Source organism: Sciurus carolinensis, chromosome 11 (assembly GCF_902686445.1).
Source record: "Sciurus carolinensis chromosome 11, mSciCar1.2, whole genome shotgun sequence".
NCBI lineage: Eukaryota > Metazoa > Chordata > Mammalia > Rodentia > Sciuridae > Sciurus > Sciurus carolinensis.
The window spans coordinates 68,228,306-68,516,663 of record NC_062223.1 but is presented as its reverse complement, the minus strand read 5'-3'; the positions used below and the strand labels follow the sequence as shown (position 1 = coordinate 68,516,663).

The 288,358-nt window shown below is 40.6% G+C and overlaps 8 protein-coding genes and 5 pseudogenes across 16 annotated transcripts; 5 read left to right on the top strand and 8 right to left on the bottom strand.

The window, feature by feature from the left end:
- Positions 1–17,972: 17,972 nt before the first annotated feature.
- Positions 17,973–18,953, bottom strand: LOC124959503 (olfactory receptor 10A3-like). The gene has a single exon (XM_047517930.1). It carries the CDS (start codon positions 18,951–18,953, stop codon positions 17,973–17,975), a length of 981 nt encoding a protein of 326 aa, XP_047373886.1.
- A 7,946-nt stretch (positions 18,954–26,899) lies between these two features.
- On the bottom strand, positions 26,900–29,225 carry LOC124960407 (ATP-dependent RNA helicase DDX50-like; annotated as a pseudogene).
- A 2,509-nt stretch (positions 29,226–31,734) lies between these two features.
- LOC124960436 (olfactory receptor 10A3-like) lies at positions 31,735–32,679 on the bottom strand. The gene has a single exon (XM_047519200.1). It carries the CDS (start codon positions 32,677–32,679, stop codon positions 31,735–31,737), a length of 945 nt encoding a protein of 314 aa, XP_047375156.1.
- A 4,204-nt stretch (positions 32,680–36,883) lies between these two features.
- Positions 36,884–38,413, top strand: LOC124959502 (cilia- and flagella-associated protein 97-like; annotated as a pseudogene).
- Positions 38,414–51,437: 13,024 nt separating this feature from the next.
- LOC124959501 (olfactory receptor 10A3) lies at positions 51,438–97,457 on the bottom strand. Its single transcript, XM_047517929.1, has 3 exons — positions 97,328–97,457; positions 54,170–54,331; positions 51,438–52,414 (listed from the first exon to the last, which is right to left on the bottom strand). Exon 3 carries the CDS (start codon positions 52,386–52,388, stop codon positions 51,438–51,440), a length of 951 nt encoding a protein of 316 aa, XP_047373885.1. The 5' UTR covers positions 52,389–52,414; positions 54,170–54,331; positions 97,328–97,457.
- LOC124958115 (olfactory receptor 10A3-like) lies at positions 65,804–66,757 on the bottom strand. Its single transcript, XM_047515822.1, has one exon. It carries the CDS (start codon positions 66,746–66,748, stop codon positions 65,804–65,806), a length of 945 nt encoding a protein of 314 aa, XP_047371778.1. The 5' UTR covers positions 66,749–66,757.
- On the bottom strand, positions 92,553–99,613 carry Nlrp10 (NLR family pyrin domain containing 10). Of its 3 annotated transcripts, none has more exons than XM_047515820.1 (3): positions 99,594–99,613; positions 95,777–96,191; positions 92,553–94,569 (listed from the first exon to the last, which is right to left on the bottom strand). In XM_047515820.1, the coding sequence occupies exons 2-3, from the start codon at positions 96,063–96,065 to the stop codon at positions 92,807–92,809; spliced, it is 2,052 nt and encodes a 683-aa protein (XP_047371776.1). In that variant the 5' UTR covers positions 96,066–96,191; positions 99,594–99,613; the 3' UTR covers positions 92,553–92,806. The 3 variants fall into 3 exon arrangements, with proteins under 3 accessions (XP_047371776.1, XP_047371775.1, XP_047371777.1); XM_047515819.1 differs by lacking the exon at positions 99,594–99,613 and adding an exon at positions 97,328–97,465; XM_047515821.1 differs by lacking the exon at positions 99,594–99,613 and adding an exon at positions 97,328–97,451 and having other exon boundaries at positions 95,777–96,102.
- A 2,088-nt stretch (positions 99,614–101,701) lies between these two features.
- On the top strand, positions 101,702–102,593 carry LOC124959499 (ADP/ATP translocase 2-like; annotated as a pseudogene).
- A 1,410-nt stretch (positions 102,594–104,003) lies between these two features.
- Eif3f (eukaryotic translation initiation factor 3 subunit F) lies at positions 104,004–110,930 on the top strand. The gene is made up of 8 exons (XM_047517038.1): positions 104,004–104,408; positions 107,152–107,222; positions 107,459–107,538; positions 107,993–108,130; positions 109,279–109,370; positions 109,788–109,924; positions 110,052–110,165; positions 110,704–110,930. The coding sequence occupies exons 1-8, from the start codon at positions 104,030–104,032 to the stop codon at positions 110,779–110,781; spliced, it is 1,089 nt and encodes a 362-aa protein (XP_047372994.1). The 5' UTR covers positions 104,004–104,029; the 3' UTR covers positions 110,782–110,930.
- Positions 110,931–136,570: 25,640 nt separating this feature from the next.
- On the top strand, positions 136,571–220,505 carry Tub (TUB bipartite transcription factor). 4 transcript variants are annotated; one of them, XM_047518479.1, is made up of 12 exons: positions 136,572–136,685; positions 204,540–204,591; positions 205,042–205,204; positions 208,684–208,827; positions 210,103–210,270; positions 211,223–211,344; positions 211,766–211,963; positions 212,248–212,360; positions 213,200–213,317; positions 214,870–214,968; positions 215,189–215,360; positions 215,830–220,505. In XM_047518479.1, exons 1-12 carry the CDS (start codon positions 136,630–136,632, stop codon positions 215,961–215,963), a joined length of 1,539 nt encoding a protein of 512 aa, XP_047374435.1. In that variant the 5' UTR covers positions 136,572–136,629; the 3' UTR covers positions 215,964–220,505. The 4 variants fall into 4 exon arrangements, with proteins under 4 accessions (XP_047374439.1, XP_047374435.1, XP_047374437.1 ...); XM_047518481.1 differs by lacking the exon at positions 136,572–136,685 and adding an exon at positions 155,221–155,243; XM_047518480.1 differs by lacking the exon at positions 136,572–136,685 and adding an exon at positions 196,059–196,401.
- Positions 220,506–222,277: 1,772 nt separating this feature from the next.
- On the bottom strand, positions 222,278–283,335 carry Ric3 (RIC3 acetylcholine receptor chaperone). Of its 4 annotated transcripts, none has more exons than XM_047519001.1 (6): positions 283,121–283,335; positions 252,826–253,049; positions 251,735–251,807; positions 249,267–249,360; positions 240,574–240,722; positions 222,278–225,499 (listed from the first exon to the last, which is right to left on the bottom strand). In XM_047519001.1, exons 1-6 carry the CDS (start codon positions 283,242–283,244, stop codon positions 225,063–225,065), a joined length of 1,101 nt encoding a protein of 366 aa, XP_047374957.1. In that variant the 5' UTR covers positions 283,245–283,335; the 3' UTR covers positions 222,278–225,062. The 4 variants fall into 4 exon arrangements, with proteins under 4 accessions (XP_047374957.1, XP_047374958.1, XP_047374959.1 ...); XM_047519002.1 differs by having other exon boundaries at positions 222,281–225,499; positions 240,574–240,719; XM_047519003.1 differs by lacking the exon at positions 283,121–283,335 and having other exon boundaries at positions 222,283–225,499; positions 251,735–251,868; positions 252,826–252,930.
- Positions 236,977–237,978, bottom strand: LOC124958360 (phosphoglycerate kinase 1-like; annotated as a pseudogene).
- Positions 253,602–254,705, top strand: LOC124960290 (heterogeneous nuclear ribonucleoprotein A1-like; annotated as a pseudogene).
- Positions 283,336–288,358: the final 5,023 nt, after the last annotated feature.

Below are 288,358 nucleotides of genomic sequence, written 5' to 3'. Positions count from 1 at the left end.
AGATAAGAGAGAAATGCAGGCAATGAATGATAATACCAATAGCTAACAGAGCAGCTGCAGGAAGCGAAAGATCATTTCAACAAAGAGATAGAGATTCTAAAAAAAAAACAGAAAACCTTGAAATGAAGGAGACAATAAACCAAATAAAAAACTCAATGGAAAGCATCACCAAAAGATTAGAACACTTGGAAGACAGAACCACAGACAATGAAGACAAAATAATTAATCTTGAAAATAAAGTTTCCCAAACAGAGAAGATGGTAAGAAATCATGAACAGAATCTCCAAGAACTATGGGACATCAGGAAAAGACCAAATTTAAGAATTATTGAAATTGAGAAAGGCACAGAGATACAAACCAAAGGAATGAACAACCTATTCAATGAAATAATATCAGAAATTTTCCCAAACCTGAAGAATGAAATGGAAAATCAAATACAAGAGGCTTACAGAACACCAAATGCACAAAATCACAACAGATCCACACCAAGGCATATTATAATGAAAATGCCTAACATTCAAAATAAAGATAGGATTTTGAAGGCCGCGAGAGAAAAGCATCAGATTACATATAGGGGGAAACCAATACAGATAGCAGCCGACTTCTCAAACCAGACTCTAAAAGTTAGAAGGGCCTGGAACAACATATTTCAAGCTCTGAAAAACATGGTTGCCAACCAAGAATCCTATACCCAGCAAAACTAACCTTCAGATTTGAAGATGAAATAAAATCCTTCCATGATAAACAAAAGTTAAAAGAATTTACAAATAGAAAACCTGCACTACAGAAGGTTCTCAACAAAATATTCTATGAGGAGGAAATGAAAAACAACAATGGAGGTCAGCAAAGGGAGGAACTACCTTAGAGAAAAACCACTCAAAGGAGAAACCAAGCCAACTTAAAAACCAAAAATAAGCCAAATGACTGGGAATACAAATCATATCTCAATAATAACCCTGAACATTAATGGCCTAAACTCATCCATCAAAAGACATAGACTGGCAGAATGGATTAAAAAGAAAGACCCAACAATATGCTGCCTGCAAGAGACTCATCTCATAGAAAAAGACATCCACAGACTACAGGTGAAAGGATGGGAAAAAACCTACCATGCACATGGACTCAGTAAAAAAGTGGGGATTTCCATCCTTATATCACATAAAGCAGACTTCAAGCCAAAGTTAGTCAGAAGGGATAAAGAAGGACATTTCATACTGCTTAAGGGAACCATAAATCAGGAAGAAATAACGATAGTAAATATTTATGCCCCATACAATGGTGCATCCCTGTACATCAAATAAATCCTTCTCAATTTCAGGAATCACGTAGACCACAACACAATAATTATGGGTGACTTTAATGCACCACTGTCACCACTAGATAGATTTTCCAAACAAAATCCAACCAAAGAAACCATAGAACTCAATAACACAATCAATAACCTAGACTGAATAGATATAGAATATTTCATCCATCAACGAGCAGATTCACTTTATTCTCAGCAGCACATGGAACCTTCTTGAAAATAGACCATATGTTATGCCACAAAGTAGCCCTTAGTACATGCAAAAAAATAGAGATACTGCCTTGTGTTCTATCAGATCATAATGTACTGAGAGTAGAAATCAATGACAAAATAAAAAAGAGAAATTACTCCAACACTTGGAGACTAAATAATATGCTATTGAATGAAAAATGGATAACAAAAAAAATCAGGGAGGAGATTAAAAAATTCTTAGAGTTCCAGAACGATGATACAACATATCAAAATCTCTGGGACACTAGGAAAGTAGTAGTACGAGGAAATTTTATTTCATGAAGCACATTCCAGAAAAGAATGAAAAGTCAACATCTAAATCACCTAACATTATAGCTCAAAGTCCTAGAAAAAGAACAGAATAACAGCAAAAGTAGTAGAAGACAGGAAATAATTAAAATCAGAGCTGAAATCAATGAAATTGAAACAAAAGAAACTATTCAAAAAATTGACAAAACAAAAAGTTGGTTCTTTGAGAAAGTAAATAAAATAGACAAACCCTTAGCCACACTAACAAAGAGAAGGAGAGAGAAGACTCAAATTACTAAAATACATGATGCAAAAGGAAATATCACGACACACACCACTGAGATACAGAACATAATGAGAAGCTACTTTGAAAATCTGTATTCCAACAAAATAGAAACTACCAAAGACATTGACAAATTTCTAGAGACATATGCTCCTCTCACACTGAACCAGGAAAACATACACAAGTTAAACAGATCAATATCAAGCAATGAAATAGAAGAAGCCATTAAAAACCTACCATCCAAGAAAAGCCCAGGACCAGATGGATTCTCAGCTGAGTTCTACAAGACCTTCAAAGAAGAACTCATTCCAATACTTCTCAAAGTATTCCAGGAAATAGAAAATGAGGGTACCCTACCAAACTCATTTTATGAAGCTAATATCACCCTCATACCCAAACCAGGCAAAGACACATCAAGGAAAGAAAATTTTAGACCAATATCCTTGATGAATATAGATGCTAAGATCCTTAACAAAATATTGGCAAACCATATCCAAAAACATATTAAGAAAATTGTGCACCACAATCACGTGGGTTCATCCCTGGAATGCAAGGATGGTTCAACATTCGTAAATCAATAAATGTAATCCATCATGTCAATAGACTTACAGATAAGAATCATATGGTTATTTCAATTGATGCAGAAAAAGCATTCAACAAAATACAACACCCCTTCATGCTCAAAACACTAGAAAAAATAGGGATAGTACGAACATACCTGAACATTGTAAAGGCTATTTATGCTAAGCCCATGGCCAACATCATTCTTAATGGAGAAAAACTGAAAGCATTCCCTTTAAAAACGGGAACAAGACAGGGATGTCCTCTTTCATCACTTCTATTCAACATTGTCCTCGAAACTCTAGCCAGAGCAATTAGGCAGACTAAAGAAATTAAAGGGATAAAATAGGAAAAGAGGAACTTAAGCTGTCACTATTTGCTGATGACATGATTCTATGTCTAGAGGATCCAAAAACCTCCTCCAGAAAACTTCTAGACCTCATCAATGAATTCAGCAAAATAGCAGGCTAAAAAATTAACACGCATAAATCAAAAGCATTTTTATAAGCAAGCGACGAAACAGCTGAAAGGGAAATGAGGAAAACATCCCCATTTGCAATAGCCTCAAAAAAATAAAATATTTGGGAATCAATCTAACCAAAGAGGTAAAAGATCTCTACAATGAAAACTACAAAACACTGAAGAAAGAAATTGAGGAAGACCTTAGAAGATGGAAAGATCTCCCATGTTCTTGGATAGGAAGAATTAATATTGTCAAAATGGCCATAATACCAAAAGTGCTATACAGATTCAATGCAATTCCAATTAAAATTCCAATGATGTACCTTACAGAAATAGAACAAGCAATCATGAAATTCATCTGAAAGAATAAGAAACCCAGAATAGCTAAAGCAATCCTTAGCAGGAAGAATGAAACGGGGGGTATCACAATACCAGAACTTCAACTATACTACAAAGCAATAGTAACAAAAACAGCATGGTATTGGCACCAAAATAGACAGGTAGATCAATGGTACAGAATAGAGGACACGGACACAAACCCAATTAAATACAATTTTCTAATACTAGACAAAGGGGCCAAAAATATGCAATGGACAAACATAGCCTCTTCAACAAATGGTGCTGGGAAAACTGGAAATCCATATGCAACAGAATGAAACTAAACCCCTATCTCTCACCCTGCACAAAAATCAACTCACAATGGATCAAGGACCTTGAAATCAGACCAGAGACCCTGAATCTTAAAGAAAAAGTAGAAGAAAAAGTAGGTCCAAATCTTCAACTTGTTGGCTTAGGATCAGTCTTCCTTAACAGGACTCCCATAGCACAAGAAATAAAAGCAAGAATCAATAACTGGGATAGATTCAAACTAAAAAGCTTTCTCTCAGCAAAGGAAACTATCAGCAATGCAAAGAGAGAGCCTACAGAGTGGGAGAATATCTTTGCCACTCATACTTCAGATAGAGCACGACTTTCCAGAATATATAAAGAACTCAAAAAACTCTACATCAAGAATACAAATAATCCAATCAACAAATGGGCTAAGGATATGAACAGACACTTCACAGAAGAAGATCTACAAGCAATCAACAAACATATGAAAAAATGTTCACCATCTTTAGTAATAAGAGAAATGCAAATCAAAACTACCCTAAGATTCCATCTCACCACAATTAGAATGGCAATTATCAAGAATACAAGCAACAATAGTGTTGGAGAGGATGTGGGGAAAAAGGTACACTCATATATTGCTGGTGGGGTTACAAATTAGTGCAGCCACTCTGGAAAGCAGTGTGGAGATTCCTTAGAAAACTTGGAATGAACCTACCATTTGACCCAGCTATCCCACTCTTCAGCCTATACCCAAAGGACTTAAAATTAGCATACTACAGAGATACAGCCACATCAATGTTCATAGCTGCTCAATTCACAATAACCAGACTGTGGAACCAACCAAGATGCCCTTCAATTGATGAATGGATAAAGAAACTGTGGTATATATACAATGGAATATTACTCAGCTATAAAGAATAATAAAATTATGGCATTTGCAGGTAAATGGATGAAATTGGAGAATACCATGTTAAGTGAGATAAGCCAATCTCAAAAATCCAAAAGGCAAATGATCTTACTGATAAGTGGATGATGACACATAATGGGGGGTGAGAGGGGGGCAAGAATGGAGGAAGGAGGGACTGTATAGTGGGAAAAGAGAGGTGTGAGGGGTGGGGGAGAAGGAAAAAAATAACAGAATGAATCAAACATCATTACTCTATGTAAATGTATGGATATGCAAATGGTATGCTGTTACTCCATGTACAAACAGAAACAGCATGTATCCCATTTGTTTACAATAAAAATAAATTAAAAAAAAAAAACTCCTAGGAATGAGTGGCTATGTCTGGTCTTTATGATTCACAACACACCAATGGGCACAAGGTAGGTGTTCAATAAGTGATTTTGAATTTAGGAACACATACTCAAATGAGATAACAGATTTAATCCATTATTTTTAATGTATAATATGTGGGAAATAATGACTGTGGTGATGACAATTGATGGAGATCATGGTGGTTGTGAAGGTGATAGTGAAAGTGATGGTTGTGGTAGTGGTGGTGGTGAAAGTGTGGTGGTGGTGGCGAAGGTCATGGTGGTGGTGAAGGTGGTGGCAATGAAGGTGTTGATGCGGTTTGTGAAGGTGGTTGAAATGGTGGTGAAAAGAGTGATGGTTGTGGTGATGAAGGTCATGGTGGTGGTGGAAGTGGGCAGTGGTGAAGGGGATGGTGGTGGAAGTGATTAAGGTGATGGGAGTGAAAGTGGTGGTGGATGATGATGGTGGTGAAGGTAATGATGGTGTGGTAAAGGTGGTTTCGGTGGTGAATGTGGTGGTGGTTTTGAAAGTGGTGGTGATAGTGGGGGTGAAAGTACTGATGATGCTGGTTGTGAAGGTGCTGGTGGTGGTGGTTGAAGGTGATGGTGGTTGGTGGTGAAAGTAGAGATAGTGGAGGTAAAAGTGGTGGCAATGGTGAAAGTGGTAGTGATGATGGTGATGAAGGTACTGATGTTGCTGGTTTTGAAGGTGATGGTAATGCTGGTGGTGATGGTGGCAGTGCTGGTGGTGGTGATAGTGATGGTGGTGATAGTGGCAGTGGTAGTGGTGGTGCAAAATGAGCGATTCTGAAAAGGGGATAGGGAAAGGGGGAAGGACCAAGGAGGCACCTCGGACTTCCACTGTTAAGCCTAATGTAAGACACACGTACACCTACTAAGGGCATTAAGTTTGCCACTGAATTTGCCAACCATGAAAAGTTTAGCACCCTGGACTTTTGGCATAAAGCATATTAATTATTCCCCTGAGCCACCAGATGACAGTGAGAACTCATGTCAGTTCGTGATGTATGACACCACATCAGCTCAAATCCTGGGCCGCATTGATTCAATCTTCCTCTCTACTGGATTTTTTCCTTGGACCTCAAACACACTTCAGTCTCTCCAGCTTTTAAAGACCTTCATGGAGCATGCATCTCTCTCTAGTTTTTGCTTTGTGATTCTGTTCCCCCAGTTCAGACCTCCATTCTAAGCCTGCCTTACAGTCCCAGCTATCCTACTGACTTTAATTTCACACAAGCATTTTAAACCTTATTCACTCAAAACTCAATTTCAAAATATCCCCCACAAAATCTTCCTTTCCAGGGCTCCACAGCTCAACAAATGGAGCCTCTACCTTTGCTCCAACCAGAAATTGGGCTCATCCCTGACATCTCCCTCTTACCCACCCCTCCACAAATACTATCCATAAGAAGATCCTATCCATTTGATTTCTTTTCTTTATTGTATTTATTTTTTATTTCTTCTAATTAGTTATGCATGAGAGTAGAATGCACTTTGATATACCATACATAGATGGAATATAATTTCTCATTCTTCTGGTTGTACATAATGTAGAATCCCACCAGTCATATAATTATATGTGTACACAGGATAATAATGTCTGATTCATTCTACTATTTATTTCTTAAATAAGGGTGGAAACATTCATGTTGCTCCATTTCCTCTGCCACCAACCTAGCCCACTGGTTGGTGGGCCCAAAGCCATTACCTCTTCCTTCCCTATTTCTAATCTCGCTTCCTTCCCAGAACGATATTTTAAAAATACAAACATGGCCATGTACTTCTGCTTACTGCTTCACTTTCTCTCACACTCTCTCTCTCTCTCTCTGTCTCTCTCTGTCTCTGTCTCTCTCTGTCTCTGTCTCTCTCTCTGTCTCTCTCTGTCTCTGTCTCTCTCTGTCTCTGTCTCTCTCTCTGTCTCTCTCTCTGTCTCTCTCTGTCTCTGTCTCTCTCTCTGTCTTTGTCTCTCTCTCTGTCTCTCTCTGTCTCTGTCTCTCTCTGTCTCTCTCTCTGTCTCTCTCTGTCTCTCTCTCTCTCTCTCTCTCCTCTCTCTCTCTCTCTCTCTCCAGATCTCCCTTTCCTGGAATGATGTCAATCTCCTTCACATTCAGGCCTTCAAACACTTCACTTTATTCCTTCCACCTGGACTGCTCTAGCCTGCACAGTTGGGCCTGACTGATTTCTACCAGCCTTTAAGACTCAGTTTAAATGTTGCTTTCTCAGGGAGTCCTTTCTGGTGCTTTTTCTGTTTCTTCCATATCCTCCATTGTAGATATGGTCTTCCTGTTATAACCCCAAGTTATCCTCTCCTTTTCTTTTATGACAGTTATCACAATTGCAAATATGTTTTATCACATTATTATTATTGCTTAATATTTGTTTCTCTCTTTAGACTATCTTGCTTATCTTTGTGTTCCCAGCACCAGGCATAGTACCTGGCACATAGAAGTCATTTAATACCTTCTTTCATAAGAACAGATGCACCTGCTTTAATCTGTTAAGCCCAATGAGTTAAGAGTGAATAGAAAGAAGAAGTACCTAGTGGCAGATCTTAGTGGTAGAGTTTGTGGATTTTATTTCTAGGATACTACCAAAATCAGGTTGCCACTACTTCTGGATTAATCAGCTGTAAGGGCAGAGAAGCTGACATAAAGAGTAGAACAGTACCAAAACCCACTTATGTCTGTGTTGGGGCTCCTCCCAAAAAAGGATATTGGCAAAACACGGAGTTATGTCATCGTTCTAGAGCAACAGTGAAGCTACATTTCCAGAACTGTAGGTATTCCATCAAAACAGAATAATCAGATAGAAATAATAATGGCAGACATATTTGAAGAAACTTTTCACACAATAGAAGATCTGAATTTTCCGTTGAAACAGTTCTCTTTTCAAGCAAAATCAGGGAAGAGAGATCAAAGCCTAGACATAGCCTCAGGAGAAAAAAAGTGAATCATAACAATTGTGCGTGCACATTATTTTAAACTCACAACAAACAAAATAATGTCATCTATAGCTGCACTAATCATATCTACACTAATTGATTGGCTTTGAATCATGAGGTTTACACCAATTTTCTTTAATGAATATTACATATCGATGAGACATAGACTTAACTATCTCTGAAAATTACCCACGTGTTGATTTCCTAGTGCTGTTGTAGCAAAGTCCCACAGACTGAGTGGCTCAAACAACAGAAAAATTTTGACTCACCATTCTGGAGGCTGAAAGTCCAATATAAAGGTATGGTCAAGGTTGGTTCCTTCTGAGGACTGTGGAGGAAAAATCTGTTCAAGACCTTCCTCCTTGTCCTGTTGATGGATAGCTTCTTCCTAGTCTGTTGATGTCATCTTCCCTCGAAGACTATCTCTGTGTCCAAATTTCCCCTTTTTATAAGGACACCAGTATGTTGGATGAGAGCCCACTCTAATGATCTTAGTTTAAATTGATTGCCTCTGTGAAGATCCTATCTCCAAATAAGGTCACATCATGAGGTATTGGGGATTAGGACTCAACACAGGAATTTGAGGGAGACACAATTCAACTCATAATAACCCCATTTAATAGTAACTGTAGAAGTACATAAGATATTGATGTACTTCAGATTCTGCTAAAAAATTAAGCAGCCCTAATTAATGACATGGAATTAAGAAAAAATAATCTTGCTATTCCCTCAGGATTTGGGCACCACAAGACTACCTCTGGCATTGTAGCTCATCTGGGACTTAGAGGAACTGGGCTCTTGCCATCTCTGGTATCTCATAGCTGCTCTGAGTCACTGTTGAAAGGAAACTGACATTTGTTAATTGGACATATAATTATGCCTGTCTCAAGAACTCTATTGGTTCCTCTAGGAGTTTCCATTTATTTTCTCAGCAAAAATACTGAACATTTGCCAGAACATCATTCATTGACTGTGGCCATAGCCATAGGGCATTTCTCTGAATTCCCATTTGTCTATGGAGTCCCTCTGATGACCCTAAGAAGATGAACCTTGTAGAATGTGCTCTCTTTTGTTGGCTATTATCTTCCAAATGGCATCTTGAGGTGGTTGTTTCCTTCCTCTAAGATTAGACACATAATTGTAAAAAAAGGATTTGGGTGGAGCCTTGTGCTACTTTATGAAACAGTTCCAGATGATCTCAACATCTCATACACTGATAAAACAGTCCTCTTTAGGTAACTAAGGAAAAGGTGTGGCAAACTTTATAATTCAGTGCTGGGATTTCTGTAGCAGAGCCCTTGAAAAATCAGTAAACGTGACAGCCCAACCTGAAGACCAAGTGAAGGATCAGCTTTGTCTCAGAAGGCTTCTAAAATACATGGCAGGTGGTTGAGATGCAAATGAACCTAAGAGTATGCGAAAGCAGAGATTCCACATTTCTACCTTCATAGATATGAAAGGTAAGGATCTTAATTTAAAAAGTGATGTTCTTAAAAGAAGAGGGTGTTAAAAATACAGACACACATAGACTGAGGGATTGGCATTTGCAAAACAACAAGAAAGCCCTCAGAAGAAATCAAACCTATAGTCACCTTGATATTGGACTTCCATCTTCCAGAACTGTGAGAAATATTTCTGTTGTTTAAGCTGCCCAGTATGTGGTATTATGCAATGAAAATCTTAGCACACTAATACAGACAGACATGTGAAACCTCAGTCAAATGCTGCATCCAGTTTCTTCATGCAAGGAAATTTTGGGGTTTCTGAAGCCCCTCAATTTGTTCCCTGTTAACAAGTCACAGGCCTGCCCTTACCCTCACATATTTATATGTGATCTTGGAGATGACTGTGATTGAGAGGACCAGAAGGGATAAGAGACAAACTCTGAAGGCTTTAAGGAGGCATTGCCTTGTGCAGTTGATTGCATTGGAGGATGATGTTGAGAGAAATCGTTCTTTCACTCTATATTCATTCAAGTTTTGTGATAAGTCTGAAATACAGAAGATAATTAGAAACTATTATGAAAATGTATACTCTAATAAAATAAAAAGTATTGAAGACTGACAAATTCCTAGAGACATATGACTTACCTAAACTGAATCAGGAGGTCATACACAATTTAAACAGAACAATTTCAAGTAGTGAAATAGAAAATACCATTAAAAGCCTACCAATTAAGAAAAGCCCAGGACCAGACAGATTCTCAGCCGAGTTCTATAAGACCTTCAAAGAAGAATTAACACCATAATTCCTCAAGTTATTTCATTAAAAAAAAGGAGGGAACCCTTTCACACTCATTCTATGAGGCTAATATCACCTTGATACTAAAACCAGACAGATACACATCAAGGAAAGAAAACTTCAGACCAATATCCCTCATGAACATAGACAGAAAAATTCTCAATAAAATTCTGGCAACTTGCATATAAAAACATATGAAAAAGATAGTGCACCATGATCAAGTGGAGTTCATCCCAGGGATGCAGGGTTGGTTCAACATACAGAAATCAATAAATGTAATTCATAATATTAATAAACTTAAAACAATAATTATATGATCATCTCAATAGATGCAAAAAAGCATTTGACAAAATACAGCACCCCTTCATGTTTAAAACACTAGAAAAACTAGAGATAGTAGGAACACACCTCAACATCATAAAAGCCATATATGCTAAACCCAAGGCCAACATCATCCTAAATGGAGAAAAATTGAAAGCATTCCCTCTAAAAATTGGAACAAGAAAAGGATGCCCTCTTTCACCACTTTTATTCAACTTTGTCCTTGAAACTCTAGCCAGAGCAATTAGAAAAAAGACATTAAAGGTATATGAATAGGTATAGAAGAACTCACACTATCACTATTTGCCAATGATAGGATTCCACATTTGGAAGAGCAAAAAATTCCACCAAAAAACTTCTAGAACTAATAAATGAATTCAGCAAAGTAGCAGGATATAAAATCAATGCCCATAAATCAAACATATTCATATACATCAGTAATGAATCCACTGAAAGAGAAATAAAGAACACTACCCCATTCACAATCACAAAAAAAAAAAAAAAAAAAAAAAACCCTTGGGAATCAGTCTAACAAAAGAGGTGAAACATCTCTACAATGAAAACTACTGAACACTAAAAAAAGAAATTGGAGAAGACCTTAGGAGATGGAAAGACTTCCCATGCCCCTGGATAGGCAGAATTAATATTGTCAAAATGGTCATACTACCAAAACGTTATGCAAATTTAGTACAATTCCAATTAAAATTTCAATGACATTTTTCATAAAACTAGAAATTTATTAGAATTTATTTAGAAAAAAATAGACCCAGAATAGCCAAAGCAATCCTTGGCAAGAAAAGTAAAGCAGGAGGCATCACAATGCCAGGCCTCAAACATACTACAGAGCTATAGTAATAAAAACAGCATGGTATTGGCACCAAAACAGACATGTACAGAATAGAAGACACAAAGACAAACCCACATAAATACAGTTATCTCCTATTATACAAAGGCACCAAAAACATACATTGGAGAAAAGATATCCTATACAACAAATGGTGCTGGGAAAAAAGGAAAGCCACATGTAACAAAATAAAATTACAACTCTATCTCTCACTCTACATGAAACTCAACTCACTGTGGATCAAAGACTTAGGCACTAGAACAGTGACCCCGCAACTACTAGAAGAAAAAGCAGAACCAAATCTTCACCATGTTGGCTTAGGACATGACTTCCTTAACAAGATGCCTAAAGCACAAGAAGTTAAATCAAGAATCAATAAATGTGATGAACTCAAACTAACATGCTTCTTCTCAGCAAAAGAAACAATCCATAGTGTGAAGAGAGAGCCCACAGATTGGGAGAAAATCTTTACCACATGCACCTCAGATAAAGTATCAATCTCTAGGATATATAAAGAACTCAAAAACTTAACACCAAAAAAATAAATAACCCAATCAATAAATGGGCTAAGGAACTGAACAGACATTACACGGAAGAAGATATACAATCAATCAACAAATATATGAAAAAGTGTTCAACATCTCTAGCAATTAGAGAAATGAAAATCAAAACTACTCTGAGATTGCATCTCACTCCAATCAGAATAGCAATTATCAAGAATACAAGCAACAATAAATGTTGGCAAGGATGTGGGAAAAAGGTACACTCATACATTGCTGGTGGGAATGCAAATTGGTGCAACCATTATGGAAAACAGTACAGAGATTCCTCAGAAAACTTGGAATGGAACCACCATTTGACCGTTATCCCACTCATCAGTTTATACCCAAAAGACTTATAATCAACCACTATAGTAACACAGCCATATCAATGTTTATCCGCAGCTCAATTCACAATAGCTAAACTATGGAACCAACATTCAACAGATGAATGAATAAAGAAATGTGATATATATACACACACACATACATATATATGTATTCCATCAAATATATACACAATGAAATATTACTCAGCTTTAAAGAAGAAAGAAATTCTGGCATTTGCTGGTAAATGGATGGAGTTAGAGAATATCATGCTAAGTGAAATAAGCCAAACCCAAAAACCAAAGACCAAATGTTTTCTCTGATATGCAGAAGCTAATTCACAATAGGTGGGGGATAGGGAAGAACAGAGTAACTGCACATTTGGTAGAGGGGAGGGGAGGGAGGGGAAAGGGTATACGGGAAGGAATGATAGTAGAGTGAAACAGACATTATTACCTCATGTACATGTATGACTGCATGACCGATATGATCCTGAAATATGTGTAATAAAAAAATGAGAGATTTACACTCCTTTTATGTACCATCTGTCAAGATGTATAAATGCCTTCTACAAATAATTAGAACAAATGAAATTTTAAAATGTACACAATGAGCAATATTATCTTTAAAAGCAAATAATATAGTCAGATGTGGTGGCATATGCCTGTAATCTCAGCCACTCTGGAAGCTGAGGCAGGAGGATCACACATTCAAGACCAACCTTAGCAATTTAGAGCCTTAGCAAGACCCTGTCTCAAAATAAATTTTAAAAAAAATTGGAGATGTAGCTCACTGGTAAAAGCCCCCGTCCCAGGTTCTATCCCCAGAATGAAGATAAATAAATAAATAAAAGCAAATAAAACTGGATCCCACCCAGCAAGGCAGACACTCTAGAACACTGACATGGAAGAAGCCCACCAGTACAACCTTCCTTATCGGCAATTTAACCACATGTATCAAGAACTTAAACAGCATGTAAAATCTTGGACCCAAAAACTCCTTTTCTGAAACCTAGCCTAAAGGAAATAATTATAAATACTGGAGAAAAAATTCCACACATATGATTGCAGCCGTTTATTTATTGGAAAATTTTTACACATTTTTTATAAAGAGGAAGTTTATTTTGGCTCACTGTTTTGTAGATTACATTTCAAGATTGGCCTTGTTTTTGATTCTGTGGTGAGGCAACACAGCATAGTGGGAGCCTGTGGCAGAGGAGGATGGATCACCTCATGGTTGAATGTGATAAAAGAGAAAAAGAGGAAGGGACAGGGGCCTGCTACTCTTTGAGGGCATGCCCTCCTTAACCCAAAGACCTCCCACTAGGTCCTACTCAAAGCATCTTAAACATTTAAAAATAAGAAATAGGTAAGTAAACTATTTCTAGTGTTGCAATGAAAATTTTATGTTTGTAAAATTTTTGTGGCAATATATACAATATGTAAATTATTCACATAAATGAAACAAATAAAATACACACTTGAATGGTCATAATGTTAGGGAACAGACAGATGTGAATGGTGCAAACATGAGGATAAAAGACTGATTCTATAAAATGGGTCACTGTGCTGACTGAAGGATATGGACAATAGGCCCCAGGGAGGGAACTTCCTTACAGTTCCCCTACCTACCCTGCCGCTCTAAATGAGCCCATCACCAAAACTCCTCCCATGACCTGGCTCTGCTAAGGCCCTATAAAACCCAGACCCTGGTGGTGGCTCACTGCCATTTTCCCCCAAAAGATGTGCCCCTTAAGTGCTGAATGATGCATCGCTGGTCTATTTCTGCATGGTCTGCCTCCATTTTCTTTTTCTTTTTTGTATTCTCCTTCATGTACTTTCATGTTTTCTTTTCCAAGAAGCAATTTACCTGCAGCCCTGCCTCCCCTCAGTGAACAGAATATGTCACATTCCTCAGCAAACTGCCTGTCATCTGCAGGAGAAATTCAGGCCTGAGAAAATAAGAAATAAGTTACCCTGAAGGAGGAGACTTTTGTGACCAGAATGTATGGTTATGAATCCAATTAGAACGGGTTAGCATGGGTCAAGGAGACCTAGAGTTGCCATGACAGTGGGGATTTGAAAGTCTGATGTCTCTCTGCTGTCAGTCAGAAGTAAGGAGGTAAACCTGGGCCTGACTCCCTGGAAACTTCTCTGGGATTCCCACTAAAATTGGGGTACAGGAGACACACATTGTCCCTCTTCTCTCTGAGAGGACCCACTCTCTCCCTTGACAAAGTCCCCTTTCCCTTTTCCCTATCCCTCAATAAACTCATTCCTGTCACTCTGAGCAACATGTCTGAAATCTTTCTAACTTGATCACAAGAATTGGGTTTTAAAGAGGGGGTCTTCGCGGTGCCTCAATTTCTCAGAAGGCCCCAGTTCTGAAATAATGTGACTCAAGTTACATAAAAAACAATAAAGAATGTTGACATGGAAAAAATGCTCATAAAGGAACTCAACAAAATGTTGATGATTGCAGTTTTTCATGGTGAAATTTTAAATGACTTTTTTTTCTCATGCATATTCTCTCTAAGCAGCATATATTACTTTCAGATATTTTTTAAAAAAGCATAAACTTTTATATTTGAAATGCAGCTGTGTATGCAATTTGCTTTCCATTTCAGACTTGCTTTTATTAATCACATCTATTCTAAGTTATCTTTAGTGTGGGAAGATTACAATATCTTTAAATGTGTCTAAAGTACTGGTTGCTATTTGCCTAGATTTTCTGGAAGAAAACCATAACTTTATTTAATTTCTAGGACATTTTTTTTCTTGTCAAATTGCAGTTCCATATTTGTCTTTCAGATTTAAGCAGAAAAACATACTTTAAATTTTTCTAACTTTAAGCTTAAGTAAATTTGAATAAAAACACCAAATAATCCACTCCATGTAAATTTTCACAAATTTACATTCTTTGGTAACAATATCAGTCTCGATTGGGTTTTGCTGTAACAGAAAACCTAGTAAAGAGTGGACTAGACAAAGGCAAGGTGTATATTTCTCAAGTAAAAATCAGTAAGAAAAAAAAAAAAAACCAGGATTTTGAGGGATGTGGCACAATGCCATCACAGACCCAAGATCCTCAAGTTTTCCACTCAGCCTCTTTAAAGCCTGGCCTTCCCTATCATTCTTGTAACTTTTGCAGCAAGCTACCTGCTCCACCTCTATCATCCTGGCTACTTTCAGGTAGACAAAAGGGACAGAATAAAAAGCAGAAAGTCCTCCTTAATAAGTTATTCTCCTTTTTAAAGAGTGATAAGAGAATCCAAGAAGTCTCAATGAAGTTACAGGTCAGAGAATGGAGGAAGAAAAAAGATAAAACAATGTCATTTGAACTCATAGCTTCAAGCCAAATCAATGAGGATAAAGAAAAAGGAGAAAAAAAATCCCCACTCCCCATTCCTTTCCGAAGATGAGCCATCAAGACCAAGCCACATTCTACCGTTAGAACCAATCTAGCCAGAAATAGTAAAAGCTTCTGATTGTGGATGAACCTCCTCTTCCAGGATTCTTCCCACTTCTTCTAGGTTCGCTGTAGACGATTAATGTTTCTTCTCCCCAAAATATCATATAAAACATCCTGCAGTCATTTTTCCACCTACTCTCTTGCCATGCTGCTGGTAGCTTCTGGAATTTATCCCAGGAACAGTCCTTTTCACCTTTGGCTAGCTTCTGTAACAGCTCAGTAAACTCTTTATGTCAGAGACCTCTTTGTCTCCAATGCTTGAATTGACAAGAGTTTCATAAAGACCCCACCCAAGGAGGTCCACCTACATATAAGAACTACATCAGAGGCACCCTTATCTATAAGAGAAAATAGAAAACAGGCTATTTAATTGGATACACTACTGCCCTTAGAAAAGGGGGCTTTGTTATTAATGAAAAGAGAGAATGAACATACAGTAGGCAACTGAGTGGCCGCCTCAGCACTGAAATTAAGAACCACCACAGAGAGGAGTACAAGGAAGTGGCACAATTAAGCTATAATGGATGGAATGTAGAAGCAATTTTCATTCATCACGACATGAAATTCTAAAATTATGCCAAAATTTACTAGTGATCATTTCTGTCTCCTCAAATAACATCACAAATGCATGAAATCCTGGCATATACTTGGATACATGTGTGCTCATACACATACACATTTAGAATTCATGGAACCTAACTTCCTATCGTAATTCAATAAACATCTTGCTGATGCAGGCTTTAATTTATCATAAAGAACAAAGAAATTAAAAACAATATTACTTTAATAATCTTCCAAAATCTAGTGACCATTTAATAGAATTCAAATCCTTCAAGAGCAGGGTCTATATCATTGATATTTGGACTTCTTAAGAAATTTTTTTAAAGAAGTATTCTTCAGAAAAATTGGTTTGTACAGAAAAAATAATGTCTAACTTTCTTTGCTTTTTTTTGTTTTAGATAATTCTTACAGCAGAGATATGGCTCAGTGGTAGAGTTTGCCTTCATAAGTCTTACGTAACTGGTTCTTTTAAAAGTTGTGAGAAGACGATTTCAGGACACCAAGATATGGAATCCAATTAAAGCCTTATGTGAATGCTTATTTGATGCCCAACTGAAAATAATATTGCACAATGATCAGATATTATCCACAAGATTTCAGACTTTTGCTGATGAGATCTCTTTAGGTTTTTTGAAACTACAGTCAGATGTGCACCTCCACCTTCATTTTTTGGAAGGGGTAGATATGAAACTAAAAGGGTTTTTCCATCAACTGAAAGATTGCTTCATAGAAACAAATGACCAATTCTATTTTCTCCTCCAGAACAAAAATAAAGGATGGTGTTAATTCTTTTAATATCGATTCAGTGAGTGGAAACCTTTCAATTTCTTGCAGTAATATTAAAATATGAAGCAAGAATGAACTGTTACATTTCAATGTTGCAAAAATGCCCATTCTGAAAAAGATACAGACAGATATTGGTACAACTCAAGAACAACAAAAAATTGGCACAGTTAGATGATACCTGTGTACCATCAAGAAAAACAAAAATCATACATTACTTAGCCAGATTAGGGACATATGTTCCCTGTTAAAGAAATTAAACTTGGTTTCAGAAAAAAATAGTTTATAAGTGGAAAAGTAGGCCATATGATAAATGACCTTCAGAAATAATCACATGATGTTATCAAAACACTGCATGTTCTGGCAATTTTAAGAATACCCAAATTATAATAGCTCCAAATGACTGAATAAGAGCAATTGTGGTTCTCTGAATAAATAGTTGCTCTTTTCTATTCATTAATAAATAGATTCTATTCATTCACTATTTTTTATTTTTATTTGTAGACTTTAAGAGCTTGACCAAAGATAGTGGGACAGAGTGGATCTTTGTTTGATTGAACCGAGTTAAAAATATTTACAAAAGTAGTTCAATAACATCTATGAAAAGTCACAAACTAACTAATGCTTTGACCCTGACCCATCAAACCCAATTTCCAAAAGAAAATAGAATTCAAAATCCCAAAATTTATAAATATATATAGTTTCTTTATTTTAGTAGTGTCTACTATGACAAAAAAACAGGCACCATTAGTGCCACAACTAAACAAATTGTTGATGAAGCAGTTATTTCCAGTATGAGGAAATATCAACACATAAAGATGGCCATGATATATGGCCAAATATGGAAAACTCAACAAATCAATCATACTCAGATGAAGAAATGCAAAACATTTGTACCACATATTAAATTTAAATAGAGATCATTCAGGCAGAAACCAAATACTCCATGGCACCTAACTAAATCAGACTATCCAGAAAGTCACTTTTTTCCGCCATAATTTCACCAAAGCCCTTTTCATCTCATCGTTCCGCAGGCTGTAGATAAGTGGATTCAACAGGGGCGTGAGCAATGTGTAAGTCAATGATATAAGTTTCTTGGTTGCTGGTGAGTAGCTGGATTTGGGCTGTAAGTAAGTCATACTAGCTGTGCCATAGAAGAGGGTGACTGATGTGACATGAGAGGCACAGGTGGAAAAGGCCTTTTGCCTCCCAGTTGTTGATGGCATCTTCAGGATGGCAAAGAGGATTCGAAGGTATGACAAGAGTATCAACAAGAAAGGAACCAAAACAATCAAAATGGTGCCTGTGAAAGCATAGATTTCAAACAAGAAAGTGTCTGCACATACCAGTTCCAGCACTGCTGGGGTTTCACAAGATATATGATTAATTTCATTGGGGCCACAAAAGGGAAAACTAAATACCCATGTGGTTGTCACAGTTGCCACTATGATCCCTGACACCCATGAGAACATTACTAATTTCACAAACACACTTTTGCTCATCATCATGGGGTAGGCCAGAGGATGGCAGATGGCAGCAAATCGGTCATAAGCCATTGCACCCAGAAGAAAACATTCAGTCCCCCCTAAAAGAATGATGAAATACGTCTGTGCAAAACAGCCCACAAAAGAAATTGTAGTTCTCTCAGTGGTCAGGACCACCAGCATTTCAGGCATGATGGCTGCACTGAAGCTCACTTCCACCACAGATAAGTTCTGCAGGAACAGGTACATGGGGAAGTGGAGGGTCTGGTCCAGCAAGATGGCGGCTATGATGAGGGCATTTCCCATCAGGGTCACCAGATAAATAACCAAGAAAACCCCAAAGATATGCTCTTGGAGTTCAGGGAAGTTAGAGAAGCCCAAGAGGATGAATTCAACCACAGAGCTTTGATTCTGTCTTCTCATTTCAGGAGTGGAGCCCTGTATTATTCTCACAGACATAGTATACAAAGAATAAAGTCACAGTCCAGCTGAAAGTAGCAGCCTGAATTCAGCACAGACATTCTGGCAGAGGATGAAATAGTGGAGTTAATGAATCTATACAAAATTAAAGGAGAAGTAAAAAGGTTGTGTTTAGAAATCAGGTCTGAAAAATACAAAATAAGATTAAATTTCTATTACAACTTATACATATATTTTTTTAAATAAATACATCCTTAAAGTAAATATACATATTTTGTAATGCCTGTTCCAATTGAATAACATTGCTACAAATATCATTTATTTCTTTCAATTTCATATACATATATGAATATGGATAATTTAAGCCACAATATAAAATGTAAGATAGGTAGAAGAAGCTAACCCCAAAATTTTGATAATAATCTAATAGTTCATTTATAGTAATTTTCATACAAATGGATTTAAAATATTCCTTGGATTCAAAATGAGTTGCATTCAAATAGAGTTAATGTGATACTTAATGGTGACAACATTCTGTGGGAACACTCAAGGGGGTTATATTTCAGATGCACCTGTCTTAGGAAACACCACTAGACTGTGAGAAATGACTTCAAGCTTATTGATTTATGGCCAATTCAATTACCTGCATGTGAAATTTTTAGGGCCAGATCTTCCAGAGCCATCCTTCTGACCAAGACGACTTAAGAACAAGCCCAGGTTTTTGGTCATTCTGGAACTATAGTTTCAATATTTCCACTCTCTCTCCTCTTGTCTCTCTCTTTGTTCTCCCCAGTCTTCTCATCATCTAGAGGCTCATGAAATTACTAATTATTCAACAAGCTCTGATCGACCACCTACCATGTTCTAGACTCTGTATAGTCAAGAACACAGTAGAGTCCAGAGCTCAAAAGAGACCTACACATACTACCCAAAATAGCTGTGACCCTCAACAGTGAGATACATAAAATATACACTGTTACACCCCAGGACTCTCTAAGTCTACATTTTATACCTCATGCTGTCTTTTCATTGTCACCAACTGACATCACATATACATGTATAAAAATCTAACCACCCATTAGAGCATAACTCCTGGAAGGCAAAGATTTTACTTGCTTCTCTGTTGTCTACACAATGCCTACAAGAATCCCCTGGTTGTAGCAGATGTTAAGACAGTATTTCTAGAATAAATGAATAAAATACATTAGAAAAATTGGACTGCAAAAGAAAAGTGAAGTCAGAACATGACACAACCGGGAAACCACTGGCAAGTAATAACAAGTGCTTCAGAACATTTAAATGAGGGAAAGATTAGATGTGGACAGGGAGATGGAGATGACAGCCACAATCACAGGATGCCATCAGTGGGAGGGCCAGTAGGTAGGAGGAGGAAGGCACAGGGCAGGACATACTAGCTCAAGTCAGAGGCACATGACAATTGGACCAGAATGGAGCCCACTACTTCTTCTTTGATGTTCCAAAAACCAAAGGAAATTCAGCAGGGAGCTGAGGAAACCAGCAGGACAAAGAATCCCAGCCAGCTGAAGGTAGATGATCTCCTCAGTGCAGATTTGTAGGACATTAGCAACAGCAGAAGGCAAATCACTTTATTCCTGAGTTAGACCATATTAATATATTCAAATCAAATGCTTGTACAAACCATGACAATTATATGTATTTTGGATGTCAAACCTCTCCTAAAATTGCTAAACTGTTACTATGCAGGACGAAATATTTAAACTCATTTCCAATGGTTTAAAAAAAAAAAAAAAACAACACAATGTGTATTTACTTCCAAACGCTTAAAGTGAATAGGTTTTGAATTTAGAGTATCATTTAAAAAATAGAAATTTTATAAGATTGATTAAAAATATATATGGGATAAACATATCTTTGATAACACGGTAAGATAACCATGGTTGACATCAACTAATGGTTACATTTCAAAATAGCTAGTGGAGAGGATTTTGAATGTTTTCAATACAAAGAAATGAAAAACATCTGAGGTGATAGAAATGCCAATTACCCTGACCTGATCATTACAGATTGTGTAAATGTATTGAAATGACACACTGTATGCACATCATGAATATGTACAATTACTATGTATCAATTTTTAAAAACACACTTAAAAATAAAGAAAAACAACAAAAAGACCATGAGTGGTAAAGAACAATTGGCTATGTTCCCTCTTTTCTCTATGCCTTAAAAGACCATGATGTTGTCTTAGGCAACTCTGACAAGTGGTACTTAAGCAGGTTGCTCGTTTCCTTAGATTTCAGCCTGCTGACTATATATGGTTAGCATGGGACTTATTGATCAAGTTCCCTAGTTTCAAACTTCTAGGATTTCACAATTAGTGCATGTGAAGTTCTTATGTCTGTACTTGTGACCTGTACTTTTCTCAGAAAAAAGAAAAGAGAGAGAAAGAGAGAGAGAGAGAGAGAGAGAGAGAGAGAGAGAGAGAGAGAGAGAGAAAGAAAGAAAGAAAGAAAGAAAGAAAGAAAGAAAGAAAGAAAGAAAGAAAGAAAGAAAGAAAAAGAAACTGATCCCTGAGCACAAAGGTATGTCTTCAACCCCATCACCAGCCCTCCCTGAGAATTCTCAATGAAAAAATCCACTAATATGCACAGAAGCAGAAGCTGTTCTGTCTTACCTATTGACTCTGACTCTGTCACTTGCATGCTACTTTACCAGCAGTTCACCACTGACCAAAAGACAACTGTTCATAAATGCAATTAAGTGATTCAGTGCACTGGTTCTTAACCTCCTATGACATAAAATCATGTGCCCTGGTGAGTCCTTCAGGAGAGAACTTGGAATGCTTCCCACAAACCTTGTCGTATTTTGTATGATAGCTAGAGACTTAAACTTGGCCCCTCAAGTGAGAAAGCTCAAGAGAATGCATTGTGGAACACCACTTCTTCGTATGTCTACAGGGAGTGAAGGTCTGTACACGTGAGACTCAACTCCAATCTGATATCTCCCAATTAGAGGTGATTGCAGAGGCTGAAAGAATCTTTCAAAAGGGAAAGAAAGGAGAGGTGGGGTAAGGTGTGAGCAAAGGCAGGTGACAGAGGCAGAGGACAGAAAGCACAGTTTTGGCAATGATGGGAAATAAGGCAAGAGTGAAGCATCTATGTAGAAAGTTTGGATTCCCCTTGCGTAGTTGGTTTTCATAACTGTGACAAAGTACCTGATAAAATCAACTTAGAAGATGAAAGATTTATTTTGGCTCACAGTTATAGAATTTGCAGTCTAAGGTCAGCTAGCTCCATGGCTTTGGGCCTGGGGTGAGGCAGAACATCATGGTAGAAGGGCATTGTGGAACAAACTTGTTGACTTCATGGAGGCCAGGAAGCAGAAGGAGAGAGGTGAAGGGGTCAGAGACAAAACATAGTCCCCAAGGTGACTTTCTTTACTATGTCCTTTTACTAGGTCCCACCTCCTATGGTTTTCACCACCTCCCCACAATGTCATCAAATTATTAATCCACTGATGAATCAGAGTCTTTGTGATCTAATCTCTTCCCCAAAAGCTCCATCTCTGAACATTGTTGTGTTGGAAACCAAACCTTAAATACATGACCCTTTATGGGACATTCCAGATCCCAGATCCCAACCATAATCCCCCTGCACCCTGAACTTTTATTTTTGCAGACGAAATATAGAATCACTGAAATTTTTGAGAAAAGTTATTACAGCTGATTTCATGCACAGAGTTTCTTGTCTTGGATTGGCTAGGATGACTTGGAGCACATCACTGGACTTCTCTGCTTCTATTACTTTTGTAAAAGAAAATGTTGATATTAATCTCACAGAGTGTACATGAGAATCAGGGACTCTGAGCTCAGTGTAAAGAGGTTCAAGCAGTAAAGGGAACCATGGGCTCTGTCTCAATTGAGTGCAGAGTTGAATGAAACTGCAGGTTTGACTTCGTCCAGAATTCAGGTGATGTGCCTGGACTGAGACTCTCCTTTTCTACTTCTCATCTCTGATTCCTAGGAGAAGTCTTCTTCTCAAGAAAGCTCTCTCCTCCTGGCAACATTAAAGCTCCCAACAATATTTAACAATACTGAAACAGACTGCCTCCCCATACATCCCTTGTGGGCGAGGAAAAGGCTTCCTGTTGGAGGCATGGGCTGACTATAAGTTAATTACGAAGAAACTTATTTAATAGAAAAAACCATAGAAGACAATTATCTCTTTTGAATCAGGGGCATGATCAATTGAGCTGTCCATAAGGGACTGGCTCTAACAAAGACTGAAGCCTACACTTGGCTTATTTATAGCAGTACAGATCAAAGGAGGACAAATAGGAGCTTCCTCCATGAGAAACAGGATGGGGTGGAGTTAAGGAAGTCATTTAGAGAGTCATGTAGTGCATCTAGGACACAAAAATTCCTGCAGTGAGCCACTCCATGTGGAAACCACATACTTAAGGTCACCTGCAACAATCTCTCATGACTGCCAGGTCCTGAAAGCCAGATTTCCATGTCTGATGGTTCAACCAAACCTGATTTTGTTTGCTAGTCATGGGATGGCTTCCCACAAGACTGAATTTTGGGAACCCCTCCACCTTTGAATTGGGAACAAATTTTGTCTGCTGTAAAAGGAAGCTGAAGGGCTCCAACTACCTACACTGAACTATTTTCCTACAAATTTAACTCCATATTTCTGGAGCAGTGAGCACTGTAGCCTAGTCTCTTCCCCAAGGAGGTATTAGGGCCACTACATTCTCTCCAATCTGTATCCAGTAGGACATGTACCACTAACCTGAGGGTAGGGGATTTTCACTTACAGAATCTAATTCAAGGACCCCTCCTAAATCACTCTCTATAGTGGGTTTATAAGTCCAGGCATGATCCAGTCTCATGCCCCAGGAATAGGAAGTGCTGCTTAACATGCGCTTTCCTTGCTCCCACTCAATAAAATTCCACAGGGGCTTCTGTTGTTCCGATGTGTGCTATATCTGGATGTCACTGCCAGCATTGTAGGTGATAGATGATTTGTGAGAAAACACCATGATGTAATTTAGTGATCCTATATTGTCATATGTATATTACATTTCAATGAAAAGAGTGTGAAAAACATTTTAAGATACATTAAGATGATAAAAAGGAATAGAATTAATATCAATCTGTATTCTAAGCCAATATATCATTGACATAGAAATAGTCCACATATGGAGATCATATCTCAACAATCTCAAAGTTTAAGAGAGCAAATGGACAGCAAAGAAAAACATATGGGAATGTTGAAATAATAAAGTTTTTATTTAGTTAGTGGTGATTTTGAAGATTTTTGTCAGAAAGAAAATATTAATAAATTCAAAATCATATCAGTTATGTAAACATGATTCTTTGTAATAAAACTGCAAAAATTTAAAAAGGGAAATAAATCAAGGAAAGATAAGTTTTAAAATAGGGTATGAACTTATTCTATTTTATAAAAATGATATATATACAGACAAACACATCAGTGTTTTTACATCCATCAGAAACATCCGAAAAAATGCACAACAACTAATTTAAAGTGATTATTTTTAGGGCAGGGATTGGGAATGTGCCTTGAGCAACCTATGCCATTAACATAGATGGGACACATCTGTGTCTTTCTTCAATGTCAGTAATTATTGAATAACAATTTTTTATAAGTTGTATCACTTGCATGGCTTTTATTCACTGAAAGTACATGACACTAAATGGTTTATTTAGTGTCATGACCAAAGCAATCACAAGTTATTTGATTCCATTCCAATCTTAATTACTAATATCTTTAATATTGAATACACATCCCACTTTACACAATGATACATTATATAGGTTACAGAAAGACTGAACAAGGTTTAAGACAGCCACAGGGTTCCAAGAGGCCTACCCAGAGCAAAGGCAGAGAACAGATACAAAGAGTTATTGCAGGTGGTCATTTTGAAGATGTAGAAGGGTGTAGGCAGTCAGGGCAAGATAGCAGCAAGTGAGGAAGTCAAGGGCAGCTCCAGACCAAAGGGTTCTGGAGAAGATTCTCCAATGAGGTCAACTTCCCAGTTGATAAAAGTGAGACCAATCAGATAACTTCTGTACTCATGCACCTAAGCAAAGGATTCAATAGACAAACTAAAATAGGCACAGGACACAGGGAACACCAATAAATAATAGAGAAGAGAACATGGACAAAGGGAAGATAAGAAAGGGAGGAATTCCAGAGCCCATTTAAAGAACAATTCAACTGGGCGTGGTGGCACATGCCTATAAATCCAGTGACTCAGAAGGCTGAGACAGGAGGATTGCAAGTTCAAGACCAGCCTCAGCAATTTAACAAGGTCCTAAGCAACTTAGTGAGACCCTGTCTCAAAATAAAATTTTTTTAAAGGGCTAGGGATGTGGCTCAGTGGTAAAGCATCCCTGGGTTTAATCTCTAGTAACAATAAATAAATAAGTAAACAAACAAACATGCAATTCAAAACTTCTCTAATGAACTCCTGGTTCCAGACCCCCTTCTCTTTGGAGAAGTCCATTGCTATCACTTGCAATAAATCTCGGTTCATCTGCTAATTCTGTGTCCTGTTCTTCAGTTCTTTGCTGAATGGAGACAATAAAACCATTACCCCTAGGGTAACAATACAGGTGTTTTAAGGAACCAGTTTGAAGTAACTATTTTCATGAAAGGAAAGCACAAAACAAAAAGTATGCTTTTTCGGGGGACACGTGGCAAAAAATAAAAACTGATGAAATATTAACTGGCAGAGCTCAAGGGAAGGACAAATTTTTTAAAATTACATATACAATGTCCATATTGAAAATATTTATTAAAAGAATAGACACTGCAGAGAGATAAGGTTATAGAGAAAATAGAATGCTCAAATAAAGTAAAATGAAAATGAATAAGTCAAATAATTATAGTGAAAACTATGGACTTGAGAAACTAACAGAAAAGATGAAGTACATGCATAATCGATGCCCCTACAAAATCAAAACTTGTTTAAAAAAATTAGTTCAAGGAATGAGGATACTAATGAGATTGATCTCATATAAGTTTGGCAAGGAATGAACTGGAAAGAACAGTAAGGCTCCTGAAACAAGAGTTAAAGCAAGAGTTTATTGACTTGGTCCTGAAAAAATATATATATAAAGTTGGGCAGCATAAGGTTCAGGGTTGAAGCATGTTCTGGACATACAAAGTGGACAAGAAGGTGAAGGTCTTCATTTCCACATTAACAGTCAAGTGGCAATAGACTCAGTTGTCTCTCTCAGCAACTATCCCAGTGTTGACAAGATGTCCATAAGAAAAAAGTGACCACAGCAGCAGAGTGGAAGGCTAGCCCTTGACCACATGGTCATCCATTTACCAAGACCCCTTTAATTTACTATCGTCTCAGATGCACATCAAGAGCCAGTGAATAGGTGATGTAGGAATACAGTCATATACTGAACTGTGATACAAATAATGTGATCTCATTCCACATTGTAATTACTTAAATAGAAATTTAATCAATTTTAAATGAATTCATACAATACCAGTGAACAATCCAAATGTTTATACTAATTTCAGTATGCAATAAAGACCCTATCAAAATAATTTGATCTAGGTTAACCATCATGAACCAAAAGACCAATGCACATATTTCATTAATAAAAGCATGAATGGTCTATCCCCAAATAACAAATGCAAATTATAAGACACCCTACATGAAGCAGAATCTGTATACCTAATCTTAATTAATGTCATGCTATCAATTTTATTAAAAGTATACTTGAAGTAGTTGTGATAACTTTTTTAAAGGAGGTGTTTTTTTAATTCAAAGGTATAACTGGATAAGTAAATTTGTTTACAACCATTTCTGTGAAATACTTTTTAAAAAAATATGACCAACTTCTTTGCAAACAGCAGACACATACCTCAACTATGATGACCTAATTTTTGGTGGATAATGTACAATTAGGCAGAAATAGGTAAGCTCACACTGGTAGATTAACTATCAAATGCTCAATCAAAACTCAGTTTATGGTCTCTGCTTCGTGATCGATTTCTGTTCCCACTTTATCTTCTACCATCTTTTTGACTTCCTGATCGACTCCCCTGTTGACTTTGTCTACCTGACGGGCCACCAGAGAGACCACCTGATTGACCTGACTGGCCAGACCTGCCACTTGGCCAGGCACTCCTTTGTCTGGAATTAGAAGATGTATTTCCATCATAATATTCTTCAATTTCAGGTAATTTGGCCGGCACTGAGAGTATCCGATCTGAATCATGCCACTCTGCCTGTAACCTTTCTGACTCCGTTGTAGGAACATCAAAGCAAACATCCATATTTCTTTTTAGAAGGCACATTCTTGTAATTTGGGACACAGCATTACTACTCAGTTTTCTGTTAAATTCTTTCCACACACAGCTGACATCCTATATTTCTTCTGGGTTTTCCAGAGTCATAGTCAGAAATCCCTTATCAGAGGTGATCAAAGACCTTGGTTCGAAGTTTGATGCACCAGAAATATGTGCTAAAGCTGCAGTCAATGCATCCGCTGCCCTTTTCTCTTCTATCAGTCTCTGAGCTGATGGTCAGAAAAAATCAACATTAGCAAAAGAAACGGAAGTCAGAGACCTGATGGCATCCATGCTTTTAGATTTAACTAAATCCATTGTAGAAGGAACACCTACACGTTAAAAAGTAATTCCCACTTTTTGTTCCACATATCTTAGTTGACCTCTTTCTCTTAGTTGATAAAAACATATGCAAATTCCTGTCCAGCCAGCTCGACCTGTGCATCCAGAACGATGGATATAGGACTCAACATCCTGTGGAGAAGAACTTTGAATCACCAGGTCAAGCTCAGGAATGTCCAAAGCACAGGCAGACACATTGGTTGCCACCAAAACTTTAAAACTGCCTTCTCTGAAGCTTTTTAGTGTAATTTCTCTTTGGGACTGTGGAATGTCCCCATGCAAACACTGGGCATTCTGTTTTATATGTGAATTCACTGCCATTTCAGTTACATTCTTCTTAGTCTCACAGAAGATAATAGCCCTCCCCTCAGACCCACTACAGACTTGAAGGACATCTCCAATAACTGCTGGTCTCTGAGACCAGTGACACTGGATAGCCAAATGTTCCACAGTAGTTGCAGCCTTTCGAGTCATTTTTCCAACAAGGTCAACCTGTTCATATCTGGATTTCATGTATTTTTTTGCAACTTTGTATAGCCACTGTGGGCAAGCTACAGAAAAAAGTAAATTCTGAGGATTGTCTTCAGAATCAGTTTTGTAGGATTCGTGGATAATATCTTCAACTTGTTCAGCAAAACCTAAATCTAACATTTGATCCACTTCATCAAGCACAACATGGCGCAGTTTAGAAAGATCCAAAAAGCCCCTCTGCAAATGGTCTTTGATACGACCAGGAGTCCTAACCAAGATGTCAATACCATTTCAAATATGATTAATTTGGCTTTGATATGATGGTTCCACCATAAAAACATGCCACACTGGAGTTTCCTAGTTATATCTTTAAAGTCTTTGGCTAATTGATTTGCCGGTTCCCTTGTTGGAGCCAAAACAAGTACATTTGGCGAGCAGCTTTTTAAAATTGTTTCTTGATTTCTTTGGAGTCTTTCAATCAAGGGTATGGCAAAAGAGAATGTCTTTCCTGTTCCTTTCTGGGCTTGTGCAATTAAATCTTTTCCTTCATATAGAGGACCAAAGGTTTTAACTTGAATAGGAAAGAGATATGTTACCCCTCAACCTTTTAGAAGCTTTATAGTTTCTTCAGAAATAGAGAAATTAAAAAAGGCTCCTTCTTTCTGTTCACATGTTAGGGTCTCCTCTAATTTATTATCACTTGATTTATGAGTAGAACTTTCTAAGGATAATACTCATTTTGATTTTTTTTCATATTCATCAATATCTCTGTTTGGAAGATCTTTTCTTCTTGATTTATGAGATGTAGAAAATTCATCTGAAAGTCTGTTAAATCCTTCTTAAGTGTCTCCATTTAGCTTCTATTTCATTTTAGCTTTTTTGGGCTTGGGAGCATCATCCAGGTCATCTGTAACACCATTTTCTTTTGTTTCTGTTTTCTCATCCGAGTCATGATGGTGCCTGGACTTCCTCCTATCACTCCAGCATTGTGTAATGTGTTTTCAGTTTGTTTAAATTTTCATAATAACCCTATGAGGGAAGTACAGGTCCATAATCCCTTATCCGAAATTCCGATAGCCAAAAAGCTCTTTTGCCTCTCCTTCCTCTGGCTCTCAGACTCTTCCAAGGGTTCTTCCAGCTCCATAATGTCCCCCCAGAGGAGTTTCCCAGGCATTACTGGCCGCCGCCAGCTTCCTCAGGGCACAGTGGCCACTACCACCTACCGGCAGCGACAGCCAGCGACAGCGTGAAAGGAAGCAGGGTCAGGGCGGCCACGCGTCACTTCCGGGATACACCGCGGGCGGGGTCCCGGATGCTCCCAGTTTAAACTCTTCCCATCCGCCCCAAGCTCTCACCCAATGAGTGTGAGAGGTCTCCCCTGGCCCACCCTATTATGAAGTGATTGGCTTCTAGAATAAAAACCTGGCCAATCTCCATAAAGGACGAGCTCACTGATTAGCATAAATGATTCGGTTTCTGGCCCCCTCCCCCACAGTGTCTCTTCGGGGCTTCCCCCGTGATCATTTAAATAGTATTGAATATTCATTAACAACTCACTCAACATGTTGAAACTTAATTGGAATATATCCTCACTACTTTCCCCATTTGATATCATTGTTACAGTCTTGAATAATCAAGTGATATTTTCTTTTCCTTCACAGCTATGCTGCACAATAAGCTGCAGCCAAAATTAAAAGTACTAGCAGGGCACAATGATAAACGCCTGTAATCCCAGTGACTTGGGAGCCTGAGGCAGAAGGATCGGAAATTCAAAGTCATCCCCAGCAACTTAGCAAGCTGCTGAGCAACTCATGAGTTGTCTCTAAATAAAATATGTAAAAAGGATGGAGCTGTGGCTTAGTGATTAAGCGTCCTTGGGTTCAATGTCCAGTACCAATACATAAATAAATAAAGTACTGAAAAACACGTTTCTTATTTTTTCAATAAGCCACCTACACAGCAATGCAATTCTCCCCGAAAATTAACCCCATACCATCTGCCTTTGGAAAGTAACACAGGAATACCACCAAAAATTTAAATGGCAACAAGCTCCAAACTATCATTGAACCCATATTCAGATGTTCATTGTGTCTACAACAAAAGATATTAAGATATAAAAGTTGAAACAACAAATCAAGAGAGAGAATATTAAGTTTCTTACACAAAAATTACTGATCAAATGCCTTAATGAAAAGGATATTAGATAACATTCAAATATGATTCAAACTGACTTTAATCTTCAGATGAAATTTCTTTTAGTGAAAATCCACTTCATTTTAAACCTCCATTTTTCACTTTTGGCAGAAGTACTGATAAACTTAAAAATGGATTTTCCCACAACCCAATGACAACTTCAAATGAGAATAGTGTTTTACCACTTTATTGCCATCCCTAGAGAAGGAATTAAGTAACACTATTTCAGAGTTACTCTTAGAGAATAAATAGGTATCTTACTATTCTATAAGGGTAACAATGAAATAGGAAATAGGATGAAATGTTCTGGATTTTGCACCTGTGAAATTATACCCTCTGAAAAGTTCACACCATAAGTCCTGTGATGTAAGGACCATAGAAAATAGGAATAATTCATTAACCATATTATCTTCCCACAATAAACAATAAATTATCATTCGTTGTTTATAAAGAATATGAGTGCATTTTGACTTACAAATGAAAATTCAAAGAAAGTCTCTAAAATATTGGTCAAAGTGAAAGCAATATGTAATCTTGCCACATGAGAATTCAGAAATTGGATGCATCATTGCATAAATACATGTAAAAAATATATGTAAAAAGTACCAAGAGAAATCCAGTTTGGGATTATCCCTGTGTGATAGGAATAGTTCAGTTGAACTCGTTTGAGCCTGAATGCAATAATTCATTTTCTTACTGACTCTTTGAAAAGATTTTTTTCCCCAAAAATAAAAAAAAATCACAGACACACACTATTTGTTGGTCTCTTGAGGCTATGGCTGTTAATGAATCAGTGAGCCTTCAGGTCAGTTGGAAGTAGTTACAAGCATTCAAGGAAGTAACTCTACATTAGCAATTAAAATATATAAACAGGGAAGAGTGATTGAGCACTTGCTTAGCATATGCAAGACCTTGGATCTCAACCAACACACACCCACACTCATATATACATGTGTATGTGTAAATATCATTCATTCTATCAGAATGACATTGAGGAATTGATCACATCAAACTAAAAAAATCAATACATAAGAATCTATTAGACTAGATACTTATTGAAGTATCATCTTAATCACAATTCTCTGATAATAACCTGGATGCACATAATAGGTAAATGCGTGATCAGATTGTTGCATCATGTACTACAGAAACTTCAGTATCTCTTTAAAAACAATGACAGGGCTGGGGGTATAGCTCAGTGGCAAAGCACTTGCCTAGCATGTGTGAGACACTGGGTTTGGTCCTTAGACCACATAAAAATAAAGAAATAAAATAAAGGCAAGCTGTTCATCTACAACTGCAAAAAAAAATTTTAAACAAATGACAGCACTTCAGTATTAAAAGAGAAGCAGCTCGTGCTACATATGCAAACTCAAGGAACTCAACAATGTAAACACACTAATACCAAGAAATATAATCTGTTACTATCAATTATATTTAAATATACTTCTGTTGAGTACTGAGCAAATATCATATGGCTTCTCAACAAATCAGACGGTGTGTAAAACCACTGCTCTCTGCCATAATTTCACCAAAGCCCTTTTCATCTCATCGTTCCGCAGGCTGTAGATAAGTGGATTCAACAGGGGTGTAAGCAACGTGTAAGCCAATGACATCAGTTTCTTGGTTGCTGGTGAGTAGCTGGATTTGGGCTGTAAGTAAGTCATACTGGCTGTGCCATAGAAGAGGGTGACTGATGTGACATGAGAGGCACAGGTGGAAAAGGCCTTTTGCCTCCCAGTTGTTGATGGCATCTTCAGGATGGCAAAGAGGATTCGAAGGTATGACAAGAGTATCAACAAGAAAGGAAGCAATATAATCAAAATGGTGCCTGTGAAAGCATAGATTTCAAACAAGAAGGTGTCTGCACATACCAGTTCCAGCACTGCTGGGGTTTCACAAGATATATGATTAATTTCATTGGGGCCACAAAAGGGAAAACTAAATACCCATGTGGTTGTCACAGTTGCCACTATGATCCCTGACACCCATGAGAACATTACTAATTTCACAAACACACTTTTGCTCATCATCATGGGGTAGGCCAGAGGATGGCAGATGGCAGCAAATCGGTCATAAGCCATTGCACCCAGAAGAAAACATTCAGTCACGCCAAAAAGAAGAATGAAATACATCTGTGCAAAACAGCCCACAAAAGAAATTGTAGTTCTCTCAGTGGTCAGGACCACCAGCATTTCAGGCATGATGGCTGCACTGAAGCTCACTTCCACCACAGATAAGTTCTGCAGGAACAGGTACATGGGGAAGTGGAGGTTCTGGTCCAGCAAGATGGCGGCTATGATGAGGGCATTTCCCATCAGGGTCACCAGATAAATAACCAAGAAAATCCCAAAGATCTGCTCTTGGAGTTCAGGGAAGTTAGAGAAGCCCAAGAGGATGAATTCAACCACAGAGCTTTGATTCTGTCTTCTCATTTCAGTAGTGGAGCCGTATATTGTTTCTGCAGACATAATCAAAGAATAAAGTCACAGTCCAGCAGCTGAGAGTAGCAGCCTACATTCAGCACCGGTATTCTGGCAGAGGATGAAAGGAGGAAACCATCTTCACAAAAACTTAGGTTACAACATTTGGAGAATGGCAAAATACTAGGATTAATGAATCTTTCAAATATAAAAATAAAAGTGAAGAATTCTTATGTAGAAATTTGGTCTTAAAAGTGCAAAATGTTATCAAATTTCTATTACAACTTGAACACAAAGTAGTTTTAAAGTAAACATACCTTTATTGTATATAAAGACATTTTGTAACACTGGTTCTAATCCCACATTACCACAGGTATCTTTCAATTTCGGCAACATTTGTAAATACAAAAATGAAGACTACAGAAAATAAAGTGTGATAAAGTAGATAAATGGAAAAAGTTAATCCCAATTTTTGATGATAATTCAGTTAGAGTGAATTTTATGCAAGTTTACTTAAATATTCATTAGATTCAAGATGAATAGAACTTTGTGTGACATTTAAAAGTGACAACATTTGAACAGGGTTATATTTTAGATGCACCTGTCTTGGATAACATCTCTAGACTATGTGAATTGGCTTCAGGTCTATTAATTTCTTATTGATTTCTGGCCAATTCTATTGAGATTTACTGGACTATGAAATATTTAGAGCCACAGATCCAAGAGTCGTCCTGTGATCATGATGATTTGAGGACAAGCCCAATTTTTGCTCATTCTGGAGCTGTAATTTCAAAGTTTCCACTCTCTCCCACTCTGTCTCTCTCTTCCCTCTCCCCATTCTCCGCATAAAGTGGGTCATGGACTCATTAATTATTCAACAAGCTCTGATGGACCTACCATATTCTAGACTCTGTATCATAAGGAACATGATAGACAACAGAGCTAAGCAGAAACCTAAACACACTACCTAAAATAACTGTGACCCTCACCAGTAAACTACATAAAATAGTACTCCATTATGCCCCCAAAACTCTCTAACCCTACCCCTTACACCTTCATCTGCATTTTTCCATTTTTACCCACCAATATTATATACACATTTATAAAAATATCATTCCCACCACAGTACAATCCCTGGGGAAAAGGTTTTTTTTGCATTTTGGTATCTACACAATACCCACAGCAATCCCCAGAAAATTACACATGTTACAACAATAATTTTAAACAAATAAATGGAACATATTAAGAAAATTAGACTCTAAACACTAGTGTCTAAAAGCAAATTGAAGCCAGTACACAGCAGGATTGGGAAACAACTGGCAAGTAATAACAGACAATTTAAATGAGGGAAAGATTAGATGTGGACGGGGAGATGGAGATGACAGCCACAGTAACAGCATGCCATGGGCGGAAGGGCCAGTAGGTGGGAAGCAGATGGCACAGGGCAGGACACACTTGCTCAAGTCAGAATCACTTCATAATAATAGGACTAGAATGGAATCCACTGCTTCTTCTGTGATGTTCTGCAAACCAGAGGAAATTCAGCAGGAAGCAGAGAAAGCCAGCAGGACAGAGAATCCCAGCCAGCTGAAGGTAGATGATCTCCTCAGTGCAGATCTGTAGGACATTAGCAACAGTAGAAGGAAAGTCGCTTTACTGCTGAGTTGGACCATAGTCTTGTATTCAAATCAAATGCTTGTATAATCTCTGAAAACTATATGTTTTTTCAATAGCAAAAACTCACTTAAAAAAGTAAAATATACTTTGCAGGGCCAAATAATCAAAACTCATATCTAATGGCAATAATAATAATAAGCAAAATGTGTTCTCAGTTCCAAATGTTAGAAGTGAATAGGTTTAAAATTTACAAAATTTAAAGTGTTATTTTTAATTTGGGGAATATTTATAAGACTCATTAAAAGCAAGTTTTGAAGAAAATTAACACGGCAAAGTAATAGGGTTGACAACAGCTAATTAATTGCACAATTCAAATACTAAGTAGAGAGGATTTTAAATGTTCCCACACAAAGAAATGAAAGACATCTGAGGTTACAGAAATGTCAATTACATTTAACTGATCATTAAAGATTGTGTGCATGTTTTGGAATGATATAATGTACACTATGAATATATGCAACTACTATGTGTCAATTACAAACAAAACATATACTTAAATAATAAACAACAACAACAAAACCATGATGTGGTCACAATTGACCACAAATACTCTTCATTTGCTCTTTACTATATGCAAAATCTTCATGATTTTAATTATGAGGGCACTTTTCTTTGAAAAAAAAATATCAAACCAAGAAGTCTGATTCAAACTGATTTCAGCTGTGCCTACTGATCCCCGAGCACTGAAACATGTCTTCAACAGCCTCATCCCTGAGAACTCCCAATGAAAAAAAACAAAACAAAACACTAACAGGCACACAAGCAGAAGCTGCACTGTCTTACCTATTGACACTGACTCTGTCATTTGCATGCACGACACCTGTTCATAAATGCAATTCAGTGAATCAGTGCACTGATTTTTAACCTCCTATAACATAAAATCATGTCCCTCAGGGGTCAACTTGGAATGCTTCCCACAGGCCTCCGCATATTTTCTATGATAGCTACAGAGACTCGAATCTGGTCCCTCAGATGAAAGCTCAAGAGAACGTATGTGGAGCACCACTACTCCTTATGTCCAGGGGAATTGAAAGCCTTATACACATGGGAGTCAACTGAACATGACATCTCCCAGTACGAGTTTTGTGAAATCAGAGGGTGAATGAATGCTGTAAACAGGGAAAGAAGGGAGGAGTCAGGTGAGGTGTGAACAAAGGCAGGCAGCAAGTGAAAGATTTAACTGGACAGAATGCACAGTTTGGGCAATAGGTGGGAATTAAATTAAGGCAACAGGATCGAAGCCTCTGACATTTAAGTCTGGATGCCCCTGAGCCCTGAACTTGCATACCTTCCAGAATAAATACAGAGTCACTGACATTTTTGAGAAGAGGTTTTATTACAGTTGATTTCATACATAGAGCTTCTTGACTTGTGGTCAAAAGAGCTGAACTGGCTTGTATGAAGTGGAGCACATCTCTGAACTTCTCTGCTTCTACTACGTTCCCTATAAAAGGAAAACATTGTTATTATTCTCACAGTATATACATGAGAATCAGGGACTCTGGGCTCAGAGTAAAGTTGCTAGAGCAGTGAAGGAGACCATGAACTCTATTTCAGGAGAGTAAGAGGGTTGTATGAAGCTGCAGGCAATGTGCCTGGACCAATGTTCTCCTTTTCTACCTCTCATCTCTGATTTCTAGGAGGAGAATCCCTCTCGCTCCTAGAAGCAATAAAGATGCCAACACTTACAGATACATTCTCTTTAATCTGTGTCCAGAAGGAAATATACCATTAACCAGAGAGAAAAGGTTTTCAGTCACAGAATCCAATCCAAAAACCCCACCTCCTAAGTCATTCACTAAGGTGGGATGACATTCTCCAGGGGTAGGACCTGCTGCCTAAAGTGTGTTTTCCTTATTCCTGCACCATACAATCCTACAGGGGCCTCTGTTGGACCAGCATTTTGTATGTTCAGATGCTATCGACTGTATTGCAGGTGATATACACTTCGTGAGAAGTCATAGTCATGCGGACAAATGATCACCACATATTTGCCTATATTTTACATTTCTTTGAAAAGTGTGTAAAAAACATTTCAGACACATGTTGAGATGATAAAAAGGTCCTAATATTTATATTGATCTCTAATTCAAAGTCATTATGCCATTGATACATAAGTAGTACAAATGCGGAGACTGTACCCCAGCGTCCTCAAACTTTAAAAGAGCAAATACGCAGCAAAGAAGTTTATATAGGAAGAAAACTAGTATTATTTTTATTTAATAGATGATAATGAGACTAAACATGGGATAAAAAGAACACATTTTACATCCTTCACAGTACACTTTCATCCCTAATTATCTATGGAAACTTTATAAAATCTGACTTTTTTTTTCCAGAAAGAAAATCTCAATAAATTCCAAAATCTTAGCCATAGAAACAGCATTCCTTGAAATAAAACTGCAAAGAGTAAACAAGAAAAAATTCAAACTAGTCTTTCCTCCCCACAGTATGCCTGCCACCTTCCTCGCCACTGGGGCTCAGTTTCCCCTTCCAAGAGCAAGGCAGCCATAAGCCCTTGGGAGATATTTTTACCATGATGGATTGGTTTGGAGATACATCAGAAGGTGACATAGACCATTCTTTCCTTGACAGTGACTTTGAAGAAGTAAAGAAATGTGAAAGTAAGTTATTTTTTGACAAGCAAAAGGATAACTCCAGAGAGAGAATAAATAAGGATACAGAAAATGAAAACTTGAAATTTGGAATACAGACAAAAGAATATTGTCTTACTGAGAATGAAAATGAAAAAGAGAGCAAAAGTTCCTCCAAATGAACACCTTGTAGAGAATCATATTATGCAAACCACTTCTTTAGGATCCAAGAAAACCTTGTGTGATGCTGCAACAGGAACTAAAGCACACTTACCCATTCCAAATAGAATTCAAAATAATGTAAAAGAAGGTGAGGATAATTACTATACAGACAGACAGGAAAACAGTGATGATGGAAAAAAAAAAACATCACGTGAGTTCCAAGCCAGCTAAATTATCTAATAACTCCAAATAAAAGCATGAGTCAAAAGCATTCCAAAGTTAGCTCCTCTTCCTCTTCATCTTTGTCTTCTTCATCTTCCAATTCAGACACAGACCATTCAGGTGATGTCTCTGATATCTATAAATCTCTTTCACGTTCTTCACCAAAGAAATATATATCTGGCATAACCTTTTATCACCAAAACAAAAATGTAAGTCAGAAATAAAATCAACAAGAACACAACCTTCAAGCACTAAACCAAAAATTTGTGACTATATGAGGGAATCTGATGATACTGTGACAGATGTAACTCCTTTATCAACTCCACATATCAGCCCTGTTCAATGTTTTGAATTGGACACATCAGATGACCAAAAAGTCAAAGTTCAAAGGCAGTCAAAATGTGAGCAGATGAAGATGTTGAAGTTTTAAAAAATGAGTCAAGACATTTGAAAGCAGCCAAGAAAGGGAAAGAAAAACATGGACCTAATTTTGCCCCAAAGTCACCAGGGTTTGATTATGCTTTAGATCACAGTTATAAACAAAAAGTCCTACAGGATACAATGGAACTGAATCATCTTTTAAAAGCTTTTCTGCAATTAAATAAAAAGGGACCACAAAAACATTGCTTTTATCAACCCTCAGTAGTACCTAGGAAAACTACTCTTTCACAAGAGAAGAGGTGAGAATCAGGAAAATTGGAGGCTTTTGAAAGAAATGTCAAGGGCAGGCTGAAAAACCAGGAAGCAAAAGTACAATTCCCAGAAGATTCATTGGCCATCCCTCTAAGTTATGTTATAGTACTCTCAGTAGCCAGAAGGAAAAACAAAGGTTTAAAAGAGAAAATGTGGCTTTATTGAGAAGACTTGAACTGTGAAGCCGGGAATGGATATGAAACACTCAGAACAATTAATAGACTATCATCTAATATAGGTCATCTCAACCCAGCACCACCCTCCAGAGGAGTAAGGATATGCACTTGGCCAATCTGCTGCCCATTAAGAGGAGCTTCCAGGACGCCAGTGTTTCTAGTGGTCTCAGTTGTAAGACTGAGCAATTAGTTTTTGACACATCCAATGGCCTGTTTCTATGATTTAGCCCCTACCCCCACTGTCTGTACTGCTTGGTTATAAAACACTTTTACTTTAAACATCATTCATCCAATTTTTATTGATGTTTTTGTATATTACTATAATTCACTGTGTGAACATCTGCAAATCTTTTTTCAGCGAAGTACCTAAGAGTGAGTTAATTTACGGTTATTCAATGCAAAATTGTTGTCAAAAATTTACATCACAATTTAATGTAAAACCAGTGTTTACTATGAGTGCGAATTTATATGAAATGCATATGGATTTATTAGAAATACATGTTTAGTGCTGGTGATATATCCCATCACATAGAGTGCCTGCCCCGCAAGTTCGAGACCCAGGTTCAAGTCCCCAGCGCTGTTAGATTGCGGAAATAACAAACAAACAAACGAAACAAATTCAGAAATACATGTTTATTTTCTCAATATAGAAATTGATTCAGTTATGATGTTGATAAAACAATAGTGATAGTATCATTGCATGTTGGACCCAAGATGTTCGCCATACAGTTCTCATTTTATGTTATTTTCTTCTCTTACAAGTTTTGAATCATGAGCTTACTTCTTATTTGACTTTGTTTTCTATTTGCTTCAGAACATATATGGTGAGTCATACCTGATTTATGATAGTTACACTTTGTTATGAAACATCCTGAAATTTGTTTTCATGGCTGGAATTGATTTAGATTTGATGAGCAGATTGAGAAAAGCTTGTACTGGGGCAATCCTTACAATTTCACCAGAAGTACTTAGTACTTCTGTGCCAGTGCACTGTTAGGCCTTAAAAATTCGATTAGCCATTCCAAACCTTCTCACACCATGAATATTAGAAAGTTCAATGTAGAAACTCCTCTTTTGTGTTTTTGTACATTCAGGTAAAGTAGTATTAATGATTCTGACAAAGGCGGTGGGCATTAGAATTACAGTCTACTTCCTTGTGACTAGTTTGAGTGCAGACCAAATCAGTTGTATCATGAGCAAACACAAGGGGGTTTTTTGGATCAGTTAAATAGCACCACCAGTTTGAGGAGACAAAAAGCAGGTCCCAAGTATGTCATATCAGTGTGTTGAGTGATGCTGTTAGTGTATTTTGTGGTGATTTAGCATTTATTAAGGGAGAAAAAAGAAAAGAATAAGAAAAATACTTTAGAAATTCCAGTTAGTGTTTATGGTGTCTGAAAAAGAACACTAAAATATAAACAAAAAGAGAAATAAATTGCACATTTGTTGAGGCTATTACTTTAAATATTATCTGATTTTTCCATTTTGCTTTGGTTTGGTTTATTTGGTTGAATTCTGGAAATATTGTTTCCCCAGTCTCAGATTTAAAAGCCTAGCTATTTCGATGGAATTGTTAGTGGTAAATAGGGTATAATGCAGTTGACATTTGACATTTGAATATTTTTCTGTCAATCTATAAGTTCTTATTTCATACCAAGTATGATATTTCACAGTTATCACTGTTTTTCATTACCAGACTTTTCAGTATACCCTTACAATGTATAAGAAAGTTTTCATATTAAATGATAAATCTTTATTTACCATGAAATTCCTATAGACACAGCAAATTTTTTTTTTTTAATTTTTCAGTGCTCAAGGTCTGTGGTATATGTGCTGCTCTTCCTTTTCTTAGAACCTTTAGCAGTAAGGCAGATTTCATTTTACTAACCATTAATTCATAATTTCTTGGTGTTACTTTATATTCATAAATTTTGTTTAGGATAGGGTACATAGAATGTGGCAATAATGGAATTTAAAAAGTTACAAGAACACAACCTGGCTATGAGGTTTTTCTGCTGCTTTCTTCAGTTCACAATGTTCTTTGTCATTATTTGATGTTCTGGTGAACAAGTTTTTACATCTGCTGTCTATATAAGCTTTAGCTGTACTAAACCAAGGTTTTATTTTATTTTGTTTTTTAACTTTTTGCACTTTTACTATTTGTTTACAAACTTGTCTTTAAGGAGAAGATAATGCTCATCATCTGGAAATTTATCCAAGGTACTGGGGATTTAACCCAAGGGAGGGCAGGGCAGTTTTCCACTATGCTACATCCCCAGCCTTTTTTTTTTTTTAGTTTTGAGACAGGGTCTCACTCAGTTGCTGAGGGCCTCACTAAATTGCTGAGGCTGGCCTCTAACTTGCAATCCACCCTCTCAGTGTCTCAGGCCACTGGGATTACAGGTATGTGCCACCATGCCCACATCAATACTAATTTAATGACTTTTACTTCAAAATGGAAAGTTTATATATTACTAATAACAGGGATTTGACTTAAAGTAAAAGTTGGGTAGAGTAATAATCCTTTTAAACAGAATTACAATTTTGTTGTCATGGTTGCATATGTATGATGAATTTAAGTAGATAGATAAGAATTGGAAAAGTGGTGTTCTCTGATGTAAGCCCCAGAACTTTGAAGTTGTCAGAGCTTAAGGGGCAGTTTTAGTGAAGGGTTTGTAAGTACATTAGTCTCTTCATTTTTAAGAATATGGAGTAAAGGTTGATCTAGCACTATTTTGTATTTGGTTGACTTGCACTTATTATATATACTTGGAAGATTTAGATCTATAACTAGAAAGTATATCAATCCAAGTTCTAATTATTAGGCCAGATTCTTATTGATAACTATTTTCATTTTCATCAAATATTAAACTATTATTCCCTTCTTTTTAATGAGATTCTGTATAAGATTTTGAATTGTTAAAATTATTTTTAAGGGGTAGCTCCTGTCTCATGCTTTCCCTATTTTCTTCTTCAACCTCCATAAAAAACTTTCTTTTTTTTTTTTTTTTTTTTTTTTTTTTTTTTGCGGTGCTGGGGATCAAACCCAGGGCCTTGTGCTTGCAAGGCAAGCACGCTACCAACTGAGCTATCTCCCCAGCCCCATAAAAAACTTTCTTCACTTCTACTGTAAATAATATTTCTGTTTGCTTATTTAAAATAAAAAGAGAAACTAAAGTCTTAGAAGCAGAGAAAATAAGCTTAAAATAGGGTATTAATTTTATCCTAATTTTAACAACACACGTACACACATCAGTGTTTTTACATCCATCAGAAATATCAGAAAGAATGAACATCACCAAATTAGAACGATTATTCCTTGGAAAGGGACTGAGGATGAGAGTGACTTTTGAGAGAATTTGAGGGGATGAGTGTTTGAGAGTTTTGGAGAAAATGGTTTTATTTTATACATCTAGTGCTTGGATTTAATACTTCTGTGATAAATACAAGCAAGGTTTTTATTGGAAGTTCTTATTGGTTTTTATTGTTTTTTTTTGTAATGTTCTTTTCTGGGTTTTTTTTTTAGTTTTTTTTTATTGGAAACAAATGGGATACATGTTGTTTCTCTATTTGTACATGGAGTCAAGGCATACCATTTGTGTAATCATAAATTTACATAGGATAATGTTGTTTGATTCATTCTGTTATTTTTTTCCCTTCCCCCCACCCCTCCAAACCCTCTTTTCCCTCTATACAGTCCTTCCTTCCTCCATTCTTACCACCCTCCTTAACCTAATTCTAAACCTAATCCTAACCCTAATGCTAACCCCTCCCACCCCCCATTATATGTCCTTATCCGCTTATCAGCGAGATCATTCGTCCTTTAGATTTTTGAGATTGGCTTATCTCACTTAGCATGATATTCTCCAATTTCATCCATTTGCCTGCAAATGCATAATTTTATCATTCTTTATAGCTGAGTAATATTCCATTGTATATATATGCCACAGTTTCTTTATCCATTCATCAATTGAAGGACATCTAGGTTGGTTCCACAATCTGGCTATGGTGAATTGAGCAGCAATGAACATTGATGTGGCTGTATCTCTGTAGTATGCTGATTTTAAGTCCTTTAGGTAGGCCAAGGAGTGGGATAGCTGGGTCAAATGGTGGTTCCATTCCAAGTTTTCTGAGGAATCTCCATACTGCTTCCAGAGTGGCTGCACTAATTTGCAACCCCACCAGCAATGTATGAGTGTACCTTTTTCACCACATCCTCACCAACACCTTTTGTTGCTTGTGTTCTTCATAATCGCCATTCTAATTGGGGTGAGATGGAATCTTAGGGTAGTTTTGATTTGCATTTCTCTTATTACTAGAGATGTTGAACATTTTTTCATATATCTTTTGATTGCTTGTACATCTTCTTCTGTGAAGTGTCTGTTCATTTCCTTAGCCCATTCGTTGATTGGATTATTTGTATTAATAGTGTAGAGTTTTTTGAGTTCTTTATAGAGTCTGGAAATTAGCGCTCTATCTGAAGTATGAGTGGCAAAGATTTTCTCCCACTCTGTAGGCTCTCTCTTCACATTGCTGATAGTTTCCTTTGCTGAGAGAAAGCTTTTTAGTTTGAATCTATCCCAGTTGTTGATTCTTGCTTTTATTTCTTGTGCTATGGGAGTCCTGTTAAGGAAGTCTGATCCTAAGCCAACAAGTTGAAGATTTGGACCTACTTTTTCTTCTATAAGATGCAAGGTCTCTGGTCTGATTCCGAAGTCCTTGACCCATTTTGAGTTGGGTTTTGTGCAAGGTGAGAGATAGGGGTTTAATTTCATTCTGTTGCATATGGTTTTCCAGTTTTCCCAGCACCATTTGTTGAAGAGGCTATCTTTTCTCCATTGCATATTTTTGGACCCTTTGTCTAGTATGAGAAAATTGTATTCATTTGGGTTTGTGTCCATGTCCTTTATTTGTACCATTGATCTACCTGCCTATTTTGGTACCTATACCATGCCGTTTTTGTTACTATTGCTTTGTAATAGAGTTGAAGATCTGGTATTGCGATACCCCCTGCTTTGCTCTTTCTACTGAGGATTGCTTTAGCTATTCTGGGTTTTTTGTTCTTCCAGATGAATTTCATAATTGCTTGCTCTATTTCTGCAAGCTACATCATTGGGATTTTAATTGGAATTGCATTGAATCTGTATAGCACTTTAGGTAGTATGGCCATTTTGACAATATTAATTCTGCCTATCCAAGAACATGGGAGATCTTTCCATCTTCTAAGGTTTTCTTGAATTTCTTTCTTTAGTGTTCTGTAGTTCTCATTGTAGAGGTCTTTCACCTCTTTGTGAAATTGATTCCCAAGTATGTTATTTTTTTTTTGATGCTATTGTGAATGGGGTAGTTTTCCTAATTTCTCTTTCTGAAGATTCATCACTTATGTATAAAAATGCATTGGATTTATGTGCCTTGATCTTATATCCCGCTACTTTACTGAATTCACTTATGAGTTCTAAAAGTTTTCTGGTGGAATTTCCAGGTTCCTCTAAATATATAATCATGTCATCAGCGAACAGGGATAGTTTGAGTTCTTCTTTTCCTATTCGTATCCCTTTAATTTCTTTGGCTTGTCTAATTGCTCTGGCTAGAGTTTCAAGGACGATGTTGAATAGAAGTGGTGAAAGAGGGCATCCCTGCCTTGTTCCAGTTTTTAGAGGGAATGCTTTCAGTTTTTCACCATTTAGAATGATATTGGCCATGGGCTTAGCGTAGATGGTCTTTACAATGTTAAGGAATGTTCCCACTACCCCAATTTTTTCTAGTGTTTTGAGCATGAAGGGATGCTGTATTTTATCAAATGCTTTTTCTGCATCTATTGAAATAATCATGTGATTCTTAACTTTAAGTCTGTTGATATGGTGAATGACATTTATTGATTTCCGGATGTTGAACCAACCTTGCATCCCTGGGATGAAACCCATTGATCGTGGTGCACTATCTTTTTAAAATATTTTTGTAAGTGATTTGCTAAAATTTTGTTGAGAATTCTTGTGTCGATATTCATTAAGGATATTGGTCTGAAATTTTCTTTCCTCAATGTGTCTCTGTCTGGTTTAGGTATCAGGGTGATATTGGCTTCATAGAATGAGTTTGGGAGGGTTCCCTCCTCTTCTATTTCATGGAATACTTTGAGGAGTATTGGAATGAGCTCTTCTTTAAAGGTTTTGTAGAACTCTGCTGAGAACCCATCTGGTCCTGGACTTTTCTTTGTTGGTAGGCTTTTGATGACCTCTTCTATTTCATTGCTTGAAATTGATTTATTTAAGTTGTGTATATCCTCCTCGTTCAGTTTAGGTAATTCATATGTCTCTAGAAACTTATTGATGTCTTCAAGGTTTTCTGTTTTGTTGGAGTATAGATTTTCAAAATAGTTTCTAATTATGTTTTGTATTTCACTCGTGTCTGTTGTGATATCTCCTTGTTCGTTCCGAATTTTAGTAATTTGAGTTTTCTCCCTCTTTCTCTTTGTTAGTGTGGCTAAGGGTTTATCAATTTTGTTTATTTTTTCAAAGAACCAACTTTGTTATTTTGTTAATTTTTCCGATTGTTTCTTTTGTTTCAATTTCATTGATTTCGACTCTGATTTTAACTATTTCCTGTCTTCTACTACTTTTGGTGTTGGTCTGCTCTTCTTTTTCTAGGGCTTTGAACTGTAGTGTTAAGTCGTTTATTTGTTGATTTCTACTTCTTTTGTTGAATGCACCCCATGAAATAAATCTTCCTCTAAGTACTGCTTTCATAGTGTCCCAGAGATTTTGATATGATGTGTCTTTCTTCTCATTTACTTCTAAGAATTTTTTTATTTCCCTCCTGATGTCTTCTGTTATCTGATCATCATATAATAGCGTATTATTTAATCTCCAGGTATTGGAGAAGTTTCTGTTTTTTATTCTGTCATTTATTTCTAATTTCAATCCATTATGATCTGATAGAGTACAAGGTAGTATCTCTATCTTCTTGTATTTGCTAACAGTAGCTTTGTGGCATAAAATATGGTCTATTTTAGAGAAGGATCCATGTGCTGCTGAGAAGAAAGTATATTCGTTCTTTGTTGGATGGTATATTCTATATATGTCCATTAAGTCTAAATTTTTGATTGTGTTATTGAGATCTATGGTTTCTTTATTCAATTTTTGTTTGGAGGATCTATCCAATGGTGAGAGAGGTGTTTTAAAATTGCCTAGTATTATTGTGTTGTGGTCTATTTGATTTCTGGAATTGAGAAGGATTTGTTTGACGTACATGGATGAGCCAATGTTCGGGGCATAGATATTTATGATTGTTATGTCTTGCTGATTTATGCTTCCCTTAAGCAGTATGTAATGTCCTTCTTTATCCCTTCTGACTAGTTTTGGCTTGAATTCCACATTATCTGAAATGAGGATGGATACTCCAGCTTTTTTGCTGTGTCCGTGTGCATGGTATGTTTTTTCCCATCCTTTCACCTTTAGTCTATGGGTATCTCTTTCTATGAGATGAGTCTCTTGCAGGCAGCATATTGTTGGATTTTTCTTTTTAATCCAATCTGCCAGTCTATGTCTTTTGATTGATGAGTTCAGGTCATTAACATTCAGGGTTATTATTGTGATATGATTTGTATTCCCAGCCATTTACTCATTTTTGTTTTTTGACATGATTTGGTTTCTCCTTTATTTGGCTATTCCTTTAGGCTAGTTCCTCCCATTGCTGATTTGCATTGTTGTTTTTCATCTCTTCCTTATGGACTATTTTGCTGAGAATGTTCTGTAATGCCGGCTTTCTTTTTGTAAATTCCTTTAGCTTTTGTTTATCATGGAAGGATCTTATTTCGTCATCAAATCTGAAAGTAAGTTTTGCTGGGTATAAGATTCTTGGTTGGCATCCGTTTTCTTTCAGGGCTTGGTAAATGTTGTTCCAGGCCCTTCTAGCTTTTAGGGTCTGGATTGAAAAATCTGCTGATATTCTTATTGGTTTCCCCCTGAATGTAATTTGATTCTTTTCTCTCGCAGCCTTTAAAATTCTGTCTTTATTTTGTATGTTAGGTATTTTCATAATAATGTGCCTTGGTGTGCGTCTGTTGTAATTTTGTATATTTGGAGTCCTATAAGCCTCTTGTACTTGGTTTTCCATTTCATTCTTCAGATTTGGGAAATTTTCTGATATTATTTCATTGAATAGATTGTTCATTCCTTTGGTTTATTTCTCTAAGCCTTCCTCAATCCCAATAATTCTGAAATTTGGCCTTTTCATGATATCCCATAATTCTTGTAGATTCTGTTCATGATTTCTTACCATCTTCTCTGTTTAGTCAACTTTGATTTCAAGATTAAATATTTTTTCATCAATGTCTGAGGTTCTGTCTTCCAGGTGTTCTATCCTATTGGTTATGCTTTCTATGGAGTTTTTAACTTGGTTTATTGTTTCCTTGGTTTATTGTTTATTTCAAGGATTTCTTTTTGGGTTTTTTTTTTTTTTTTTTTTTTTCAGTATCTCTAACTCTTGATTGAAATGATCTCTTGCTTCCTGTATTTGGTCTTTTAACTATTGATTGGTGCGATCATTTAGTGCCTGCATTTGATCTTTCATCTCCTCCTTCAATGCCTGTATTTGTTCTTTCATCTCCTCATTTGCTTCCCTGATTGTTTTAATTATGTACATTCTGAACTCCCTTTCTGACATTTCTTCTGCTGTGCTGTGCTGTCATTGGGTTTTATTGATAAAGTATCTAGGTTTGTTTGGGACATTTTCTTCCCTTATTTTCTCATATTGGTCAGATGTCAGTGGGACTCTGAGATATTTCAAATTTCCTCTATTGGCTTGTAGTGTCCCTGTAGATTTCCAGTGTATCACCTCCCAGCCTTCAGTAGCCTGAAGTCTTGGAGGAACTTGATAATGCAGTGCTTCTGAAGAAAGTTGCCCCTAGACCACTACTGATTCCAGGGGCTTGGAGCTGGCCCTGTGAGGAAAGGCTCTCACTGGGCGGCCTCCTCCAAGAAGCTGGCCATGTGGGAGGAGCCCACCGCCGGAGGGAGCAGGGCTACCTGGGGAAGACTCTAGCTGCCCTGCCCTGCTCTGAGAAGCCGCCCCTATCTGGGCCTGCCACCCAGTCCAAGCTTCACCCGGTGGGGGAGACTCACCCCGTGGCTCTATTTTAGTTCGAGTCTCTCAATGCCTCCCCTTCTTGAATCCTGGGTTCTGGAGGGACAGGAGATGCATTCACCCTCTAGTCTGCCATCTTGGATCGCCCCGTGGAAAGAGCCAGCCGCAGGAGGGAAAAATTCAGGTTTTTAAATGGCAAGTTAATGATGCCACTGTCCTCCAGAAAATTACCCCAAACAACAATGAGGCTTTTGACTCTAAATGTCATATTTTTAAAAATAGGACATACCTTAACCTAAATTACAATATGAGAGAGGAACTCTCAGATACATTGAGATAAAATAAGATGTATATGATTCAAATGGGATCCTACATGGACAGTTCAGCCTCCTCTTCCAGAGCTGTGGTTCTGAAGTGTGGACCCTGGGTTGGCAGCATCAGAACTTGTTGCAGATGCACATGACCAAATACCACCACAGATCTACTGTAAAAAACACTTTGTGTGGGGCCCGACTCTCTTCTGTTTTAATATTAGTCTAGGTGATTCTCAAAGGGGTTAAAATATACTATTCTGATGTTGAGTATTTAAATTAAAGGCACTTTAAAAACAGCAAGTGCAGATCACACTGAACTTCATGCTGATTCTGAAAAGCAGATGAAATTCCAATGTGGACAAGCAGCATCCTTACCCTTAATAACAAGAAGTCGAACCAAGAGAATTCCACACCATTATTTGTTCAAACAACTCATATTGTAAGCCATACAGAATTCCCTGCAATAAAACTTCAAATAATAAAGAATAGTGTAACTGCTTCCTCAAAAGTTAGCATGATTGCCCAATTCAGTACGTAGCTCATCAGCTGTGCTTCTCTGGTTCTTCTTTGCTTTGTGAGGGCTCCCTATTATCTATTTCCTTCAATCTAATGTTCAGACCCAGACGGAACCCTATAAGTGTGATGTCACATTTTTTTCTGCTTCTACATTCTGTTGTACACTAAAACGTGAGAATCATTGCAGTGCCCATAATCTCTTGTTAGAGCAATGAGAACCGCTTGAGAAGGTTGGTAGTAAAGGTTTCCCCAGACCTGATTTAATACAAAAGAGAAGCAGGGAAGCATGGATAACATAGTCTTACCATGGTTTCAGGAAGCCATCTGACAGTAAGGCAATATGATATGTATGAGTTCCAATCATCTGATGGCAGGGGATCGGTGGAGGGAAAAAATAACTCATAGTTAGTATGAAGATTGACACTACATTATATAGCAAAGCTTCTCAAACTTTAAAGTCACCTGGGGATCTAATTAAAAAGCAGATCAGAATTCATGAAGTCTGTCTGGCTCAAGATGGAACTCCAAGTTTGTAAAGAATGTTTGTGTTCTTCATAGGTAATTCACACTGCCTTGAAACACAGCCTGTCCGCTTCTCTAACCAACACCTCGAAGATAACTTGGTCAAGAAAGAACACACCTTTATCAAACATGGGAGATGATTAAAAGGTCCCACATCACAGTAATACACAGAAACTGAAACGGGAAAGGAGGGAAGAGACAAGAAAAGCAAACACAGAAAGGACATTGACTAACACAACATGGAGCAGATGTAAATTGTCACCAAAAATGTGTCTAAAGATATTTATAACTTATAAAGTAACCATCCCTATGAAAGGAAATCACAAAACAAAAACTATGCATGTTCAGGAAGGATGCAGCAAAACAATAGAAACTGGTAACACTTTCATGGGCAAATTCAAAGAATGTGATAGATTTAAAAATCTCAAATACTATGTCGATAACAAAGGTATTGGTAAAGACAGTAGACACTGAAGAAAGACAGTACTGAAGAGAGAAAAGAATTTTGAACAAAATAAAATGAGATCGAATATAAGCTAAAATCATTGGAGTGAAAACTAGAGATTGGGAAGCTAACAAAACGGTCCAGTACATACATAACTGATGTCCCTACAACAGCAAAACATACTTAAAGTATTGATCTGAGGAATGGAGAGTTGCATAGACTCTATCTTACAACATTTTTGCAAGGATGAAATTACACAGAAAAATGAGACTCTTCCAAACAGTGTCTATACTAAAAAGCTAAAATTGTAACAGATGTTTATTTTGTTGACTATTATAACAACTAATATGGTTATTTTTTTCTGTTTTTTTATTTTTATTTTTTAAACAGTCACTATTTTGTGAAAGCTGGTACCAAACACCTGAACTCATGCAAACCTTCTTCCTCGGCTTCTTACATAGCTGGACTACAAGCATGTGCCACAACACCAGTTCACTGATTCTATTATGGCTTATCCTTACAGTATCTTCAAATGGAAGAAATAGTATTGTGATCACCATCATCTTTGCCATCATAATTATCACCCTTATCCTATGCATAAAGAAGTTAATGTTTACGGAGTATATGTAATTTGACAGACATATACATGGGATAAACATTATTTGAACCTCCATTATTTTATTCTTGATGCTTGTTCCTAGCACTCCCATTAAGTAATACTGCTGTGATATTTTATGCATTTTTAATTATAAACAATGAATAAGGTATACCTACTAATTTCTAATTCATAGAAACTCTCTACTATTACCCACATAAATGATACCAACTTGCTTATAATTTTAGTACAATTGTTTTACTTATAACCACTATAGTTGCAAACAAATCACTATTAAGTGGCACTTATTTACAACTGGGAAAGCCTTGTTATGTAATTTCAAATGTAAAATTTCTCTTCCCAATTTGAGGCATCCAAACACCAAATTTTTTAGTACCATTGTGGCAGAGCTGGAAACATACTGCTTCTATTCCTCTGTAAGAAAAGTTTTGCACAGTTACCAAGCATATGGTTAGCTAACTGTTATCATCACCTTCCAGGTCAACCTCAGCTTTTGAGTCAAGGACATTTTCTTCTTGAAGAGTCTCCAGTCAGTGACTGGGCAAGGATCTAGCACTTCTGGCCCACGTGGGACTTCCCTAATGGATACTTCAGAGGGAGTATCCATTAGGAGGGCTCCTGCTGCCAATCCTGTCACTCCTTTTCTTTCCCAGGTGCATCTCAGAGTCAACTTCCTAGAGATGCCAACAGCACAGAGTATTCAAAGTGATTAGGGGATGCATGCAGTAAAGAGGGTTCAAGGACTGGAGGTGATTCAAGGACCATATAGAAAAGAATAATTAGTGAATTCCATTAGTTTCAATAGTAAATAACAAAAAAAAAGGATCAAATTTATCTTTTTAAATAAAATGTTGGCGGGTATTTTGGCCACAAATGCAAATGCAACAAAATTCTCTTAAACAGCACCTAAAAGTGAAATCAATACTTATTACTGCCAAGTGAGAGTTCAGGAAACTTCCCATGTAGTTCTCTGGCAACCACCTCTGCATAAATATTTGAAAAGCACCAGGAGAAATTCATCTTGAGCTTATAACATATGTAACTCCATGAAGTAGATCTATTTTGGACCTTTACAAATAAATTCTCTTTTTTTTCATTTTTACTCATTCATGGAACAGATTTTCACTCCTGAATTAAAAACCGCATCACTATATTTGTAGGTCTCTTCTGCCTATGGCAATTAATGATCTCTGTGAATCTTAAGGCCATCTAAACTAGTTACAAGCATTATAAAAGTAACTCTGTGAAAGCAGTTAAATTATATAAACAGGGATGGGAGATACAGCACAGTGATTGAGTGCATGCTTACCATATGCAAAGCCTTAGATTGGATCTCCAGCTCTCTCTCTCTTTCGCTCTCCATACACACATGTGTACATACACATATACATATATGCATATATACGAAAACTATTCATCTCCTCAGTCTACTTTAAGGAATCAATCACACAAAAATAAAAGCATCAATATATAACATATAATTAGATAATTATTGAAGCTTCATCTTAATAATGATAGTCTAGTAATGACGTGGATGTCCCTAATTGCAAAATTGATGACTAGATTGTTTCATCATGTTATAGAAACTTTAAAATTGATAATAGTACAGTATTAAAAGAGAGGATCTCCTAATATATTTTCAAATTTGGGGAACTAAACAAACAAACTCATACCAAGGAATATAATGCCTTTTCACTATTTATTAATTCAAATACACTTCAACTGGGTGTCAAATGAATATCATGCAGATTCTCAACAAATCAGACTGTGTACAACCACTGCTCTTCGCCATAATTTCACCAAAGCCCTTTTCATCTCATTGTTCCGCAGGCTGTAGATAAGTGGATTCAACAGGGGCGTGAGCAACGTGTAAGCCAATGACATCAGTTTCTTGGTTGCTGGTGAGTAGCTGGATTTGGGCTGTAAGTAAGTCATACTGGCTGTGCCATAGAAGAGGGTGACTGATGTGACATGAGAGGCACAGGTGGAAAAGGCCTTTTGCCTCCCAGTTGTTGATGGCATCTTCAGGATGGCAAAGAGGATTCGAAGGTATGACAAGAGTATCAACAAGAAAGGAACCAAAACAATCAAAATGGTGCCTGTGAAAGCATAGATTTCAAACAAGAAAGTGTCTGCACATACCAGTTCCAGCACTGGGGGAGTCTCACAGAAGAGATGATTAACTTCATTGGGGCCACAAAAGGGAAAACTAAATACCCATGTGGTCTGCACAGTAGCCACCAAGATCCCTGACACCCATGAGAACATTACTAATTTCACAAACACACTTTTGCTCATCATCATGGGGTAGGTCAGAGGATGGCAGATGGCAGCAAATCGGTCATAAGCCATTGCACCCAGAAGAAAACATTCAGTTCCACCAAAAAGAAGAATGAAATACATCTGTGCAAAACAGCCCACAAAAGAAATTGTAGTTCTCTCAGTGGTCAGGACCACCAGCATTTCAGGCATGATGGCTGCACTGAAGCTCACTTCCACCACAGATAAGTTCTGCAAGAACAGGTACATGGGGAAGTGGAGGGTCTGGTCCAGCAAGATGGCGGCTATGATGAGGGCATTTCCCATCAGGGTCACCAGATAAATAACCAAGAAAACTCCAAAGATCTGCTCTTGGAGTTCAGGAAAGTTAGAGAAGCCCAAGAGGATGAATTCAATCACACAGCTTTGATTTTGTCTTCTCATTGTAGTGCTGGAGCCATATATTGTTTCTGCAGACATAATCAAAGAATAAAGTCACAGCCAAATAGCTGAGAGTAGCTGCCTGCATTCAGGACAGACATTCTGGCAGAGGATGAAAGGAGGAAACCATCTTCACAGAAACTTAGGTTGGAACATTTGGAGAATGCCAAAATACTAGGATTAGTAGGATTAGTGAATCTTTCAAATATAAAAGGAAAAGTGAAGAATTATGGTTTAGAAATCAAAATGCTATCCTACTACTATGTAGTTTATGAATAAATATAGCTTTAAAGTAAATACAAATATTTTATAACACTGGTTCCAATTCTATAACTTTGCTACAGGTATCAAACTATTTTACTCAGTTTTACATAAATATAAAATATAAATCCACACAAAAATAGACTGATGGAAAAAGCTAAACCCAAAATTTTGATAATAACCTAACAATTGGTAACAGTGAATTTTATGTAAATTTACTTAAATATTCACTATATTCAAAATGAATAGAGTCATATGTGACACTAAAATGTGACAACATTAGAGGGAGTGTATTTTAGATGAATCACCTCCAGTGACACCTCTAGACTATGTGAATTGGTTTCAAGATCATTGGTTTCTTTTGATTTCTGGTCAATTCTACTGAGATTACTGTGCATGTGAAATTTTGGGGGTCAGAGCTCCAAGGCCCATCCTTCCAACCATGATGATTTAAGGACAGTCCCACTTTTTGGTCATTCTGGAACTATAGTTTCAAAATTTCCACTCTCTCCCCACTTCTCTCTCCTTTCCTTCTCCAAAGTCTCCTCCTCAAGAAGTTCATGAAATCACTAATTATTCAATAAGATATGATTGATCATCTATCTACCTTTATCTAAACTATATAGTCAATAACACAATAGAGTCAAGCACTCAACAGACACCTAAGCCTACTACCTAAAATAACTATGAACCTCAGCAATAAGTTACAGAATATACCCCTTTGAACCCCAGGACTCTATATCAACCTCTTATACCTCACTATGTTCCATTGTTACCAACTGACATTATACATGTATGTGTAAAAATTTAACCGCATCATAATCCCTGGTGTAGGGAAGATTTTATTTGTTTCTTTGTTGACTAACTACAGAATACTACAACAATCACTGGCTCATAATGGATGTTAAAACAGCAAGTTTTTGCCAGACAAGGTGACTTATGCCTGTACTCCCAGTGACTTGAGAGCCTAAGACTGGACGATCACAAGTTGGAGGCCAGCCTCAGCAACTTAACAAGACCCTTTTCCAATAAAGCAACAGGGACTGGACTGGTAGCTCAGTGGTAGAGTGCTTGCCTAGCACGTTTTAGGCACTGGGTTTGATCCTCAGCACCACATTAAAAATAAATAAATAAAGTAAAGGCATTTTGTCCAATTACAACTTAAAAAAAATTATTTAAAAAAAAATTTTAACAAAAAGGGCTGGGTACTTAGCTCAGTGGTAAAGCATCCCTGGGTTTAATTTCCAGTATTGGGGAAAAACAGTATGTTTTCAAACAAATAAATAGAGTATATTAGGAAAATTAGACTCTATCTTTAAAGAATACAGTGTCTAAAAGAAAAGTAAAACCAGTACACAACACAATTGGGAAACCACTGGCAAGTAATAGCAAGTGCTTTGGAACATTTAAATGAGGGAAAGATTAGATGTGGACAGGGAGATGGAGATGACAGTCACAATCACGGGATGCCATGGGTGGAATGGCCAGTAGGTGGGAGGAGGAAGGCACAGGGCAGAACACACCTGCTCAAGTCGGAGGTCCTTCATGACAATAGGACTAGATTAGAGCCCAGTGTTTCTTCTGTGGTGTTCTGAAAACCAGAGGAAATTCAGCAGGAAGCTGAGGAAACCAGCAGGACAGAGAATCCCAGCCAGCTGAAGGCAGATGATCTCCCCAGTGCAGATCTGTAGGACATTAGCAACAGCAGAAGGTAAATCACTGTATTCTGAGTTGGACCATAGTCATGTGTTCAGATCAAATTATTTACATATTTTTGATATGAAAAACTCTCCAAAAGTTAGTAAAGTGCTCTCTGCAGTACCAAATATTCAAGATTAAATTTTAACAGCAAAAAAAAAAAAAATGTACAACATGTGTTCAATTCCAAATATTAGAAAATGGGCACGTTTTGAAATTTATATAATCTGGGCTTTTATAAAAACCTAGGAAACTTATGTAGAACTGATTAAAAGCACATAATGGAATAAAATTCTCTTTATTAACAAAGTAAAATAACTATAGTTGACAGCAACTAATTGCACAACTCAAAATACCTAGCAGTATTGGATTTTTATTTTGTTTTCTTTTGTTTGGTTTTTTTTCTCATAGGTGTTTTAAGTGATAGAAGTGCCACTTACTCTGATCTGATCATTGCATACCTGTATACATGTCTTGAAATGTCACACCATATCATAAGTATATATAATTAACATGTTCAGATTAAAACCAAGAAATATGTTTAAAAAATTAAGAACACCAAAAGCAACAATAACAAGAAAACTATGAGTGGTGGTATAGAAAAATTGATCATGAATACTACTTCTTTTCTCTATACCTTAAAAGAGTAACAAGTAGTACCCAAGCAGGTGCTTTTTTTCTTAGGTTTCAGCCTGCCAATTGTATATAGTTAGTGTGGCATTTATTGACCAAGTTCCTAGTTGCAAGCTTCTAGGATTTCGTGATTAGTGCATGTGAATTCCTTATGTCTGTAGTTATGGCCTGCAGTTTTCTCAGAAAACAAACAAAAAAGAAACTGACAAGCATCAAACCAAAAAGTCTTCTGACTCAAATATTTCAGCTATGCCTTCTGATCCCTGAGCACTGAGGCATGCCTTCAGCAGCATCACCAGCCCTCCCTGAGCACTCCCAATGAAAAAAACACTAACAGGCACACAGAAACTGCACTGTCTCACCTATTTTCCCTGACTCTGTCATTTGCATCCTACTTTATCAGCGCTCTCATCACTAATCAAGACACCTATTCATAAATACAACTCAGTGATTCAGTGCTCTGATTTTTAACCTCCTATGACATAGAATCATGTGCCCCAGAGAATTCCTTGGGATATAACTTGGACTGTTTCCCACAGATCTTCTCGTATTTTGTATGATAGCTACAGAGACTTGAAACTGGTCCCTCAGGGAAGAAAACTCAGCACGTGCAGAATGCCACTCCTCCATATGTCCACAGAGATTGAAGGCCTCGTACACATGGGAGTCAACTGAACATGACATCTCCCAGTAGGAGTTTTGTGAAATCAGAAGGTGAATGAATGCTGTAAACAGGGAAAGAAGGGAGGAGTCAGGTGAGGTGTGAGCAAAGGCAGGCGGCAGGTGAAGGATTTAACTGGACAGAATGCACAGTTTGGGCAATGGTGGGAATTAAGTTAAGGCAACAGGATTGAAGCCTCTGACATTTAAGTCTGGATGTCCCTGAACCCTGAACTTGCATACTTTCCAGAATAAATACAGAGTCACTGACATTTTTGAGAAAAGGTGTCATTACAGTTGATTTCATGCACAGAGCTTCTTGACTTGGAGTCAAAAGAACTGGACTATCTGAATGACTTGGAGCACATCACTGAACTTCTTTGCTGCTATTACTTTCTGCATAAAAGAAAAGCATTGTTATTAATCTACAGGGTACACATGAGAATCAGGGACTCTGGGCTCAGTGTAAAGTGGCTAGAGTAGTGAAGCAGACCTGATATCAATTGCAAAGTTCTCTAGTCAGTGTCTAACTTCAGAGAAAAATGACTGATTAATCAAGGTTGGAGCCAAAGTTGGGAAAGTCTAAGACCTGATCCATGATTTGGAAATGCAGGTTGGATTTGGTTTGCTAAAACATCACTGAACATTCTACACTGCAAAAGTGACCAAACTCTTGCAATTAAGAGCAGGAAGAAAATAGCATACGTGTCCCATCAGGTTTGGAGGGAAGTGGAAGAATACTGCCTTCACCTTTTCTCCTTTATGCCAGGTCTATAAAAAGGGGTATATCACAGCATAGCACAGTTAGGGACACACTGAGGTGAACTAAAGAAAAAAGGCCCTACACCACTGAAGACCTTCATGATCTAGTCAGCCTGTTCCAATAAGGACAAGGGAAAACTCATGGAACAGAATATGAGGGTGTAGGATGAGGAGGTTGGTATATGGCACAAGATAAAGGAGAGTTTATTGACTTGATCCTGAAAGAAAAGACAGGAAATTTTTTAGCCACAAGGTCTAGGATTGAAGACATACTGAGTGGATATTTAGTGTGAAGGTCTTAGCATCCCACATTAACATTCAAAAAGTAGTTAGAGACTCAGTTATTGATTTTAACCAGGCTAATAGCTACTCCAGTGCTGGCATAATGCCCATATGAACAAAGTTGCCATAGCAGCAGAGAAGAAAGTTGTCCCTTGACCCAAACTACATGGTCATCTTTTACTAAGACCCCTTCTACTTACTATCTCCTCAGAAACACATCACAAGCCAGTGAACAGGCAGTGTAGGAATACAGCCATACACTTAACCATGCTAGAATTAATGTGATCTCATTTCACATTGTAATTACTTAAATACAAATTTAATTAATCCTAGATGAATTCATATATTATCGGTGAACTATTCAAATGTTTATATGAACTTTGTTATGTAATAAAGACCCCACAAAAAATAAATTTGATCTAGGTTAACCATCATAAACCCAAAGAACAGTACATACATTTCATGAGTAGAACAATGAATGGTCTATCCCCAAATAATAGACAAAAATATTCAGACATCCTTAAATATAGCAGAATATGTATACCTAATCTGAAGTAATATCACACTATCGATTTTATTCAAATTATGTTTTTTATGTGTACTTGGGTTTTTTATTTGTTCTTTTAGATATATATGACAGTAGAGTGTACTTTAACATATTATACATGCATGGAGTGTAACATATCCTAATTAGCATCCCATTCTTGTGATTGTACATGATGTGGAGTTTCACTAGTCACGTCCTCATATATGAACATAGGAAAGTTATGTCTGATTCATTCTACTATCTTTCCTAATCCCATCCCCCTCCCTTCCCTTCATTCCCCTTAGTCTAATCTAACAAACTTCTATTCTTCCCTTCCGGTCTCATATTGTGTGTTAGCATCCACATATCAGAAAGAACATCCAAATTATGTTTAAAGTAGTCATGATAATCTGAATACTGAACATTCAATATTGATTAACTGAAGAATTATTGAAACTTAACCAGAATTCACCCTATTTTCCCCACTTGACACAATTGTTATAGTCTCGAGTGATTCAATGTTTTCTTTTCCTTCATAGCTGTGATCACAATAAACTGCTGCCAAGAAATAAAGTGTTGAAAAACACATGATCCCCATTTTTCCAATTAGCCACTTATGGAGTAATGCAATTCTCCCCTGAACTTAACCCCATAGCATCAGCTTTGAAAAGTAAGTGATATACAGTCGTCACTAAACACACAACTAACCATAAAAATGCAAAAAAAGCCCCAAACCATCATTCAACCCCAGATTGACATGTACAATTGTATCACTAACAAAAGCTATTAAGATGTGAAAGCTGGAACAAATCAAGAAAGACAGAAAGAGAATATAAAGTTTCTTACACAAAAGTTACTTCTCTCCTGAACTCACATGCGTGACTGACTGTAAGCTCAGGGATCACCTAGGAACTACAAGCAACAGCCCACCTTCCAATTATAAGAGAACTCACAAGCTGCCCCTCCATCCTGGAAAGGTGCACTGGGCTACCTCAGGAGTCCAAGTTCTGCCCAGGACTAGAGGACTTTCAGAAGTTTGGAAAATTACTTGGTGAGCATATTACAGGAGGACCAAACATCAGAGAGTCTCTAAGATCTCAGACTTGCTCCTAACTCTGAGATATGTAAACTTCATGATAAACACATCATATTGGATGTCACAAGAAATGGAACATCCCCTTTACCTGGCTACATCGATGTTCCAAGAGATACCCTGTATTTTTCTGACTGGTCAAACCTCTTTATGGAGACTTCCATGTTCTCTGAGGGTTGAGTCAACACAGGTAAATTCTGTGTAACTTGGGCATAGATGCAAAAGCAACTGAGGAAACAAACCCTGCCACCCACTTGCCCTCAGCTGTGAAGCCCTGGAAGGGCTTCCTCCTGAGCAGTGTTCTGCTACCAGTTAGCTTCCTCCTGAGGACTGCTCTGCTACCAGTTCTCTTTAATTAACTCGTGCCTATCTAAGACCCTGCTCCAAGGGTGCAAGACTTGAAGCTAACATCTTGCTCATATTGCCCTCTTCTTATTCACTGAAGAAAGTATGGGGTCACGTTGGTGGACAGATTCATTTAGTCACTGTCCTCAGTGACTTCAGTGGCTTCTTAACAAGAGAGGCATTTCAACTTTACATTAATCACATATTAAAATGCAGGAAGAAATCTCAAGATACTAAGTGTCCTACAAGGGTGGGAGAGAGGTTTGATCTACAGCATGTACTTGATATTACTCAGGCAGCTATAAATGGAGAATCACAAAGAATAGTAAAGCAATTTTCAACATCAAGCTCAAGGTTTATGTTTCAAACTGCTGCAAAATCCACCATGGGAAGGTTCAACGGGAGCTTCTCTCAGTCTCTGTGGTCAGAGGGGTCTTGAGCTTAGAATCTCAGGGGCAGCTCATGACTAACTCTGAGACTGGCAGAGGGATGCAAGGACCCTCTTCTACAAAGTCCCACATCAAAAGTTATGTGACTGGTTTTTGTTGGTTCTTTTTAGTTATACATGACAGTAGAGTTCATTTGGGATATGATTATACAGGCCCATATAAACTGAATCTTTTGAATAATATATAGGAAGCATAGAAAAATTATTTGCAAAAAAAAACAAAACAAACAACAACAACAACAAAAGCTCATGTGCTGTTTCCTTCTTCTGCTGTTGTCTTCTGTTTCCCACTGTTAAGGAAGGATGGAGACAGGTAAAACTCTAGATGTAAGGAAAATGGCCTGGAATCAGAATGAAGTATTTTTTTAAATATCAGATTATGTTCCATGAATACTTCTTCCAGGATTTACTCCCATAACTTATCCAGCTAAGCTAAGGCTGCCTTCCCTTTCCCTGCCTTCTATCACATGGCAAACACCTCTGCTCATTATCCCAGCAACCAGTACAAATCCATTTGGTTACATACAATTATGTTAAGATAAAGAGCTATGAAGGAATATCCAGGTGTTCAGAGAAAACATAACTTGGGAAGTTGAGAGGCGATCCACTCAGCTGATGATATTTAAAAGAGATCGAAAGAAACAGCAAGAATTTTCTACCTGAAAAGTGGAGTGAGAAACACATCAGATGGAGAGAAAGGCATGACCTGACAGCTCCAGGTCAGATCAAGATGGACTCAAACTGAAAGCTGACTTTTCATCCGAAAAGATAAGTGAATATGTGAGTGGACAGTAGACACCCATTGAGATATTTAAACAAAGAATCATTATTGATTTAGATTTTTAAATTTTTTTTAAATTTTTACAGACTGCATTTTGATTCATTGTACACAAATGGGATACATCATTTTGTTTCTATGGTTGTACATGATGTAGATTCATATCACTCGTGTAACCATACATATACATGGGGTAATAATGTCTGTCTCATTCGATTTTTAATAGACCCCCCTCTCATTTCCCTCTAAGTGATCTAAAGTTCTTCCATTCTTTTCTCACCCCCAACCCCCATCACCAACTTATCAGGGAAAACATTCGGCCTTTGGTTTTTTGGGATTGACTTATTTCACTTAGCATGATATTCTCCTCTTCCATCCATTTATCTTCAAATGCCATAATTTTATTCTTTATGACTGAATAATATTCCATTGTGTATATATACCACAGTTTCTTTATCCATTCATCTGTTGAAGAGCATCTAGGTTGGTTCCACAATCTAGCTATTGTTTATTGAGCTGCTATAAACATTGATGTGGCTGTGTTACTGTAGTATGCTACTTTTAAGTTCTTTGGGTATAAACCAAGGAGTGGCATAACTGGGTCAAAAGGTGGGTCCATTCCAAGTTTTCTGAGGATTCTCCACACTGCTTTCCAGAGTGACTGCACCAATTTGCAACTCTACCAACAATATATGAGTGTGCCTTTTCCCCCACATCCATGCCGACATCTATTATTGTCTGTTTTCTTGATAATAGCCATTCTAATTAGAGTGAGATGAAATCTTAGAGTTGTTTTAATTTGCATTTCTCTAATTACTAGAGATGTTGAATACTTTTTCATATATTTATACATCGCCTGTATATCTTCTTCTGTAAAGTGTTTGTCCAGTTCCTTGGCCCATTTATTGATTGGGTTCTTTGTATTTTTGGTGTAAAGTTTTGTAAGTTCTTTATAAATTTTGGAGATAAGTGCTCTATCTGAAGGGCATGTGGCGAAGATTTTCTCCCACTCTGTAGGCTCTCTTTTCACATTATTGATTGTTTCCTTTGCTGAGAAAAAGCTTTTTAGTTTGAATCCGTCCCATTTATTGATTCTTGCTTTGATTTCTTGTGCTTTGGGAGTCTTGTTAAGGAAGTCTGATCCTAAGCCAACATAATGAAGATTCAGGCCTATTTTGTCTTCTATTAGGTGCAGGGTTTCTGGTCTAATTCCTAAGTTCTTGATCCATTTTGAGTTGAGTTTTGTGCTCAGGATTGTTTTGGCTATTCCAGGTCTCTTATTCTTTCAGATGTTCATGATTGCTTTCTCAATTTCTATGAGGAAAGTCATTGGGATTTTAATTGGAATTGCATTGAATCTATATAGTGCCTTTGGTAGAATGGCCATTTTGACAATATTAATTCTGCCTATCCAAGAATATGGGAGATCTTTCCAACTTCTAAGGTTTTCTTCAATTTTTTTCTTTAGTGTTCTGTAGTTTTCATTTTATTTTTTTTTTATTATTATTGTATACAAATGGGATACATGTTCTTTCTCTATTTGTACATGGAGTCATGGAGTCAAGGCATACCATTTGTGTAATCATACGTTTACATAGGGCAATGATGTTTGATTCATTATTTTTTTCCCTTCCCCCCCACCCCTCCCACCCCTCTTTTCCCTCTATACAGTCCTTCTTTCCTTCATTCTTACCACACTCCTTATCCCTAACCATAAACCTAACCCTAACCCTAAGCTAACCCCTCCCACCCCCCATTATATGTCCTCATCCGTTTATCAGAGAGATCATTCGTCCTTTAGTTTTTTGAGATTGGCTTATCTCACTTAGCATGATATTCTACAATTTCATCCATTTGCCTGCAAATGCCATAATTTTATCATTCTTCATTGCAGAGTAATATTCCATTGTATATATATGCCACAGTTTCTTTATCCATTCATCAATTGAAGGACATCTAGGTTGGTTCCACAATCTGGCTATGGTGAATTGAGCAGCAATGAACATTGATGTGGCTGTATCTCTGTAGTATGCTGATTTTAAGTCCTTTGGGTATAGGCCAAGGAGTGGGATAGCTGGGTCAAATGATGTTTCCATTCCAAGCTTTCTGAGGAATCTCCACACTGCTTTCCAGAGTGGCTGCATTAATTTGCAACCCCACCAGCAATGTATGAGTGTTCCTTTTTCACCACATCCTCGCCAACACCTATTGTTGCTTGTGTTCTTGATAATCGCCATTCTAATTGGAGTGAGATGAAATCTTAGGGTAGTTTTGATTTGCATTTCCCTTATTACTAGAGATGTTGAACATTTTTTCATATATCTGTTGATTACTTGTACATCTTCTTCTGTGAAGTGTCTGTTCATTTCCTTAGCCCATTTGTTGATTGGATTATTTGTATTCTTCGTGTAGAGTTTTTTGAGTTCTTTATAGATTCTGGAAATTAGCGCTCTATCTGAAATATGAGTGGCAAAGATTCTCTCCCACTCTGTAGGCTCTCTCTTCACATTGCTGATAGTTTTCTTTGCTGAGAAAAAGCTTTTTAGTTTGAATCTATCCCAGTTGTTGATTCTTGCTTTTATTTCTTGTGCTATGGGAGTCCTGTTAAGGAAGTCTGATCCTAAGCCAACAAGTTGAAGATTTGGACCTACTTTTTGTTCTATAAGACGCAGGGTCTCTGGTCTGATTCCGAGATCCTTAATCCATTTTGAGTTGAGTTTTGTGTAGGGTGAGAGATAGGGGTTTAATTTCATTCTGTTGCATATGGATTTCCAGTTTTCCCAGTACCATTTGTTGAACAAGCTATCTTTTCTCCATTGCATATTTTTGGCCCCTTTGTCTAGTATGAGAAAATTGTATTTATTTGGGTTTGTGTCCATGTCCTCTATTCTGTACCATTGATCTACCTGTCTATTTTGGTACCAATACCATGCCGTTTTTGTTACTATTGCTTTGTAGTAGAGTTGAAGATCTGGTATTGCGATACCCCCTGCTTCGCTCTTGCTATTGAGGATTGCTTTAGCTATTCTAGGTTTTTTATTCTTCCAGATGAATTTCATAATTGCTTGCTCTATTTCTGCAAGGTACATCATTGGGATTTTAATTGGAATTGCATTGAATCTGTATAGCACTTTAGGTAGTATGGCCATTTTGACAATATTAATTCTGCCTATCCAGGAACATGGGAGATCTTTCTATCTTCTAAGATTTTCTTTAATTTCTTTCTTTAGTGTTCTGTAGTTCTCATTGTAGAGGTCTTTCACCTCTTTTGTGAGATTGATTCCCAAGTATTTTATTTTTTTTTGATGCTATTGTGAATGGGGTAGTTTTCCTAATTTCTCTTTCTGAAGATTCATCACTTATGTATAAAAATGCATTGGATTTATGAGCATTGATCTTGTAACCTGCTACTTTACTGAATTCACTTATGAGTTCTAAATGTTTTCTGGTGGAATTTCCAGGTTCCTCTAAATATATAATCATGTCATCATCAAACAGGGATATTTTGAGTTCTTCTTTTCCAATTCATATTCCTTTAATTTCTTTGGTTTGTCTAATTGCTCTGGCTAGAGTTTCAAGGATGATGTTGAATAGAAGTGGTGAAAGAGGGCATCCCTGCCTTGTTCCAGTTTTTAGAGGGAATGCTTTCAGTTTTTCACCATTTAGAATGATATTGGTCATGGGCTTAGCATAGATGACCTTTATAATGTTAAGGAATGTTCCCACTACCCCAATTTTTTCTAGTGTTTTGAGCATGAAGGGATGCTGTATTTTGTCAAATGCTTTTTCTGCATCTATTGAAATAATCATGTGATTCTTAACTTTAAGTCTGTTGATATAGTGAATGACATTTATTGATTTCCGAATGTTGAACCAACCTTGCATCCCTGGGATAAAACCCACTTGATCGTGGTGCACTATCTTTTTAATATATATTTGTATGTGATTTGCTAAAATTTTGTTGAGAATTTTTGCATCAATGTTCATTAAGGATATTGGTCTGAAATTTTAGGGCAGAGTTTTCATTTTAAAAGTTCACTTTTTTCTTGTCTGCACTGATTGTGTTTAGAAATCTTGGTATTAGATTTAAAACCTGTAAATTGTTTTTTTTTTAATAAGAAAATGGATCCTACTAACAAGCATCAGATTTTAAAGCTGGTGGTGCCAGAATTACTCAAATTCCGAGAAGGATAAACTAGGTCTTTTGGGACTGTTTATTGTCAAAGTTATTACCAAATGGAGTTTAGTATGTTTCGATTGTCATTATGTGTATTGGTGCCAGTTCCAATTCCATTTCTTACTAAGAACAGAGAAATAGGAAAGTTTTGAATTCAGTGATCCAAAGTTAAGTGATCTTCCAATAAACTTGGAATTCCTCAGGGGTCAAGACTATTTCCCCAGGGACATTCACATTAATCCACTCCTAACTGAATCAAATTATGATAAATAAATTTTAAAAAATAAAAATTATAATAAAGATTTGTATTTTATTTATTTATTTATTTATTTGCAATGCTAGTGATCAACCTCAGGACCTCACATGCCAGGCAAATGCTCTACCATTGAGCAACACTCCAGCCCAAGATGTGTATTTTAAGTTGTACATTTTTCTTGGATTTTAGCTTTCAAACAATTTTTTATTTCCTTAATGGACTTATTTCATTTATGTCTTTAAGAGCAATGAGGAAATTTTAGGACAGAATCCAAAAACAGAATGTGATAAGAATGCTTATTGAATGCTCTGATGAAAAGAATATACAACATTCAAATATTACTCAAATTGGTTTCAACTTTCTGATGAAATTGCTTTTAGTGAAAATCCAGTTCATATTATACCCCCACTTTTAATTTTTGGCAGAAATACTTGTAAATAGAGGATTATTTTTCCCACAAATGAGTGACAGCTTGAAAAAGAATTGTGTTTTACTCCTTTATTGCCATCCCCAGAGAAGAAATTAGGGCAATAATGCTGATTTGATACAGAGTTCATAAACAGGTCCCTCATTATTCTCTAAGAGCAACACTGAAATAGAAAGCAAGCATGAAATGTTCCAAATTTTGTAATCTGTGCAATGCATTTATATGCCACACAGTTAGTGATGTGACACAGGGCTACAATTAATTAATTACATTTGTTTCCCACAATAAACCACAAAAATAATTATTTTTTTGGTTATAAACAAAATGTCTGAGGGCAATTGAAATGGTAATACAAAGAAAGGTCTCTAAAACAGTAGTATGTAAGTGAAAATGATACCAACACTGGCAGGTAAGAACTCAGGAAACTTCCCATGTAATTCTCTGATCAACAACATTGCACAAATATTTGTTTAAAATAAAAAAGAGAAATCCTATTTGAGCCTCCAAAAATAAGCGTATTTTTAGTCTTTTCTGGAACTAACTTTTACTCCAGAAATAAAAATCACATCACCATGTTGGTCTCTTGAAGCTCTGTCAGTGTGGCTCAATAGGCCCTCAAGCGAATTTTGAAAAGTAACCTATTACATTTCCTTGTAATCCTAAAACAATAGCTATTAAAATATATAAGCACTAAACTATTCATTCCATCATTCTCTCTTTAAGGACTCCATCACACAGAAATAAAAGCATCAATACATAGGAACCTATTGAACTAGATATTTATTGAAGCATCATCTTAATAATAATACCCTGGTAATTACCTGGATGCCCATAATAGGGAAATGCATGACTTGATGGTTGTACCATGTGCTGTGGAAACTTCAGTATCTCTTAAAAGCAAATGACAACACTGCGGCATTAAGAGAGAACAATCTCCTGATATATTTCCAAACTCCAGGAACTCAACAAAGTAAACACTAGTGCCAGGAAATAAAATCTGTTATCATCATTTATTAAATTCAAATAGAGTTATGTTGGGGAAGGAGAAAATATCACATGGTTTCTCAATAAGTCACACTGTGTGTAAAACCACTGCTCTCTGCCATAATTTCACCAAAGCCCTTTTCATCTCATTGTTCCGCAGGCTGTAGATAAGTGGATTCAACAGGGGCGTGAGCAACGTGTAAGCCAATGACATCAGTTTCTTGGTTGCTGGTGAGTAGCTGGATTTGGGCTGTAAGTAAGTCATACTGGCTGTGCCATAGAAGAGGGTGACTGATGTGACATGAGAGGCACATGTGGAAAAGGCCTTTTGCCTCCCAGTTGTTGATGGCATCTTCAGGATGGCAAAGAGGATTCGAACGTATGACAAGAGTATCAACAAGAAAGGAACCAAAACAATCAAAATGGTGCCTGTGAAAGCATAGATTTCAAACAAGAAAGTGTCTGCACATACCAGTTCCAGCACTGCTGGGGTTTCACAAGATATATGATTAACTTCATTGGGGCCACAAAAGGGAAAACTAAATACCCATGTGGTCTGCACAGTAGCCACCATGATCCCTGACACCCATGAGAGCATTACTAATTTCACAAACACACTTTTGCTCATCATCATGGGATAGGTCAGAGGATGGCAGATGGCAGCAAATCGGTCATAAGCCATTGCACCCAGAAGAAAACATTCAGTTCCACCAAAAAGAAGAATGAAATACATCTGTGCAAAACAGCCCACAAAAGAAATTGTAGTTCTCTCAGTGGTCAGGACCACCAGCATTTCAGGCATGATGGCTGCACTGAAGCTCACTTCCACCACAGATAAGTTCTGCAGGAACAGGTACATGGGGAAGTGGAGGGTCTGGTCCAGCAAGATGGCGGCTATGATGAGGGCATTTCCCATCAGGGTCACCAGATAAATAACCAAGAAAACCCCAAAGATCTGCTCTTGGAGTTCAGGGAAGTTAGAGAAGCCCAAGAGGATGAATTCAATCACAGAGCTTTGATTTTGTCTTCTCATTGTAATACTGGATCCCTATATTGTTTTTGTAGACATAGTAAATGAAAATTGAGATCACAGTCCAATTGTTGAAAGGTCAAATCTCTTCTTTGTATCAGAAGATATAATGACACACATTTTGAGAGAACATCAGTTTGGCAGTTTTGAAGAATGGTCAACAACTTGTAACAGAGAATCTTCAAAATAAGAAGTGAAGATTAGAAATCTTATTTAAAACAGAATATCAGGTATTCTCTGGCAACTTTTTTGCTATGTAGCAAAAAATTAAATCTATTCTTAAAGCATGTACGAATGTTGTGTTATTTAGAATCCATTGTCCATTACACTAATGTATGCATCTGTGTTCTTTTTAATTTTATCATTATATGTGCATTTTAAAATAGAATTTCAGATAAGACAAATATCAATAAATGCAGAAAAAAATAAAATTAATGATAATTCAAATTTGAACACTTTTTGGTCAATATTTATTATAAATACCAAAGTTCAAAATGCATTTGTATTACTTTATTAAACATAAAAAATAAAAATATAGATACTTTATAGAAAAATATAGAAATGTTCAAAAGGGGTTGAATTGCAGATTCATTTTTCTTAGATGGACATAAGTAAAATGGCTTTAAGGATACTGATTTAGTCCAGACTTGGCTTCTAATATTGAAATTTGCCTCAGTGAGGTCTGTTTTCATGGCCCATCATTGTGTCATAAGGTGGCTTTTAGAGCTATAGAAAATACCAGTTAGAATCCTTCTGATCCTGTGATTTAATCCCTCTCTTTCCTTCTCTCTCTCTCTCTCTCACTCTCTCTCTTCCTTCCCCTCACTGTACCCTCTCCCTTACATTAGGAAGCTCATTAAATCATTACCTACTCAGTGAACTCTACCACAGAGGATCTCTGTATACTTGCATGTAAACTTGAGCCATACAATAGAGGCTCCTAACTCCCATCTCCCTGTTTAATTTTTCACCGTAACACTCACCAACAACTGAAATAAAACATTTATTTGTTGGTATCTAAATCCCCCTTCTAGAATGTAAGCTCCAGGAGGACAAGAACTTTGGTGTACTCCTTGCTACATTTACAATGCCTGGAACAGGTAGTACATGGTATAATAGATGCTAAACAGTATTTATTGAATGGATGGAGAAATAAATATTAAAATTAGGAAAACCCACACTCTAGCCTTGAGGAACATAATATCTGAAGGAACTCAAAGAACAGAAAGAGCTTACTTTTAATTTCAGTTTCTGTAGATGTTTGCAGGCTCTTGTAGAGTTGGAAATACCACTGAGTTGAGAGCCAGTCCTGTTTCTGCCATGACCTCCAAAATGAGTCTCTCTCTCTCCCTGTGCTCAGGTTCCCCATCTGCCTAACTAGAAACAGTCAAATAACCCTCAACAGTCTTTCTGGTTCTAAGATAAGTATTTGACTGGTTTAGAAATTTAAATGAAAGAAAGATTAATTCTGAATGGAATACAAATGCAAATAATCATCATCACAGGTTGTCATGGATAGAAGGTATGTTAGCTTTCCATCACTGTGACCAAAATAATTGACAAGAACAACTTAGAGGAGGAAAGATTTATCTTGGCTCACAGTTTCAGAGCATTCAGTCCATAGTTTGCCACCTCTAAGGCAGAAATATCATGGAAGGGTATGATAGAGAAAAGCAGCTCAGCTCATGACAGCCAGGGAGCAGAGAGAGAGGAAAGGGCTGAGAAGAAGATAAACCTTTCCAAGGCACACCCCACAGAGACCTACTTCCTTTAATGAGGTCTCACCTCCAGGGGTCCATTGAGCTATCCAAGGATTAATCCAACAAATGGACTAATCTACTGATAAGGTCAGAGCCCCATGATTCAATCATTGCCTAAACGCCTCTGAACCTTGCTGCCTTAGGGACCATGCTTTCAACATATGAGCTTTTGAGGAGACATTCTAAATCCAAACCATAACATAAAAGCCATTAGGTGGAGGAGAGAGATATAGGGAGGAAGCCTGGCCTCTTAAGTAGAAGGTATTTGATGATAACTTCATACTAGAATGGAGGACTTCTGACCTTTTTGTGAGACTTTGAAAACCTGAAGAAATACAGTGTGGGAAATAAAGAAGCCAACAGAGGGACACAATCAGCTGAAGACATGAAATGTCTTACGTGTAAATCATTAGGACATTAACAGAGTAAAAGGCAGATTGATTTATTGATTTATTGATAAATTAAAACCAAATACCTGTATTAACAGTAATAATATACTTGGGATGTCAAATAATTTCCTAAAATAAGTAAAATGGACTCTTCAGGAAAAAATAAACTTTAAGTCTGATTTCTTTTTTTTTTTTTTTTTTTTTTTGCGGTGCTGGGGATCAAACCCAGGGCCTTGTGCTTGCAAGACAAGCACTCTACCAACTGAGCTATATCCCCAGACCTAAGTCTGATTTCTAATAGACAAAATGATACATTCAGTTTCATAGGTATAAAAGTAAATAAGTTTGAAAATAAAATTTAGAGTATCCTACTATAATAGAGCAACTTTAGGCAGCTGATAAAGTAAATTTATGGAACAAATTTAAATTAATGCCTTCGTATGGGATTTTTTAAAAAATGAACCTGAATTCTCCATATTTTTCCTTTACCATGAAGGAAATGCTAATTTGGCTAATTCAATGACATGTGCTACTGGCTCTAGAATCAACTTTCTTTATAACCTTGGGCAAATAACTCCCTCCTCTAGGTTTTTTCTTTTTACATGATTTTCCTTGACTCTTACCACCGTCATCCTGCCCCTCAGTCGTATTCCACTGTGAGTTGATGGTTTGTGCAAGCAACCAATTCTACAGCTCTAATTATTATTCAAACTATTATGTGAATATGAAAGGTAGAGCAATGGACTTTCTTACCTGAACACTGAGTTATTACTTGATAAGTATCAGTAGGAGAACCTATAAATGTTAAATTCACTAACAGATAAACAAGAAGAATCTTCCTTCCTTACCTATTGATTTTTCCTGATTTCATCTCAGTTAATCAAATGTTTCACCTCTTTAGTTTAGAAACACTACCATAAATGCAACTCAGTGATTTGTTGCTTTGATGTTATAACATTACACAGCACTGAGTTGTATGCCCTGGGGAAAACTTTCCCTGGAGAACTTTATACTTTATTTTTACAGACTTTCCTCTATGCAGATAAGGAAGCTTGCTTGGCTGCACAAACATGGAACACCACTCCTCATGGTTTCTATAGGGAATAATAAATATGTCTTCACACAAGAGACTCAATTCCATCATGACCTCCCTCATTAAGAAAATGAAATCAGTGACTGAATGAATGTTAAGTAAATAGGCACCATGGAGAAGGGAGAAGGGAGGAAGGACTGTGCTTGGGAGCAAGGGCACAGTGATCTGGACAGAGGATCCAGTTGGTTGGATGGACAGCTTATGCAATGATACCAATGTGTTAAGCCTAGTAGACTGGAGTTACTTGGTGAAAAGCCCAGGTGTCATCATCAAAATTTTTTATGATTTCTGGTAGGAATATGTATGGAACACCAAAATTGGCAAGATCTTTCAGATAATTTTTATAGGTGGAGCTTTTTAACTTGAAGTTAAAACAATCAGGGCTAGCTGTATGGTTGTGAGCAAGTCATATAACTTCTCTGTAATTTTTTTGGTAAAATAAAGATAATGTTATTAACCTCATAGACCTGTATAATAATCAGGGGACTCAGGGTTCAATCTAAACCAACTCAAACAATGAACCATTGACTCAATATCAGCAAAGTGTAGGTATAAATGAGCCTCCAGGTTTGGCTTTATCCAAAGCACAGGTAATGTGGCCAGGACTTGAGTTCCTTTTCTCCATTTCTGATCTTTGCTTGTCTAGAGTGGGTTTCTTTCCAAAGATTTCTCCTAGTGACAACAAGGCTGTCAACAAAACTTATGGATACTTCCTCTCTAACCATGTCCAGTGGAAAATATACTATTCATCCTGAGGAAAAAGGGTTTTCATTTACAAAAACTAATCAAAGAACTCCTCTTCTTCACTATGTTGGGATTATATGCCCACGCATGAACCAGATACTGTGACTTTGAATGGGATAGGACATACTGCCTAATATGTAATTTTCATAGCTTCTACCCCACAACTGAGTATGGCATCTGTTTCAACTATGCATAGCTGAAAATGTTTAATAAAAAAAAATTTCTGAGAGAAATGAAAGTACTGTTCATAGAGGAAGAAGGTCAATGAAAAATAGTGACTCAACACATTAATGTTCTATGCAAATGAGAAAAAGTGCATTGTATACTTCAAATTATTGTATGAAAATAGGAAGGTAAGATGAAAACTGAGGACCAATACATTTGCATTAGTAGTTTATGCAAGACAGACTGATCAGAAATGTTAGGTAGGAAATAGGGCCTGGGGAAGGTATAGAAAAAGAACACCCCTTAGGCCTTTCAGCTCCACCTAGAGTCCCTCAATCCCACCCACCACACTGCCCTGATATTTTTCCTGTGAGGAAAACTGAGTCATCTTGCAGTTAAAGGGAGGAAGTTAGAAGACCACATGTGGAATTCAAGCCCGTAAAGGCGAAGACCCCCCAACTTGGACCTAGCCTGAGAGGCTGACCTAAAGTTAACTTGTTGCTAGTTAACATATCATTTAGCATTCTGTTTGACCCCCATCTGTGCATTTTCCAGGGAAAAAGGAAATTTATCCATGGTCAGTAGAAAAGAAATTCTATCAGATTCAGCTATCAACCAAAGTGCCAATCAGTTCCAGTTCCAACTAAAAGAGATCTAGCGCAGCTCAATGAAAAATGAGCTCCACTATGTAGACAGGGCTTTGAGCTACTCCACAGCTCTGTTTACTCTGTTCTGCCAACCTCTTGGGTCTCACTCATTTCTTTGTTCAGGACCACAAAAACCTGGACCCTGGGTACTCCTGCACTTAACACTGGTAACAGAAGTAGAAATAGGATGAAATAGATACAGTAAAACAATAAATATTGCAGAATATGAATTGTACATTGAATATATGAATGTGGTAGGTGAATAAGAGAGGATTTCAAATGTTGCCAAAAGAGAAGGTGAAGAATAACTAGAAACAGGGACAGAGAAGTCTGCAAACAAGTCATTTCAAAGGCTCTGCACACCTTTGGAGCTGGTTCCTAAGTTCAGAAATGATGAGAAAGCATCTTAAACAAAGTCAAGGGTAAATAATTGCACACTTCACTAATGAAGAAGTCTTTTTTGAGTTGACCTTCATCAAACAAGCTGAAAGTCTGACTGTAGAAGGGATTCTATGAGCAATATAGAGATGTTCCAGTCTCCTTCTTTTGTAGTAAAAAATTCCACTGGGACCCTTGAAGTGGGCAATAGGAAGTGTAGCATACAGAAATTATCATCTTTCTTATGAGTCTTTTATAAACAAAGAAGGAAAGCAACAGGAGTAAGTCCCATCAGCAGGCAGCAGGATGAGTAGCAATGCATTAGGGAAAAGGTGCGTTTCTGCCAATGATAAAAAAAAAGGAGGATACCCAGGTTTATGGCACAATTTACAATAGCCAAACTTTGGAACCAGACTAAGTATCCACCAGTGAATGAATAGATAAAGAAAATGTAGAGTTTTATTGTCATAAATAAGAATAAAAATTATGTAATTTTCAGGAAATGGATGCAAATTGAGAGCATTATGTTAAGCAAAATAAGCCAAACTCAGAAAGTCAAAGGGTGTATATTTCTCTCATATGTGGAAGCTAAATAAAGGAAAACAAAGGTGGGTGGTGGAGATCTCATGAAATAAATAAATAGAAGGGACACCAGTAGATTACAGGAAAGGGACCAGGGGAAAGGAAAGGGGAAACACTGGGGAATGATATTGAGCAAGTTATATTGTAATATCCTGTGCATGTACAAATAGGTAATAATGAATCCCACTATTATGTATAATTATAATGCACTTTAAAAATTAGCAAAGAAATGAAGAAGAAATTCTAACTTGTTCAGAAGAAAGTATTGTTCCATAATGACCATGACACAAGTGGATACAGAAAATTTCTCATGCAATGTCAAAGTGGCCTAGAGATAAATCTCCCATGATTTTACTACAGTCTGGTAGATGTTCAAAATGACACCCATGCCAAGCACCAAGAATTGGGGAGAAGAGGGATGCTAAATTTATACGCTAAAGTTTTGCCTTAGAAAGCTCTGAGGGGCATTTAAATGGCCAGAGAGCATCAGTAAGTAGTTAAGGTGAAGAGTAAGAGAGAGGATAAAGAAGGAATTTACCAAAATAGACTAGCATGTGCAATTTAGAACTGTTTCGAGTACCTTCCTCTCTGTTATTATATGAAATAATTTCCTCTGTCATGAAGACTTAAATGATCTAATTCTAGTTGGATTTCAAAAGCAATAATCGAGGGCACCAAGAATAAACATTAAGGAAGATGGTCTCTTCAATAAAAGGTGACAGAAAAAACGGACATCTGTACAAAAGTATGAAATGGGACCCCTAACTTATGTCATACACAAAAGTCAACTAAAAATGGACATGAGATTTGAATGTAAAAATCTGAAAACATAAACTTCTTAGAATAAAATGAGAAAATCTGCAATGATTTTATATGGCACCCAAAGCTTAGGCAACAGAAGTTTAAAATTGACAAGTAGGATTACATCAAACTGAAAAGCATCTACACTGCAATGAAATGAAACAACCAGCGAAATGAAAAGGCAGCTTATGGATTAGGAGAAAATATTTGCAAACCATATATTTGAAAGGGATTAACATCAAAAATATACAAGGAACTCACATATGCCAATAGCAAAAAACAAATAACTTGATTTTTAAATGACCAAAGAACTAAGTAGACGCTTTCCCAAAGAAGACACAGTAGTTAACATATATATAAAAAAAGTGTTGATCACTAACCATTGGACCAGTGTGAATCAAAACCACCATGAACTATCACTTCACACCAATTAGGATGGCTGCTATTGAGAAGGCAGCATGCCAAGTATTGGTGAGGATGTAGAGAAAAGGAAACCCTTGTACATTGGTGGGTGGGGTATAAGTTATTACGGTTACTATGGGAAACAGTATGGAGGATTCTTAAAAATAAAAATAAGTATTTTCCTAAAGAATATATAAGTAGATCAATAGAAAAGAGTAGAGCATTCAAGGCAGACCTACACTCTTCTCTCAGGAGCCTATTCCACTTCCCCAGCCCAGCTGGGCCATGGATGAGATGGAAGGTAAGCTCCATCTCAAAAGAGAAAAGGAAAAAAGAGGTACCAAAGGAAATTTTTGGTGCTAATGCATACATCTATTACCTGGTTTTGGTGATGGCTTCACACACGTGTATATGTCCAAATTCACCAAATTGCATCCATGTGTACAGGTACAGTATATTGTGTACCAGCTGTACCTCAGTAAAGCTGTATTTTTAAAAAGAATGTGCGAAAAGTTTGCATATGCCTTCTCCATTACCACCACTTCTGCAGGGTTTCCCTTGATACTAGTATCTTGCATTAGTATGGCACGTCTGTTTAAGATTGATGAACCAATATTGTTACACTATTATTAACTAAAGTCCTTACTTTACATTAGGATTCACACTTTACCGTACAGTTCTGTGGGTTCTGACAAATGTGTAATGTGATGTGTCCATCATTGTAGTGTCATAGAGAACAGTTTCACTATTCTCAAAGTGCCGGTGCTGCCACTGAGTCATCCCTGCCCACTCCCTGCAAACTCTGGCAACCACTGATGTTTTTGCTGTCTCCTGAGTTTTACATTTTTCATGTCATATATTTGGAACTATACCATGTATGGGCTTTCAGAATAACTTCTTCACTTAATAATTGCACGTAAGGCCCCTCTGTGTCTTTTTACACCTAAATAGCTCAATTCTTTTACTCACTGAATAATATTCCATTGCCCCAATATACCACATTGTGTCTATTCATTCACCTATTAAAGGGTATTTTGGTTGCTTCCAGTTATTAATAAAACTGCTAGAAATATTTGTATGCAATTTTTATATGAACATAAGTTTCCAACTCATTTGTGTAAATATTTAGAAGCACGTTTGCCATATCACATATATGGTAAGACTATGTTTAGCTTTATAAGAAACAGCCAAACTATCTCCGAAAGTGGCTGCACTATTTTACCTTCCCACCAGTAATTAGACTTCCCATTCATCCACATTCTCATAGAATGTGGTATTGTCAGTCTCATAGATTTTAGTCATCTATAATTCATGTTGGGGAAAACCGATATCTTATTTAATTTTTTACTGGAATTTTGTAGATTTCCTCATAGAGACCTTATATGTAATTCATTAGTTTTACACCCATTTTACCTTGGGTGTTAAGATGAATGTTGTGCTTTTAATTTCAAATTCAAATTGCTCATTTCTGATATATAGGAAAGATATAGAGTTTTGCTTGTAAACTTGTATCCTGTAAACCTTGCTTTACTCACTTATTTTTTAGAAATTTTGAAATCAATTCTTTGGGATTTTCTAGACAATCATGTTATCTTTAAACAAGGATAGTTTATTTTATTCCCTCCCAATTGATATGCTTTTTATTCCTTTTTCTTGTCTTCTTGATGGTTAAGATGTCCAACACAATGTTAAATAGGATTGTTAGAATAAATACTCTTGCCTTGTTCCTGATCTTATAATGGGAACTAGTTTCTCACAATTAAGTATGCCTTATGCTATAGGGATTTTGTGGATTTTCTTCATCAAACTAAGGAAATTTCCCTCTATTCCTAATATTATGAGAATTTTTATCGTGAATAAATATTGGATTTTGTCATGATTTTCCCATGATCACAATTTTCTTCTTTCTGTTGATGTCATGGATTTTATTAATTGATTTCTAAATAATGAGCCAGTCTTATATACCTAGAATAAATCCTGCTTGATGTACACTTCATTGTATACATTGCTAGACTCCATTTGCTCATATTCCATTGAGGATTTTTTTCATGTATGTCCATGAGTGTACTGTAAACATTTTTAATGAATAAAAAAAATGAATAGTCAATTCATAATAAATGCTATATAAATGATCAATAAAGATATGCACAGACATTCAACATCATTACTCATGAAAAAATGCAAAGTAACATCACAAGTAGAATGCTGAGTACACTGGTATGTGCCTGTAGTTTCAGCTACCCATAAGGAAAGAGGGTCACATAAGCCCAGGAGTTTGAGACCAGCCTGGACAACACAGCAAGATTCTGTTCCAAAAAAAAAAGAAAAAGTAAAACACAACAACCCACAATAGATACCACTACACATACACCAGAAGAGTAAAAGTGGAAAAATATTGACAAGGATTTGGAATACTGGAAACTCCTAAATACTGCTTAAAAAGTATATTTATACAATCAATTTGAAATATTATTCATCACTTTCTCCCAAAGTTGGAGATACACATAGTATGTTCCCTAGAAATTCTAGTTCTAGGTGTGCCCAACACAGACAAATACATAAATGTACAAGAAAAGACATTTAAAATATCAGGGAAACATTATTGTTAATGCATATCAACTGAATATTCAGGGAAAGAAACCCAGATATAACAGAACATGGATGTAAGTCTTTCAAAGGGAGCACAGTTATAAATGCTAACACAAAGCCTGGCATACAATAAAAGCATTAAAATGTATTATATTTTATAATTATCATTGTTTCTGCTACTTTAGTAGTGGTAGCAAAAGAGAAATGGTTCTAAGCCTTAAAATATCCCTAAATTACGAATACTACTATTTTCATGTTATAAATTTTTTAGAATTAAAAAATAAGTAACTTCACAAAGGCATATATTCAGTACTTAGAACCAGGTATATTCATTCTTTTGCCCTTTCAATAAATTACATTGACCCCTCACTTCAATGAAGATTGAGAACAAAGTGGTTCCTGGACATTTACATATTCAATAAAGCTTTATTGAACATTTCTCTATGCCAGGACTTCTCAATCCATTATGGTGGATTCAACTTGCATGGTCCCTTTCTTCCTTACATATCTATATCCCTACAACTTTATGTAAAAAACAATTCCTGGGAATGTTTTCAGATGCCATCTCTGAAATAAGCAAGAAAAATACAGGATAGAAATCATTTTTCATCATGAAGTCTTTTGAAGAGAATAACAATGAGAGAAAGATTAAAATGACTTTTTTTAACTCTCTACCCCTCTGTCTTGGTTTCTAGCTTATTCAAATTGTTGAATATTAGGCTTCCCCATAAAGAATGGGCAAATAGCATGGATATAGAACTCAAAAGAGAAATTGTAGCTCCAAATTTGAGGAGTTGTTGCACATAGGTTAGTACTATCACTAGCAACAGGGACCATCTCCTAAAGTTAGGATGTACCATAAGAAGATGAAAAGCAGAACTGCAGTAATACTAACACATAAATCTTAGATACCTCAGGAAGTGTAATCAGTAACCTAGAAGGAGACTAGAAAAAACTAATGTGCCAGTAGTCACAGGAAGAATTTCCAGAAGGAGGGAATCATCAAGATTATAGTATCTTACCTTCCAAAATCCTGAGCCACCTTTTATATATAAAGAGGAACACAGTTTCCCCTAGACCTTCTGCTATGTTTGCATAAGAAATGTGAGCAGGCTCGTAGGCACTGGCAGGGGAGGGAGAGACAGTGTTTGCTCTTTGGGGCACTTTACATTAAGATCTTGGCGTATCCAGATATTAAAAAGTTCTGAAAAAAAAAAAGGTCTGGAGCATATCAACGCCTTTTTTGAGTGCAAATTGCTCACTGTCAGGTGGCTATCATCTGCCATTTGCCTGCCTCTTGCCTGTCCATTGCCTGCCTTTCACCTACCCATCACCCACGACCAGAGATTTACCTCCCGATCGTCTGACAGCTGCCAGCAGACTGACCGAGATCGCCAGTGGAGTGCCAGCTGCCTGCTGTTGCCTGGAAGTTCTCTGCCACAGTACCTGCAGGTTTGACTACACGTGGCTGCCGCCATTTTGAGACAACAGCCAGGCCCCGTAGGACCCCTGACCAGACTGACAGCCCCGTCTGCAGGATCCCTCAGCCCAACCAATCACTCCCTGCCTCTGGGGACCTCACATGGACTGACTGCTCCCTGCCACCAGGACCCCCAGATCAACTGACTGAGCCCTATCACCAGGACCCCAGACCGACTGATTGCACCCGGCCTCCAAGATCCCACAACCACACCAAACACACCCAACCTCCAGGACCCGTGCCTGACCAACCGCATCCCACCTCCAGGACCTCCAGCAGACCACATCCACACACTGAGCTGCAGCTCCCCATTTGCCAACACATTTGGAAGCCAGAGCGGCCATCTTGGATAATCCTGGAAGCCATAACTCCGATCTTCAGGTGGGGCAAATCCCATCATGAGATGCCTGCTGGAGACTTGAAACTCATTGTCAGCTACCTCTCATGTATCAGTCTACTGAAGACTGGGAGGTCTGAATACTATATGACTGTTATAGTGCAGATTTTCTTTCTTCTCCTTATTGAACAATTTTAAGTTTTTATTTTTTTACTTTTTTTGGCTCTCTTTTCCTTCTGTTTACCTGTTCTCTCAGAGTCTCTATCTCCCTTTTTGCATGCTAACATCCAATTTCCTTTGATTACACCCTCACCCTTTCTATTATCTAGAACTTCTGTATATTCTTTTCTTATCCCATTAACAGCTACATCCTACTACATCCCTCTGCATCCTCTTTGTCCTCCATTTGAAATGGCAGACCTTATTGCAAATCTGTTTGTGATACTGAAGACAATATTTGAACTCATTCTGTTTATTATTACAATTCTGTTATTGTCCTCATAGGGGTTATTTGGTCTAGGATTGCATAGTGTATGAATTGGGCACTGCTAATATTGATCTCCCCTTAAAGAAAGGGTTTTGGAAACCTATAGGGCCACTATAAGCCTATAGGGGGAAATCTGCAATACCCCAGATCTGCACTGCTAGAGGGGAAGATACATGAACAACATGAAAAAACAAGGGAAGAAAATGATCCAAACAAATCTAGATTCTATATTAATAGAATCCAATGACAGTATGTTAGAAGAAATGTCAGAAAAGGACTTCAGATTATACATGATTAAGATGATTCATGACGCAAAGGATGTTAAGAGAGCAAATACAGGCAATGAATGATAATATCAATAGGAGTTGAAAGAGCAACTGCAGAAAGCAAAAGATCATTTCAACAAAGAGATAGAGAGTCTCAAAAAAAAAAAAAAAACAAACAGAAATCCTTGAAATGAAGGAAACAATAAACCAAATAAAAAATTCAATGGAAAGCATCACCAAAAGACTAGACCACTTCGAAGACAAAACCTCAGACAATGAAGACAAAATATTTAATCTTGAAAATAAAGTTGCCCAAACAGAGAAGATGGTAAGAAATCATGAACAGAATCTCCAAGAACTATGGGACATCATGAAAAGACCAAATTTAAGAATTATTGGGATTGAGGAAGGCACAGAGATACAAACCAAAGGAATGAACAACCTATTCAATGAAATAATATCAGAAAATCTCCCAAACATGAACAATGAAATGGAAAATCAAATACAAGAGGCTTACAGAAAACCAAATACACAAAATCACAACAGATCCACACCAAGGCACATTATAATGAAAATGCCTAACATTCAAAATAAAGATAGCATTTTGAAGGCTATGAGGGAAAAGTATCAGATTACATATAGGGGGAAACCAATACAGAGAGCAGTCAACTTCTCAACCCAGATTCTAAAAGCTAGAAGGACTCGGAACAACATATTTCAAGCTCTGAAAGAACATGTTTGCCAACTAAGAATCCTATACCCAGCAAAACTAACCTTCAGATTTGAAGATGAAATAAAATCCTTCCACAATAAACAAAAGTTAAAAGAATTTACAAATAGAAAGCCTGTGCTACAGAATGTTCTCAACAAAATATTCCATGAGGAGGAAATGAAAAACAACAATGTAAGTCAGCAAAGGGAGGAATTACCTTAGAGAAAAACCACTCAAAGGAGAAACCAAGCCAAATTAAAAACCAAAAATAAGCCAAATGACTGGGAATACAAATCATATCTCAATAATAACCCTGAACATTAATGGCCTAAACTCATCCATCAAAAGACATAGACTGGTAGAATGGATTAAAAAGAAAGACCCAACAATATGCTGCCTGCAAGAGACTCATCTCATAGAAAAAGACATCCACAGACTAAAGGTGAAAGAATGGGAAAAAACAACCTACCAAACACATGGACTCAGTAAAAAAGTGGGGGTTTCCATTCTTATATCACATAAAATGGACTTCAAGTCAAAGTTACTCAGAAGGGATAAAGAAGGACATTTCATACTGTTTAAGGGAACCATAAATCAGGAAGAAATAACGATAGTAAATATTTATGCCCCAAACAATGGTGCATCCCTGTACATCAAATAAACTGTTCTCAATTTCAGGAATCAAATAGACCACAACACAATAATTCTGGGTAACTTTAATGCACCGCTGCCACCACTAGATAGATCTTCCAAACAAAAATCAAACAAAGAAACCATAGAACCCAATAACACAATCAATAACCTAGACTTAATAGACATATATAGAATATTCCATCCATCAACGAGCAGATTCACTTTCTTCTCACCAGCACTTGGAACCTTCTCGAAAATAGACCATATGTTATGCCACAAAGCAGCCCTTAGGAAATGCAAAAAAATAGAGATACTGCCTTGTGTTTTATCAGATCATAATGAACTGAGAGTAGAAATCAATGATAAAATAAAAAACAGAAATTACTCCAACACCTGGAGACTAAATAATATGCTATTGAATGAAATATGAATGACAGAAAACATCAGGGAGGAGATAAAAAAAATTATTAGAGAACAATGAGAATGATGATATAACATATCAAAATCTCTGGAACACTATGAAAGTGGTACTAAGAGGAAAATTCATTGCATGGAGTGCATTCCAGAAAAGAATGAAAAGTCAACAACTAAATGACCTAACATTACAGCTCAAACCCCTAAAAAAAGAAGAACAGAATAACAGCAAAAGTAGTAGAAGACAGGAAATAATTAAAATCAGAGCTGAAATCAATGAAATTGAAACAAAAGAAACAATTCAAAAAATTGAAAAAACAAAAAGTGGGTTCGTTGAGAAAGTAAACAAAATAGACAAACCCTTAGCCACACTAACAAAGAGAAGGAGAGAGAAAACTAAACTAAAATTTGGGATGAAAAAGGAAATATCATGACAGACATCACTGAGATACAGAACATAATGAGAAGCTACTTCAAAAATCTCTATTCCAACAAAATAGAAACTACCAAAGACATTGACAAATTTCTACAGACATATGCTCCTCCCAAACTGAACCAGGAGGACATACACAATTTAAACAGATCAATATCAAGCAATGAAATAGAAGAAGCCATTAAAAATCGACCATCCAAGAAAAGCCCAGGACCAGACGGATTCTCAGCCGAGTTCTACAAGATCTTCAAAGAAGAACTCATTCCAATACTTCTCAAAGTATTCCAGGAAATAGAAAATGAGGGTACCCTACCAAACCCATTCTATGAAGCTAATATCACCCTCATACCCAAACCAGGAAAAGACACATCAAGGAAAGAAAATTTTAGACCAATATCCTTGATGAATATAGATGCAAAGATCCTTAACAAAATATTGGCAAACCGTATCCAAAAACATATTAAGAAAATTGTGCACCACGATCAGGTGGGGTTCATCCCTGGAATGCAAGGATGGTTTAACATCTGTAAATCAATAAACGTAATCCATCATGTCAATAGACTTAAGGATAAGAATCATATGGTTATTTCAATTGACGCAGAAAAAGCATTTGACAAAATACAACACCCCTTCATGCTCAAAACACTAGAAAAAATAGGGATAGTAGGAACATACCGGAACATTGTAAAGGCTATTTATGCTAAGCCCAGGGCCAACATCATTCTTAATGGAGAAAAACTGAAACCATTCCCTTTAAAAATGGGAACAAGACAGGGATGTCCTCTTTCACCACTTCTATTCAACATTGTCCTCGAAACTCTAGCAGGAGCAATTAGACAGACTAAAGAAATTAAAGGGATACGAATAGGAAAAGAGGAACTTAAGCTGTCACTATTTGCTGATGACATGATTCTATGTCTAGAGGATCCAAAAAACTCCTCCAGAAAACTGCTAGACCTCATCAATGAATTCAGCAAAATAGCAGGCTATAAAATCAACATGCATAAATCTAAAGTATTTTTATACACAAGCAATGAAGCAGCTGAAAGGGAAATGAGGAAAACAACTCCATTTGCAATAGCCTCAAAAAAAATAAAATACTTGGGAATCAATCTAACCAAAGAGGTAAAAGAACTCTACAATGAAAACTACAAAACATTGAAGAAAGAAATTGAGGAAGACCTTAGAAGATGGAAAGATCTCCCATGTTCTTGGATAGGAAGAATTAATATTGTCAAAATGGTCATACTACCAAAAGTGCTATACAGATTCAATGCAATTCCAATTAAAATCCCAATGATGTACCTTGCAGAAATAGAGCAAGCAATTATGAAATTCATCTGGAAGAATAAAAAACCTAGAATAGCTAAAGCAATCCTCAGTAGCAAGAGCGAAGCAGGGGGTATCGCAATACCAGATCTTCAACTCTACTACAAAGCAATAGTAACAAAAACGGCATGGTATTGGCACCAAAATAGACAGGTAGATCAATGGTACAGAATAGAGGACACGGACACAAACCCAATTAAATACAATTTTCTAATACTAGACAAAGGGGCCAAAAATATGCAATGGACAAACATAGCCTCTTCAACAAATGGTGCTGGGAAAACTGGAAATCCATATGCAACAGAATGAAATTAAACCCCTATCTCTCACCCTGCACAAAAATCAACTCACAATGGATCAAGGACCTTGAAATCAGACCAGAGACTCTGAATCTTATGGAAGAAAAAGTAGGTCCAAATCTTCACCTCGTTGGCTTAGGATCAGACTTTCTTAACAGGACTCCCATAGCACAAGAAATAAAAGCAAGAATCAACAACTGGGATAGATTCAAACTAAATAGCTTTCTCTCAGCAAAGGAAACTATCAGCAATACGAAGAGAGAGCCTACAGAGTGGGAGAATATCTTTGCCACTCATACTTCAGATAGAGCACGACTTTCCAGAATATATAAAGAACACAAAAAACTCTACACCAAGAATACAAATAACCCAATCAACAAATGGGCTAAGGATATGAACAGACACTTCACAGAAGAAGATCTACAAGCAATCAACAAACATGAAAAAATGTTCACCATCTTTAGTAATAAGAGAAATGCAAATCAAAACTACCCTAAGATTCCATCTCACCCCAATTAGAATGGCGATTATCAAGAACACAAGCAACAATAGTGATGGAGAGGATGTGGGGAAAAAGGTACACTCATATATTGCTGGTGGGACTGCAAATTAGTGCAGCCACTCTGGAAAGCAGTGTGGAGATTCCTTAGAAAACTTGGAATGAACCTACCATTTGACCCAGCTATCCCACTCCTCGGCCTATACCCAAAGGACTTAAAATCAGCATACTACAGAGATACAGCCACATTAATGTTCATAGCTGCTCAATTCACAATAGCCAGACTGTGGAACCAACCAAGATGCCCTTCAATTGATGAATGGATAAAGAAACTGTGGCATATATACAATGGAATATTACTCAGCTATAAAGAATAATAAAATTATGGCATTTGCAGGCAAATGGATGAAACTGGAGAATATCATGCTAAGTGAGATAAGCCAATCTCAAAAAACCAAAGGATGAATGATCTCGCTGATAAGCTGATAAGCGGATGATGACACATAATGGGAATGGGAGGGGGGCAAGAATGGAGGAAGGAGGGACTGTATAGAGGGAAAAGAGGGGTGGGAGGAGTTGAGGGGGAAGGAAAAAATAACAGAATGAATCAAACACCATTCCCCTATGTAAATGTATGATTACACAAATGGTATGCCTTACTCCATTTACAAACAGAAACAACATGTATCCCATTTGTTTACAATAAAAATAAATTTTAAAAAAAGTTCTGAATATGGAGAACAATTTCACCTCAAAAAAAAAAAAAAGAAAAAGAAATGTGAGTAATGAAGGGAGAGTTCTGTTTCCTTTTAACAGAGAGATATGTAAGAAGTTCATTTCCAAGGAGAATGGGGGATAGCCCAAACCACGAGCAAAGAGAGTCAGAAGTAGTCCTAGAAATGAGGTTCTCAAAATTCAAAAATTACCCTAAAATAGCTCCTTATGACAGATAGTAGCAATTCAAATACCATTTTAGAGAGGCAGACAAAAATCTTGGCCTCTGGATTGAAATAATGAGAATGAAAAAGAAGTCCTCCCCATACTGCATTTAGGAAGGGAAGGATTGGGTATGGCAGAACCTGTTTCTTCCTTGGAAGGATGAAAATATATAGGCAGTTTTTTGTTCCATACCTTGTGTCTTTATGAGCTTAATTCCAGTTTTATTCACATCTGTTTGCATACTGATATGATATAGAAAGACATAAAAAGGAAGCCAAGGTTGGGACAATTTATACTAAAACTGCACTGGCCAAGTGGATTTTCTTTGAAAGTGTCAAGCTACCTTGCACATATCAGACTTAATGTACTGCCTGACCACTCACCCGCTTCTTAACCACTGCATCCCAGACTTCACTAGACCACGAGGGCAATTATGCCATGTATGGTGCCCAGTCCCAACCTCAACACTACCACATTTACCAACTTGTGTTCTGTCTTTTTCTGGCAACCCACCCCTACATGTGTGCAAGATACTCAGAAGTATTCACATGTTTAATCTGACTGCTACAGGAAGCCCACAGAAAACCACTTCCCTTTTAAAAATTCCAAGGTAGGAAATGAAAGCAAAAATAACAGAAACAGTGACAGACCTCAACAGACCAACTATGCTTTATGGAAGGGCACATTTTCAGGAGAGAAAAATGGCAACTGATTACAAAAGGAGTCTGATTTTTATAGAGTTTAAGTGAGACCTGAATCATAGCAGAATGCATCAGTTGGGCAGTCAGAGGAAACAGTTGTGCAAGTTCAAAACCCATTGTTGCTGGGAAATGGTGAAAGTCCAAAATCCATTGTTTGCTTTCTCCCCCCAGGACCCATTTTCCTCCTTTCTCCCTGGAGATTGTTATTTTCCATATCCTTCATTCCAGACTCTGAAAGGGTTAATGAATAGGGGTATCAATATCATGTCTGGCTGCTTCCTGCTGAAAAGAGGCAAAATAGGGGGACCACCCTCTTTCAGAGTTCTGGGGAAAAATATGGAGATCCCGGAATTAGGCTGAGGAGGGGTGTATATGGAAGGAGGCTCAAGGTCATCATAGGTGAAGTCCCTTTTTGTGGTTTCAGAGAGACAGATTGTGAGCACAGTAGAACGGCTTTGATGTGATCCTGGGAGGCAGTTTGAGCTAAAAAGGTCACCTTAATAAGAAGTTGTTTCTATATAAAATTAAGAATACAGAGAAGGAAGGTTATCAGGAAAAAGATGAAGATTAACTAGTGTGCTAGTGCTAGGAAAACATTTTTCCTAGTGGCAAAACAGGATATGTTCTTCTAAAATGCCAGGAAGTACACCTAAAGTACATGGCAGGTAATAGAATTGGAGATTTATTTTTCTCCTTAATCAAAGGGTCATTATGCCCCACTCAGATTCAGTGTGCACTTTCCATGATCTCACTAGTTCAGGTCCTTTAAAGCACAGTGAGCATAATTAACTTTAGAACCATATTCTCCTGATGTTTTAATCATCACCATTCTGCTTGACAGTCTATGCAAAACAAGAAAAGAAATAAAATTAACAGTACAGTTATACCTAGTAACCCAGCTACATGTGTAGAAAAGTATTTAAAAGAATCAAGGGAAGAAATCCCTTCAGCCAAACGTCTTCATCATCAAAATTAGGTGTTTTTGCATTAGCCATGGCCAGGACCTGAGATTGTAATTTTAACACATCCAAACAAGCTTTAAGAAAAGGAATAAGCCCTGAAGTAGGATTAATGGGCTGACCCATTTTTCCTCAACTGCTCCTCAGTCACCTTGGTTGTTTTCTTGACCTGCCCCCAGGGCTTGAGTTGTGCCTTCCAGGTTTGAGGCATTGACATTTTTGTCTGCAGAGATGGGATTCCCATTGAATACAGTAGGAGCCATTTCACTTTTCCCATTCTCCCGTCTTCCATGATAAGGTTTGATATTATGACCTAGAATCCACACACAAGTATTTTCACGGTCAACACATGCATATCTTAACCCATAGTTATAGGAACTGGGATGCCCATCACTGTAAAAGAAGCTACTTGAGGACCATCAGGAATCAGCTAGTTCTCATCTCTACTGTTCCAGGTGGTCCTGGAGTCATTTAACCTTGTCTCTTACCATTCCCATTTGGTTTACATAGAAACAGCATTCTTCCCCGACCAGTTTTGCAGGACAGCAGATACCAGGTAGTCCAATTGATTTTGTAAAGTCAATACTGAGTTAGAAACCTGTTGGATGTCTTCAATAACCTGTCCTGATAACTTTTTTATAGTAAGGGAATAATTTGAAGGGCTCTTCTGTGTCTGTGTGTGCTGTTGTTGGAGTGAATAGGACTTGGTTGTTAGGTAAAATGTCAATTTGAGGAGTAAGGAAGACCAAGGTACAGAGACCAGTCCAGTTTTAGGTAGGCAGGGGTAAATATGAGCCTCACACACACAAAAAAAAAAAGCCTCAGAATTTTGGGGGGCAAGCAGGGCTGTGGAACTGAAACAGTGTATGTCTTAAGTTCCATTAAAAGAACTATTGTCTTTTCTTTTAATACCCAGGTATTGCTGTACTTTGGTTATAACTGTTTTTGCTAGCTATTTAAGACCAAGCTGGTCAAATTGACCTTGTTCCTATATATTGTTAAGAGTCAGCTTAGTTTCCTCAGGGGGTCACTCTTGGGAACTTGTGAGCAACCTCTTAGCTCCTTTAGTGTCATCTGCCAGGATGGGTCAGTGTTTCCTATGACCCTTCTCTTTGCAGCATGTGCACTGGTTGGTTTTCCCTTCTCTGGGATCTCATTAATCTCCCTGATCAGGAGGTCATGTATCCCAGAGTCAAAAAGCCCTTAGAGAAGTCCCATTGTTCCCTGGGTTCAGGCTGACCTCAGAGGGAAAGAGCCAAATATTGGCTATTTTTTTTTTCTTGACTGTTTTATTCCTCAATTTTAGTTTCCAAGTTTTGGTCTTAAACATCCAGCAAGCCAGTTTCACCAGTCTTAAATAAGAATACTGGGTTTTATCTTTAATGTTGATGGTTTTTAGCACTTTAACTTTGTAAATTAATCAGATGTCTCCTCTAAAAACATTTATGATTGATTCCATTGATGTTGACACAATACAACATACAGGTGTACACACATACATAAAACAGGAAACAGAGATCTTGTAGCTGTTTGTAGATTGATCTTCACAGGTAGGAGAAAATGCTACAGATATTTATTAAAGCCTCTATTAGATTTAAACTGTTAGGAAATTAAAATAGAGCTTATCGAACCTTCACATTATGACTTAAATACATAGGCCTGTACAATTGGAAATGTTAGATGTAAAGTGAACTGTAATTATTCTAGTTAAAGGAGCATGCAGTACATCTTTATCAGATCAGAGTGCACCTTGGCTCATATTAGTGTCAGTTCAGATATTGGAAGAATGAGAGAGCTCTGAAATCCTTAGATAAAGATTCTCCAAGTAAAGAACACTTGTATATATGAAACCATTCCATCTTTTCTCCCTGTGCTGTAGTATTTAGGGAGCACCTTGTTAAGAAAGGAGCATGGTAGATTGCCTAGAGGAGCTAAGACAGTCAGCCATTTAGGACCCATAAGCCACTTGAATTTAAAAGTGGCACTTTTTATCCTTTTGGTCTCAAACTGGTTTCCCAGCTGGTAATCAGGCCAGGAGGTTTGGATGCAGAAAATTATTCTCAACTGTGATTAATGCTTTTAATTTAAGGGAGGACATTTGCCAGCTAGTTGTGCCCTTAAAAAAAATTTCTTACATGTTTCCTTTGTCTTTGTGGGTCCTCATCCTCACAGGTCAATGATTTCATATTCTGCACCTTAATTTAAAGTAGGAGACAAGCCTGTTAGTGCTCTGGATGATATCTTCACTTGGAAAAATAAATAGATTACTGAACTAGGACAGATGAGGGGTAGTATTACTCTAAATGAGACAGATTTTCTGGTCTTTTTCTTGTCAGATGAGGAGAGTCTAATTTTAAAGCTAGGGGAACTCTATTTTGAGAATCTCTCTTAAGAAGTAGATAGTATGGACAGAATTGGGGTAGAAGCAATCAGAAAGAGAGGCAGATCAAGGTTGATGTTTGGTATCCCTCAGGGCTGTCAGGGTCAGACTCTGGTCATGAGATCTTCATGCAGCACCAGGGAGTGGCCCTGGCCAGTTGCCTTCAGTTGTCCCAAGTCTTCCTCTGTCCCATGCACCAAATTTCTCCCACAAAAAGAAACTGAAGCAAGTCAGGACCAACATTCCCAACACCTGGGTGAAGGGGAATCCAACCCACCTCTTGACTTTAAATGAAGAAGAGGGCTGCGGGTCAGGACCTGATCTAAAGGGCTTATGGAGCAGGGAGGCAGTGAGAATTAATTGTAGAGCAGAGCAGGGCTGGCTTAATGAGAACTTTGAGCAAAGGTAAGAGAAAGCATTGGGGTAGGAATCCTCAGACCATTTGCTATTTTGTTGGAGGAAATTGTCTAAATCATGGAGAATTTGGGGGTCAAAGTTCCCAAATTCCAAATTCAGACTATAGACTTAGGTTGTCTAATTTATATTGCAGCCAGATCTGAGTACTAAGCTGAATGAAGTGGAGGTTCTTAACATAATTTATGATACAACCTAAGGGGGAGTCCTGCAAGATGGCGGCTCCCTGGTTGGAGAGCCCAGGGTGGCAGTTGAGATCAAGTCATCTTTTGATATCTGTTGTCACTGGAGCAGGTCCACCAGAGAATGAGACAGTGTCCCCTGCTACAATCTTTGTGGTGAGAAGACCTCTGGGGTCTGGATAAACCAAAGATGGAGGTCTCAGGCAGGGCACTTCTGTAAGAGACAGGAAGAAATCTTACCTCTCTGGAGAATAAGAAGGCTAGTGTTACATGTAGGAACAAAATGGCAAAACGTGGTCTCTGATCCAGAGGTCAAGGGCAGGGAAGAGGTCTAAGTACAGGGAGGAATTGGAGGAGAGGGTTAGAAAAAATATGCCTCCAACACCAACACAGGACCCAATACAGATTTTCGCTCTGTTCACATAGCAATAAGGTAGCAAAAATGTAGCCCAAAGATGGTGTGGATTTCAGGTCAAGTACCAGCTGCCCTTAGTCAAAGTGGACTGCAGAAAGTGTGAAGGGTTTCCTTCTATCAGGCAGGAGGGAAGGTGGGGACAGTCAGTCTGGGAATTCAGTTGTAGCCACTGGAGCCATGACTAGGGGTTTCCCTGACCTCAGAGAACCATAGGAGTACTGGCCATAGGAGTGCTAGACAATCAACGGTCACTTTCCAGGTCTCATCAGCCATTTAACATGACTGTTAGGAAAGCAGTTCCTTAGGACAGGGAGGGGTGAAGATCCCTTACTCCCATTCTCAGGTTTTGGCATCATAATGAAAGCAAAAATAACTGAAATGGGGACAGACCCCAAAAGACCAACTAAGCTTTATTAAGCACTGTCAGGGCACATTTTCAGGAGAGAAAATGGCAGCTGGTTACCAGAGGGGTCTGATTTCTATAGAGTTTAAGTGAGACTTAAATCATAGCAGCATGCATCAGTTGGGCAGTCAGGCGGAACCGTTGTACAAGTTCAAAGCCCAAGTCAGGGAGAGCAAGTTGTGAAAGTTCGAAGCCCGTTGTTGCTGGGAAATGGTGGAGGTCCAGAGCCCATTGTTTGCCTTCTTCCCCCAGGACCCCCTGTACTCCTTTCTCCCTGGGGGTTATTGGCCCCTTTTTCCTGGGGTTGTTGTCTTCCATATTCTTTAGAGAACAGAGGGGGAAAAGATTTCAGGGACAATAAGAACCATGTGTAGTTTAGATATGAGGTGTCCCCCCAAAGCTCCTTTGTCAATGCAGGAATAGTCAGAGGTAAATGATTAGATTACAAGAGTTGTGACCTAATCATTTCATTCTAGTTAAGATGGACTCACTGGGTGTAACTATAGGCAGGTTGGACATGGCTGAATGAGGTGGGTCACTGGGGACATGCCCTGGAAGGGTTCATCTTCTGGCCAACAAGTCCTGAGCAACTTCCCTCCGCCACATACTTCCCCCATGATGTACTGCCTCACTCTGAGCCTAAAGTGATGGAGTCAGCTCACCATAAACTAAATCCCTGAAACCATAGGCCAAAATAATTTTTTCCTTCTCTAAATTGTTCCTGACAGGTATTTTGGTCACAGCAAAATAAAGCTGACTTCAAAATGCAATCTGTAAAAAATAATTAAATAAATAAATAGAAATAAATAAATAAATAAAGTTGAATTTCAAAATCTGGATAAATGAATCATTTTTATTATAAGTATGTCCCTATAATATATATATATATATATATATTAACTCTTCTTCTGAAATTCAATTTTAATCATATTTTGTTTGAAAACCTTCTTCCACATGCCACTCTGGAACCCCATTTTTCCATAAGGGAGTCCCACAGTTGTTCCCTTAGGACAGAGTTTCTTCCTTTTAATCACGGCCTTTTCTTTCCCCACTGCTGAGAGGGAGGCTAAGCAAGGATTGGGTGGGCCCAGCCTCTTCGCACCTGGAATCACTGCTCCTTCTAACCACAACACTCAGTAGCCTAGTTTGACCCATTTTCTAGACTCCTACCATAGGAATCCATTGTCCCTCCTTCTTATTCCTTCTGCCCAGCCTCAACCCCAGGTAACAGTAATCCCAATCCATTCCACAGTTGTATCTGTGACATGTATTTTGACTGCTCAGAAGCCCTTTCTTTGAGGAGCCATCCTTTCTCATCCAGTCCTGGGGCTGTGGCCATTTATCCAGAGGATATGATCATTGACCTGAGCCAGGAGGTCCATTTCTGGCTAGTCAAGGAAGTCTATCTTCCAGGCCACGGTATTTGAGGCTTGGTTTATACCCAGGGGCAGGTCAGAATCCTCCCCTAACTTCCCTGCTAGAACCTTTGGGATTATTGACTGTAAGGATGGTTTAAACTGAGCTAATATGCTGTCTTCTCTGATGCATAGAAGTGGCTGTCTGAAATGAGAGTTAAATGCAATTATAAAAGCAACGGCAGAGGAAAATAGTGAAACCCCTCATAACATCATGAGAAAGAACCAGTCATACCCCAAACCAGAAATCAGATGGGTATTTTTTTGTTGATTTTAGTAAAAGTATTTGGGTCATTTAATTTTTATTTAATCTAATTTGAAAAGAATGTGAATCCAAAGTGAAATACTATAACATGTCTAATCCCCAATTGGATGTTAGATTCATGTTTCTTTAAAAGGCCTCTTTGGCTCAAAAAAAAGTTCAGGATGTAGTTGGGCACTGTTTTATTATTCCCAAATTCTCCAAGACATTCAGGGACATTCAGGGGTTGGTCTTCTGAGAATACTTAAGTCCTTTAGAAGGCAACACAGCCTAGGTGAATGGGTACTGACCTGCTGCTTTGACAATCCAAAACAAAACCCTCTCTAAAGAAGCATATTCACACAAACACTGTTTTGTAAGACATATTCTGTGTATGCATATGATTCATGTATTCAATGTGTCATGTATGTAATTATTAAACTTCAGGCTACCAAATTTCCTGTGTAAAGAATAATTAGTACTGATTCATGTCATTGGGTACCAAACTGGTCATCCACCCAAGGCTGAGTTCCCTTGGATTCAGATGTCTGGGTATGTCTGACAGATTGCTAGAGTCGGCACATGTGGAATCAACTTGTGGGAAGCCCTGACAGCAAAAAAAAAAAAAAAAAAAAAATGTGCTAAAAGCAAAAAGAGGAGCATCTGTAGACTCACTGTAGGGCCACAGGACCTATTCACAGCCACACTGGAGTAAGTAACAAATAGTAGGATGCAGGTAGGATCAGTGCCTGCACAGAGACTTTGAGACCTCTACACTGTTAGCTGAGGTGTAGGAACAAAGAGATCTCTCTGAAGAATGCTAGAAATGAATAGGACTCTTGACTATACCTCAGTTTCCTCATCCATGAAATGACTATGAGGAATTCCATATTGTTCAGATCATACCTCCACCTACAATCTTTTACTCCTTCTTTTTTTAAACAAAGGAACCCAAATCAAAAAAAAAAAAACATTATTAGTCAATTCTTAGAACTGACTCATCTTTCCAAAAAGAAAAGTCAGTCAATGGCATAGCTGCAGATACCAGTGACATGTTATTAGTATAAAATTAAGTCAAGTTACAGTAGAGCTTCCAAGATCAAAGTTTAGGTCTGTGACAAGCCCTGGTTCATCTTCAACATGTGTAAATTCTCGAAGTTTCTAGAAAAAACAGAAGGCTACTTTTTACTTAAGCAGCAACTGACCACAAATACAGAGCCAGAGGGACATCCCATTATGCCACAGAATATTTCCCTTAAAGTGTTGACACAGATATGCTTCATATTTACCTATATCATACAGAATGCACACAATTTACATGTTATTATTTTAAGTAGTTTATTTTATGTTAAAAGAGTCAAATGGCAGAACCAAAGACTTGATCATTGACATAACATGTAAGAGGAGCTACTAAAACAGCCCCTTGAGGGAGGAGTGCTAATTAGCTGAACTGCAGCTATTCATGGTAAAAGGTGATTGTTCCTAAGAACTCAGTCCACATGGCCTCTCCCCAGATGCGATGCCAAGCCTTCTGACCCTCAGCAATCTAATTCTCTATTTGTTTTTCCGTCCTTCATTCTTTCTGGTATCCCTTAGTCTGATCTCTCATCTCTCCGTCCTTTTTACTCTGCCCTTCCCCATCCTCCTGTCTCTCCATCCCACAATCTTTCTGACCCTTCATCTCTATTGCCCCCTTTTTTCTGATTCCCATCCTGCTGCTCCTAACTTCTTGGTCTAGTTCCTCTGTCCCTCTGCCTTTACCCACAAGATTACATTTTTGCTTCTTGTTCTGACCTTTTTCCAATCTGGTTTGGACAGAAAACAGCTTCCCCGGAAGTAATTTCCTTTCATTTGAACCTGACAGGGAGACTGAGATGTCACTGAACTGAACAGCCTCTGAAAGATTCTTTATTTTAGTATTATACAGGGAGAATTCAAATTCCCAAGGCCTGTTGTGCTTTATAGATTCCATTTGTTCTTTAAAATGCATCAGATCCTGCATTATCGAGGGAGCAACTTCCAAGTAGAACTTGAGCTCCAAGTTCAGGAAGTTCTCTTTTTTCAATATGTCCAATAAAAACTGCATAGAGAGGGTTATCTCTTCATTCTTTTTCTGATCCTTTGCCTCCACCAGTCTTTTCACTTCTCTGCAGGACGCTTCCCCCAGTTGACTCTGGCCCTCCTTCATCAGGTAGGACATCCCATGAAAAAATTCCTGGAAACTTATGTGGCGGAAACTATAGTACTTCTTGATGTCAAGTCCCTCTTGGTAATCGCTGCTGCTCAGGAAAGCAGAAAGTCTGGGACCATCTAAATTGTGTTTCCTAAGCTCATCCTCTTTAAATAGGAACCTCTGGTGCTCAATACCCTCAGCAGCCAAAGAGCACAGACCCCTCAGGATCCTGTGCCTGGTAAGCTCAGAGCAGTCCCCACTGTCATGAGTGGGCAGGAAGGTGGATACATAGGCAGTGAAAATGTCAGTGCTGTTCCTGGGTGTCTCTGAGATTGCCTGACCTCTTTCCATCTGTCCCTTCAGCCAGGAGCAGACCATCCAGCAAATGCCTGGAACTTGACATGCCGTGTAGAGAACATCATTTCCTTGTACAAATTCAAAGGCATTTCTGGCTTGTTCTTCATCCTTAAAATAGAAGCTGAAATACTGCTTCCTTTCCTCCTCAGAGAAACCTAAAACATGAACATGGCGCCGTTGACCCAGCATGGGCTCCAGACTCTGCAAAGCGGTGGGCCGAGTAGTAATGAGAAGGGAGCAGGTGTGGAGCAACTGTCTCCTAATCAAACAACGCAGCACTTTCTCCATGGAACTCCCTGCCCTCTTCCCCAACTGTCCTTCAGAGGGCCGCTGTAGCTCATCAAAGCCATCCAGGATGAACAGGAGTCGCTCTGGCTGTTTCAGAATCTCTCTGATAGGGGCTTGATTATCCCCACAACACCAGAAGAGTAGCTGCTCCAGTTTGTACCCCTTCAGCAGGACCACTTCTCTGCAGCTCACATAAAAAACATAATCAAACTGGCCTGGGTACAGGGTACCAGTGGCCCAGTCCAACACTATTTTTCTCGCCAGAGTTGTCTTTCCAGTACCAGTAGACCCTTGTAGTACCACTAAAGATGGGGCTGGGTTGGGTTTTTCCCCTGGATCAAATAAAGCCTCCACTGTGACAGAATCCAGCTCCTGCTCCAGGTCTGGACTGGGAGGTAATCCTGGGTCCCCTGAGCTGGGTGTGGCCACCAGGAGCAGTTGGTTGTAGCTGCCATTGATTCCCCCTTCTCGCCTCTCTTCTAGGCAGCGCACATGTTCTCGGTATATTTCTCTGTAATCTGAGTCAGGCAAAGAGGTTTCAGATGATAAATGAGAACTATAAAGGGAAAATGGACCCTTCAAACTCTAGCTCTGCTCTTTAGTCTTGTCTTCTATCCTGCCTTATATCTCCCTGAAGACTTTAGTTCTGGTTTCACAGGGGATGTACTACTGTATGTGTATGTATGTATATGAATGTGTGTGTGTGTGTGTGTGTGTGTGTGTGTGTGTGTGTGTGTGTATGCACAGCTGCCTGAGTGTCTGAGGGTGTGTTTTGTGGGTGGACATTTGTGGGGTCTGAATGCATGCCTGTCTCCACATGTGTTCATGAGAATATGCCAATGGAAGCTTGTGTATTGTGCAGGGAAGTCACGTCAGTTTGCATCACCAAGAATGTACCTCCAAAAGTCTCTGTGTATGACAATGTGTGTGTGTGTATCTTAGTTTTCATGGTAAATGTCTCCCTGGGAAGAGGTGAGGACAAAGAGAGGAAAGGGAAGGGAACTGGCAGATGGTGAAGTAACAGGAGCCTATTTTTAAAGGAGGTTGGACCAGATGCTAAATGCAAAACAGCTTCTGAGCAGGTGCCATGACTTTGGGTCCATCTACCCTCCCATTTCTATAAAATAGAGGAGTCCTCAGGAGTAAAGGTAGCCCATGGGAGAGAGCACAGGCAAACAGATCCTTCCCTCCCCCTGGAACCCCACGATCATGAAAAGGCTGCTATTTAGGCTGCATGCCCACCTCGTCTCTAGGGTGGCATCAGTCCACTAGCTCCTTGAACATAGGGGCACAGAAGACTGTCCTCTGTGAGGAGCAGCCTAGCCATCTGCTGGGAAGCAGCTAGGAACAGGTCTGACCCCCCCACAGCCATTTGTTCTGATTAGTAGAAATCCCTTCACCAACACTGCCTCTCATCTCTAAGCTCCTTCCTTCATTCCCTTCCCTTTTCTGGCACAACAACTGGAGGTAGAAGGTAGGGTATTATGGTCATAAAATACTATTGTCTTTCTATAAATAAACCCCTGATCTCCACTCAGGATTTCCACCCAGCATTTGTGGGAACTCTCAGCTGGAGACTACCTGTGACCCTGGAGCACTGAGGACTCCCGAAGAGGGAGAGAGCAGGGTGAAAGGAGACATAGATTACAGACTACAGGAGTCTGTGAAGTATCCTGGGGGGCAGTTCTGGTACCACATGACCACCCTTTCCCCCACCACACTCACCATTCAGACAAATGGGGCTGAGCTGGTCCACGAGTTCCAACAAGTTCATGGCCTTCAAGCCCTTGAGCACCACTCTCACAGCCTCCTGTTCTCCACACTTTAAAATCAGTAGTGATGCCAGGTCCACCCGACTCAGGCCCGCCAACTCTCCTCGGGCCAGGAGGGGCTGGCCCTCAGCCAGGGTCACATCCCGTAAGTGGAACTTTAGTCTCTTGAAATTGTCCTCCTCAAGGTCACTCAAGGCCCAGAGCAATGCCTCCCGAGGGTTGTGGACCAGGGCTGAGGCCATGGTGATGGAAACTCAAAGTCAAGTTCAGACCAGCGAGCTGGAGTAAGTATGGAGAGGAGAGGTCCACTACTGGGGAGGAGCAATCTGAAGCCCCCTCACCACCTGGTTTCCTGAGTGCTTGGCAAGCTGTGCAGCAGAGACCAGATTATATGCAAATTTTCAAAAAAAGGCAAGTGAGTAAGACAGCAGGGGAATTTGTCTAGTCATTTCCCTCTGCCTCTGGGTCAGACAGTATGTGTGATTGTGTGGCAAGAAGGCAGGTAAGTGTGTGGAGATGTTCCTCCCTGTCCCTCTTTCTCTCCCCTCCTTTCTTCCAGTCACCACCTCTGCCTCTCTCTCAGCCCTCCCTCTCACGTGTGCTCTTTATTAGACCTTGTATGGTTCCTTAAACATAAGGGTTAAGAAAAAATTATTTTTCAGTTTTTTAAGTTGCAAAAGTCAACCTGTTCCTGACTGTGTGATTGTTTACAGAACTGGTGCATATTTGCTGGGACTGTTGAGGTATGGCAAGAAGGTAGGAAGTATCCACTCGACATTCCACCAACCCTCACACATCAGCCCTGTGGACTTAGACACTCACAAGGCCAAAGACTGGAGATCTTCCGATACAGATGAGGGCAGAATTTTAAATAATAAGAGGAATGGGCACTTTTGCATACCTAATTTATGCCAAATGATTTACATATATTATCCTTTTTGATCAACACAGAAACTGTCCTAGGTATTATTCCAGAGAAGAAATTTGAAAGTCAGAGAGAAATGATCTTTCAGAGTTTTCCCACTGAGCAAAGAGACAGGATTTCTATGGTCTAAAACTAGAGTAGAAGGAGTCAGACAGAACTCAAAAGATAAAGACATGGAAGACAGACCCAGAAAACAGAATTTAGGCTCAAAACTACTAGAAACTAGAAACACTTTAGATTCTAAATTAGTAGGAAGAGCAGGATTTTTAGTTATGTTTAAAATATGGAACTAAAATATAGGCAGGGTAGAAGTCTTTGGAAGAAGAGGAAGCAACAATTAACAGAAAGCTTTTAGAATCCAGAATTATACCTGCTATCTAAGGCCAGTGGGTAATATGCCTCAGAGTATGATGCCAAGATTGCTCACAAGAGTATCTGGTAACAGGGACAGCTGCTGAGATTCAAATATCATTATCTATACATTTTTTATAGGTGACAGAAAGTGTTAAGAACATGTTACGATACAAGGGACTTGGGTTTCACATCACAGAACAGTCTGGGAAAGCAGAAACAACTTACCACAAAGCCTCAGACTGCATGAGAAGACGCAGGATTCCTCTACAAAGCTCTAATGTTGGCAAATCCAGGAAAGAAGAGCAGGCAACACATGCTCTTCAACATGCCAAGACAATTCCAGACCAGGCTGTTTACCTCAACCCAGACTTGAGAAGCTGGAGGTGAGACAGGGATGACTCAGTTGGGGGAGGAGCCCAACAAGCAAGGTACTGAGGAGAGATGGAACAGCCCCTTTTTCTGGTCAGACAGCTCTAAGGCCAAGCCTGGGTCTTCTTGGTCAAAACCTACTAATCCACTGGTGGTATTCATATTTAAAAGATAGGTGTGACCACCCTTTGATACCTAACAGGCCTAGTACATATGGAGCTAGAAGAGACAAAGGACCTTGCTAAGGTTGTGTGAGGCAGAAACACCCACACATTGGATCTGTCAGTGGCATGAGCAATTATTCATCAGGGAGAAACCTGACCTCATTCCTCCCAATACTAAAGTCAAGAAACAAGGGAGGAGCTGAATGAATGAACAATTCTGTAACCAAGAGAAAGAAAACCCAGTAGATTCTCCATGACCCTCCCTGAAACACTTAGTCCTCTCTACAACTTTACTGCAGACCAGGCTAGGGCAGTTTGACCAGAGAACAAAAGAATTGGAGCATTGTCACCAACATAGCCTCAGTTATTGCACCATTTCTTTAAGCTGTTGAAACTACTGCAAGATCTGCTTCACCAGGATGAAGAAGGAAGAAGATGGGAGCTCCATAAAACAGGAATCAAATTCCTAACAGGCAGCAGGCCAGCTGGCCTAGAGAGTTGAGAATCCTCAACAGCTCTGGCAGAAAGAGAATGGGTTTCTCCAGGAAGAATGTCTCCAAAACAAAAATAACAAAGAATTAGTAGGTTAGCTGATGCTACTGGCCTTCTGAAAGAGGGACTAGCAAGAGGAGGAAAAGCTAGCAGCTAGTCCCCAGAAAACTAGATAAACAGGAAAAAAAAAAAATAAGGAAATATTTTAGGAGAAACCAAAAAAAAAAAAGGAAAACTTGATAGTAAACTATAACACTCACATGTGAATAACATTTGCACAGAAGTAATAATATAACCACTGAATACCCATCTAACAAAAAATACATAACCACATTGAGAGGAGGGATGGTAGTGGAAAGTACTAGAATAAAAAGTCAATAGGTAATGCCTATAATTGTGATCAAAAAGATAGCAGTACACACATACCACTTAGAAATGCAGAGATGTTAGAAGAGTTGTTAGAAATCTAAAGTAGTTGCCTAGGGGAAGAGGGATGAGGATACTGGGAGGGGGGACAACTGTTTGGGGACATGAGATTTCTCTGGGGACATGAGTTCACTTTGTAAGCCACAAGCATTCATTATTTTTTTAATATTTTTTGTTGTCAATGGATCTTTATTTTATTTTATTTATTTATTTATTTATTTATTTATATTTGGTGCTGAGAATCAAACCCAGTGCCTCACACATGCCAACCAAGCCCTCTACCACTAAGCCACAGCCCCAGCCCCACATTCATTATTTTGATAAAATAAAATTAATTCAGCAAAGAAAGGAGAGTGGTGCTAAGTTGTATAGGTAAATCCTTCAGGAAGCTTGGTAACAGAAGGAATCAGAAGGTAACTTTGGAAATGTGGAGTCGAGAAAAGCTCTGCCTTATTTTCACATGGGAGAGGGGAGGAATATTTTCACATGTTGGAAAAAGCATCCAATAGAGAGATCAGGTAAAAAATTCAGGCAAAGGAAAGACAAACCAGAGGAGGAAATTGAGAGTGGGGATTGGGATAGGATCCAAAGCAAAGGCAGAAGATTGGCCTTTGATGTGAGGCAGAGGGAACTATTTGACAGACTGAGAGAAGCTATTTGACAGAGAAAGGCAGGTGTGTGACTTGTGGTCATAAGATGAACGTAGAGATGTCTGGTGGACTCTGTACTCCGCACGAAGTAAGAGTAAGACCATCACCGAAGAGTTAGAGGGCACCAGGTAGCTGAAGAGAGGAGAGACCATAAGGTGACTACTGCCAATGTTCTGTACATTTCCTTCTCCTCTAAGGCCCCTCATTCTCCATGAGTACTCTGGGAAAATGGGCAGGAATGGGAATTGGTCTTTCCCAGAGCCTTAACCAAGCTCAGACAAGAAAGAAAAATAAGACAACCAAGAACCAAGACCAAGTAACCAAGATGGAAAATAAAGAATGAAACATAGTCACATAGATAGGGGAACAGAGAGCAGAGAGGCCACTTACTGCAAAGGCTCCAGGTCTTGAGATCACTGGACCAGAGATTCTGAGTCACACCTACAAAAGTAGAAATGAGATGCATAAGAACTGATTTTAATTGGATGGTTGAGGAAAGAGATGAAATAAGCTCTCCCTTTCTGTTAACTCTGACCTGGCTGGAAGTAAACCTGGAAACTAGAGTAACTGAGTCCCAAAAGAGAAAGGGTATAAACAAAAGAATCAGAGATCAAGGGCTGGGGATACTATTCTGTTGAATTCTTGCCTAGCATGCACAAGGGCCTGGGTTCAATCCCCAGCACCACCCCGCTCCCCAAAAAAGAATCAGAGACCAAAAACACAGGAACCCAGTGAGGCAAAGTTAGAGAGAAAGAGAGGGGTGTGGGGGAAGCTAACTGGTGTGTATGCCTGTCTCTTTCAGTTATTGAGGTGAGATGGGTCTTGTAGGTTGCTTTTAATATGATCCCACCCCCAGCTGATGTGACCCTGATCTTTTCACAAAAAACTTTCAGGCACATTCCCCAGGACAACCTGAAACCTACATGCCATGGTTAATTTTAGGTATCAACTTAAGTAGGCCATGGGGTTCTCCAAAATGTGGATGAACCTCATCCAATCTGTGAATGCCTGAAGAGAACAAAAAGCCCACTTTCCTGCAAACAAGAGGGACTCTCCTGCCTCACTAGCTTTCTGACTCAAACTGAAACACTGGCTCTTCTTGGGCCTTACACCTAATGGCTTTCTGACTGGAACTAATGACACCAACTCTCCTCAATCTCTCCTCTCACTGACTACAGATCGTGGGACTTCTCAGCTTCTGTAATCACAAAAGCTAATTCTTATAACACAGAAGGTTCTTAATGATCTGCTCCCAACCTCCTGCTGAGGGGTTCCTCTGTTACCCTCTCCTTTCTTCTTAACACTCTAGACACAAAATAGCTTCCTCACACACACCAGGCCTGCACCTGCTCCTGCCTAGCTGTTTACTCTATTTGTAGGACTCTCTCCTCCAAGAGCCCCAAATGATGACTACCTACTTGAACCTTCAAGTCTCCACTCAGTTTCACTTTCTCACTGTAACCTACCTTGACCCCTCAGAACTCCTGATTCCCCTTACCTTCTGCTGATGGTCCCCTCTTCATGACACACCTTAGTAACTACTGTATATGATAAAACCTTTTAACATAATATATAACTTACTTATTGCTTTTTCTTACCACTAGAATGTAAACTTTTGCCTGTTTTGTTCACTGATGTATCCTAAGCGACTTGAAGAGCGTCTGGCAAATATTAAGCACTCAAATTGTTGACTAAACCACCCTATTTACACCTCATGACACTGTCGAGAACAAAGCCCTTTTGGCACTCCAGCATGTCAGCACAGGAAATGACTTCCTTAGCAAGACTCCGAAAGCACAAGAAATAAAATGAAAAATTAGGAAGTGAGATGACATCAAATTAAAAAGGTCCTGCACAGCAAAAGAAACAAGTAAGAGCCTGAAGAGAGCCTACAGAATGGAAGAGGATCCTTGGCACCTGCTCCTCAGGGCATGAATATCCAGAATATACAAAAAACTCAAAAAACATACACACACACAAAAAAAAAAACAAGAAATAGGTAAAAGAACTACACAAACACTTCTCAAAAGAAGAAATACAAATGGTCAACAAATATATGAAAAAATGTTGAACAATTGGGAAATGCAAATCAAAACTACATGGAGACCCTGTCTTGAAATACAAAAAAAAAAAAAAACAACAACAACAAAAAAAAGCTGAGGATGTAGCTCAGTGGTAGAGTGTCCCTGAGTTCACTGAGTTCAATCCCCAGTGCCAACAAAAAAAAAAAAAAAAAAAAAAAAAAAAAAAACTACATTGAGATTCCATCTCACATCTCCAATCAGAGGGGCAATTATCAAAGATACAAGCAACAAAAAATGTTGGCGAGTATGTGGAGGAAAAGGTGCACTCATACATTGCTTTGGTGAATTCAACCACTCTGGAAAGCAGTATGGAGATTCCTCAAAAAACTAGGAATGGAGAGCCAGGAGTCAAAGCCAGTTCCTAGCCCAGTTCTGTCCCCCAGTCACCTGCCTCCTCCTCTTCCAACATGACAGATGCCACTGTTGTCCTTCACCAAGGACTTCCTGGCTGGTGGAGTGGCCGAGGCTATCTCCAAGACTGCAGTAGGCCCATTGAGTGGGTAAAGCTGCTGCTGCAGGTACAACATGCCAGCAAGCGAATCATGGCAAACAAGCAACACAGGGCATTATAGACTGCGTGGTTGGTATCCCCAAGGAGCAGGGAGTCCTGTCCTTCCGGCGTGATAACCTGACCAATGTCATTAGATACTTCCCCACGCAGCTCTCAAGTTTGCCTTCAGAGATAAATACAAGCAGATCTTCCTGGGTGGTGTGGACAAGAGGACCCAGTCTGGGCACTACTTTGCAGGGAACCTGGTATCAGGTGGTGGCGCAGGGGCCACATCCTTGTGTTTTGTGTATCCTCTTGATTTTGCTGAAACCTGTCTAGCAGCTGAGGTGGGGAAAGCCGGAGTTGAAAGGGAATTCAAAGGCCTGGGTGACTGCTTGGTTAAGATCTACAAATCTGATGGGATTAAGGGTCTGTACCAAGGCTTTCATGTGTCTGTGCAGGGCATTCATCTAACAAGCTGCTCACTTTGTTGTCTATGACACTGCGAAGGGAATGCTTCTAGATCCCAAGAACACTCACATCCTCATCAGCGGGATGATCGCACATTCTGTCACTGACGTTGCTGGGTTGACTTCCTATCCATTTGACACTGTAATGTAGTCGGGCACAAAGGAACTGACATCATGCATACAGGCATGATTGACTACTGAGGAAGATTGCTTGGGATGAAGGAGGCAAAGTTTTTACAAGGTTCATGGTCCAATGTTCTCAGAGGTGGTGCTTTTATACTTGTCTTGTATGATAAAATCAAGAAGTTCACAAAAGTTATTTCCTAGGTTTTTTCCCCACCTGTGAACAGGCAAGTTGTATTATATAACATATCTTGAGCATTCTGGATAGACTCTTGGCTATTTATCAACAGCAACTATATACTGGTTGAAAATGGGAAGCGATAATATTCATCGACCAGTTTTCTCTTTAAGCCATTTCCATGATGATGAGGACAATAATGATGGGACTCAATTATATTTTTTATTTTAGTCACTCCTGATAAACAACAAATTTGAAGAAATAAAAGTATATAAAAACAAACAAACAAACAAAATCTAGGAATGGAACCATCATTTGACCCAGCTATCCACTCTTCAGTAAATATCCAAAGGATTTAAAATCAGCATACTACAGTGATGCAGTCACATTGATGTTTATAGCAGCACATTCACAATAGCCAAACTACGGAACCAACATAGATTCCCATCAAGAGATGAATGGATAAAGAAAATGTGGTATGCATACACAGTGGAGTATTACTTAGCTATAAATAAGAATGAAATTATGGCATTTGCCAATAAATGGATAGAACTGGAGACTAAGTGAAATAAGTCAGTACCAAAAACTCAGAGGGCAAATATTTTCTCTGATATGCGGAAGCTAATCCAAACTAAGCAGGGGAAGGGGGTGAATTTCATAAATATAGAGGAAAGATCAGCAGAGTAGAAGGAGGGGATTTAGGGGGAGGAAGGAATGAAGGGAAATGGGAAGAACAGTGCAATGAATCTGACTGAACTTTCATATGTACATACACGAATATACTACAGTGAATCCCAAAAGCAATATATTCACAAGACACTAATTTAAAAAAACTATAAATAAATTGCAGAAAGATCAGTAGAATAAAGGGAGGAGAGCAAATCTTCCCAGGGGAGGGAGGAGGGAAGAGGAGAAGTGCTGGGAACTGAATTAGAACAAATTATATTCCATGCTTTTATGATTAGGTCAAAATGTATCCTAATGTTATATGTAGCTAAAAAGAATCAATAAAGATTTTTAAAAGATACTTTGAGGCCTGAGGATATAGCTCAGTGGGTAGAGTGCCTGCCTTGCATGCACAAGGCCCTGGATTCCAATCCCCAGCGCCACAAAAAAAAAAAAAAAAAAAAAAAAAGACTTTGATCCCTTTCACTCTAAAACACGAATTGCGACCTTTGCGCTGCTCTCTGGCTCCACCTGGCGGCAGCTGTGCAGACCAAGTTAAGTTGTTTCCTAACTCGGTCCCAAGTTTACTAGGAACAATTTAACTTGCCTTTCACTGAGCGTACATCGGACCTAAAACAAGAAGCACAAACCCCGGAAGAAGTCACAAACAGCCGGAAATTTTCGCGCCTCGAGAAGTGTCATTGGTAACCAATGAACACCAACACCTAGCTCACGTGGTACATGTTCAGCCTATGGAGTTTCTAATACTCATCAATTCACTCCCTTCCGCTCCAGGCTCTCTCTTTCTCAACAAGATGGCTACACCGGCGGTCCCGGCAAGTAGTCCTCCCGCCACTCCGGCCCCAGCCCCAGCCCCGGCCGTCGCCCCGGCCCCAGCCTCTGCCCCAGCTCCCGCGCCAACGCCTGCTCCAGCGCCAGCTGCGGCTACAGCGCAGGCCGCGGCCCCGGCTTCACCCACAGACGCCGCGGCTGCGCCCGCAGCTCCAGGCCAAACCGCGGCCTCGGCGCAAGCCCCGGCTCAGACCCCTGCGCCCTCGCTGCCGGGTCCTGCTCTCCCAGGGCCCTTCCCCGGCGGCCGCGTGGTCAGGTTGCATCCGGTCATTCTGGCCTCCATCGTCGACAGCTACGAGCGACGCAACGACGGCGCTGCGCGTGTTATCGGCACCCTGCTGGGTGAGTGGTCAGAAAATTGACGCGCTTTTCTTCCACATATCTCTCGTTAATTGTTTCATCCCTCGAGTCCTTCCTCCCATCCAAATTTATCTTTTATTTTTTCCCCCTTTTTGCCGATTTCTCTGTTGCACTTTCCGGCTACGATTTGTCTTCCCAGGGGACTCGAACTCTCCGCTCACCTGCCGAATTGGTGTACTTTAAGCGACGTAAAATATAACGAGGAGTAGTTGTTATTTACTGAATAGTGCCGAGTAACTTTCCGTTTTATTTTTAATAATTCCAGCAGCATTTTATGTCAAGAATGATAAGCCTCATTCTGCCGAAAATGAACTCAGAACGTCCATTAGGAAGTCACGTACTCTTGATTCCTTAAGCCCAGAGACCATATCCCCGCCCCTTACCCACTGACTAAATGTTTTTGTTCTCCAGGTGTTCACAAAGTTTTTTTTAAGGAGTGGGGACAACTGTGAAAAGAGATCCCTTTATATAAGTAAACTGATTTGACTGGAACTTAATAAGATTTTGTAATATTCTACTTGTCCTGAACCAGCCTGATCCTCTGTCCCTTGGTCTCCTCTAATACTAGTTTCTAATTAAGTACTGTTCATTTGGTGCCTTTTGTGAATTTACAATTGAACATGAATTTATTATCTGTCTACAAATCTGTGCTTAGCCTTCAGATTGAAGAATCTCTCTTACCTGCCTGTGTTACAGATTTTGGAAACAAATATTTTCTGTTAAAGTGGTTTGTAAAACTGAAAAGCATTAAAGAGGGATTGTTGATAACAAATGCCTTTCTCCAGAGGCTGCTAGTCCCATCAAATTTATTTCTGTTTTTATCTTAGTGACTGGTTTGAAACACCTTTGTAAGTCTATTCCACTTGCATGCACTTCTTTTGCTTATTCTTGAATTTGTAATAGACCTTACACTGTAGAAGACAGTTGGTATATTGCAAAGAGGACAAAATATGTAGATAAATTTCACCAAATATTAGCCATGTGCCTTAAGGCAAAACTGCTTAAAGTCTAGTTCCTTCAGTGGTTGCTTCCACAAAGTTTTAGTGAGAACTACATCGTTACTAAAATCATCTAACTGTGCTGGTACACATCAGTTTTAGCTGTAGATTGCCATCTACTACATCAGGTCTGTGCTTCCCCTAGTACACACGCACATTCTCTATCTTTGACAGTGTAGCACTTTATGGAAACCTAAATTGATTCATTATCTCCTAAATATTATCTTTTCTCAAACCAAACCTTTGTATTCTTTGCCACACAAGCCTTCCTTGCTCTCCCTCATTTGTTAAAGTTCTACCCATCCTCAGGGTTCCTAGCAAAGTTACTAGCATCAGTCTTCCATCCCATATACTCACCCTCACCCCATCCTAATCCACTCACAATATGAAGATATTCTGTAACTGACCTGTTGTAGACTTCTGCAGCAAATGATTTTTACATTACTGATGTAGCATTTGACAAATACTTGTCAAATTTTCCAAACTCACTGGAGCTTCTCTGTTTAAGAGACAATTTTCTACCCAAAGTGCCCCAGTTATTATAACGACACCCTACTCAGATGAGCTAAAATTAGCATTTAGATCCTTTTGCAAACTGAATCATAGTACAGTGCTCGTGTTTTTAAGCATTTCAACTTTTATTAACAAAAACATTTCTAGGTCAAGGCCTGACCTAGAAAAGAAGCATAGAGTAAAAAATAGCAGAACTAAGATCAAACCCCGAAAACTGGAGAAGTCCCTGAAAGAGCCAACAGAGATTTAGAAAGAAAAGGAAGAAAACTAGAGATTGGTGTCATATCCCAAAGAAAAGAAAGTGTTCATTATTGTTGTTGATTTGGTGTTAGAAGTTGAACCCAGAGGAGCTTTACCACTGAGCAATATCCCCAGCACTTTTTATTATTTTTATTTTGGAGACGGGGTCTCACTAAGTTGCTTAGGGCCTGTTTAGTTGCTAAAGTTGGCCTTGAACTTGGAATCCTCCTGCCTCAGCCTCCCAAGTCCCTGGGATTCCAGACATACACCACCACATCCAGCAAAAACAAAGTTTTCAGATGAAGTAATCAAGTCTGGTTGCTCAGTGAGATCAAGGAACTAATGTAGTGGGAGTGATGATATTAACTAGAAGAACAAAAGTTTGTGGTAAAGACTGACATTGATATTTAAGGTTCACAGGTAGAGGGGTTTCTGCATGATGATAGTTAAATTGTGCTCACAATGTGAAATGAGGCTACTATATTAACAGTAAAATCTTCCAGGTAGCTCTGCAGATTAAATTATAGGACAAAGAGTCTAGAGACTGAAAAATGAAGGCCAAAGAGTGAAGGTGTAGGGCTGGGGTTGTGGTTCAGTGGTAGAGTGCTTGCCTGGCATATGTGAGGCACTGGGTTCAATTCTCAGTACCACATATAAATTAATGAATAAAATAAAGGCCCGTCAACAACTGAAAAATATTTTTTAAAAAAGTGAAGGTCTCCGAAGGGCTGATAATAGTAACAGAAAAAAGGAAACCTTGTGGAGGAAGAATTGTTTGGTGATAAAGGAAGGAGTTGATCATTCTAGTTTTAGTTCTCTGGAGAATCCTGGTTCTGTTGATGCTGAACTTGAAGCCATTGAGTTGGATCACTGTTCACTGGCTTTGAGGGACCTTCTAAAGCATCCCAACAGTAGTCAGAGACTTTTGGGAGCCCTAGAATTAAATAACACATGAACAATTCTCTCTTTCACAGGAACTGTTGACAAGCACTCAGTGGAGGTCACCAATTGCTTTTCAGTGCCACACAATGAATCAGAAGATGAAGTGAGTAGGAATTTGAACCTCACCTCTGCAGTATATAGCTGTTCATTTGTCAGGCTCCCCTCAAGGCCCCTCCTGCACAATTTATCTCATAACTAGAGATCCTACAGCCAGAGAGCTTCATTCCATTGTCTGTACTTCCTTAGCCTCTTATGTCTCTCGGGGCATAAGGGTCTGTCCTTTTCAGTTTTTCTATGAACTTCTTGCTTCTTAGCTTCCTTTCCTGCCTTCCCTCTTAGGTGGCTGTTGACATGGAATTTGCTAAGAACATGTATGAATTGCACAAAAAAGTCTCTCCAAATGAGCTCATCCTGGGCTGGTAAGTTGGGAAAGGGCAGGCCTGGAGGAAAGTCTCTCAGTATTTGCCAGGCTCTTCTGCCATGAGACTAGAGTTTGTCTTCCCCCTTTTTGGAGACAAAGGGTATTGAAAGTGTCTGATCTCAAGAAGTTATGAATTGTTTCAGGAGGTTGAGGCAAAAGGATCACAAGTTCAAGGCCAACATCAGCAACTTAGTGAGGCCCTAAGCAACTTAGCAAGATCCTGTCTCAAAAAAGAACCTATGAATTAAGGGTATTTCACTAGCAATTCTGGTCCTATAAGATCAAAAATATTTATTTTGAATTTCAACTTTGATTTTGCAAGCCTTTTCTTGGTTCCATTAGGTCCCACTACCATAGGGTTGTTGAATACCTTAGAGATACCCAGCCCGCCATTGTGTTTGATGTTGATGTTACATGTAGACATGAATCTACAACTGTGTTCCATTTTCTAGGTATGCCACAGGCCATGACATCACAGAGCACTCTGTGTTGATCCATGAGTACTACAGCCGGGAAGCCCCTAACCCCATTCATCTCACCGTGGACACTAGTCTCCAGAATGGTCGCATGAGCATCAAGGCCTATGTCAGGTGACCACAGAGTCTTGGGCATAAAAGGCTATCCAGCCTTCCTACATGACACCCCACCCCCATCTCAGGCAGGTTTAATTCCTTCATTGTCCACCTCACTGCTTCTTCAGCAAACTCATTCCTTTCTTTTAGAAAGGAATTAGAAAGGCTTCATTCTGAAGCAAAAGCTGTCCCCATAATTTCCATTTGCTGATCCTAGTTGGACTCCAGATGCCCACTGCTTTTAACCAATTTTAAGTGACGGCTCTTTAGGTATTTGAGCAAGTTTTTATGTTCATGTCATCTCTTCTAGAACAGGCAGTCCTCACATGGTATTCTTATGATTCATGTTCATTATTCTGAGTTACCCTTTAGTCATTCCCAGAACTTAGTATTTATAGATTAGAAGGTGACTGTTCTTTTTTTAACATATCTGTTAACCCAGGATTGTGTGTAGTTTTGATGACAGTAACATATGGTGTTTACACATTGAATTTGCAGGCAGTTAAAATGCCAGTTTATGGGAAGTGTTGGGAAAGGCCCTAGCAGCTTACTGAAGTCTGGCACTCCTGTATCCAGCTAACTGTTAGGCAGCAAGACAAAGATAGTAGATACCAAGCCCTCATACCAACTGATGTACCACTGAGTTCTGGTCAATGCCTAAATTCTTCATTTTTCCAGATAATTCATGCTCCACAAAATCTGATTGAACAGGTAGGAGTTGACATAGTAAAGACATCACTTAGTAACATTGTTTGTAGCATTCCAGCCTAGTCCTGATGGGCCAGAGTCTATTTGTTTTTTCAGTGCCGATGATGAAAGGCTCCCAGAAAAGACCTCTCATCTCTGCTAGTGGGGTGGGTGTCTAAGCAGCTGGCCCCACAGGAAAATCAAGAGACCTATCCTTTCTTTATTGACATTGCAGTGTATAAAGTCATCCTCTAAAGGGACAGGCTGTATTCCAAAGGCTATATTCTTCTGGTGTGTAGAATGAGCTAAGGGGGGAGATTAGTTTTGTTTCTTTGAGACCTTGAGTCAAATGGTCTCTGCCTTCTTACCTCAGAAACTTGGAAGCAGTATTCCTCTTATAACTGCTTTTCCCAGGCTAGGCTAGGCGTGGAAATTCTAGTCCCTAAACCATCTGTTTACCTTTTCCCTTCCCTCCCTAGCACTTTAATGGGTGTCCCTGGTCGGACCATGGGAGTGATGTTCACACCTCTCACAGTGAAATACGCATATTATGATACTGAACGCATTGGAGGTGAGTAACCTTGCTGTCTACTCCTTAAAGACTTAGGCGTTTTCATTCGAGGGGACTATTGCTGTCTATCCATGATGAAGGCCTTAACTGGCTTAAAGAGATTGATTTAAGGTTTGTGATGACTTGGATTTAAATAACAATTTGGGAAATCATAAGAGCTGGGAAATTATAGACTGGAGACCACTTGACTATTCAGATGAGACCAAGAGCAGTGATTAGCATACTAGGTAGTGGAGCTAAGCTCCCTCCAAAGGAAGAAAAGCCAGTAAGGACTAAACAGGGAATTTGCAGAGCCAAATGGGTCCAGGTGAGAGTTCAGGGAGGGTTATCAGGATGATTAGAGACATCTCCTTCCTAATGGCATGACTAAGTTCCCTCTGTCTCTTATTATCTACCCTGCCCAACCCACTTCCACAGTTGACCTGATCATGAAGACCTGTTTCAGCCCCAACCGAGTGATCGGACTCTCCAGTGATTTACAACAAGTGGGAGGGGCATCTGCTCGCATCCAGGATGCCCTGAGCACAGTGTTGCAGTATGCAGAGGATGTGTTGGTAAGAGGGGAAAAGGAAAAACACAGGAGGGGACAGATCTCCGCCCTGAGGTCACTGAGGGATCTGCTGATAAAATGATAGTGCCCAGTGGTGAAAAGTAACTGTTCCTCTTTACTTTGATGCTCAGTCTGGAAAGGTGTCAGCTGATAATACTGTGGGCCGCTTCTTGATGAGCCTGGTTAACCAAGTACCCAAAATAGTTCCTGACGACTTCGAGACCATGCTCAACAGCAACATCAATGTAAGTGCTTACCTGAACCTCTGAGAGCCTGCCTTCTCCTGTTTCAGCATGAACACACAACTGTGAAAGGAGTTGGCGTGGTGGCCCCAAGTACAATCAAAGAGATAGGGCTTCACCTTTGGCCACCTTGCAGGCCAGGTTGGAGGGAAGGAAGTAGTACACATGTTCAGAGAATCTCATCCTTCCACTTCTTGATTCCATTGTTTTGGGTACTGCTGATACTACTGTGACTTGTTATATAGGTTCAATATAGAGAAATACTAAAATTCAAAAATAATGAAAATGCAGTTTCTTATTTTCCCCAAGTTTGTTCACAGACCCCACACACACTTCCCTCCCAGTACTCCACTTATGAATCTTACCTAAAGCACTACTAGTCTGTAAGTGCATCAGTAGAGAAAGGAAAGTGCCTCCACGCCTTTTCCTTCCTGTCTTCCATGTTTGACTCCTGCTCAGTCTCCCAGCTGTCATTTATCCAGGATAAACAGCTGGCCAAGACCAGCCACAGTGCTCACTTATTATTTATTTTGTCTTCTAGGACTTGCTGATGGTGACCTACCTGGCCAATCTCACACAGTCACAGATTGCCCTCAATGAGAAACTTGTAAACCTGTGAATGGACCCCAAGCAGAACTCCTGCTAGTCTGACTTTCAACCCTAGGACTATATGGAGGAGAAATGGTTTCTTGGTGGTTTCTTGAGTCACACTGAGTCAGTCAGCTGCTTCTGACTCTGAATAAACATAGCCTACTTTTTGTAATTGAATTTCATCTGATGTGAGTTTATTGCTAGGTGGAAGGGAAAAAACTTTTAACGCTAACATAAAAAAGCACTGTAGGTAGAAGTTGGTTGTGTTTGAATGACTCATCATCAGTAGTTGCACCCACTGCCCAAGGCAGTTCAGCTTCACTCAACCCTATCACAGCCTTCTCAGCACATTAGTTTACAGTGGCATTTTCTTCCCACTCTTTTGTCTGTGATCAGAACAAATGAACCTCCATAAAAATTTTGATTTTTATCACTTCTCCCTAGCATCTTACATGGATGGCAGTACAAAGGGTTGTCTTATGTACAGTGTTGAAGGACCTGGTAATGTGTTAGTGAGTAGGTGGAGAGGAAAAAGAAGAAGATGGACCCAGACCTCAGTCCTGGAACCCATGAGTCTGCTGTGCTGGTAGGAAAGACTGCCTTCTCTGAGGTGAGGAATAACACTTCACCGAATTCTTTTGGTTTTCAGTCTGGAAAGGTGTCCACTGACAGTACTATTGAACCATTTCTTGACGGATCATCCGGTATACACAGAAAATTAATATGAGAGTATGTGGAGAAAAATGTTGAGAGAATTGGATGCTTAAACTGAACTTAGAGTGTAGGATAAAACTGTTTGCAACTTTGGTTTGGGGAATACAAACCTAGGATCTGTGAGTGAAAGTTGAAAGAAGATTGCCTCGTGTAATTCTCAGGTGCTGTCTGTAACTTGAGGGCAACCTTGTACTGTGTTGTTTTCTGCCAGTGGTTGGGTCTGAGCAAAGACTGGATGATGTTTCCCAGAGACCTTATAGAAATAAGTATTAGCCTAGGTAACCTCAAACATCCATCCTTTCCAGCTGATAACCTAGACACTGAAATGTATTGGGCCGAGAAAGAAGTCATTATTCAGTGAATGAGGAGTATATTATACATTGGAATGAAAAGGTGAATGAATCTTCTAGACACCTAGAAGGCCTGGTTCCTACTTCTGTTTCTGAGCTATATGACCCTAGGAACAAAATGCTAAGAATCATAATATGTGGATTTTTTTCAAAATTAGCTCATTAGGGTGTTGTGAGGATTCGGTGAATTAATAAGTGTCAGGTTAACATTTACAGAAAATAGTGCTTTTTATTTATTGTGACTACTGATGTATTTGGACTGTTTTGCCATCTTGCTTTCTTTCAACTACCTTTTACTATGCTCATTTCTCAAATTTTAGAAATTTTTGTCTTTTTCTTTTACATTCTCATCAGTATTCATTAGGTATAAATAAATGGTAGATCATACTATGTCTAAAGCTAAATATAGTTTGTATATATGAACATGAACCCCAGCCTTTATCTCAGTCCTAGTTCTGAGATATGTAACCTTAAATATAAGTTCTGAAGGTTATCAAGTGTGGAAAGCATACAGATGTTGTTTATATAATTAAAATGATTATGTCAAATATGAAGGTTAAAAATAGAATGCCCAGTTGCAAGTGAGTCAGTCAAAGTTAAAATGTTTCAGTGGTCTTACATTTTGGGGGTGGACAGTTATCACCTTCAGTTGTCTTAAGTATGCATGATAAAATTCTAAGGTCAATAACTGGAAACATAATCTCTAAATGAATAGTAATGAGAGAATTGGAATAGAAAAAGGGAAGAGACAAAATTTCTAAAAATTTCAGAAGTGAACATAGAAAAGTTGAAAGAAAATTAGAAGGTAAAACTCTCCAAATACATCAGTAGTCACTATAAACAAAAGGATTAAACTAGCCAGAGGGAGGAATTTGAATATTAAAACAAATCCCCCATATGCAATTTATAGAGACATATATGAAACAAGGACACAAAGCTGTCCTGTGGTGACAAATAACAATATGGGTGGATCTAAATGTTGAGTGAAGATACTAGTCACAGAAGACAGTGCATATTTTAACATTCATATAAACGTCAAGAACTAATCTGTTATTTAGACATAATGTATATAAGGTCAGTTCTTATTACCTTGAGGTTAGATTCCTAACTCAGTTAACAGCATTTTCATCAACCAGTCAGTAACACAGCTTTGTTTCATGTGTGTTTACGTTTTAAAGACTTCTCATTTTGAGATGCACAACATGCACTCTTTACCTCTTGCCATGTGATACTTGTGCAGCTTGGGCACATTGCCAGCAAGCAGGCCATCACCAATTCAGCTCTATACCTTGCACCTCCAGAACCATGAGCCAAACTAAACCTGTTTTCTTTATAATGTTTTGTTTTTTTTTTAATTAACATATATGGTTGGTTCATTAACAGTGAACTGAAGGCCAAAAACTCTGTAACTTGAATGCTTGAATGAAGCTTATCTCATATGTATATTTTCTCCAGAAGCCACATCACGGCATTCTTGCACTAGGAATGCTAGACAACATGCTTAGAGGACATTTTAAGCAGCAAAATCAACAAACAAAAATGCAAACACATGCCGGGCACAGTGGTGCACTCCTATAATCCTAGTGACTAGGAGGCTGAGGCAGGAGTATCATGAGTTTAAAGCCAGCCTCAGCAATTTAGCGAAGCCTTAACCAACTCATTGAGACCCTGTCTCTAAAATATAAATAAGGACTGGGAATATGTGGCTTGGTGGTTAAGCACCGCTGGGTTCAGTCCCCAGTACCGAAAAAAAAAAAAAGGTGACATCAAGTAGACTCTGAAAAGATCACTTGTTTGTTTATGAGAGCTGAAATAAGAATGAAGACCTTTTTCTACTTCACCTGGCAAATCTCGAAGCATTTTCTCCATTCTATACATGTTTACAAGTGAATGCAAAAGTTCTGACTAGTTAGAAATAAATTTTAGCAAATGGTGACCTTTCAAATATAGAATATGAATAGTGAGAATTGACTGTGTGTATAGTTATATGCCACATTTGTATATGATGTTTTTGTGATAAATATAAAACTGAAAAGCAGAGAATGATGAACAAATTTGCAGCCAGGTGCAATGGCACACACCTATAGTCCCAGCAAGTTGGGAGGCCGAGGCAGGAATACTAAAAGTTTGAGGCCAGCCTGGGCAACTTGTCAAGAACTTGACTCAAAATCAAATTAAAAAAAAAAAAAAAAAGATTGGGGATATAGCTCATTAGTAGTACTTGCCTAGTAGTGCTTGCCCAGTGGGTAAAAAACCCTTTTTAAAAATTTCACAGTAGTGTTCACCTTGGAGGTAAAAGAAAGCAAAAGGAGGCAGACAAGTAGAATAAATAAATTTAAGTTATTGACAATGATCTAGGTTTTTTTATTTATTTATTTTTTGTTTGTTTTCAGTACTGGGAATTGAACCTGGGGATACTCTACCACTGAGCTACATCCCCGACCCTTTTTTAACTTTCGTTTTGCCAAGTTTAGCAAGGCTGGCCTTGAACTTCCAATCCTCTTGCCTCAGCCTCTGGAGCAACTGGGATTATAAGCATGTGTTACTGTGCCCTGCTACAGTGATCTAGTTTGAGATTGGGCAGTGGGTTTATGGGTATAAATAAAGACTCAAAACAAACTAACAATGACAGTGTGGTGTTATTTATCATTATTATTTAGCCTTCTTCTGGACTTAATAGTCATTGTATTTAAACAAAAACATTGATATTAAAAATATAATGGAAAAGAGGAGGATTTTTTAAATTATTATTACCCAGTTAATACTAAGGAAGAAAACTTGAAAATGCTAATGAGAAACATAAGAGCAGTCACTTGAAATTTTTTTTAAAATGTGGGGAAGGGAAGAATCTCTTGAAGGTATATCACATTCTTCAGTAAGATCAACATTGTTTTAAAAGGTATGAGTTTTCTCTGAGTTAAATTATTTTCATAATTCCAATAAAATACAAAAAAAATCTTTTTTCATTTGGGCAAGCTATTTTTAAATGTTTGTGTGGAAAATAAATTAAAAATGCACCTTTATAATCCCTTTAAAGAAGAAATTAATCCTACCAGATACTAAAATATATTACCAAACTGCATAACTGAAGGAATATGGTACTGGTTCACAAAAAGACAAAACAAATAGGCAAATAGATCCAAAATGCACATACATAATGTTCATGAGGATGTAAAGAAAAAAGCTCTTGAACACTGTTGGTAAATTAGTACAGTTATTATAACAATATAGGAGTCCCTCAAAATATTAATACAGATACCATATGATCCAGCAGTTCCCCTACTAGTTAATATGTCCAAAGAAAATGAAATCAGAATGTTGAGATATCTGCACTCCTGTATTCATTGCAGCAATAGTCACAGTAGCCAAGAAATGGAATCAAGCGTCCATCAAGAAGTGAAATGGATAGAGAAAATACGGTATATAAACCCAGTGTAATATTCTCATTCATGACAGCTTGGATTAATTTGAAAGATGTGCTAAGTATTTCAGACCAAAGACAATACCATATGTTCTCACAAATAGAAGCTAAGAAAATTGAACTCACAGAAATAGAGTAAGGGTTGACTCCACAGGCTCAGGGAGAGGGGAAAGAGGGAGCTGTTTGTCAACACTCAAAAAGAGGAATAAATTCTGAAGACCTGTTGTACAGCATGGTGACCACTTAATGTATGCTTAAAAGTTGCTAAGAGTAGATCTTAAATCTTGTCATGACAAAAAAATGATAAGTATGTGAGGTGGGTGTACATGTTAACTAGTTCAATGTAATCCTTTCACAATGTATACATATACCAGACCATCACTTTAGCCCCAGCATGCCGGTACATATTTCTAGTTCCAATTACTCAGGAAGCTAAGGCAGAAAGATCACTGGGCAGCACAGAAACTCCACCTCAAGAAACAAACTGAAAGTTATTGTACACCATTAATATGTATCATCTTTGTCAATTTGAAAATGTGTATGAAAATTTTAGAATATGATAAAAGTTGCCTTTTTAAGTGATAAAGATGGATTAGTTAAATAAGTGGTCATTTGGAAACAGTCCCCACTTTGACTTGCACTAAAGTTATTCATGATGATCTGGAATGCTGTGATTTGAACAAGGGTTGTGTTGCCTTACCATGGGTCCAAAGCAATGGTATCAATGGATCAGGGACTAAAACCATGAGCAAGAATAAATCGTTTCTCCTTTTTGAGTTGATTATCTCAGGTACTTTGTCACAGTGACAGAAAACTAACACAATGGAATAAAATGTTAAGTATGAAAAGAATGTGCAAATATGAGGAAAATTTTTTATTTCCTATAAACAGAATCCAGGAGTATTTTTAAAACAAGATTGATGAAGTCAACATCTTTAAAAATCTTACTGGCAAAATGCACATGCACGCAAAAAGTTTAGACAAATATAAAACTGGGGGAAATCTCACGATTAAAAATATAAAACTACCATAAGATGACAATTTTATCGAATTCATAAATTTTAGAAATTGATAACATGGCAAGAGGAATGGGCAACACAGGCATGCTTTGCTGATAGGTGTGTAGCCTAATTTTTTTTTTTCCGCTTTTTAATTAGCCAATGACATGCTGAGGATCAGCACCTACCTCACACCAGGAGTGTGTTGTCTTCCCTAGGAGGCCACTTGAATTTGTACTTGACAAAATTACAAATGTACCTAACTTAACACCAAAATTTCATTTCTACAGATAAATTGGCTTGATTGTGGCATAATATAGTATAATCGTTGCAGTATTTTGTTTTAATAGCATAAAAATTTTGGTCAACCCAAATGACTATTACCAGAAGACAAATGTATATGTCCATAAAACATAATACTATGCAACTCTTAAGAATAAGACAATTCTCTGTGCATTAATATGTATGGTCTTCAAGATACAGTAACTGAAAAACAGGAGAAAATGGTATCTATAATTTATTGTTATTGCATGCAGGAAAATTAATGGTAGTAATGCCTAGAATATTTGTAAAAAATATATTCAGGTAACTGCTGTCAATGGCTTTGTTGGGAGAAGTTACTGGATAAGGCACAAGGAGTGATTTTATTTTTTCATACTTTTATATCATGTTTATGTAATACTTTTCAAAATATAAAAATGTGAAAAACAATACCTTTATGTATGCAATAAAAAGGAAACATGCTAAAGAATGATCAAATGAAATTCAGGGTATTGACTTTTGGGGACAAAAGGAGAGGAGATGGTATTTGCAGGGGACATACAAGTGGTTTCACCTATGCCTATAATGACTTTTCTTTAAAAAATTGGAAAATGAAGTAAATATGACACAATATATCTTTTTATAAAGCTATGCAATGGATATATAGGTACTTGTTATGTTACTTTACATAATATTATGTATTTTTAATAAGTTTATGTATAAATACTTATTTAAGCATTTTAGGACCAGAGTGCAAAATCCAACCTTTCTCCTCTCCTTAGGCTACCCAGAACCTGGTAGCCTCTGACCCTTTTCTCCTTTTACCCAGATTTATAATTAACGCCCTCAACTTCCCAAAGAACCCCCTAGCAATTTCCCCAGCTAGAACCTCAAACTACTAATAGGCTTTATTCCTCTAAGTGTAGGACAAAGAAGTAGGACCCTTACCATCTCTCAGAACATGCATCTTGTTCAAGCCAAAGGTGGACCAAAAGCAGGATCTCTTCTGGAACTGAGACTGCAGACTGCTAGAGAAGTCAGTGGGGAGGGTGAAATGTGCCCCCTAGAATAGAGCTTAAAGGGTGGCCCAGAGATACACCTGGAAGTGAAAGTAGGCGAAGCAGAGCAGAGGTGGTGAAGAGACTGAAGAGGGAGTGTGTCAAGTACAGATAGGGATAGAAATAGTCTGTGAAGCACAGCAGCACAGGTAGCTTAAGGGAACCCTTGAAAGTTTCTGAAGAGTGCCAGAGGTGCTTGTCAAGATGGTTGCACCACTGACCATTTGGAAGATGGATTGGAGGGATCCGAATAAGTAGCAAAGATGTCTTGAATTAGCAAGAAGAGGCCCTGGAAATGGAGAGGTAGAAACAAGTCAAGACAGACTGGCCACCTACTTTGCCTGATGGCTCATCATGCATTCCTACTCCACACTAATTGCAAAGTGGAAGCAGTGACCATTGGGAACAATTGGAAAGTTATAGATATGATGGAATGTCCACAGCCTGAGGGGAAAATGGGACAATCTTACAATATTTATCCCTAAGGTACGGCTTCAGAGTTGGCTAACGCCCCTCCCCAATCTTGCCTAGCCATAGTGTTACACTAATTTCCCTCTTCAGGGCTCCTCAGCAGTTTTACCCAAATCTCTAAGTAACCCCCTCAACTTTCCAAAGAACTCCCTAGCCAGTCATTTCCCCAGCTAGAACCTCACACTACTAATAGGCTTTATTCCCCCAAATCATCCTCTGATCTGAGCCACAAATTAGTTAATCCATTCAACCAGTTCCACAATCATGCCAAACATCCAGTCTTTCTAAGCCTCGTACCCACTGTTGTGGGGTGCAACTTAAGAACAGACTGATCACTATGGAGAAGTACAAATTTGAGTCTTTATTAAGCCAACCAGCTGACTATCTCACACAATGCCCCAAAAATGGTTATTGGGAGAATAACCCTGACCACAGGGTTGCAGGGGGTTTTATAGTATAAATCAGTACATCAATCAAGTGTCTTGCTATGATTTAAAATTACAAACATGGGATCTGAAATCATTAGCAGAGGGGGAAGTGGGTCAAAATGACCTTACTTAGGTACAAACTAAAGAAGGGTTACTAACATCTAGACAATCACTGTTGGCATCACTATTAACATGGTACATTGTTTAGGAAACTAGGAGTCAAAAGAGAACAATTTTTCATTACATAAGAATTGTCATTTTGTATTGCTAAACATGTCATGCTAAGCAACTGTTGATGTGTACAGAGGCGGGGCATTCCCATGGGAGAAGCATTTCCTACATAATATGTAGTCTCAAGGTAAAATGGAATCTGTTTAGTCATTGCCCATTTAACCTGGCCTATAACTTTTCCATGGAGTCAAATATGTTAAACTGTCACATTCCCCACTGGTTTTATGTACATAATGAAATCATTGATTTATTATTAGTATAGAGGTGATTGTAGTGAGTGCATAAAACCATTAGTTTAACAGGTTGGATTTTATCTCTAATGTATTTAAACAGTTTATCATGCATGGTCCAATTAAAGGCCCCAACATAATTAGAATGAGAGGTCTTGCCATCGTGTTTATTAGAGTAGTTAACCAGGGGGACCAAGAGAACAGATTTTGGTACCAATTTCCCTAGGTTTTCGACTTTTCCTCCTTTTTTTTTTTTTTTTTGAGCCTTTTTCTAATCAAAGATAAACTTTCACGAATGACACCTTAGTGGTTAGTACAGAAACAATGGGTCTCCCCTAAGGCCATACATAATCCTCCTTTTTTAAAAAAAAACAGCAAATTTAACCCTTTTCTTTTGTAAAACTACCTCAGCAAGTGAATCAAGGGAATTTTTTAAGTGGCTTAAGTGGTTTTTTAATTTACTTACATTCAGATCTATCTGTCTACTTAAGGTTTTGAAATTTTGGTTTCCTGTAATGAGTGTAGTGGTCCCTATAGCTGTGGAGCCAGCTATATTTGTTCCCACTAGGAGGGGAACTAAGACAGGGGCTGCTAGTTTAGATATTAGCCCCATATGTTCCCTTTTTCCCTCCCCATCATAATAGTACACCTGGGGAATAACATGAACAGTAACACAGAATTTATCCCATTTGGTAATCTCAAAAAGTTGAAGGGCCAGGCATGGAGTTACTCCTGACATACAAACAAACCATGTTCCCTCAGGGGTCACAAGATGGTTGTCATATGGGCCTGAGGAAGTCCCAAGTACCAAAGTAGAGGTGTAAGAATACTTGATTTATCTTTTAAATTAGGTAAGGGGTTGTAGTGACCATGCATAAACATTAATTTGACCGATGAAATGTTGTTTTAGTAGCTTGGGCCTTGTAACACAGTCTTAAGTAAAGAAAAAAACATGATTAAAACTTTTCAGTCTTATCTTTAGAGGGTGGTTGGGGTCTCTGAGAGCTGTCCATTTTTCTGTTATCCTGACTCAGATGTGGTGAATCCATGTGAGTAAGATCCCCTCCATTTCAGATGGGTGTTAGACCTTTTTTCTGGAACCATTTGATGTAGATGTAGTCTCCTGACTGGAATGGGTGTTGGAAATGAGTGGTCTCTCATAAGTCGAACCTGTTGGAGATACTTAACAACAGGTTGGAACAGGAGTAGGTTCTTGGTAAGGATGGAGGAAGGGCTCTGAGTGCATTAACATTTTAATTTCTCAGGTTGTTTGCCTCCAACTTTCTGGACCCAAACTGGCCTCTATTTTTGTGATTCAACCCAATTACCTATCTATATTGCCTGTCTTTTTAATTTTTTTTATTACCCCTCTAATTTTAGGGACTTCTTGCTGCTATAAAGAAAAAGGGAGATGCTCTTGCTGCTTCCAGCTGAGAAGGGGTGACATGGGGTGGAGCAAGCAGTTTGAAGTCCCTTTTTAGAATTTGGGTCTATCTAGGGGTAAAATCTGGTTCTATAAAAGAAACAAGAAAACATGAGTACAAAATAACATCTGGAACATGTCAATGAATATCATGAAGAAGATAGAAATCAATAATCTCTTACCAGGAGGTGGAAGAGCAGAGATGTTGTTCCCATAAAAAGACCTAACAAAGCCTAACAAGGCTGGAGAGCATAAGGTCTTTATTTGCAAATCTTTAACATTGTCGGAGTTATCAGGAATGTAAACACAACATTTAGTTAAGTTACCTAATGTCATCTGATTTTTGTAAAATATCTTTATTGACACAACCTCTTTGCTTAGTAGAGATCCCTTTATTTTTGTTACTTAGGGCTAGAGAATCATACTAGCAAACATTGATTAAGTCTACCTGTATAGGAGGTTAGGAAGATCTGTAGGCCTTAAATTGACTAAAAACTTACAACTCTGGCAGTTTCTCTTGATAGTTATCAGGCATTTTTGTCTAAGAATCTTTTTTGTTACCTCCAGTTTTACTTATTTTGGGGGGCTAACACAAGTGTACAACTCAAGTTACATTAAAATAACTATTTTGTTTTTAAAATGTCCAGGAATGATTGTATTTTGGTTTTAACTTTTTTTGCTATGTGTTTAAGATCAAGCTGGTCAAACTGACCTTGTTCCTATCTGTTAAGAGTCAGCTGAGTTCCCACAGGGGTCACTCATGGGGAACTTGAGAGCAGCTTCTTAGCTTCTTTAGTGCCATTCACTAGGTAGGTTCTCTTTGATGATGTGGCTTCTTTTGGAGGCATTAGGGATGTCTCCCTTTTCCAAGGATTCTCCTCTGCAGCAGGTACACTGATTGGTTTTTATCCTCTAGTGGTCTCATCTATTTCCCTGATTGGGAGGTCATGTGGCCCAGAGTTACAAAGCTCCTTAGAGAAGTTCTCTTATTCCCTGAGTTCAGGCTGACTCTGAAGGCAAGAGCCAAATATTGATTTTCTTGGCCCCTCTATTTTAATTTCAGTCTTTAAGTCTTGATCTTTTTTTTTTTAATTTCACATTTTATTCTCATTCAATTTAATAGAAAAAGGAAAAAAAATCACCAGTTTATGGAGGCGTACTGATCTGTTGCAGGGTGGAGTTCCCCTGGGAAAATGGCAGGAAGCATGTATGGAATTGTCCATGCAGGGTCCATGTTCCAGGACTCCCATCCAGGTACCTGAGGATCCTCCACGAAGATCACATATGGAGGGACCCACAGTGGCTCCTCAAGGAAAATGGAGATACTGCAGTCCTTGGGTTGGTACTCAGAAGGCAGGAGGTCAGCAGCAGCATATTTACAGAGAGGACCTGAGAGGTCAATGTCCTTCTGTCTATGTCCCAGGATCCTGTGTAGAGCCTCTTCGTAAGGACAAGGCAGTGGTTCATTTCTTGGTTTCTCATTGGCCTCACGGATAGTCCAGTACAGATCCTCTAAACTTGTCAGCATGTGGGAACATTTTTTCCAACTCTTCTTTATGCCTCTCTGGTGAAGACGCTGGGAAATTGCTCTTGATATTACAAGATTATTCTTCACTCCGTAGTATACTTCATGTTCAAGAAATTCCCATTCTTGCAGGAAACTCCAGATTTCATGGCTACTCCATGGTTTAATTAATGGAACTGAATGCTTTCCTGATTTCTGGTTTTCTTTTCTCTTCTGGGTATTTCTGGAAATTTCACCCTGAAGCAGAATTTTCTCCATTTTTATCCAAGTTTCCTCCTGGGATTCTTTTCACTGCAGTTACTGGGCCTGCTCCGAGGTCTAAAGAGAACTTGCACCTACTCTGCTCTAATGGAAACTAGTGGAGTCAAGAGGTTCTTGAGTGTAGTGTTCAATCCTCTCTGCTTCTGTTCTCAAGTCTTGATCTTAAACATTCAGCAAGTCAGTCTCACCAGTCATACAGTAAGAGTACTGGGCTTTAACTTTAATGTTTATGACTTTATAGTCATTTACCTATTTTTATTTAATTGGGGTCTATATTATCTGTCCTATAGTGTTAAGAAAACTTTATAGTTGAATAAAATAGGTCTGATCAAAAATTAACCTAGGTGCACTAGATCGAAATTATGAACTCTAAAAACAGAATTTTAAAAGTTCTTTTGGCCTCCACCCTGATGTGATCCTGCTCATCAGAAATGAAAAGAATTAAGAGAATATAGACAAAGTTTATGACCTATACCTCCCTGAAGGAGTATCCCAAAGAGACAGCAAGGGAGCCTGCTTCCATTGGTCCCTTTGAGAGAGCCCCCTCAGGTTGGGGCCTTGTTCTAAACCGGTTTTTCTGGTCTCTTGGATAGCAGCCATCAAAATTTTAACCTGGTATTTTGGTGGACCTACTCCAATAATGGGAGTTCCTGTTGACAGCAGTTCACATTTTTTTTAAATGTTGTGGATTTTTATACCTTTATTTTATTTACTTATTATTATGTGGTGCTGAAAATCAAACCCAGTGCCTCATGTGTGCTAGGCAAGCACTCGACCACTGAGCCAGAACCTAGCCCCAGCAACAGTTTACATTTTAATGTAAGCTTTAGTGAATATGGTTAAAAACCTTTTTAACCATTTTTTTTCCCAAAATTTGACTACAAAACATAACATTTGATCAGGATATCTAGGCTGCCCAAAGACAATTTGGTGGTCCCCTGAGGGGGCCGTCCGTCCTCAAAAGTTGGCCATTCTCTCTCACGGAATTTAGAGAGAGAAAAGATGTCAAGCAGGTCCTGTCATCAGTGGCCCTTCTCTGGAATTCCTGGAAATTGATCAATATGCATTGAAGAGGGTGCATGACAAACACGAGGAAGATTGACCCATGTTCACTCTCAAGGACAACGAAAAGCAAAAAGACAACCGGTAAGACACCAAAGACAATGACAAGTGACCACTCCTGATTCCTGGCCTGAGGGCCTTGTCAGTCCTGGACTTGGGAAGTAATGCTGTATCCAGCCTTCTTCAGAGTCCTCAGATAAGTGATCCGCCAGAAACTTACTGGTCTCCCAGGGGCGCAGAAACAGGTGACTCTGGGAGAATTTAGTTCAGTCCTGAGACAGGGCTCCACAGACCGTGTAGCCTGGGGCTGAGTAACCTCTCAGAGGCCTTCCCCTAGGAGAAACACTTGGGCCTCTCCCCTCCACAGGAATTTCCAGGTCAGTGATGAGTGGTGGTTACCCACCAGGCAGCGAGGATCTCACTGGGGCTTCCACATGTGGGGTGCAACTTAAGAACAGACTGATGACCACTGAGAAGTACAAATTCGAGTCTTTATTGAGCCAGCCAGCTGACTGTCTCATACCATGCCCCAAAAAATGGTTATTGGGAGAACAACCCTGACCACAGAGTTGCAGGGGGCTTTATACTATAAATCAGTACATCAGTCATTAAGTGTCTGTTGTTATGATTTAAAATTACAAACTAACATGGGATCTGAAATCATTAGCAGAGGGGAAAGTGGGTCAAAATGACCTTACTTAGGTACAAACTAAAGAAGGGTTACTAACATCTAGACAATCACTGTTGATATCATTGTTAACATGGTACGTTGTTTAGGAAACTAGGACTCAAAAAGAGAACGATTTTTCATTATATAAAAATTGCCATTTCGTCATTTTGTATTGCCAGACAAGTCTGCTAAGCAACCGTTGACGGGTACAGAGGCAGGGTGTTCCCATAGGAGAAGCATTTCCTACATAACATGAAGTCCCAAGGTAAAATGGAATCCATTCAGTCATTGCCCATATAACCTGGCCTATAACTTTTCCATGGAGTCAAACATGTTAACCCATCACACCCACCACTCCTCCATTTCTCATTCTCTTCCCTACGGAAGTTGTTCAACATCAGTTACCCTGTGTCCATCAACTTGATTCTATCAGTTACTGTGATGTAGAACAGTAGTTTCATATGCATAAATAGTGTGTTCCTGTACCTTCCTCAGTGGACTCTGATTTATAGCAGATCACAAGAATGGGAATCCTTATCCAATGGGTGAGCTGACACAGTGATCCCATAGAACTATGACCTTATGGACATCTTGACGAGTGTGAGCAAGGCTCTGTTGGTGTCCCAAAACACCAGGACTTTGCTTCTCATGGACCAGGAGAATCCTGGGAAGCCAGTACAGAGGAATCTCTAGCAAGGAGCAGAAAGCTAAAAATCTTGTGAAGAACGTGGTACAGAGTTCTGTGGACACTTGAGGGGAAGCAAGTGTGGGGTCTTACTGGATTTTTGCTCTGGCCCTGAAGGATTGAACAGGTAAGTTGAGTCTTCCCTGCCCTGAGACAGAGGAATAGGAGACGGGAGCTTCTGCAGGACGTTGATATTTTGCTTGATTCTCCCCTCTCCCATCCTAGATAGAGAGACCATTTATTTCCCTTCCAATACCTACAGAACTGTCAACAACAGGCAGAACCAACAAGCCTCACTCAGTCCTTCTTGGAGTATCAAGGAATCAGTTCTTGACTGAAAATTTATTTGACACAGTGAGCGATTTGACATCAGGTTCTGCACATATCTGATGAAGAAATCAGCATTTCTCTCACTAGCTATTATTAGATTTTCTAGGAGTGTTCAACCAGGCCCCAAGTTGTTTAGAATAGGAATTCAGTTGCTTGCAACTGCCTTGCTTCTCCTTGTAATGTTGTAGGAATCCATGCACATTCTGTAACACAAGTTCTTACAGGGCTAACAAAAGTCCAATTGCGCCCCCCTCCCGCACCTTTCCCCAGTGATCTCTCAAGAAGCAGTGAATTCTATCTCCTATGGCAATGAATTGAATCTGTCACATGATGGTTAGTCCAATCTATCTTGGTATGTAAATCTTGAGATAGTATTTTTTTTCCTCATTAGGATCTCTTAGCTCTGTACTTAGCCATTTTGTTCCAAGATGATAGTTTATCATGGCCACTCTGTTTCATGGTATCATTGGTCCTGTCCACCATAATGGGCTACCCCTCCCAAAAGAAGCATCATTATATGGCTGAGTCTTTCTCAGTTATAACCACTAGAGGGAATCCTTACATCACATAAAAGCCTCTGATTACCACTTTCTCATTCTCTTGCCTGAGCAGTTTTTTAAGGGCCTGCCCACAAAAAGTACCTTCACTTTTGGATATGCTGGAACAGTGCAAAATGAGTGACCAAAGCTTCTGGAGATGTTTCCCTTGCCCACCTTTGAGCCACAGAGTAACGAAGTCAAAGTATCTTCCTCTATCCCCACCCAAAAATCATTCTAAACAAGCATGTATTCTATTTCAAAACTTGGTTGGCAAACTATTAAGTTTAAGTCTCCTAGAGTCCACTCCCCTTCCAATCTGATTGAAATCTATAAGGTCCTCTGTAAAAATCCTGAGGCTGCAACTCCCCAAGAGCAACCTTGGCCTAAGATCTGACTATCAGAATGAGGTTTCTGGGGCTTTCCATTCAGGAAAAGGATGGTGTAGAGTAAGTGGGCCTTACATGGCCCTGGGGCCATTATAAAAGAATTTGGCCTTTTCATGTGGTACTAGAGTTTGAGGCAAGTAATTGAGAACCTCTTACCAAATTCTGGTGATTAGTGAAGTGAGGTACGAGGTAGGATCAGGTCCAGCAGTCCCAGTAAAACTGTATAATTGATTGGGGGTGCAAGAGATGGACTGAAGTAAGGTTAACTAAGAATAGAAGTCCAGGACTAAATATAAATTTGACTCTGGGAACACACTTAATTTGGGTCCCCTGACAGCAGCACATGTGACAAGGACCAGGGGCAGAGGGGCAGTGTATGTGCAAGGTGATCTACATTCGATTCCTCTTGCCACCATAACAAGTATCACAAACTCAATGGCTTAATACAACAGAAATTTTCTTTCTCATAGTTCTGGAGACTTGAAATCTGAAATGTAAGTATTCATAGAGTTCTGTTGCCTCCAAGGCCTTCTGGAAGAAGATCCTTAACTACCCCTTCCAGTTTCTGGTAGCCTCAGGCATTCCCTGGCCTGTAGCTGTAGAACTTGTACCTCAGTCTCTATCATTAAATGGTGCTCTCCTTGCATGTCTGTGTGCCAATGTCCTCCTCGTAAGATCTCTAGTCATACTGTATTAGAGTCCATCCTAATGGTCCATCTTAATGTAGTTGCATCTGCAAAGACCCTTTTCCCAAATTGGATCACATTCACAGTTATCAAGGGGTTAGGATTTCAACATCTTTTGGGGAGACACAATTGAACCATAATATGATCCAAGAAGCAAAAGTGAATGGAGACAAGGGCAAGAAAAACCTAATACAACCTAAAGTGTTAAGCTATTACTTCTGCTTCAACAGGGACTCAGTCCCACTGAGGAACCTCCAAGGAGCCATGTGAAATACCCTTCAGATTTCTCCCACTGAAGTTCTGGAAGGCATTTAGTCAGTCACTCATTGGTTGAAGATTTCTGCAGAATGTTAACTTCCTTATACTTACAGACTGCACATACAGGTGGGCTGGATCCTTACCTAGCTAATTAAGGGATCCCACTGTGGGACATGAGTAATGTGCACATACTGTCCACCATCTCTGCACTTAGGAATGGATCACAAGTGTCTGCAAAGTACACCCCTCACATTGCTCAGGTCTATTCATGCCCCCAATATGTCTACTTTGTCACTGACTCCTAAAGTTTCTGGTCAGCTGCAAACTCTTAAAAGAGGGGAAAAAAAAATTCAACAGGAATAAACTGTAGTCTCCTAGAGCAACTAGTCCTCAATCACAATACTCATCATTTTCCTCTACCTCTACCTATTCTAGATTTCTCTCAGCCCTGGTCAACACTAAAGCTGGTCTGGATTGTTCATCCTGATGGTCTGAGTTCTTGTCTGGCCATTATCATGCTTTGTTGACAGTGATTTCATATTCACTGTTATCACCAGGCCTGAAAGCACCAAAAGATGTTCCAGCATCAGTTTCAGAATAATCCTTCCTATCCCCTTATGCAACAACATCCTTAGCTCTTCTGGACAACTGGGGTTGATTGCCCTCTTCAATATGGTAACTCTCTTTTATTACCTGATAGTCCACTGACATGGGGAGCCCAACCAAAGTGACCCACCAGGAGATTCAGCTTCCTAAGGAAGCCAGTGGAAGACTGCAGGGAACCAGGACTTTTAATCCAGCAGTCAGTTGCAGAAATGGGAAGCACGATTTCTGCAAGGAGCTGGCTGAAGTGATAATGAAAACACCCTCCTACTTCCTTCCCTTGGTTATTTTGGCCCTGTGTATTCTAGGGAGAAACACAGCACTATATATGTCTGTTGGTTTAATGCATGCATTTCATCCTGGAGGACAGTGACCGGTAACCTAATGTGTAATCTCAAAGCCAGTTCCTTAGTTGAGCTTTAATAGACCATTCCCACTTTCTACCTTTTGCTTCCAGATAATGCAGGATAGGTTTTAGAAGACTATTGTCACAATCCATTGGTTGCGAACAGAAACTGACTGAGATCTACCAGATGGGTCATTCCATATACCTAATCACTAAGTGACTCCTCCACAGCAGATGCATTCTGATGGACATTGACATGAGACACAAAGATCTACACAATCTGGTACCATTCCTACTCATTCATCCATGTGCCTCTTCCCATTTCAATCTTCATCCAGGCCTCTGACCAACCAATCAGGTACATGTATATTCTGACCTCAGATCATGCCTCCCTTCCTACAAAGTTGACAGCCAAGGGTACTACCTATGTGGAGGATATCCCTCACCACTCACCTTAAGGTCTTGTCTCAACAGAGCCAGTTGTAGTTGGGTATGGAGCATGGTTGCAACTCATTTTTTATTTATATCACTGTATCAAGACAACCCATCTATATTCCATGCTTACATATTTTTCTTCCTATAGCAGTGGTGGTAGAAAACACCCCCACATGCATGAAGTCATAAATATCAACTAAGGAAACAGGTTGGTGTGACAGGGGTATATGTCATGAAGTCTCAATCGCCTCTGCATAAAATTTACCTGTGCCCTCTGTATCTGTTTGGATCCGATTCCAAATGTACCACTGTCATCTTACAACAAATTGCTAGCTTGTAACTGATGAAATGGTAACATAAATCACCCAGTTGTGGCAGGGTGAATGTTCAACTAGTGTCCCAGATTACAATGAGCAATTTTAGTACCATAGTGTCTTGATGCCCCACTGGCAGGTTCCCATACTCCACTGAGGCCCAGTATCTCATTATGAGCTCTTTTTCAAAATGAGTAGCTATTTGTCACAAGGCATGACCTAGCTCCTGAATTTGGAAGTATACAGTGCTTTCCAGAGACTCCACATGGTACTCCTCTCTAACACAGGAACCTGACACTATTGAACTGTCAGATCATAGAACCACAGTTGGAGCTGTAGCCACCTCATTTTGAGCCTCTTGACAATGCCCTTCTTGCTTCAGTTCACATTTAGAAATTAAATAGGTAGTGGGTTCTCTGTTCTCGTATAGTAAATTTATTCCAACCTACCTCCCTGAGTCTTGAGACCCTCAATAAACTACCAATGTACTTCTTTTCTTAGGTTGGATTTTCCAGAAGCAGACTGAAAATGAATACTCATATACAAGGGATTTTTAAAGGAAGCACCCCAGTGGTGTGATGGTAAATGATTGACAACTGGATCTCTGGAAAAGAAAAATAAACCTTAATTTATAGCATTTGCCATTTTCCATGAATACTCCATGGTGAATACTCCCACCATGACCAATTTAAATCTAGCAACATGTTGTCTCTGAACATGGAATTTGGGAAGAGTTGCTAAGGATCAGTTCTTGGTACTAGCCAACTCTAGAACAACTGAAATGCTATTGGGGAGACAATTAAAGGAGTGGATGCAGGAAAACAAGAAATAGGAGGAAGTCAAACAAAGGAATGATCTCAGGCAAAGTTCCACAGAAGTTAGGATCAAGCTGTTCCTACAGGGAACCCTGGATACTTTAGTGTTGTCCCAGCCAACAAGACAAGAAGGCTGCACTTTCTTGCTCCTGCACTGCAAGTATTAGGGCTAACCCAGCATGGAAGTAATTCCTAGTTACCTATGGCTTTTTGTATAGTTCAGCAAAGTGGCTCCTGCAGTCCTCTGGAGAAGAGGTTCAAGTGCTGGGTTTCCTGGCCCCTTAGAATGTCCTGCCTGATAGGAATGGTTTTGTATGCCTGAGGCAGTTTGACCACATAAGTATATCCTAACAAAATGTTTTAGGATGAACTCTGGTTTTTATCTCTGGAGGGTGGCAATTTACTATGGTGGCTAAAGTCAGTCATACAGGCACTGTGTGTCTGAATGACTGTCTCTTCATTAAGACTCCATGGCTTGGGGGAGCTTCCCTGACTGGCAACACTTCACATGTGTTTTCACATGTTTTTGCTGGGGGAATTAAGTGAGTATTCGCACAACTCCACTGGGAGGGGCTTACCTGGATATTTGTGTGGTATCTCCTGGTTTCTCCCACAAGCCTTTTCAAATCTTTACTAATTTGTATCTTTTCACTATAATAAATCATAACCATGAATATAACAGCTTTATCTAAGTTCTATGAGTCCTTCTAGTAAATCATGTAACCCAAGATTGGTCTTAAAGACACTGACATGGAATCTTTTCACTGTAATAAATCATGACTATAATTACAACTCAAGCTGAGACCTGTGAGTCCTCCTAGAGAATCATCAAAGAAGGAGTGATTTTGGAGACCCCTGATAATCCCTTTGTTTACTAAACTTCTAAGAAAGGAATTTTTGTATCATCCTGACACCTAGGGAAGGTATCTGATCCAGAATAATCTTCTCCATAAGAACTGACTTGTCTCATCTGTCCCTGGTCATTCCCGTCACCTCCAATCCAACATTACCTCTCTGGGCACTAGGTCCATGTACTGTGCATCCTTCTCACCCAAACATCAAAGTCCATTTGGGTCTACCAGTCCTCCTAGCCATTTTTTCTCACTCACGGAGAGTCCAGAACGTCCCTTGGTATTTTCTGGCACCAAGCTAAGGAAATGAAATTCTGCGAAGGTCTTGCCATTAGAACCAGTAACCCTTGTTGATTTCTCCCACATCTGGCACCATGCTGAAAACAGGGCACCCATAGGATTTCACAAACTTCACTATGGTTTCTATTGTCCCAAATCTTCCTATTGTTCTGAATTTTATCATCTAAATATTTGCAATTCAGAAGAAAATTAAAGTGCTTTTCAAAGTTATCCAGGGAATTTGCTTAATATTTGAATTAACTGCCCATCTATTTTCAGATTAAACTTTTTGCAATTTTTAAATAACTTACATTAAATTAAGAACTCTCACAATCATCATATAAGTATTGCAACATAGGGTCATGCAATTATAAATATACATAGTGGAATTTCAACCTAGAAAGCACATGAAGTGATATTCCCTACCTAGAATGTTTGTCTGTATTTGAAGGTGTGTATTTGGATACTAATACAAATCCAAACACCACACCTATTCATACTGTGGCTATTATACACAGATTTCTGGTGATGGTAACCCACATGATCATGTGGTTGTTGATCATTTACAATTTCAAGGATGCCAAAGATGGTATTTAGTGACCTGAATTTCCAGCAATGCTGAAGCCAAACTGTAGTCTGTAGATAGTTTCTGTCTCTGTTCCATATAGTAGGAAGAAAAAAACAGTAATAACGGAACAACAACAAAAAGGCGTACAGCAAGAATTTTCTCAATTTTAGGAAATACAGAACCTTAACTCCTTATTCTCAAGCCTTTTCACTGTGTAAGACGTCCTACCCCTGTACTTACTCTTAAAATCCATGGTTTTAAAAATTGTTTCCATCATTGAATTTTAAGATCTTCCCATTCTTCTCTTGTGAACTAAAGACTGAACCTCGACATTAACTCCTTTCTTTGCTCATTCAGCTGCCAGCCCAGCCTGGCCTCTTGCTGAGGCTTCCAAGTAGCCCCAGCAGCCATTGTCCCCACTCTCTGAGCTATAACTGCCAAGTGTGAAGCTACTTACCCAGGAAGATCTGAAGGCCTGTTCCTTCTGCCTTAGAAAGGAGAGTTAGGGGGATTAAGGAAAAGTGCCTGTCAGTCTGTGTGGACCCCTCAGATCCCTAACTCTACTCCTCTCTAGTCTTGCAGAAAACCTGAGAACTTGGAGGAGGCTAAGAGGGTGTTCTGTATTTGGGGTAGAAATGATGACAATAGGAGTTGGCTTAGTCCATTGGGGCTGCTATAAAAAAAAAAATATCTAAGTCAGATGGATTATTTCTCATGGTTCTGAAGACGAGATATTCAAGATCAAGACACCAGTAGATTCAGCATCTGATGAGGGCTTTCTTTCTGATTCATATATAACTTCTTGTTGTGTCCTCACATGGAGGAAGGGGTTAGGGAACTTTCTCAGGCCTCTTTTATAAAGACATTAATCTCGTCATGAAGGCGCCACCTCATGACCTAATCATCTCCCCAAGGCACCTCTTCTTAATGTGAGCACCTTGGGAATTAGGTTTCAACAAATGGATTTGGGGTTGTGGGGGTGCGGGGCACAAGTATTCAGTCCACAGCAGGGAGATTGCAATGTGGGTGTGCACTTGGGCCTATGGCAGTGAAACTCACTCCTTTGAGTGTGGGAGTGGGAATGGCCTATCAATTGATTGAAGCGCTACCTGGAGACAAAGTCAACCTCTCAGAGCAGAAATGGGCTCTTCAGCTCTCGATCTTGGGCATGCCAGGTGTCAGGATATTTAAGGAAGAAGTCCTATGGAAAAGTCCATTTGCAAATGGTCAGAGAATGATGCAGGGTCCTGAATTCTGCATTTATGCATTGTATGTAATAGCTGTATTTGTTTTCCTATTGTCTTCATGTAGAATTAATGAAGTCTTTAAATCCAGACTTTCCTAGTTGCACAGGGGAACACAGGATTGTATCTACCAGTGCCAGAGTCATAAAGGGGGAATAAGGCCTCTTAGGGTAAAAAATGATATAGCAGTGTGAATGGAAACTCAAGGGAAAGGGTGAGCCTTAGAGCACAATGTAGAAGGTTCTGGGCAGTGGTACTTTTTTCCAGAGTTTTACTCTGGAGAGTATGGACCTTGTTTTAGTATAGGAGGTGGATTTCCCTTTATAGCTCCCCATCTCTGCTGCACCAGAGGATTTTTCCTTCTAGGTTTTATTCTCTGATACATAAACTCCCAGGTCCCTGTACTGTTCCTCCTTTTGCCATGGTGGACCCTTGGCCCTAGGTCCTAGTTTTGAATTTCTCCAATGCTTGTCTGCTGTCCCCAAAACATGCTGGACAGCTTGGCCTTGGCAAGGCTGAGGAATTCCACTGTGTTGTAGAGCAGCCAGGCCCCTGATTCTAGGATTACAAGTCACACATCTTCACAGAGAGCCCTAGGCATTCCTTCCTTCAAAGATTACATTTTCTTTTAAAATCCTAATAGACTCTAGCCTGCCTCCTTTTATCTGGGAAAGCCTAGTACTCAAGGATTTTCAAGAAAGGCTATGTTCTCCTGACTTCCTTTGCCTGGTTATATTCCTGCTCCTAACTTAATTCTCAATCTCCAACAAGTCAATAAGTTTGCTTGTACTTCACCTTGTCCCACAGTTGGGTGGACAGTGCCCCACTTTTTGCATTCCCCAAATCATTATTCATAGGAGGTGACTATTACTGAAGGTTTGGCAATAACAGAACACCACCAAGAAGCAAGAGCCAACTTAAAATAGAATGTTAGGCATCTTCATTCTTTGATATCCCTGACCATTCCTGCCCAGCTATTTTCCATCTTGGATTCTAGTCTTCACCAATTCTACCCAAGTCTTTCTCCTGCATTTTTCCTTCTCTAAATCCCAGCCTTAGTCCTACCACTCATCATTTAGCAGCCAGAGGACATCTCTTAAATTCCTATTGCTTTATTTTGCACAGCAATCCAGTTTCCTTGTTGCAGGTCTCCTATGCAGATTAACAGGGACCCTTCCTGTCATAAACAGAATGCTCATTAAACATCTTTCAAGGAAAAAGAACCAGTTCCTCTAAGATGACTTCTATCTGCCTGGTTATCTATGGCCCAAAACAATTGCCATTTCATAATGAGCACACATTCTGTGGATCCGGGAAGGGCAGGATGCTTTAGAGCAGAAATGACTTGTCAATTCTCTGTGATGTCTGGGGTTCAACTAGGAAGACTCAAGCATCTGGGGATGACCTGAAGGACTAGGGGCTGTCTGAAGGTGTCTTCACTCATATGCCTGGTGCTTGATTGTAGTGACTTGAAGGTTGGGTTCAGCTGGGACTGATCAACTGAAGCACCTACATGTCAGTCTCACAGTAGTCAGACTTCTACCATGGTGGCTTAGGGCTCCAGTGAACAAGGGAACATCTGGGAACTTTTATTACTTGACCTTAGAAGCTACATAGCATCCAGGTTTGAGGGGCAGTAACACAGATCTAAATTTTCAATGAGGACAACTTCCAAGAATTTGTAACCATGTTTTAAAACTGCCACGTGTCCCCTCACACAGAATGCTGATACGTAGCTGACACTAATAAAGGTCAAAGGTCCTTTCTCTGAGGTTTTGTAAGACTCTTAATCTGCCTAGTTCAGAGTTCCTCTTGCAATGTCTAGGGAGTAGCCTCTCCACAACTTCCAGTTCTGGCTCAGGACACATGACCTTGAGCTTGTTTCTACTCCTGTACTATCAAAATATAGAGACAGAGATCTGGGAGCTCAATATACCTGATACTAGCTCTTATAGCCACAGGATGATTGTCCTGTGCCAACTAATAGATTGCCTGGATTTTTTTTTTTTTTTTTTTTTTTTTTGTGGTACTGGGGATCAAACTCAGGGCCTTGTGCTTGCAAGGCAAGCACTCTACCAGCTGAGCTATCTCCCCAGCCCTTAAAATCTGTATTTCTTACTATCACCTCCAGTGGCCTCACCCAGGCCCACTGCAGGGGCCTGGCAATGAATGCTTAATGTCAGTCTCAGGAGGCCTCTGTGACTGCGCGTTATGAGATAGTGTGGGTTGGAGTAGGATAATGCCAGATGGAGTAGGACAACTCTTCTGGAAGGAGTTTCTCCCAAGTCCTATTACCTTTCTACTGGTCCTGTGGGAAAGGACTTCCTTGGTCTTTTTCTTCAACATATGGGTCAGGAACATGGCTTCCTCTCCTGCAGTTTCTATGGGAGAACTTGCACACTTCCAGATAAAGAAGCTCACCCTTCAGCCCTTCTCAAACAATGAAATAAGATGCCACACAGTGGCAACAATTTGGTTCTAGAGTCTCAATCCACTGCTCCTGAGGTCATAGTATGTCAAAAATTTCACCGAAACATGACTCAGAGACCATGGTTCTGTATGGGAGCCCTGGCTGCATGTCAGTCTGTCAGTTCCACAAGGGGCAGTAACAGCGACTGCTTGGTATATGCAGCATTTTGTAAAATACCTGGTTTGGGGCAACTCTGAAAGTCCACAGGGAAAATTCAATGATTATGGAGGTGACTGTATTGCACAAGGGTGGCAAATTCAAAAACAATAGGGACCAGGTAACTTATATGTGAGAAAAACTGGCCTGGTGGTTTCTGAGGCCAATAGAACAAACTGCTCCCTCCTTGTCAGAAGAATAGCTACTTGCCTGCCCTATGCCTGCTGCCATTCTGAAGGCAGCCCCAGAGTTGCCAGATTTTCCTGGAATTCAAGAGAGGGTGGAAAGCTGGTCTGTTAAATCTCCTTAGTTTCAAATGTTGTCAGTTTATTCAATGAAAAAGCACTGCAAGAGCCTGACACCACGGCATATGGTTGTAATTCCAGGGACATGGAAAATTGAGGCAGAAAGATCACAAGTTTGAGGCCGATCCCAGCAATTTAGAAGGTCCTAAGCAACTTTGTGAAACCCTGTCTCAAAATTAAAAAGGGTTGGGGATGTAGCTCAGTGGTAAAGCATCCCTGGGTCCAATCCCCAATACCAAAACAAACAAAAATCACACTGCGGGACAAATACATTTGCACATTTGAGAGCTGCAATGTCAGCAGCAACTTCTATAACTCATAAAGTTAACTCGAGCTTCACAGGAGTTGCCAGGATCCTCTATAGCGAAACTCAAACCCTACCTCCCTGCACTGCACCTCCAGGGTGCCTTGGCACCCCCACTCTGATCCTGACCCTGAGGAGAAGTTAGCATAGCCTTTCCACAACAGCTGCCCTGAAAGGTCCTTCTTAGGCTTCTGTGACCTCTGCAAGTAGATTATACCTCTAAATCCCTGAGGCCAGCAGTCCGGGGTGGGGGAAGGGAAGGGAGCCGGGCCTGGCGGACAAGAAAGCTTCAGCAACTTCTCTTTGCACCTGCCCCGCCCAGGCGGCTCCTCCTCTTACCGGTTCCTGGGTCCCCATCAGCTAGGTCTAGACAGAGAAGACACTTTCCCTTGTTTGGGCCAAGACAACTGGATATTTTCCAAAGGATTTTTAGTAGTAATGAAGAGAAAGCACAAAGGGACATAAACAGAACGAGATGGCCTAGAAATGGAAGTGTTTACAGAGCTTGGTTTTCAGAACCCAAGAGGGCCGCAATATGCTAGGTAGCGGTGCTCAGGGAATCCAGTAAAGGAAGAATTTATTTCCATTTCTGGCAAGGGGGAGGGCAACGTGAGGGGAGGGGGCGATGGTTAAAGAATGACTTCGACGTTGGGGAAACGGGTGGGGAGATGGCAGAATCTAGGAAATTAGGAGGATGGGTGTTCCCATTCTCAAGAAGGTAACCTGTCGGTGGAAGGTGAGAGGAAACAACGATGAAGTCGCCCAGAAAGGAGGACCCGGGTCGTCTCTGCAGAGGGGTCTTGAGTAGGAAGAGCGTATCCGGGATTCCCACGCGAGCAGAACGGCCTCTTAGCAATCCCGGTCCCGGGAAGGTTTGAAAGGAGCGGTGTCCTAGTGACGCCGGAAAAGATGGAGCGGTTGCCATGACGACAAGCGGCACACATCGGAAATAAATAAATAAGCAGTCAGGCTGCCGCAGCCGCGCCCCCGCGAGACCCGCGCGCAGGGGAGGGGTTCCCACGGGCCCGGGTCCCCGCAGCCCGCGCGCTCTTGCCATTGGCAGAGCCAGAGGGGGTCACCCCCCGGGGGGCGAATGGTACAGTCCTCCGCCCGCGCCCCGGCCCGTAGCACGAGAGAGCTGAGCCCCGCGCAGCCGCTACCGCCGCCCGCGAAGCCAGCCGCCGAGTCCGGAGGCGGCGATGGAGGGAGTCAGCAGCCACCGGACCCTTTCCTACAGCCGCTGGAGCTACGACAGGTAGGGCGCGCGCCGGAGGATGGCTCCGCCGGCCCCTCAGGTGGCGCCGCGTGGGCGCTGCTGACGCTCGCATTCCCGCGGGAGCAGCCGGCACCCGGGGTGAGAGCGGGCTTGAGCTCCCAGACCCGCCGGGGTAGACTCGGGCGCCCGGACCCCCAGGCTGGCTTCCAGGACGCCGGGTTCCCAGGGCCTCGGATATCCGGAGCGGGAGCTCGGGGGAGGGTGTCCTCACATCTGCGGGGCGACCTGACCGAGGAGTGCAAGCGGCACTGCGACCTGCCAGCTGTCGCCCCCGCCCCCACCCCGGCTGCCCCGCGAGCTGCGGTGGGCGCTCGCGCCGCGCGGAGAGGCGTGGTGGGGCTGCGAGGCCGGGTGGGGCTGCGGAGCGCGCGGGGAGGGGCGGCCCTGGACCCAGGCGGCTCCCCGCCCCGCACGCCGCGGGTCTGCGCCCCTCTGGCCCTCGAGGGGACGAGTGCCGGGCTCGCGGCCCCGGACCTGCGAGGCTGTCTTGTCGGCGGGGTGGGATGGCAGCCGGAGGCGGGCGGTCTGGGCGCAGTAGCGGCGCCCGGAGCTGCAGGGTTGCCAGGCTCCCGCCCGCCCCGCGGCGAGGGAAAGCGGCTGCTGGCGTGGGCGGTTTGGAGCAGCGCTCCCCACGCACTTGTCCTGGAGGGTGGAATCGTCTTCCCTGGCTACTTGAGAAAAATAAGGACAACCGAATGAGTTGGTGATAAACGGAGATTTATTCCGAGATTACGTCCGTTATTTTTTGGTGTGTTAAATGCCGCCCCTTCATTTAAACCTTTCCGATAGTAGATCGTAGTTTAAAAAAAAAAATGTTCGCAATCCCATGACTATCTCCAGAATTCTGGAGCTAAATTTTCCGATCCATGGCCTTAAATGTTGTGAAGTCCAGAAGAGAAACTTCATTAACTGGATTAATTTTTCTTGCCTGAAGTGTGGCTTCCTGCTGCTGTCCTTCCCTTCACTGAGAAAAATCCCTGCGGAATCTTTGACAGCCCTTGTTTTCCTGGATTCAGAGGAACAGTTTCTCTCCTTCCCAAGGCTAATTCCCCTAGGTCCCCTTTTCGCCTTCCCTAGGGCTGCCTCTCATTGATCCCATCTATCTCCTCCATCTTCACCTCCCCTCTTTACTGATGATCTCTTAGCCTGTAAAGCAGTCCGAGTTTATCCTGTCTCCCTCAAGATAAGTACACCTGGGCCACCTCGTTCTTTTCATTCATTACCTCTTTGGGGGAAAAATATTGTCAGAATTAGCTGATTTTCTTTCTTCATCGGCCCTTAATGAATGCACAACCCTAGCAATCTGCTCTTCACAATTCCAGTAAGTTTGCTCATTTGAAAAGCAATGTTCTCTATAGAGAACTCAAAAATTGTTGGAAGATTAAATTTAACAAAACTGACTAGCTTGTGTTTAGATCACAAATCACACCTTCACGTACTTATTCAGCAAACATATTGAATGCAAATCATGTGCTGGGCCCTGCAGATACAAAGAGGTAATTCCTTTCCCATGATGAGATCAGGATCTAGTGTCTGCTAGAAATATGTAATAGTAGGTGCCAAAGGTCTAATACACATATAAGAGAAAAACCTGAAATGGAGCTAATTCTAAGCCATAACTAGATTTTGTTTTTCTCTGCAAAAGCAAACTAAAGCAGAAAGACTCTGGGATTAGACTATCTGGATTCAAATCCTAACTCCACTTTGCTAACCTTAGCAACCCCTCTCTGGGCCTCAGTTTCTTTATCTGTAAAATGGGAAAATAGTGTGAGCATAAGATCAGGTCATAAAGGGCTCAGCATACTCCTGGGACATAAAAACCATGCAATAAATGTTCTTTTCTTAATATGTATTATAGATGTCTCTGAGGACCCTGGTGTTCGGAAGCTTAGTTTAAAAATCTTTTTCACCTTTTTATACCCCAAAATGCAGACATTTCTGGAGTTCTACCTTTAGAACTCTTTTCTTCTCACCTTGACAACTTCAACATCTGGGAAGCTATATGAAGAAAACAGCTTCTGTGCCCCTTGTCCAAGCTTACTTAATCAGAATATTCAAGGCTAGGACCCTGGACTCAATATTTGTGTAGAAGTTCCCAGGTGATTGTGATACAGCTGGTTAGACTGTTCTTTGGAAACACTGGTCTATACTGCTCATTTCCATTTTCTAATTAGTACTTGGTTTTTAAAACATGAATATTGATTTATTCAAAAGATTATACAATCCTTAATAAAGTTGTTGAAAATATTACACAAACAACACATGTATAAGGTATGGAAGTATTAAAAGTAAAACTCTGTGATTCTGCTGCCCCTTTCCCAAGTCCCAACCCTATGAGTAACCACTGTAGTTAAAACACTTTTTTCCAACTCTTTCATCTGGCTTCTGCCTTTCCATCTTTAAACCTGAAAACCACTCTTCAAGTCCCTGTCCCAGTTGACTTCCCTTCAGTGTGTTTAAGCTACTTTCCTGTTGCTTCTGGAGCCAAATGAGTATGGGTTATCTATTGCTATGTAACAAAACACTCCTAAACCTAGTGGTTGCAACTAACAATTGTTTTTGTTTGTTTGTTTGTTTGTTTTAATTAGCTCAAGATTCTGTGGATCTGCAATTTGGGCTGAGCTCAGTGACACTTCTCATGATCTGGTTCAGGCTCAGCTTTGCTGGGCTAGGCTTGCTTACATATCTGGCGCCTCAGGTGGGAAGGTCAGAACAACCAGGGTCTCTCTCCACATGCCCTCTTGTCTTCCAGAGGCTTTATTAGTTCATATGGTAGTGGAAGGGTTCCCAGTAACAGAGCAGAAGATAAAAGGCCTCTTGAGGCCTAAGTTTGGAACTCACACTGTGTCATCTTGTTTTGGTCAATAAAGTTACAGTGCCAACCCATATTTAAGGACTGGAAAAATAAGCCTCATCTCTTGGAGGGCTGCAAATAATATAGTTCCATTTTATAGTCCACATTTTTAAATAGCTGACTCCTTTTGGTTCCCATTCTCTGGATGAGAACATATGCCAAAGATTTCCTCTCTTCCATTCTATGCTTTTCCATTTTATTCTCAGTCTTGTTTCAGTTACCACCTTCATGCTTTTAACAAAGAAATTCATATCTTCAACCACAGCCTTTGTGCTGAACCTTAGCCCTAGATCTCCAAGCACTTGGGTATAATCTTCATCTGGATATTCCACCAACACCCCGATTCAGCATGTTCAAAATCAGACCCTTTGCCGATAACTTGCTATTCTCTTTTCAGTATCCTCCTAGCCCAGTGAGCTCCTCAACACTTTGACATGGGTGGTAAGCGCTCCAAGTGTAGTGGTTTTGTCTATCTATTCTTACCTGGACCACTGATTATATAAAGATAAAATGAAACAATGTTTATAAAATGACTGACATAAAGTAGTTCTGAATAACTTCTTTGGTTTTCAACAGCTTGACACTTAGTGAATCATTTTGTTTCCACTCAACTCCAGGCATTTTTCTTTAGTGCCCATGCCAATGACCAAACCTTGTCTCTAGAAATTTCTGGACCGTCTCATTCTAGAGACTTTGCTCCAGTTATTCACATGACAGATTCCTAGATGTTGACACCTAGAATTGCTCCTCTTCTGATCTCAGACAGTGTGGTATCCCACTCTCTGGCCTCAGGCACTGCCCTGTGGCATTGCTCTTACCACAGCATAGGACTGTCTGGTGCCTTGTCACTCTATTTGCTCCTGGCCTGCTGGCCTTTTCCTCACCTCTTCTTCTCCTGGCTTGAGCCATGCAATAGATTATTTGAATCACTCATCCAGCAGTTTATGTTCCCTTGCATATGCTCAGCACAGCTCCAGCCCTGCAATGTCAGTGTTCTCACCCTGACACCACAATACTACCACAGAAATGACATATCTGTGCAACTTGTCACCACTGCCATAGTCTTCATCTTTAGTGGGCTACCTGTACCATCTCTCGGTCTTTTCTACTTCTCCATGTAAGCTTCACTCCAGCTGCCCACAAAATCTCTTCTAAACCTCCATCGTGCTCAAGACCCCTCCCTGTGTGACCCTTGCCACACCCCCAGTCTCTAAGCAAATGACCTTGCCTTCTGCTCTTCAGAAAAATTGAACCATCTGGTTTGATCTTCTGTCACTTCCTGACTCAACATCACTTCCCCTCCACTTCAGTAATTCCCTTGTGGGAACTTTTTGTCATTTCCAATTCTTTGCTATTGTAAACAATTCTATGATGAACATGCTTGTATATGTAATATTTCCCTCTTCTATCTGATTATTTAATTAGATAACTAACTAACTCCTCAAAAGGAGGTTGTTAGTTTCACATTTTGGCTATCATCTGATTGCCTTCTAGAGGAACAAATTTGATTTCTGTTCCCATAGGAAGTCATTTTAACTGCTAATTTTATAATAATCTGTTCATCAGTTTGGCCACTCAGACTTGGAGATGAAGCAGCATAACTGCTCAGAACTTTGATTTTATAGTTAAAGTGATCGGGCTCCACTAATTACTGGTTATGTGACTTTAAACTAGTGACTTAACCCCCATCTATAAAAAGATAATAATAGTGTCTGCCTCTTAAGGTAATCTGTTCATTCAATATTTAATTTTTGAGCCCTTCCTAAATGCCAGGCAATGTTTTAAATACTGGAGAAAAAGCAGTAAACTAGACAGTCACTGATCTCATAGTTCTTACTGTTCAGTGAGATATAGACAATTTTATTTATATATAAATGAAATAAATACAGAGAAGAACAAAGTAGAGTAAGAGTTGACCTGCAGTAGGCAATAGTAGTGGTGGCAGATTACTCTGTGATACTCAGGAAAACTTTCTGATAAGGTGGTATTTCAGCAGAGATGTAAAAAAGTAAGACAATGAATCAGATGTCTAATGGGAATAATGTTTTATGGAGGGAGAGCAGCAAGTAAAAAGGTCCTGAGGTAGGAGTGTGCCTAAAATTTTGGGAGCACCTAGCAGGCCAGTATGTCCTTGCAGGCCAGTGCCTGCTCCACTCCCAACTCCCACATCCCAGGCCTGATCCTCAGAGAATCACTGATCTGATTTATTTGTATTTCTTAGAATTTTGTATAAATGGAATCATGCAGTATACCCTTCTTTTGATACCTTTCCTTGTTACATGAATCAGTAGATCATTTCTTTTTATTGCAGAGTACTATTTGGGTCATACTACAGTTTGTTTATTCATTCACCTATTGGTAGACATTTGTGTTGTTTCCAATTTGGGGCTGTTACAAATAGAACTTTTGTGAATATTTAAGTATAGATCTATGTGCGAATGTATGTTTTTATTTCTCTTGGGCAAATACTTAGCAGGGGAATGACTGGATCATATAAGTGTACATTTAACTTTTTAAGAGCTGAACAACTTTTCCAAAGTGGGTATACATACCATTGTACATTTTTCGTGAGCAGTGTATGAGATTTCCAGTTCTTCCACATCCTTGAACAAGCTAGTACAGTCAGTCCTTTTAACCTTACCCATCCTATGAGGAACATCATTGTGATTCTTTTTTCCCTAATGACTAGTGATATTGAGTGGCTGTTCACATGCTTATTTGCTATCTATTTGTCTTTTTATTTTGGAGAATGTCTGTTAACATATTTTCCCTTTTTTCAAATTGTGTTTTCAGACTTCTGTTATGTATGTCCTAGTTTGTGAATCAGATATATAACTTCCAATTTTCCCCCAATTTGTTGCTTTTTTCTTATTCTCTTATGTATTTTCAAGTGTAGAAGGTTTTACTTTTCATGAAATTCAGTTTATCAATTTGTTCTTTTATGGATTGTCCTTTTGATTTCATGTCTAAGAAATCACTGCCTAACTCAACGTGACAAAGGTTTTCTCCTAGGAATTTTCTAATTTTATGTTTTAAATTTAGGTCTGTGCTACATTTCACAGTAACTTTTTGTATATGGTAGTTTCATTAGAAAATAATATCCAATCTTTCAGCACCATTTGTTGAATAGACTACTTTTTCTACTTTGAACCTTCATTGACAGTCAGAACTAGGCATGTTGCATTAAGCCAGTAGTTGCAGCTACTTAGGAGGCTGAGGCAGGAGGAGGACTTGAGCCCAGGAGTTGAAACAAAGAAGAGAAGGGGTAGTGGGAGTGGGGAGGAGGAGATCAGTTGTTCTTATTTTAAATTTATGTCTATACTCTCTAGTCCGTTCCATTATTCTATTTGTCTTTATAATGTCAATAACACATTCCCTTAATTACTATAACTTTTAATAAGTCTTGAAATCAGGTAATTTAAAACCTTCAACTTTGTTCTTTTTTAAAGTTGTTTTGACTGTTTTAAGTTTTTTCAATTTCACATTAATTCAACAATAAGTCTTTTGAGTGGTTAAAAAAAAAAAAAGCCTGCTTGGATTTTGATGGGGATTTTGTTGAATCTATAGATCAGTTTAGGAAGAGATGAATTTTAATAATAGTAGGCTTTCTTACCCATGAACATGGTATAACTCTTTATTTAGATATTAATTTCTTGGCATATTTTATAGTTTTCAGTATATAAGCTTTACCTCTTTTTTAAGATTTATCCATAAACATTGCATATTTCTTGATATTATAAATGATATTTTTTAATATTCTAATTTCTAATTGTTTATTGCTAGCATATAGCAGTATATCTGGGGTATTTTAATGGTGGTAAACATAACATAAAATGAACAATTTCAGTGGTCCTAAGTGTACAATTCAGTGACATCAGTTATGTTCATAATGTTGTATATACCATCACCCTATTTTCAAAACCTTTTCATCCTGAACAGAAACTCTCTACCCACTAAGGAATAACTCCTCATTCACCCCTCTCTCTATCCCCTGGTAACCTCTAATCGACTTTCTGTTTCTATGACTCTTCCTATTCTAGATATTTCACATAAACGGAACCATACAATATTTTTCCTCTTGTTTCTGGTTTCTTTCACTTAGCATAATATTTTCAAGGTTCATCAATGTTGTAACAAATATGAGAACTTCATTTCTTTTTGGACTGAGTAATATTCTATTGTACATACATATACACCTCATTTTATTTATTCATTCATGTGTGGATGAACACTTGAGTAGTTTCCACCTTTTGACTATTGTGAAAATGCTATAATGAATATTGTTGTACAAGTATTTGTGTCTCTGTTTTCAGTTCTTTGGGGTATATATCTAGGAATGCAGTAGCTGGATCATATGGAAATGCTGTGTTTAGTTTTTTGGAGGAACCACAAAACTGTTTCCTCCTGAGGCTTTGCTAGCTTATATACCCACAGCAATGAACAGGGGTTTCACTTTCTCTACATCCTCACAAATACCTGTTAATTTCTGTGTTATTACTGTCAAAACCATCTTAGTATGTGTGAAGTGGTATCCTGTTGTGGTTTAGATTTGCATTCCCCTAATGGAAAATAATGTTGAGCATTTTTTCATGTGTTTATGAGCCATTTGTATATCTTTGTGAAGTGTCTGTTCAAGTCCTTTACTCATTGTTTTGTTTTGTTCTGTTTTGGTACTGGGGACTGAACCCAGGGGCACTTAACCAGGGAGCCACATCCCCAGCCCTTTTATGTTTTATTTTGAGACAGGGTCTTGCTAAGTTGTTTAGGGTCTTGATAAGTTGCTAAGACTGACCTCAAACTTGTGATCCTTCTGCCTCAGCCTCCAGAGTGGCTGGGATCTTAGGTGTGTGCCATCGTGCCTGGCTCCTTTACCTATTTTAAAATTAGGTTGTTTGTCTTTTTGTTGTTGAGTTGCAGGATTATTAATGTATTCTGGATATTAAACTCATAAGATGCATGATTTGCAAACATTTTCTCCCATTCTGTAGATTGTTTTCTTACTTTCTCGATAAAGTCATTTGAAGCACAACAATTTTTAATTTTGATGAAGTCCAGTGTATCTGTTTTCTTTTTTTGTTGCTTAAGTTTAAGACTCCATTGCCAAATCCAAGGTCTTGAAGATTTACCTTTCTTCTGTTTTGTGGTTTAAGAGCTGTCTTTAGGTCAGTGATCCATTTTTAGTTAGTTTTTGTGTGTGGCATTAGGTGGGAGTCCAACTTCATTCTTTTGTTCTGTGGAGATTCAGTCATCCCAGCACCATTTGTTAAAGAGACTATTTTATCTCCCACTGAATGAACCCTTGTCAAAGATCAGTTGGCCACTGATGTGTAGGTTTATTTCTGGAATCTCAAGTCTGTTTTATTGGTCTTTATACCTATCCTTATACCACTACCTCACTGTTTTGACTACTGTAGCTTTGTAGTTAAGTTTTAAATGAGAAAGCATTACAGGGGAGCATGACATGGCACTTGTCTAGGGAAGGCTGAGACTCCTGAGAGAGTGGATCCCTGAGATAGCACATGGGTACACTAGAACCTGAATCTATGTATTAGATCTGGGTACACATCTCAGGTACACTTTTTCCTAGCTGAGTAAATAAGAGACATTAAGAGGCAAACTTATTGCTTTGTTGATTCAAAAAAATCATATTTTTCACTTGTGAAAAGAAAAGAAAAAAAGGTCAAACAATTTAGAAGTGTATCAAATAGTTAATTTCCAGTCTCAGTTTCCCCACCTATAAAATGGGGGTGAGGATTTTACTTACAGTGAAAATCCTCTGTGAAAATTCAATGAGATACTACTTGTAGACCTTTTCAGGTGTGCTGTGAATTCACAGAAAGTGACCACACACATCCACTACAGGATTAGGTGAAGTAAAGCTTGAGATTTAATTAGCCTGAAGCTTGTTGGTGACAAGGGAATCACACTAACCTCCTCGACCACATACCTCGGTATAGCTTTCCTTGGCCCCTTGGTTTTCAAACAGGGTGTACTGTTGATGGTGTTACTGCTTGTGCAGCCCAGTTTCTGTCAAGTTGAGGAAGTAGACAAATTCTGATGGTAGAAGTTGCCTTTTTGTACTAAGACTGAGTTTACAATCTTGGGAGAAATGAGCACTAAAAAATTATGTGCTCCTGTTTTCAAAAATTGGGTTCACCAGGTTCTTGAACCTGATTTGGCATCAGCAAAGCCACATATATTTGGCCAGAGGTTAGGGCTGGGGTAGGAGGAGATGCTGGAGTTCAGAGATTTTGCAACAGTAGTTCTGCTTCTGCCTTTTAGTGTTCCAGAAAGTTGTTTCTTCACAGTATTCAGGTCATTTGCACAGAGCATGTGTGACCTTGGGAAAGCTGCTTAACTGCTGTAAGCCTCCATTTCCTCATCTTTAAAATGGAGATGATGTGTCTCACAGCATGGTTTTAAGGATTAGATGAGTGACCAGGTGCAAGGCCTAATAAATGCAGAGTACTTAAGAGTGTCTGGCACATAATGAATGCTATTTGATTGTTAGCTATTGTCATTATTACCTGGCACATGACGGGGGTACATCCACTAATACCAGGACTTTTCTTTCCAGTTAAATCTGAAAGTTAGGCAGTTTCTAGATACAGAGAGATGGGTAGTGACCCAGGCAGGCCTTTCCCAAAGGTACACAGGGACTCGTGTGGAGAGTGGGCAGGAAGAGGAGAAAGATGAGAAAGATGGGGACTACATTTTGGAAAGCGATCCAGAGTTTGAAGATGCATGAAAACAGGTGGTCACCAGTTGAGATGAGTTGGGTGAGAGGAGCACAGTTGTAGGGCCCCAGGCCAGGGATAAGAAGCAGGGTCAGATGGAGACCCAGGGATTGGGGACCTTGCCAGTGCCTGAGGCATGCATGACAAGGCTCAGCTCCTCCATGTCCCATGAGGGACAGGGAGAATTCAAGTAGATCAGGATATTGAAACAGACCCTCTGTTCATAAGACTTGGACCCACCACAGAGGGACCCAAGGATGAGCCCACCTCCCTCAAGTCTTCACTGCTGGACAGGCAGAATCAGCAGAGGAGCTGGAGGGGACTGTAAAGCAGCAGAGCAGGGCTGGGAACAGCCAGGCTGAGCACTTTGGCACTTGAACTTACAAGCAGCTTTTTTGGAGATGAGGTGATGATGGCTTTTACTGTCTGTGCACTTGTTTTTATGAAGCAGGAAGATGTCTTGGAAAGAGAATTGGGAAGGGAGTCAGGAGTACGGGATTTGATTCGGACTCTCACTAATTTCCATTCTGGTTCTGAGCAAGTCTTTGGTTGGGGGGCAGGGGGCTGTTTCCTCTGAAGCTGAAGAGGCTGGAAAGTTGACTAAGTACGTTTTATGTTCTGATGTTCCATGAGTACGCGATCTGAGGCCTCACTGTGTGTTCTGTGATTGGAAAGGCCAAGGAGAGGGATGAGGATAGGACAGGCTGGGATTGAAGATCCTGGTCATTACAGTGCTAACTCAGAGGGTTGGGCAGGGGAGGCCCCCAGAGCCTTTGGAATACAGGTGCTTCTCTTCTGGTGGATTTTTAGCAGGTCAGACCAAGACAACAGGACTGGATGGGCAAATGGGAGTGGTGGTACATTGGTTCAATGAGGATTGATTTTAAAGGGCAGTGGGCAGGAGGTAGGGATCTGTTTCATTTTCTCTTTATCCTGAGCAGTTTGGACTCCCTTGAAGGTACAGCAGTTAGATTTTGGGGTTTAGGAGTATGTTCCCAATCAGCCTCCCTCTGCAGCTTTGAGCAGGTATCCATCCTGGCCTTCTGGTTGGAGATTAATAAAGAAAACTCCAAGAGTAGTATGTAGGGTCTTGCGTGGAAGTCAGCAGTCTTTAGGGAGCAGCCTGTTCATACTATTGCCCCAACAGGCAGGTTTCTGCAGGTAAATAATGCAAGAAAAAGAGAACGAGGGGCACAGAGCTCAGGTCAGGGAGATGAGGTCCCAGTGTCTGCAGAGTCTTTGGAGTCAGGGAGGACTGGCACCAGGGTAATGGTGACCCAGGATTATCTCTTTACAAGGTCACATTCAGGAAAGACTGAATCCCAACCTGGCTCCTCCTCCATTTCCCCTCTGGCACTGCAAATCAACTGAACACCATGCCAGAATGTCACAATTTACCAAGGGGGCACCCACCCCTCCCTGCACAGCCTGACATTCTGGCCTTACCCCTGTTTCCCCAGTTTGTCTGAAAACAGTCACAGTGAGAGGTTGGGCTCCTCTGGGAAAAACTTGTGTGAGTGTATGCATCTGTGTGTGCATCCGAGTGTGTGTACCAGGAAGGGTACATCTGAGGTGTGTGCATACTGAGTGCATACTGATGAGTTTGTGGACCACTGGGGAGATGATGTGTGTGTCACCCAGAGTGGTCATGTGAATGTGTGCTTTTGGCATGTATCTAAGTAGAAGCAGGTGTGCAGGGAGAATTGAGGGTGTATGCAGGAAGAGACTGGCCAGGTCACTCCCTCTTTTGCCCCCTTCTTTGAGTCGGGGAGAGGCTGGGATTGGAAAATGGGGGATGGGTACACTGCCCTTCCCTTCCCAAGACTAGATATGATGAGTACCAGGAGCCTGCTTGAACAGTCACCTTTTCTGCTACTGCTGGTGGTCTCTAAAAGTGCTGGCCCGCTAAGCAAGGTCCTGAAGCACCAGAGAAAACTGCTTAGATTGCCGGGCTAAATAGTCACTGTGTGACCATAGGCAATAAACTGCAGGGTGGAGGACATTGCCCTGCCCACCAGAGCCATCCCAGAGGAGCTGGGAGTGCTGCTCTGAAGGGCTCTGGAGCATAGCATCTGCTATGAGGGGCTCTGGGGCAATCCGGGCCGCATCAATGTTGTATGAGCCCACGCTGCCACCGTGCGGCCTGGATACCATCTTCCTCAGTCTCACTTTTAATGTAACTGGAGAGCCCAAGCAGGAGCCTGGCTATCTTCTTGCTGCGGCGCCACCTGCGGGGGGATAGGGGCTGTGGCCAGAGGCTGGTTCAGGCCCTGCCTGTGTTCTGGGGTCAGAGTGGGGGCTAGAGGGGCCCAGCCTCAGGGGGCCCAGCCTCGTGGGCCAGGGGTCAGTTCCAGCCTGATCTCTCCTCAGCTCCTGGCTCCGGGTGCCGTGTTACACCTCCTCCCCCCTCATGCCACCGCACCTTTGGGGTGTCATCTGTCTGGTTGCTTGTCCTTGGGGCAGTTCCATACCATCCCCCTGCCTGGCTTTGGGGGTTTCCTGATCAGGAAGGGGCTGGAGGGACAGCAGCTAGACGAAGAGAGACCCCCCAAGGGAAGGAGTGGGAGTAGCAGCAACAGCACAGAGCATCCCGCTGCAGGTGAGTGTCCCTGACCTGAGTGCCTGGGGGCAAGGATGAGGAGGGCAGGACTGGCCAAGCTTCTGGTCACTCTTACCTTCCTGATCCAGACCCTGACCCTTATGCCTGGCATACCCCAGGCCCCACCCCACCCCACCCCAAGCCTTGGTAAGGAGCAGCACCTTGTCTTTGTTGGCAGTGGTTGGGGTGAGGCTATTCTGGTCTGTGGTATCATTGGTGCAGTGTGGACAGCCACTTGATGGGCAGTATTTGTGCTGGATCAGTGAACCGGTATCCTGTTTTTGTAGCTTACTTGTAAATATTTTTATACCTATTTATTTAAATATTGCCTATGGCTGCTTTTTCTCCATAATCTTGGAGTTGAGTATGGCTCATAAGCCTGAAATATGTAGTGTCTGGCTTTTTAAGATAAAGTTTGTGGAAACTGTGAGATATTCCCAAATGCTGCCCTGCAACATTCTCCATTCTTTTCTCCCACCCCCACACCTGGTCACATTTCCTCCTTCCTCCCTGTGCGTCCTCCACACATCTGGCACACCCCAGGCTGAGTGCTCTCCATGCCTGGGAACATTACTTTAGTGACTGCTTACCTCACATCTGGAGACTCCTGTCTGGCAAGAGGGGAAAATGAATTGGGCAGCACACATTCTAGAACTCAATTCCAGAACCTCAACTGAGGGCTGGAGGAGGACTCTTGCCTGACTTCAAGTTGTAAGGGAACCCCTTCCTAGGCCACAGGAGCTAGGTGAGTGCGCTGATGGCGAGCACAGGTTTTCTGGGACCCCCATGTTTCTCATGTCACCTGTGAGGCTAAGCAGACCAGTTATGGGCACACTTTTCCTTTTCCTTCCTCTCTGGGCCAAGCCCAGGGTTGAGGACAACTGCAGAGTGAGCAGATAATTAGAGGGCGCCAGTGTGTCCTGGAGAGGAACTGGGAGCTCCTGCCCACTGCCCTGCGATTCCTGACCCTAGGGCTCATTGTGCTTTTTTCCTCCAAGCCCCATGTCTTTCAAACAAAATTAAACTCTTTCTTGGTTCCCCTTTGCCCATCTGAATTCAGGGGTCCATTTCAGAGGCAGGGCAGGATCAGAGGGAAACTACTGGGCCTGAAGACGCTGCTTCCATGTTCCTGCTATTCTGTCACTAGGTGGCGGGCTTGAGGTGTCTGCTCCTTGTGCTGAGTGTTTCTGACGCTTGCCGCCTTCAAGGTCCAGTGGTAGCCTTGAAAGGCTGTGGTTACACACTGAATCCCATGGGCCTGACTCACCCCGTCTGCCCCCAAAGATAGCACATCAACACCTCCAGACTATTGTTCAGGGCGTTGTTAACTGGTTGGAAGGGGCCACCAGGGCCTACCTGCAGTTGCAATTTCCTGCTTGCTGGTACCCACCCCTCACTATGCTCCTGAGAACAGGGACTTCTGATCCGCCCTGGGCCCCTTGCCCAGTACAGGCCTGGTGTGGCGCAGAGGACAGAAAGTGTTTGGTGGTGAATGATGTGTGAACAGGAGAGAGCGTTGCCATCCCTGGTCATACCACCTTAGTTTGTCTAGTACATGCTCTTTTCGTATCCAGCTACCCTGTGGGAAGCCAGGGAGAAGGACCTAAGCATGAGTGTACCCTAGGGAGGGATCAGTTCAGAGACAGGAGCAGTCTTTCCCCTCTGGCTTGGTCCTGGTGGTGCCAGCATTTTAGGGATTCCATAGACAAAATGAGAGACATCAAGGAGACCCAGGGAGTGCCAGAAATGCTGCTTGTTTCCAGGTAGAGTTTTCAGGCTTACCTGACCCTGGTTTGAAGTCAGGAGCAAACAGGGACCAGAGATAAGAGCTGGTATGGGCTCTAGGGCTTTGTCCTTCCCAGTCTAACAAGGTATGCAGCTGTGCAAGGGTCCCAGACATAGGCTTGGAGGGTTGCCCTTGTGCTGGGGAGCAGCCACTCCTCCATCAAAGCAATTGCTCTGACAGCTGGGGACAATGTCAGCGCGGGATCTCCACTCAGCCCGACAGGGAGATGACAGTGGGAGTGAGACCTGAGGTTGGACTCTGCTTGGAGACTACAGATGGTGGGTAGGTTCCCTTGTGCACTGCAGGTCCTAGGAAGAAGGGTGGGTGTTCATGTTGACCGTGTCCCCTTCAGTTGGAAGAGCCTAGGCTAACTTGTGCTCTTGAGTGTAAACCCAGAAAGGAGTCTTCACTGACACGCAGGTGCCATTTTCCTGCCTAGAACAGGCTCTAGAGTAAGAATGGCATCGCTCACCAGGGTAATTACTGGTTTGGGTTCGATTTCCATTCAAAACAGTAATCCCAGCCTGAGCTGGGTGTCAGATCTGAAGGTTGATTATTAGTAACATTTATCAACAGCATCTCAGCTTCAGGCAATTACAGCTAATCTGCCATTCCTGATCCCAGTCGTGAGAGACTGCCAGCTTCTTCCCTGCACACCCCCTTCACTCCCCTCTGTCTTCTTTTCCCTCCCTCCCCTTCACAGACAGCCTGAAGGAGGGCAGGAGATGGGAGCCACCTTATGAGTCATTGTCACCGGTGTGTAGTGGGGGGCCTTGTGCTTGCTAGGCACCTGTGCCTTCCAGTCTTCATGTTGCAGAGTAATGTGAAATCTGAATCTGATTCTCTCAGAACTGAGAGGAATCCCCGCATTTGACAGACATGAACCCATCTCTGACTCCTTGACATACAATACATTTTCAACTGAACGCCCCCTGCCCCTGACTCAGACTGTCCCTCCCTTCCAGGGCCCGAAGTAGGTGACGCAAGGGAAGCATATACTTCTAGTGCAAAATTTAAGGGGCCTCCAAAAAGCTCAGTAATCAAGATAAAAAATATTTCAATGCAATGTTTTTTAAAAATCAAAATAATGCAAAAGCATCATAACAAAATCACAATTTTAACACAGGACACAGACTTGGACTTAACAGGTCTTGACCTCACTTGCCTCTCCCTAATTTCAACCCTGTCAGATCCTATCTTTGTTTAGAATGTTAATCTTTTGTTTATCATGGACATTTTTGAACTCATTTAACTACTGTATCTCTTGTCCACCAAAGTTTTGGACATGTCTTTAAATTCTACATCAGGTGAGTACTTCGTTCAGACTACCTAGCCCTGGCCCTACGCACTTCTGTCTGGGCTCTGACCCAGCTCCCTTCAGCTCTCATGCCTACTGCCTTGGATAGAGTAGCTTGGCTTCTCTCTGAGTAGTGGCCAAGAGGTAGCAAGGGACCCAGAGGACCCTCTCCAGGGCTTTCTCTGACTGCCCATCCCCCACTCCATCCCTCTGGACCTAGCTTCAGCCTTCAAACTCCTCAAAGAATGCCTGAGGTTGCCATGGTAACCACTGTGGGGGACAGAACATGCTGGTCTCGCTCCACTCTTATAATCACATCCAACCAAGGCAATGCAGGCACATCTGACAGTGCCCCTGACATGCTAATCTAAAAGGAAGCTGAAGCATCACTGGATATGTATGGAGGTGGAGAAAATTACATCTGCCTGAATTCCTCCCAGGGAGAGGACAGCATGTGGCTGAAGGAAGAAATGTGATGATCTGTTTGTGACAGGGAGTGAGTCGCTGCAGTAGACATGGATGCCTAACCAGCCTCCTGCAGAGGGTAGGTCTCACTCACTGAAGGGCTCCTGTTGTGCTGTACAAAGTCTGTTAACACAGACTCCCCAGGCCCAAAGAACAGCCTATCCCTGCCTTCCCCCAGGCTGTACTCAGCTTGTCTAACGGTTAAACAAACATTTCAGAAATATCAATGTCCAAAGGGCGACAACATGCCAACTTATTACTAGGACTTGAGGTATTGTCATATAGAGGTCAGGGCCTAGGTCACTCAGCCACTCAGTGTCAAGATGCCTGCCACAGTGGGGTGCTGAGGGTCTTGGGTGACATGCATCAGAAGCACTCTGTCCTACCTGTTTTACTCCATGATCTCCCTTTTGAGCTTCCAGATGGCCACCCCACCTGGCAGGACTAGGTCATCCTATCTTGCCACAGATAGGAGTAGGACATTCCTTAGAAGGTCGTGCTCCTCATTCAAATGAGTGAATGCAAAGTGCTGTGATGACCTGAAAAGTCATACTCTGTAGCACCCTGGAGGACAGAACCAAAGGGAGATATTTGGGGGCTTAAAGTGAAGAATTTGCCAACTGTGGAAGTGGAGGGACCACTCTGGGAACAGTGAGTACCCTAATGCTAGCAGAGGGCTGGATGAGGTTTCAGAACCACCTATTCATCAGCTTGACTTCAAGAAAGCTCCCTGCCCCAGAAAGGTGTGACCCTGGAGGGATGACCTTGGCTGGTCTGTGATTCTTTTTGATTGTCCTTCCTCAGTCCTCCCCAGGGTGTCATGGGCAGAAACCTCAATAGCAAGGGAATCCAAGGACCAGCCTCAGGATGAGGATGGAACTCCCTAGAAGACGGTTTCACTTACAGTTGATAAGTTTGCCTTCTGTTTCTAGTCCCTTTCTCCTGGTCTAACCTTATGGACCATGTTTAAACCTGAGAGCTTGAGCAGGTAGGGACCAAGGGGGACTTGAGAAAAGTGCTAGCCTGAGCTTCAACTTTGAGAGACCCATTTACTGGAAGGATCCAGTATGTCTGCAGCAGGACAGAAAACACCTGAGAGAGTTGGAGAGAGAAAGGGATAGGACCTTCAGTTCCAGGTACAGGTACACATATCCTGCCCCACTTGCAAACTGCCCAATGCACAGCAATTCTTTGCAATATTGGGACATCTGCTTCTGGCTTGGCTCTTACCCTTCCTTCTTTGAACCTCATTTTGCCATCTGTAATATTGTGACTCTTCTTTGTTCTGGAGACAATGAGAGTGCTGATACTCACAGAGACAGAAGATATAGAATGAATGGTCAGACTCACAGGAAGTCAAGAACTGCATTCTTCAGTGTGAGATGCCCTGGGACATCCAGGACACTGTGTCCAGAGAACAGCCAGAAAGGGGATTTAGAGTTAAGGAGAAGGCTGGGCCCACCATGCCTTGTCTTGGATGTTCTCAGTGTAAGAGTTAGGGGGAGGTGAAGCCCTATGAAGGGATGAGATCACCCAGGTGCACTTTTTGGTGGAGAGGAGGCAAGAGTCTGAGCATGCAGACAAACAAATCCTAGATCCCCCAACAGCTTCTAAAAGACAGTGTGTGAACCCCCAGCACAGAGTCCGACCCCTGGCACAGAGCTTCCTACAGAGAGAGCAACAGGGAAATGTGTCCTCTGGTTGCGGTTCCTCCAAATGAGGCCTTTGTCCTCAGTGCACTTAGCTTTGCATGGGTTGCTATAGTAACCTACAGAAGCAAGGATACATGGTCTCTGCGTTGCCATGGAAACCAGCATTTGGCTGTCCCTGTGTGGCATGGCTGCTGAGACCTTGAGGATTCAGTCTGGTCCTGAAGGATTTGGGAGGGGAACAAGAACAGCAGACAGGTTTCCATGTCCTAATTAATCAGTGTTGGTGGTTGTTAGTCTGACTGTTGCCATGGTGATGAAGGGAGACACCTGAGTGGGTTTGTGCTGGCTTTAGTCCTGAGCTGAATACAAGGCATTTCAACAGGCTCCAGGTCTTCAAGTGCAGCCTGAAGCAGGACCATCCCCCAAGCACTTCATCCTCTGGCCACCATGGGGGCCAGGACAACTTTATCTTCTTTCTGGGTTTGCACTTTTTTGCCGAGACAGGGATTTTGTCCCCAGGAGCCATTCCCCAGCCCATGGGATCTCAGCATTCAAAGCAGCACAGGAAACCTGGGCCCCTGAAACGGGGCCACCGAAGAGATCGGTAAGCACTCAACACCCCTCTACCTTTAGCTCATGAACCCCACCCCTGCATCAACTCCAGCCACCCACCCTCCCTGTCCTAGTCCCTTTGCAGTTCCAAGGCCTCCCCTGCCCCCTGCTCACCTGATGGGGTTCCCTGTCCTTAACCCTAAGCCCCTTCAGCTCTAGACAGGTGATCAGGGTGGCTTCATTACTCCATAGTCCACCCAGGATCTCAGGGGGATCGTCTACCGCTGGAGTAAAGACCTCTCCCCCTTTCAAGTCAGCTGGCTGCTCTATACTCCTGTGCCTCTTCTGGTAGGCTCCTCCTTCCAGCCTCAGTGCCCCCACCCCCACCCCACACTTCATTTCCACTGCTCTGGCCATTGGTGCCCTCATTCTGGCCTGCCTGCCTGCTGTGCAGGGCCCTCAGAGTGAGCACCCTGTGGAAGTCCCTCCACCCCTGTCCGTCACTTAACTCACCTCCTGAGGCAGCTGAGACCAGGGCACTGAAGGAGTCCTTAAGTGCTCACAGTCTTCCCAGACAACAGGTGGGGATGATGAGGTGAGGCTGCAGAGGTATGGAGAATCAACCCTTCTTTTCCCCCTCAGGAGAACATCCAGGAGGAAGTACTGGAAGGAAGGAAGGGAGATCGCTGGGTGAGCTGTCAGGGGAGGAGGGAAGGGAGGATCATCTTCAGGGAGGTGTGAAGGGAGGTGTGGGGTGAGAGTGGGTGGTTCCGTGGCCACAGACCCCCATATGAGCTAGGGTGTGTATGTACATGGGATTAGGGAAGGGTGCAGCCACTAGCAAAGTGCACTTACTGTGACTATTGTGGGCTTGGTTAGTTCCTCTCAGATCCTCCTGTGCTCCTTTGCCCTGATTCCAGCCAAAATGGTGCTGACCAGAGGCCCAGAGGTGTGGGCTCTCTTCACCAGTCTGTCCTGGGACTCTCAGCCAGGCCCACCCAAGGAGGGGGTATATTTCACATGTGGTCAAGGTATGGCCCAAAACCACTGAGGGGATCATGGTGCTAGAGCATCCAGTCTCATTATCCAAGCACCCAGGGCTGAATACGCCTTGCCTCAGGGTGGCATCTCAAGGCCTGTCTTCTGAGAACAGAAACTGGGTCTTGCCTAGGGCTCCTGAACAGGACCTTATTTGTGATTTATTGATGTTGGAATCCCTGGGATGTATTTCCTGGCCCAATGGAATGTTCAGAAATAGCTGTCCTGAGGAGGTGGCTCATTCCTGTGTACAGATGAGGCAAGGTAGTGGGATTCTTTCCCTCCATGGAGTGGCCATTGAGGGTACTCAGCACCTGGAGAATCTGCCTGCCTTTCCATGGTTCAGGCAAAGAAATAGGGGTCACCTGGAGCTTTGGTTTGTCTCCACCACCATCCCCAAGGATGTCAGTCCTGGGACACTGATGGGATTTGTGATGATGGTAGCCTAAAAGGGAAGCTCTGTGCCTAACCATGGGTCTCAGGTGTGACCCTATGGCAGAGGCCTCCTGTATCTCTCCTTTTCTACACACAACCTCAGACCAGGTTGACTTTTTAAGCCTAAAGAAAATCTCATGAAGAGAAAGGTCGGGTGGTGGAGTGTATCACTTAAACCTGGTGTAGAGACTCTTGGAGAAAAGGGAGAGGGGTACAAGTAGTGTACCTCAGAGGGAGGACCCTGCTGTGATGACTCTAATGAGACTTGAAGATTTCAGCTCATTTCTCTTTTGCAGCAGGTGCAATTTGAATAATGTGAGCTGATGAGTCTTTTTCCTGCATTCACTAACCCATAGGCTGTGTCATGGCTTCAAGAGTCTTTGAGATCCTACATCCAACCCCTTGTTTAATAGATAAAACTGAGGCTTCAGGGAAAAGTCACACTGTAGGTTCATGGTAGAGTCAGAACTAGAACTCAACTACCTGCTCAGGGTTTTTTTCTGTGTGGTAAAGATGAGGGAGCCTGCCTCATTTGAGAATCAAGAGGCTTACTGGGAGCCTGTGGCCCTTTGGCTATGACCTTGACTTATGTAAATGGAGGCCCAATGCATAATGTGGACTGCATATCTAAAGCCAATGACTGGATGGCAGGGATTCCTGGCCATACTGAATTTCTGGGCCAGCGTATTTCTGAAAGTTGATACCTTTCTACCCAGAGGCTCCTGTACCACTCTAGGTCTTCCATATTGAGAGACTCTTCTAGTACCCCTTAATATCAGGCAAAACTGCAGAATGCAAGATGTTACCAACAAGCATGACATTTCATGCTTGGTGACCTCTTCTGTATGGGCACTCAGGACTGTAAATAGATGAACTTAAGGAGTTGAGGAGGACTCAAGCAGCCTCAGATTTGAGGGCTGAGTTTTAGGGGCATATCGCTACAGGTTGGGAAGAGTTGTAATTGATGGCAAAGTTAGGTGGTCTAGCTGCCTTAGGGGTATGACGAAGCAAGAAAGCCTTGGCTCTTGTTGGCTCTTCTTGGCTCATGGTGTTTCATCTAGGTTTTACCACCTCACTGGGCGCTTCCGTGACCATGAGGATAGTGCCTCCATACCCCAACCTCTGAGTCTGTTGTCTTTAACTTGTGGAGTACCACCTCCATTTCATTGACCCATTACTGGCATCTTGTCATCATTTGAAACTCCAAAATCTTAATCTTTTTGTACATCCTATACAGTCTGTCCCCCTCATTGTTACTGTGTAAGCTCAAAGAGACCTGCACTCCCAGTTTTTCTCCTCACTCTGAATCAACTTGTTTCCATCCTATCTGAACCCTACAGCTTGTCACCGCAGCTGCTCACCATTTGCCATCTGGCCCCTTAGGCGCCCACACAACTGTAGAGCATGGGAATGAACTTCCTTGTCTAGTACTGGTTCAAATTCAGTGGGGCCGCCAGCAGACTCGCTGCTCAGGCTTACTCCAACCCCACAACTTCAGACCTTGACTTTTTCACACCACACCTCCCCGACTCGTTCTCAGCCATCAACCTAGCCTCTGATTCCACAGAGAAAAGAAAACTCATCAGAAGGAAACTTCTTTCACCTCTGCCTTGGGCTCCAGACTTACCCATCTGTGCCCATCTATGCCGCTGGCTCCCATCACGTTGACAGATAGGTGTCCCTCTTCCCCTTAGTCTCTCCACCAGCGATCCAATAATCATTCCTACATCCTGCCCCCCCAGGTACCTTGCTCTGTTGCTTATCCCTCACTTCTTCCCTCCCTGTGTACCTTTGTGCCCTCAGTCTCCTGGCAACTTCCACTGTAACCTTGTTAAAAAACAAACCAAAATTCCTTGACTTTACAACCTCGCCTCTCTCTTATGCCTTTCCACCTATTGAAACCAACAGCATGTCTGTCATCTCCACTTCCTTAGCTCCGCTGAGTCCTCAGTCCACTACAGCCTGGCTTCTGCCTCCACTTCACCACCCACACAGCTCATGCCAGTGACTCATTATAAATCCAGCTGAAGCCTCTCAGTTCCTGCTCTACCTCTCAGTCACACTTGACGTAAGAAGCACACCCTGTCTTCCTTGACCCTACTCCTTGTTGCTCTCTCCTATTTTAATTATTATTTCTCACTCTTTTGTGAGAATATCTGTTTCTATCCTCATCTCTTTTCTCCCTTACCTGGGTTTCTGGTGATTCCATCAATGACCATGTTGTCTACTTCTACTTCCATCTCTAAGCTGAAGACTAAAACTGCTCCCTAGACCCTTTTCCTTAGTTTTTATTTTTAAGTTTTTGCAGCTCATATACTGAAGTTCTTTCTTAGGCACACAAACATTTAGTATTATTATGTGCTTTCAAGGAGTTCACCTGTTCATCAATACAAAATGTCCATTTGCTTTGAGGTCTACTTGGTCTGATATAAATATAATCATTCTAGATTTCTGTTGATTACTGTTTGCCTGGCATTATCTTTTCCCATCCTTTTACTTGGAGCCTCACTGACTTTGTATTGGAAGGGGCTTTATTTTAGACTGTGTTTAATTGTGTCATTTTTATCCAATCTGATATATTTGGTATTGGAATATTAGAGTATTCAGATAGTTTAAACTTACTATTAACTATCAATAGAGTTGGGTTTAAATCTACCGTCTTGCTATCAAGACGGTTCTTTGTTCCACCTGTTCTTTGTTGTTTTTGTTTGTTTGTTTGTTTGTTTGTTTTTGATACCAGTGATCGAACCCAGGGGTACTTAACCACTGAGCCACAACCCCGGCCCTTTTTGTATTTATTTTATTTAGAGACAGGGTCTCGCTGAGTTCCTCAGGGCCTCACTAAATTGCTGAGGCTGGCTTTGAACTCACGATCCTCCTGCCTCAGCTTCCCAAGCCACTGGGGTTACAAGTGTGCTTTCCCCCTCTTTTCTTGCTATCTTTGGGATGAGATATTTTTTATGATTCTGTTTTTTCTTTCACTCTTATCTTCTTAGACATAACTTTTAATGTTTCTATTTGTTTTTATGGTTGCTGTAAAGTTTATATGTCTTCAATTTACACAGCCTATCTTCAAATGATATCATGAATAGCAGAAGAACCTTGCAACAGTATAATTCCATTTCCCCTTTGAGCTATTATCATCATGCATTTTGCTTCTATGTCAGGAACCCAACAATACAATGTTATTGTTTTTGCTTTAAACAGCCAATTACCTTTTAAAAAATAACACTTTTATTGGGATATAATTCACCTATTTATGGTGCACAATTCCATGATTTCAAGTTGTGCAACATCACTTCAATCAATTTTTGAACACTTTCATTACCTTCCTTCCCTGTAAAAAAAACACCCATGCACATTAGCAGTTTTTCCTTTTTCCTACCAACCCCCAGCCCTAGGGGTCTGCTCATCTACTTTCTGTCATTAGAGATTTGCCTATTCTGGATATTTTCATATAAAGGTCTTAATAAAATATATGGTGTTTTGTGACTATCTTCTTTCTTTAGTGTTTTCAGAGTTCACCCATATTGTACCATGCATCAGTACTTCATTTCTTTATAATTGCTGAGTAATATGCCACATTTGTTTATTCATACATTAGTTGTTGAACATTTGGGTCTTCTACTTTTTACTGTTATAAGTAATGCTGCTATGAATATTTGTGTTCACATTTTTGTATGGACAAATGTTTTCATTTCTCTTGGGTATATGCCTAGGATCTATGCTCAGTCTAAGGACTTGCCAGACTCTTTTCCAAAGTAGTTATACCATTTTACATTCCCAACAGCAATGTACGAGTGTTCTGATTTTTCTACATCCTTGCCAATGCAAGTTATTCTTTGTAGTTTTAATTATAAGCATCCTAGTAAGTGTGAAGTGGCATCATAGTTTGATTTTTGAGTTGTATTTCATTAATGAATAATAACAACTAATAATGTACTTATAAATCATTTATGTATCTTCTTGAGAATAATGTCTCTTCAAGTATTTTGCTTTTTAATTGGGTTGTCTTTTATTATTGAGTTGCAATATTTATGTCTTTTATTACTGAGTTGCATCCTTTATATTCTAGATACAAAATCTTTATCAGATATATAATTTGCAGATACTTTATTCCATTCTGAAGGTTGTCTTTACTTTCCTGACAGAGTCCTTTCCAAGAAACCTTTTGGAAGAAACCATTGCCTATTCCAAGATCACAAAGACTTTTGCCTATGTTTTCTTCTAAAACTTTTATAGTTTTAACTCTTATATTTGGTTTAGGTCTTTGAATCATTTTGAGTTAATTTTGGTATTGATGTGAGTAGGAGTTTGTGTTAGTTAACTTTCTATGTTTTAATGAAATACCTGAGATATTTAACTTATAAAGAGAAATATTTATTTTGGCTCACAGTTTTGGAGTTTCCAGTACAAGATCAGGTGGACCCATTGCTTTGGGCCTCCAGTGGGTGTACCAAATGGCAATGGTGGTTAGCATGTGGTTGGAACAAACTGCTCACCTCATAGCCAGGAAGTCAGAGTGAGAAAGAGACCAGGAATTGCACAGTCATCTTTAAGTGTATACCTACTGTGATATAAAGACCTCCCAACAGGCTCCTCCTTCTGTAGGTCCACTGCACCTCTCATTCAACATCCAAACTATAGCTGGATCATTCTTTGCATGTGGCTATTTCATTGTCCCAGCATCATTTGTTGAAAAGACTATTCTTTTCCCCCATTGAATGGTCTTGGTATCTTATTGAAAATTAATTGACTATAAATGTGAGGTTTCCCCCCCCTCACCTTAGGCTCTCAATTCTATTGTATCAATCAGTATGTCCATCTTTAAACCAACACCATACTGTCTTGATTACTATAGTTTTGTAGTAAGTTTTGAAATCAGGAAGTGTTAGTTCCCCAACTTTGTTGCTTTTCAAGATTGTTTTGGCTATTCTGGGTCCCTTGATATTTTTCCCAGCAAATTTTAAGATCAGCTTGTCAAAGTCTGTGAAGAATACAGCTAGTATTCTGATGGGTATTGCATTGGATCTCTAGATAAATTCAGGTAATATTGCCATCCTAATAATATTTACTCATCTGATCCATAAATACAGGATGTATTTATTTACTAAGGACTTCTTAAATTTCTTTTCTTTTTTTTTTTTTTTTTTTTTTTTTTTTTGGTACCAGGGATTGAACTCAGGAGCACTCAAACACTGAGCCACATCCCCAGCCCCATTTTGTATTTCATTTAGAGACAGGATCACACTGAGTTGCTTAGCACCTCACTTTTTCTAAGTCTGGCTTTGAACTCTCCATCCTTCTGCCTCAGCCTCCCAAGCTGCTGGGATTATAGGCATGCACCCCCTGTGTCCAGCTAAGGACTTCTTAAATTTCTTTGGAAGAAGTTTGTAGTTTTCAATGTTCAACCTTGTACTACTTTTTATAAAATTATTCCGTAATATTTCATTCTTTTTGATGCTCTTATAAATTGAACTATTTTCTTTTTTAAAATATAAAGGCTATCTTTTTAAAAAATACTTTGTTTTAGTTGTAGGTGGATACAATACCTTTAATTTTGTATTTTTACATGTTGCCAAGGATCGAACCCAGGGCCTCATGCATGCTAGCCAAGTTCTTGCTCTACCACTGAGCCACAACCCCAGCCCTGAACTATTTTCTTGATTTCAGTTTTGGATTGTCCATTGAAAGAGTATTAGACATATAACTTATTGGAATGTTGATCTTGTATCCTTCAAACTTGCTGAACTTTTCATTAATTCTGATAGCTTTTTACTAGATACTTTTAGATTTTCCTAAAGAAATATCATATCATCTATAAACAGTTTTACTTTTCCTTTTTAACTCTTTATGACTTTTATTTCATTTTCTTGCCTAATTATCTTGTCTAGAATCTCCAGTAAAATGGTAAATAGATTTGTCTTGATCTTAAGTGGAAATTCATTCACTTGTTCACCTTTATATGATGTTAGTTACAGGTTTTTCATAGATTCCCCTTGTCAGGTTGGGGAAATCCCTTTCCATTCCTAGTTTATTTAGTGTTTTTCTACTCATGAAAAGATGTTGAATTTTGTCAAATGCTTTTTTCACATCTATTGAGATGATTGTGTGATTTTTGTCCTTTATTCTTTATTCTCTATATAGTAATATTTTCTATTAATTGATTTTTGGAGGATAAATCAATTTTATATTCCTGGAATAAATTCCAGTTGGTCAAAATGTTTCATCTTGATGTTACTAGATTTAGGTTTTGTTTTTTTTTTTGTTAGAAAAAATATTTTATGTGCACCTACATTTTTATCATCTCCAGTGTTCTTTGTATGTATATTCAAATTATCCAAATTATTATCAAATATCATTTTCCTTTTCTCTGAAGGACTTACTTTAATATTGCTTATAGCACTGATTAAGTCTGTTTATATGAAGTGGTCTTTATTTTGTCTTCACTTTATGGCCACAAATAGAATTTAAATTGACAGGATGTTTTTTCTTCCAGTACTTTCTGCTGATTTACTGTTTCTGATGAAAAGTATCTTGCCATTCTTTTCTGTGTTCCTCTGTTTGCGGTGCCCTGCCTATGCTTTTCTGGGTGCTTTTAAGATTTTATCTTCATTACTGGTTTTTAAGACTTGATTATGAGATGTCTTCATGTTTCATGCTTGAGATCTTTTGAGTTTCTTGGATTTGTGGGTTTATAATTGTCAAATTTGAAAATATTTTGGATATTATTTCTTCAAATATTTTTTCTACCTCTCCTCTTCCTTTTATTCCCCTGATGGATCTTTAATTACCTATAATTACATATATCTAGATTACTGTTCCACAGTTTACTGATCATTTGGTTTACTTTTGTCAATATTTTTCCTGTGTTTTATTTTGGAATATTTCTACATATTATTTAAATTAACTATTTTTTTCTTTGCAGTGTATGACTCTGTGCAGCATATATTTTTTGTTGTAGGAATTGGGTTTTTCATTTAGAAGTTTGATTTGGGTCTTAATTGATCTGCCATTTCTCTCTCATCATATTGGTATTTCCCTCCACATTCTTTACATAGAGTAAATTTATAAAAGCTCTTTTCACATTTTTGTGTGCTCATTATATCGTCTGTGTCATTTTTAGGTATGTTCCTACTTGTGCTATTTTCACCCATGACTCTTCTTATACCAAATATATGGGTTTTTTTTCTATACCAGCAACAAATCTGACAACTTCCTGGATGCCAACAGGGTATCCTACAGTTCAATTCAATACTGACACCAACTACTTAGAGTTAGTTCAGATCCCACAGGTTTAGAAAGGGCTCAGTCACACAAGACTACCCCCATTTCAGATACTAGTAGCAAGTCCCAGGGTGCCTCCTGTATTTTTATCCATCTGGACCTAAATTAGGCATTCCCATGGCCCCCCTCCTCAAATATGAAAATAAGCTAGAATGGATCATAGAACCTAGGAAAGCCATTTACTTACTATTACCTGTTCTTATCAAGGCTACGATTTAGGAACTGTCAAATTGAAAAGATACATAGAGCAAAGTATACATTTTTCATCTGCCACCCTCCCAATGTGTTCACCAACCCAGAAGCTCTCCAACCCCTATTGTTTAGGGATTTATGGAGTTCTATTACACAGGCATTATTGATTAAATCATTGACCATTGGTGGTTGAACTCAATCTCCAGTCTCTTTCCTCTCCCCAGTGGTTTTGGGATGGAATTGAAAGTTCTAACCTTCTCATCACTGGTTGGTACCTTTGGCAACCAGACTGCATCCTGAAGCCATCTGGGGACCCATTAAGGATCACTGCATTAGTATAAACCCAGGTATGGTTGGAAGGGGCTGGTTATGAATTTAAAAATATACTCCTAGCTGGGTGTGCTGGTGTACACCTGTAATCCCAGTGACTTAGAAGACTGAGGGAGGAACATCACAAGTGTGAGGCCAGCCTCAGCAACTTCGCGAGACCATGTCTCAGAATAAAAATATCAAAAGGACTGTGACCGTGACTCAGTGGTCAAGTGCCCCTTAGTTCAATCCCCAGTATCAAAAACAACAACAACAACAACAACAACAAAAACCACTCCTATTATTTAGAAAATTTCAAGGGTTTTAGAAGCTTTATATCTAGAATGGGGACAAAGATCAGATACAGATTTCTTTTTACTTCATTTCAGTTCACTTTTTAAATTAAATTTTTTAATTTAACTTTTCATTTAATTTCATTGTTTAACCTAATTTAATTTAAAATTTTTGTTTGTTGACTTATTTTTGAGACAGTGTCTCACTGTGTTGCCCAGGCTGGTCTTAAACTGATGGACTCAAGTGATCACCCCAGCTTAGCCCACCAAAGCTGGAATTACAGGAGCTTACCACCATGCCTGGCTGTATATCTCTTACTGTGTCACTTTAGGGATTGATTTTTCTTCTGGTTATAGTTCCTATTTTCCTTATTTTTCTCATGCCTAGTAATTTTTTATTAGATATGAATGGTGAATTTTTTTTCTTTGGGTACTTGATTTTGTTCTATTTCTTTTAAATAGTATTGGACTATATTCTAACACACAGTTAAGTCACTTAGAAGTAGCTAGATAGATCCTCCTGAGGTTTTCTTTTTAGGACTTCATAGGGCAGGCTCAGAGCAACCTTTAGCCCTAGACTAACTTGGTCCCCCTACTAAAACAGTGCTCTTCTGAGAACTCTTTTAATGCCATGAGTATTAGGAGGTGGCTGGAGGGAACACAAACTGTTCCCTTCCTTCTGAGTTTCTAGGATTATTCTACCCACACCTCTCTGGTGATTTGTTCCCCAGCCTTGGGTAATTTTCTCATAAGCTTATGCAGATTAGTGCTCAGCCATACCCTTGAGGGCAGTCCTCTGCAGGTTTCCAAAGCCCACCTTGTGTGCTCTGCTCTCTCTTACCCTCTCAGTCCTGCTTGCACTCTTGTTCCCTCCTCCCCCTCCTCCTCTCCTCCACCTCCTCCCTGTGCAGCTCCCTCTTCTCTGGTATTTGGACTATCAGATTCCAGTTGTCTTGGTCTCCCTGAACTCTGACCTCCATCTCCTCAACTCAGTGAGACCATCAGACTCTCATTTTTTTTTCACTCCAAAAGCTGAGACCTGGAAACTCTTTCCAGGTAGAAATTGTAGTCACATGTGGGGCTCTCCTTTGTTTGCTTTCTTCTGTCTGATCATTGTCCCACATTGTCTGCTGTCAAGTGTCTGGAAACTATTGTCTCATATATTTCATTTGGCTTTTAAGTTTTTAGGCAGAAAGGTAAATTTAGTCCCTGATACTTCACTGTGGCTGAACATGGACATTACCTTTGTTTTATGGTCCCAAATTCAACTTCCTAGCCTGCACATCCCCATCTGGCTATCACACAGGCCCCTCAGACTCAGTGGTTAAAACCAACATTACCATTCTCAAGATTGTCACTCTTTTTACATTTTCTGTATCATGGGGTCACCCCAGCCCCTAATTTTAAAGGCCTCTTCTTCACCTATCCCTAATATCTGAATTAAGTCTTTTCAGTTTCCTATTTCTGGTTATTCTTAAGTCTGTGCCTGCCTCCTTTGCTCCCTCTCTTCTTCTCTCCATTTCTGTGCATCTCTATCTCTCTGGCCATAGATCACTTTAGGCCCTCACTTCAGTCTAAGTTATTATATAGCAGCCTGAAAATGGCCTTTTTGCTTCTACTCCTGTTTTGTTATAATCCACTAACCACAGCTTAAGTTAGAATTATTTTCCCATAGCACAGATATGATCATATTATCCCCCACTTATCAGTTTTTAGTGGCTTCTCTGAAACCTTAGGGTAGAGCTGAGCATTTTTCATGGAGGCAAAAAGGTCTTTCCTATCTGGTTCCATATTCTCAGCATCCTCTCATGTCCTGCCTCTCCCAGCTACCACATGTAATGTACCGGGCCTGCAAACTCACATGCTCCTTTCCATTTCTGGGCTTCACCTGTGGTTCCTACCATCTATAAGATATGTAGTATCCTTTTTTGTCTTCACCTGGTAAACTGCTAATCATCTTTTAGGACTTGGTATCATCTCCCCCAGGAAGTCTACTTAGATGTCCTCAATCACACACAGTGCTAAACTCGATCATAAATCTACTTAGTATATTTACTGTAATCATGGATTATATCTGAATCTACTACTGGGCTGTGACCTCTCTGAGGCTAAGATCTTGTCTTGCTTGTCTTTGTATCCTTAGTGGAGAGACATGCACAGAGCAGGAACTCAGTATAAATGCACTGAATGAATGAAACCTAGATATGAAGGCATGGTGGGTAGAAACAAGGAGACTCAATGCCAGTTGCCCTCAGTGACCTGAGTGTCAGAAGGGCTATTAAGCCCAAAGTGGAGGAATACTGACAGTTTGTGCTGCCTTCCTGCTTCTTGCATAGGGCTATCTTTTGCTACATGCATGTATGCATTTCTGTAGGATAGATGGTAGGAGCTAAATTGTTAGGCAGTTTTATGTAACATTAAGTATAGTGTGCAATTAAATATAATATATATTATTGTAATATTATCACATGCCAAGCTCTGTGTTGTTTTCCACTTATCTTATTTAATATTCATAATTTTGTGAAGTAGGTACTAGAATTCCTGTGAATTTAGTAACAGTGGATGCTGCCAAACAGTTTTCCAGAATGGTTCTGCCAATGCATGCTCACCAGCAGGATGTGTGCATCCTGTTTGCTAAACATCCCCAACAAAACTTAATCTTTTTTGTCTTTTTATTTCAGCTATCTTGTTTAGTATGTAGTGCATAGTATTGTGGTTTTACTTTGCATTTTTTCCTGGCAAATAATGAACTTCAGCATCTTTTCATTCACACATTTCTTTAGAATCTTTTACTTATGTGCCCACTCCTGGTAACTCTTAGTTCATTAAAACAAGAAGAAAATGAGTAAGGCAAAAAAACTGTTAACATAAAGCAAAAACATCCTGGTTAAGGAATAATTTTATTTTATTTTTTCCCTTCAGTGTACTTTGTCAGCTTGAAAATAAGTTGTGGTCTAACAGAAGACCTTAAGGAAAATGTACATTCCTCAGTTGCTTTGTCCCATAGCTCTTTGTCCTTAGCTTTCCCCAGCCACTTAATTTTAACTTGTCCCACCAACAGCATTTGTATCTTTGTTGAAATGCACTGTGATGAGACATTGTATAGATATTCTCCAAAGAAAGACCATTATAACAGAGCAATAGCTCAAACTGTTCCTACCATCTATAAGCTATGTAGTATCCTTTCTTGTTTTCACCAGGTAAACTGCTAATCATCTCTTAGAACTTCATATCATCTCCAAGGGTGAGGAAGGAAGCCTTTAGGAGCTAATGCCCTAGAGCCAGTGTGGTTCCATTGGGAACTGTCAGGAGGCAGTGGAGTTGTGAGCACTGCAGAAGAGATCCTAAAAATAAGGATTTTAGAAATTTGTTTTGTGTTGTTCTTTATTAGTGAAGAGAATATGTTGATTGAAAAATGGGTTTAAATTTTTCTTAGGTGGTATTTAAAAAGTCTTGGATGTTATCTGCAAAACTGTGTGATATGACTTTATTTCCAAGTAAGAGTCATATACATTTGTGTGCATATATCCTAATGAAATTGTGTAAACTGTTATCTTACTTTTCATGTAATATGTTTTTCCCATATTTCCCTGTAACATTATTGAACAAATATTGTTTTTAATGGCTACATAATAGTTTTATGGACATTGAAATTTATTTAGTCATTTCCTTATTTTGGTTATTTCTATAATTTCTAAATTCTCAGTGATGAATATCTTGGTTCATAAATCATGCTCTTGTGACTGTTGTTTAGATAGTGAAATTGAAGTCTCACAAAGAATAAACATCTTTAAAGTTCTTTGATAATATGTTTTTGTATTTCTTTCCAGAAGGACTGTCAATCAACTCCCAAGTATTGTCTGAAATGTCTCCCTCACTGCACATTTGCCAATTTTACATTCACTCAATAATGTGTCTCTTGCTTAAGAGACAAGATTTTTGCTTAATAAAAGTCAATGCATTTTACCTAATGAAATAAAACTTCTGGATTTAGAAACAGGATTAGATAAATTTCCCCACCTGCTGCTAATGATTAGAATATAACATTTGTCTACTTGTCATTTTTGTTTTTACAACTAATCTTCAGTTATTTGTATTTGTGCATAATATGAAATAGGGCTATAACCTTCTTTTTCCTCCAAGTGGCCAGCAAGTTGATCTCTAAACCATTTACTAAATAATTCAACATTTCCTTCATGTTTTAAAAGGCCACCTTTATCAAGAGTCAGTTTCCTCTGTATACATTTTCCTATTCCTGTACTATATTGGTACTTGTGGTCATTCTCATGTCACTACCACTGTTTTGGGTGCATATTTCTAGTACAGATGAAGCTTATTGTAGATTCTTAGTATAATTTGATAGCTGGCAGGGTGACTGCATTCTTGTGTTTCTTTTGCAAATTGTCTTGTCTATCTTGGAAAATTGGTTTATTTTCCCAGATGAATTTTGGAATAAATTTGTCCAGTTGAAAAAATCCTACTGCACTTATGATTCGAATGACATCAAACCTATACATTTATAGGACAAAATTATAATACCATGTAGGAACAGGGGAGATGTCTCCTTTTATCAGGGATGTTAGGATAAAGATTTGTCGTTCCTTTTGTCAGAGTTTTCATGTATGTTCAGGACATTTCTTGTAAAGTTCCCTAGATATGTTTTTTCTGTGGTGCTTTTGTGAATAGAATCTTTTTTATTATGTTTTTAACTGGATGTTTCTGATGTGTAGGGAAACAATCTATGAATAGCTGTTCTGTAATTAATAAACTTCCCTGACCTATTTATGAGTTTCTTAGATTTTGCTAGGTAGGCAGTAATGATACACAAATAGTACCAGTTTATCTTCTGTTTTCTATAAGTACATGAAAAAAGATTATTGGATTGACCAGAATTCATAAAACAATATTGAGGCTGGGTGCAGTGGTGTAGCCCTGTAATCCCAGTGACTCGGGAGGCTGAGGTAGGAGGATTGAGAGTTCAAAGCCAGTCTCAGCAAAAGCGAGGTGCTAAGCAATTCAGTGAGACTCTGTCTCTAATTAAAATACAAAAAATAAGGGCTGGGTTTGTGACTCAGTAGTAGAGCGCTTGCCTAGCATGCATGAGGCACTGGGTTTGATTCTCAACACCACATATAAATAAATAAAAATAAAGGTCTATCAACATATAAAATATAAAATACAAAAAATAAGGTTGGGGCTCTGACTCAGTGGTTGAGTGTCCCTGAGTTCCATCTCCAGTACCAAAACAAAACAAAACAAAATAAACAAACAAACAAAAAACAATGTTGAGTTGTATCTAAGGTAATCTTCATCTTATTAAGTGAATATATTTCTGTTCCTAGTTTACTAAGACTAAGGCATTTTTTATAATTAGAAATGAGTACTGAAATTTTAACAAGATCTTCTTGTTATCTGTTTAAAATATGTCATCTGTTATTAGGCTTAATAATGTGATGTTATATAAATAGAATTACTAATATTAAACCATCTTTCCAAGTCTAGAATAAGCTGTTTGATGCATATTATGTTTTTCCTTTGATTTACTTCTCAAATTGATTTACTAACATTTTAGTTAGAATTTTAAATATACTTTTAATAAGTGAGGCTGTTTTATAGCAGAATTTTAGGTTTTGAGGAGATTAACTTTGCAAGATTAGTTGGTTGCATCATTTTTGTGTATTTTTGAATTTCTCTAACCTAGTAATTATCTGTTTTTGAAAGATTAAAAGAATTTACCCCCAAATTTATATTGGTTTGACACTTTTCTTATCTAAAGCTGTTTAACATTTTTAGTTTCTCCTGTGATTATTAATTTAAACAACTTTTTTCCTCTTTAAAATTTAGAGATTTATATTTTCATAGGAAATTCATTTTGTTGAAATTTTAAAATTTGTTAGTCTAGAAATAAAGTAATACTCAGATGCATGCAGTCTTTTCTGTATCTGTGATTAGTCCCTTCTCAAGGGCATGACTCTTTATGACATTCCACTTGTTCCTTCTTGGGCCAGATCAGAGGCAGAGCCAGAGGTATGTGTGTGTGTGTGTGTGTGTGTATGTGTGTGTGTGTGTGTGTGTGTGTGTGTGTGTGTGTGTGTGTTTGGGAGTATATGCCTGTGTAAATGTTGGTCTTAGCAGCTGTATAGATTTTCATTTTGTATGAACACTGTGTACATGTTCCTGAGTTCATGCACATGCATGGGTATATGTGTCTGTGAAAATGTTGCTGGTAAGTATGCCTCACAAACATCTGGCTAAGGAGTGTCAGAACTTTGGTACTTACATGGATTGTTCTCTATCATTTTAAACAGCTCAAAAAGGGCCAAAAGGTGAAAAGGAAGCAGCTTGGGCAAGGTGGAATGTGGAAAGAAAAGGGAGATCCTCTTGCTGATCATGGTTCCATTTTTGAAATCCTCTGAAGGGAGGCTGGCTCAACCTAGAGTCTGTGTGTCTGAGCTGCTGAGTTCAGAGTAGCCTCACCCTCCCTGAGCCTATGAGACCCTGTGGCAAGAGGGTTGGGACTTGCCCTGGGCCACAAGGTGAGTGGTGACCAATCCAAGTCTGGAGCCTAGGTCTGGATGCCCAGTTTGTGTCCACTGGAAAGCTCTAAGCTAGACAGAGAGGAGAAGGGCTGTTGTAACTCATTAGTCTCAGAAGCCAACTGCTGTTGCCATGGAAATTTGAAGGGGGCAGCATTTGAGAGAAGCAGGCTGTAGAATACAAAGAGAACAGAATGCATTAGGGTGGGGCCAGTATGGAGTGACCTGTCTCTGGGAGAGGAGGAGGGAATGAAAGAGAGAGAAGAGCTTTGAAGAGGGAGGTGCCCACTTCAACATTGCCCTTTAAGACCTCAGCCATTATTCTAGATTATTATTGGTAGAAAGGGTAATGTGCCGCTGAGAAGGCTTCTCTGTGTCCAACAGGACTCAGTCTGAGGCTGTTAAGGTGGGTCAGGACCATCTCAGCAGATATGCTTGCTGGCATCTGTCCATCACATGCCCCAGAACCCAGCACACTGGGTTCAGCAGCTAATGCACACTGGTTCTTTCCTGCTCAAATGAAGGGATGGCTCAGGAGGGAGATTTCTACTCAGCTCACACAGACACTGGGGTAATAGGAATAGAGATAGACCCCTCACTCCAGGATGCATCTCTGCTGCTGATGGACTGGGGCGGGGTGGGGGGGGGCGTGGGGGAGGATAGTCAGGGCAAGAGTATAGGATGATGGTCAGAGGAACCAGGCAGGGCCTGACCTTAAGTCAAGCTGAGGGTTGGGACAGCTAAGGACAGTACGCCTCAGCCTGGCAAGATATAGGAAAGGGATACCACCTGAAGTCCCGAAAGTACCTGTAAAGTACATACCTGGACCTCTGACCTCCCTGGTCTCCTTCCACTGGTCCCTGCCCCGCAGGATCCTTGCCTCTCTGTGAGTCAGGATGGTGGAGCTCAGCATTCACTACCCGAGGAAGGCCCTCACACTTTCATAGCGGCTTGTCCAGCTCACTGGTATGAGAGAAGCTTCAGGATGCAGATGGGTATCTTCTTTTGGGACTAGGGTCCTAGAGAAAGCAGGAAGGGAGGGGCTGCTGGAGCCACCTGTGATGCCTGGGGCCGAATCTGAAATGAGCAAAGGTGTGTGATTAGCCAGGATTCCTTGTCAGGTCCCTTGGCAGTCCTCTGTAGTCCTCCTGTGCCTAAAGCCACAGGCCTGACCTCCAGGGAAGCAAGATACCACTTCAGGGAAGTGTACCCTACATTTTCTGCCTCATGCAGTCAGGATTCCCCTCCCTCTCTACTTCTTGATCCAGTGTGTGGCCTCAGAGGGCTGGCAAGGAGTCTCCTGTCCTGGAACATGGGGGCAACATGGGGACATCACAAGTGTGTGAGTGCCTGGGACATGTGAGTATGGGGAGGAATGTAGGCAAATGGTGGACAGAAGCATGTGGTGTGTGTGCTTATGCTGGGGGTGGGAGTGCGTGTGGCGGGTGTGTTTGGAGTGTTGGGGAGTGGCTGTCAGGGTGAGGCATCATTTACATGCATTTACATGTGAAATGCCTGAGTGGGGAAGGTGTTTAGTAGGGGGAGGTGCTGTTAGCTTTTCCTCACTGTGACCAAATACCTGAGAAAAACAACTCAAGAGAAGGAAAGATTTATTTTGGCTCACAGTTTCAGAGGTTTCAGTCCGAGCGTGGCTGACTCCATTGCTTTGGGTCTAAATAAGGCAGAATATCATGGTGGAAGGCATAGTAGAGGAAAGCTTCTCAACTCATAGCAGCCTTGTAGCAGAGAAAGTGCACAAGGAAGGGGCCAGAGACAAGGTATACCCTGCCAAGGCACAACCTCAGTGACCTACTTCCTCCAAAGAAGGCCTCACCTCTTACAGTATCCACCACCTCCCAAGTATGCCATCCAATCGATGGAGTAAGCCATTGACTAGATCAAAGCCCTCATGATCCAATCTTTTCCCCACCCCATCTCTAAACACTGCTGTACTAGGAGTGTCTAGTCTCCTGAGTCTCTAGGGGATGTTCCAGATCCAAACCATAACAGGGGGTTTGTGTATATGAATCGTGTGAGGAGTGCCAGGTACGTATGCCTGTGTGAGTATTTGTGGTGTGGTTGTTAGCACAAAATAACCAAGCATAGTGCATACTTCACAGATCAGCAAAGCCTTTATTCAGCAGTGGAGTCATGCATCTGGTGGACTCACTCTCCTGATGGAAAATGAGCCACTGGCCAAAGAAGGAATCTGTGCTTATGTATGTTACACTGAGAGGTGACTTAATTATTGATGGAGCATGTCAATTTGGGAACTCCAGAAACAGGTTTGTGAGAATTTGAATTTTATTTTTACTGGGCAATGTTTTTACTTGGGGAAGAATGGAGTGTCTGGGGTCAGTATTCAGTGCTTATCTCTTTTCCTTCAGGGTCTCATTGTACTGTCACTGGGAAAGGATTTATTTGGGGAAGGATCAGTGCTTTGACTTCCTCCCAGAGACTGCCATTTTAGGCTTGATAGATATCTCCTTCCCAGGGATTGTCTTCGTCCCTGGGAAGGGATATATGGGGGAAGGATCAGTGTTGTCAGTGTGTTGCCTTCTTTCTCACTCCCTCTTCCCAGGCCAGAGTAGTTTGGGGTTTGTCATTTTCTATATCTTAGAGTGTTGGCTTGGGTATGTGAAGAATGGGTGCATATGAAGCAGAGTGAATGTCTGAGGTGGTGGTGTGTGGGAGGCAGCTGTCTCAGGTCAGCTAGGCTGTATGTGGTGTATGAGGGATGACATGTTATCGTGTGTGGTATGGTTTGAGTGGGTGAAGTGTATGTGTGTGCCCAAACTATGTGCATGGTGTATCCTAGTAATGTGTAGGCTGAGGGGTGGGGAGATGATGGAAAAGATCTAGACTATGACTGTATGTGGGGGAAGAATAAGTGGTTGTCAACTCCCTACACCTCCTGAGTTGGCGGGTATTAACTCTTGCTCAAAGTTGAGGAGCCTGAGACTTGCATAGTGGAAACACACTGCCCGGGTCACCCAGCAGGCTCAGTTAGGCTCTTCTCTATTAACACATGTTAATTGTACATATTAACTGGGTTCAGTGTGATATTTCCGTACATGCATAAAGTGTGCCCACTCTGGTAGCCCCAGCCTAAACTTTGGAGGGGTAGGGGAGGGAATCAGCCTCTCTGGTGGCTGGGTGAGTAATGGCAGATCATGTTCACTTCTTTAGGGTTGCTGTACTGGAGTTGGCTTCTCTGGACTCATGAGATTCAGTTGCACACTGAAGGAGAATGTTTGTAACCATCATTAAAGAGCTGTCACTAAGAATTTTAATCTTACATGAAATTAAAATAATATAAATTATGTTAAACTTAAGTAACTATAAATCATATTAAGGTAACATATTCAAGGCTCACTCCTTCCAAATTATTTTACTTCTTACTACACCACCAGTGCTCTAGAGGTTACTTTACTATCTGTGTAGTGGAAATACTGTTACAATCTGCTGCTGTGGGTCTCTTACCCACTCTGTGCCCAGTCATGTCACAAAATTGGCCATGGAGAGAATGTTTAGACCAGGAAGTCGGCAAATGCTAAAAATGAAGACTGGATTTATTGTTTTGTTGATTATCCAGACTTTAAGCAAGTGATGGAAACAAATGTTACCAACAGATTAAATTTTAAAAGGTTGTCATGTCTGTAGCTGCTACACTGTGAATAGTACAAGATATTGAAGAAATATTCTTCCAGTATTCACAATTATTAACCAAGTTAGCAGTCACTCAAGTCACTGTTAAATGAGTGAAGTTCTTTGTTGTTTCACTTTCCTCTTATTTGTTAAACACAAATATCAATCAGCATGTAAGTCAGAACTACATTCATTTGTCATTGCAACCATATGTTGGCCACGGATAGGCAGAAATCAAAGAATGCATTGATTTCTGGGATAATCAGTTTGCTATATGGAACACACAATAAAGAGTATTGGCTATTTTATTAGTATTTGTAAATTGCTACGTAACCTTTATGTCACTAAAATTTATAATAAATATGTTTGTATCCATGTAAACAATTTTGGAGAGTGGATGATTAAATATCACTGCTTAAAGTTACCCACAATCCCAGCATGCCTCCTTTATTGTATGGGGGATGGGCTGAAAGGGCACAGATGCCACCTACAGAGGCACTGGGAGCAGCTGCTGTGTTTCCACAAGCTTTGACTTGTCACTAGATCAGCTATGACCTCCTCCTGGTTATGGTCAGCAGGGGGCTCACCTGAGGGTCCCATTTACTCACCACTAAACCTCTTTTCTGTGCCAGGCAGGGGTAGTTACAGGTGGGGAAAGACATGGTCACTGCCTGTAGGGAGCTCACAGCCCAGCAGAGGAAACACCAGTCACTGTTAGCCTCACCCCAGAGATTGTAGGGGCAAAAAGAGGCCCAGTTGAGGTAGGAGGGAGGCCAGGACAAGAGGCACTGGCCTGATGGAGTGGTGCTTCTCAACATTTGGAGTACAGAACCCCTAGAGTCTATATTAAAAATGCAGAGATCTTATTTCAGTTGGTCCAGGCAGGACAGTGCCCGGAAGTTTGCAGTGTGCTAGGGGATAACGAAGCAGGTGACACTCAGGCGACTTGGAGAAACAGTGATCTGGGGAAGTGTGCAGAGTCAGGGGGACAGTCAAGATGAAGCTGTGTGGGGAGATCTGCAAGGGGAGTTTGAGGTTGGCTGGAACACAGACTAGGCAAGGGAGCGTAGAGGGGAGAGGGCAGAGAGAAGGACAGAAGGCAGGGCAGACCCCGCAGCCTCAGCCTCGTTGCAGTGCGGGGGTGAGTTGTTCCTGGAACTGGTGGAACTGGAGGTAGGGAGACTGGAAGGATGCTGGACATGTGTGAGGCCTAAACCAAAGCAGTGGTGTTGGGGACAGACGGGGAGGTTTTGCAGGTCAAATCATAGGGCTAGTAAAGAAGAGGGTTAGTGAGGCATCTGGGTTTCGAGAGCAATGACAGCGGAGGGTGGGGCTGTTCATGTTGCTAAAAAACAGAAGGAAGGGCAGGTCTGGAGTGAGCTAAGGTCATTCTTGGACCTGGACAGTTAGGGGTTGCCCTGCAGGGGCCCAGAGACATTTGGAACTCAGGGAGGCCATCGAGAAGTAGACTTGGATGCCCTGTGGGAGAGCAAAGGGAGTTCCGTGGTCACCGGGGAGAACACAGAATGAGAAGAGTCTCTGAACAAGCTTCTGGATCCAGTCCTGAGGGGCCAGGAGCTCTGGCAATCAACTTGGTCTTACTTCTGGAAGGGGCGGCCCCGATACCAGGCTGCTCTGTACTGTAGAGCCAGAGTGTGGGTGGGAGATAGTTGGAGAAGTTCATAGCCATGGGAGAGGTTACTGGCAACCTTCAGCTAGAACTGGAGGTACACGCAGTCACCCCAGTGTTTAGGAGTCACAGGATAAGTCCTGGCTCTACTACCAACTTGCTGTGTGACCTTTGGCCAATCACTACCCACTCCAGGCCTCAGCTTCTTTATCTGAAAATAAGAAGGTTGGACCGGACCAGTGATTTTCAAATGACATTTGAAGCCCCAGGAACATCCAAAAGTATTTCCAGGGAAGCACTTGGGGGAAAGGGAGAGGATGCTGGCATGGAACTCCAGCCACTTGATTATGTATTTTCTGTCTCCCCCCCTCCCGTGAAAGGGTGTGCTCTAACTGAAAATCACTGGGCCAGAGGGTCTCTGAAACTACCGTACATATTTGGAATCTGTGAATCCTTGTTAGCAGAGATACTGATGGAGACAGAAGAGTAATCAAACACAATGAGAAAACCAGAAACCCTCCCTGCAAATACCATGTGAGCCTCTGGGCCCTTCCCAACATGGCATAGTCATAGCTGTGTCCCAGTTATGTAGGACTCGGCTCTGTCTGTTCCTGGGTGGGTGATTTCAGCAATTGACGCAGTTCACTTTGCCTCCTCCCTCTGGCTGGCAGGCCACCACCCTCAGCCATCAGTGTGCCCCAGGGTGACCCCACATAACACTGTCCCCTCTCGACCATACCAGGGCAAGTACAGTGTCGACTGGCTGGAAAGCGCATGTTGCCTCCCTGTCCCTTGTCTCTTCAAAGGCAAAGATTCTCTGAACAGGACACCAGATAGTTTTTCCTTGGGCCTGGCATCAGTGAGGATCCTGTGTGTGTGGGAAGACTCTGCGGGTGGTGCCCTGGCTCCCCTCCAACCCCACAGAGCTTCCCTTAACGCTCCCTCACGGCAGGGTGCTATCAGTGAACTGAGGCCAGGCTGGGCCTAGACCAGAGCGTGAGGGTGTGTAGTGGGGAGAAAGAATGATGGACAAGGCCCCAGGAGCAGGAATGCCCTTCCTGAGAAGCCAAAGCCTGGCTCCTTTCCCTCAGGCAGGGCCTTCTAGTTGGGAAGGGACAGCTGCTTCCCACCCTTATACTAGGATCCTGTGATGAGAGAGTAGGACAAGGGCAGTAGTCAGCTCAGAGGGGCTGGAGATCATGTTGGTTTGTTCTGTATCCCTTACCCCCAGCTCATGGCTCAAGATAGGTTGGACCTCCCCATTTCCTGAAAGGTTGTCCTATTGTGCTTCTACCCGCTCAGAAATCCAGATCCTCAGACCAGGCCACACTGGGCCCCAGGATCCCAGTCTCTAAGACAGTGAGTTTTGGGAGCTCTAGGATCCCCCAACTGTCTTATTCCCTCAGGAACAGTTTTGAGGGAGGTCTCAACATAAGTGACCTTCTCCCTGTTACCTCATTGACATCCCTGATAGGGCCCGGAAAGTTACCCCAGGACCACTGGGAAGACACCTGCCCACAGTCCCTCCCTGTGCCTCCTCCTCTGCTCTCTCCATTCCCAGGACCACAGAGGCTTCCATCAAGTTCTCATTTGGCAGGGAAGTTGGATGGGGGCAAGGTGACGACTCTCGGTGTTTCCTAACAACAGGCCGGGGGACTCAAGCACCAATGTGAAGCTGAAGAGAGTCGTGGAGACAGGGGGCGGTGAGACGGAGTCTGCCCAGGCCATGCCCGTGGCTGGGGTGTGGCCCTGGGCCTGGGGAGGGTCGCTGTTTGAGAGGAGGACGCAGCTTTATAAAATGACTCCGTAAGTATGGCCTGGGTGGGTGGGGCCGCAGGCCTCCACTGCCCCACCTGGGACGGTGGGCATGGACCAAGAAGCACCTGCAGTTGGGGACCCTGCAGCAGGCTGTGGGGGAACCTGGAGAACGTGGGTGGCCACCGTCCCAGGGAGATGCCAGTGCTTGCGCTGAGGCAGAGGCTAGCTCTTGGCCTTTGAGGGACAAGGGAGCCCAGGTACTCTCTGGGGCCTGTGGAGGGCCCTCCCCAACATTCTAAGCTATGAGCTGAGGCCTTCTCTTGCATGGTTTGTGTGTGTGTACATGAGGGGATGTAATCTCTGCCATGATTGCTGGCTGCAAACTGACTTTCTGCCTGATGAACTCACCAGCCCAGGAGGACAGGCAACTAGTCCTAGAATTGTGGTTTGCATCATGATAGTCACTGAGGGTATTTTAAAAATATATATTCCCAGACCCTGCCCCATGGAGAGTTCAGTTTGGGACCCAGGAATCTAGTGGGTGGCATGCCTTGGGCCTGTCTCGTTCTGTACATGGGGAAGATCAGCCATCTAGATGCCTGCAGTGCCGCAGTTGGACACTCATACTGTAGCTCTGGAAGGTGTTCTGATCATCTGGAGTCTGCTTTTCAGTAGCCTCTTCCTGAGGTTCAGGAAAGAAAAAAATGGAGTACAGTGTGGGCCCTTGAGACTCAAGAGGGGAAGGCCAGAGCATCCACAGGGATAGCTATGGCAGGCACAGTGTCTGGACCCAGTGAGGCTAAAGCCCTTGCAGCTGGCCCAGGGCTCAGGGTATGGGTTCCACACCAATCCCTGCACTGCCCCTGTGCAGCCACAAGGGTGAGCCTGGCTCCTCTTGCAGAGACACAAGGAAGGAGATTGTGTTCAGGACGCCGGGAGATGAATCTGCCCATGAATCATTATGGTATCTCCTTGGTGTAGTTCCTTTTCAGCGTTTTAAATATCTTCTTTAAAAAAAATCCCAGTTAATTCCAAATGACCTTTAGAAAAAGATAAAATAAATGACCTTAGAGGCCTCATAATTTTCATGAAGGCTACTGACTTACTGAATTAGCATGAAGGCAACTTGGAGTCACTGGCTGTACATTTCCATGGTGGAAGCAGGAGCCTGAGGCTCTCTGGGTTGGTTTATTTCCTAGGGTCATGTGTTCGTTTCACCTGAGACTGCACACGTTCATTCCTCCTGGCTGGAGAGCATCCCAAGGTGTTCACTTGACCCAATTTGCTTAGTCAATCCCCAAGTGCTGAGCCGTTGGGCTCTTTCCAACTTCTTGCTATTATAAATATCACAGCTATGAATATCTCTGTACAAATTACTTTCTTAGTATTTTACTGGGAAGCATTCCCCAAGTGGAATTACTAGGTCAAAGGGCATGAACAGTTTTATAGTTCTTATCATATATTAGTAGATAGTTCTCCAAAATTATTGAACCCCTTTACCATGACACTGTTTGTTTGCCTGTCCCCACAGCACTCCAGTATCAAGATTCATCTTTTTGGTTTATTGAGAGCTGTTTTATTTATTTATCCCCCTCCCTGTGCCCTGCCATTTTGCCATATTGGTTAGGAGTAACAATGTAGAGTTGTTTTCTATGTGTATTGCTATAGTAATGGGTGAAATCAGACATTCTCCAAAGAACCTTGAGAGGCTCATGGGTGTCATTTGTCCTCCTGGGATTATGGTGGGGTTGATCCTGAGCTAAAGAACTGGACCAAGGCCAGCTCGGTATGGTGACAATATTCTTGTAGTCCTAGCTACTAGGGAATCCCTTGGGCCCATGAGTTTAAGACCAGCCTGAACAACACAGGGAAGGGACCCTGTCTCAAGAACAAAAACAAACAACAGCAACAGGTGGACTAGGCGTAGACTTATTCAGTCCTCAGTCTCCTTAAGAAGAGGTCAAATAATGAAGGTGGTTTTTAAAAAGCATCACCTGTCCCAGGGTAGAAGACTGAGTTGATGGGAGGGGGAACCCATGACCCTGTGTGGGTTGCCAATTTGGTGACTGTGCCTGAACTTCCCTGGGGCCTGCACAACCATCCACCCAGCTGTCACCTATGGGTACATAGATTACTAGGTGGTGCTCGTGGCTATCACCACGAGAAGGAACCTGATTTGGGATTTGTAGTACACTTACCTGTTGACACTAATGACTATCAGAGAATGTCATCAAGAGTTTATCCAGGGCTGGGGTTGTGGCTCACTGGTAGAGCACTTGCCTAGCATGTGTGAGGCACTGGGTTTGATTCTCAGCACCACATGAAAATAAATGAAGGAAATAAAGGTCAATCAACAACTAAAAACATTAAAAAAAAAAAAAAAAAAAAGAGTTTATCCGGTGCTTGTCAAACCAGGGCTCTGACAGTGGCCAGAGAGACTAGCCTAGGTAAAACCAATAATGTTGGTTGAGGTCTGAGCTCTTGTGTCATGGTTGAAGTCTAAGTATGGGGAGTTGTAGACAAGGAGGGTGTTAAGGAATGTTGGTACAGTGAGGTGTAGGAGCACAAAACCCAGTAATGGAAACTGGGTGCCATGGCTATTGCAGGCAGTGCAATAGGGCCTTCTGGAATCTCAGAACAGACAGACTAGAGGAGAGAGGTAAGTCAGGGCAGACATGGCTAGTGGGGCAGGAGGAACTAGCCACTCATGAGGTTAGCAGTTTAAACCATGTTTTCAAAGGTCTCAGCAAACTTGAGAATAAATACAGATATTCAAGGATTTTCTAGGTAGGATGGTGATTTATGCAATCCAGGGGGTCTTTTAGGCTGAGTGCCAAGGACCTTTCCATGTTGAAGCAAGTCACTGGGTGGTTGGTGGGGGAGTCAGTGTATATACAGACAGTAAGGCCCAATGTATTGGAGGAGAATTGGCAGAAGCCGGCCAGTGGATCAGCATCTGGACTTGGGTAGGGATGCTGTCTGTCAAGGGCAAACCAGGATTATGGACACCTGTTTGGAGGTAGGGATAGACTTGGGTAGGGATGCTGTCTGTCAAGGGCAAATGGACACCAAGAGAGGGTGAAGTATGCATGTTGCTGGAGTGACAGGTGTCTTAGGCTCACCAAGGTCTTCCAGTTTGGGGCAGGAATAAAATCTCCTTTCTCTCTCTTTCTTGGCCGGCTGTTCATGGACCCAGGGCTTGGGTTGGGATGCAGTAGGTAGCAATAGAGTCATGGCGGTGCCCTAGGCCCCCAAATGGCAACCACACAGTGTTAAGCAGTGTTTTGGTGCAGAAGTGTAGACCGTAGATTCAGATAGACCTGGTCTGGTCCTGACACTGTACCTTAACTATGTGACCTCTGTTGAACATCTCTGAGCCATAACTGCTGCTTCTGTAAAATGGATATTCATACCCAACTTATAGGGGTTGAGAAGATTAAATGAGAAAAGAATGCATGAAAGTGCTCAGCATGAATATTTGTTACTCATTTAATACCTTTTCTTCCTTTAGCTCTCCTAGTACCTAGAGTAGAGTTGAATATATCATAGTCGCAGGCAGGACTCAGCAGAGCTAGAATAGAACCTTGGCTTCTGGGTTAATGTAACCTGAGGTAAGGGTAAATTTAATTAGGTGGATGTACTTACAGCATCAGAAGCAGAAAATGGATGGGTTAAAGACTGGCAAAATTCTGAGCCCCATGTGGCATACGCTTATGATCCCAGTGGCTCAGTAGGTTGAGACAGGTGGATCGCAAGTTCAGAGCCAGCCTCAGCAACTTAGCGAGGTCCTAAGCAACTCAGTTACACCTGTCTCAAAATAAAATATAAAAAAGGGCTGGGAATGTGGCCCAGTGGTTAAGCGCCCCTGGCTTCAATCCATGGTACAAAGAGAGAGAGAGAGAGAGAGAGAGAGAGAGAGAGAGAGAGAGGAAGGGAGGAAGGGAGGAAGGGAGGAAGGAAGGAAGGAAGGAAGGAAGGAAGGAAGGAAGGAAGGAAGGAAGGACAGAAGGGAGGGAGGGAATGGGAGGGGGATGCTGAGCCTCAATTCCTTCTCTGAAAAAGGGTACATTAACAGCTCAGTTCCAGAGTTGCATGAGGACTAGTGATAATGCCTGGAAAGCACCTAGTACCACCCAAGCACATTATAGGATGTTCACACTTCTTTGACAGTATAGTTTCTGTGGACAGCTTGATTGCCCTCAGAATCATATCACTGAAGGGTTTTTCTTCATGACCCCAGAGTCCAGCTTAAGATCCAACAGACATGGAATAAGGCCTGTGCATGATGGTCAGTGCTTGGGCTGGTCCAGTCTGTGGCTAATCAGTCAACCTAGAGTTTGCTGAGAAGGAGCAGGCCTAGCAGGAGGCTGCTCTGAGGGCCCCTGGGACTGTGGGGAGCCTGGGGTGATACATTCAGGGGCAGAATGGGCACTCAGCAGTTCTCTCCTCCAGCCAAAGGTGTTCTGAGAGTGTTAAGTGCCAACAGGTCTGCTCAGGTACTGGGCATGAGGGACTGCCCAGTACATAGAAGGATAGCCTTTCCCCTGCAGAAGGCGATCTGAGGCAGGCAGCATGGAGACAAACGGTGTGAGGAAGGCCTAGCATGAGTTGAGAGGTTTGAGGATGGGGCACAAGCAATTTCTACAGTGCAGAGGGAGCTGGCCGTGGGTTCAGTCCCAGACATACCAGCTGCCTATGTCCTGTTTGTTACTGTGTAGGGGACTAGGTGATGGACCTTGTTCTTCTCTGGAAGCAGGAGAGCTGTGAAGAGGGTACAGACAGCTGGGGAGAGGTGGGCTTATGCTGTTTCAGCCTCCCCTGCCCTACCCCCTACAGCATTTCTGCTTGGGTTTTAAATCCCCAGAGGTCTGAATTCCAGTATGTCACCTGCGAGCTGGAAACCTGGGACAAGCCTAGCCTATCTGACTCTTTATGTTTTCTGCAAAATGCCTTCATGTGTCAGGCACTGTGCTGGTGCTGATAGGTGGGTGGGGGGCAGAAGGACCTGACCCCCTGGGCCACAGAACTTGCACCTAGGAGAGTTGCTGGTGCTTAAGGACTTCACTGGGGCTTATGAAAACACTTTGACGTACTATGAAGCCACCTGGACAAGCTCGCCCCTGCAGGTGTGCAGCCCCTATACTCTGCATGGCCTCTAGTCCCTGTCACCTTAGGATGACTCTGGATCTGTTTGGACCTGCCGGCATCCTTTGGGCAACCTGTGCAGTCCACTGTTTCCCCTGAATGCACAGTGTGCTTATACACACAGCCATCACTGAGGAAAGATGGTTTCTTTCTCAGATCTACTCCACCTCTCAGCTCTACTGACTGTACCCCTTCTTCTTCATCTGCTCCAATTATTCCAGCATCATGCCTCAACCCATAAGCCCTGCTTTTCCAGATCACACCTCTAGCTTCCCTTCCTCCAACAAGGTGTAATCACAGTCACTCTTTGTTAATAAGGGAACTGCCACCCACCCCACTGCCTCCCAGCTCCCTCTCTTGTCAGTTCAGGTACCAGAGGAGCACCTGCAGGGAGGTCTAGAGCTCTGCATTTGGCCCTGGCTCCTTCTTACTAGCCATGAGAACTCAGATGCCTTTTTACCTTTTGAAACCTGTTTTTTGACCCGTAGAATGAGAATAATACAGCACCTTCACGATAGGACCACCCTAAAGTTCAAATGAGCCCTGTACATACAGTTTTTAGTATGGTGTCTGACAAGACAGTAAACATTTCATAAATGTTAGCTACTATTGTTATTTTGTACCTAAGAAAATATTTAGAGTAAGTGACTAGAAGAATTATTCTCATTTATTCACCCTGCAAATATTCATTGAGATTCTCCTGTGTTCCAGGCACTATCCTAGGCACTGGGGTTCCAGAGAGGACCCCTGACTAGAGAAACTCACTTTCTCCTAGTCCCTACAGCCACATAGGTCTTTACATAGATCTCTCCTCTCTTTGCCTTCCAGCCTCCTGTGTCTCCTTTGTTCTCCTACCTTGACTGAATGTGCCATCCTCAGCCTCAAATTGCCATCTCTGCTGCAGAGCCCTGTCTAGTCCCCAGCCAGACTGCTTTACTCTTTTCCCTGCGTCCCCATAGTACCTTCACCTCTGGCTGACTTCGTGCCACCTGAGATTATCCTGTGTTGTGTCTGCTTCCATTGTTGTCCTCCATTAACCTTGATCTTCTCTGGCCGATGCCATGCCTCATTTATCCCTGAATTGCTGGTGGTATCAGAGGCCCTTCTGCAGCAGGAACCTTGATATTGAGCAAGCAGAGTCAGCCTACAAGGTCTCCTGGTGAATTGGGGCAGGAAAGGCCCAAGTTCTTTCTGTGCTTCTATCTTGTCCTGCTGTAGAAACCAGAAAAGGGGAGTGATTCCTGAACTGTGAATCCCAGAAAGGTGAGCTGGAAGGGCCACTAGAGGTCATCTGCATTCATCTTTTACCTTTAAAATGTTGGGCCGAGGTCCAGAAAGGGGGAAGGCCTGGCTGAGATCTCTCGGCAGGGGCTGTCGCTGGAACTCAGACCCCTGGCCTCTAACCCAGGCGCCTTCCTGCTTTGTCGCACCATTCCAGCTTTTCTTTGCTCTTTCTCCATAAACTACCCATTGCAATAACAAGTATGTTAACTGAAAATCAGCCCCCAACCTCACAGCTCTGCTCCTTTTTCTTTGTCCCTTGCTGCAGATAACCACATGACAAATTACTTTATACCTTTGGCATAAAAATGTTGCTTTCTCATTTTCTTTAGTATTTCTTTTTGTAATTAACATTTAAGTTCCTATAGAGAAATCAAGTTCTGGGAAAGAGTCTGTTTCTGTATTGTTTATTTTCTGCCATTGACATATCCTGTAAGATTCCTGTCTGTAACCAAACTGTTTTAGTTGTTGCTTTTGTATTTTAATATCTAATTGGACTGGTGCTCCTCTCATTAATCATCATTATCAAAATGTGCTTTTCTTTTTCTTTTCTTGTTTTTTTGGTATCCAGGGGCACTTTACCACTGAGCCACATCCCCCAGCCCTTTTTTAAAATTTTATTTTATTTGGAGACAGGGTCTTGTTGAGTTGCTTAGGGCCTCACTAAGTTACTGAGGTTGGCTTTGAGCTCTCAATCCTCCTACCTCAGCCTCCCACGCTGCTGAAATTATAGGTGTGCACCACCATGTCTGGCTGCTTTGCTTTGCTTACCTGTGTCCTTTCATTTTACTTTGGTTTATTTTTTTCCTTCTAGATTATCTTTACCAGCGTTATCTAGAGGAATTAGGGACAGGAAAGTAGTTTATCCAGGGTGCTCTGATCCTGGGCATCCATACAGATCAGTTAAATTCAGCACTCTTAACTCATGGCTTGGAACTATGGAGCCAACTCCCTGACAACCCACCTCCGTTACTGCTGCCATCCTGGCTCAGAGGACAGATGCCCAGTCAGGGTAGTTGTGCTCAGCAGGATGGATATGGCTGATGTTGGTGCTCCCTCGGGGACTTGGCTTTGCCTGAGGGTCAGACCTCTGCTTAGGCTATAAAATCTTGGGAGCAAGATGGGCTCATGTGTCCTCTGACAAGCAAGTACTGTCTTGCCATGTGGCATTGTCACCTCTAGGCAACGATCCCACTTTCCATAGAGGGGACTGCCCATCTTGGCTCTTTTTCCTAAAGTCATTTTAAAAAAAGCAACAACTGGGGCTGGGGTTGTAGCTGTGTAGTAGAACACTTGCCTAGCACGTGTGAAGCACTGGGGTTGATCCTCAGTACTATATTAAAAAATTGAGTAAATAAATAAATAAAATAAGAAAGTTCTTTAAAAAAGCAACAACTGACTTCTTTATTAGCTTATTTATTACTAAAAACACTCACTTGAGGTACCAAGTAGATACCTAATTATAGCACTGATACAACTGTTTTTTGAGACAAAATTCAGTAATCTTCCATTCTGGGACATAGGGCAGGATGCCCAAGCAGTGTAGGCATGCTCCTGCAGCTAGTACTGGCTATCCACACTAGGCAGCAAGTCCATGGGCCACCTTGGCTTTCTCATCACAGAGCCGTGTTCACAAACCTGAAATCTGGGAGCCTACCCTCCTTTCCTTTAATCATCAGGGGATTAAGAAATCCCTAAATGTTATCAAGTTTCAGGATACCCTTAGAATTTTTCTTTGAACAAAACAAAGTCTCATTTAGGAAAAATTACTCTTTAAGATCGCCTCCTTATCATGTAGGAATATATGAAGAATCTCCATTTATTCAAGTTCTTTTTATAAATCTCAGTTATATTGTCTTCATAAGGATCACAAATTAGTCTCAATATTATTTTAAAACTTTTCCCTTATACATAATCTTTCCATCATAAATGAGATATCTTTTTCATTTTGTTCTGGAAATGGTTATTATTTTATATAGAAATGTTTTTGACTACTTTTGTTTTATCTGGCACTCTTACTAAACTTTCTGATTCTGTTGGTTTGCTTGTTGATTACTCCCAAGTTTTCTTGGGATCCCAGTACAGTAAACACATCATTTGCTATAATATAAATCATGAATCCTTCTTTCTAATATGGGAGACTAATGACTGTTTATCAATGCGCCCCTCAGAAACTTTAAGGAAGTATAGGTATTTGGGCCCCTGCTCCATCCCCCCGTCTTCCTGAACCTCAGCCTCAGGCTCAGCTCTAGGACCTGGGTCCGGGAGGGTGGGCAATGGAGATAGATTCCAGGCCCAGCAAAGAGCATTGGCAAAGGTGGACAGAGCAAGAGCTTGACTTGTCTGAAAGCTGACCATTATGACTGAGGAGCAGAAACTTGATCCACTGTGTAGGCACTTTTAAAAATTTTGGTCTGTGAGCAGGAGAAGTCAGTGAAGGATTTTAAGCAGCAGGTGCAAGGACAGATTTGCATTCTGAAAAGATCACTCTGCCATGTGAGAACAGACTGCAGGGGGCCCAGAGGGAAAGGGGGTGTGGATCATTATGTAACAACAGCTAACTCACACAGCCTGTTGCAAGTGGTTTCCATATATTAACTAGTAAGTCTCCAGGATACACCAAGGGCAGAGCTTGTATCGAACCTTGCAGTTCTGGCTTCAAAGCCCACCCTGATGCACCAGATTATCACAGATAAGGATGGTGGCATTAGAGATGGTGAGCAGGATTTAACATCCTCAAGACCTGGTGATGGATTATATGTTGGAGGAAAGGAAGGGTGAGGAGATATCAAGACATTTCCACATACTCATTGGCCATTCAGGGTTCTTCTATGACCTGTGTGCTCACTTTTCCATTGTGTTATTCATAAGTGCTTATCACCCTATCCTTCTCCATGGAGAGGGAGGGAGGCCCACTTGCCAGCTTGCATCCTGTACCTCCCACCTGTTTTCTGGGTGTGTGGTGGGGTGAGGGGCAGGTCTCTGTCCATCTGACCTTTTCTTGGGTCTGAGCACCCTCTTCTCTGCTTTCCCAGTTGGGGGAGAAGTATATGTCCTTTTAATGTAGATAGTCAGATGGGGCCCGGCATGATCTAATCCAACTCCTTCATCTTATAGGTTGATAGAGGCTAGGAAACTTGGGAAAGGACTTGTCTAAGGTCATAAAGGAGACCAAGAACTTATACGTTAGGTTTCCTGACACAGAGATAATAACAGTTATCTTTAGAGCATGTGAGGACACTGGCTAATGACATCAACAGTCTTCTTGCCTCTGAGGGCCAAGGGAGGATCCTAAAATCTGTTAGAGTCAAGAGGGTGAAATGGGACACATTCAAGGATAATTTGGGTTAAGCCAGAAAAATGGGTTCCAGTAGCTCATGGAATATAGGCAGACTGCGATGACAGCATAGGAAGCTGGAACACAATAGAGACCTGAGGAGTGGCTGGAGCAGCGGTCAGGAGGCCAGGGGAACACACAATGCCTCCAAGGGCCCTTCCCTCAGGGAATGCAGAACTCTGAAGTCCATTCTGAGACCTGGCCAAGCTTGCCAATCTCCACAAAGACCCCAGAAGTCCTGACAAGTGCGAGGGCTTATACAGGGTCAACTGGCCCCAGATGCTTAGATCAGAATCAGGGAGTGACAGGACAAGGAAGGGGTGGGCTCTGCAGCAGCAGGGAACATGGTGACTGCAGAGCAGACACAAAGACCTGGAGGGAAGGTGGGCTCTGATGAGGACCAGGAGCCAGGGAGAGAGCAGAAGAGTTGGACAAGGCCCCATCCAACCCCACCAGACCTGGACTTGATCCCTCCTAAGGACATCTAGAAGCCAGCTGTACATCTCCTCCTCCAGGTGCCAGTGCCTGGAGACACTGAGGGGTGCTGACCCTTTCACCCTCCCTCAGAGAGCCCAAGCAGGGCAGTAGCAACTAGGATCACCTGTTTTCATCCTCATCTCGATGAGCAGTGGCTCTGTGGTCCAGGCTTTGGTTGAAGCTGAGTAAATCCTTGTGCTGTGACTGCCCATGGCGCTGTTTCCTTCTGTATAATAGCTCCTCAGGGTTGCTGTGAGCAATCAATGAGGTAATACAAGCAAGTGTTTAGCACAGTGCTGGTCCTACATGAGGGCTCAGTGAGTGGGAGCTCTAATTACTAAATGTTGTCACATGTCTGTTGTGCTTGGACTTCTGACAGCACTCACAGGCTCACGATCCTTCTCTGGGTTCAGCCTCACACACCCTGTGCAATAGGTAAGGCACACGCTATCTCCTTTTAATGGATGAGGAAACTGAGCTAAGTCCAAGAGAGTGGTCCCTCATCCCCCAGTGAATTAGCAGCCCAGAGGGGTCAGGAGTTCAGGTCTCCTAGGTCTTACCTGTGTTTACTACTGTTTCTTCTGTAAGATAAAAGAATCCTATCCTTATTCCAGAATTGAGCCAAACTAAAATCATTTTTTCATCTCCTAACAGCCCTGCTGTAGAGTCAAAATATCTGAGAAAGCTAATGCTGGAAGGAGTCTTAGAAATCATCCTGAATTTCATGAGGCACAGAGAGGGGACTTGCTCAAGGTCACAAAGCACATTAGTGACAGAGCCAAGACTGGAGCCTGAGACTGGTCCTCTATACCCTCTGTCTTTGTAGGTCTTGGAACTTTTATCATCATTTCAGAGATGGGAAAATAGCCAGAGCGGCAACACAGCTTGACTCCAATCCCATAGCACTTCCTTTCAGGCCTCTTTGTTTTCAGTGGCCTCGTGGCTTTAGAGTATGTTGTGTATAAATTAGCAGCTGCTACAGGGAAGGGCCAAGGAACAGAAAGATGGTATATTGTTGATAATAAACTTTGTGAATAGTTTAAATTGTATTTCAGGAGCTGATTCCTCTAGCTAGAGAGATTAGTTTGAGAATTCAGAGGAGGATTGTTTAAAATGCATTTCACATTTTAAATAACCTTGGTTTTCTCAGATGAAGGAGGAAGACAGGTCAAAAACAAACTCACAGGCTTTTCTGAAAGGTTACAAAATAAAATGTCCTTTGCTGGAGGATATAAAGGAAATGGCTCTCTGTTTGACAAAGGAGAGAACCCTGCTAGATAAATCCTGCATTATGAACAAATGGGAGCTCTCTCCCTCTCTTCCTGATCAGCTTAATTCCTTTTTGCTTATCTGCAAATCCAATAATGCCAGTAAAACAAACCCTCCTGGAGACTGAGCACAGGGGCCTGGGCCTCAGCCTCTGAAGCCCTCTTGCTATTTAAAACCCCAGCCTCTGCTCCCGGAAGAGCTGGACTTGGTTGTGGGTGGGGAGAAGCTGGCAGAAGAACTTTTCTAGGAACAGAAACTGCCCCAGGTCAGGGACACAGTGCTTCTCGATGCAGGAAACACTCAGCAAAAGGCCCCAAATGGTGCAGGGTAGAGTGAGTGAAGAGCAGGTATCAAGATCCAGCATCCTTCCCTCTTCCCTCCCCTGCAAAATAATATCCAAGCTAAACATTGCAGATGTTTTTCCTGCCCACCTGCATTAGAGTATGGCCACCTAGGTGTCACTTTAGTAATATGTCATCTTACACTAGATGACCAAGGATACTTCAGTGTATGATTTTAAATTATTTATTTATTTATCAAATTCATTGTGTATCGACAGTTTTTGTTTATTGTCTAGGGATGTTGTCTGTGCTGTTCAGGGTCACCAGGAAGTCTCAAGAGCCAAAAGCTAGAGTTAAGAGGAGCTCCGAGCACCTGAAAGGGGAGACCACAGGAAATGGAAGATGTGGTCCCTAGGGTGGCATAGCTGATGACACTAGATTGTGTCTCCCTCATAATGAGTGACTTTTGTAAGACCAATCACATATTGTCAACTTTTTATAGGACATTATACTTCCCTAGAATACAATATAATACTATCCCATGTCATAAACCTGTTCCTCTGTCATTCGAAATTCCCCATAAAGGATGCTTAGTGATTCATCCTGTGAACTTAACCAAATGATAGACATTTTGTTTGTTCCCACCCCTGCTAATTTTCCCTATTAGAAACACAACTGTGATGAATATCTTTGAGTTTCAACTTCTGACTTCATTGTGTGTTTCTTTGGCTAGATTTCTGGAACAGAAATTAATGAATCAATAGCTATGACTCTTGCCATTTGGATGGTAGAGAAAACCTGTAGAACTCTGCTGCCTGAGTTTGAACTTGAATGCTGTCACTTATCTGCATGACTTTGAGCAGGTTATGTATATACCCTTTTGGTTGTTTATCTGTAAAATGGGGCTAATAATAGTACCTACCTCATAGAACAGTGGTGAAGGTTAAGTAAGAGGAGCCATGTGCAATTAAGCTGAATGGACATGACTCATGAAATGTTATCATAAAGCAAACTTTATTTTTGTCTCCCACCATGTCTCTAAATTTATTTTATGGGGCTCTCTCTTTTCCCCCTAAAATTAGATGAAATTCAGGGTAAATCCCTAAACTCTTCTGGCCATATTTTGGTAACCAAAAGTCATTCTCTCAGTCATTTACCTGCATTATTTAATTTTTAAAAATTCTTGAAACTTCAGAATCATGCCAACTTCTCTTGCCCCACAGTCTGCTATAGGGAAGCCACTTGTGGGGAGAGCTTGTAAATGACCATCTGACCTTTTGAGGGCCCAAATGGGGGAGGGCAGGAGGAACAAAGCAAGTTCTTCAGTAACTCTTTCTGATGAGCTGCTGTACATTCTGTGAACTTCTGCCTCATTAGGGTGCTTCTGTGGGACTCTTCCTGCAGCTCCCTTGATGTGGGTGATGCTCTCTCTCTGTAGCTGCTTTTCTGGTTCCTTTCTCAGGTCCTGTGCTTGCCCCCTCCTCTGGTCACTTTCTCCCTCTAGGGAGTCCTCTGAGCCTGGATCTAAGCCAATTACATCTCGTTCTCATGCTAGGACTCACAGGAATCACTCTTGCATCATTTGGTTTGCCAGCCTGGGAGCTCAGATCGTGAGGCAGCAGTACCTCTCCCCCATTAGGGCAGCAAGTGCTTTGGATTTGTCAGGTATGAATCAGATGCTCATCCACTGTGGCCCCAAACCACTGTAGCCACAAATTCAGCGAACCTAAAGGGGCTCTGTAAAGTCTCACTCTCTGGATTTGACATGAAGGCAATAGCTTCCTTCACATCTCCCATTTATTAAGGATCGTTGGACACCAAGGACAATTCTGAAAATTCCTCCTAAACTTCCAGCCACCCTTCTTTTCAGCCTCTTTGAAGAGAGGCACAGACCCAGGCTTTTCCAAGTCCTGGTAGGTTGTCTTCTACTTCACTTTGGAATATGATATTATCTCAGAGCTTCAACTAGAACCCAGACTGGAAGAGTTCCATTTCATCATGCTGTTGCCCAAAATTTGTTTTTATGAAATATAACAGAGGAGTGCCTGGCAAAGAGCACACACTTAACAAATGATGGTTATGTATGATCCAAGCTCAGTGGCTCTCTATTTATATTCATTTCATAATCATTATATTTGGTTTTATTCCCATTACCTTGTTTTATACTTTATGAGTTTTTATATTTCCCAAACACTATGCTTTGCAGTGTGTGTGTGGAGGTTATTTGCTATTATATTCAGCAGCAATTTGGAAAACAGGCATATTGTTTTCTACTGATGGTTACTCATATTTTTTTCAGAGATAACCAAATGCTTATTTATCTCATTTTAATCATCAACAATGGTCTTTGTATATGCTGTAGTTATTAAAGAAGGAACCACAGACGGTGGCGTCTAGCCAATGACACACTACCATCTTGCCCAGACATCTATACAACAGCTTTGAAAAGACATTGGACTTTGTATTAGGGTCTGCTCATCATGGTCCTAGTGCTCAAAAGGGCATCCAATCTCACAAACCTACTTCTTTGTAATTCAAAATTCCCACTGAAGGCTGCTTAGTGAGCCATCCTCTAAACATAGAATCAGTTCCTAACAAATTGACATTTTTGTCCCCACCTCTGCCAATTCACCCCTCCTACCCCACTTTTCCCAATAGCCATCAAGTGATTTCCAATATCACTAGCTCTGTCTCCTCCCACCCTCCATTTCACTCCTAATTCTGTCTCTCTAAAGATTACATCTGAGCAGTTGATTCTTGACTTAAAACCCTTTAGCAGTTCCTCATTGTCTGTAAGATAAAATCCATACTTTCCAGCCTGGGTGCAGGGTGACAGATGATCTGGCTCTAACTTAACTTTCTAGGTCTATCTGCTACCACACCAAACCACTCACCCACAGGACACCATCACCAAACTGGTTCCACCCTGGCTTTCAGTGCATCAGTGGTGCAGTCTCATGTCCTCATGACTTTGTTCATGTCCTGCTTTGTCTGGAATAAGCACAATGCCTGGCCAATCATAGAATCTTGGTGACTGTTAAGCTTCCCCCTTCCTTTCTTGTCAGCCTATCAAAAGCCTACTCATTCTTCAAGGCCCAACTCAAATGTTAACCTTTTCTATGTATAGGCAAAGCTTCTCCTAATGTGACCTTCCCTCTTCCAGTACCACTTACTGCCCCTCCTTATGTGCCCCTCCTGTATTGTAACATTGTCACCTTGATGCTGGTATGGTTGCTATTTCTCTCCATCTCCATTGCCGCACTGAAAGCTTCCTGAGAGCAGCCCTGCACCCGAGCCCTGCCAAAGCCACTACAGCCCTGCACTGACCCAGTAAGGTTTAGTTCATTTTGATTTGAGTTGCCTTCCTCAGTCTGCAAGGCTACAATGCCAAACCACCAGGTAGGGCCAAATCTGAATAAATTATTCATATATTATTTATAGCCTTTGTTTCCTAAATTGATGAGAGGTGGCCCACACTCAATAAAAATGTTACATGTGAAAGTGATAAGGTTCCAAAATGCTAACCCTCTTCCCTGGGGGAACTAGTCTTATTGAGGGGGGGTGGTGTTGTTCTCCTCAAGTTCAGGTGACAGATGTGAAGAACTCCTTCACTCTTATTCCCAAAGCATTGCCATGTTTGCAGATGCCTAAAATGCAGTGGAAAAATTTTAAATTATAGCAAATATCTCATTGTTGCAGGATTTGGACAGGTGGTGAGGGAGGTGTATTGGGATAGCTGTGTAGTAGTGTTTCAGCAGAGATGACTTTGTTCCTTGGGCTAAATTTGAAAAGCTTAAGCATCTTCTTCAAGGTCAGGTGTAAAACATGCAGTGTTTAACCATAGTCTAATATGATAGCTTTCATATGACTTTCTGGAGCTTTTTGATAAAGTCAAGGGCATAAACTTTAAATGTCAACCAGGGAAGCCATGTGAGTGGGAAAACCCATCGTGAATTTTGATTTGAGTTGTACACACACAGTCTTAGAGCATGAACCCCTCCCTTCTGCACATGTATCAACACATATCCAACAAATGTTCTTGTTCAGACCTGTTCCAGTTGCAGGGCCATCTCTCATACACATACTCACATACATTCTTGTCACTGGCATATAGTCCCCCTGGTTCTCCAACATTCCCCAGGCATACACACAGACACACACAGGCACACTCATGCATGTACCAGCACACAGACCCCTGGCTGCCCTGCATCCCATGTGCTCACATACACATTCCTCTGCAGGAAGAGACATGGAGAGTTGTCTTATTTCTGCACCTCGATCTACCTCCTGATTTTCCTCCCTTAGGACAGCCTAAAGTGTCTATTTAATAGATTCAATTACTCTAGGCTCCTGAGACCTTCCAGCTTAATTCTGATTGCTTTAAGGTGTCAGATAATTTGGGAATAAAGGGGTGAAAACAGACTCAAGTTCTTGAAGAGAAAGTCTTCTAGGCTCTAATCATCTCTGAAGAGATAGTTGCTAACTGCTGCTTTGGGAGGATTGGCCTGGAGAACAGAGGCTTCCAGGGAGGGGCTTTGCTGCTGTGCTTTGGCCTCCAAGGCAGGGCCTCATCCTTTCTGCTGCCCTTCCAGGGAGACTGGGTGAAAACAGAGGCAAGGCAATTGCCTGCTTTCTACACTGCACCCTACTCCCACGTGGTTTATTTTGTCTGTTCTGTCTGCAGTGACAGTCATGGCTCTTGAGGCTGATAAATAATCAAAGGTAACAGTGTTCAAAGAATGTCAATGTTGTGCCAGACAGAGATAGATCAGACCTGTCTTATGCTACAAAGCCTGGAGAGGAAGCTCAGGGTGTGTGCATGTGTGCTGTGTGGACTGATAGGCAGGAAGGAGCTGAGGGTAAGGGCTGTGGACCCAGACTCCCTGCATGTGAATGCTAGCTTCACCATTGACCAGCTATAGGACTTTGTGCAAGATCCTTGATTTATTGTGCCTCAGTTTCCTCTACTATAAAATGGAGATGATTATAGTACCTACTTCTTAGGGTGATTGCGAGGATTAGACAAGTTGCAGAATACAAATAGCACCTAACACAGCCTTAGCTCCTGATGCTCAGCGAATGTCCAAATATATTTGTTATTATGTTTTATAGTTAATGGGCCAGACAAGGCAAGTCTGAGAACTTGGGGAGTCCTGGGGTAGGGGTACTGGCTTGGCCTCAGGGCAGTGGGATGAGACCCCTCCCTCAGCCCTGTTGGCAGTTCCCACACTGTTGTCCACCCAGTCATGATAGCACCAGAGGATCCTCTCCGGATGCTCTTCTGGCGTGATTGGCGCTGCAGAATCCAGGGTGCACATGAGGACACTGGAATGCTGTGCAGGGACTGTGCTGCTCAACAAAACCCTCTCTCATCCCCTGCTCCCTACCCATAGGCCCCTTGTAGGCCCCTCAACCTGCTTTGTTGCTGGGTGCCTGGCCTCTCCTCCCTGCTTCCACCACCCTGCCTTCCTTGGACATGCCTTGTCTGGTATTAAAATGGGTTCTAGTCAGGACTTCATCAGCACTCAGACATTAAGAGGTTCTTTGCTGAGAAGTTTTTTCTCCCATGAACTGACCCAAAGAAAGGTCTTTGAAAGACAGAGATGCTGGTTCAGTTTCAGCTCCATCACTTCCTATCTTCATGTCCTTAGGTATCTTAACAATCTTGGGATTTTCTTCTCTGGGAAACTGGTGAAATATTTGCCTCTCAAGGCTACTGTGCTGATTAAATACTATCACTTTGTAAGAGCTGACAATGCAATAGACACTAAACGTGACCCTCCTCTTGACTGCTGAAGCTTAGATGGGAGGGACCCCATCTTGAAGTAACACCTCCTTTACTAAGGCCAAAGGTGGACATGTGAGACATTATTTTATGTTGGTAGGGTTGCGGGGAATACTGGGGATTGAACTCAGGGGCACTGAACTGAGCCACATCCCCAGCCCTATTTTGTATTTTATTTAGAGACAGGGTCTCACTGAGTTGCTTAGTGCCTCACTTTTGCTGAGGCTGGCTTTGACGTCACTATCCTCCTGCCTCAGCCTCCCGAGCTGCTGGGATTACAGGCGTGCACCACCGCGCCCAGCATGTGAGACATTCTTGATGAGGAGAAAGCCCACCTGTGTGCTCCACCTGGAGGTTCTCGGGACCTCTCCTTGCACAACTGGAGTCCTCCTCCCTCACCCCCTGCCCCCGCCCAATCTGAGTAACGGTTTCTCATCCCTTAGCGGAGATATGTAGGTTTCCGAATCCCCCCTGCTTCATAGAGGAAGAAACTAAGGCTTGGAGCCCTGGAGACCTGTCTGATGGTAGCAGCGCCTTTATTAGCCCTAGGTGGGCGCCGGCGCTGTGCGCGAGCATGGCTCCCGGTGATTTCGGGGAACCGGCGGGAGCGCTTCTGGGCCCGGGAGCGGGCCTGGGGGTGGGGTCTCCTGAAGGGCGGGGCCAGGGGGCGGGGCGGCTGCTGCTGCCACGCAGTGCTAGGGCCCTGGGCGCGAGAAGGGGCGCAGGGCGGTGAGGGCGGCCTGTCCCTCCTCCACGCGCGCTCCCGCTAGCTCCCGCCCGTCTGCCCGCAGCGGCCCCGCGCACTCCCGCCGCTTGCCCATCGCGCCGCGCAGACAGTCGCTTGCCAAGCCCGCGGCCAGGGCCCTGGCGTGCAGCGTGGGCCTCGGCGGGGCCCAGCGCCCCGGCCCGGGAGGATGCGGCCCGGGGCGGCCGAGGAGCTGAGTAGGGCCCCTGCGTCGGCCCCTACTGGCCCCGGCTTCCAGAGCCGCAGCCGCCGCCCCGCCCCCGAGAGACATGACTTCCAAGCCGCATTCCGACTGGATTCCTTACAGGTATGCAGGCACCGGCCCCTTTCTCTTCAACTCGGGGCGCGGGCAGGCCCACCACACTCCAACCTGAGGGCGTGGGGCGGGACCGAGGGCGCCGGGCCAGGGGCGCCCACCACCCCAACTCAGGACGTAGGACTGGCCGGGGACACTGTGCAGCGCTCAGGACACCCATACACTCCCCATCCTTTCCAACACCGGGGACGCGGACTGGAGGCTCCAGTGTTTCCTACCCCAACTTCGCCCAAGCCCGCCTGCCCTGCTTCACTCCCTAATCGGCCCTAGATGCTGGAGGGGGCCTGTGGCCTTATTGGGTCCAGCAGCACCATGTAACCACCTGGGGAAGTAACGCAGACTGCTGTGAGCCCCCTCCTAGGCCCAGCACCCGGGTCACACGCTTGTATAGCTTGCGTGCACACGCCCATACATCTGCATGCTTGCACCTACAGGATGTCCTCCCTTTGAGCCAAAGATGCCCCTGCTGGTTGATTTACATATTCAAAGCATGGATTTGTGGAGATGGTTATTCTGAACCCAAAACATGTTCATATGCACATGCACCTGTATCTCTCTACAGACACCAATTTTGGGGCTCACACAGGTGCATGCCTACATATTGGTGTACATACACATCCTGTATCTGGAGAATACCTGACACTTACTGCCCCTCACAAGTACTACCGTGTTTCGGAGACTCTGTAATCTACTTGCTGAAAAGGATGATGTCTGGGTGTGCACCAACTCACAGCACATAGAACCCAGGTACACTTAGAGAAGTCAACCTCCCTCTGTTCCCAGACAGTGTGTTCTGACCCAAGGATGTCCTGACTTTTCATTGTGAGAGGATTGGGGGTTAATCTGAAATCCTCACACAGTTTCAGGCTTTCCCCATCCTCTCTACTCCATTCTATTACCAGGGAAAGGAGCTCATTGCCATGGCAGCACCAGATCCGTGGCCATCCATTGGCTCCTTAGTTGCCATGGGCTACGGGGCCTGTCTCTAGGCCTCTTGAAGAGGCATAAGTGTAAAAAAGGTGCTGGACTGTTGAGGCCCACTTTTTATTGCCAATCTAGGTGCCATGCTTTTGGGTGGCAGGACTGGACCCTCAGGAGCAACATTATAACAGGCTGCTCTAGGAAAGGACCCTGATCCCAGTCACTAACAGAAAGTAATTCTGACAGCTCTCTTCCATGAGTGTCCAGACAGCGTCCCAAATAGAAACCAGCTAAAACTGCCCGAGGCTTGTTAAAAGCAGATCTCTCTGCAAACAGGCACCTGTCACTGGCTTGGAAATTCAAGGTTTCTCTTGAGAATTGTTGTTGGCCTCCAATCACAACTCCTGTGGGGGTTTCAGGTCTTCCCAGGTAATTTTGCATCCTAATGCCAACACACACACACACACACACACACACACACACACACGAGCTTGTGCCAGGAGTCATCCATAGAATCTCCTAGAGATATGTGCATACACATCTCAGTTTCACATGCATTAGGATGACATTCCTATTTGGAACTGGGGACTGGGGCTGTCTGACTCAAAAGAACATCTACCTTGAACAAACATCTGGTTTAGAGGCATAAGTAGTTTCTGGATCATCCTGGCCTTTCTTGGCACATGTGGGTGGAGGATCTTGTAGAAGATAGTTCAGCTCTACTGAGTATTGCTGATCTTTTCTAGGCCCTACAGAGGTGCCTGGGCAGGGCCCATGGACTGAGTAGATGCCAGTGCTGTGGAAATAACCTGAGAGGGGTCCAGATGCAGGATGATGGCCAAAGACTGAGGAGGGTAGGAAGGGACAGCATTTGACTATAGGGATGATGGTGTGTTTAAGATCTGGCAAACTGAAGGCTGGGCCAGCCCAAGTTCCAAGAAAGCCTCTTCCAGGGGACCAAGGACTAAAGCAATTTGTAGAGCAAGTGCCTGGTTCCTAGGGACAACCTGCTCTATTCTAGGGAGGTTTAATCCTGTTCCTAGCAAAGGGAACCTCAGGAAGGTAGGATGTCTCTAGGAAATGACTGTCCTCCAACAAGTGCCCAGGACACTGGTATCCTGAGCAAGAATTGAATGTCACTTGATCCAGCCCAGGCCAGTTCTCCCTCCTACACTCAGCCTGGAGCACCAAATTCTGCTGTCCTAGAAGCCTAGCTCTGAGGAACAGCTTGGCACCCTTGCTGTCCTACCCTGCTTGCTTTCCTTATTCCTCTGTCATCTGCTGTCTTGTTCTGTAGTAGGGAGGGAGGTATTGAAGTAGAGGTGGGCTGTAGTCAGAGGTTTCCAGGACCCCTCCTGCCCTGCTTGCTGGGTATTTCTGGGCGTACAGAATCTGGAAAAACACTGGACTTGAGGTGTAGAATTCTGCAATGAAAAGACTTGGGTTGAGAGAAAAAGAGTCAAATTGACTCTTGCATTAACTGGGCTGCTGATTGCAGGCAAAGCTACAAGCCCGGCTGATCACAGAGAAAACTGGGGCAGAAGACAGGGCATTTTATTTGCAGCTGGGGGTGGGGCAGCATGTGTGCATGTGCTTTGACTGATATGAGGTTTCCCTAATGTCACAGTATGTCAGAATCGGAATGTGTCATTTTGTTTGGGAGAGAGGGATTGGCTGACATCTTGTTAGCTCTGCTGGTGGGGTTTTACTCCTTTCTGTGATGGTTGCATCTTGTGTTCCCTGGGTCCAGCTTATTTTCTTGAAAGCAGTGATAGTTGGTGATAATCTTCTTATGGGTAATTTTGACTCAGTTTATAATGATCATGGATTAATCTCACATTCTGACTTAAAGCTATTTAGTTTATAAAGTTGAACAAAAGGAATCATATTTTGCCTTTTATTTTTTTCTACTACTATAGTAATTTCCATTTCTTCCAGTTTCTTTTTATCTGTACTCTTTTTATTTTTCTTTCTTTTTTTGTTTTTTAAGTGGTACTGGGGATTGTTACCTATATTCTTAAAAAAATTTTTTTTAAATGTTTAGTGCATTAGTTATACATCATAGGTTCTTTTTGACATATTCATCAATGCATACAACATAGTTTTTTCCATTTCTTGAGGAGAATTAAATGCCCATAATACATGACTTTACAACTGTTTTATAAGTTGTAGGTAGGTGTCACTCTGAGCATAAGGAAGGACTGTGGCCTTAGGTGTATTATAGGACTATGCTGAGTACAATTGACAGCCAACTCTGTGCTCTTGTCTGCATGGTCCTGAGGCCAGTGTGTGGTGTTTCCCTCACCAGGTCATGAAATCCTTGAGATCAGGTACCTTACATTGTTCCTGACTGTGTCTCCAGCATAGATAAGATGGATGGCCTACTTCTTTGAATCAATGTGGCATCCCCAGGCAACTTTTAGGGCTTCCTCACCTGTCCTGGGCCCACATTTGGGTTCTCAGCACACCTGAGGGATACAGTGCTCTCCCAGCACAGTGGAGCCACCTGGAGCACTCACTGCTTGACAGGCATGGCTGTAGGTCACAGAGACTCTCAGGCCAGGAGCATCCATGCAGGCTGTCTTATTCTCTATTTGAGTGCTCCCTGTAGCATCCATGCCAAATGCCTTCTGCCTGCTGGCTGTGATGGTGGGGAGTTGAACCTGATGGTGGAGAGTTGAACCTCTCCTGAGTTGAACCTGAGCATGGATCTGGGTTTCCCTCTCTTTTGGGCTTTTGTTAGACTCTTCCTTCCACTTGCACACTTTGCTTTCTGGGCAGCAATATGGTTAATTGCTGATTGAGCAAGACTCCTGACTACTTCAATTCTGTTACTAGTTTTAGCCTAAGAGGTGCCCTGGATGCTTAGAACCATCACTTTACCTCTGGCAACTCTCTTTAGCAACTTCCCAATTTCCTATTCTTTAGAGATCACAACTGTGGCTTATGGTTTCTAAAGTGCATGACTGAGCGTCAGAATCACCTGTGGTACTTGCTTTTTAAAAAAAAAAAGAGAGAGAGAGAGAGCTAGAAAGCTTTGATTCTGGGGCATGTTCCTCAGCAGTTCTGAATTATCGAGTCAGGACTAGTGCCCCAGTGCCCCTTGTGGTTTTAATGAACCTGGTATGTTTAGGAACCACCAACTGAAATGGAGACAGCCCATCCTGGAAAGCCAGAATTCCTATGAACAGTGTTGTCCTTTTTCTTCTGGAGCTGCCCCCATTCCTAGTTCCAGGCAACTGCAAACCAATGGAAGCCACAGATATGGACTTGCTGAGGTATGGCATTGAGGGTTGCAATCAGAACTCTCAGTGGCCTGTCTTCACCAGATAACCCACTTCTCTGATCCTTGGGTCCAGCAGGGGCAGCTTCCACTGTGATTCGGGGGTAAGAATGAGGGCAGGTAGAGGGGAGGTTGAAGTGGTCATGGAGAAAGTATCCAGATGGTTGGGTCTATCCCTAGGTTAGCCCCAAGGCTTCTTGCTAGCACTGATGAATTAGATGGAGCTTTTAAGTGTAAGAAGAATGGTAGAAACAGGCTTCCTAAATATGCTGGCCATGCCTGACTTTTCCAGCCTACACAAGAAGTGCCCCTGTGCTTTTATCATCTTTTTGTCAATCATGATTTACTCCCCAGGAATCTGTCTAGGGCCTCTGGGACAGCTGAGTGGAGGTGGCAGGCCTTGGCCCTGAGCAGAGTGGATGGATTGGTGGACACTGCAGATGAGAGCCAGTTACTGGTGCTTTCCTGAGCCTACTCCGTCTGGTCCCTAGCAGGAGGCGACTGTAATGAAGGAGCCTCCAGGGTCAGTTAGAAGACCTATTCATCAGTACCCTGTCTCTGTCCGAGCCTCCTGGCGGGGCTGCAGCTGGCAGCCTGGGCTTGGCAGTGATTCCATTATTGGAGCTCTCGTCATTAAAAAACCATTACTGTCTCCTTGCGTGGCTTTCGTTTAGTGCTGCCTAGAACGGTGCCCATCAGAAAGAGGCAGGCTGGGGAGGTGTTGGTGACAAGACAGACCCTTAGGAATGGTGCTGCAGTGGAGATGAGGAGGCTGGGCTGGCTGAGGGGGTGGAGAGGGAGCAGGGCCTGTGAGGAAGAGAGGAGCTTTGGTTCTGCTCTCCCTGGAGACAGCCATCATTTTGTCATTGTTCTCCATGACCTGCGGCTGTGGGCTGGGGGATTCGTTGTTATTCACCAGAGAAAGATGTTGTATAGTTGGATGCAGTGTCCTTAGGCAGGAACACCCTTCCAGTACAAGCTTGTCATTGCCAGGTAATTATGGAGCAGCTCTCCAAGAAACATGTGCTTTCCCAAGAACCTAGTTTCACCAGTGTTGTGCCCACTTTTGGGGTCTCTTGCTATCAGTGGATTTATCATAGGCCTCCCAGATGGGTCTTGCTCAGCCAAGCACATATTGCTTCCCTCCAGTTGCTGCCCCTTCCATGTACCCTACCTGCCTTTGAGGGTAATTCTGGCATATCTGACATCCGAGTGAGGTGGTGGCCAGCTCTGTGGGTACTTCTGAGGTAGCTGAAGTTTCTAGAATCTCTTTGAGAAGCTTTACCCTTGTGTTCATCCGTCTTACCCTGAAGGCTACACCAGGTTCTTTGTTCCTGTATTTTATCTGATAATTAGTTATGAAATCCTGTGACTGTCCTTTTTCCCCCAACAGAATGGAGGTAGGGACAGAGGGAGAGGAAGTAATGTGTTCATGGAAAGCAGCCTCCTGCCCCAGACGTAACTATGTGAAATCCATGGAAGTGACAGTGCCTGTGGTAGCAAAATGTCTCCTCTGTGTGGAAAGGACATTAGGAGCACAAAACAGTCAGGTTTTTGTTTCTGGAAATGTTTCATGTTAGTCAAGCTACCACTGTGACCCAGCATTTCTGGGGTGGCTTTGCTGATGTGACCTTTACCTCTCAGCTGGATGTCCCCTTTCTAAAGGACTCAAGAAATACACATTTGCACAATGGAAGGCATCTTCTTTGTCCTGCTTAGCCAAGATCACTGTTGTGGATGACCCAGGGATGCCTCAGTCCCTGGTGCTGCTCTCTAAAAGTGTATGTGGCATCCGGGTCAGCTGTGAAATGCCCTGTCCCTCTGGCACCAAGGAAATCTAGCACTGTCTTATAGAGGTCACACAGGGACTTCTGTGGCCAGATCACTAGCACGTGACTGTGAGGATTACAGGCTGTCCCAGGCTCAGACCCAAAACTCAGCAAGCAAAGCCCAGCTGAATTTCAGACCATTGCTCCTGTCAGCCAGGTGCAATGTACAGAGCCCAGGCTGCATTTTTAATCCATATTCTGGAAGTAGGGAGTAGCTATGCTCATGCCACGGTTTGGAAGTGAGTCTGTGAGCAAGTGAGGTTTGGCAGTCAGTCTGTGAGTAAGTGCTTTGCCCTCGTGTCACTCAGTCAGGCCTTTGACTTGAGGTGCAGAGATGGTGGAGAGCTGTGGCCTCTCAGACCTGGCAGGCCCCTAGGGTGTCCTGCTCAGTCTAGAACCTGAACTGTTTTTCAGAAGTCCACACTGCAACCCTCCAGCCTGTGGGTCAGGCCTTCCACAAGGAGATGTTTACTATCTCAGCCAGCTTAAATTTTTAGGGAACTGGTCTGTCCTCAGGTCCTAGCAATGCCCTCAGGGAGCCCCAGATACAACTGTGCCCTCTTAAGCAGCTGGGCTGTTTCAGGGAGATTGATACCTAGAGACATGTCTTTTGAGCAGTGTCTTCTGTGCTCTGGCAGCTGAGGGTTTGGTGAACAAAACTATTGTGCATACAGCCCCGCATCACAGTTGGGGCCCTTCTGATGTGCATAGTAGCACAGGAAAGGCCTTCCCAGATGTCAGATAGGAAGGACAGATGCCAGCTAAAAGGATGCATAGCTCTCATAGGTTGTGGTGGGTGAAGCCAGAGGTGGTGCTGGGCAGTGTGTGAATTGTGATATGTGGACTCCCTTCCGCCCTCTGGCTGGCTCCCTCAGAGATCTGAGTAGTTTAAAGGACATACAGATCAATGGTTGTTCCAGGTAGAAAGGGCTAGCTGTTGAGGTGGAAATGACTTTACCTTGTTTTGGGGGTGATAGACCTATCTTTCCCCTTCCACACACACAGTACTCACCTTTACACAGGTGTCTGCATTCATGTTTGCACACACACGAGATGTACTCACACTTGTACCCCACAGAAACCTAATGGAGGTCTGGTTTGGAGCAGACTCCTGCCTAACTGCACCAGGGCTACCTGGGACTTCCCAGAGTGCAGGTTCTTAGGCTCCATTTCCACCCCATACAGCTGTCCTGACCTTTTATAGAATTTGGGCCTAGGGTGTCTTGGGCTAGCCAAACAGCTAAGTGGTTTGAGTTGCCAGCTTTCTACTCGTGTTCTGCCTTCCTGGGAGGGAGTGCCAGGCTGGGTGAGATGAGGCTGCCTATCCTAAGACTGGTCAGGTTCAAGAATGCTATGCTCCCAGTGCTGTTTGTGCCATGTCTGTGACAAGAGAAGGACTGGTGGCTGGTTGCGGGGCAGGCACTGACCTGTCGTGACCATCCTGCAGACATCCCCACCCAGCCCTAGCCCTGCCCTGAGAGAAGAGTTGATTTCTTAGCTTCCCTTTCCTAAATGAGGAGGACACTCTGCCCTTTAAAGGGGAGTAGTGGGGAGGTGAGTGGTGTCAGCACCTCCACTCTGCCTACCTGGGAGCCAGGAGTTTGGGATGGGAGAAGGGACTCTGTCCAGCCTTCTACAGCAAGGATGGAAAGGAGGCACGGGAAGCAGGTGAGAGCACCCTAAGAAGCTGGAGGGAGCACGCCCCTGGTTTGAAGGCCAGCTTGGGCCTAGATTGTGACTGATGCTTCCACATGGGTTACATAGGTCTTAGTCAAGCCTGTCCTGCTCTGGGATCTGAGAGGAGGGTCTCATTCTGTTCTGACTGGGTCCAGGCTGGCTGGGAAGTCCTTGGAGCAATTAGTCCTATCAAAAGATAAGCTCCTAAAGTGACAGAAATGTGACTCACACCCTTCTGTCTCAAAGTGGTTCCTAGACGGCAGCTTCCATGCTTCCTCCCTCCACCACGTGGCTTATGGAATTCCAGAGCAATGAACAGAGTGGTTCAAAAGACTCATGTGCTGGGGGGCAGGGTGGACTCTGGGTCATATCCTGGCACCTGGTGGACAGGCCCTGAATGCTCCTTTCTCACTCTGCAGTGTCTTAGATGATGAGGGCAGCAACCTGAGGCAGCAGAAGCTTGACCGGCAGGTGAGTAAGGCTGGGACTGGGTGCAAGGGCAGAGTCTGGATTGGTTCTCCATATGCAGAGAGGGAGAGCTCTGTCACCATGTTCCCTGAATGCTCCTGTCTGATGGGGAAGAAGGGGGGTGAGTGCTCTCCTTTACCAGCTCAGCATGAATCCTGCCCCAGTACACAAGGTTTCTGCTGGGAAGGCAGCCAGGACGACTGTAGTTGGAGGGTGCTGGGATCTGCCAAGATAGCCACCTGGCCTGAGTTGTGCCATCCTTTCCTGGACCCCAAGTCTGGGGATGCTAAGGACATGAGGCCAAGGTCCAGAGAGGGCTTTGGACCTCTGGCACCAAACCCAGTCAGCAGGGTACTCACTCTTACCCTACTGTGGGAGCCTCTCCCTCCTGGCGGAGACAAGGGTGGGGTGGGGGGGACAGCTCACCTCTGTGTCTACCTTGTGCCTCTGTAGCGGGCCCTGCTGGAACAGAAGCAGAAGAAGAAGCGCCAGGAACCCCTGATGGTACAGGCCAATGCAGATGGGCGACCCCGGAGCCGGCGGGCCCGGCAGTCAGAGGAACAAGCCCCCCTGGTGGAGTCCTACCTCAGCAGCGCTGGCAGCACCAGCTACCAAGGTACAACTTGCTTCCTGTCCCAGGGACAGCCAGCCTGGGGGACTCCTGCACTGTGGTTCCACACCCCAGCATGGCTTTAGGGAGCCCCTGAGAGGCTTCCTGCTGACCCAGGCAGGTGTGGGGTTCATCCTGTTGGGTTTTTCCCAAGTTGAGTATGGCGCCCAGCCCAGGTGGACTGCCGAGTGGGGTGGGTGAGACACACCAAGACCTTTGACCTTGTCACCTCCTGAGTCAGATGCTGGGGCCAGAAGGCTAAAAATGAATCTGGAAGTTCAATTGTCCACATTTCTAATGTGGAGCACTTGAGAGCAGGAGGCAGCTCTTAAGAGTAGACAGAGCCAGCTTCCCTCCGGCATTCTCTCCTGAGAGGAATCTTGTCAGCATCCTGCCCACACCAGCTAGGGTGTCCAGGAACAAATACTCATTCCCTTCCCTCCCTGAGCTCCCTATACCCTCAGTCAGTCTGACTTTCGACCTGCAGGTCACTGTCCCTGGCTTAGGACTTCTTCAGAGCTGCAGTAACTAGCCGCCTCCTGCTCCCCTCCTTACACTCTTAGTTCTCAGCAGAGCCCACTTTGGGGGAATTCTCTACCACTTATCCTGCAGAGGGATGGTTCCTTTGCAACCCTGCACCCAGGACCCTCCCTCCTGCCTAGGTTAGGTTGAATATGCCAGGCTAGATAGGGGGTTGGTCTCTGAGATAGTAGGAGACTGGCTGAGTCGCCACTGCCCTCTGCTGGTATGGTGCTGGTCATGCAAGTGGCTATTCTGAATGCAGTAGTACCTGTGAGAAGGTTGCAGGCATCTGATCTGCAGGTACGAAGAATCTTAGTGCTCCCCTCCCTCTGTGACTTCTTTCTGACCTGGAGCCTCCAGCCATTTGTAGCTGCTGGCAGTTTGCTCATCTCAGGGCTAACCTTCATCTAACTACTGGCTTTGTTCCCCTGCCTCACAGTTTCTCAGGTTCTCTGTGTTCTGATAACCCAGCCCTTAGCTCACTACACTCCCCTCATCTGTGCTTTAGAGGGCAGCAACTGGGTCTTGGCAACCTTATGAGCTTGGTCCCCTCTGTGTACACATAGAAAAGAAACCCACTTCATTTCTAATCATAAAAGTTGTCTTTGGACATTCGCTAAGGCTAAGCATGCGGTAGGTGCTTTACCTGTATTCTCATTTCATCTGCACAGTCACTCATTATCCCCACACTTGACAAGGCCTGGGCTTGGAGGGGTTCCACAACTTGCCCATAGTGTGTGGCTAGTCACAGGGATAGATTTTGACACTGTCAAAAGGTCTTTCCACCGTGTTATGTTGCCTCCCTGTTGCCTCCCTGTTAAGAAGTTCCTTGGGCTGAGGATATAGCTCAGTTGGTAGAGTGCCTCAAAAGCACAAGGCCCTGGGTTCAACCCCCAGCACCGCAAAAAAAAAAAAAAAAAAAAAAAAATAGAGCAAGAAGTTCCTTCATGGTATTTTCCCTGTGTGTACCCCAGGACAGCACCCTGGCCATACCTAATTTATCTGTGTTCCATGTGAGAGGCCCTTCAGCAGGGGGACAGGGACCTCAGCCCAGCCATCTCAGATAGCCACAGGTGCTCCTCATGGAACTGGCCCTGTCCCATCCCTTCCTGGCAGCCTCTTCTCCACTTCCCCTCTGAGTGCCATCGCAAGATGTCCATGGTGCCCTATAGGGAAGGAAGCCACTATCCTGGGTTCTGTGGAGCCTCACCTGCTGCCACGCGGGCATCACAGCTCCAACCTTGCCAAGCTCAGCATCTGAGCCATTGAGATGGGAACCTGCACCAGTGACTTGAGGCCCTGAAACTTTGTGCCAGAGGCTACATTTTGAAGAGTCCCTGATATAGAGGCCTTGGGCAGGTGTCTCTTGAGCACTGACTGTCTCTTAAGCACCTGGCCAGGTGGTACCAGGCTGGCACAAGACTGCAGTAAGAGAAGGGGAGCACCTCTGGGGTCATGCATGGCTAGAACAGAGTTTCTGGTCCTGCCACTCCATTACCTGCTCGCTCATGACCATGGGCAAGTCACTTATTATGGTCTCCAGGTCTGTTTTCTCCACTAGCAAATGAGGAAAAATCTGTCTTAGGGCTTTGAAAATTGAAGGAGCTAGGGTGTCCAAAATCAGCTGATTGCTACTGCTCGCTGAGACTCCAGACCAGGCCAGGCCTCCAAGGTCTTCCCCACAGGTTTGTCCCCCTGAGCTTCTCTGGGGACTGAGTCTTTGACCAGCTCTGAGTGGTAGACAGAGCCCTGGAGGCTGCTGCACAGCTGGCTGCTGCCTTGGGCACTGGTTTCCAAGACCACCTCCACCCCTCCCATGGCATCTTGCTCTGCCCTCTGCTGGCTCTTGATGTTAACTCAGGATCCTCCCAAGGGAGTTTGACATTGGAGGTGATGGTTTATCCCAATAAAGTTTTTGACCTAGTAGCTGTATTCGTTCATGATACACCTTCATTCATTCATTCCTTATATATGTAGTGAGGACCTACTTTGTGTTAGGCTCTGGATTAGAGGCAGTGGTTCCCAGGCCAGCATGGGCAGGTGTAGTCTTGCCCTATGGTCGAGGTGGGGGGAATGTTAAATGGATGGTGACAACTGTGCTCTATAGAAAGAGATTGGCTCAATGAAGGGATATAGGGCACGTGCTCTGACTAGGGAGCTGGAGACAACTGCTCTGAACTGGGATCTGCAGGATGAGTGGGAGTTAATCAGGCAGCAGAGGCAGTACAGGTAGTGGGACCAGTCAGAGCAAGGGCCCTGTGACACAGGGGAGTACAGCACATGCAAGACACTGAGAAAACCTGCTGTGCTGGAACTCCTGGTGCCAGGTGGTTGAGTGTGTGTTTAGGTCAAGGGGAAGGGAGATGGAGGAGCCAGGACATTGTTGGTCTTTGTCTTAAGTTCAATCAGAAATCCTTTGTGGATTTCAAGCATATTGGGGTCTTGCTATGTGAAGAACATGGAGGCCACCAGCTGTGACCTTTCTGAGACCTCCTCCTTGGTGTGCGAAGCTCTTTGTATCCCACAGGTGCTCCATATTGCATGTTCCCATGGGCCTGACACCTGAGGACTTATGCAGGATCCTTAATATACTTGCCCTGGCTGTGGTCCCTGCCAGAGGATACCACCTTTGCCTCCTCCTCTCCCATTTTCCCTGATGCACACTTTCATGGACACTCTCCCTACCCCTGTTCAGGCTCAGAACAGTGTGCTGGACCAGAACTTTGTTTGTGACTAATTGTGGCTTCGATCTACCGTTGACATCATCACACTGGGCTGGGGGTGGCACCAGCACACACTGCCCAGAAGTTTTGCCTGGTGGAAATGAGTGGGTCTGACTCTGGGCATGGACAGTGGTACAGGGGCCTAGGTGGGAGCAGGGATGGAAAGTATATTCCAGCAGGAACTCTAGCCTCACCCAATAACCATTTTTCTTTTTCTGTTTTGGGTTCTCTCCTGAGCAGTTCAAGAGGCCGACTCGCTTGCCAGTGTGCAGCTGGGAGCTGCCCACCCAACAGCACCAGCCTCAACCAAGAAAACCAAGGCAGCTGCTGCATCTGGGGGCCAGGGTGGGGCCTCTAGGAAGGAGAAGAAGGGAAAGCACAAAGGTTAGCTCGTCTGCTCCACAGTCCTCCCCAGTAGGCCTGCCTGCCCCTCCACCTCCATGAGGTCAGGGGAGACTTCTCTTCCTAACTTGGAGGCAAGGTCTGGGGTGAGCAGTCTCAGTGACACAGAATGGCCAACAGACCTTGTCCAGTTCACGGGTATGTGGATTGGCCTCTGAGTATGGGCAGGCCCAGCATACTGCCATGAAGTGAAGATTACCTCTCCTGTAGCCCAGGATCATCCCTCCCTTCTGTCCCGCCTTGGCCCGAGCTCCCCACATCCTGACACTTGGGCCAGGACGCTCCCTTCAGTGGGGCCTCACTGCCTCCCTCGCAGCCTGTCTCATGCTGGTCCTCCCTTGCGCCCCATTTCCTGCTGTCATCCCAATTCCACCCTCTGCGCCAAGGACCAGTCTGTTCCCTCTGCTCTTCTCTGCACAGGAAAGATCTCTAGAGATCATGGACAGTGATGACAGCTCCTGCCCCAAGTCCTGGCTCCTGGCTAGACACCCTGTTTTCTCAGCCCTGGGTCATGGGCAGTGATTTCCAGGCCACTGCATCATAGCTGGACAGTGGTGTTTCAGGGTCCATGGAATTTCAGAGCCGGCGGCAGCACTCTGGGCATAGCTCAGCGAGGCAGGGCAGCTGCCACCTGTGTAGGCTAGGCCTTGCTTCTGTTTCTGAAGCTGCGTTGACTTGGGTAGGAAGGTTGATATGGGATGGGAGATCCTCTGCTTGGAGAACTGAGTATATGAAAACCACAATCTTTTCTCAAGGGCCCTCCTATGTTTTTAATGATGTGTGTTAGTTACTCTTTGTGTCTGTGTGTGAGAGAGAGAGACAGACAGAAAGACAGACAGAAACAGAGTCAGAGAGAGTGTATGAGAATATAAACACTGATAACTTGTAGCTGGCCATGTCCGTGAATGATTGTTGGCCTCAACTATGAACTGTGGTCTGGATCGATCCTTGTTCTCCATCTTGTTTTCTCTATTGTGCAGTTGGTTTTGTAGATGGCTGCTGTCTGTCTTAAGCATGTGGGGTATTTCAGATCAACTCTTGGTAATATGGGGAAGAGCAGAATTGAAATCCATATCCCTTCACAGCTTACCAATCATTAACAGACTGACAGCAGTCATTAGTTTTTTAAAAATTAGTTTTGTGAGTAAAGTTTTGCAGAGGGTCTCCTCTCCTTCATCCCTTACTCCCTTCATGGATATTGAGAACCCAGGCCCTCCTCCCCATCTTGGATGTGACTCAGGAGTGTCTGGCCTGCAGGCACCGGCGGGCCAGCAGCACTGGCAGAAGACAAGTCTGAGGCCCAAGGCCCAGTGCAGATCCTGACTGTGGGCCACTCAGACCACGCCCAGGATGCAGGGGAGACAGCAGCTGGTGGGGGCGCCCCAGCCAGCCAGCAGGACCTGCGTGCCACGATGCAGAGGAAGGGTGAGCCCCACAGGGGCCCAACTGGAACCAAAGCTCAGTCCCAGGTTCTCAGGTGCACCCTTTTCTGGGAGCATGGCCTTCCTGGGTCGGGTCCAGCTGCTCCCTGGCCATGGGGGTGGGGGCACACCTGGAGACACATGACAGGTTTGGGTAGAGGCCCTGATAAGGCCAAGGCTATGAACTGAGGTCACCATTCGCAGTCTCGTGCTCCCAGGAAGCCCAGGTCTGGAGGCAGATTTCCTTTCCATTTTGCTTCCTAGAACAAATTTTTGAAAGGAGTTGCCTTTATGTTGAGTTGCTGAGCTGGAGGGAGCAGGGCCAGGATGCTGAGAGGCAAGGCAGGTCCTCCCTGGACACCTGCTGCCCAGTTTCCCTACCATGAGCCCTGGTGCACCGTGGCAGAGGAATCTACTCAAGGACAGCTCCTTGGAGAAAGGGCTGATGAGTCGACCGAGAGATGGGTGGCACTCAGGCAGGGAGGACAGTGGAGAGGAAGCTGAGATAGCGGCCCAGGGCAGGCTGGGAAAGGTGAGATGCGGCCCTGCACACCAGGCGGAGGGAGAGGCTGAGGCCTTTTCCCTGAGAGACCATGATCCATGCCAGGCAAGCTCTCTAGGAGGTAGATTCAAGGTCAGAATAGGCTGTGATGCACAAGAGACGGGAGCAAAGCGACTGCTAGGGAGGAGAAGGGGCTAATTCAGGGACTGAGCTGAACACGGGTGGGGGAATGTCCTGAGGATTGTGAGCAGCCCCCCTCATGTGTGTACCTGAGTGAATGTGTCCTCGTGTTTATCAATGTCCGGGGGTACATATGTCAGTGTATGTGTGTACGCGTGGCTGTGTGTGTCTGGGTGCAGGTGTCAGTGTTTGAACATGTGTGCATGTGACCACATCTCATTTCAGAGTGTAGATCCTCCTTATTCATCCCTCCCTGTTCGTGTGCTCACCTCAGGCATCTCTAGCAGCATGAGCTTTGATGAGGAAGAGGAAGAGGAGGATGAGAACAGCTCTAGCTCCTCCCAGCTAAATAGCAACACCCGCCCCAGCTCTGCCACTAGCAGGAAGTCTGTCAAGGTGAGTGAGAGCTTCTCAGCAAGAAGTTGGATGGCAGTGTTCAGAGGACTGCCTGTCCAGGGAGGTGGACCAAGTATGTGAGGACATGATGGGCACCTGGCTCTCCTGGGGCAATGGGCAGGACCTGTCAGGTGCTTCTCTGGCTGGACCCTTCTGTCCTTCTACACTGCCTCCTAATTTCTTCAATCAGGCCAGGGACCTGGGGTGTCTGAGGACCTGCCCTTATTCCCATCTGCAGCCCCAGGAACTGTTGAAGAGAGGGAGAGCTAGGAAGATAGCTTCTGACCTAGGGCAGGGTGGCCAGGCTTGCACCCCAGGAGTCCTGCCCTGTCTCCCACCACTGCCACACCAGGGTGCAGACTTGGATCTGTACTCCAGCTTTGGCTGGTGGGGCTCAGGTGCCTTCTCTCCTTGCTCATAGGACACAGCCTCAGCCCCCAGCCCAACAGCCCCAGAGCCACCAGTGGATGTTGAGGTCCAGGATCTTGAGGAGTTTGCCCTGAGGCCAGCACCCCAGGGAATCACCATCAAATGCCGCATCACTCGGGATAAGAAGGGGATGGACCGGGGCATGTACCCCACCTACTTTTTGCACCTGGACCGTGAGGATGGGAAGAAGGTGAGTTTGCTCTGGGCATGCGTTTTCAGCGAGGCAGGTCTGAGGGCCTGGGAGCTAGAATGATGGAAGCCTCAGCTCAATACTGACCTCTCAGTACCTCAGAGAAACAAGAGCCTCCATGCCTGCTTAGTGCAGAGCCATGTGCTTTCCAGCGCGTGTCTGTGTTTGTGTGCGCGCATGCACACGTGCACTTGGGAGTTGGCGTGTGGGGGTGTGAACCATACCTGTGATTGTGTGTGGACCAGAAGCTGGGTCTGGAACATGACCATGATCCACTCCCTCAGGTGTTCCTCCTGGCAGGAAGGAAGAGAAAGAAGAGTAAAACTTCCAATTACCTCATCTCTGTGGACCCCACAGACTTGTCTCGAGGAGGGGACAGCTACATCGGGAAACTGCGGTACCAGCACTCCCCCAGGATGAAGGCAGGAATGGGTGGGAGGGGCAGAAGAGGCTCTCCACAGAGGGCCTCTTCTGTCCTTGAAGATCTAAGCCAGAGTTGGATCCTCTGGCAGGGTCCTCTGTCCATGAGATCCAGCCACAGGCCCAATCTGTGTTCAGCCTAGAGCCAGGCTTGAACCAAGCAGCTCCCAGGCACATGGGCTCTGGCCCAGCATAACCCAGGGTGTTATAATGATGTAGGCCAGCCCGGAAGAGCTGCCTGGGCCCCATAGTCAGTGCCAAGGGACAGAGCTTGAGAGTAAGCTCTTGAGGGGTGAGCATCTCAGCCATCTTGGGGAGGCAGAGGGGCAGGAGGCTTTCAGCAAGGACTCACAGGGAATTAGGGTTTTCCAAAGTAGAGTACCAATTTGGGAGGCATAAATGGAGATTAGAGGTAAGTAGCTAACGCTGGAGGTAGGGCCAGATGGGACAGGGCAGTCGTCTTGTCCACTCTCCATGGAGTGCAAGATAGTTTATAGTTTTCCAGGATACCAGTCTGCTCGCCCACTTCCCATGAGGGAAGCCCCTGTTCTATCATGGAAATCTGGAATTCTGATTTATCTTCCTAAATTTCCTCAGTTGAAATGAGATGCCCTTTGAGTCAAGTCAGACAAAGTCCAGGTGTTCTGCTTAAGAAGCACCTTCAAAGATGTGAATTCAGTGAGCAGAGTGCCACCCCAGGTCTGCTTATGGCCCAGCTCAGAATATTTTGCAGGCGCCTCATAGGACAGATCATGAGCTGTTCCCTGCCCCAGAGCAAAGGGTACATAACCTGTACAGATTGTGCCTTTTTTTCAGGTCCAACCTGATGGGCACCAAGTTCACAGTTTATGATAACGGAGTCAACCCTCAGAAGGCATCATCCTCTACTTTGGAAAGTGGAACTTTGCGTCAGGAGTTGGCAGCTGTGTGCTATGTGAGTCCTGGATTCCTGGGTTTCTGGTCTTCAAGTTCAACCCAGGACTTGTTGCCTGATATGGGGGCCATCCCATCCATCTTGGTAGTAGCCAAGGCTCTGTGGAGAGGGGAGTCCCCCTGCAGAATGATCCCTGCCTGTCCCTCCTCTCCCATCTTCAGTGATCAGATAACAATAGGCCATTTTCCCAGGGAGCTCTGGGAACCATTCCTGGCTCTATGGGGGTCTAATGGACAGGAGGTAGAAGGAAAGAGGCCTGGGTTCCTGTATGTGCTTCTCTCAGATCACTCTTATAGATGCCAGACTCTGCATGGGCCCTTTGCATAATCGTCAGCACTGAATGTTCAACCTAAGAGGTAGATCCTGTTTTCTTTGTATGTGGGAAACTGCAGCTCAGAGTTTGAGTCACATGCTAAAATCACACAAGTCAAACTGGAATGTAAATATAGGGGACTTCTCTACCCTTCTGAAGCTCAATTTCTTTTTTTAAAAATGAGGGATGGTTGTCCTGTCCACCTGAGCATGGGCACTTCTTGGAGGCTATTGGGAATCCACAGCTAGTTTGGATGATCCCGTGGTGCCACCTTCTGGTCAGTTTTGGAAAGGCAGCCTGAGATTTTCAATCATCCATCTATATTCTGGGTCCTGTTTGAGGTAGAAAATATAGTAGTGAACAGGTTTATATGTTTATACCCTTATGGGATTTAGTGGGAGGTACAAGCTCTAAAACAGACATGTAAGAGAAATAAATATGTTCCTGATCAATGCTAAGGAATAAAAAAACAACAAGAAGTAGGGAAGGGGACTATGAAATGTTGAGGTGTATGTGCAATTTTAGGAAGGATGGTAGAGAGGATCTGACCAAGGTAACTTGAGTAGAGAAAAAGTGAAGGCCAGCTGTGAACATGCCCACAAGACACAGCCAGGGCAAAAGTCCTGAATGCCTGGCCTGAAGGAGGAATGGCAAGGAGGGCGGAGTGATGCAAGGAGAGTAAGGAATTGGGGCCAGATCATGTAAGACCTTGCAGGTAGAGTGGGAGCTTCAGTGGAGAGCCCCTGAAGGATTTGTGGCAGGAGAGGAAAACAATCTGACTTAACAGGACTCTGCCCTGCTGCACAGATGACGACAATAGACAGACAGAGGAGGAACACAGGGCCCAAGGACAGAAACAAATGGCTATTAGAATGATTTTGGTGAGAAGTGGTGGGGAACAGTAAGGGGATTCTGGGTGTAATCTGAAGGCAGAACTGACAACATTGCTGATTGCTAAATATGAGGTGTAAGAAAAAGAGGAGTCAAATAGGACTCTAGGCTGCCTGAGCAAAGGGAATAACTGAGTTGCCACTAACTGAAGCAAGTTAGACAGTACAAGAAGCTAGTCGTGGCAGAGGAGAGATCCAGGAGCTTAGTTCTGGACCTGTTACATCTAGAGGTGCTCATTAGACTTTCAAGTAGAGATAGTGCAAAGTAGTCTTCATTCTCTTCTCCCTGTTTCTCCAGGAGGTAGTGACCTCCTCATGTGGTCAGTGCTGAGTTCTCTTTGTTTCCTAGGAGACAAATGTCTTAGGCTTCAAGGGGCCTCGGAAGATGAGTGTGATTGTCCCAGGCATGAACATGGTTCACGAGAGAGTCTCTATCCGCCCTCGCAATGTGAGTCTCTTCCCTACCCTAACCCTTCCCCATCATCCCAGCCTCTGCATGAGCTTCTAAGGGCAGAACTCTAGGTAGTGCTTATACATGTGGGGGATATAATTTGAGAAGCCCTGGAGGTCTAGGGGAATCTAAGAAGCGGCATTTCTGTGAAAGATCACTCTTTGGGGGGTTATGATGCCGAGGCTTGGGCCTGGCTCAGGTGAGGCCGCCCTCCCAGGAACATGAGACACTGCTAGCACGCTGGCAGAATAAGAACACAGAGAGTATCATCGAACTGCAAAACAAGACACCTGTCTGGAATGATGACACACAGTCCTACGTACTCAACTTCCATGGGCGTGTCACACAAGCCTCTGTGAAGAACTTCCAGATCATCCATGGCAATGACCGTGAGTGTCTCTGCACCTCCTCATACTGTTTGTGTGATATCTGGGGCCCTTAGTTTTGGGTTCAGCTCACCTAACCCAGTGCATATCAGCCAGAGTTTAAGGATATTGACTATATGGCTTAGATGAGATGTGAAGAATATTCTGACCATAATTTCTGGGAGGCCATGGAAGAACTTTCTTTGGAGCCCTGGCCCTAGATTCTGTATACTCAGCAGAATTGCAGGCATGGGAGCACCCTTTAAATGGATTTTTTCTCCTCTCTGTCTCCTGGTGTTTGTATGCTTCTTTCTCTTTCCTTTGTCATCTGCTGCCTCTCCCAATGGGCCTTTGTTTTACCTCCTTTGGGATTTCCTTGACATCTCTGCTTCTCACTTTTTCTTCCTCCTGTGGCTTGGGTGTCTGCCCTTCCTATCTCTACCATCCCTGCTCTGTTTTGTTTTTCTGTGTCCATGCTTGTGCCTGGTCCCAGCGGACTACATCGTCATGCAGTTTGGCCGGGTAGCAGAGGATGTATTCACCATGGATTACAACTACCCGCTGTGTGCACTGCAGGCCTTTGCCATTGCTCTGTCCAGCTTCGACAGCAAGCTGGCCTGTGAGTAGAGGCTTCCTTGTGCCCTTTGGGGTTGCCCAGCCTGGAGTGGAGCCTGCCTGCCTGCCTGCCTGTGGAGACAGCCCTGCCTGCCCTGTTTATAGGCCTTCTACAAGATGAAGCTTTGGCCCTCAGTGGGCTCCCTGGCCTCGCCAACCAGGAACTGGCTCCTCTGCCTCTGCTGCCTGGGGCAGGGGAGTAGCGGGTAGGTGTGAAGGGATGAGAGTCATTCTTTCTGTGCCCCAAGATCACCACACACCCCATTTTTGGGTTAGTATCCTGCTGCAGTTATTGGCCAAGCTGGGCAACCTCCTCAACTGGGAAGGCCGCAAGAAGCAGAGAGGGAGGAAGCACAAGCAAGGCTGCGGTGGCCCAGCCGTTCACTCAGCCAGGAGTCAGATGACAACAGGTGCCCCAACGGGCACAACGAGAGTGTGTGTGTGTGTGTGTGTGTGTGTGTGTGCGCGCGCGCATGTGTGTGGGATTAGGGCACATTAACTTTATGTAGCAAAGGGCTTGGTGGCCAAGCCTGGTCCCTCTAACTGCAGAAAGCCTTGCAACTTCAGAAGGCCCTGGCCAGGCCCGAGGGAGGTTTGGGAAGCAGTGGGGACAGATGAGTGGCAGGACCTGCCAGGATGGCAAGGGATTAGCTGTCTGGCTGTGGCAATCAGCTGGTGGCCTAGAGTTATAGTTTATTTTTCTCCAGGTCTGTTCTGTGCTTGCAGAGACAAAGGGAACCCAGCTCTTAAGGCCACATATCTTAGCAGATGGGCACTACAGTAGGTACATGAATAGGGCGGTCCTGGGGGCCCTGCCAACTGGCCCAGGAGCTCTCTGCTGAGCAGCCCCAGCACAACCCCTGGGAAACGCAGATGGGATCCAGGTCACCATCCTTGCTGGAAAAGTATCATTCCCAAGCCAAGGCATGCTCCAGGAAGAATCTTACCTCTCTGGAGAGACCCAGCTGTGGGTACTCTTGATTGTTTCAGTTCTCACTGCTCTAAGCCAAATCATGGTTGTTGAGGGCTATGTGTGGTTCCTTTGGGGAGGGAATGGGACAGGGTGAGGAAAGCAGAGACTATTTTTAAACCAAGAGATCAGAGGTGGCAGGACACTTAGAGATCAACTTGTTGCTTTTAGGGAATCATGTTGAAAAAGTGGGATTTTTCCCTGGGTTACTTAGCTGGTTTAATGGCAGAGTTCAGAACCTCAAGTTCCTGAATTTCTCTCTTTCCACTGTCCCCCAAGAAATTAGTATCTATGGCTCTCTAGCCTTAGGGGCCCATTCTACATGCCCTTTTCCCTTCCTGATGCAAGAGACTTAGACACATAAGAGTTGATGTATATGACTGAAGCCATTTCAGTAGAGAATTGCGCTTCCCTATTGGAAATTGCCTGGCTTTTTGCATGCCAGTCTGATCAGGATTGGCCTTTGCCTGGCCCCTCCATGAGGGCAGCACAGCTGTGAGCAGACCTCAGCAAGGCTGCTACACATTTCTCTGGCTAGGTGTGACAGGCAGCCTGAGTGTTCCAGGACTTGGCCTGAACATTTCCTCCACTGCCACTGTTTCTTGGATGGCACCATCCACTGTATAGGCTTGGGGATTCTAAGCTCTTGTCTGTGTTGTTTATCTTGGCAGAAGCTTCTTGCCCAGATAGTGATCAGAAATCTGTGGGAAGCAAATAGCAGTTGGACCTTGCTCTAGAGTAGAAATGCTTGGAAGGGCTAAGTAGAAATTTTAAATAAATAAAAGTCATACTTTAAACATATTAGTGAGGCTCTATAGGTGAAGTTTTTTTGACTTAAGTGGAAGTAGTAAGCTCTCATTTCTTTGTAATCTAGATTTTTCTATGTGAATGCTTAAAACAAGGCACACCTGCTTTAACAGGAGCTGCCACACCTGAACCATAGTTCTGTCAAGAGGCCCCTCCCACAAGCTAGCCATTGTTCACATGGTGAGCGCACCAGGGCTTTCTGTTCTGGTGCTGGTTCACTTCCTGATGAAAGACTGTGGTGCCATCCTCCCTTCTGTAGTTCTCTTTTAGTTCTACTCTCCCTGACTCTGGAGGCCTGGTGACATTCGAGATGTTGGAAACCAGATGATCTCTAAAGTCTGACCAAGCTGTTTCTCTAGGTCTGTGATTTTAAGGTAGAATAGGCTTGATTCTGGCGTCTAGTGAGAGGAGGACCCCAGTGGCAGAGTGGAATAATCAGAAGCACAATGGAAATACTGTGGGCCTCTGCTCTCTGCTTCAGCACACACACGAGGGGTTGGCTGGCTATTTTGGTAGGGTTAGATGTGGGCTGAGCTTTTGAGCCTGGGTGTAAAGGGTAGCCTTAGCACAAAACCCTCTGTTGGGCACTGGTGACAAGTAAGAGCAGTTGAGTCACTAAGACCAGCCTCACAAGATCAGCTCTTAAAGACTCCATTCCTGGTGTTGCTGCCTTTCCTTGACCACTGGCCCTGTGGCCAGAGGCCCATGGATTCACAAAGCTGCCAAGGCCCTGGAGACCACCTGGGCTCAGCCTCTCGCACGGTAACAGAGTTCCTGCCCTTCTGCCCAAATGGTCCTTGATTGGACAGTGAACCAGGGATAGGATAAGCAGTTCCTGAAGATGTAGGGCAGCTGGGAGCTTAGGCAGCTGCTCTATACTGCTCCTGGCTCTGCACCCCAGAACTCTACACCTTCTGCCCCAAAATGATTCCTCTCCTCTCCAAGTCTAGCTTCTTCCCCCCCCCCCCCTTTCTGGCTCCAAGGTGCTCTGTGTCCATACATGTGTGTGTGTAAGTGTATGTGTGTGTGTGTGTCAGCGTGTCTCTTATATTTGGGGAAAAGGGCAATCTGCAATCAACTGAGGTTTCTTATATTCCTAAGGATGAGTAGGAAGAGAATAAGGATACAGTTCACAGTCCCTGTGGCTTCTGTCTCTTCATTTCATGCTCTTTGAAAGAAAGTGTTCCTGGGAAATTACCAGCTTTTTATCCCAAGTTTTTGAGCAGGAGGAGACCATCTAAGAAAGTTGTTAAGTCATTCAGTTCCCACATGGCATTACCTGAAGAAATGGTCTGTTGCATACTTTTCAGACAAATCTGAATATATTCTAGTGACGGTGCCTTAAAAATCACACTATTTCAGGGGAAGCATGTAAGGTCCAGATCCATGAGGACAGGTGTTGGGAGCCAAGGAGTGTGATGAGGGCAGGCTAGAAGAGAACTCTTGAAGCCCACCTCCTTCAGTGACAAGCAGGGTAATAAGACTGTAGAAGTCATTTTTCTTGATACTGGAAATAGCAAGACATTTGTCTCTAAAAATACTTCCCAATTATTTAGAGGTAATTCTAAATTTAACAAAGGGTGATTTTAAAGGAAAAGATCCATGCTTTGTGCAGATGGGGTCTGCACTGAGTGAAGGTGCTGGGATAGCCGTGTCTGTGGCTGTTATGCAAGCACAAATTCCATCTCCTAGATGGATGTCCTGGTTTTCCCTTACCAGAGTAACCTTGACCTTCCCTTCTCTATAACTCCATGCCCCAGCTAGAACATCCCCGTGACCTCAGGATGCCAGGGGGCCATCAGAGCACACTTTTCCAGGGAGCTGAATGTGTTTGCTTTCCTATGATACCTAGCACTGTGACTGGGGCCACTTACATTTCCCTGGACCCTGGCTTGTAGGCCTGTCACAGCTCCCAGGAATATGCCAAGGAATGGGTTCTTATTTGAGTTTATGGCAGCCTGTCTTGTGTACTTCGTTTGCAGTTTCCTGTCATCTTAAGATATACAGGGGAGGGGCAGAAAAGAAGTATTGAGACAGATTTGGTTTTTAAAATGAAATGGAGACATGCTGGTCTTACAGAAAGTAGTACTGTACTTAGTAGCTATACGATTTTGAGCAAACTGCATGAACTCTCTAGGTCTGTTTTCTTAACTGCAAAATGAAAATGCTGGATTATCAAAGCTTGCTGTAGGATTCAGGGTGAATGAAATTTAATTTCATCACTACCTTTTCTAGCTCATCACTGTGCCTTCTTTCTTATGAAAGATATTGCACCCCTCTCCTTTGTTCTCCTGTCCCTTCCTCCCCTATCAAGGTCCAGGCAGAGCTGGAGGTGAGGCTAAGGTCCAGAATTTCCTAGAGATGGCTTAGAAGGGGAAGCCCAACTCTGGCCTCTTCAATCCTACATTTGGTGATAGAGGGGACTTGATCAGGATGGGTAACATTCCTCTTGCTGGGAACACATATTTAGCCAGTTTTCATAATGCCTAGAATGTGTATGTCTACTTGCACAAAATTGTCTTTTCCTATTTTGGAGTGGTCAGACATTTTATTTTTGTTCAAAATTATCTGGAGTTTTAGACAAACTTGCAAAACTGTGCTTTTATTAAGTGACTTTTTGAATAAACATTTTTGGTATTCTAAAGCAAATGTATTTATTTATTGGTATGTGCAATGACAAACTTGGTATTTTCCCATATTGACATTATGTATGTTGTAGAATGTAGTGTTTGTCTAAGTGCACACATATATCAGCAAATTAAACTTGAATTGTTTCAACACAACTGTGTCCTTTTTTTTTTTTTTAATAATAAAAGGAGAAAAACATGTCTCTTTCCTAAAATACTTTTCTATACCATTCATTTTCTAGGAGCCTCAAGTGGTTAAATGGGTGGTAATAACAAAGGGATCATCATTTGTTTAGGACCAATGACATATGGGTCAACACAGCCTTCCCTCTGGCTGTGCCTTTTAAGTTTGAGGATCATCAGACCCACACAAAAGAGGCTGACAAAGGGCTCAAAATGGTGAAGTCAGAGGGTGCTTAAGTTACAGCAGTCCTCTTTAGGGTCAGCAGTGTCATTTGAAGGAAATGACTGGGCTTTCCCAAGTATCCCTTGTGGGCTTGGCCCTTGGGAACAGGGCTGAAGGGCTGAAAAAGGTGGGAAAGGCTAACAGGCAGATGTAACATGAAGACCCAGGCATTTGACGCCTCAGCTTTACTCAGAGCCTTGCTCATTTAAACATGAAATTTGTTTCTGCAGTCAAGAGAACAAGAGGCTACAGTTGTGCCTAGAAGCAGACATGAAAAGCTAACGATCTGATCCTAAAGGAGGAGATCACAACTAAACTCATCTAGAGACTATAGAATGACTCTCAGCAATTCCTAGTAGTCAGGGTAGCTACAGTGTCTAGTGTGACGACTCAACAGAACAGGACGTGAGGACAGAGTGATGATTTCTGTTGATGCTGTCACTAAGCACGTGCCCTATGCTTCATGCTGGAATAGACACTATAAACAGTATCTCATCTAATCCTAATATCCCTGTAAGGTGGGTATTATTCCCAATTCATAAATGAGAAAAGTGGTGCTCTGAGAAGTTAAGAAATCATCTAAGACAACATTTGTTCTATTTTCTTTGTATAAGAAAATGAGAGGTAGTACATAACTGAGGCATTGGCACATGTGTCATTCATGTTTTTCTCAATATTGCTAAATAGCCGACATCCTAAAATTTCCTTTGGAATACAAATAGTCTAGATAGGAGGGTAATTTAAGAGTGTGGTAGTAAGTGGGTTTTTTTTGTTTTTTTTTTTTTTTACCCCAGATTGAGAACTCTGATGTGACCAAGGGAATTTCCTGCCTGAACCATGGTCTACCTCCTGTGGCCTCTGCAGAAAAGAGCATATGCAGGAAATTCTAAAAAGGAAAGAGGTTTTTGTTTAGTCATCAAGATGAAGAAAAATCTTCACTGACCAGACCTTATGTCTAGGGTAGCACTCATATACATTTCCTTGACATAATTATTAAGCTGCTTTTTCGCAAATAATCCCAGTTTGGACCATAAGTTATTTGATAATTCAAGCCATAGTGTAGAGAATGTGGTTCTTTTTAAAAGATATATATATATATATATATATATATATATATATATATATATATATTTTTTTTTTTTTTTTTTTTTTTTTTTTTTTTAGTTGTGGATGGACACAATACCTTTATTTATTTTTATGTGGTGCTGAGGATTGAACCCAGTGCTTCACATGTGCTAAGCAAGTGCTCTACCACTGAGCACAACCCCAACCCTGAGAATATGGTTCTTAAAGCCATTATTTCTAGAGGCCAAATATACCTCAAATCTTCAGCACACCTCCCTGGGGCCCAACTTCTGGAGCTAATAAGGATACTTTCCTTGTATTACTGTTGTGACCAGGAAAAGGGATCTCCTGGCTGGATTACCTACCTGCTTTACCAAGCATGGTCCCAGATAATGCAATTGTTTCTTAGGCCAATTATCTGTGCCATAGTTATGATTTATGTACTCTGCCACAATACCAAAGGTCACTGCAAACCTAGTGCCAGGGGAGTGAACAAGTTTTAATCCCTTTGTTCTGAGAAATGAAGACACAACAAACACCAGTCCCATTATTTTGGTCATCCTAAGTTTTATATATATACACAGAATTGTCATTCCTAAAGGATAAAATAATTCTGGGAAATTCAAAAAGCATTGTCTAAATCCTAAATGACTGAAAAGTACATTAAAATTTTTGATACAAAACCAAATATATTCCTGATATATAAACCAACCAAGATCTAGGGTAGCAAGAGCCATGATGAGGGTTTAGTACTTTTGGCAGGAACTATTTCCACAAGCCTGTTTTTCCCAAAGACTATCACTTATAAGGTTGGTTATGCAACACTTTTACATACCAGCCTCATCAAGATACCTGAACATCCATATACTTTCCACTCCACTGCTTTTGTTAAAGTTACACTTTCTTTTCCTTGCCCACTTGGAGAAATTCTTGGCAAGCCATAAGGTCCACCTCCTCTGTAAAGTTTCTTCATAGTAGTTTTGGCAATATTATTTCTTTCCTTAATACTTCTGTAGTTTTGGGTTCATACCTCAATCACAGCATAAAACAATGAGTGGTTATCATGCGTGAATTACAGCAATGCTGTTTTTAATGCACTGATGATTTCATTTAATACTTAAAACCTTGTGAGACCTGAACTTTTACCGTGCTTACTTTATAGATGAAGAAGCCAAGGCTCAGACTGCCTAAGGAGCTGACCCAAGATTCTACAGTTAGTGTGCAGGGAAAGATCATGACCCATTTTTCTCTACCTGCAGAATTCACAATCTTGAGTCTTCTTATAGTTCATAGTTCATTTTATCTGTCTGGCTCCCATGTTAAATTGAGGTGGTTTCCTTTTGTTGTTGTTGTTTTAAAGGTAGGAATTGAGTCTTCTGTTCCCAGTGCCTAGCACTTAGCAGTTAGCTGTTGCTAAATGAATGACTGAATGAATAAGTGAAAAAGAAAACAGAAATACTTATCTCTAGTAAGGGAATCATATGCTAAGGCAAAAAAGAAATTTAAGCCAGAGACCCAGAGCTCTACTTAGAAATCAACGCCTCTTGGTGAATAAAGGGAAATCACACAAAAAACAAATTTATCAAATGGTGAAGAGTACCTACATTATTCTTACCTTTAGTGTTACATGGCATCTAGGCTGTCTTCAGTACACTTTAAACAACATTCTTTACGATGTAAATCAAATGTTTTCACAGAGATAGATGCAGTGTGACATTCTTTCTAAAGACTCAATCTTCAATGATTTATGTACAGTTAATAAGTAATGCCTTGTAGTAGCTATCTTAATATGATCCCATGCCTTCTGACAGCAGTATAAGCTTACATATGTGATTTTAACTATATTCCTGGCATCATATTCATGCCAGGCACAATGGAACTCTAAAATATATATCTCCCTTTATACACATTCTTAAGTTTGGGGTCTTCCCCATTTTATCACTGAGAATGTGATAAAATGTCCTCAGGAACATGCCCTCTTTAAATTCTCAGGTCTTACATGTAAACTGAATTCATTCATCCTTTTTGTTAGAACTCGTAGGTGCCATCTTGTCCCATGTGCTAGATTGGCAGCTTAAAACAGGTTTCCAGCTTGGTCAAAATCTTCCCAGTCCTAATTTACTTCTACATTCCCCAACTCTCTCAAAAGACCCAAATATTCAAAGAGAGAACACTTGGTTTCTTCCCCCAGGCATTGCTATATTGGTTCTCTGTGATGGGTCACTGTGCAACTTCCCTGCTGTATAGGCACTTTATGTACAAACTCAGTCCTCATTTCTGTCTCGATTCACGCTGCTGTGAGAACACAGTTCCCAATGGGCACAATGCTAAGAAACAGCTTTGAGGCAAGGACTATCCAAAAGTGCACAGGTTCTCTCTCTCACTACTGGCTCCCTGACCTTCTGAGCTCCTCCCAGCAGGATCACCACACTTGGACAGGCCTTCCTAGAGCCCCAACAGCCCCTGTAGGGCAGGGACTAAAATCTTTAAAGCTACCTCTGGCTAATGAAGACCAGAGGTACAAAAGTGCCTCTGGATTTCCCTGATCTGTTAAGCAGAATAGGGGATAAAGGAAGCCAGAAAACCAGGCTATATCAGAGCAAAACAATCCCCAAATAGGTCCGTGGAAGTCTTCCACTATTCTGGACAAAAGAGGATGTCTGAGATGGCATTAGTGTTCTGAGAAAGATCCTCACTGAATGAAGAGGCTCAGTCAGCAGAGTCTTACTGTTCTGGGACCATGGTCCACACAAACAAAATGATCGTTTCTCCCATAGGACAACTAATCTGCTCAAGACTCAAAGAATAAGACCTCCAGAAGTCTGAAATCTCCACTCTTACTACCTTAAGTCCTCATCATCTGTAAGCTGATGTTCATTCACCGGTAAACCATCTCTACTCCTAGCAGGAACAGTCAGATCTTTGCCCAAGTAGTCTCATCTGTAACTATGGTAGACCAAACATAATTATTCCATGGATCAACTTTCTCTGATGGGGAAAAAACAGGAAGAGAAAGAGTGAAGCTGTCCTGTGTTTACACTAATGACTATGTTTTACAAGGTGACAGGTGTGTAAGCACCAGGAAGGATACATGATATCCATGGTAGTGGCCTGATAGCTATGACATCTGAACACAGAAAAGGAAGTACAGGGCATAGGGCCAAAGATGAAATCAGAGAGAAGAGAAAGGTCACCTTGGGACTGAAGTAATGAATACTTCACCAAACTGGCTGTTTTCACTCTAAACCCTGGGGGTTACGCTTCCTCAAGACACCACTTGTAAATGTTTTATCAGCATCGATGACCAGCCCTTCATCTCTAAAGTCTTGAGAAGAGTCATCTTTGGTGGTCTCTTCTTGCTCACTGTAGCTATCTGCACTGAATCCAGCATTCTCTGCCAAGACAGCAGGATCTTCTTCATGAAAACAGCAGGAGCATGTTTCAGGCTTTGGGTCACACAAGGTAACAGAATTATCCTCCTGGGCTCTTGGGTCAGTAGACAGACCTTCCCAACCCAAGTGGTCCGATTCTTCCTCTTCCATCATTCCTATTCTTTCAGCTATTTCTTCAGCAGAGGGCTCTTTTGGATCAGGGTAATCCACCAAGATTGTTTCTTGTCTATGCTTGATACAGTCCGAAAGGTCATAAATTGGATAAGTTTCTTCCGGGTAACCTAGAGAGAAAAGCAGAATGAAGTCTTACAAAGAATGTCTCTTCAAAAAAAGTGTCAGGTCAGGAGGATTCTCAAGCAATGGCCATCCTATCCTAACAAATGCATTTGAGAAATCTCTAAGATGAGTCTAATAGTTCTAAAGTTTCAACTGAACAAATTCCTAGCAATCTGGCTGACTATCCCTGTGCTCTCTGAAATACCAATTCAGAGGAAAATCCTTTCTTTGCGTAGGGTGCTTGGGGCAGAGTTCAGTTTCACTCCATGTGCTTTTGCAGTATTGATGAAGACTGAACAAATAACATGAGCCTGCAGTTTAAAAATGCATCAAATACCAGATGGAGAGAGCTTAGCTTAAGGCTAATGTTTATAATTTCTATTTGGAATCATTTCCAAATCTTCTGAGATGGGGGAAGGAAGAGAGGAACACTAAGCTTTTTGAAAAATACACCATAAAATTTTCTACTTATCAAAACAAATGAAATGGCTTGCAAGCATCAGAACAGAGGGCAATTTAGCAATACATGCCCAAGATCCCTAAGGACAAGCACTGCATTTTCAAAAGACAGAAGTCCATTGTTGGCTTCTTCATCTTTACAAAATGGAAAAAAACAACAAACTGGTAAGCAAAATAAGTAACACTACACTGGTACTGAATCCTAGCTATGATAATGAGAAAAGAGAAAATGTTGCCAAATTAAGGAATGAAATGAAATAAATCTGTGTCAGCCAAGCCAAGCTTGAGCAGCAGATGGGCCGTGCTGGAGCTCATATGCCAGAGCTGGCAACAGCGGCCATGCTCACTACACAATGTGGAAAGCTGGAGAATTCAAAATCCATTTGCACATTATGATAACTGGCAAATTCAACCCTAACATAAACTACTTTTTGCCTACCAATTGTGAAAAATAACATACACTATAGAGTATGCAGAGACATTTTTACATTTACTGTTTTTTTCTGATTATAGAAGGCATATAGACTCATTGCAGAAAATTTGAAACAATACCGACATATTTAAAAAAGAAAACACAAATCATCCAGAATCCCACCACTGATGATAATTTGTTGTATTTACATCTGGCCTTTTTGCCATATATAAATGTTTATACAGTTTTTTCCTTTTTAAATAAATGATCATATTGCAAATGAAATATTGTACTCTGATTTTTTTCACTCAACATTGTTTCATGAACATTTTCCCATGAAATTAAGCATTTGAAAGTTTGCTGCAAAATATTCCATCATATAGATATATAACTGACATGATTTATCATTCTTCTTAATAAGACATTCAGATTCTTTCCAACTTTCCCCTATTGTAACTAACATAGCAGGTAGGAGCTCTGAATATAAATTCATGTTCACTTTCCTAATTCTTTAAGATAGACTTCTATAAATATGAAAACTAGACCAAAGAGAATGAACATTTTAAAGGCCCTTTTAATATTCTGCCAAATTACTTTCCAGAAGAGTGGTATAAAAATTCAATCCTACCAGTGATGTAAAAACTGTCCATCCTCTCACATCCTCACAAGCACTGACAGTAGTATAAAAATTTGCCAATGCAATCTTTATTCCCAGGATTAACTTACTGTAAACAGAATGCTAGGTAAAATGAAGCTTAACAATTCATATGGTCTAGGATGGTTGCCCCCTCCAAAACTCATGTTGAAATTTAATCCCCAAAGTCATATTAATGGTATTTGGAGGCGAGGTCTTTGGGAAATAACTAGAATTAAATGAGGTCCTGAGGCAGGGTCTCAATGACAGCACTAATGGCTTTATAAGAAGAGTAAACAAACTTACTCTGTCTCACCATGTGATACCCCTGACAACATGTCAGACCCAGCAGAAGGCCTTCACCAGATGTCAAGCAGATGCTGATACCATGAGCATAAACCTCTTTATCAATTACCCAGCCTGTGGTATTAGGTTATAGCAACAAAAAATGGACTACAACAGCTAGACAAGGCCTTTACCACCTGCTTGGTTGGTCAAGGGCAGGGCTAGGGAAGCCTGCTTGCTAATTAGGTCTCAGCCACTAAATGCTTAGGAGAAGTCTAATTGCTGGTATGTCTTTTCCTTCGGCTTACACTTAGAATGAAGCTTACATTTGAATTTCCATGACTATGGTTTAAGAGGGAAGACTCAGGCTCCAAGCACAGTCCAACTACCCAGGTCTAGGCCAGGGCCTGTAATTCCACCCATTAGGCTAGCCCTGGTATTTCCATGGTTCAAAAGACCCAGGATCCAGGCCCATCCCAACATACCCTAGTGCTGGACCAGTCCCTTCAACACTAGACTCCAGGATCACTTCTGTGGACCTAGGCTCTAGGTCAGCCCTTGCAACGCCAGGATGCAGGTCAGCCCTCATGGCCCTAGTTTTCGTGCTTACTTCTGCATATATTCAGGCTCCAAAACTGCCCAGCACCAATCCAGGCACTGCAGACCCAGACTCTAGGTTTATTCCTATAGGACCAAGCACCAGGCCCATCTTACCACCTGGCTATCTTCTGCAGACTCAGTCTCAAAGACTACTCTAGCCCCAGATCAGCCACTTAGACCTAAGCTTCAGGCCAGTCCACCATAGATATTGATTCCAGGCCCATCCCTGAGAACTCATTCAGTGAGTTGATGTCTGTAGATTCTGGTTCCAGGCCCAACTTCAAAGACTCAGCATCAGACCAGTCAGCCTAAAGACTCCATCAGCAAGCCCAGCTATGGACCATGACGAATGGCCTGTACAAGATCTCTGGATGGGGTACCTGGTGAATGGCTTCCCCAGAAAACGCCAGTACACAAAGATTGGAATAAGTCTCTGCTTCTTCAAATGTGCAGACTAACATACGGACATAAAGATCAAGAATAATCAGGAAAATATGTCACCACAAAATCAACAAAATAAAACATTAGTAACAGACCCTAGGGCTGGGGTAGTGGCTCAGTGGTAGAGCACTCACCTAACACATGTGAGGCCCTGCGTTCGATCCTCAGTACCACATACAAATAAAATAAAATAAAGGTATTATGTCCACCTACAACTAAAAATTAAAAAAAATAATAAAAAATAAAACAGACCCCAAGAGATGGAGGTATACAAACTACCTGACAAAGAATTCAAAATAGTAAATAGTCATGTGTTGTTCAAAGATGGAAATACAGTCTGAGAAATATGTCATTTGGCAACTTCAGTGCTGTGCAAACATCATAGAGTGTACTAACAGAAACCTAGGTGGTCTAGGTGTTTTTCAAGTTGAAAGAAAACAGTATTAATGAGTTACACAGAAACTATTACCAAAGTATAAAAGTAACTTGTAAAAAAGTAAGTACAAAAATTCAGAACACTGTTACTGTACTGATTTTGTTTAATCATATCTTTAATATGATGGTTAAAAGACAAAACCATTATATATGATCTTAGCCAAAAGGACAAAAAGCAAAAGGACAAAACTATTAAAAATAATAACAGTTAAAATAATTTGTTAAGGGATATACAATATAAAAACAAGTAAATTGTGACATCAAAAACATAATATTGGGAGTGGAGTATAGATTTGTTTTACATAATCCAAGTTGTTATCAGCTTAAAATAGCCTGTTTTCAGTAAGCCTCATGATAACCACAAAGCAGAAACCTAAAAACCTATGATACAAAAATGGTAAAAAGGAATCCAAATATGCCACTAGGAAAAAAAGTATCATCTAACTAAAGAAAGACAGCAAAAAGAAAAAAAGGAACGAAGGGCCTACAAAACTAACAAAATGACAGTAGTAAGTCTTTACCTACCAATTATTACATTAAACATAAAGGGGTTAAATTCTCTAATTGACAGAACAGCTGATTTAAAAAATAAAAAGATCCAATTACACGCTGCCTACATAAAACATCACCTTTAAAAACACACAGATTGAAAGTGAAAGAATGGAAAAAGACATATCTGGGAACCAAAAAATGGCAGCAGTAGTTATATTTAGATAAAACAGATGTCAAGTTAAAAACAAGAAAAAGAAGGTCATTAGATAATGACAAAGGGTCAATTCATCAAGGAGACATAGTAATGTAAAAATGGATAAATTCCCAGGTATATACAACCTACCAAGACTGAATTAGGAAGAAACAGAAAATCTGAATGGACTAATAATTGTGAGAAGCCATCCATGACTAGCAGAATCAGGTGGCTAAGCCATGGGACACAGAAGTCTGACTCCCAGGAACTGGCAGTCATGGGAGACTATTTCAGATAGCCTGGGGTATGTGACTCTGCCCAGTGGCTCACAGCCTGAGGAAATGCTAATTCTACTAGGATGACTTGCTAATGCAAATGGCTTCCTTAACTCTACCTCATCCTGTTCCTCACAGAAGAAGCCCCTCCAGGTTTCCCTTTACTATAAATAAAGGGTAGGTGGGCTCTTCCATGTTGTTGGAAGCCAGATCTTAGCATGGCTCAATCCGTCACACCCCTTCGGTTTAAAAAGATAATTGTCTCCTGTGTTTATTCTATTGAATAAGTTTCTTAGCGATTTATCTACAGCTGGCACCTTCCTCCAACAGAAACCCTTTCCCTCACCCACCATGGACAAGGCAGAACCCGCTACAAATAATAAGTAAGAAGATTGAATCAGTTAATTAAAAAGTCTCTCAACAAGAAAAGCCCAGAACCCAACAGCTTCATGGCTGCTTTCTACCAAACATTTAAAGTAGAACTAATAGCAATCCTCAAAATCTTCTAAAAAACTGAAGAGGAGGGAAAACTTCTAAACCTATTTTACAAGGCCAGCATTACCTGGATACCAGAGTCAGGCAAGGAGCTCATGCTTCCTGATTAAAGAAACTATTAAAAAGTTATAGTAATCAAAAGAGCGTAGTAATGGTATAAAAACATGCAAACACCAATGTAACACAATAGACCAGAAATAAATCCACACATCTATGGTCTAAAGATTTTTGACAAAAATGCCAAAAATACACAATGGATAAATAATCTCTTCAATAAATGATGCAAAAGAAATTGGATATATTCACATGCAAAAGAATGAAATCCAACCTTCATCTCATATCATATGCAAAAATCAACTCAAAATGGATCAAATTTTAAATATAAGACCTGAAAACATAAAACTATTAGGACTAAACAGGGAAAAAGTTACATGATACTGGTCTGGGCAATGATATTTCTGGATATGACCTCAAAAGCCTAGGCAATGATATCAAATTCAAAAGCTTCTGCAGAATGAAGTAAACAACACAGTGAAGATAACCTACAAACAGAAAAAAATATATGCAAACCATATATCTAATAATGGATTGATTTCCAAAATTTATAAGGAACTCAAACAATCCAGGCCTGAAAATAACCCAACTATAAAATGGGTAAAATATTTAAACAGATAATTCTCACAAGACATGCAAATATGTCCAACAGATATAACAGAAAAAAAGTCCAACATTACTAAGCACTGGTAAAATACAACAGCTATTAAAATATGTCTCAGATGGTTTAAGAAGAAAATATGAACAGATGAGGAATGAAATGAAAGATATGAAAAAGATCCAAACGGAACTTCTAGAGAAAACAATCCAATATTAGGATTAAAAATACATAGTATAGGATTAACCACAGATTAGAACACTACAGAAGGAAAGAGCAATAAACTGGAAGATACAAGAGAAACTATTCAAATTACACATGGTGAGTAAAAATGACAAAAACAAATGAACAGACCATATATGACCTGTGGGGAAATACCAAACATATGTGTGTACAACTGGAGAGCCAGAAGAAGAGAGAAAGGGACAGACTACTAATGAAATCATGGACAAAAAACTGATCATGGATCTAACTTTCCACTGAGAAACTAGAAAAAGAATAGCATATTAAACCCCAAGAGGCAGAAGGAAGAAAGAGAAGACAACGAAATAGTAAACAGAAAAAAAAAAACAAAAAACAAAAAAAAAAACCACATGAAACCACAAGATAGTTCTTTGAAAAGATCAACAAAGTTGATAAACCACTGGCCAGTCTGATCAGGAAAAGAAATGAGTAAAAGAACAGATTACCAATATAAGAACAGAACAGTATACATCCCTATAGATACTACATACGTTAAATGGATAATAAGGAACTATTACAAACAACTTTATCATAACAAATTTGACAACTTGGATGAAATATGTAAATGCCTTGAAAGATACAAACTATTGAAATCCATTCAAGAAGACAGATTACCTGAATAGCACTATTTCTATTAAAGAAATTCAATTCATAGTTAGAAGTTTTCCCATAAAGAAAACTCCTGACCTTGATAGCATCATTGGAGAATTCCAACTAATGTTTTATGGAAGAAATAATGGTACTTTACACAAACTCTTCTGGAAAACAGAATATATCCCAATCCATTTTAAAAGGCCACCATTATCCTGAAATAAAGACCAATGACATTATAGGAAAAGGAAATCACTAATAAATAGCCCTCATAAACACAGGCACTAAAAGAAAAAAATCTTTGCCTATTGAATCTAGCAATTTACATCATCACAACAAAGTAGCATTTATCACAGGAATGCAAAATTTTTAACATTTAAAAATCAGTGTAGGGGTTGGGGACTTCATTTCCCAAAACCATACCCAATATTTTTTAAAAAAAGTTAATGTAATGCACTGCATTAACTGACAAAAACTATGATTATCTCAGTTAATTTTTTAAAAAATTCTCAAAAATTCAAACAAGTTTATGTTTAATAGCTCTCAGAAAAGTGAGATCAGAAAGTAGCTTCCTTGACCTGAAAAGGAGTATATAAGGAGAATATGAGTGCTTTTCCCAGATACCAGAAAGCAAGGATATTTGCTCTTAACATTTCTATTCAGCATTATGCAATAAGGCAAGAAAATAAATAGGAGTTAAAAAGGAAATGAAACTGTCTTTATTCATAGACAATTTGATCATCCACACAGAAAATCCTAAAGAATCTAATCTTAAGAAGACTGTATATAAATTTTAAAGCCATTAGAATTAGTGCATTTAGCAAGGTCACAGGATAAAAGGTCAGAACACAAAAATCAATTGTATTTCTAATGTTCTAGTAGCAATAAGCAATTAAAATTTTAAAAATACCACTGATGATAGAACTACTTAGGGACAAATTTATAAAGCATGTGTAAGACCTATACCCTGGAAAAAAAGACCTATGTACCAAAAACTTCAAACATTGCTGAGGGAAATCTTTCAAGATTTAAACAAAGAGATAACAAGCTCACAGACTGAAGATTTAATATGGTTACAGTATCAATTCTTACAAATTGATCTAGGCAGATCCAAGATGGTGCACTAGAGGGGGGTTGCATTCCTTGTTGCTCCATAACTGGATTCAAGCAGAGGAATCTCTGTTTCTCTGTAAGGCAGTCATCACTGCCCACGGATCCCTTGCTTTTTACCCCATTCATTCACCTCGTTCACCCACCATCTGCCAGCATATTGCCTGTTTTTTGAGTGCGAATAGGTCACTAATTGCCACCTATAATTAGCCATTTCCCATTTACCTGCCTCTTGACTGCCCATTGCCCACCTTTCACCTACCCATCGCCCACTGCCTGATATCCACCTGCCAATCGTTAGCCTGCAAACCGCCCGAAAACAGCCAGAAGATCACTAGCTGCCCACTGTTGCCTGGAAGTCCATTGTCAAAGTAGGTTTGGTTAAAACTGGCTGCTGCCATTTTGGGACAACAGCCAGGACCTACAGGAGAGGTAATAGAAGCCTTCAGGGACACTATAAGACTATAGGGTAGAATTTGTATTGACTCATCTCTACACCACTAGATGGGAAGACACACAAACAACATGAAAAAGCAAGAGAACAAAGTGCCTCAAACAAACCGATATGTTCCAACAACAGAATCCATAGGCAACACAGTAGAAGAAATGTCAGTGAAGGACATAGATAGCTCAGTTGGTAGAGTGCTTGCCTCACAAGCAAAAGGCCCTGGGTTCAATCCCAGCACTGCAAAAAAAAAAAAAAGAAGATGAAGAAATTAAAAAAAAAATACAGGTAAATGAGAACACCAATATGACATATCAAAATCTCTGAGATGCTATGAAGGCAGTGCTAAGAGGAAAGTTCATTGCACTGTGTTCATACATTAAAAGAATCGTTGACAAGTAAATGACCTAACATTACCTCTCAAAGCACTAGAAAAAGAACAAATCAACACCAAAAGCAGAAGACAAGAAATTAATTAAAATCAGAAGTGAAATCAATGAAATTGAAAAAAAGAAACAATTCAAAAACTTGACAACATACAAAGTTGGTTCTTTGAAAAAGTAAATAAAATTGATAAACCCTTAGCCACACTAAGAAAGAGAAAGAGAAAGAACAATTACTAAAATTCGTGATGAAAAAGGAAATAGCATGACAGATATTACTGAAATACAGAAGATAATTAGAAACTATTTTGAAAATTTATTCTCAAATAAAATAGAAAAACTTGAAGACATCAACAGATTTACCCAAACTGATGCGGGAGGACATACACAATTTAAACAGATCAATTTCAAGCAATGAAATAGAAGACACCATCAGAAGCCTACCAACCAAGAGAAGCCCAAACCTACCAACCAAGAGAAGCCCAGGCCTACACGGATTCTTAGCCAAGTTCTACGAGACCTTTAAAGAAGACTTAACACCAATACTCCTCAAATTATTCCATGAAATAAAAAAGGAGGGAACCTTTCCAAACTCATTCTATGAATCTAGTATCACCCTCATACCAAAACCAGACAAAGACACATCAAGGAAAGAAAATTTCAGACAAATATCTACCATGAACATAGACACAAAAATTCTCAATAAAATTCTAGCAAATCACATACAACAACATATTTAAAAGATATGCACCATGATCAAGTGGGGTTCATCACTGGAATGCAAGGTTGGTTCAACATATGGAAATCAATAAATGTAACACATCACATGAAAAGATCTAAAGACAGAAATCACATGATTATCTCAGTAGATGCAGAGAAAGCATTTGACAAAATACAGCACCTCTTCATGTTCCAAACACCAGAAAAACTAGGGATAGTAGGAGCATACCTCAACATTGTAAAAGCTATCTATGCTAAGCCCATGGCCAACATCATTCTAAATGGAGAAAAATTGAAAGCATTCCCCCTAAAAACTGGAAGAAGACAGGGACGCCCTCTTTCTCCATTTCTATTCGACATCGCCCTTGAAACCCTAGCCAGAGCAATGAGACAGATGAAAGAAATTAAAGGGATATGAATAGGAAAAGAAGAACTCAAACTATCACTATTTGTTGATGACAAGATTCTATATTTAGAAGGTCCAAAAAATTCCACCAGAAAACTTCTAGAACTCATAAATGAATTCAGCAAAGTAGCAAGATATAAAATCAAATTGATCTAAAGATTCAGTATCAATCAAAATCCCATCAGACTTTGTCATAAAACAACTTTGATAAATTCATGTGAAAATGTGAAAAACTCAGAATAGCCAAAATAATTTTGGAACTATAATTTCCAAACCTATTACCTGATTTCAGGAGTTAGTATAAAGATACAGTAATAGAGGCATTGTGATATTGCTATAAGACAAGACACAGAGATCACTAGAACAGAATAAAATCCAGAATAGACATACATACACATGGTCAACTGATTTTCAACCAATGTGCCAAAGTAACTAAATGTATCAAATGAAACTGAATAACTGATACTTATATGTAAAAAATAAAACTGATACTTCATACCATCTATAAAAATTAACTCAAAAGAGATCATAAGCCTAAGTATAAAAGCTAAAATCATAAAATTTCTAGAAGAAAACATAAAAGTCAGACAAATATTGGGTTGGGCAAAGATTTGTTAAATATAACATACCAAAAAATGTGAATTATTTAAAAAAGATAAACTGAACTTCATCAAAATTAAAATCTTCTTTTTTAAAAAAAACTTTTGTTTTCATTTTACCATGAACCTTATGTGCTAGATAGGCATTGAGTAGTTCCAAAGAATAAGTTACAGAGATCAAAATCAAAGGGAGGAAAAAATCTATATACATTAAAAACAAATACCTTAATGAAAAGTATTTCTCCTCATCACAAAACCAGGTATCAACATGCAAACCTATTTTCTCTTTCAAGTATGAAAACCAGTCATTTACTTCTTTTTGCCAACAACATAAAAGTCTTTTTTTTTGTTTTGCTTTTATGACACACACTAAACATTTTTAGAAAAAAGTTTTTAGTTGTAGATGAACAGAATATCTTTATTTATTTTATGTGGTGCTGAGGATCGAACCCAGTGCCTCCACTGAGCTATAACTCCAGTCCTTGATATCCTCTTTATTAGGTATTTACAAGTTTCTATAAATTAATGCCTTTAAATGTCTTTACTCCGAACATAATTGATCTCTGAAAATTCTGTTTATATTTATCTCCAGAAACTATTTTCTTTTTTTATTTGTTCTTTTTATATGACAGTAGAGTGTATTTTGACAAATTATACATACATAGAGGATAACTTATTCTAATTAGGATCCCATTCTTGTGCTTTTACATGATGTGGAGTTTCACTGGTTGTGTATTCATATACAGAACATAATAAAGTTATGTCTGATTCATTCTACTATGTCTTTCCTATTCCCATCCCCTCCATATTCCCTTCATTCCCCTTTGTATAATCCACTGAACTTTTATTCTTCCCTCCCACCCATTATTGTGTGTTAACATCCACATATCAGTGAGAACATTTAGCCTTTGGTTTTTTGGGACTGACTTATTTCCCTTAGTCTCTAGTTCCATCCATTTACCTGCAAATGCCATAATATCATTCTTATTTATGGCTGAGTAATCATTCATTGTGTATACACCACATTTTCTTTATTCAATCATCTGCTGAAGGGCACCTAGGCTGGTTCCATTGCTTAGCTATCGTGAATCGAGCTGCTATAAACAGACGTGGCTGTGTCACTGTAGTCTGATTTTAAGTTCTTTGGGCATATGATGAGCAGTGGATAACTGGGTCAAATGGTGGTTCCAATCCAAGTTTTCTGAGGTTTCTCCATACTGCTTTACAGAGTGGTTGCACAAATTTGCAGTCCCACCAACAATGCAGAAGTGCACCTTTTCCTCCACATTCTCACCAATATTTATTGTTACTTGTATTCTTGAAAATTGCCATTCTGATTGGAGTGAGATGGAATCTCAGTGTAGTTTTAATTTGCATTTGTCTAATTGCTAGAGATATTGAATAGTTTTTCATATATCTGTTGACTATTTGTACTTTTCATTCTGTGAAGTGCCTATTCAGTTCCTTTGCCCATTTATTTTTTTCCAGTTTCAAAGGACACTTTTATTGATTACTTAATAGATCATCAATTGCTTCTCCCTAAAACTGAAATTTCATCTTGTTTCCATGCTAAGTAGTGAACAAGTTAATCAAAATAAGCTATGTCAAAAAGAAAACTAAGCTAACACAGTTCACTTGGTTTTAACAGGCAAAATATAAATAGATGCACTCTAGAATGCACGATGGTTTAGTCACTAAGAAATTTAAGTGGGATCTTGAAGAATATAGGCAAATCCAGGGTGCAGTACAGATGAGCTGAGATGCTGTGCAACTGTTTAAGGGTTCCTGGTGCTACATCTCTTGGCCACTAGCTGAATCTTGATGTGGGGGGAAGTTAGCTAATGCCAATGCTAAGATGACATAGGGACTGTGCACAGGAACCAAAAGGCAGGAAAGTACTAAACATTGCTGAGAGCATCCACCCTGGGAAGGACTTTACCTTCCAGGAGCTCCAAACTAGCACCACCACCAGTGCTCACATGGCTGACTTTATCCTCTGTGTTCCATTTGGCACAGCAAGTGGCCGTGTCTCCACCACCTATGATGGTTATGCAGCACCTGGAAGTAGCTTTCACCCCCTCATCCATGAGTGCTTTGGTTCCCCGGGCAAAAGCTTCCCATTCAAAAACACCCACAGGTCCATTCCATACAATTTGCTTAGCCTGACTGACAGCCTCAACATACTTCTTGCTGCTCTCAGGACCCCAGTCCAAGCCCATCCAGCCAGCAGGTATGCCAGAGGCCACAGTGGCTTGGCTAGTCTTGGCATTCTCATCAAATTTGTCAGCAGTGACAAAATCAACAGGCAAAGTAATCTTCATACCATTATCTCAGCTTTGGACATAAGGTCTTTGACAATCTTGGATCCCTCTTCATCAAACAGAGAAGTGCCAATCTCCATGCTGCTGAGCACCTTAAGGAAGGTAAAAGCCATTCCACCACCAATAATCATCTCATTGACTTTGTCCAGTGTATTACTGATCAGTTGGATCTTATCTGCAACTTTAGCTCCACCTAGGATGGCCAGGAAAGATTGCTCTGGGATCTCCAAGGCCTTGGCAAAATAGTTCAGCTCCTTCATCAAAAAATCACCAGTCAAAAACTGGAAAGCCATATGCAACAGAATGAAACTAAACCCCTATCTCTCAGCCTGCAGAAAAATCAACTCAAAATGGACCAAGGACCTTGGAATCAGACCAGAGACCCTGCATCTTTTTTTTTTTTTTTTTTTTTTTTTTTGTGGTGCTGGGGATTGAATCCAGGGCCTTATGCTTGCAAGGCAAGCATTCTACCAACTGAGCTATATCCCCAGCCCGAGACCCTGCATCTTATAGAAGAAAAAGTAGGTCCAAATCTTCAACTTGTTGGTTTAGTCCTTAACAGAACTCCCACAGCACAAGAAATAAAAGCAAGAATCAATAACTGGGATACATTCAAACTAAATAGCTTTCTCTCAGCAAAGGAAACCATCAGCAATGCAAAGAGAGAGCCTACAGAGTGGGAGAAAATCTTTGCCACTCATACTTCAGATAGAGCACTAATTTCCAGAATATATAAAGAACTCAAAAAACTCTACACGAAGAATACAAATAACCCAATCAACAAATGGGCTAAGGATATGAACAGACAATTCACAGAAGAAGATCTACAAGCAATCAACAAACATATGAAAAAATGTTCACCATCTTTAGTAATAAGAGAAATGCAAATTAAAACTACCCTAAGATTCCATCTCACCCCAATTAGAATGGCGATTATCAAGAATACAAGCAACAATAGGTGTTGGAGAGGATGTGGGGAAAAAGGTACACTCATACACTGCTGGTGGGAAGCAGTGTGGAGATTCCTTAGAAAACTTGGAATGGACCCACCATTTGACCCAGCTATCCCACTCCTCAGCCTATACCCAAAGGACTTAAAATCAGCATACTACAGTGATGCAGCCACATCAATGTTCATAGCTGCTCAATTCAAAATAGCCAGATTGTGGAAACAACCTAGATGTCCTTCAATTGATGAATGGATAAAGAAACTGTGGTGTATATATATATATACACAATGGAATATTACTCAGCCATAAAGAATAATAAAATTATGGCATTTGCAGGCAAATGGATGAAACTGGAGAATATCATGCTAAGTGAGGTAAGCCAATCTCAAAAAACCAAAGGACGAATGATCTCACTGATAAGCGGATGATGACACATAATGGGAGGTAGGGGGGCAAGAATGGAGGAAGGAGGGACTGTATAGAGGGAAAAAGGGGGTGGGAGGGATGAGGGGGAAGGAAAGAATAACAGAATGAATCAAACATCATTACCCTATGTAAATGTATGATTACGCAAATGGTATGTTGTTACTCCATGTACAAACAGAAACAAGATGTATCCCATTTGTTTATAATAAAAATAAATTTTTAAAAAATGGCAAACAATTGGAATTAACACCTCATCAAAGATATACAGATGGCAAATGAGTACATGAAAAAATGTTCAACATCATTAGTCAATGGAGAGATGCAAATTAAATGCACAACTGAGATACCACTACACACTCACTAGAATGGTTAAAATTAAAAAGACTGATAATAACACAAGTTAGCAAAGATATGGAGTAAATGAAATTTTCATACATTGCTGGTGAGAAGGAAAAATGTTAGAGCCACTTTGGAAAGCAAGTTGACAGCTCTAATGAAGCCAAACAAACACTTACCACAAACCCTAAGTGTATACCAAAAAGAAATACCAATTTATAGCCAGACAAAGCCATATAACATTTTGTAACAACTTACTTTATAATAGGTCAAAGCTAAAAACAATCCAAGCAGTCCTCAACTGGAGAAGGAATGAACAAATTATGGTATGTCCACATAATAGAACACAATTTAGCAATAAAAAAATAGAAAAGTACAGATATACTCAATAACACACATGAATCTAAAAAGCATTTGCTAAATCAAAGAAGCCAGAAGCCAAAAAGCATAAAAAGTATGTTCCACTTATATTATACAAGCAAGACAACAGAAAGAAAGTAGTTCAACTTTTGCAAGAGGCAGGAGAAGGAAACTTTCTAGGATGATGGAACTGCCCTATCCTGTGGAGAGTGCATGAGCCCCAGTTATCAGTTGATCCTGTAATGTAGGCAAAAGCCAAGCCTGGGAAGCATTCCTTGCCAAAAAGTGAGGATGTGAACAGCCTTGATACCCAGCTCTGACACTAATAGTTATCAGACGTTCCAGTACAGTGGGTTTCTGAGTACAAAAATGTTTCTAGCTCTGTAACTTTTAGTGCATTATAAGAAGCCTCTTGATAGCTCACAAGCCTTGAACAATTTACAATGCCCCTATAGTTAAACTTTCTAATTACCAGATCCGACATAATAAATTTGCAAAGCTAGTTCTAGGTCACTGTTCTTCTATCAGACAGCACTGTCTCACCTGGTCCCAGCTTTACTTAAAAATGTCTCTTTTTCTTAATCTCCTGTCACCCCTACTCAAGATTCTTTGTTTATGCTGCACAAGTTGCAGCACTATACCAAGATTGTGGTATGTTTACACAACTAAATACACTTGTTAAAACTCATCCAACTGTACATTTAAGATTACTAAAAGTACTGTATTATACCTTAATAATAGAATTGACTTTAAAAAACTTGTAAGATCTCTTTTCTGGGTTGACAGTTAATGAAGAAATGAAAAGACATCCTTTACCTTCCCAGTCCTCCATGTAAGGGGCTTCCTCAGCTTCTTTCTCTGGAGTGGGTCTGTCAATGAACTTTCCTTCTTTCATGACCCTGGTGATTTCTCGGAGCTGATGCAGCAATCTTTTCTCTTGGTCAGAAGTCACAGACTGTACTCTGCTTAGAAAATATCAGACAATACAGCCATTTAGCAGTAAATACTCCATGGCAATGGGCAGAAACATCATTTATGATCTCTTTGGATCCTAAAACTGCACAGTCAAGAACTAATGTCAGTTCAACATTATTATCTTAAAAATGGGAAAACTAAGGACCAGAATAGATTAAGGGATTGCTCAAGGTCCCACAATGGGTTAATGTCAATACTGGGGATAAAACCCCAGATGTTTAAGTCTTTAGTTCAGTGTTCTTTCAGTATAATTTACAGCCTTGATTCCCTAATCCTAGTAATTTTACTGTTATTCTCACATTTACTCCATTTACTACAGCCACTTTTCTCTGAGAAAAGGTCATCAAAGACAAACATTCTAGGCCATTAGTCATAACCAGGGAAAAATATACTACTAGAACTGCTGGGTTAAATCTACTCTTACAGGAATAAGGATATAAAAATTCAGAGCTGGATAATTCTGACTATTCAATTGTCCAGATTAGAGAAATCAGGGAAATTAAGGTCCATAAAATAGAAATGATTTATTATTCATAGAGTTAGTAAATGATAGCACTATAACCAAAATTAATATGACTTCCGATAGCATTCTGTGTGTGTGTTGCTGAGGATCAAACTCAGGGCCTTACACAGGCTAGCCAAGTGCTCTACCATCTTCTGTGCAATTCTTGAAACACAATGCTCAAGTACCACAGTTCAGAAAACCTGATTTGAGTCTCAACTTGGTTGTGTGCCTCTAAATAAATATTTGCAAAGATAATATGAAGCTCAAAAATAATAGTATGATCAGTGTCTTTGAGAAGAAAGCACTGCATCACATGTAAAGACAGACAAGACAGAAAACTATCTGTTTGAGGCCAGTTTTATCTAGTGGCAGGATTTAAGAGAGGCTACTTATTTTCTCCTTGAAATCTGAAGCGTTCCCAAATTCAAATAATACTCTGTGTAATTAACATAATAATGTCTGTGGAGGTGCCCTTTGTTCTTCTCACTAGTCAGTTCTGGGTCTACATTCCTGTTTTATGGTCAGCCTAACAAATTTTAGCCTTAATGACTAATAGGGAAAAGGAAAAAAGAGTTTCTCCTTCCATTCAACATTAATTAAGATAGTAACTGAGGAAAATGAAGATGGAATATTTCTAACAATCTCAGTGGGAGGAAAATAAAAACGCCACAATTTCCACTCCTTCCACACCAAATGGTTTCAAAGTCATGAACTGAAGAACCTATCTATTCTACTTTCACCTAGGATCTTAGAGGGCCTCTATTCATCAGTGCAGGAGTCCTAACGCACCAACTAAACCTGTGCCCCACACACCCACTAACTCTTAATGTTGAAACAATCCACTCTGTAAAAGTAGTCAGGGGTAGACCAGAAGAGCCTACCTCTCAAAGTTCTGACCTGCAGGATTCACAGGCTACTTCTCTGGACTATATGAAGAGTATTCTGATGTTTACTAAATAAAACAATCTTGAGTCTCTGCTTCCTAACTCATGGAACATTAGAAGTCCTTAAATAAAAAAGGATGGCTAGGCTCAGAAAAATAGGAACAGACAAACATTCCAAATAAAGCCATCCTCTTAAATGTATTAGTCAATTAACTATGGTCCACATTATGATATCTTGTGAATTTTCTACAATGAATGTTTTCATGGATTCCTTATTGCCTCAATTTGATTTGATAGTCTTGGAGGGCACTAATGATATGTTCATGACAGGATAGGCAAAGTGCCACAATCATTTTAAGTGCTTAATAAATACCTGTTAACAGTTTGACTGGTTCCCAAATCCTCACCATCTGTTTTCTTCCACCTCCCTGAAATCTGGCTTCCATTCCATTATTTCACCAAAACTTAAAAAATCATCAATGACCACTTCTAAGCCCCAGGGTCTCTTTCTCCCAATTCATTCTTTTTGGCTTTTCTATGCTGTGAACCATTCTTCTCCTTGAAACTTCCCCCTTTCTTAGCCACTGAGACATCTGCATTCTTCCCACTTCTTTACCTTTACCTTCTTTTCCTATGGCTTTAATCTTGACTCACCTTTAATCCTTCCACCTAAAAATGGTTTTCTCTGGGACTCAATCTTACAACTCTTACTTATCCGTTATAACCCTGGCCTCAAGAAGATAACCCAATACCCAGAAATAAATCATTACCTCTACACAGAAGATGCCCTAACTCAGGCTGGGGATGTAGCTCAGTGATAAAGTGCTTGCCTAAAACGTGTGCAGACCTGGGTTCAATCCACAGGCCCCCTCCCCGGCACCCCCCACACAAAGCCCTAATCTTACTTTTCATACAAAGATCCATCTTGTAACTATTTCCTGGGATTCCCACTTGGCACCCTTGTCACTACATTACATCTTAAATTAATCTTAAATTCACCCTTAAAAGCCAGGGCCCAACTGGCTCAGGATCACAAGCAACAGAATGAACAGCATCCAGGAGGGGTTAAGTATGGCAGATTTTGAGTTGTTAGAAAAATGAAAGATCATAGGTCGGAGGTAATTTTAACCACAGGAGTCATCAAGTTCTGAACCCAAGAGTTAAGCAAAGAGAAAATGAAATAGATTCTTACAACACTATTCATAGATAGAACAAAAATCAGACCAGCAAGAGACTGCAGTCTACTACAGCAGAGTATGAGAAGCCTCAAGGATTTGGTGATCTCCTCTTTCCCCATGACCTTTGTCTCTTACCCCCAGCAAATGACTTTAAAACCTGAGTCCTTTGTTCTGACCTCACAACCTAAATTCACTACTGCTATTGTAAATAATATCTGGATATTCTGATACCATCTCAACCACATTCAAAGCTGAACTCATGTTCCCTATCTCAAAAACTTATCTTCTTTCTCTTGTGTTTTATCTTGGTTAAAGCCATAATCTTCCTTCCAGTAAAAGCTGAAAATCTTTAATTCATCTTCTTGTCTTTTTTCTCCTTTTCTTCTTTTACCTAGTTAGTAGTTTTCCTTTGGGGACCAACCTCTCTTCCACACATGCTACAAAGGTAAGTAAAACCATTCATCCCCTTATCTCTCCTCTCCTTTTGCCAAGTGGCTATTCATCAGATTCCAGCCTCTCTTGGCTACAGTGATTGACTGAATGACCAAGATCAAGCTGGACCAACTGTACTTTCTCCCGAACTGGCTCTTGAACACAGTGAAGCCTGAATTGAATACTTTTGGCGTTAATATATCCTGTCAGCTAGTCTTTGAAGAGACTGCCTCTTTGTTTCTATTCCCTAAATCCCATGAGCTTCTCTGATCACCACCCTTCCAAAAAACCTGGATATTTAGCTGTTCCTTTGATATTGTAAACAATTTCATATTCTTCCAATAAATTCTTCCAAATTTTTGCTAGCCAGAGTTGGTTGCTTACAACAAGAAATCCTGATACAACCTGCGATTTTTTTCTTCCATGAAATCCCCTTAGTTTGGCCTTTCTTTTCTTTCTGACTGGTCTTTTGCTAGAACTTTTTAAATAACCTTCTAGCATGTAACCACTCTATAGCTCATTATAAGAATAATTTTTCTAAACATAGAAGTTCATGACATTTCTCCTTGATAGTCTTCAGAGGCATCCCACTACAAAGAATAAATTCTAAACTTCTCAGCATACCATACAGAGCCTTGGCATATGGTTCTAGTTTACTTTTCTAGTTCTCTTAATACCTACTCTACCTCTTACCCATTTGCCCCATCCCTAGTATATTCCACCCTCGTTCCTTAGAATACTTGCTATTCCAAAAACTTGCCTTGACTCTCCTATTTTTTCTTCTTGTGATGCCTTCTCCCTCTGAAACATTATTTTCCCAAACTCTGCCTAAAGCAAACCTTCCATACTGTAAGGCTTATTGAAATTCTTCTTCTCCAATTCTCTTCCATAAGACCTTTGGTGGAAAGCAGAATAAGACCCCTCCCAACCCTCCAAAGATGCCCAGGTCCTAAACTCTGGAACCTATGAACATGATACCTTACATGTAAGAGAAATTAAAGTTTTAGATGGAATTTAGTTTGCTAATCAGCTAATTTTATAATAGGGAGATTAACTTGGATTATCTGAGAAGGCACAATGTAATCACAAGAGTCCTTAAAAGTGGAAAGAGGCAGAAGAGGTCAGAATGATATGATGTGAAAAGGTCTGAACCCATTGTTGATACCTTTGAAGATGGAGGAAGGGGGCCAGGAGCCAAGGGGTGTGGACAACTTCCAGAAGCCAAAAAGGGTGAGAAAACAGATTTTGTTTCAAGCCTTTGAAGAGGGAATGCAATCCTGTCAACACCTTGATTTTCACTCAGCATAGGACTTCTAACCTACAGAACCGTTAAGATAATAAATATGTGTTGTTTTAAGCCATTAGGTTTGTGGTAATTTGTTACAGAGGCTAATGCAGGCTCCTATATAGTACCTCTTTTCGATACAGATCTTTACAGAGAAAATAATACATGCCACTAACAACCATACGGGGCTGTTCAGAGCAAAAGAAAAGAGGTTCCAAAGAAGATATTTTTACTGCTGAAGCTTCTCACTTTCAAGTACTTTCTCTAGATTTACCTTCTTCATTTTTTTAAGATGTGTGAACATTGTCAATTTCTAAGGAATACAAACTTGGACAATAAAAATTCTCTGCCCTTTGGAAGTTTACCAGGCATTAGGGAAGATAAAAGTTAAAAGAAAACCAGAAAATAATATAATGCATATAATACCCAGCAAGGCCAGGTGGTGTGGGAACACATGGGAGGAAGAACTAAATTTTGTGGGTTCAGGGAAGGACTCTCAGAAAAAAATAATGTGTCTTTGTTGAGACCTATAAGACAAGCAAGTCATAATAAGTGTGTGGTGGTGATGGGGTAATATCTGAGGCAAAGGAAAAAGTATATGCAAAGTCTCTGAATCAAAGGTGTACAGGTATTTTAGACGATCAAGTGGTTAGGCTGGCAGGAATACAGAGAAAGTGATGGAGAAAGATAAAGCAATAGAGGTATCCAGGTCACTCAGGACTATGTAGGTCATGGAAAAGATTCTGCACTGTTCAAAATCAAAAGGGAGCTACTGAAGGTTTAAAACAAAAATATATCTTTTTGGAAAGCAGAAAGTGACCTGAAGGGAGGGTAAAACTAAAGAAAAAGAAATCACATGAGAAAGTTCAGACCTATGTCAAAAACAAAGCTATCCACTCATTCATTCTTCCTTCCATTTAAACTAATACTTTTTTAGAGCTCATTATGGATCTGCACTAGGCTGTAGAAACTAAGAATGATAATCCTTACCCTCACAGAATCTGTAGTCTTTTGCACAGAGACTTACTAATTAGGAGGAAATGGCAAGACCTGGTAATTAATGAGATATGGAAAGTAAAGGAAAAGGTGGATCAAGCATGATGTCTAATTTCTGCTTTGGGCAACTAAGTAGATGGTGGAGCCATCTGCTGAAATGGGAATATTAAAGGCAGAGTAGGTTTAGCTTGGGGTGGAAAATAAATTCCACTTTTGGACATTTATCCATTCAAGAAATATTTATTATTTGATGAGGCTAAGGATAGGCACCTATAAACAGGTCTGTCCAGTAGAGCTATGAATAAAGAGGTCATAAAGAAAGAAAAGAATCTCAACAGGAAATGACCATGCTTTTATTCTTCTACCATGAAAATAAGGCACAAAGCTTATGTCAAAAAAAGTGAATATCTATTCTTACTCCACAAGTACATACTTAGTTCCTACTATCTGAACATACTGAACAAAACAACATAAGTCTATGCTCAGAGTTTATGTCCTAGCATCCATGCCAGAAATCTACCAACAAGTCTCAACACACTTACTCAACATGTCTATAATGGCTCTTTGTTTTTGCTTCCTCACTGCTTCCTTTGTGCCATATCATGTTTCTAATAGGTGAATTATTAGAATTGGGGCACTACTCTAGTAAAGAAATTTTGCTGATCCTAAGGACAGAAATGAGGACTTCTGGTTCCTAGATCCTTTCCTTATTCTGTATTCCTGAGTTGAATGCTATCCTTAATATGAGAGATAACAGCATAATACTGACTTCCAGGGGTGGGGGGGCTCATTAAGTTTGTGTACAAACTTACACCACTTACAGGTAAAAGCTGTGTGAAAAGTTTTATTAGACAATATTAAAAACATTTCCCATATTTCTATTCTTACATAAACATATATAAGATAAAGTTTTAGGCATATTTCTCAAATTCCAAGCCAGCATCTCACAGTTATAAATGAACAATATTAAAGGACTATGAACCATATAAAAGGACTTAGGAGGCTATAAATGAACATATCTTCTTTGTCTTAAATCTTCTCCTTGATCCCCAGAAGTCTGGAGATGTGATAAATCCTGACCTGATAGAAAAAAATACTGGAGTATTTTTGGCTCTTCACAAAGAAGCACAGACTTAGAACAAATGCCACAGAAACAGAGGTTAAAAGACATAAACTATAAGAAGGAAAGCAATGTAGAAACACAGACTTCCTAGCCATTACAGTTTTGAGTGTGGGAAATCCTAAAGGGCCTACTTGTAAGGATAAAAAGTGTTGGACTAAGAAGGGTCAAAGAGAAAGACAAATCTTATGGACTAGAAAATCAGAGATTTAGGAAGGGTCAGGAGCCATGCTCTCTTTCATGGAAGAGCTGCTCCAAAGTTCCTGACAAGTACTGTGGAAAATGTTTTACATAAACTTTCCATTTTGAAAGCAAGAATCAATATGTTTTCAAGGAGTCTATAAGACTTATAAAAAATACAACACTCTGGGATGGGACCTGCAGTCCTAGAAACAATGATATGGTAAAAATCTGGCTGCAGTGCAAGAAGAACTTCCCTAGCTCTGCACATAAAACATGGAGAAGTAATCCTGGCACAAAAAGGGAAGAGAGTAGTTACAGATTACAGTACCACATTCCTGGCTTGGGCTATAGATGGGGTTCATGGGCTGGGTGGTAGAGCATTTCATTTGGACTAAGGGAATCTGAGTACCAGTGAGTAATAGTGAGAAAATATCTTCATGTGGTTTTTACACCAAAGCCCAGGGGGCTAGGTCTCATAAGTGAGGGGTCCTGCCCATAGATATTCACCTATGGTTTTCATGACCCCTAGGTGTGGCTTGGGATTTTCAATGGCCCAGGTAAGGGTATAGTTTTTTTGTTTTTGTTTTTGTTTTCTTTTCGTAGGCATGAGTTCTAGTAAAGCCTGGGTAACTGTGTGTGGAAGCTACAGGGTAAGGACAGAAAAGGTCACAGAAATATAAGTATAATTTATTTTGTCACTTATATAATCATACATTAGATAATGTATATAAAATGGATACCTCACAGTGTGGTCTTTAGTAAGTGCTCAATTAATATCAACTATTATTTATATACTCACACAAATATATTCCATGTATATATGCTACTTTAGAGAATATTCTAGATAGTAACCAACACTGCTTTATGGACCACAAGAAGGTAAAGGCTCCTGGGCCTACATAAAGGCAAGGTTCATTCTCGAAAATATCATATTGGCAGCACTGTAGATATTACAGGGAAATGCCAAGGCAGAAGGCTGCAACCTAAGAATGCCCACTCTTCTATCCAGCCAAAGATGGGGGTCAATGAGTATAAAAAGGGACATGGGGCACTAGTATCATCAAGAATGACAATTGGGGGGCTGCAGATATAACTTAGGGATAGGATGCTTTCAATCCCCAGTGTATCTACATTCTCCCTGCCCCCAACACACACACAATGAAAAGAGAAGGCAGAACACCAACAATTTCCTGGGGCAAAGACTCCATAGTATGCCCATGAATCTGCAGGAGGGACCTTTTGACACATCATCCTGCATGAGATTCTGCACTTACCCCAAAGGTCTTCCTCCATCCTTGTTAGAAGGCCTAGATGAAACAGAATCTGTCTTTGTCCTTAATCTCACATTCCAGTTTTTCTGCCCTCACCTTCCAATATCCATGTTTTCTTAGTTTTTTGCCACTTTCATCAACCTCTTGCAGTCAGTCACCTTTTCAGATCCTTCACCAGCAAGGTAGCAAGAGGAGTGTGCCTTCTCTCTGGGGCATCCTAAAAGAGCTAGTATAGCTCTTGACATCTATATTACATGTCTAATTCTATGTGGGCATTCAGTCAACACAAACACAAACAAATGCCTCATGTGATGATACTTGCTGTCTTCTCTCATTTGGTCTCAAATAGAAAACACAATATTCAACAATCTGACTGTAATTAAAATTACACTTTTTTTTAGACAGCCAGGAAACTGTCTTTCTTAAAAGTAGGTTATTTCCTCTTTCTGGATTTACTCACATATTTCCTTACCCTGACAATAATTTGTACCACACTAAACTCTTGAAAACAAGTTGCTTGATAGTATGAAAATGGAAATGTTAATTGAGAAAGACCATGTAAATGACAAATAACTTGAAAATTAAACAAAATGAAAATAAGTGGCCCATATATCAAAGAAATGCAAAGTTTTGAATTGATTCTCTCAATAGGAAATTAATCATGTTAGATGAAAACCTACCTCTCCCCATTAGGTCCCACTCTGTTGATTAATTTTTCCATGGCTTCCTCTGTCTCCTTCAGTTTTTCTTGCAGTTGAACAAGCTCAAAATTAGCTGCAAAACAAACATCAATCTAAAAACCATTGATCATATATTCCCTAAGCCCTTTCATGAAAAAGCTAAGCTATCTGATACTATGATAATCCAGGCAGGTTCTGAGACTCAAGGCATCTCTCCAGTTATTATAATCAGTACAAAAAGAGTACAGGGGTCTGGGCACCAAGATCTACAGGATACATGTTTAGTGAGTGGTGAATAAAATCACTCTCTTACACACAGTGATACAGCAGAACAGACTAAAGAAAATACCCAGAAGTGAAAAATATACCCCTACATAGCCACCCAAGAAGAAACACAGAAGATAAATATACATTTGTGATCCAAACAACGTTTGAGGGTGAGATACCAAACCTATAAGGTACTTCCGAAATGGAGTTAAGACATAAAAAGAGCACTATTTTATCTGTAACTAAGGTATAAAAACAAATGTATCTGTAAGAAAATAGTTTAAATATTAGACTTAATTAATAGAAGAACTCTTTTTTTTGCGGGGCGTGGGGAGTACCAGGGATTGAACTCAGGGCCACCACTGGATCACCGAGCCACATCCCCAACCCTATTTTGTATTTTATTTAAAGACAGGGTCTCAGAAAATTGTTTATTAGCACCTCGCTTTTACTGAGGCTGGCTCTGAACTCGCCATCCTTTCGGCTCAGACTTCCAAGCCACTGGAATTACAGGTGTGCACCACTGCGCCCAGCAATAGAAGAACTCTTGAACCAGTGCTGAAACCTCTGTGCCAAAGTTTTCTACCTTGGTTATCTGGGATAATGAGCATGTTGTACTATGTAACCCTGATTCCTGGAAGCAGTTTTCTTAACTAGGGTCAGTAGAGAATACATATATCTATTGAAGAGAAAAAAATAAATCACTCAATCAATATGTGAAATGAACTTTAATGCAGTAGGAAAATAAAATGTTAAATGAAAAACTATTCATTATGTAGGTAATCTAGTTTTTCTATTTTATACTTGAGTACTCTCCTACCCAAATATATTGAGAGGGTCATTATAAATACAATTATTTCACTTTTTGCTTTCTTCTAAGGTGCTGGGGATTCAAACCCGGGCCGATGCACACGCTTGGCAAGCGCTCTACAGGGTGAGCTATTTGCCCACTAATACAATTATTTCAAAAGCCTTTCAATGCTTTTAGAACAAACTCTCATGCATGTAGTTAACATTTGTAAAGTGTCTACACTTTACAAATGCTTATTAGGTTGTTTTTTCTGCATGATTCAAAATTAAAGGATAAGAAGCTGATATCAAACTATTATCATTATTTCAAAACAGCTGCTTTTATGAATTCATTTGATCTACTTCTGTTTCAAATGCACTACGACACAAGATACAGAACTTGTTATTCTTTAAAGAGCAATTTTAGTAAAAATTACTGATACATTTATCATCACTATCTCACTTAGGAACATGGTCACTTTCTTCAAGGACTCCTTGACTAAGATTTCCAAAAAGAACACAGAATATGACTAGGATATCTAACTTCACAGAGAATCTCGGAGAATCCAAGGCATTTATAGCCTAGGCAAGATGCCTCCATAATTAAGCCTCATTTCATTTTGCTGATGCCTTCCTTTAAAAATGTCTGATAAGGCTTCATTATTCATAGAAGAAAGTAGCAGTCTGGCCTTAACCTACTCTTCAAGACTTCTTTTCCACAACTGCAGTACATCAACACTCTCTGGACTTCCATAAGCTCAAGACCTCATGTTTGTCGATACCTTACTCAAGCCACTAATTGCTCCTCCACAGACACCCAGACAGACAAGATTTCCCATCATGCTTATGACAAGTTCCTTCTTTCTAAACTTTTCACAAGTTATTTTTCCTAGTGTCCAGTCTAGTCTATGAATTATTAGAGGAAAGAGTCATGCTGTACACATTTCAACTCCCCAGAGAGCACAGAAAATTCTAGTTTGGCAATAAATGTTTGATGATTATGTTTCAAGAGCCTCAAGCATTAGCTTTTTCCTTAGAGTTAATGAGTGACTTAGGCAAGGAAGTGATTTCTCTGCCTTGGTTTTCTTCTCTGTGAAATACAGATATCTGCTAACAATATTTTGAAGCATGGAAATGAGAAATAACCCATTCCAAATGTGAAATACTAATTTCCCAATATATATAAAAATAAACTGTCAGTTTTGTACTTTCTGTAGCATCCTTCCCTTAAAAGCTCAAAATCAATAAGGAAACTTTTGCGAATTCCCAGAACTAAGGTAAAAACAGCATCACATGAATTTGGAACAACTTTTGAGAAATGCTGTTAAGACATACTACAGATTGTCCCTCTGATTGTATTATAGCTGTCTGACTCAATAACACCTGTGAATATACTGAGAAGGGGTACTTACTAATTTTCCTGTGGGTGTTTCCAGATGTGACACTAGAGCATTTCCGATCCTCTGCAGTTTTCCCCTTTGAGAGCTGAGAATTGAAGGAGGTACAGCACATCAACAGCAGCTCAGAACCTCAAAGTCATGGAACCCTCATATTAAATGGAAAAAAAGGTTGGGAGACAAAAATTAAGTCAGAAATCAAATCAAGTAGCAGTATTAGAGAAACATCTTTTTTTTAAAAAGTCACTGAAAAATTTGAGAAGGTCCAAGTAAAAATTGTTAAGACACAAGGGGAAAACAAAAATCTTCTAACAGATCATTTGCTTTGCCCATGCTCATCTAAAAGGGGATGTGCTAAACCCCAGGGGCATTCTTGTAGAATCAACTCTGGTTGTGTGCAGCATTCCTGGGAAAGAAGAAACTCAAATCACCTAATCTTACTCTAGTTAGGAGTGCAAAGTGAAGCTTTTGTCTCTACTTCATAGTGCATAGGACTGTGGCCTGCGAAAGCCTGTCTGGAGGTGGCATTTAATTGGGAATCTCTTTTTAAAAGACCCGTACTATGTATCCCCTGAACTAGGAACTATCAAGCTCAGTTTCAAGATAAGACAGTTCTGTCCCGGAGAATTACTAGAGAGGATATTAAAAACAGCATGCCATATTAATATGGGGAGAAGGAAAACAAAGTGGTATTAGTACAATCATTATTTGGTCTCACAGTGGGTATCTGGAAATCACTGTGCCAATCCTAAGAATAAAACTCTTCTTAAGACTTATCAGCTTGCAAAGATACTGTCTTTTTTTTTAAATTTGGCTTTGAATTATATTGTTCATTGGACTAAAAACTGGAAGATCCAGGTTCAAGTCTTGGTTCTGCCTTTTTGGTTGTAAATTCTGGGGCAATGCAAGTTCTGAGCCAAGATTTCTCATCTGTAGCTGAGATAATAGCTATCCTAAGTATCTCAAAGAGGAGGCAAGGTTTAAAGAAATGATGGACTTGAAAATGTTTGATTAACTCTAAAGAGTAATTTAGATAATGATTTTTATTAGAATAATATTAGATTTCCACTGAAAAAATATGATATAATTAAGATGATTCCACTTACCTTAAATAGAATGTACAGTATATACAAAAAAATTCCAAAGCCATAGATTGGAATAATCTGCCCCATCAGGCCTCTTCCACCACTTCCTCCAGTACCTCCACTTGATCCTTTGGCCTTTGCAAATGCCTCTGCAAGGTGAGACCTTTGGAAACGAGCCCCAGGGGTTGGGCCATCTGAGGGTGCCTGGTGATGATGCATTATAGGTGGAAATCGGCCCAATTTTCCTGAGAAAATAAATTAATTGCTCTCTATCTCTTCTATTATTTTAAGTATGTTTATTATGAAAACACCTCATGCAATGATGTACAAATAACAGAAGCTAACACAATTTTAAGAAAAAAAGAAACATGATTAAAATACAAAAAGTATCACACAGATATTAATATGGTGTGGTAATCTCTGGCTGCTCACCAAAGCCATTTTCTCTTCCTTCTGGATCCAGAGCTAAACCACATTTATCAGCCTTCCCTAGAGTTAAAAATGCCATGTGACTGAGTTCCAGCCTAAAGAATACAAGTGATTGTGCTAGTTCAAGACCTGGCTTATAAAATCTCCCATGTATTCAACTTCATGATCATAAACAGAATAAAGAAAAATGAAGATAAGAAGATTTTGCAACATCTAAAACTGAAGGGACTAATCATCTATAGTATGCAAGAAGAGTCTAGGGATACGTTGGTTAGCTTACTCCTTTCTGCCCGTGGACGCCACCGAGAAAGCATCGTTGAAGTCTCTGATCCTGCTGCCGTCATGTCTAAATCAGAGTCCCCTAAGTCATGGGAGGGCTGAGCTTTGAAACAACTGATGAGAGTCTGAGAAGCCATTTTGAGCAAAGGGGAACACTCACGGACTGTGTGGTAATGAGAGACCCAAACACCAAGCGCTCCAGGGGCTTTGGGTTTGTCACTTATGCCACTGTGGAGGAAGTGGATGCAGCCATGAATGCAAGACCTCACAAGGTGGATGGAAGAGTCGTGGAACCAAAGAGAGCTGTCTCAAGAGAAGATTCTCAAAGACCAGGGGCCCACTTAACTGTGAAAAAGATCTTTGTTGGTGGCATTAAAGAAGACACTGAAGAACATCATCTACGAGATTATTTTGAACAGTATGGGAAAATTGAAGTTACTGAAATCATGACTGACAGAGGCAGCGGAAAGAAGAGGGGCTTTGCTTTTGTAACTTTTGATGACCATGACTCTGTGGATAAGACTGTCATTCAGAAATACCAGACTGTGAATGGCCACAACTGTGAAATGAGGAAAGCCCTGTCAAAGCAAGAGATGGCTAGTGCTTCATCTAGTCAAAGAGGTCGAAGTGGTTCTGGAAACTTTGGTGGTGGTCGAGGAGGTGGTTTCGGTGGAAATGACAATTTTGGTCGTGGAGGAAACTTCAGTGTCGTGGTGGCTTTGGTGGCAGCCGTGGTGGTGGTGGATATGGTGGCAGCGGGGATGGCTACAATGGATTTGGTAATGATGGAAGCAATTTTGGAGGTGGTGGAAGCTACAATGATTTTGGCAATTACAACAATCAGTCATCAAATTTTAGACCCATGAAGGGTAGAAACTTTGGAGGCAGAAGCTCTGGACCTTATGGTGGTGGAGGCCAATACTTTGCCAAACCACGAAACCAAGGTGGCTATGGCGGTTCCAGCAGCAGCAGTAGCTATGGCAGTGGCAGAAGGTTTTAATATTGCCAGGAAACAAAGCTTAGCAGGAGAGGAGAGCCAGAGAAGTGACAGGGAAGCTACAGGTTACAACAGATTTGTGAACTCAGCCAAGCACAGTGGTGGCAGGGCCTAGCTGCTACAAAGAAGACATGGTTTAGACAATACTCATGTGTATGGGCAAAAAAACCTCGAGGACTGTATTTGTGACTAATTGTATAACAGGTTATTTTAGTTTCTGTTCTGTGGAAAGTATAAAGCATTCCAACAAAGGGTTTTAATGTAGATTTTTTTTTTGCACCTATGCTGTTGATTGCTAAATGTAATAGTCTGATCATGATGCTGAATAAATGTGTCTTTTTTTTTTAAAAAAAAAGAAGAGTCTATAATTCAATATGAACATTACAGGAACCCCAATAGAAAATGGATAAAAGCTATGATTAGGGAACTTACAGAAAGAGAAGCCTAAATGACTAACAATTTATAAAAAGATGATTAAATTTAAAGTAAAGCAAGTGAATAAAATGCAAATTAAAATAGTGGTATAGCACTTTATACCCACCAGAAGGGCAAAAATTAGGAAGGTGGTTAATAGCAAAGTTGGCAAAGATGTGGGGAGGCAAGAACTCTAATGCACTGTGGGTAAGAACATAAACTGATACAGTCACTTTGCTAAGTGATCTATCTGTACTTAGTGACATCAAGCATGTATAGGCCCTGTGATTCAGTGATCCCTCTCTGAGGGATAAATCTCTAAGAAATTCTCAAATAAGGTTTTATATATATATATACAAATAACTGACTACAGAACTGTGTGAGAATGTTCACTGTGAGGATGATGTAGTAGGGAGCTTGAAGTAACATTGGTTTCCATACTGGGAGCATGGAAAATCAACATGGAGTGGATATAAATAAATAATTCTATGTAGCTTTTAGAAACCACACTTTATATGTGCCTACAAACATGAACACATCTTTAAAAATTGCTAAATACACTGATTTAGTTAAAATAACAAATACCATATGTAAGACTGAACACACAAATAATTAGGTATCTTCCAAGCAAATATGTAGGACAAAACATAAAACACACAGGAGTGCATGCAACTGAACTGGGAAGGGAATGAACGTATGGCTTAAGGATAAAGAGTTAAAAGAAAAAAAAAAAAAACAAGAACTTTGTACTGACAAAGGTAATGAAGTGCTATGAAGTTTTAAGGGCTATCTTCAGGCCAATTCTCTGCTCTTGAGGTAAGAAAGGAGAGAAGAAGGGAGGAAGGGAGGTAGGGATGCAAGATAATTAGCTACTCAGCTTAGAAGCGGCCTTCTGCCTATGTCTTTCTTACCCAAGCTCCACTCTGATAATTCTCCTTTCCTTCCCAATATTGACTTTGAATGACATGAAAATTATGAGAAAAAATGCTTCTTTTTAAGAATGAGTCAGCAACAGAAGCACGAATTTGGACAAAGAGGGAAACCACCAAGTCACCATCCAAGTCACCATCCCTTATTCTGGGTGTGGTAAATATGTCTCTTTTAAATTATGATATTACATAGTTAGGACTCACTTTAAGGCTATTACCCCCTTCAAAAAAATGCCTAGCCAGCATACAGGAAGCTAATCTCTCTCTAGAGAATTTGATATATTGGGTAGCTAGTGTTCAATAAAACAAATTTAATATTTGTAGGAATATGGTGTCAAATTTCATTTTATTGAGAACAGTCTTTAAAACCTGACATAAAATAAAAAATAAGAAATTAAAACCAGATAATGACATAAAAGTCATAACTTTATATTTTTAAAACTTAAAAATAATGATGATGCTAAACATTACACATCTCTTCAAAAACTTTTCTAGATCTCTCGGCCATGAATATTTAATGAATACCTATTATGTTCAAGATTCTGCCACAGGTAGGAAAGGAAGAGATCCATAAAATATATATAAATAATAGTTCTCACTGGATTTTATTACTAGACAAACTAAATGTTTAAATGCTGAAAGGATGCAAAAATGTAAAATTAAAAAAAGAGAGTCAAATTAGGTCTGTCATTGAAGGGAATGAGAGATTAAGACCAGCAGAGAAGCAAAGGAACACGAGGAGGAAAGAAGAGTGCATGATAAGGAGACTGAGAACAAAGAAGCCAATAAATAGGGTTAACTACCAAATTACTTTAGCTTCATTTAGGGTAGTAACAGAAGGAGAGGGAAGTGAAGATTGAAAGAGTGCAAAGAAATTTAAATGCTAACTTGTGTGAAGTATGAATCTGATACCACAGAACATTGATCAGGAAATTGGCAAAATGTGAAAGGTACTTGATGGGGATTAACCTAGGGTCTGGCAAAAAGAAAAACAGTCTATTACAAAGAACACCTCAAGGAAAGAAAACTACAGCCCAATATCCCTGATGAACTTAGATGCAAAATACTTAATAAAATATTAACAAATCGTGTTCAACAACATACTAAGAAGATTGTATACCACGACCAAGTTGTTTTCATTTCAGAGACACAAGGATCAATAAATGTAATCATCACATGAATAGAATTAAGGACAAAAATCCCAGTCATCTCAATAGGTGCAGAGAAGGTCTTTGAAAAAATTCAACACCCACTCATGATAAAACACTAAAGAAACTAGGTATAGAAGGAACTTACCTCAACATCATAAAGACTAAATATGAAAAACCCAAAGCTAACCTTATAGTAAATGAGAAAAAAAAATGAAAGCATTTCCTTTTAAACTGGGACAAGACAAGGATGTCTACTCTCATCATTCCTATTTAAGATAATGCTAGAAATTCTAATCATTATCAATTAAGCAAGAAAACGAATAAAAGGGATTAAAAACAGGACAGGAAGAAGTCTATCACTATTTGCAGATTATATGATCCTATGCATAGAATATCAAAAAAACTCCTCCAAAAGACTACTAGAACTAATAAACAAATTTGGCAAAGTAACCGATTAAAAAATCAACATACAAAAATCAATAGCTTTCCAATACACCAAGAATAAATCTCCTAAGGAAAAAAAAATCAGAAAAACAATTCCATTCACAATAGCTTCAAATGAAATAAAATACCTACTAATAAATCTAACCAAGGAGGTAAACGAGCTCTACAATGAAAACCACAGAAGAACACTGAAGAAAAAGAAGACTCAGAAGACCTTCCATGTTCATGGATAGGCAGAATTAATATTGTTTAGATGGCCATACAACCAAAAACAATATAAAGGTTCAATGCAATCCCATGAAAATACTAAAGACATCCTTCACAAAACTAGAAAAAGTCCTAAAATTCATTTGGAGGAATAAAAGATCCAGAAGAGTCAAAACAATTCAAAGCCAAGGAAGCAATGCTGAAAGCATCACAATACCTGACTTCAAATTAAACTACAGAGCTATAGTAACAAAACTGTATGGTACTGACACAGAAACACATAGACCGATGTTACAGAATAGAAGACACAGAAACAAACTCACACATCTAAAGTGCTTGACAGATCCCTGACAAAGGTGCCAAAAACATACACTATAGAAAAAATAGACTTTTTAACAAATAGTGCTGGGAAAACTGGTTATCAATATGTGGAAGAATGAAACTAGATCCTTATCTATTACCCTGCACAAAAATCAACTCGAAATGGATGAAAGACCTAGGAATTAGAACAGACACTATGCAACTCCTAGAAGAAAATATAGGTCAGCATTTCAGTCTTTAGGCACAAGCAATATAAAGCTCAGGAAATAATGCCAAGAAAGAATAAATGGGTTAGCATCAAATTAAAAAGTTTCTGCACAGCAAAGGAAACAATTAGGAATGTGAACACGGAACCTAAAGAATGAAAAAAAATATTTGCTAACTATTCTTATGATAGAGTATTAAATCTATATAAAGAACTCAAAAGCGCCTCACCAAAAAATCAAATAACTCAATTAACAAATGGGCAAATGAATTAAACAGACACTTCACAAAAGAAGAAAGATAATGGTCAACGAATCAAAGAAAAAATGTTCAAAAGCATTAGAAACGCTACACTGGATTTCTCAATTCAGTCAAAATGGCAGTAATCAAGAATAAAAACAATAATAAATGCTGGAGAGGATGTAGAGAAAAAGGAATACTTCTACACTGTAGTTGGGAGTGTAAATTAGTACAACTAATATGGAAATCAGTATAAAGGTTCCTCAAAAGACTAGGCATGGAACCACCATACGACCTAGCTATACCACTTCTTGGTATTTATTCTAAAGAATGAAAGTCATCATGCTATAGTGATACATGCATATCCATGTTTACAGCAGCACAATTAACAATAGCCAAATTACAGAACCAACCAAAATATCCATCAATAGATAAATGGATAAAGAAAATGTGGTATATACACAATGGAGTTTTATTCAGTGACATACAAAAAATAAAATTATGTCATTTGCAGGAATAAGCCAAACTCAGAAGGTCAAGGGTCATATGCTTTCTCTCATATATGGAAGTTAGGAAAAAGGAAAAGGAAGGGTGGGGAGGAATCTCATAAAAATCAAAGGTAGATCTGTAGAGAAAAGGGACCAAGGGGTAGAAGATGGGGAGGAAGGAGTGAAGTGCTGGGGAGTGATATTGGCCAAATTATATTGTTATATTATGTGCATGTACAAATACTTAACAATGAATCCCATCATTATATGTGGAAATGACATATACTACTCCCTCCCCATCTCCAACTCCTTCTTTGTCTTTTTCCCCTACTGATCTCCCTTTGATTTCCATGGCAAACTCATTTATTCTTAAAAGTAGAATCTATTATAATTTCCAAAATGTCAGGCTGGGGTTGTAGCTCAGTGAAAGAGTGCTTGCCTAGTACCTGTGAAGCACTGGGTTCAATTCTCAGCACAACAAAATAAAAATAAATAAATAAAGTTATTATGCCCATCTACAACTAAAAATGTATTTTTTTTTTAAATTTCCAAAATGTCTAGTTCTACTTTGGACATTTCCCTGAAGCAAGTTTTCTTAACCCCAATTATTATATGTGTTTTTTTCTGTTTATCATCTCAAATCTAAAAGTGAAACTTATTTTCACCTTCCAAAACCCACTCTCTTCCTATGTTTTTCTTTGTAGATTTATTCTCTTATGAAATTCATTATTATGTAGATTTGTTTTCTTTAGGCTTGAGACCTATGAACTCTGCCAACTGTCAGAGTACACCTGAGACAGTATGTTGGGGTCAGGAGGCTGAAAGTGGAAGAGATTTTTCTTTTTGTAAAGTTAACTGGCCTCAGTAGAGAGCAACCTTACCTCTTAGATCTTGGTATCACTGGTTCTTAGTACGGTATGGTCCAAAATGTTTTAGAAGACAATGACAATAAAACATTTGGAAACGTCTACTGAACTTTTAAAAAGAAAAATTTTTAGTTATGCAACATAACAGGCATACAAAAGTACAGATGATAATACACAAATACTTGCATATCCACCACCAAGATTTAACTGAAACCTCTTGTTATATTCTTGCTCTCACCCTCTCTGAGATAGAAACAATTCTGGGTTTGGTGCTCATTATAGTCATGTGGGAATATATTCTGAAAAAATGTACTATTAGGCATTTTTTTTGTTGCATGAACATCATAGTGCACTTGCATGAATTAAGATGGTTATGACATCACTGGGAAATATGATTTTATGGATTGCTATTGTATATGTGGTTGGTCACAAACTAAAATGTCCTTATGCAGCACATGACTGCATTAGAACGTGCTTTTAGACTTTGTCATGTAAATATATATCCATAAACAATAAATATTGTCTTAAATGTTTTAAAACTTTGTTAAAAATGGGGGGTGGTTATAACTGTACAACAGTATATTTAATGCCCCTAAACTTTATATCTAAAAATTGTTAAAATAACCAATTTAGGATGTGTATATTCTATAATTTTTTAAAAAAATTCCTATCATAGTACCTATCATACTATATTCATGCTTCTGCAAGTCCCTTCTTTTTTATTTTTGCCTTTTTTTCTGGATAGGGATCAATATTTTGGTTCAGAATGGATCCATGTTGATATGTAAAGTTTGGTTCATTCATTTAAACTGTTAGATAGCATCTCATTATATGACCATTTTGCAATTTATTTACCTACTCTTCAGGTGATGAACATTTAGATTATTTTCAATTTTTCATATTATGTTTTACCTGATAGCTACATTATGAACAGGATTTGTGGGGTTTTAGTTTGTTTTTAAAAAACCAGATAAAACAATCTGAATAAAGATACTGGAATATTAAAATCTGTAGATTTTCCAGAGTAGAAAATAGCTGTGTGACTACCTCTATAGGTGCTCAAGTAGTCTATAAAGTGGGACTGACTAAATCCCAATCGTTTATTGAAGGTTTTCCCCATATTTTGATTTCTTTAATTCTTAAAATTTAAATTAACTTATTGAAGTTTCACCAACAACTTTTTTTTTTCTTTTTTTGGTTCTGGGGATTGAACCCAGGGGCACTTTACCTCTGAGTTATATCCTCGGTCCTTTTTAAATTCTGAGACAGGATCTGGTTAAGTTGCTAAGGGTCTAAGTTGCCCAGACTGGCCTCGAACTTGCAATCCTCCTGCCTCAACCTCCTGCGGATTATAGGTGTGCACCACTGTATCGAGCTAAGCTTGACCAAAAATTTAATGGTAAAGATTTACTTTCCCTTGTTAATAACCACCTCTAGTGGTTAACAAAAGCGCTTTCTAAAAGCAACATTAAACCCTCTGCAGCATTTCATTCTTGAGCCAAATAAATCAATAGAAAACTTGATGTGTTTATGTTTCTGATTACCACAGTTCCAAAAAGATCTTAATGGGGCAAATAAATCAATAAAGAACTGAATGTGTTTATATTTCTGATTACCACAGTTCAAGAAAGGTCTTAATGGACCAGTTACTTAAGATACAGAAGTTTCTTCCTAAACACTGAAGAAGCTGTACAGTCTGCATTTAATTCTATATTACTTAAGGTAGATGCCAGGATAAAAGCCTGACTGCCTCTTTCTCACCAGTTTCCTCCAAGGGCCCCGTCTCATATGCCTCTTCTACCTAACTTACTTGTTTGCCTGTTGATTTTTCATCTTTTATCAACCTCCCAACAACCATTTCACTCAATATATTACTAAGAGAGATAATCATGTATCTAAGTTACTTAGCACAGGGCTTGGCTCATGGACTCAGTATATATCACTTATCACTGTTTTGTTACCAGAGTAATCTTCAAGCATTATACCAACTGGTCTTGTCATTTCTCTGATCAAAGGCTTTTAATGATTTCCACTTGCACAGCAAGAAGTTATGTTGCAGAATGGAGGCAGAAGATGGAGAATAACCATCTTATCAGTTAGTTATTGATTAAGATCCTAGCTGTGCCTCCAATTATTTAAGTAGAGGTTATATTAATCTTTCCAGAGTTTATTTTCACTATCTGTAAAATGTACACATTACTTTTCAAGAGTTGTTACAAGGATTACAGAGTAGATCGATCATGTATACCATGCATCCAGTACATAAAGTAAATAATTGACAAATTCTGGTTTTCCTTCCCTAAAAACTGAAACCTGAACAACTGAATTCCCTAACATAACCTGAGAACAGCTCTTTACAATATGTTCCCATTACATATCGCTGATTCAGTAGAATAAGGCTTTTCAGCATGCACTGTGCCTCCTTCCCTCTAAGACTATGCTTATACCCTAGTGGTTATGCTTTCCTCTCCAACTTAACATATCTAAATCCAGCCCATTTTTCAAAGGTAAATACTGTACCCACCATCAAAATAATTTTCTCAGGCCACCTCTACCCTTAAACCCCCTGCTTGAACCTCTTTAATTGTACTTACCACTTGGCCTTATTTAAGAGGTGTAACTATATTCTAATAGCCTCTACTTGAATGGATTGGGAAACAAAAACAGAACACCTTCCACTAAGTACTGTTTCTATCCATTTTTATTTGGTACTGACTAAAATCTATAAACCACATGAGGATAAGAAAAGCAGCCTCTGATACCCCAAAACTAGCCCAATAATATCAACTTCTGTGCTATGAGGAGACTTGGCACTCACAACTATGTTGTCATGTCCTCCTGTTATACATAAGCAATTTCTAAGCATCAAAAATCAAAATCCAAAAGGGTCATTCTGTGACATGATAGATTAAAAAAGAGAGAGAGAGAGAGAGAGAGAGAGAGAGCGAGAGAGAGAGAGAGCAAGAATGTTCTGTCTGAATGCAGAAAAAACATGAATACTGTCCAGGCCACAAAAATAACCAACCATCCCCCAGTGCTAAATAATGAGTGACAGTTATTTATTCATCAGTTATAGCTTTAGCCTTTTCTAGTCTGTCCTCCCTTAAGACAAACTCTATTAAGATACTCATCCTTGAGAATCCAAGATGGCAGACAAGAGGGAGGTTACATTCCTTGTCACTCCATAACTCCAGATTCAAGCAGAGGAAATACTATTTCTCTGCAATGCACTGCCCAAGGATCCCCTACTGTTTACTCCATCACCTGCTGTCTGCCAGCATATCAACTGTTTTTTGAGTGTGCATCACTCACTAACTGCCACCTATCACTTGCCATTCCCAACTGCCTTCCTCTTGCCTGCCCATCGCCCACCTTTCACCTACCATCACCCACCACCCGACATCAACTTGCTAATCATCCACCATTAGCCTACAGACCAATGGCAAATCACCTGCTGCCCACTGTTGCCTGGGAGTCCATTGTCACATTATCCAAAGGTGAGGTACTAGAAGCCTTCAGGGACACTATAAGACTACAGGGTAGAATTTGTATTGACTCAGCTCTACACCACTAGATGGGAAGACACACAAACAACATGAAAAAGCAAGAGAACAAAGTGCCTCAAACAAACCGATATGTTCCAACAACAGAATCCATAGGCAACACAGTAGAAGAAATGTCAATGAAGGACATAGTTAGATTGATCTTCAAAATAAAGGATGGTATTAGAGAGAAAAATATAAGAAATGAAAGACCACTTCAATACAGAGATTTTATAATATATTTTATAATATATTTATAATGTTTTATAATACAAAGATTATAAAAAAGAATCAAAGAGAGATCCTCCAAATGAAGGAAACAATAAACCAGATTAAAAATTCAGTGGAAAGTATCACTAACAGACTAGACCACTTGGAAGACAGAACCTCAAATGATGAAGACAAAATATATACTCTTGAAAATAAAGTTGAGCACACAGAGAAGATGGAAAGAAAACCATGAACAGAACTTCCAAGAAACATGGGATAACATGAAAAGACCAAATTTGAGATTTATAAGAACAGAGGAAGGCGTGGAGATACAAACCAAAGGAATGTACAATCTTTACAATGACAGAATATCAGAAAACTTCCCAAATCTAAAGAATGAAATGGAAAATCAACTACAAGAGGCTTACAGAACCCCAAATGTACAAAAATTACAGCAGACACATACCAAGGCACACTATGATAAAAATGACTAACATACAGATAAGGATAGAATTTTAAAGGCTGCAAGAGGAAAAATCAAATTACATACAGGGGGAAACCAATTTGGATCTCAGTTGATTTCTCAACCCAGACCCTCAATGCCAGGAGGTGCCAGAATAACATACATCAAGCTCTGAAAGGAAATGGATGCCAACCGAGAATTTTATATCCAGCAAAATTAAGCTTCAGTTTTGAAGATGAAATAAAAACCTTCCATGATAAACAAAAGTTAATAGATAGAATTCACAACTGGAAAGCCTACACTACAGAACATTCTCAGCAAAATATTCCATGAGGAGAAAATGAAAAAACACGATCAAAACCAGCACAGGGAGGAACTACACTAATGGAAAGGCCAATCAAAGAAGAAACAAGACAAGTTAAAAACTGAAAATAAACCAAAATGACTGGAAATACAAATTATAACTCAATAATAACCCTGAATGTTAATGGCCTAAATTCATCAACCAAAAGACAAAGATTGGCAGATTGGATTGAAAACAGAGATCCAACAATATGCTGTCTTCAAGAGATATACCTCCTAAGAAATGACACCCACAGACTGAAGGTGACAGATTTGGAAAAAAGCATATCACCCACACAGACTGCATAAACAAGCAAGGGTTTCCATCCGTATGTCTGACAAAGTGAACTTCAAACCAAAGTTAGTCAGAAGGGATAAAGGAGGACATTTCATACTGCTTAAGGGAATTATAACTCAACAAGACAATCATAAATATTTATGCCCCAAACAATGGAGTATCTACATACATCAAACGAACCCTTCTCAATTTCAAGAATCAAATAGACCACAACACAATAATACTAGGTGACTTTAACACATCTCTGTCACCACTGGATAGATCTTCAAAAAAAAAAAAAAAAAAAACCTAAGAAACTATAGAATTAAATGATACAACATGATTTAGACTTAATGGACACATATAAAGTATTTCATCCATCATCAAGCGAATACACTTTCTTCTCAGCAGCACATGGATCCTTCTCTAAAATAGATCATATGTTATGCCACAAAGCAACTCTCCACAAATACATAAAAAAATAAAAACACTACCCTGCATTCTATCAGATCATAAGGGAATGAAACTAGAAATCAATGATAAAAATAAAAAATAGAAGCTACTCCAACACCTGGAGACTAAATAGCATGCTATTGAATGATGAATGGATAAAAGAAGAAATCAAGGGGCTGGGGAGATAGCTCAGTTGGTAGAGTGCTTGCCTCACAAGCAAAAGGCCCTGGGTTCAATCCCAGCACTGCAAAAAAAAAAAAAAAAAAAGAAGATGAAGAAATTAAAAAAAAATACCTACAGGTAAATGAGAACACCAATATGACATATCAAAATCTCTGAGATGCTATGAAGGCAGTGCTAAGAGGAAAGTTCATTGCACTGTGTTCATACATTAAAAGAATCGTTGACAAGTAAATGACCTAACATTACCTCTCAAAGCACTAGAAAAAGAACAAATCAACACCAAAAGCAGAAGACAGGAAATTAATTAAAATCAGAAGTGAAATCAATGAAATTGAAAAAAAAGAAACAATTCAAAAACTTGACAACATACAAAGTTGGTTCTTTGAAAAAGTAAATAAAATTGATAAACCCTTAGCCACACTAAGAAAGAGAAAGAGAAAGAACAATTACTAAAATTTGTGATGAAAAAGGAAATAGCATGACAGATACTACTGAAATACAGAAGATAATTAGAAACTATTTTGAAAATTTATACTCAAATAAAATAGAAAAACTTGAAGACATCAACAGATTTCTAGAGACATGATCTACCCAAACTGATGCAGGAGGACATACACAATTTAAACAGATCAATTTCAAGCAATGAAATAGAAGACACCATCAGAAGCCTACCAACCAAGAGAAGCCCAAGCCTACCAACCAAGAGAAGCCCAGGCCTACACAGATTCTTAGCCGAGTTCTACAAGACCTTTAAAGAAGACTTAACACCAATACTCCTCAAATTATTCCATGAAATAGAAAAGGAGGGAACCTTTCCAAACTCATTCTATGAAGCTAGTATCACCCTCACACCAAAACCAGACAAAGACACATCACGGAAAGAAAATTTCAGACAAATATCCACCATGAACATAGACACAAAAATTCTCAATAAAATTCTGGCAAATCTGCCGCATCTATTTCCTGCCACTCTGACATTTGACACAGTTCTTTTGGAATAGAGGACTCAACACTTGACACGGTTCTGTTGATCATACTCCCTTTTGGGGGCCATAGGTGTGGCATGTCTCCATGTGTAGTTGCTTTTTAATATTAATAATCAATATATCATTAGAAACTTATTGGAAAACATTGGGAAGGTTTTACTGTATTGGGACACAAAACAGTACACAATGAAAATTTAGCAGTAATACATAGATAAATATATGAAAATAAACAATTGTGGCTGTGCTTGAGTTTAAAGGAGCCTATGATTGCTTTAGTATAATAATAGATGGATAAAGAGACATTCCTCTGAGCTTGCATGCAGTGTTTAGCTTTTGTTGCTTTCCTAGTTTTAATAGTTGATACTAGAGGTACTTTACCTAATAAAAACATTTAGGTTAGTCATAAATATAATTTGTGCTTTTCCTATGTTTAGTCTAATTCTTTGAGAATCAGAATAAGATTGTAGTCTGCATTATATGAAATTATAATAGACTAAATAGTAACTATAAGTTGATTTCTTTGCCCTTTAATAATAGTAAAAACTTTTCACTGTTAAACACTGGAGTTTGTGGTGGGGTGGTTTCTCAGAAAATCTAGTGATGTGTTTGTTCTGAAAGTTGAAGGCTGGCAGATCATGGTGCCCTCAGTTTAGCTGGGAGACAAGGTTGTTTTAATCTAGCTGGGAAATAAGGTTGTTTTGGTCTGGGCTGTCATACAGAGAGAATGTGTACTTTGAGAAGAAGCATAGATTGTACTTTTGAAGGTTTTTCTTGTTTTAAACTAGCCATAAAATGATATAATCATTACTAAAGAAAAATATCTATAAAAAGGCTGGCAGAAAAATAAAGATTCAGATTCAGCCTCAGAACACTTGGTGTCTCTGGATGCTGTTTCTCCACCACACTGATGCCTCCCATCCACCTAGGACCCCCCAACCCCCTACTAGGGCTGGACCCCAGCACAAATCACATATAAAAACATATTAAAAAGATAATGCACCATGATCAAATGGGGTTCATCACTGGAATGCAAGGTTGGTTCAACATATGGAAATCAATAAACGTAATACATCACATCAAAAGATTTTAAGGACAAGAATCATATGATTATCTCAGTAGATGCAGAGAAGGCATTTGACAAAATACAGCACCTCTTCATGTTCCAAACACCAGAAAAACTAGGGATAGTAGGAACATACCTCAACATTGTAAAAAGTTATCTATGTTAAGCCCATGGCCAACATCATTCTAAATGGAGAAAAATTGAAAGCATTCCCCCTAAAAACTGGAAGAAGACAGGGACGCCCTCTTTCTCCATTTCTATTCGACATCGCCCTTGAAACCCTAGCCAGAGCAATGAGACAAATGAAAGAAATTAAAGGGATATGAATAGGAAAAGAAGAACTCAAACTATCACTATTTGCTGATGACAAGATTCTATAGTTAGAAGGTCCAAAAAGTTCCGCCAGAAAACTTCCAGAACTCACAAATGAATTCAGCAAAGTAGCAGGATATAAAATCAATACCCATAAAACAAATGCATTTCTATACATAAGCGACAAATCCACTGCAATAGGAAAACTATCCCATTCAAAATAGCCTCAAAAAAAAAATAAAACACCTGGGAATCAATCTAACAAAAGAGGTGAATGACCTCAACAATGAAAACTACAGAACACTAAATAAAGAACTGAAGATCTTGGAAGATGGAAAGAACTACCATGCTCTTGGATAGGCAGAATTAATATTGTCAAAATGGCCATACTACCAAAAGTGCTATACAGATTCAATGCAATTCCAATTAAAATCCCAATGATGTACCTTACAGAAATAGAGCAAGAAATTATGAAATTCATCTGGAAGAATAAAAAAACCAGAATAGCTAAAGCAATCCTTGGCAGAAAGAGTGAAGCAGGGGGTATTGCAATACCAGATCTTCAACTCTACTCAAAGCAATAGTAACAAAAACGGCATGGTATTGATACCAAAATAGAAAGGTGGATCAATGGTACAGAATAGAGGACACGGACACAAACTCAAATAAATACAATTTTCTCATACTAGATAAAGGGGCCAAAAATATGCAATGGAGAAAAGATAGCCTCTTCAACAAATGGTGCTGGGAGAATTGGAAATCCATATGCAACAGAATGAAACTAAACCCATATCTCTCACCATGCACAAAACTAAACTCAAAATGGATTAAGGACCTCGGAATCAGACCAGAGACCGTGCATCTTATAGAAGATAAAGTAGGTCCAGAGCTTCAACATGTCAGCTTAGGACCAGACTTCCTCAACAGGACTCCCATAGCACAAGAAATAAAAGCAAGAATCAATAACTGGGATAGATTCAAACTAAAAAGCTTTCTCTCAACAAAGGAAAGTATCAGCAATGCGAAGAAAGAGCCTACAGAGTGGGAGAAAATCTTTGCCAATCATACTTCAGATAGAGCACTAATCTCCAGAATCTATAAAGAACTCAAAAAACTCTACACCAAGAATGCAAATAATCCAATCGACAAATGGGCTAAGGAAATGAATAGATACCTCACAGAAGAAGATCTATAAGCAATCAACAAACATATGGAAAAATGTTCAACATCTCTAGTAATAAGAGAAATGCAAATCAAAACCACCCTAAGATTCCATCTCACCCCAATTAGAATGACGATTATCAAGAACACAAGCAACAACAGGTGTTGGAGAGGATGTGGGGAGAAAGGTACACTCATACATTGCTGGTGGGGCTGCAAATTAGTGCAGCCACTCTGGAAAGCAGTGTGGAGACTCCTTAGAAAACTTGGAATGGAACCACCATTTGACCCAGCTATCCCACTCCTTGGCCTATACCCAAAGGACTTAAAATCAGCATATTACAGAGATACAGCCACATCAATGTTCACAGCTGCTCAGTTCACAATAGCCAGATTGTGGAACCAACCTAGATGTCCTTCAATTGATGAATGGATAAAGAAACTGTGGCATATATATACAATGGAATATTACTCAGCCATAAAGAATGATAAAATTATGGAATTTGCAGGCAAATGGATGAAATTGGAGAATATCATGCTAAGTGAGATAAGCCAATCTCAAAAAACCAAAGGATGAATGATATCGCTAATAAGTGGATGATGACACATAATGGGGGGTGGGAGGGGTTAGTGTTAGGGTTAGAGTTGGGTTAGGGAGGGGGGCAAGAATGGAGGAAGGAAGGACTGTATAGAGGGAAAAGAGGGGTGGGAGGGGTGGGGGGGAAGGGAAAAAAATAACAGAATGAATCAAACAACATTACCCTATGTAAATTTATGATTACACAAATGGTATGCCTTTACGCCATGTACAAACAGAGAAACAACATGTATCCCATTTGTTTACAATTAAAAAAAACAAAAAAACAAAAACAAAAAAAAAATTGCCATACTACCAAAAGTTTTCTACAGATTCACTGAAATTCTCATTGAAATCCCAATGACATTCTTCATAGAATGTTATTCATAGAAAAAGCAATCATGAAATTCATTTAAAATACGAAACCCAGAATAGCCTGGGCAATCCTTAGTAAGAAGAGTGAAGCAGGAGGCATCACACTATCAGACCTTAAACTGTACTACAGAGCAATAGTAAGAAAAATGGCATGGTATTGGCACCAAAATAGACAAGTAGATCAATGGTACAAAATAGAAGACACAGAGACAAATCCACATAAATACAATTATCTTACAGTAGACATAGGTGCCAAAAATATACATTGGAGAAAAGATAGCCTATTTAACAAATAGTGCTGGGAAAACTGGAAATCTATATGTAACAAAGTGAAATTAAACCTCTCTCACCCTGCACAAAAATCAACTCAAAGTAGATCAAATACTTAGGCACTAGAAAACAGAACCTGTGCCTAACAGAAGAAAAGGTAGGCCCACATCTTCATTAAGGCAACTTAGAACCTGACTTCTTTAACAAGACCCCTAAAGCACAAGAAGTAAAATCAAGAATCAATAAATGGGATGGATTCAAACTAAAAAGCTTATCAGCAAACAAAACAGTCAATAATGTGAAGAGAGAGGCTATAGAATGGGAAAAAATCTTTACCACACACACCTCAGATAGAACACTAATCTCCAGGATATATAAAGCACTCAAAAAACACCAAAAAACCCAAATAATCCAATCAATAAATGGCTAAGGAACTGAACAGATACTTCACAGAAGAAGAAACACAATCAATCAATAAACATGAAAAAATGTTTGTTCATCATGTCTTGCAATTAGAGAAATGCAAATCAAAACTACAAACAAGAATACAAACAAAGTAAGTGTTGGCGAGGATGTGGAGAAATAGGCATATTTATACATTGTTCATTGAACTGCAGATTGGTGCAACCACTTTGGATAGCAGTATGGAGATTCCTAAGAAAATGTGGAATGAAACCACCATTTGACCCAGCTATCCAACTCCTCAGTTTACACCAAAAGGACCTAAAATCAGCATACAACAGTGACACATCCACATCAATGCTTACAGCAGCTCAATTCACAATAGCTAAACTATGGAATCTACCTAGATGACCTTCCATAGATGAATGTGGTATATATACACAATGGAATATTACTCAGCCTTAAAGAAAATTAAATTATGGCATTTGCAGGTAAAAGAGTGAAACTACAGAATATCATGCTAAGTGAAATAAGCCATCCCAGAAAACCAAAGGCTGAATGTTTTCTCTGATAAGCGGATGCTGATCCATAGTGGGGGGTGGGTAGGGAAGAATGAAGGAACTTTGGATTATGCAGAGGAGAGTGAGGGGAGGGGTGGGACTGTGGGGATGGGATGAATGGTAGAATGAGACAGACATTATTAACCTATATACATGTATAAAAAAATTTTTTAAAAATAAAAAAATATTAAGATAAAAAGATACTCATCCTTTATTGGTCTTCCTTCTATTTATTTATTTATTTATTTATTTATTTATTTAACTGGTGCTTTATAGATACACATAAAACTGGAATTCATGGCAGTATATTTATACATGCACGTAGAGTAATTTTGTCAAATGCATTCCGCATTTTCTCCCATTTCCTGTCCCACTCCCCAGGTAGAGGAAGAACAGGTGGATGGAGGAGGTAACAGAAAGAGATGGCACCAGGGAGTGAAACAGCAAATTAAACTCCATGCATGTATGATTATGTCAAACTATTATGGATAACTATAATGCACTAATAAGAAGCATAAAAAAAGAACCAGTGACAGAATTTGGTCCATTTCCTGACAGCTTCCAATTCAAAGGAAAGCCCTAACCTTTCTCAAACTCACCTAAGAAGCCTAAATCTTATAAGGTTTTCCCTAACACTGTCTTACTGAAATGCCCCATGGTTCTCAATGGTGTGCATTTTCCCTTACTGCAACAAATACTAAACCAAATTGTGCAACTATAGGTATGTTCCTAGTAGTCTTCAGCCAGAGGACAAAACAAACTAAGTACTTCTTGAATAAAAGTTTAGTGTTTTAATTATATTTGGGTTTCCCCCATAGGGCATACTTTGGGTCTTGTATGTTGTATTTGTTGATCTAGACTGGATGAATTATACTGTTGCCTCAAGATCCAGCCACCTGCAGGGCTAAACATAGTTGTTTTGTTGTTGTTTGTTATACTTCATTATGCTGCTAGTTTTAAATTTTGCAATATCTGGAACAGAAACTGGCAATGGGGATGACTGATCAAAGGGCTCCATACCCATTCTTTTGAAAAAATGCCTAATTTACATGTATTCACAACCTCTCAAATTGACTCCCATTGTTTTCACTTCATTTTCGTAATATATAAAGAGGAAAATGAACTTTTGAAATCAAAATAATTTTCTAATCTCTTTCTCCTTTAAACATTCCTTCAGAGTAGATCTGATGCTTCACTAGGAGAAAAGAAATGTTAAGGCACCAAAATAATATATTTGTTCTCAGGCACTTATAGGCCAATATATAGGGAGCTAATTTAAGACAACAAAGATGTATGTACATGTGTGTTAATAGGTATGAACACAAATACAAGTGTTTATGTATTTCCATAGCTCAGAGAGATCAAGACTCAGGAATGCAGGATTCACTTGATAACAACATGTTAACCAAAGAGTATGAGCTATGACAGGGGAACAAAACCACCAGAAAGTGGCAAGTAAGGAACTCTAAGTGTTCAAAGTGAGGGGCTCACTGGAAAACATGAGCAGGCAGGGTCAGCAGGAGGGATGACAATATATGTGATTATGGGAGCACAAAAGGCTCCCAGACCAGTGCAGGTGGTGGACAGGACTCTCCGGAAGCCAACCGTAACATAAATGCAGCATACTGTCACCTTGGAAGACCTCCTATCCCATTCAAAGTCTCATTCAGCTAACCACGGAACAAGTGGTGAGTTTTTGACTTAGCATGCTGACATATTTATATTCCACCGTGGGTATGTTCGGTAAGCAGAGGAACTACTATTCTGAGCAAAGAAAATGGTTGATGAAATGAAAGGAGGACTTTAAGAGAATAACACCATGCCATCTTAGTATCTGTAGCAACAAAAGTAGGAGTTGTGTGGTATAGGGCCTGGGGAGGCAGAGTTAAGTGTTGAAAACAAGACACACAATTCCATGGCAAAAAACTCTTAAGAGGGAAACTCATAAAATGCACTTCTAATTGGGTATTTCAAAAATTCTCAGGCAGATAGGAAAGAGCGTGGGTGGAAAAAGATGTACAGATAATTCTAGTAAAAGGACAGAAAAAGTTGAATAAAAAACACATCATCAACACAAAAGAGTGTTAAGACTTGGAAGAGCTACATGAGGCGGCCAAGGTCCAAAATAAACTAAGATTTTCAAAAAAGACCAGTAAAAGTAAAAGAGGTAGTTTTAGTGATTTCAGAGCAAAAGTTCAATTTGACCCATGAAAAAATATAATGCTGAGAAAGCAGAACTTCTTAGTCCTTACCTCTATACCCTCTATCAAAGAAGACAACTATGAGTTAAATAGGGGAGAACTGTCAACCCTAAGGAAAAAAAAAGTCCTAGAGGAGATAAATTCAAGTCTATTCACTAAATAATTTCTACTAACTGGGAAAATTTACAAATACAGTCACTGAACTTAAAATTCTGGGCTGGGGTTGTGGCTCAGTGGTAGACCACTTGCCAAGTATGTGTAAGGCACTGGGTTCGATCTCAGCACACATTAAATAAATAAATAAGTAAATAAAGTTTAAAAAAAGAAAATTTTAAGAGCCTATGTTGGTAACAAGAGAAGTCTTGAAAGCCTAAAGACATATAACTATCATTCCAGTTTGTATAAAGTAGATGGTAGAATCTAGCAATTATGGAGAAGTAAATACATGTTGTAGCTCTTCACTAGATGTCAGAAAGGATTCTTCCACTTGGGGGAATGGAGTGGATATGGGAGGGAAGAGACAGTATTTTTATTCTGATTATAAAATAAACGCATACCTATAAACATTTGATAAAGTACAGAAATATGTAAAAAATAACAACTCCCCATAATTCCATGATCTTGAAATAATTGCTGTTAAAATGCTGACATATTTCTAATGAACATATATCTTTACTTTCTACTTGTATCATACCATGTTCCCATGTCATTTAAAACTCTTCACAAATATAATTTACAGAATTTATAGCAGTCTATCACATGGATACATAAATTATGTAACCAGAAAGAATATAATAATAATAAGGTAATGGTTTACAAATGCTAATAGTGGAAGCTATGATTCTCCAGCAGTGAGTAATCATTAATTCACTCATTCTTTCATTTGTTCAATAAATATTTATTGTCTTAAAGATGCAAGTGGGAAAAGAGACAACAAAGATATTTATAAATACTAAGGAGAAAAAATAAAGCAGAGAGAAAGTATAGGGCATTTTGGAGGAAGTTAAGATTTTAGCTAGAGAACACAGAGAAGATGTCAGGAGATGTCATGTTATGATTTGGATGTGAGGTGTCCCCCAAAAGTTCACATGTGAGACAATGTGAGAGGGTTCAGAAGGGAGAAAGGATTGGGTTGTGAAAGCCTTAACCCAATTGGTGAATTAATCACCTAATGGGATTAATTGAGTGGTAACTGAAGGCAGGTAGGGTGTAGCTATAGGAGGCGGGGCATTAGGGGCATGGCTTTGGCATATATATTTATATCTGGCAAGTGAAGTCTTTGTCTCTCTGCTTCCTGATCACCATGTGAGCTGTTTCCCTCTGCCACACTCTGCTGCCATGTTGCTCCTGCCTCACCTAGAGCCCTGAGGAATGCAGTCAGCTGTCTATGGATTGAGACCTCTGATACAGTGAGCCCTTAAATAAACTTTTTCTCCTCTACAATTGTTTTGGTTGGGTCTTTTAGTCACAGTAGTGAAAAAGCTGATTAAAGTACATCATTTCAGTGAAGAGGTAAGAAGATGAAGGAAAAGGCATATGGATATCCAAAGAAGAGCATTTCAGGCAGAAGAAACAGTAAATGCAAAGGCTCTGAGGAAGGAGCATGCATATTCAAGAAACAGCAAGGAGGCAGCCAGCGTGGACAAAGCAAAAGAAAGAAAGGTAGAAGGAACTGGGAAAAGGATTATGTACAGGCTTTTAGGTCACGTAAAGGTTATTCTTTCATCTGAGTGAGCGAGGAAAATACTGGAAGGTTTTCAGGAGAGATAAGCCATAAATTGACTTATGCTTTAACAGAATTGCTATGGTTGTTTTTTTGTTTGCTTGTTTTTGGTTTTGTGTTTTTTTTTTGTTTTTTTTTTGGCACTGGGAATTGAATCCAGGAGAGCTCTACCACTAAGCTACATCCCCATCCCTGTTTATTTTTTATTTTGAGACAGGGTCTAAGTTGCTGAGGCTAGTCTTGACCTTGTGATCTTCCTGCCTCAGCTCCAAGTTGTTGGGATTACAGGTATGTGCCACCATACCCCAGCTCTAAAGGGGAAAAAGGGAAGGCAGGCAGAACACAGAGACAGAATAAGAAGGAATACAGAAATCAAATGACTAACTGGCTGAATGGCTACACAAAAAGTTTCAATGAAAACTGGTGTGGTGGCACACACTTATAATCCCAGTTACTTAGAAGGCTGAGGCAAGAAGACAGTAAGTTCAAGGCCAGCAGCCTTCAGCACTTAGGGAGACCCTGTCTCAAAAATAAAAATAAAAAGGGGGGTGGGGGCTGGGAATGTAGCTTGGGGCTTGCCTAGTATGTGCAAGGTCCTGGGTTCAATCCCTAGTTCCATCACAAAAAAAAAAAAAAAAAAAAAAAAGAACAACAACAACAACAAAAAAAAACAAGTTTCAATGAGTAGACTGGTATGACCCCCAAAGCAATTTCAAATAACTCATACTTTTTAAAAATAATCTGAATGACCTATTAAGAAGGCATGCTGATCATAATCAAAGGTGAAGCAGGGTATTCATTTTACTGTTCTCTACACTTTTGCTTATGTTTAAAAATGTCTTTAACAAAACATTATTTTAAAAAAATCAATAGTAAGGAAAAATGAAGGAACTTTGGACTGTGCAGAGGGGAGAAGGGTGAGGGGTGGGTGGTGGGGATGGAAGGACAGTAGAATGAGACAGACATTATTACCCTATATATGTGTATGATTACTCTACTGGTGTGACTCAACACAAGTACAGTCAGAGGAATGAGAAGTTATGCTCCATTTGTGTACAATGTGTCAAAATACATTCTACTGTCATGTATAATCAATTGAAGTAAAAAATTAATAAAAAAGAATGGCATACAGGTGAGAAAAATGTGTCACTACAGTAGATTGGAGGAGAACCCAGAGAGAGGAACCTTAACTGAGGAGGAGTAGAGTTCCTGACAAACATTACAGAAATGAATTTAAGGACACAGCAGTTAGAGAGACAGATGGAGATTTATTTAGGAAAGCAAAGATACACTCAAGGGAGAATAAGTGCCATCTCAAGAGTAAGAGATGCTTTTGAGGCTCTAAGGCTCTATTTTTAAAGGAAACTTGGTAAGGGGTGACTATGAGGAAGGTATGTGGGGATGACATCAGTCTGGTGATCACAAAATGGTTTATGATGAATTCTCAGGATCCTTAGGCTGACGGTCTCCATTATGTGAACAGTAGATAACAATGGAAAGCACCCTATATTATAGGTTCTTAAAGTATCATTATCTCATTTTGTTTAATCTATTTACTGTATGGGCTAACTAATAGTATACAAGGTAATTTTCATAAGTGAATTTACAGTGACTCTTAAGATTTATAGATGTTCCAGATATTTGGGACTGACAGGCCTGGGAGAAGAACTAACTTAGAGAGTGACTTGGGGAGGAAAGTTGTATTTCCTCCATTGTACACAAATGGAGCGGTAAAGTTGTATTTCCTTGACTTTTATTACCTTTTCACCTTTTATTTATTTTCTGTCCTACTTCCTCAGATGGTAAACGAAACTAAATGTAACAACAGATGCTCTGAAAAAATTCCAAGAGGCTAGAATTTTGGGCCAGATCTAAAAAAAATTAAATGCAAGGAAACTTTATAAAGAAACTTCAAAATATCAAAAGAATAGTACAAAAAATGGATAAAATCTAGATGAGCAGCTCCTATTAAAATGGGTTAGAATTCTAATATAAATTACGGCAAAGTCAGCAAATGCCAAAAATCTAAAGCAACCCCAGGAAGCATTAAGTACAGAATTTTTTAAAAGGAGCATGGAGGAAAAAATAGAATGCTATTTCATGAGAGAATTGCCTTACATTTGCTATTATTTGCAATTCTGGAAGTCCCTTCTAAGAGGGGTATCGCAACTATGTCATGAGGAATGGGTGAGGGAACTAGGGATGTTAACAGGAAAAAAGACTGAAGAAGGTGGTATAATATTAGTCTTCAAATTCCTGAACTCAGTCTTTCCCCTTAAATCAACTTTTCCTCCATTCTATTTTGGTGACAGATATCACCATCTATCTACTCACCTAAGCCTAATAAAAGCTCATAATGCTTCCTTCTCCCTCACCTTTCACTTCTATTTTAAAATACCTCTTAAAATTGTTTTCTTCCTTCCAACCAATACAGATAGCTTCTCTTGTTCCAGTACCTGTATTTTCCTTTGATAAGTACTCTAAATTCTGGAGTGAGTTAATCAGTATATTCTTTCTACCCACAGCACTGCAAGTAACTTAATTTGAGCAATTAAAATGAATGGATATGTTTGCTGGAATAATCAGGTGGTGGAGTATAGGTAGAATGAAGGAGGATTTAAAGGAAAAGAGGCTCTCTATGGACAGTGGAACATGAAGAGGTAATGTGTGGAACTTTTGGAACCACTGCTGATTGCCTGAGACAGCAACAAGAGGATGGAGCCAACTTGAGAAGGAACCCAGAAGTGACAAAGACACAGAAAATAGGGTTGGAGCCTTGAGATAATTTCTGGATCTAACCACACCACACAGTTTTAACATAGGATATTTTCATTTACACAAAACAGTAAATTCCCTTTCTGTTTTAAGACAACTCAAACTGAATTTTCTGTCACTTATCATAAGCATACTAATTGAGGAGCTCAATAACACTGACTTAGAGATGCTCATGGTGCCTCATCTAGACTACTACCATAACCTTCCAGTAGAAATCCTGATACAGCCTCTACTCTGCTGCCAGGTTCCTTTCTAAAATGAGATTGAATGTTTCTCTCCTACTTACTACTTATGACAGCCTCCTCTGCCTTTAGAATGAAATCCAAATGCCTTAACTGTGATAGAAAAAAAGGAAAAAACTTCACAATTTGGCTCCTGTCAACTTCTTTGGTCTCAGTTCTCACAACTCTAAGGCTACTCCAAGTCTCTATTGTTTTGTTCTGTCTGGAATGCCCTTCTTTACCTGGATGATTTCAAAAAGCACTTTAAGAGTTGCCTCCTCAATATAACCAAGGAAATAAAGATTGGTTTAATATCTAAAAACCTGTTAATGTAATATGCCATATCAATAGGATAAAGGAAAAAAGTCAGATAATCATCCCACAGATGACCACAGGAAAAACATTTGACAAAATTTTCTACACACAGAAAAAGCATTTGACAAAATTCAAATTTCCTCAACCAATAGAGGGCAGCTATCACCCCCCCGTAACAGTATACTTAATGCTATGAAAACTTTCCTCTTAAGATTAGAAACAAGACAGAATGTTTGCACTTAATACTTCCATTCAACATTATACTGGAGGTTCTAGAAATAAAAGGCATGAAGATTGGAAAGAAAGAAGTAAAACTTTATTTGCAGACAACATGATCATGATCAAAGGATAAGTTCAGCAATGTGGCAGAATATAATATCAATACACAAAAATTAGTTATGTTTCTATATACTAGTAAGGAACAATCAGAAAATAAAATTAAGAAAACAATTCAATTTATAATAATATCAAATGAATAAAACACTTTGGAATATATTTAACAAAGTAAGATGAAAACTAAAACTTCTTTGAAAGAAGAATTAAAGACCTAAATAAATAAAAAGAAATACTGTGTTCATAGATTGAAAGATTTAATATTGATAAGATGGCATTATCTACAAACTGATTCAACACAATCAATCAAAATCCCAGCTGGTTTTTCTTTTCTTTTTTTCTTTTTCATCCCCTACCTCCCGTCCCAGAAAGCAACAAGATAATCCTAAAATTAACACTGAAATGCTGGGTCACAGAACCCAAAATAGTGAAAATAATCTTGAAGAAGAACAAAACTGGAAGACTCATACTTCATCATTTCAAAACTCACTACAAAGCTTAAAAAATTAAGATGGTATAGTATTGGTGTAAGGATAGATATATAGATTAATGGAACAGAACTAAGAGTCCAGATATAAAATTTCACATTTACAGTCAACTGAATTTCAACAAGGATACTCAAACAATTCAATGGTAAAAGAATATCAACAAATGATGCTGGAACAACTGTATGATCCACATGAAGCTGAACTCTTACATCATATACAAAACTAACAGGCTCAAAGACTTAAATGCAGAAGTATAAACTACAAAACTTGAAAACATAAATATTCATGATCTTGGATTTGACAATGATTTATTTGTCTTAGATATGACACTAAGGGCTGGGGAGATAGCTCAGCTGGTAGAGTGCTTGCCTTGCAAGCACAAGGCCCTGAGTTCAATCCCCAGTACCACACACACACACACACACACACACAAAAAAAAAAAGATATGATACTAAAAGAACTGACGAAAGACAGGAATAAATAAATTAAGTGTAATCAAAATGTAAAACTATATAAAGCACTCATACAACTCAACGATAAAAAGACAAGTAACACAATTTTTAAAAAGGGACAAATGACTTGAGTAGATTTTTCTCCAGAGAAGTTACAGAAAAACCAAATAAACATGCAAGAAGATGCTTAATGTCATTAATCATTAGAGAAATACAAATAAAAGCATAATGAAACAATACTTCATACTCATTAGGGTGGCTATAATTTAAAAAGACAGATAATGAATGTTGTTCTGGAAAAGTCTGACCCTCACATATGAAAAACAGCTGTAAGGTGCTATGAGATTAAAGACAGATCAAGACTAAAAAGAGGGCCATCTGAGACTTGACCAAAGTATGACCAAGGGCAGCAGCAAGACCAGTAAGTCCCCATGATTTGAGTTGGAGGAAGAGGGTTTCTATAAAGGTCAAGACAAAAGTGACTTCATCTATGCTGGAATATACCTGATTAGTTTATCTCAAACTAATATAAAAAATGTCAGGCATATTCTCATGCCAACAATACCAGATTCTGGTCATGAACTTTTGCATATCACCCTAATGGTTTTATTTATTTATAGTATGCCTGGAAACTATGCAGGGGAAAGTGTTCAGGGTTACTCAGGGGCAATCATGGAAGTTAAGACAGGATGGCTGCACTCAATTCACTCTAGGTCCCTATAATTGGTAAGATGTGAACCTGCATATACAGCTGGTGAAAATACAAAATACTTTGATACAATAGTCTAGCAGCTCCTCAAAAGGTTAAACATAGAGTAATCATATCTCCCAGAAATTCTAATCTTAGTTCCAGTCACACTGGAATGCTCACAAAACAAACGTATACACCCAAGAGAAATGAAAACATAAGTTCACATATGAATTTGTAAAACAATAGCAGCATTATTCATAATTGCTAAAAGGTAAAAAACAAATGTCCATCAAATGACGAATGGATAAAATGTGGTGTATGCGCACAAAGGAATATTATTCAGTCAGAGGTAATGAGATACCAATATATGCTAGCTAAACTGATCAATCTTGGAAACATTTAGCTAGGTTTAAAAAGTCAGTCATAAAATATCATAGGCAAATCAACACAGACAGAAAGTAGATTAGTGGTTGCTCAGGGCTGAAGAAAGAAGGACAGAGAAGTTGGGGAACTATGGCCAAAAGGTATAGGAAATCTTTGGGGATGATGAAATGTTCTAAAACCGGTGATGATGATGGCTGCACAATTCTGTGAATATACTAAAAACTACTGAATTACACACTTTAGGCAAATTGCGTATGTGAATTAGATCTCAAGAACATTAAAAAAAAACTTTTCTCCTCTATCAGACTTTTGTTAAAACAACAACAAAAAAAAAACTAATCTTTACATACATGTGTCTTCATTGTTCCCCATGCAGACTTGAATTGATGCCATGTCTGTTTTCCTATACTCACTTTAGGTTCCTTGAGGTAGGGATTTGCCTCTTTTTTCTTGAAATGCACAGTGCATGTACACTGTGTGTGTACTATGTGATAGAATATATCATAAATATTCATTAAAACATTCTTAAAGACTGTCATGTAGGAGGGGGATTGTGTTTTTCTTTTTTTTTACACACAGCAGACAAAATTGGAAGTACAATGAAACAAATTTTAAGAATTTCCAAATAACTAGAACTGCCCGTTTTTTCAAAGCAAGATTTCCAGATCTGTGAATTCTCTGAATTGATACTAAAGTTTTAGGTGTACATATAAATGATATGCATATTTTTCTAGACAGAAAATATACAGCTTTCATTGGATTTTATGTACAAAAATAATTGGTATTCATTGCTTTAAAAATGTCAATGTACTAGGGGAGGGATTTTCAGTCAGCACCCTCAGTTACCTGCATGTATCATTCAAGGTAATTTTTTGCCTAGACTATTATACTTCAGTAACTTGAAATATAAAACGAGAATTGACAATACTAGTAGCTTCACAATCTTAAACAGATTCATTTAGAAGTTCTTATTGACTTTCCATTATATGTCAGGTGCTAATAGTAAATGAGTAAGATAAAACCTCTGCCCTTATGAAGGTTACATTCTAGAAGGAAAAAACAAAAAACAAATAAGAAATTTTAATCTCACATATTATGTGCTATCATGGAAGAAAAAGGCATAATAGAATAGGAAAGAGAGTTACCTTATCTGAGGTCATCAGGGAAGATTTCTCTAAAGAGGTTACATCTGAGCAGAAACTAAAATGATGAGAAGCAAGCTGAGGGAAGAGCTTACTTCAGGAATAAAAAGAACAGAAAGTGCAAAGATCCTAAGATGGGAACATTGAATACCAGCACTTGAGTTCCCAAGGGAAGAAGCTATGTCTCATTTCCACTCTGGACTCTACTACATTCAGAAAAGCGTTTCCCACTCACATGCAACAGTACTTGTTCAAGATAATTCACCATAATGGGAATTCATCCCAATAAAATAATTATTTTAGAAGAATCTTCACTGCTCAGAATCATCATGAATTTACTCTTCTTCAAAGCAGACAGTGTTACTGGATACAGTGAGTAAAACCTTTTGAAGTTTGCAATAAGACACAAAAAACATCAAATATGAAAGATGTTTCAGAAGTCTAGTCTAAGCATATAGTCTTATAAGCATAAAGACTATTAAAATGATTCTGTTAACAAAATAATGTGTTCAATCTGCCCTTCACCGCTGGAGCCTGGTGCTATGCATGTATAGTATTTGTAATCCGATGCACACAGGAAGACGGAACTACAACCAACAAGCACAAATTAGAGGGAAAAGGATTACAGTTCAAAAGGAGCTGTCCAGCAGTCAACGAGTTGAACATTAGAGAAAGCGTTAAGAGACTTTAAAATCACCTCTCAAGGTTGTTACAGGAATGATTTACAGGAAAAAGTTACCAGCAGAACTTTATGACCTAAGGAGACTTGTTTGGGTTCCTTCTCCCAGCCTTCAGAGTATATACGCCTTTACGTTGATTCTGTAGATCCCCCCAAATGCATTCAAAAACACGATTTTTAAACTTCACTATCACGCCAATGACAAAGGATTAACATATTTACGCAAGGGAGATGGAGTAGTTTGTATTTCAGGAAGTGAAACTCGAGTTATTAAAATCTCCAAGTAATATCTTTAAAAGCACAAAAGGAGCGCTCAACATCAAGTTAAAAACTACACGACGAATTAATGTTAACCATACCGATACCAACTGACTTTATTTTCCACAAAAGGACGACAAAGCACACAAACCCTAAAGGAAACCCTATGGACCCAAACAAAGCGCGTGAACAGATGATGATAAATTGAGCTGAGCAAGCCAGAGTGAAAGACGGAAGGTCTGCAAGCAAACTACGGTGTGCGAGGTCACAGAGAGGGGTCCAGGCATGTATGCCTTCCTAGACGCTCCTGTGGAAGAACCGCGGGGAGACCCAGGGGCAGGTGGATCTGCCCGGGAAGCCGCCCAAACGCCGCCTTGCCTGCCCTCTCTGAAGGGTTTGGCGGATATCGAGGCGAAGGCCGGAGACTCCCAGCGTCACCTCGCTCAAGCAGCGCTCTAGGTACGGGCTGTGGGCGCCGGGCGGCTTGCGGAGAAGTGGCTGGCTCTTACCTTCGGGAGTCGGCGGCGGCTCCTGCCGCTTTCCACGAGACAGGAAGGCCTTGGGCAGCAGCAGCGACACAGCCAGGACGAGCCCCGAGGCCAGGGCCACTCTCTGCACTGTGGAGTACGCCATGGCAGCTTCCCTGTGGCCTGCCCCCCGTGGCCGCAGGTGCAGATTCCAGTCACAACTGGAACCGGAACCGGAACCGCGGCGCTCGCGTCGTTCCCGGACCAAACCTCGGGCTACGCGGACGGCGTCACGCGAGGGTCAAGGTGCGCGAGGCGGACCTGCCCTGCAGCTCCTGCGTGGTTTTAGTTCACTGTAAAGGGTATCCTCACCATCGTGTTTATACTAACTGTAAAGTCCTTCTTCCTTATTCCCCACGCCCATCTGTCACCGAGTTCTGTGTATGCTACCGCCTAAACATCTGGCAGTTTTGCCCTTCTCTCCATTCCCCAACCCCTAAACGATACTATTGATTTCCTCCCTGCCGCGTCTTCTAAATTCCACTCTTGCCCCCTCGCGTCCATATTCCTTCTGCAGCCAAAGGTGATAATACTAAAATACAGAACTAGTTACCTCTCTCCCCAGCTTAAAAATCTTTCAATAACTCCCCAACATCTTCAGAACAACAGTTAAACGCCTAGGACTTCAAGGCTTTGCATTGAAGTCTTACCAATACTCCATCCAAACTGGGTGATCTGCTACTTACCTAGCATCTTTCTTATTTCCAGAGAACATTTGCTCATGCTGTTCCCTCTGCCTGGAAAATTTCTGATGTCATCCCCATCAGTCAAAAACCTCTGAAGAAACAGATTAAAACAACTCATTTCATGAAACTTTTTAAGTCAGTCTTTTCATCCACTACAAAACCTCCCTTATTTCTTTCTGCCTTTATTCATTTGTTTAACAGTCTTATAGTGTTTAATTATGTACCAAACCATGAACCTGGCACTACTGATGAATAAAATGGGTTCCCGTGTGGGGCAGAAAGATATCTAAACCAGAAGGTTCAGGAAATATTCCAGACTGTGGGGCAGTCAGCTCAACTGGAAGTAGAGGTCAAGGAAAGCTCCTTATAGAGGGTGAAATTTTAGTTGTTTGATAGACAAATGGGAGGAATTAGAAGGATATTCCAGCAAAATGACTCAAAGCTAAGACATGAAAGCACCAAGTTTCCTGTTGTGTTCAGAAAATTATCAATAATTTATTTTAGCTGGGCCATGCAGTTGGTGACAGGACACAAAGTGACAAGTCGACATGTAAGTGGGAACTAGGTTCTAAAAAGCTTAACTAGAACTTCCAACATGGCAGATATGACACTTGAATTTATCTTTGCTTGCCCAAGACACCTCACAAAATGAAAGTAAAGACATAAAGTATATAACTACAAGATAATAGTAGAAAACATGATAACTGATGAGAATTGTCAAAATTGTATAAAATGTGAAATTATGGCATTTGCAGGCAAATGGATGGAGCTGGAGAATATCATGCTAAGTGAAATAAACCAAACCCAAAAAAACAAAGGTTGAATGTGTTCTCTGATAAGCTGATGCTGATCCATAATCAGCAGGGGGGATGAAGGGACTTTGGATTGTGCAGAGGGGAGTGAGGGGAGGGAAGGGAGTGTGAGGACAGGAAGGATGGTGAAATGAGATGGATATTATTACCCTATATACATGTATGATTACACTCCCAGTGTAACTCTGCACCATGTTCAGCCAGAGGAAGGAGAAGTTGTGCTCCATTTGTGTACAATGAGTCTAAATGCACTCTACTGCCATGTATAACTAATTAGAACAAATTTTAAAAATAAACTTTAAAAACTTATGTAAAATTCACAACAAGTATAATAGAAACATAGTTCCAACCACATGTCATTTAAATTTTCTAGTAACCACATGAAAAAGTAAAAATTAACAGGCAAAATTCATTTTAACTATATTTTAATTTAAACCAGTAGAGCTAAAATATCATTTCAAAATATGTAACACTAGTCAGTCACATTTCAATGATGCAGTAGCCATGTATGATTCATTGGCCACCATATTACATAGTGCAGGTGTAGAGGATACAAAAGTGATTACAGAAGAAAAGCTTGTAAGAAGCACACTAATTTGCCCCTACAGACTTAGAAAGTCTTAGGAATTGGAGGTACTGCATTCCTTAAAAGGCAGGGGCATAGAATGAAGTTCAGGGCTGAAAAAAAGAAGGACTGGTTTAAAGTCTAGTTCAGAAACAGTTGATATCCTCCAAATCTCTTTCCTAAATTCGTGAGTCAGATGGTTGCCCCTACTAACATCATGTAGACATCATTATTGTTTATCTCATCAGCATCAATAAAAGTTATTGAATGCTTAACTATGTTCCAGGCATCTTACCTATCATAACTCTTTGGATTCTCTCAACAGCTTTATGAAGTAAGCAATATTATTATATACCCATTTTATAGATGAGAAAACTAAGATACAAAAATCTTAAGAAGTTTGTCAACAACTACAAAGTTTTGGGTTTTAACCCTAGCATAATTACTCTAGAACTTACCCTCATAACTACCAATTTTATTCTCTGGAAAGATTAAATCAGAGAAGCTCTGGACTCATGAATAACAGGTGCAGTTTAGGAAGGAGGTAACTGGAAGTGTATGACCATTAAGAGGTACAGAGGAATCTGGAATGACCTCCAAAATTCTAGATTGGGTTACTGGGTAGATAAGAATTATATACAGTGATATTTTTAAAACAGGAGAAGAAACAGGACTGTGAGAAGATAATTAGTTCAGGTTTTGAGTTTGAAGTTCCATGGAACATCCTTGTAGAAATTTCCAATTAGATATACAGGTCTGGAGTTCAGAAGAGATGTCTGAAGTTCAGAAACAGTTATGGAAGTCATCAGCCCATCAATAGTAAACAAAGTCTAAGAGAAGATGACATTAGCAAGAGTGCTCATGTATGCTAATAAGAGGCCACAATAGAAACCTAAGTTACAGTGTTATGTTGAAGTTCTCACGTATAATGGCAGAAATGGGCAAGAAATAAAGACAATGATCCAGGTATTAAAATCTTGAGTGAAAGAGGAGTTACAAGAAAGTTGGAAGGTGCCATGTATAGATATAATGAATGGGCAAATGATATGCTCTTCTAAGGAGTTGTGGCTTTTTAAAGAAGCGGAAGAAATAATTTGGAAGCTTCAAGAGGAAATAAGTAGTATATCTATTCTGTTTCATGAGAAGAAAAATAAATCTTGCTTAGGGATGACTCCAAATGAAACAGACCAGAGGAACAGCCAGATGTCCATTAGAACAAGAAAATTAAGAGAAACTTCAAAAAAGTAGAGGATGTAGTCTTTCTAATGAGATCTTGAGTCCAGAAGAAACAGAAAGTAGAAAGTTTGAGAAGTCAGAGAATGGAATAAAAGATGGAGTCAGGGTTACATATGTACAGCAGTATGGAGATGAGTGATCATGTGAAAATAGATGTTCTTGGGGGATTCGACTTCAGATGGTGGCTGATTTAGTTACCTTTTTCTGCTGCTGTGACTAAATTATCTGACTAGCACAATTATAGAGGAGGAAAGGTTTATTTGAGGGTTCATGGTTTCAGAGGTCTTAGTCCATAGCAGGCCAGCTCCATTCCTTGGGCTCAAAGTGAGGTAGAACATCATGGTGGAAGAGCATAGTAGAGAGTTTCCACTCTCCACATACAAAATATATACCCCAAAACCACGCCCCAATTCCAGTCTCCTCCAGCCACACTCTACCATTTCGACTTATCCCATTAGGGATTAATTCACTAATTGGGTTAAGACTCTTACAACCCAATCATTTCTTCTCTGAACCTTCCTGCATTGTCTCACATATGAGCTTTTGGGGAATATCTCACATCTAAACCCTAACTGTGGTCAAGGTGAACCATATGAACAGAGATCATGATCACATTAGTTCTGGAAGTGGCCTAGGGAAAGATGAAAACACAAAGTTATAGTCCAGAGTATTTAGTTAGGACCATATTCATTATTGCAGCCTGGTGGAATGTGGGCCTGGAAAAGACAGGAACCTACTTGGAAGTGGGGGCAAAGCTGTTGGCCATCTTCAGTGGAACCTGAGCTGGCTGCTCTCTCTGGTGGCTGGAGGTATCATGGAACTGGAGTGCACTGTAATTCAAATCCTCTTGAAAAAAGTCAGATTTAGGGGCTGGGGAGATAGCTCAGTCAGTAGAGTGCTTGCCTTGCAAGCACAAGGCCCTGGGTTCGATCCCCAGCACCGCAAAAAAAAAAAAAAAAAAACCAAAAAAGTCAGATTTTATTCTCAAACTGAGAGTTTTTTTTTTTCAAATAAAATATTGGAGAATCAATATCAGAAGTCTGATGGTATAGGCTGAAGAAGGAGTAATTGACAAGGAAGTAGAGATGGAAAGTATGTTCCACTCTATGGAGCTTCGATGAAATGAAATTATTAAAGATATAATATTAACTTGAAGGTTTCTGAGAGTTGAGGAAATGTTGTTCTTTCCCAAGTGAAGAGACAGATGTGTTTATACATTTAGCAGGAAAACATCCAAAGAAGGGAAGTGGAAAATGTAGGAGCAAAGGGGACCGATATTGAAGTAAAGCCCAAATCTGAATCAGACATTGAGAACCCCACAGAGGAAAGAAAATGAGACTGAGTTCAGGCATGTGTTAAAGGAGTGGTATAGAGATGGCAAATCAAGGAAGTTTATTTTCCATGACCTCAGTATTCTTGGTAAGGGATATATTCAGGCCATTCTTTGAGAAAGAGTAGGATGGGAAATGACTTTTTGAATGTAGGGTAGATTTGGAAATGGGCAAAGAGTTATTCAGAAATTACTCTATCTTTGCAAATGGGCTCCTTTTGGAGTTTAAAGACAGCTGGGGGTTACTTATTGTCTCTCTGCAGAATCTCTTGGGGGATTACTTATTTTATTTCTGGCACATTCTGGGCAGGTCCTTGGCATCCCCTAAGCATCCCTTGAGATTGTCAGTTCCAAGAGACCCATTCTAAAAGACTAAAGGTAAGCAGGAAAGCTGATAAGAGACTGAGAGACCCTTAGAAGCCAGTTGCCTCAGTTCTCTTGTTGCTAGACCAAAGGGAAAACTGAGGTCCACAAAGGGGAAGGGATTTGCTGTGTATCACCCTGATCATTGGTGACTACAATCAGGATTGAGACCTAGTCCTTATTACTCTCAGACCAGAATTCTCTCCACCACCTCAAACTGTTCTCACA

Excerpts from the sequence above, each read along its gene's own strand:
- LOC124959503 (XM_047517930.1), bottom strand. The coding sequence starts at position 18,953 with ATGTCTGTGAGAATAATACAGGGCTCCACTCCTGAAATGAGAAGACAG.
- LOC124960436 (XM_047519200.1), bottom strand. The coding sequence starts at position 32,679 with ATGAGAAGACAGAATCAAAGCTCTGTGGTTGAATTCATCCTCTTGGGC.
- LOC124959501 (XM_047517929.1), bottom strand. The coding sequence starts at position 52,388 with ATGAGAAGACAAAATCAAAGCTGTGTGATTGAATTCATCCTCTTGGGC.
- LOC124958115 (XM_047515822.1), bottom strand. The coding sequence starts at position 66,748 with ATGAGAAGACAAAATCAAAGCTCTGTGATTGAATTCATCCTCTTGGGC.
- Nlrp10 (XM_047515820.1), bottom strand. The coding sequence starts at position 96,065 with ATGGCCTCAGCCCTGGTCCACAACCCTCGGGAGGCATTGCTCTGGGCC. Across the intron at positions 94,570-95,776 it reads CAGCCCCATTTGTCTGAATG|ATTACAGAGAAATATACCGA; the intron begins GTGAGTGTGGTG and ends TGCCTGACTCAG.
- Eif3f (XM_047517038.1), top strand. The coding sequence starts at position 104,030 with ATGGCTACACCGGCGGTCCCGGCAAGTAGTCCTCCCGCCACTCCGGCC. Across the intron at positions 107,539-107,992 it reads AATGAGCTCATCCTGGGCTG|GTATGCCACAGGCCATGACA; the intron begins GTAAGTTGGGAA and ends TCCATTTTCTAG. Across the intron at positions 108,131-109,278 it reads AGCATCAAGGCCTATGTCAG|CACTTTAATGGGTGTCCCTG; the intron begins GTGACCACAGAG and ends TTCCCTCCCTAG.
- Tub (XM_047518479.1), top strand. The coding sequence starts at position 136,630 with ATGGAGGGAGTCAGCAGCCACCGGACCCTTTCCTACAGCCGCTGGAGC. Across the intron at positions 208,828-210,102 it reads GAAGAAGGGAAAGCACAAAG|GCACCGGCGGGCCAGCAGCA; the intron begins GTTAGCTCGTCT and ends TCTGGCCTGCAG. Across the intron at positions 211,964-212,247 it reads ACCGTGAGGATGGGAAGAAG|GTGTTCCTCCTGGCAGGAAG; the intron begins GTGAGTTTGCTC and ends CCACTCCCTCAG.
- Ric3 (XM_047519001.1), bottom strand. The coding sequence starts at position 283,244 with ATGGCGTACTCCACAGTGCAGAGAGTGGCCCTGGCCTCGGGGCTCGTC. Across the intron at positions 249,361-251,734 it reads AAACACCCACAGGAAAATTA|CTAATTTTGAGCTTGTTCAA; the intron begins GTAAGTACCCCT and ends TTTGTTTTGCAG. Across the intron at positions 240,723-249,266 it reads GTGGGACCTAATGGGGAGAG|CAGAGTACAGTCTGTGACTT; the intron begins GTAGGTTTTCAT and ends ATATTTTCTAAG.